Source organism: Schistocerca serialis, chromosome 2, assembly GCF_023864345.2.
Source record: "Schistocerca serialis cubense isolate TAMUIC-IGC-003099 chromosome 2, iqSchSeri2.2, whole genome shotgun sequence".
NCBI classification, from domain to species: domain Eukaryota; kingdom Metazoa; phylum Arthropoda; class Insecta; order Orthoptera; family Acrididae; genus Schistocerca; species Schistocerca serialis.
The window spans coordinates 721,609,167-721,897,524 of record NC_064639.1 but is presented as its reverse complement, the minus strand read 5'-3'; the positions used below and the strand labels follow the sequence as shown (position 1 = coordinate 721,897,524).

General features: G+C 43.1%; 1 protein-coding gene and 1 non-coding gene across 2 annotated transcripts; both read right to left on the bottom strand.

The window, feature by feature from the left end:
- Positions 1-2,346: 2,346 nt before the first annotated feature.
- On the bottom strand, positions 2,347-2,421 carry Trnal-caa (transfer RNA leucine (anticodon CAA)). The gene has a single exon. It is a non-coding gene; the product is annotated as a tRNA-Leu (tRNA).
- Positions 2,422-68,191: 65,770 nt separating this feature from the next.
- On the bottom strand, positions 68,192-244,191 carry LOC126456360 (uncharacterized). The gene is made up of 3 exons (XM_050092114.1): positions 244,063-244,191; positions 145,869-146,104; positions 68,192-69,236 (listed from the first exon to the last, which is right to left on the bottom strand). Exons 1-3 carry the CDS (start codon positions 244,189-244,191, stop codon positions 68,192-68,194), a joined length of 1,410 nt encoding a protein of 469 aa, XP_049948071.1.
- Between the last annotated feature and the right edge of the window lie 44,167 nt (positions 244,192-288,358).

The following is a 288,358-nucleotide window of genomic DNA, read 5'->3' as shown; positions in this document are numbered from 1 at the left end:
AACTTTCTACACAAATGTCGGGACTTAATACATAGACAGAATATGAATACACTGCCTGGAAAAATGGGAGGATGTTGGTGAAACTCCCTACATCGACAAGTATGTAAATGATTGGAGGTGCAAATCAAACCATGGAAAACACAGGATGGAATGTAACAATATTATGAGAAGGAAAGTTGCTACTCACTGTATAGTGGAGTTGCTGAGTCGCAGATGGGCACAAGAAGAAGACTCGCACAATTACAGCTTTCGGCCGTTAAGGCCTTCAACGATAGACACGCGCACGCGAACGCGCGCACGCATGCAAACGAACTTCACACACGCAACTGCAGTCTCAGGTGTGGTTTCAGTTAACGGCCGAAAGCTATAATTGTGAGGGGTCTTTTTGTTGTGCCTATCTGCGACTCAGCATCTCCGCTATACGGTGAGTAGCAACTTTCCTTCTCATAATATTGATTAGAGGTGCATTTCTCTGTAAGCAGAACGGCTACCCGAGTGCATTAGCATTGTTCGTGAAACTTCCTGGCAGATTAAAACTGTGTGCCCGACCGAGACTCGAACTCGGGACCTTTGCCTTTCGCGGGCAAGTGCTCTACCAACTGAGCTACCGAAGCACGACTCACGCCCGGTACTCACAGCTTTACTTCTGCCAGTACCTCGTCTCCTACCTTCCAAACTTTACAGAAGCTCTCCTGCGAACCTTGCAGAACTAGCACTCCTGAAAGAAAGGATATTGCGGAGACATGGCTTAGCCACAGCCTGGGGGATGTTTCCAGAATGAGATTTTCACTCTGCAGCGGAGTGTGCGCTGATATGAAACTTCCTGGCAGATTAAAACTGTGTGCCCGACCGAGACTCGAACTCGGGACCTTTGCCTTTCGCGGGCAAGTGCTCTACCAACTGAGCTACCGAAGCACGACTCACGCCCGGTACTCACAGCTTTACTTCTGCCAGTACCTCGTCTCCTACCTTCCAAACTTTACAGAAGCTCTCCTGCGAACCTTGCAGAACTAGCACTCCTGAAAGTAAGGATATTGCGGAGACATGGCTTAGCCACAGCCTGGGGGATGTTTCCAGAATGAGATTTTCACTCTGCAGCGGAGTGTGCGCTGATATGAAACTTCCTGGCAGATTAAAACTGTGTGCCCGACCGAGACTCGAACTCGGGACCTTTGCCTTTCGCGGGCAAGTGCTCTACCAACTGAGCTACCGAAGCACGACTCACGCCCGGTACTCACAGCTTTACTTCTGCCAGTACCTCGTCTCCTACCTTCCAAACTTTACAGAAGCTCTCCTGCGAACCTTGCAGAACTAGCACTCCTGAAAGAAAGGATATTGCGGAGACATGGCTTAGCCACAGCCTGGGGGATGTTTCCAGAATGAGATTTTCACTCTGCAGCGGAGTGTGCGCTGATATGAAACTTCCTGGCAGATTAAAACTGTGTGCCCGACCGAGACTCGAACTCGGGACCTTTGCCTTTCGCGGGCAAGTGCTCTACCAACTGAGCTACCGAAGCACGACTCACGCCCGGTACTCACAGCTTTACTTCTGCCAGTACCTCGTCTCCTACCTTCCAAACTTTACAGAAGCTCTCCTGCGAACCTTGCAGAACTAGCACTCCTGAAAGAAAGGATATTGCGGAGACATGGCTTAGCCACAGCCTGGGGGATGTTTCCAGAATGAGATTTTCACTCTGCAGCGGAGTGTGCGCTGATATGAAACTTCCTGGCAGATTAAAACTGTGTGCCCGACCGAGACTCGAACTCGGGACCTTTGCCTTTCGCGGGCAAGTGCTCTACCAACTGAGCTACCGAAGCACGACTCACGCCCGGTACTCACAGCTTTACTTCTGCCAGTACCTCGTCTCCTACCTTCCAAACTTTACAGAAGCTCTCCTGCGAACCTTGCAGAACTAGCACTCCTGAAAGAAAGGATATTGCGGAGACATGGCTTAGCCACAGCCTGGGGGATGTTTCCAGAATGAGATTTTCACTCTGCAGCGGAGTGTGCGCTGATATGAAACTTCCTGGCAGATTAAAACTGTGTGCCCGACCGAGACTCGAACTCGGGACCTTTGCCTTTCGCGGGCAAGTGCTCTACCAACTGAGCTACCGAAGCACGACTCACGCCCGGTACTCACAGCTTTACTTCTGCCAGTACCTCGTCTCCTACCTTCCAAACTTTACAGAAGCTCTCCTGCGAACCTTGCAGAACTAGCACTCCTGAAAGAAAGGATATTGCGGAGACATGGCTTAGCCACAGCCTGGGGGATGTTTCCAGAATGAGATTTTCACTCTGCAGCGGAGTGTGCGCTGATATGAAACTTCCTGGCAGATTAAAACTGTGTGCCCGACCGAGACTCGAACTCGGGACCTTTGCCTTTTGCGGGCAAGTGCTCTACCAACTGAGCTACCGAAGCACGACTCACGCCCGGTACTCACAGCTTTACTTCTGCCAGTACCTCGTCTCCTACCTTCCAAACTTTACAGAAGCTCTCCTGCGAACCTTGCAGAACTAGCACTCCTGAAAGAAAGGATATTGCGGAGACATGGCTTAGCCACAGCCTGGGGGATGTTTCCAGAATGAGATTTTCACTCTGCAGCGGAGTGTGCGCTGATATGAAACTTCCTGGCAGATTAAAACTGTGTGCCCGACCGAGACTCGAACTCGGGACCTTTGCCTTTCGCGGGCAAGTGCTCTACCAACTGAGCTACCGAAGCACGACTCACGCCCGGTACTCACAGCTTTACTTCTGCCAGTACCTCGTCTCCTACCTTCCAAACTTTACAGAAGCTCTCCTGCGAACCTTGCAAGGTTCGCAGGAGAGCTTCTGTAAAGTTTGGAAGGTAGGAGACGAGGTACTGGCAGAAGTAAAGCTGTGAGTACCGGGCGTGAGTCGTGCTTCGGTAGCTCAGTTGGTAGAGCACTTGCCCGCGAAAGGCAAAGGTCCCGAGTTCGAGTCTCGGTCGGGCACACAGTTTTAATCTGCCAGGAAGTTTCATATCAGCGCACACTCCGCTGCAGAGTGAAAATCTCATTCTGGAAACAGCCCCCAGGCTGTGGCTAAGCCATGTCTCCGCAATATCCTTTTTTTCAGGAGTGCTAGTTCTGCAAGGTTCGCAGGAGAGCTTCTGTAAAGTTTGGAAGGTAGGAGACGAGGTACTGGCAGAAGTAAAGCTGTGAGTACCGGGCGTGAGTCGTGCTTCGGTAGCTCAGTTGGTAGAGCACTTGCCCGCGAAAGGCAAAGGTCCCGAGTTCGAGTCTCGGTCGGGCACACAGTTTTAATCTGCCAGGAAGTTTCATATCAGCGCACACTCCGCTGCAGAGTGAAAATTTCATTCTGGAAGCATTGTTCGTATTTAGCGCTGTTACCAGGGGCGTCAGCAGCATCACAAGTTGAATAATTGGTGTGAAGGACACGGAGGTGCTGTGTACTCGTATGAGACAGAGTTATCAGCACCTGACAAAGTTTGGAAGGCGGTCTTTGTCGGTCTACATTTGGCCGGCTGATCGAATCGTGCAGTATCCTCACTTGTGAGGGATTCGGAATTAACAGAGGCCTGATGTTTGACTACATAGGAACAGTAACGCAGGCACACTCTTTTTCGAGGTCTCGGTTGACCACATATTACTACCACAAGAGAGCGCCGCCGTGTTTTGCACCAAGCACGTCATAACCCCTTCACATGTGCGCCTGCCACCCGAGAATGTAATGTATTGCGAATACATAGAAAGAAGGATCCTTTATTGTATGATTATATGATAGCAGAACAAACACTGGTAACAGTTACTTCTGTAAAATATCTGGGAGTATGCATGCGGAACGATTTGAAGTGGAATGATCATATAAAATTAATTGTTGGTAAGGCGGGTACCGGGTTGAGATTTATTGGGAGAGTGCTTAGAAAATGTAGTCCATCAACAAAGGAGGTGGCTTACAAAACACTCGTTCGACCTATACTTGAGTATTGCTCATCAGTGTGGGATCCGTACCAGATCGGTCTGACGGAGGAGATAGAGAAGATCCAAAGAAGAGCGGCGCGTTTCGTCACAGGGTTATTTGGTAACCGTGATAGCGTTACGGAGATGTTTAATAAACTCAAGTGGCAGACTCTGCAAGAGAGGCGCTCTGCATCGCGGTGTAGCTTGCCGTCCAGGTTTCGAGAGGGTGCGTTTCTGGACGAGGTATCAAATATATTTCTTCACCCTACTTATACCTCCCGAGGAGATCACGAATGTAAAATTAGAGAGATTCGAGCGCGCACGGAGGCTTTCCGGCAGTCGTTCTTCCCGCGATCCATACGCGACTGGAACAGGAAAGGGAGGTAATGACAGTGGCACGTAAAGTGCCCTCCGCCACACACCGTTGGGTGGCTTGCGGAGTATCAATGTAGATGTAGATGTAGAACGAGTAATGGACTCCTGACAACATTGTTTCATCCCGCACCAAGCTGACTAGGGAATTATCGCCGCACGCTTAGGTTGCTGTTAACACCACTACACAGACGGCTGTGTTTGAAGTGTGCCGCGACCAGAAAGCATCAACTGTTGCTAAATTGCGTCGATCTGTACTCACTGATGAATCCCGGTTCTGCATTACCCCGGAGGAACATCGTTAGGAAGTATGGCGGCGACCTGGGAAGAGGTCCCATTCTTCCAATGTTTTGGGGAGGAACAGCGGTGTATCTGCTGGCTTCATAGTGAGGGGACCCAGCTAGTATAACTTCAGGTCACGACTAGTAACGACTGAGGGAACTGTTACGTTACAACGACACCTCACTGACGACCTGAGCCCCCATGTGTTAACTCTCAAGCGACAGTATCGTGTTGTATTTTTCAACAGCGCAATGCTCATCACACAAGTCACGTGTCTCCTATGAACTGTCTGCATGATCTCGAAGCACTCCCATGGTCAGCAGGAGTCCCAGATCTGTTCCCGATAGGACATCAGGAGATCAGCTAAGATAACTCAGTCCCACTGCCAGTACCCAGCATATTGACGATTAGTTACAACAGCTGTGGTGCAACTTGCCCTAGGAGAGGATTCAACGGGTTTACGGCACCCTTCCCAAACGAGTCGATGGAATCTGTTCTGTGCAATAATTTTCCCACAGATACCACAGTTAATTTTGTAACGCCTTGGCTGTGAAAATGGAAGGCAACTGTTTATCGTAGGCTGAATATTTTTCTCCAAATAACTATCGGCCCGGAAGCCTAACTGAATGTTAATGTTCTTAAATGTGTTTGCAGCTTTATCTGAGATAGTTTCTATGCATGGTAGCACCGGATATTTAGGATTGTTCGTTATACTTTCCTTCCCTCGTGCGATTTCATCATCTGAAACTGATATTGGTAACATTTCTTAGCATACAAGTTTCAGACCATTTCTGTATCACGCTAGTTGTTCATCTATTTCTTGTTCAGTCGCTGGTATCATTATTCATCTAAAATGGAGTGGAAGAAGACACTTTTTAGATAATTTTTGGTAGCATGAAGATTTTTGGACGACTGTGTCTGTTGTGGATTTACAGTACCCGCTGAACTGGAGTCTACGGTCAGTATTCGTTATTCTTAAGCCTAAAAGACTGGAACTATTTTCCTCGTCCAGATCCTTGAAAACCTTACGTTGAGGTGCGTAGTGCACATTGTTCATCCATGTTAACGTCATACTCACTTCTTGAAGGGAAATGCTCAACAGAACAAGCGCGTCATCAACATTGCGAGCTGTCCTCTGGATGTTGTGTGAGACACCTGGTCAGTACCCGTGCCTCTTTGAGAACGCCTTCACGCCTGTCACCTCCCAGTGGGCGAAGTGCAGGGTATCTCATGACACGCTGACGTAATGGCGGTGGGATCACCAGCCATCAGTCGCCATAGTCGTCTGATGTTAGCGTTAGCACTCCCTGTACCATCTGGATCCTCTTTTCTAGGGAAAAATTTGTGCGGAGTTCTGGAAAGGAAAGGGGTGGGAGGCGTTCCAGCTAACACTGGCGAGTGTGTTAGTAACTTATTTGACGATAAGGTACTCAGCTCTATCCTTTGCAATTACGGACACAGTAACAGGGAACTACTGTAGGTTGTTCTGAAAAGTATGGTCTATCCGGAAGCACAGTGTCTCCCACGAATAAAGTGTGGGATCTCTTCCCACTGGCAGTCTGTATGAGGCAGTTTGCTCAGCAACGCTGTCGGCAGGTAGTGAGTGAAATAATTTTAATTGCTGAGGAACAGCGTCCTGCGTTGTAGAGTTTGTGCCGTGCCGTTTCTTCAGGAAGGTTGTTCTGAGGCTGTGGCAAGAAAAATCAATGCTTTACAGTTTGTTATGCGGAGAAATTTTATTTCATTGTGATTTGTGTGGGATTTTTGGATGACAAACATGAATACCAGTGCTTGCTTTTCGATTTGGAATTATTTAATCTGGGCTGAAGTGAGAATTTTAGAGTCGTATGGGATACTTTTCCACGCCCCTCGCTGCTCTTGTGAGAAAGAAAGGCCGCCATGCTGTGTTATGATGCGTCAGTGACCAGGATAAGGCGTTTTGATGGATCATACGTCCGCAGACAAAGACTTTATCTAAAGTTTTAACTCGTGAACACTCTCCTGACATTGCTGTGATGATTTTTATTTTGCAACGTTCTTTTGGAGGTTGTTAAGGGTTCTGGCGATCTGGGCGTCATTTGTTATAAATTTTGCATTATAATTTATTATGACAGTAAATGACTAGATGTTTTAAGTTCGTGGCCACCTTGAATTTTGCTGTCGGTTCCACGTGTTTCTGAGTCAGTTGAAGCCTTTTATGACTCAGCATCTTGTCTAAGTACTTCACTTGATTTCGAAAGAAATCACACTTTTTAGATCGCATTTTAGTCCATTTTGGTATAGTTTCAGAAATAGTAGAGGTAAGTTCGCGAGATGTTCTTCTCTTGCAGACGCACTTACTAGTATATCGTCCAGATAGTGTAATGTATTCGGAGATTTTTTGATCAGCTGCTTGAAAAAACATTGCAAAATTGTTGCTGCACTAGCACTTCTGAACGACAGTCTGTGGTATATGTACAATACAAATGGGATGTTAATAGCTACGTATTTCCCGAACTGCACCTTTATCGGCAGTTGCAAATATGCTTAGGATAAATCGATGTTTGGCAAACTGTTTTATTGGTGGGGATTTGCCCCTAAATGGACGTCAGAGTTTGAATCCTGAGTCGGACGACGAAGATGGACTTCATGAGCTCTGATCGCGCTTAGTGCCGCTTGAATTGTGTCGTGCTCCATTAGATATTTTAAGCGGTTTTACGGAAGACACGCTGCTTTCCTCAAAATTCAGCTGTGTTGCTTTTGATGTTTCAAAAGCTTTTGCTTTTGTTAACACTACTTCGAGGGTAGTATTTGTTAATTTTGATACATATGCGCAAACCTCTTTATGAAGTGCATATGAAATTACTACATCATGCACTAACAATCCATAGGAGTGTTTACAAATTCGACTTTTACACAAAAATCGACATTTATGGGTCAGCCCTTTGCAATCAGCTGCTTATGCAGCATATGATCGATGTGACACCTTGCGACAGTGAGACAATGGAAGCGTAGCCGCTACTTCTGCTTAGTGCTTGTAATGCTTAGAGAGTGAACTATGGATTTCGGACAAATCTGAACACTCAGGCATATCACGACGCAATTTTTTAAAAGACGTAGTACTTGGGGGTAGTAGATAGTGATAAAGCACTCTGTACAACAATGTCGATTATGCTACTCACCTGGAAGAAGAGTTGCAGACGGATATGATATGAGTTTCACTCTTCGACTTGTGGATAAAATTGTGAGAATGGTTGTAATGGATGTTGTTCTGACTCGATGAACTGCTATACTGTAAGCTGTTGCTGCTGTTATTGTTCCCGAAACTCCTTTTGCATTTGAAATTGCAGCTATTGGTTTCGTTAATCTTCTTGTCTTGTCTGATGTTGCATTTTTAGCTGCAGTGGTTGATGCGGCGTTTCATGAATTCCGAGTCCATTATCACTGAACGTAGTCTGTTGTTCTCAGACACACACTTGGTTCGAGTCCTCGTCTCTAGTATTGCTCCCGCTACAGTGCAACACATTATTACACATAAAATTTGAATATACTGTAATCACTTGATAGTTCACAATTCCACTGTGCAATGACCTTCATAAATTTTAGAATACACCAAGAGAATAATCCAAACTGTCCAGATAAAGGGTGACAGTTATTGAACTACAAACATCAAAAAAAGTTTTGCATCACCTCGGTTCTGACAGTTCCGGAACATGTACCAAAAACAGGAATAGAGATCAACATAAACATCATTTTCACCCTTGTTATTGCTCATGGAAACCACACATTGCATGTTATACCACCATACAGCACGACCTTCAGAGGTGGTGCTCCCAATTGCTGTACACACCGGTACCTCTAATACCCAATAACACGTCCTCCTGCATTGATGCATGCCTGTATTCGTCGTGGCGTACTATCCACAAGTTCATCAAGGCACTGTTGGTCAAGATTGTCCCACACCTCAACGGCGATTCGGCGTAGATCCCTCAGAGTGTGTGGTCGGTCACGTCGTTCATAAACAGCCCTTATCTATCTATCCCAGGCATATACGATAGAGTTAATATCTAGAGAACATGCTGCCCACTCTAGTCGAGCGATGACGTTATCCTGAAGGAAGTCATTCACAAGATGTGCACAATGGGGGAGCGAATTGTTGTCAATGAAGTCCAATGCCTCGCCAATATGCAGCCGATATGGTAGCACTACCGGTCGGAGGATGGCACCCACATATCGTACAGCCGTTACGGGCCTCCCATGACCACCATAGGTGAACGTCGGCCCCAGAACAGCAGGGAACCTCCACCTTGCTGCACTCCCTGGACAGTGTGTCTAAGGCGTTCAGCCTGCCCAGGTTGCCTCCAAACACGTCTCTGACGACTGTCTGGTTGAAGGCATATGCGACACTCATCGATGAAGAGAACGTGATGCCAATCGTGAGCGGTCCATTCGGCATGTTGTTGGGCCCATCTGTACCGCGCTGCATGGTGTCGTGGTTGCAAAGATGGACCTCGTCTTGGACGTCGGAAGTGAAGTAGCGCATCATGCAGCCTATTGCGCACAGTTTGAGTCGTAACACGACGTCCTGTGGCTGCACGAAAAGCATTATTCAACATGGTGGCGTTGCTGTCAGCGTTCCTCTGAGCCATAATCCGTAGGTAGCGGTCGTCCACTGCAGTAGCAGCCCTTGGGCGGCCTGAGTGAGGCATGTCATCGACAGTTTCTGTCTCTCTGTATCTTCACCATGGCAGATCAGCATCGCTTTGGTTCACTCCGGGACGCCTGGACACTTCCCTTGTTGAGAGCCGTTCCTGGCACAAAGTAACAAGGGGACGCCATTGAACCGCGGTAGTGACCGTCTAGGCATGGTTGGGGAACTACAGACAACACGAGCCATGTACCTCCTTACTGGTGGAATGACTGGAACTGATCGGCTGTCGGACTCCCTCCGTCTAACACGCGCTGCCCATGCATCTTTGGGCAGGTTTAGTGACCTCTGTTAACAGTCAAAGGGACTGTGTCTGTGATACAATATCCACAGTCAACGTCTGTGTTCAGGAGTTCTGGGAATCGGGGTGATCCAAAACTTTTTTGGATGTGTGTAGATGAATGTCTAGAACACAGAGATATGCCAAGACCTGACAAAACTGAATACCTGTTCGAGACCAAATAAATAATATATGGACGACGTCCTGAAGGAAGTCATTCACAAGATGAGCACGATGGGCGAGCGAATTGTCGTCCATGAAGACGAATGCCTCGCCAATATACTGCCGATACGGTTGCACTATCGTTCGGAGGATGGCATTCGCGTATCGTACAGCCGTTACGACGCCTTCCATGACCACCATTGGCGTACGTTGGCCCCACATAATGCCACCCCAAAAGAGCAGGGAACCTCCACCATGCTGCATTTCGTGGACAGTGTGTCTCAGGCGTTCAGCCTGACCGGGTTGCCTCCAAACATGTCTCCGACGATTGTCTGAGTAAAGGCATATGTGAGACTCATCGGTGAAAGCAACGTAATGCCAATCCTGAGCAGTCCATTCGGCATGTTGTCGAGCCCACCTGTACCGCGCTACAAGGTACCGTGGTTGCAAAGATGGACTTCGCCATGGACGTCGGAAGTGAAGTAGCGTATCATGCATCCTATTGCGCACAGTTTGAGTCGTAACACGACGTCCTGTGGCTGCACGAAAAGCATTATTCAACGTGGTGGCGTTGCTGTCAGCGTTCCTCCGAACCATAATCCGTAGGTAGTGCTCATCCACTGCAGTAGTAGCTCTTGGGCGACCTGTGCGAGGCATGTCATCGACAGTTCCTGTCTCTCTGTGTCTCCTCCACGTCCGAACAACATCCATTTGGTTCACTCCGAGACGCCCGTCTAAGCATGGTTGAACTACGGACAACACGAGACGTGTACCTCCTTCCTGGTGGAATGACTGGAACTGATCGGCTGTCGGACCCTCTCAGTCTAATAGGCGCTCCTCATGCATGGTTGTTTACGTCTTTGGGCGGGTTTAGTTACATTTCTGAACAGTCAGAGGGACTGTGTCTGTGATACAATATGCACAGTCAACGTCTACCTTCAGGAGTTCTAGGATCTGGGGTGATGCAAAAGTTTTTTTGATGTGTGTATGTGAAAAAAAACGTAAATTCGGTACAAACTACGAAGTGTACACACTTAATTCAACATTTAACTACAGATATTCTGATTTAGGTTATCGTTGTCGACGATGTGACGCAGATGAATAGCGAAATTCTGCATGATCCACTGAAGTGTCGGAACATCGATGTTGTCGATAACCTCCTTGAAATGCGGCAGGGAGCTAGTATTGAATGGCAAGGAACTGAGCCATAATGAATTTATTAACGTTTCTAGAAACACCAAATAATTGATTTTTAAAAAGCAAGAATGTGCCGGCCGCTGTGGCCGAGCGGTTCTAGGCGCTTCGGTCTGGAACCACGCTTCTGCTAAGGTCGCAGGTTCGGCACACCCCTGAATGGCTTTTTCAGCTCAGCAATGGTTTTGGGGTTATTGCTGTACACCTTGTCTGTACTATAGCCTAGAAAAAAGCACTCACATGTGTTCAGATCCGGAGAATATGGCGGCCGATCGAGGCCCATGTCAGTGGCCTCTGGGTACCCCAGAGCCAGAATGCGGTTCCCAAAGTGCTTCTCCAGGACATCACTCTCTTCTTTCGATGGAGTCGAGCTCCGCCTTGCATGAACCACATCTTGTCGAAATAAGGGTAACTTTGGATAATGGGGATGAAATTATCTTCCAAAACCTTCACGTCCCGTTCAGTAGTCACCGATTATTCTGTGACTGGGCATTGCTCACCACACGGTCACCCGTTGAGGGTGAAGAGACTTATCGATCGCGAAATACAGATTTTCAGTTCCCCAAAAGCGCCAATTTTGCTTATTGACGAATCCATCCAAATGAAAGTGTTCTTCGTCGCTAAACCAAACTATAAAATTCCCATCACGCCCTTTGGCCAGCCGTGTAGTTTAATGTCCTATCGCAAACTGCTCAGGAGTTACGACGGTTTTATTTCATATAGTTCAATAATTACCACCCTGTACATGTAAATCTGTCAATAGTCGGAAGAACAGCAATGCAAACCTCGTCCATTGGAAGTTTACTAAACAGCCAGTCCACAAAAGTATGCTGTACAAGAGGTAGTCTTAAGCACAGAATGACTTGGAACTGTCTTGTTGAGGCGGAGCGTCCGGGTTTCACTGGCAACTTGACGTTAGGGTCCAGGCCACGTGATGGTCTACTGGAGCCTCTTAGCAGTTGCTTGAGGAGTCGTCGATACTTGACATCATAGGGTATCGACCTCCCTGTCAGATAACAGATGTAGAAAAAAAAATAACGCTCCAAAATTGATTTACGTTTACCGTTTCTTTCAATGAATCACCGACATTTTTATGGTTACAAGTGAAAACAACACGCTACTGGAAGTGATACAGAATTATAAGCATCAGTTTCAAGCCCTTTTAAAGTAAAAGAAACACTGTACTCGAATACGACAGCCCACAGCTTTTGTGTTTTCATTTACAGCTTACTGTACTGACATAGTGGTCATGCTTTAAGTCGTTCATATGTTAGATTTTACCGTGAAGCAGTCTTCCAAATATCAGTGTCATACATCTTTGTGTATAAATGTGCAGCTCTCCATAGAACATACTTAATCTTTTCGTCATAAGTACTTGCTCTGTGTCATTACTGAAACCAATGTTTTTTCCACCTATTTGTCGTAAATGGTACTGTTGTAATTCTGTGAAATGCTGTGTGGCAGTTGAAAACTTGTCCAGAGGATTACATTTCGATCGAAGATCCGTTTATTTCACTGAATTCTGGACTCGACCCCAATTAAAGATGGATGTTGGCAATTTATTGCTACCATAAAGTGCCAGTGTGATGTGACAGAGATTTGTATTATTCAGGAACTGAGATCAAATTCCAGTGTAGCCATCTGCTTTATTTGCAACATTTCTTTAAACCACAACAGGCCAGTGTCAGGACTGTTTCTTCCTGAAGACCACATCTAGTTCTTATCAAAGCTTCTCTCTCTCTCTCTCTCTCTCTCTCTCTCTCTCTCTCTCTCTCTCTCTCTCTCTCTCTCTCGCAGGGATTCATCGGCGACACGAAGTTAAAAGTGTGTACCTCTGCTGTTGGTGCAGAGCACCAGCGCCCTCATATCGGTTATCAATTAACTTTATTTTTAACCAATGAATAGTCTACACCATGGTAACAGAACTCTTTAAGTTTTTGTCATGCCGAAGTCCATTCAGTACCTTTCGAGAGAGCATCTGTTATGTCCAAGTGGTAGACATTGTTGTACTACTGGACACAGACTCAACCGGCCTGTCACCAGGGTGCCACATGTAATACCCCTACCAATAGAAATGTAACTACAGGGTGTTACAAAAAGGTACGGCCAAACTTTCAGGAAACAATCATCACACACAAATAAAGAAAAGATGTTATGTGGACATGTGTCCGGAAACGCTTAATTTCGATGTTAGAGCTCATTTTAGTTTCGTCCACCTACGCTCAATGGAGCACGTTATTATGATTTCATACGGGACACTCTACCTGTGCTGCTAGAACATGTGCCTTTACAAGTACGACACAACGTGTGGTTCATGCACGATGGAGCTCCTGCACATTTCAGTCGAAGTGTTCAAACGCTTTTGAACAACAGATTCGGTGACTGATGGATTGGTAGAGGCGGACCAATTCCATGGCCTCCACGCTCTCCTGACCTCAACCCTCTTGACTTTCATTTATGGGGGCATTTGAAAGCTCTTGTCTACGCAACCCCGGTACCAAATGTAGAGACTCTTCATGCTCGTGTTGTGGACGGCTGTGATACAATACGTCGTTCTCCAGGGCTGCATCAGCGCATCAGGGATTCCATGCGACGGAGGGTGAATGCATGTATCCTCGCTATCGGAGGACATTTTGAACATTTCCTGTAACAAAGTGTTTGAAGTCACGCTGGTACGTTCTGTTGCTGTGTGTTTCCATTCCATCATTAATGTCATTTGAAGAGAAGTAATAAAATGAGCTCTAACATGGAAAGTAAGCGTTTCCGGACACATGTCCTCATAACATATTTTCTTTCTTTGTGCGTGAGGAATGTTTCCTGAAAGTTTGGCCGTACCTTTTTGTAACACCCTGTATACATCCCACGCTTACCAACCTCAATATGACCGTAGCATTATCACTTGTTCAACCGAAAAACGGAACTGGGTTGGCAAGTACTCATCAAAGTAGCTCGCATTCCCGCCACGGTAGCCTCTCCAAGCTGCCTGTTCTCCTCAGATAGCCTTTGCCTTTGGTGCATTTACTACCTTTCAATTTCAGAGGGACTTCCCTCGAATTTTTCGGACATAACTTTACACACTTTTTTACTGTTGATCGCCTCTATCCAAGGTGTTTCACCAAACTTTGCCACCTCATATACTATATTTCAGAAACGAAACAAAATGTGGAAATGCAATTGTCCATGGATGAAACTGTCAGTGGCTCACACAATGAGCACTAATAAACAAATATCACTTTCAACACAAAGCTAAAATAAATGACACATGTATGTTTTCCCCGCCAAAATAAAAGCTGGACGTACAGTTAATGATGACAGACTTGGTTTTAGTGCTCTATACCATATGCCATCTGGAATACTTTAAATAATGGAAACGGTGCCACAGTTTCTGCCGTTAATCTTTAATGCCGTAAAGCGGGTTGCCTGCACTGTCCTGAAGACCATTGTAGGCAATCCGAGCTCTGCACATTACGACAAAAACTGTTTCAGAGGGTATGAGGTTCAGAACAGTGAAAACAAGTCTGCCATTACTACCTGTGCCTCTAGCTTTCATCCCCGTAGAAAAGACACACACATGCCATTTAAAAACAAACGCAACATTGTGTTGAAAGTGCCGTTTGTTTACGTTTATGAATTGTGTATTGCTGCCCATTGTGTGAGCCCCTGGTGCATCCCTGGCCAACTGCATTTTTTACATTTTGTTTCGTTTAGGAAATTCTGTATATGAGGTGGCAGGGTTAGGTGGGACACTCTGTATATGATACAATTAATTTATACAAAAATTATCATTTATTACATAATTCAGCTACATATTCAGTCAAAAAAGTTCAAAAATCGTAAAATAATATTCTAAATGTTTAGTATAATAGTTGCACTAAATCTGACTGTACAGGGCGTGCCAAACGTAGTTCGTTTTTTACAGCCGTTATATATACGAAAAGTCCTTCTCGGTGCTTCAGATTTGATATTTTATCTGACATTGTACGAAGTTGGGACAATGTGGCAGACCACAAGAGTAAAAAACAACCCATTTCCTCCTAACTATCCATAGTAAACTGGCGTCCATGAAAGGCAATCGTTACAACCTATGTGCTATAACGGAATCATTGCTTGTGGAAATAAAACCGCGGTGGGCATCCATAAAAGTTTGTGTGCAGTGTGTGGTAATGAAGTTGATAGCACTGCTGGGTGATGTGTAAAGAGAGTCACAGCGCCGGGATGTGCAGAAACTGAGTTCCATGATCGGCTACGCTCGGGAAGCTCCCGACGAGTTGTATCGCGCGTATGCCATATTTCGTGCATCGCATCTCGACAGTTGGCTCTGAAGCTATCGGTGAGCATTGGAAGTACAAGGGTAATGAATGGGCCTCTTAGATATTCAAAGATATGCTCAAGCAGGGTATCATAAATGGTCACAGCAGACCACAAGATTCAAAGAAAATCCATTTCATCTGAATTATTGTAGCAGTTTGAGGACAATAGAGAGGTCTGTCTGTCGCGGATCGTTAGGTGAGACGAAATGTGGGTCCATCACTTTGAGCTGGAAACAAAAAGTCAGTCATTAGAGTGGAACCACCCACAATCTTAAAAAGAAAAAAAATTTACGGTAGCTCCCTCTGCTAGTAAGCCATAATGACATCTTTTGGGATACTGGTGAAATGATTGTCGTGGATTTGTTGAAAAAACGGCAAACGTTAATTCAGAGACATATGAGAAAAATCGGAAGAAACTCAACAAGCATTTGCGGCGTGTTCGGTGTGATGGCATTCAAAATAAATCTTGCTGCAACACGACAGTGCGCGCTCACACACAAGTCTCAGAACCTGGGAACATGAGTCGGACATTACTGCCTCATCTACACTACAGCCCGGACGTGACGCCCCGGGGCTTCCATGGCTCAAATGGCTCTGAGCACTATGGGACTCAACTGCTGAGGTCATTAGTCCCCTAGAACTTAGAACTAGTTAAACCTAACTAACCTAAGGACATCACAAACATCCATGCCCGAGGCAGGATTCGAACCTGCGACCGTAGCGGTCTTGCGGTTCCAGACTGCAGCGCCTTTAACCGCACGGCCACTTCGGCCGGCGGGCTTCCATGTATGGGCCGTTTAACAATTCTTTACATGCGACACTATTTGAAGATGATCAGAGCTAATTCATACAGTGAATAAGTGGATACGAGCACAGGAAAACAGCTTTTACCAAAAGGGAATACATGCAGAGTATATGCTCTTACACAGTGACTGCATAAAGCCATAGAACGTGACGGAGATTATGTAAAAAAATAGTACACATAAAAGAAATGTTGACTGATGTCGCCAAATTCTAAGTCTGAAGAATAAGTATACTCTGAGAAAGAGTGTGGGGCACTGAACGACCTCATGTGTAACTCCCGGTTCAGTTCCCTGTTCTCGGCCACAGCAAGTGAGAGTCCGTTATGGTGATTGTGACAATTGTGCACTACTTTGAGATAACAAGCGAGATTCAAAGTATTCATATAATAGCAACTGATACGGTGAACTAGTAGGCCCTGCTGGAGTCACATAACGATTGTCGCTGAGAAAGAGGTTTTCGGTAGATGCACGACGTGGACCGTCGTTTATATCACAGATCTGCAGACACTGGTTATCTAATTGTGGCTTCTACAGTGAGTTCACGCATATGGATTTCATCCGATCTACTTTTTTCAAGAGGCTTGATGACGATTTGATGTAACATCGAAATCGTTAATTTCATAAAGAGTTTAATATTTGCAACTGAAGATGTACTGCTGGTTACTTCAAACTGACCAGTCGACATCGAAACCACTATTCTCTACAAATATGGGCATACAAACAATTGCACTCACCGTCATCCATCTCCAACCACTGTACTACAGAAACTAACGAGTATTGAGGGAATGAAGTCTGCGACCGGCGTTTTACATTAAGCTGTTTTCAATGCCAGTGAGTTGTCAATGACAGTCATCAATCTGTGCAACAGTATTGCAAATAATAGCTACTTTTGTGAACTGAGCAGTGCGTATAGGACAAAGTAGAGCTGTCCTCAGCCTGAATGTTGAACGCTGCTGTGCGTGAAAACGCAGGGTCCTCCTAAGGTTTGTGTGCTTCTCCGCCGACCAGTTGTGGGGAGAGACCTGCTGTTTGTGAACTCCGAACCACGGTGTGCTTGCAGCAGATTGGAAAAACAGGAAATTTGTGGTAAGTTCTATGGGACCAAACTGCTAAGGTCATGGGTCCCTAAGCTTACACACTGCGTAATCTAGCTCAAACTACCTTACGCTAAGGACAACACGCACACCCATGCCCGAGGGTGGACTCGAACCTCCGACGGGGGGAGCCGCGCGAACCGTGACAAGGCGCCTGAGACCGCGCGGCTTGCAGGAGATTCACATTCTAGAAGTTGCAGTGCTTTATATTCTGTAATGTTAGCAAAGACAATACCGACGAAGACACATTGTCAAAGGAATTACAATAATTGTATTTAGGAGTAAAGAATGTTTATAGTTTTAAGCGGATGAGGTTACTCATACCTTTAGCAGACGCAAGGCGAACCGATAAATTTTGGTCACTGCTAAAGACTTTTTTTTGAGGAACAAAGTCTATCTGTTATGGATGTGGAACACTGCGACTGAGATGAATAAATGTTTTCAGAAGCACGGCTACCAGTCGGCTAGTGTAATCACAGAATTTTTATTGTCCCATTACTGGTTTGATATCGTCTAGTGACGCGTCATCAGATGGTACAGTTTCTTTTATTCCTTCATAGCATTCTGGATGTCGTTTCGTAGAGTTATTTCATTCTGTAGGATTACTACTGGAGCACATATCACTTTGGAAAACATTAATTATGTTCCCAACTTACGTTAATTGTACAACACTACACACACTTTGTCGCAGGTGACAATTCCCATGTGCTTGTGTCGCCTCGCACTTTGGAGCAACAGTGAAAACGAGAGAGACGAAACTCAGGCAGCTTACCCGTAATAAACAAAAGACCGTGGCATTCCGTCTTACGGTGATAACGCAAAAGTTTCATGAAACCATCGTTTTATCAAATTGGCTCATTTGAATGGCAGAAATGTTTTACAATACCGTATTTTTAAGGGACCAAAGGCGTTCACTAAAAGAATATCCAGTGTCAACTTATTGTATTGTTCTTTTTGACGCATTTGTCCCATGTCCGTTAACTTTTTTGTTAGTGCAGTACCCAGTACGTTAATTTATGATATTTAGAATGAGCTAAATGAAACAAGAAATTTAAAATTAAATCTTTCGTTTCAGAATCTGAGCTGTGTTCATCGTACAACAGCATCAGCCGTTGGATTCATGTGAGTATCCAGGAATTGAATAAATTCAGTTTTACATCATTGTTTCGTTAACACCCTGCGATATGTCTGATAACTTAAGAACTAATTTTCTTGAAGGAAACTCAACAACCGAAATCTTTTCTTAAACAACTCTAGCGTTTCGAAACCTAGCATTAAATATTAATCATTATAAATTTTTACCAATAACGCTGCCTACATTGCTGAAATGATCTAAACGCCAACATTCGAAACAAAAGGTATACTGAAATTAATGATTGTTATTACTTCAAGTGAGGAAGAACTTGCCTGCTTCGAAATAAAAAAAGCAAGGCCAACTTGTGAGTCTGGGAAGATGTTTCGAGCTGGTCACTCTGATTTTTCAATACTTTAGAACGGTGTGACGGACCGTTCATATGTGCGATGTCCGGCTGCAGTCCAGGTGGAGAGTGCACATCACAGCACAAGTCGTAGCACTTGAAAAGACAGCTGGAGCGCACGTCGAAATATTGTGGAGAAAGTGAAAAGCAACAATTCGCCTGTATACCCAGAAGCACGTCATTAATTAAAACTACTAGTTTCACGTCATGCTCCCCTTAACTGTGGATGTCACGAACAATTTAGAGACAGAGGACGTATTTTTGAAGCCCAAGGTGCAACGTGTAAACAAATAGTCCACAAAGCGCGTAAAAATTTCTACAGAGGTCGCAGAAATCTATTGAAAGAGAGAGCTAACCACATAAAAAGAGATTGTGGGACATCAAATACAAACTGCAGTCATAAAGCAGCAGGAGTTCTATGAGAAATTTATGGCACCTACTAAAGAGAGTGAGGTATTTGCGCTACCAATCATAGTGAACCACGAAACGGCAGTCTATTTGCCTGTAAAGCTGAGTATGAGGATCCGAGCTACCCGCCGCTGTCACGGCGTGAATTCTCCCGCGCCGAGATACCTGTGGCAGTACGACAAGCAAACTGTACCTGGATATGATGGAACACTACTGACGCGACAACTGCAGCAGATGCTTATTTTCCACGCCAGGACAACGGCACACAAGTGCCCTAGAATACTTAAATGGCACATTCCTGTCCAATAATGTAATTTAAAACATTCCCGGCGACTTAGTACTGAAACGGCAGGGAGTGGGTTGGGAAGTGCTTTTGACCGTAGCCGGTGGAAATTAAAAGAAAAATTCCCATTAAATAACATTGATATGATATTTTTTTCAGATCGAATGTGCAACACGGACACGATCAGAAAACATACAAAAGAAAAAGAAAACTTTCATAAATGTAATCCTTGTCCAAATAAAAACATAATATCATAACATCTGCAATAAAATCGACTAAGAATTATTCACAATGTCCTATATGTACTTTAAAGTACACTAATTTACAGTAATATTCGTATGCATGAGGCTGGTGCCAGAATAGCTTTAAATTTTTGTTACATGTATTCTTCTAAAGACTCTGTGGTCGAAATGCTACAAATGTTTAGTAACGGTAGACAACCGGGAAAATTTCCTAACAAGCAACATCGTACATGTTGTGGATGAAGTCAACTAGGAAATACCAAAGAAACAGTATTAAGACTTTCACCAATGACGGTGACACAGAAAGAACGAACCAGAACGACCTCTATAGAACAGAACAGGCAATAAAAAGAAAACAAACCTTAAAACATTGTTCTAATAAATGAAATTAATATACAACTACAAAATTTCATAGAAAAAAAAGCAACAGTTTTGGCCCAACCGAAAACAGCAGCGGCCCAAATTATTATTTTAGCAACTGTTTAAATATTCATTATCTTTCGGCTAATCGTCTTTTGGCAGAATAATTTCTAATGATAGCCCACCGTCGAAATTTGTACGCAACCACACATGACATTAAATATAGACTAACTGAAGCTATAAAAGATGCGTTCTTATATTCTAAGGCAGCTTTACTAGCACACAAGACTATATGTGATCAATTGCCAAGGCGAGACTTCTAGCAATTCTTAAAATTTATGATAAACTGAACTTGAAATTTATGACTTGACCAGAAATTTTAATACAGCAAACAGTTCAGGTAACTTGACAGTTTAATTAGTGTGCCACAAATATTATTAATTAGTATTTTATTTTACTAAAATATGTTTATAAAATTTGCATAAGTTTAACATAGGACAGCAGTGCCAAGATCCACGAAGAGTAATGCAACAATCTGACTGTACCTTCTGAACATGAACCAATTACATCCTAATACGAGCCGTATATGTTAAGCTCAATACATTATACAGATTTGCAGCAACGACTCAGTTAGGTCCATGAAACATGATAAAACACAATTACAAAAGTACCTGGATCTGAAACACGGAATCACATAGTTACTTGTACAGTACACGACAAGTAAAAAAAAAAAAAAAAAAAAAAAAATTATTCCTTTAACAAATGACAGAGGCGAGCGAAAATACAAATAAGCTAATCGCTCTTGCAGAGCTGCAACTGGAGACTGACTAAGCTTGCCGGCATTCCATGAACAATAATAATCATAACAATAATAATCATAACAATAATAATGGTAAACCATATGATTTCGGCGCTTGTCACCAGTCCAGAACGTGGGCGGAATGAGACAGAACGGGCATGCAGCAGTCACCACTTACATCTACATCTACATTTATACTCCGCAAGCCACCCAACGGCGTGTGGCGGAGGGCACTTTACGTGACACTGTCATTACCTCCCTTTTCTGTTCCAGTCGCATATGGTTCGCGGGAAGAACGACTGTCTGAAAGCCTCCGTGTTCGCTCGAATCTCTCTAATTTTACATTCGTGATCTCCTCCGGAGGTATAAGTAGGGGAAAGCAATATATTCGATACCTCATCCAGAAACGCACCCTCTCGAAACCTGGCGAGCAAGCTACACCGCGATGCAGAGCGCCTCTCTTGCAGAGTCGTCAACCCGATCTGGTACGGATCCCACACTGATGAGCAATACTCAACTATAGATCGACGAGTGTTTTGTAAGCCACCTCCTTTGTTGATGGACTACATTTTCTAAGGACTCTCCCAATGAATCTCAACCTGGTACCCGCCTTACCAACAATTAATTTTATATGATCATTCCACTTCAAATCGTTCCGCATGCATACTCCCAGATATTTTACAGAAGTAACTGCTACCAGTGTTTGTTCCGCGATCATATATTCATACAATAAAGGATCCTTCTTTCTATGTATTCGCAATACATTACATTTGTCTATGTTAAGGGTCAGTTGCCACTCCCTGCACCAAGTGCCTATCCGCTGCAGATCTTCCTGCATTTCGCTACAATTTTCTAATGCTGCAACTTCTCTGTATACTACAGCATCATCCGCGAAAAGCCGCATGAAACTTCCGACACTGTCTACTAGGTCATTTATATATATTGTGAAAAGCAATGGTCCCATAACACTCCCCTGTGGCACGCCAGAGGTTACTTTAACGTCTGTAGACGTCTCTCCATTGAGAACAACATGCTGTGTTCTGTTGGCTAAAAACTCTTCAATCCAGCCACACAGCTGGTCTGATATTCCGTAGGCTCTTACTTTGTTTATCAGGCGACAGTGCGGAACTGTATCGAACGCCTTCCGGAAGTCAAGGAAAATAGCATCTACCTGGGAGCCTGTATCTAATATTTTCTGGGTCTCATGAACAAATAACGCGAGTTGGGTCTCACACGATCGTTGTTTCCGGAATCCATGTTGATTCCCACAGAGTGGATTCTGGGTTTCCAAAAACGACATGATACTCGAGCAAAAAACATGTTCTAAAATTCTACAACAGATCGACGTCAGAGATATAGGTCTATAGTTTTGCTCATCTGCTCGACGACCCTTCTTGAAAACTGGGTCTAACTGTGCTCTTTTCCAATCATTTGGAACCTTCCGTTCCTCTAGAGACTTGCGGTACATGGCTGTTAGAAGGGGGGCAAGTTCTTTCGCGTACTCTGTGTAGAATCTTAATGGACAATGTCTACAAAACTTCAAACGCATACAAGCAGAATGGCGAAGTTCAACCAAGCAGTTGCTCACCATTACAATCCTTTATTTTGCAGTGACGTTGTTCCAGTATTGGCTTGGAGGTCCCCACACCGCATTCAACCTGCCTCGTCTGGGCGACTCTCCCATGTACTGCCTATGCTACTCCTTAATAGATGTTGCACAGTGAACACCGCCGTCTAGGAAGCCGGAAGTTCATTCTGACAGAAGCGGCTAACAAGGATCGATACTAAAGCCGCAAGGACTGCTGGTGCACGGCACCACCACCCTTTCAAGAGGACCTGTGTACGATTTCTTCACGTTGTGTTTCATCAAGTGAGATGAACTTCTGGTAAAGTCGTCGCTTGGTCGCCTGTCGTAATACAAGGCGCTCACATCGAGATTCCTATAAAAAGATCTTTTATTTTTTGTAGTATGTGGCGTCCTCGTCCCCTTGTTGACTTCTGGTAAGGCTTGAATACCTTCTGCACCAGTGAACAGCCGGGAGAGATGCAGTTACCTGTACCGCGTATCGCCGCCGCTCTCAGCTCACTCTTCTTGACTTTAGACCGAGCGAGGTGGCGCAGTGGTTAGCACACTGGACTCGCATTCGGGAGGACGACGGTTCAATCCCGCGTCCGGCCATCCTGATTTAGGTTTTCCGTGATTTCCCTAAGTCGCACCAAGTAAATGTCGGGATTGTTCCTTTCAAAGGGCACGGCCGACTTCCTTCCCCATCCTTCTCTGATTCGATGAGACCGATGACCTCGCTGTCTGGTCTCCTCCCCCAAAACAACCCAACCCTCTTGACTTTACATGCACCGGCGGAATTTTATAACGATGGTCACCTCTCCTAGTACTTAAGGATAATGAAAAGGAGTTGGTAAACATAGGGGATAAATGACCATTGGATACCTCCTAATATCGTGTCGGACTTCCTTCTGCCCAACGTAGTGCACCAACTCGACGGGCCATGTACTCAACAAGTCTTTAGAAATCCCCTACAGAAATATTGAGCCATGCTGCTTCTACAGTGGTCGATAATTGTGAAAGTGTTGCCGGTGCAGGATTCTGAGCACGAACAGACCTCCCAGTTATGTTCCCTAAAATGTTCAATGGGATACATGTCGCGTTACCTGCGTGGTCAGATCATTCACTCAGATTGTCCAGTATGTTCTTCAAACCAATCGCAAACAATTTTGGTCTGGTGACACGGCGCATTGCCGTCCATAAAATTCCATCGTTATTTGGCATCATGAAGTCCATGAATACCTGCAAACGGCTTCCAATCAATGATTGGTTCAGCTGGAGCAGAGGATCCAGTCCATTCCATCCATATAAACACAGCCCACAGCATTATGCAGCCACCACCAACTTGCACAGTGCCTTGTTGACAACTTGGGTCCAGGGCTTCGTGCGTCTTCACCACATTCGAACCCTACCAGCAGCTCCTACCAACTGCAATCAGGACTCTTCTACCAGGCCACGGTTTTCCAGTCGTCTAACGTCCAACCGATACGGCCACGAGTCCGGGAGAGGCGCTGATGTAGTGCTGTTAGCAAAGGCACTCGCATCGGTCGTTTACTGCCATAAAACATAAACATCAAATTCGCCGTACTGCTGTGACGGATAAGTTAGTCGTACGTACAACATCGATTTCTGCAGTTATTTCACGCACTGTTCCTTGTCTGTTAGCACTGACAACTGTATGCAAATGCCGCTGCTCTCGGTCGTTAAGTGAAGGTCGTCGGCCGCTGCATTGTCCATGATGGAATACCTGAAATTTGGCACTCTCAGCACACTCTTGATACTGTGGATCTCAAAATATTGAATTCCCGAACGATTCCCGAATTGAGTGTGCAATGTGTCTAGCGCTTACTACCGTTCCCTGTTCAGTCTGTCAATTTCCGTCAGGTGTCCATAACCATGTCGGAAACCTTTTTACAGGAATCACCTGAGTACAAATGACAGCCCCACCAATCCACTGACCTTTTATAGCTTCTTTGCGTGACACTACCGCCATCTGCATATGTGCATGTCGCTATCCCATGACTTTTGTCACCTCATTCTAAACCCCGTCCACAGGCCCATCTGTACCGACCACTATCCTTCACCAGTGGCGTCATTTGGGTATGATATGAATGCACATGGGGTCTGCACACTGCTCTCCCGTATGTTTTTCAGTTTTTGTGACTACTCAAAAATGGTTCAAATGGCTCTGAGCACTATGGGACTTATATTTCAGGTCATCAGTCCCCTAGAACTTAGAAATACTTAAACCTAACTATCCTAAGGACATCACACACATCCATGCCCGAGGCAGAATTCGAACCTGCGACCGTGGCGGTCTCGCGGTTCCAGACTGAAGCGCCTAGAACCGCTCGGCCACACCGGCCGGCGTGACTGCTCAAACACATAGCTGCTCAGCTGGCATCATGGGGCTGTGTGCATTCCGTTCCAGTCCCCTCATCAAGGAAAAGTCCCTGGCAGTACCGCGAACAGAACCCTGGTCGTCCTCAGGGCAGTCAGCCGTGCTGACCATTCAGTTGTGGAGGCAGCCTGATTACGAGTAATGACTCATTTATTTGAAACGACGTGTTTGTACTTTTAAGTATTCTTAGTAGAGACCATCTCAGAAGGCAGTGGGTTGTCAGTTACCAGGATAGCAATTATTGAAAAGCTCACAGTGCTATGGTCCTGAAAGAGATTTGTTATGTATCCATCAGCATGTCTTCTCACTGAGTTACTGTCACGCGAATTTACTTGAAAGCTGTATCAGAAAAAAAGAGATAAATAGTAGCTAATGCCTGAATCTATCCGCTTAAAATATGTCGTTTTGAGCCCTGTGTTCTAGCCACTGAGATATAAAGCAACTGAGGAACGAATGATCCGCAAAGAATACCGGCCTAATAGCATTCCTGATGTCTTAGCAGTGAAGTCAGCAACTGCATTCAGCTCTTGGCCCATCTGATGGTGAATGGCCAGGTCTGTAGTGTATCTTACAAAAAGATGTTTCAACTGGTAAAAAAAAAAAAAAAACTTATCTAAGTGACGTATACAAGGTGTCACAGAAATGCTGCGAAAAACTTCGAGGGGTTATACAGGTTGTTTTGAGGAAGGAACAGAAGGCAGGAACCCATGTCAGGAAACGTCATCCAACGGCGCTGCATAGGTTTGAAATTATAGCACCAGCGTCTGCCACAAGCCCACCCCTTCAGCAGCAAATGCGACTTCTTATACTGACGGACCGGAGACGAAAGGTATCGCCATGTTTGTTATTCAGTGATCGCGACTGATTGCCACGATCGGCAGTGTAGAAGATGGACGTAGCTGCTACATAGAAAGGCATTGTCTCCTATGAATGCGATGCTCTGTTGCCTCGGTGGGTGCTGTTTTGGGCTTGTGTTCTATTCACAGTTTATTTTTCTCCTCTATACCGAAAAACGTTGCAGATTTGGTACCGAAGGGATGGCCTAATGCCAAATGGCAGCCCCTATAACTTCGACGATCTGTAGCGTCCTTGGGCGACTTTTCTGGACACGGGTTCGTATCCTTGATTTGTTCCTCAAGGCACTCTTTACAACCGCTCTACGTTTCTGGAGCACCCCATATAATGTCAATGATTAACTGACAAATGTTCTGGAAAATTCGAAGACTCTGTTAGTATGAAATGGAAGAAGAAAACCGCTGTAAGTAAACTAAGTTCATTTTTCTAAAGAAACAAATTATATTGAAGGAAAGCGACGACTTCCTCATCTTATGATTCACTTTTATTTTGACGTTCGATGTACTAAGAGGTATGTTGTTGAAATCTCTGTTGCAGATTTTTTTATGGAATAGCAGTATTTTCATTTATAAAAATCAGTGTATGCAGTCATTGTAGCGAAGCAGTTAATATCGCCATGTCAGATTTGTCTAACGAGTTTATATTTTTCTGGTAGATGTATCAGGAGGTTGTGATGGAAGACCGACTGCTTATCGCGTCGTGTCGTTTAAATATTCTGTTCTCCACAAGTCGATCCTGGAGATGTATTTTTACGGAATCCTATCGAATATTCATTACCACTTTTTACGTGGGAGTCACAATAATATTTTTGCGGTCAACGAACCTTCAGACAGTGATAACGCTCAGTAAATATCAGGGCCTGATATATCGAAAGACTATAACAGCGATGGCCTAAAGGTTTAAAACTAATAATTAGTTATGTATGGATGTATGTAAAATTACTAATCACGTTGTGCCATAACACTTGAAATGCTATTCCCAAGCCAAACTCATACTCGTGCTCATGCACACCAAATTTTTTATTAACTTAAATAATACTTTCACTTTTATCTGCCAGTAAGAAAAGGGGCACTGTCGGAGGTTGTCTAGCCTCCATGTCTATTGTGGAGTTTACATTCCTTTCTACGTAACACTGTCGTAAATTTCACATCACGTCCAAAATCTTCTCCTAGCAGAGACAATGTTTCACAGCCTGTATTAGAATTCGCTTTTACGAGACGATTACGTGAAAGTTAAGTTGGTCTCGCCCTTTCCAGAGGGTGTTCTGGTGGAGTAAGTGTGCAGTATATATATTTACAGCTTGTATCCCTCGCTCTGGAATCCGCAGAAAATGCTTCTAGACGCTGATCTTGGTTCATATCGCTATCTTGGCCCTTTGTTGATGCAGTCTGGCCTGCCACATTGTACAAGGAAGTTAGCTAATAAATACTCTCAGAAACAGCCCCCATTTTGCCCATATACGATTGTTAGCTTCATAGCAATAGCAGTTAAAATTGATTAAAGACTCAATTTTTTATATCTATGAGAACGCGTTGCATTACTTTAACAAACTACATTAGGATTCAGCACGCCTGACTGTGGGATAGAATGGTAGACCCAATGGGGTAACAACAGCAGCATCATTTACAGTTCAAACAAATACAACACTGTTTAACAAAATTTTCAGCAAAATGTGGCAAGAAATTAAAGCACTATAGCTTGGTCATAAATTGTACAAGCTTCTACTTGAAGCACAAAATTATTTACAGCTGCTAAGTTAATGAAATTAACAAAAGTAAACGCAAACAGAGTTCAGAATCTTAAAACTGCATACATTGTAACTCGTGTAAGGTTCATCTGGGTGGGAATGTCCTCAATCCACGTTTCAGATTGAACCTAATTAACTTACTTCCTGAGACATAGCTCGAAAGGAACAAAAGGTGATGCAGCTCAGTCACCGTCGTGTTCCTCACACACAACTCCGCCCGCTGTCCAAAACACCCACCCGCATCGTGTTCACAGGATCACCCAACGCAGCACTCCGTCGCCCTTCCTTCACGCCGCGGTCCTCCCTCCGACCCCTTACCGCTCGGAGCCCACCTTACAATAAGTGAAGCTCCGCTGTCGATCTGCAGAGGCGCGCTCAGTCAAAGCTGGCCACACAACGGCACAACCGACAATCGAGAGATCGAAGCGAGCTGCATGGTTAGACCTATGCGTTAAGAGATGCGAAATCTAGGATAATAATGTGTATCAAAGGTCCTAGGAGGATACATAAGCCCCCGTCAGCGCACCGACAGGAGAGAATGAAGCTGACTATCGTCGAAGAGAATCACGCGCATCACGTCCGCTCGCTCCGCTTCCGCCGCATGTGGCTGTCCACCCTCAGATGGGCTGAGAGCAGAACATTGATCGAATCTGTCGCAGTTGCTGGCTTCGCTGCTAACGGATGACAAATTGCTTTTAGACTTGTCTTCCTTACACAGCGTGCCTTCCACAGTAACTTGATGGTTTTAAAAAGCTTTATACACACATCAAAAAAAGTTTTGCATCACCTCGGCTCCGACACTTCCGGAACCTGTACAGGAAACTGGAATAGAGATCAACATAAACATCAATAGGTTTCTTTATAAATAAATAAATCTTCTGATACCAGTCACGATTCTCGTGACTGGTAGCAGAAGATTTATTTATTTATAAAGAAACCTATTGTATCTACAGTCGCAGGCTTTCAAAAACCATTTATAATGGATCAAATCAGAACATAAACATCATTTCCGCCATTTTTGTTCCTCATGAAAGCCACATATTGCTTGTTATACCAGCATACATAGACCTTCAGAGGTGGAGGTCCAAATTGCTGCACACACAGGTACCTGTAATACCTAGTAGCACGTCCTCTTGCATTGATGTATGCCTGTATTCGTCGTGGCGTACTATCCACAACTTCATCAAGGCACTGTTGGTCCAGATTGTCCCACTTCTCAACGGCGATTCGGCGTAGGTCCCTCAGTGGTTGGTGGGTCACGTCGTCCATAAACGGACCTTTCCAATCCATCCCAGGCATATACGATAGGGTTCATGTCTGGAGAACATGTTGACCACTCTAGTCGAGCGATGTCGTTATCCTGAAGGAAGTCATTCACAGAATGTGCACGATGGGGGAGCGAATTGTCGTCCATGAAGACGATGGCTCCTCAATATGCTCCCGATATGATTACACTATCGGTCGGAGCATGGCTCTCACGTATCGTACAGCCGTTACGGGAACCTCCACCTTGCTGACAGTGTGTCAAAAGCGTTCAGCCTGCCCGGGTTGCCTCTAAACACGTCTCAGACGATTGTCTGGTTGAAGGCATATGCGACACTCATCGATGAAGAGAACGTGACGCCAATCCTGAGCGGTCCGTTCGGCATGTTGTTGGGCCCATCTCTACCGTGCTGCATGGTGACGTAGTTGCAAAGATGGAACTCGCCATAAACGTTGGGAGTGAAGTTGCGCATCATGCAGCATATTGCACACAGTTTGAGTTGTAGCACGACTTCCTGTGGCTGCACGAAAAGCCTTATTCAACATGATGGCGCCCTGTCAGGGTTCCTCCGAGCCATAATCCGGAGGTAGCGGTCATCCAATGCAGTAGTAGCCCTGGGGCGGCCTAAGCGAGGCATGTCATCGACACTTCCTGTCTCTCTGTATCTCCTCCGTGTCCGAACAAAATCGCTTTGGTTCACCCCGAGACGCCTGGACACTTCCTTTGTTGAGAGCCCTTCCTGGCGCAAAGTAACAATGCGGACGCGATGGAGCCGCGGTATTGACCGTCTAGGCATGGTCGAACTATAGACAACATGAGCCGTGTACCTCCTTCCTGGTGGAATGACTGGAACGTATCGACTGTCGAGCCCCCTCGGTCTATCAGGCGCTGCTCATGCATGGTTGTTTACATATTTTGGCGGGTTTAGTGACATCTCTGAACATCCAAGGGGACTGTGTCTGTGATACAATATCCACAGTCAACGTGCATCTTGAGGAGTTCTGGAAACCGGGGTGATGCAAAACTTTTTTTGATGTGTGCAGATAAATGTCTAGAACACAGAGGTATGCCCAAAACGTGAAAAAACTGAATACCGGCTCGAGACCAAATAAATAACGTATGCACGACGTCAGAAAAAAGTTTCCTTTTAGCAATACTGACATGTTATATGAAGCACCAACAGAGAATACAGGTAACGTTACTCAATGTTACATTTACAATACAAAAAATATATAAATGTGCGTATGCCATATTTGGCTACAAGTCCCCTTCTGGTCTTGCCTCCTCGTGCAAGCGTTTTTTACTTGACACCCAGATCTAAACACGAAGAATTGCGACCCAGTCGGGAATCGAACCTGAGGCCACTTGATCGAGTGTCCACAATCACAACCACAACACCCTCAATTAGACTTCTGAGTGGCGAGGCTAATGCATCTAGGTTTGTTACAGGTGCCCGAGCCGTTGGGTCCAGTTGTGGAGGAAATCCGCCCTCGCAGAGTCGCCAGTAGCTCGTAATCGCTGTGCTTACAGACGGACACGGCTGGCTGCCTGCTGGTCGCCGGTTTCGCGGCCTGTGGCGGCGGCGCCCTACGCGTTGCCGCAAATGGGTTTTAATTGTCCGGTCAAGGGGCGGCCGGCGGGCGTGGGACGACAACGCACGCCGTCTCACGCCCGCTCGCGTACCCCGCTGGACACAGCACGGTTAGCGTTCAGACGCCTAAACATGATTTGACACAACAGCTATACGTCACTCTAATGAAGACGACACGTTCCAGTCAAACAGACCATCATAACACGTAAAGAATCACCTTAAACAGAGGGCATGCTTGGGGCCATTTGTATCCAGATCAATGTTATTCAATAACTGCATCAAAATTATAGAATGTGGGAAAGGACCCGAATTATATTTTTTTGAAATTTTTGGTAAGGTCTTATGGGACCAAACTGTAGAGGTCATCGGTCCCTAAGCTTACACACTACTTAATCTAACTTATCTAAGGACAACACAACACCCACGCCTGAGGGAGGACTCGAACCTCCGACGGGGGGAGCCGCCCGGTCCGTAACAAGATGCCTCAGTCCGCGCGGCTACCCCGCGTGGCCCGAATTATACAGGGTGTTACAAAAAGGTACGGCCAAACTTTCAGGAAACATTCCTCACACACAAATAAAGAAAAGATGTTATGCGGACATGTGTCCGGAAACGCTTAATTTCCATGTTAGAGCTCATTTTAGTTTCGTCAGTATGTACTGCACCTCCTCGATTCACCACCAGTTGGCCCCATTGAAGGAAGGTAATGTTGACTTCGGTGCTTGTGTTGAGACGACGAGGACACCTGCAATGGACGAGGCAATTCTTCGTGCAGTTGACGATAACCCTAATGTCAGCGTCAGAGAAGTTGCTGCTGTACAAGGTAATGTTCACTACGTCACTGTATGGAGAGTGCTGCGGGAGAACCAGTTGTTTCCGTACCGTGTACAGCGTGTGCAGGCACTATCAGTAGCTGATTGGCCTCCACGGGTACACTTCTGCGAATGGTTCATCCAACAACGTGTCAATCCTCATTTCAGTGCAAATGTTCTCTTTACGGATGAGGCTTCATTCCAACGTGATCAAATTGTAAATTTTCACAATCAACATGTGTGGGCTGACGAGAATCCGCACGCAATTGTGCAATCACGTCATCAACACAGATTTTCTGTGAACGTTTGGGCAGGCATTGTTGGTAATGTCTTGATTTGGCCCCATGTTCTTCCACCTACGCTCACTGGAGCACGTTATCATGATTTGATACGGGATACTCTACCTGTGCTGCTAGAAAATGTGCCTTTACAAGTACGACACAACCTGTGGTTCAAGCACGATCGAGCTCCTGCACATTTCAGTCGAAGTGTTCGTACGCTTCTCAACAACAGATTCGGTGACCGATGGATTGGTAGAGGCGGACCAATTTCATGGCCTCCACGCTCTCCTGACCTCAACCCTCTTGACTTTCACTTATGGGGGCATTTGAAAGCTCTTGTCTACGCAACCCCGGTACCAAATGTAGAGACTCTTCGTGCTCGTATTGTGGACGGCTGTGATACAATACGCCATTCTCCAGGGCTACATCAGCGCATCAGGGATTCCACGCGACGGAGGGTGGATGCATGTATCCTCGCTAACAGAGGACATTTTGAGCATTTCCTGTAACAAAGTGTTTGAAGTCACGCTGGTACGTTCTGTTGCTGTGTGTTTCCATTCCATGAGTAATGTGATTTGAAGAGAAGTAATAAAATGAGCTCTAACATGGAAAGTAAGCGTTTCCGGACACATGTCCACATAACATATTTTCATTCTTTGTGTGTGAGGAATGTTTTCTGAAAGTTTGGCCGTACCTTTTTGTAACACCCTGTATATCAGGAAATTTGTTAATACGGTGAAGCACAATACCAGATTACAGTCTAAGCCGTATTAATGCAAGGAAAAAATTATATTCAAATCGGACCAAAAAAGGTTCAGTGGCAAGAATCTCGGTTCCTACCGAGTTACGAATGTAAAAACAAGTGATACATAGGATTCAAAGTAGTTCCACACTCCTTAAATGAGCAGTTGCAGGAATCCTACAGTGCCACAACACTGGCACCAAGAGCGCTGCTCAGGAACTTTATACAATTCCGCGTCTGGCCATCCTGATTTAGGTTTTCCGTGATTTCCCTAAATCGCTCCAGGCAAATGCCGGGATGGTTCCTTTCAAAGGGCACGGCCGACTTCCTTCCCCGTCCTTCCCTAATCCGATGAGACCGATGACCTCGCTGTCTGGTCTCCTTCCCCGAAACAACCAACCAAGGAACTTTATACTAATACCTCTCCTCCCATTGCAGGCCAGATACCGGCAGTGAGAATTTTCCTGCACCAGGTGCCAAACGGGGATCCCAAGGCTGTCGCTAAGCCGTGTCTCCGCAGTATCCTTCCTTCCAGTAGACCTAGTCCCGTTAGGTATGGAGGAGATGTTCTGTGAAGTTTCGAAGTGGGAAAAGGGGAGGTAGCCGAAGTAAAATTTTGAGGACAGACCGTCAGTCATCTCTAGATAGCTGAGCAATCGGTTAGAACAATATGTGTATAATTCAAAGTTTCCGGGTCAAGTCCCGGAAGTTTCGATCATATGATATATATCAATCTGGAAGGAAGTTTCGATCGTTATGTTTGCTGAGAAAGTGGTAACTACCAGGGTCCCATGACTGATGCAGCCGCGGCAGACCGATACTATCAAGTGTGCCATTTACATGGGCGATTTAACTTTTCCTCCGCATGAGAACAGTGGCGGAAAGGGAAAACCGAATAATAGAAATATTCAGAGAGGAACGAAAAATGAGCAGGCTCTTTTTTACCTTCATGAAGAAGGAAAGACGTGGTCCTGTTACCCTGTTTCATTTTAGGAATAGAGTTTTTGACGTTGGTAATAACAATAGTTTCTAAGAAAATTGGAACCATTTCGCCCTACGATTGTAATGAGACGAAAATAACGTATAAACAACATTACAAAAACAAAAGTGTGCCTATTGGTACTCAAGTAATTGAAAGTGTTTATGGGTTTCTGTATTTAATGCAATTAAAGACAACGTCTGAGAGGGCACTTTGTCGAGCCTGTAAAAGAAAAAGTGTAATGGAGGAGATTGGTAACAATAATTAATTGAATTAGCTGTCCTGTCTGTTACCACTTCACTACTAGGAGATAAAAGATATCTTACCTGCAGATCTTCTGTCCTCTAAGTATGGCAGCATCGGAGGAACCTACGGCAGATGTTTCCGCCAGAAGGCATTACATTCTAAAGAATAGGCGGAAGACCATCAATATGCAACAGATAAGCTGGAAATCAAAGGACTAATTATATACTGAACATAAAAAAGCATTTCGCTGTGAGGTAGACTTTTTACAACACAGTATGACGTCAATCCAAAATTAAAGATTCTCATCGAACAGCCAGTCCTCGCAAAGCAAGCTGCGCGCGAGCGTATTTACCATGATCGATATAGGCGCAACAAACGCCTCCAATGCAGACATATCCATACCGATGTCATTTTATACTCTTGTGGTTCCAGAGTAATGGAAGATAGTCAGCGTTAACTAAAGATGGCAGCGACTTCCATCCTAAAAATTTAACAACACCTCCACAAACCGGCTACTGAATGAGCTCCGCCTGAAATCTGCAGCCGACTGTGCTCAGGAGAGCGTCTCTTCAGGGTTTTATTGCCTTGGAGGAAACACGGTGAAGTGTGTGCTCCTAAAAAAAGAACTTCCTGTAGCTACCCTTACTGGGGAGGGCACCACGGACCTGTGGCTTTTTGTCCAGAGCGGCGAGGAAAACTCTGTGGCGAATGGGTTTGTTATCCTGCGGCTGCGTCTCCAGTTTCAATGCAACGGATTCATTCTTTTCCTTACTGTGACTTACGTAAACTATATGCTCAGACGATGTAAAATTACTTAGCCTCCACCATCCGATAGTTCTGTACCTAGGTAGCAAATTGGTGGGTCCAGAAAACCGAGAAAGTTTAGTAAGAGGGCGCGCTGAAAAATAATGCCTCCAAAATTTTTTATGTAAGAACTCTTTAAGTCACTGTAGGATGTCTGACTTTATCGATGGAGCCAGAACCTCACCTCTGCCTGCACCGCTCCATCACTATCAAACTGAATCCTCGAAGGAGTTCTTTAAGTTTTGGAAACAGATGAAAATCAGATGGGAAGAAGTCGGGACTGTATGGAGGATGATCGATGACAGTAAAATCAAGGCATCGGATTGTTGCAGATGTCGCAGCGCATACGAGAGGTCTGGCAATGTTATACATAAGATACATCAGGAGTTTTGCTTAAAAACCTCTGTTTTGTTTACCAAAAGAGCGATGGAGCGGTTTCACTCTCCTGTTACTCCTTTTACTTGTAAACTTGAGGCTTCTCCGTGATGTATCACCAAAACGTGGACAGCCCACAGCAGCTATGTCGTGCAGTGCCTCACAAAGAAAGAAAGCTTAATTATTCGATTGATAAATTACAGCCGGCCGCTGTGGCCGAGCGGCTCTAGGCGCTTCAGTCCGGAACCGCGCTGCTGCTACGGTCGCAGGTTCGAATCCTTGCCTCGGGCATGGATGTGTGTGATGTCCTTAGGTTAGTTAGGTTTAAGTAGTTCTTAGTTCTAGGGGACTGATGAGCTCAGATGTTAAGTCTCATAGTGCTCAGAGCCATTTTGATAAGTAATGCCACTGAGTTCCTTATGTGAAACTCTTAATTTTTTAAAAATAAAACGAACATTATTTACATTCTACATCTTTATTCTTCATGTCTACTTATTTGCAGCCAATTTTTTAAAAATAAAACGAACATTATTTACATTCTACATCTTTATTCTTCATGTCTACTTATTTGCAGCCTCTACTGCTAGAGGGCTCCGAACTGTAGCTTGTAACATAGCAGTGTATATCGTAACTACACTGAGGTGACGAAAGTCTTGTAATACCTCCTAATATCGTGTCGGGCCTCCTTTTTCCCGGCGTAGGGCAGCAAGTCGACGTGGTGTGGACTCAACAGGTCACTGGAAGTCCCCTGCAGATGCACTGGGCCTTGCTGCCTCCACAGCCGTCCATAACTGCGAAGGCGTTGCCGGTGCAGAACGTTGTGCAAGAAATGATGTCTCGATTATGTCCCATAGATGTGCGATGGGATTCATGTCGGGCGATCAGCGCTGCCAGATCATCGGCCCAAATTTTCCAGAATTTCTTCACACCAAACGCAAGCAATTGTGGCCCAGTGACTTGGAGCACTGTCGTCGGTATCATGAAGTCCATCAATGGCTGCAATAGTCTTCTTATAGCGGAACATAATCATTTAGTCAGTGATAGGTTCAGTTGAACTAGAGGACCCAGTGTATTCCATGTAAACACAGCCCAGACCATTATGGATCCAGCACGAGCTTACATAGTGTCTTGGTGACAACTTCGGCCCATGGCTTGGTGGACTCTGCGCCACACTCGAACCCTACAATCAGTTCTTACCAACTGAAATCGGGACTCATCTGACCAGGCCACGGTTTTCTAGTCGTCTAGGGTCCAACCGATGGTCACGACTCCAGCAGAGGCCCTGCAGGCGATGTGTGCTGTTAGCAAAGCCATTCCAAACTTCGCCTCGCTGTCCTAACAGATACCTTCGTCGTACGTCTACATTGATTTCTGGGGTTGTTTGACCCAGTGTTGCTCGTCTGTTGACATTGAAAACTCTACGCAAACGCCGCTGCTCTCGGTCGTTATGTGAAGGCCGTCGACCACTGTGCTGTCCATGGTGAGATATAATGCCCGAAATTTGATATTTTCGCTGCACTCTTGACATTGTGTATCTCGGAATATTGGAGTGTACCATGCGTCTAGGTGCAACTACAATTCCACTTTCAAAGTACGATGGTTGCCCAGAAAGTAATGCACAGCATCTTTGTTTTCTGAGTCGAAAACAACGCTACGAACTCGAAACGTTACTTACGTAGTATATGAAGTTTCCTGAGTGAGCGCGTTAAGTTTCCGTCACTTCCGCAGGTAGCGTAGCTGCAGGACAGTCTCAAAATAGCGTCTGTAGGTGATCTACGTTACAAGCAACGTGCCGTCATTGAGTTTACCACTGCAGAGAAATAATCTGTGGCCGATATTCAGAAGCGCTTGTAGCATCTGCTATCGACAGAAGTACAGTTAGTCGCTGGGCATGGAGGATGAGGTCATCGGAAGGCGGTTCGGTGGAGCTCCACGATTTGCAGTGGTCGGGGAGACCATCCACGGCTGTCACGCCTGACACACCTGGCCTAGCTCCCTCGGACTTCCACTTGCTTGGTCCATTAAAGGATGCCATTCGCGGAAGACATTTGGAGGACAGTGAAGCAATGGCTCCACTACCAGGATATGGATTGGTAACGACAGTGTATTCACCCCCTTGTTTTGTGCTGGGGGAAGGCCATAGAACGGGATGGAGATCACGTGGCAAAATACGGTGTGTTGATAAAACACCAATCTTTCGTGTGTGTAATTCTCATTGTTGTCGTTGTCTTCAGTCCTAAGACTGGTTTGATGCAGCTCTCCATGCTACTCTATCCTATGCAAGCTTCTTCATCTTCGAGTACCTTCTGCAACCTACATTCTTTTGAATCTGCTTAGTGTATTCATCTCTTGGTCTCCCTCTACGATTTTTACCCTCCACTCTGCCCTCCAATACTAAATTGGTGATCCCTTGATGCCTCAGAACATGTCCTACCAACCGATCCCTTCTTCTAGTCAAATTGTGCCACAAACTTCTCTTCTCCCCAATCCTTTCCAATACTTCCTCATTAGTTATGTGATCTACCCATCTAATCTTCATCATTCTTCTGTAGTACCACATTTCGAAAGCTTCTATTCTTTTCCTGTCCAAACTGTTAATCGTCCATGTTTCACTTCCATACATGGCTACACTCTATACAAATACTTTCAGAAACGACTTCCTGACTCTTAAATCTATACTTGATGTTAACAAATTTCTCTTCTTCAGAGACGCTTTCCTTGCCACTGCCAGTCTACATATTATGTCCTCTCTACTTCTACCATCATCAGTTATTTTGCTCCCCAAATAGCAAAACTCCTTTACTACTTTAAATGTCTCATTTCCTAATCTAATTCCCCCAGCATAAGCCGACTTAATTCGACTACATTCCATTATCCTCGTTTTGCTTTTGTTGATGTTCATCTTATATCCTTCTTTCAAGACACTGTCCATTCCGTTTAAGACACTGTCCACTCCGTTCAACTGCTCTTCCAAGTCCTTTGCTGTCTCTGACAGAATTACAATGTCATCGGCAAACCTCAAAGTTTTTATTTATTCTCCATGGATTTTAATACCTACTCCGAATTTTTCTTTTGTTTCCTTCACTTCTTGCTCAATATACAGATTAAATAACATCGGGGAGAGGCTAAAACCCTGTCTCACTCCATTCCCAACCACTGTTTCCCTTTCATGTCCCTGGACTCTTATAACTGCCATCTGCTTTCTGTACAAATTGTAAATAGCCTTTCGCTCCCAGTATTTTACCCCTGCCATCTTCAGAATTTGAAAGAGAGTATTCCAGTCAACATTGTCAAAAGCTTTCTCTAAGTCTACAAATTTCTAGAAACGTAGGTTTGCCTTTCCTTAATCTAGCTTCTAAGATAAGTCGTAGGGTCAGTATTGCCTCACGTGTTCCAACATTTCTACGGAATCCAAACAGATCTTCCCCGAGTTCGGCTTCTACTAGTTTTTCCATTCGTCTGTAAAGAATTCGCGTTATTATTTTGCAGCTGTGGCTTATTAAACTGATTGTTCGGTAATTTTCACATCTGTCAAGACCTGCTTTGTTTGGGATTGGAATTATTATATTCTTCTTGAAGTTTGAGGGAATTTCGCCTGTCTCATACATCTTGCTCACCAGATGGTAGAGTTTTGTCAGGACTGCCTCTCCCAAGGCTGTCAGTAGTTCTAATGGAATGTTGTCTGCTGCCACGGCCTTTTTGCGATTCAGGTGTTTCAGTGCTCTGTCAAACTCTTCACGCAGTATCATATCTCCCATTTCATCTTCGTCTACATTCTCTTCCATTTGTATAATATTGCCCTCAAGAACTTCGCCCTTGTATAGACCCTCTATATACTCCTTCCACCTTTCTGCTTTCCCTTCTTTGCTTAGAACTGGGTTTCCATCTGAGCTCTTGATATTCATACAAGTGATTCTCTTTTCTCCATAGGTCTCTTTAATTTTCCTGTAGGCTGTATCTGTCATACCCCTAGTGAGATAAGCCTCTACATCCTTACATTTGTCCCTGATTAGCCATTTTGCACTTGCTGTCGATCTCATTTTTGAGACGTTTGTATTCCTTTTTGTCTGCTTCATTTACTGCATTTTTATATTTTCTCCTTTCATCAATTAAATTCAATATTTCTTCTGTTACCCAAGGATTTCTACTAGCCCTCTTCTTTTTACATACTTGATGCTCTGCTGCCTTCACTACTTCATCCCTCAAAGCTACCCATTCTTCTTCTACTGTATTTCTTTCCGCCATTCCTGTCAATTGTTCATTATGTTCAATAAAGGATTGTTGAAGAAAAAAATTCGGTGCATACCTTCGGGGCGACACTCGTCTGTTAATTTCCGTCGTGCGGCCTTAATCACGTCGTTAACTTTTTCAAGTGAACCACCAGAGTACAAATGAAAGCTCCGCCAATGCACTGCCCTTTTAAAGCTTATGTACGCGATACTACCGCCATCTGTATACTCGCATAACTTTTATCACCTCAGTGGACGTCGGGGCGCGAGAAACAGCATGCTGTAATCGAGCTTCGAATTCAAAGAGCTCGTCCACACATAGAGCAACCCACGCTTCAGCATGGCATTGCCAGACCACACACGGACGCTGCGACATCTGCAACAATCAGACGCCTCGGTTTCCCTGTAATCTGACATCCTCCGTACAGTCCCGAATTGGCTCCATCCGATTTTCATCTGTTTCCAAAACTTACAGGACACCTTCAGAGATGAAGCGCTGCAAGCGGAAATGACGCTGTCGACAAAGTCAAACTTCTGCCGCGTCGGTATCAAAGAACTGGTCTCTCGTTGGGAGAAGTGTTCATCATCACTATGAGTATGTTGGGAAATAAATAAGTAGACATGAGGAATAAAGATGTCGAATGTTAAAAATATTTGTTTTATTTTAAAAGCTTTAAGGGTTTTCACATAAATGATTCGGAGGCTTTAGTTTTCAGCACGCTCTGGTAAAATACACAGCGTGACAGAAATAATGTAGTACCCAGAAGGAGTGGTCACATTCGAATGAAACTTCGAACAGTTACATACTGTCGCTGAGTTTTTGTGTAGAGTTGCATTTCTCTTTGACTGGCAGAAAGGCGACCAGAGTGCATTAGTATTGTTCATGCTTAGTATTTTTACATGCCTAGTCGCGTATATAATGGCCGTGAACAGGATCAGGTGTTACCATCACTGTGGAGGATACGGAGATGTGATGTACGCACGTGAAAGAGTGTTATGAGCATCTGACACAGTTCGAAAGGGGTGATCATTGTCGATTTTCATTCGGCCAGCTGTTCGAATCATGCAGTATACAAATCTGTGGGGCATTCGTGTGTGACAGTAGTCAGACGTTGGATTGCATGGGAACGTGAGAGCAGGCATACTTGCCACCGCGGTCCTGGTTGACGCGTCTGACGATCACGAGGGAGGATCGCCATGTTGTGCACCAAGCACATTGTAACCCCTTGACACCTGCGCCTGCCAGTCCAGACCCCCTGCGACATTCTGTGTGTAGCAGCTGGACTAGAGTGTTGCCGTACCATGTGAAGGCTGCTGTTAACATCACATCACAAACAGCTGTATTTGATTGATGCTGTGACCTGGAGGGCATGGACTGACATGAACGGTGTCCCGTTGTGTTCAGCGATAAGTCGGTGTTCTTCACTAGTGTGGATGACCACCGTCGGCGACCTGGTGAGAGGCCCTTTTCTTAGCATGTTTTGGTGAGACACAGCGGTGCTGCACCTGGGGTCATGGTGTGGGCAGCCATCGGGCATGGCTTCAGGAACCTTATGTCGTGCTGGAAGCGATTGAGGGAACTCTGACGGCACAACAGTAAGCCACTGTCATCCTGCGTCCTTATGTGTTACCTCTTAGGCGGCAGTATCGCGGTGCTGTTTTTCGGCAGGACAACGCTCGTCCACACATCGTACGTGCCTCTGTGAACTCTTTGCATCATGTCGAAGTACTCTGTGGCCAGAAGGACTTCCGGGTATGTCCCTGACAGAACATATATCTGTGCAGCTCAGATGTCAATTCCATCCTGGTACCAATATCCAAGATATCAAGGATAAGTTACAACACTTGTGGATCAACATGCCTCAGGAGAGGATACAAAGGCTATTATCCTTCCCAAGCATGCATCCAGGTCAGAACGGGGGAAGGGGGGGGGGGCAGGGGGGTGTAATATCACACTGTCAATTTCTTTGCAGATGTTTTGCAAATGTGATTCGATTTTGCAATCACTGAAATAAAGTTACATGCCTTCTTAGCCTGTGAAGTTTCACTTCATTTCTTCCTCCGCTTCAAGGTGCTTCACTTTCTTGTCAGGCAGTGTACGTCTACGGGTATCAACATTTGTTGTGGTTTTAAGAAATAAGAGCATGGTCATCAAAGAAATTAAATAAGGACTGTGGAAGAGCCCAAGAAAAAGGAGCTGGAAGCATTTAAAATATCTATGAGGGCAGACAAAAAACAGAACGAAAAGGTATAGTGAACATTAGTGAGGAAGTAAGTATGTGGAATTCGTTATTAGAAGACGACAGTTCAGTAGCACATTTGACGAGGCAGACATGAATTTTGTAATCACTGAAAATCCTGCAATAGTCTGTAGAAGGAACAGAGGAGGGACAAATTTTGAGTTCATCGTTCTGTCGATGACAAAATCATTTTGAGACTTGTTCCACAAAATTTCGGGCGAACTACCGGATGTTTGTAACTTCCTGCCACAATATTTAGGCGCAGAGTCTTCTGGCCATCTTCAGGTGATACTGGCGAAAACGCACTGAGCCCCGGTATTTAAGGCCCTTCCGGCACATGCGTGGTGGATTCACTTGGCGTTGCGCGTGCGCTACTTGAGCGCGTTCGATTCTGCTGCGTCGCCCACCCTCCGTGGTGAAAACTCGCCGCATCGATATCAATTCGATTGTCTTCCCGCGGTTCCATTACAGAGCTACGCCGGCTACGGAGGTCACGAAGTTTTTCAACAATTGGATTCCATGCCGAATTCAATTTAAATCCGCCGTCTCGATTAATAAGAGACTCACTGTCGTATTTCTACGGATTCATTAATAACGGAACTCCAAAAGTTAGACGTATGGGCCTAACTGGAAAGACTGGTGTGCTACGGACAGCAGTCCCTCTGCAGGTACAACCCGCAGACTGCTACTCCCAGAATCACTCACACAGCCAGGTCACTGCACTCAGTGTCGTCTCCACTACGGCCTCTCAGGTACAAGCTCTCTGCAGGCTACGCATGCAGTTATATGAACATCCCTCAAGTAAGAAAGTCACAAACCACACATACACATGTAGTACTGGAGAACACTGAGACGGTGATCTAAAATATGAATATTAATCTGACTCACAGTGTTGTTAAAATAAGTGAGTTGCCTACTACGTCTTGTCTCTGGCAAACCTCTATTTTTTTGTTCTCCATGATCTTTTAATCCCCATTCCAAGTTTCTTCTAGGTTTCATTCAGAGCTTACTCAGTATAGAAGGTGAATAGCACTGGGAATAGGATACAACCCGTCTCTCTTCTCATACATAGCTTCCCTTTATGTCCTTCGGCTTTGATAACTGCAATCTGGTTTCTGTACAAGTTACAGATAACCTTCTGCTCCCTGTATTATATGCCTGGTACGTTCAGAATGTCAAAGAGTGTAATGAGTCAATATTATGTTCTCTAACTCTACAAATGCTGTAAACGTGGGTTTGACTTTCTTTAAACTATTTTCTAAGATCTATCATGGTGTCATTATTGCCTTGTGTGTACCTACATTTCTCCGGAATCCAAAGTGATCTTACCAGATCTGGCTTCTACCAGTTTTTCCATCCTTCTGTAAACAATGGATGCCACTGCTCTGCAACAATGCGATGTTAAACTGATGGTCTGGAATTATTCAACACTCTAAGCACTTGCCTTCTTTGAAAGTGGCATTATTACATTCTTCTTCAAATCTGAGGTTATCTCTGCAGACTCAAATATCGAGCGTACCAGGTGGAATAGTTTCCTCATGGCTTGTTCTCCTATGGTTGTGAATAATTCTGTTGGAATACCATCTACTGCAGTGGCCTTCTTTTGACTTGGGTATTTCAGTTCCCTCCCAAATTCATCTTGCTGTATCATATCTCCCATCACATCTTCAACTAGTTTGTCTTTCACTTTCATAACATTGTCTTCAGTTTCGTCTGTCTTCTACCTTTCCTTCTTTTTTGTTCTGACGACTTGTCATCTGACCACCTTATATTCAATCCATACATGTGCTTCTCTTTTCTCCCTAATTAGTTTTCTTGTAGCCATATCTATCTCTCCCAGGGGCATGTTTGATTCTACAGCTTTGCATTCACCTCTAACAATTTTGCTTTGCCGTTTCGGACGTTCTGCAGATCGTGGGCAGTACTAGCGTTAACATTAGCAACGAAGGGGCGCTCGTAAAAAAGAAAAAGGAAAAGGTGTCGCCTCGTGGTGTTGAGAGTAATGGGCTGCTGCGACAAGCTCGCTCGGTGATAGCGTCTCAGGATTTAGCTGTGCAGGGAAACACGGCGGCAGTACAGTAGTTCTGGCGACAACCCCCGTGGGTGCCGTGGCGGGTCCAACAGAGGCGAGGCAGGCAGGTCTGCGTGGGCCGGGCTCGGGCGCCTGTATTGGACCCCGCAGGGCACCCGCATCGCTTCTTTCGGCAGCTGCTGCCGCCCTCTGCCTCACAGAGTCGCATCTGCCTGCTGACGCCGGCTGCGGAGTCTCAACAGACGTGGAACTCACTTATTGTCTTATTTCATCCACCTGCGCGCTCATACTATCTGAAAAAGGTGAGACATTATTCCATCAGAAATGGTACAAAGTTTTCAGAGTGGTCAAAGATGCCTTATATGTTAAGAAAAGTGAAACTGTGCACCACGCAAGCCGCAGGACAGTAGTATCATGTGATTATAATACTGAAGAGTTGCAATTGGATTCGGTCACCTCATACAGATACAATTTGTGGGAATATGAAGTAGAATGATAACATATGCTCAATCGCAGGTAAAGTAGATAACAGATTTCGGTTGATTGGCGGAATTCTGGGAAAATGGACTCAGTCCACAAAGGTGACTCGTTAGTGCGACCTATCGTAGACTATTGCACAAGTACCACGCACTTCACAGTGAATTTCAGAGTGAAGTTACAGATGTACTACCTACCGGATAGTATGGCGGTGGAACAACATTCTGGAAGTGAAAAGGAAGCACGTAAGAAAAGAGTTAACCCTCCAAGGAAGAAAGGACAATGGGCAAAGTACCAGATAGGCCTTGTCAAATATAACCTTGCTACCAAGCAAATGAAGCTGTCGTCCTGCAAGGCGTTCTGTGAGGAAGTGGAAGGTACAGCGCTAGACGATAAAATCCTCACTACAATACCAACTAATCCAGGAGGCATTCTGAGAACGGAAGATGTTGGATATACAAGGACACAACGAATGAGACGGTGGATGTGCTCCTCAGTGCTCATTTCCCTCAGTGCACTCTGGCAGACAACATAGACTAGGAATCAGTCCCTGAGAGGCACTGGTTTACAGTTAATCAAAGGGAAATCTGGGGATCTGCCAGAGATTGATTTCAAAAAAGTACATTGGCCTGTGGGAACGTTTCAACTATTCAAGCTACCGGGCCCAGACGGTATCTTTCCAGCTCTACTGCAACAAGCCCGGGAGGACTTAAGTAGATTCCTGTGTAGACTGTTTAGGGTCAGGCTAGCAGCAGGAACCATTCCTAATGCCTGGAGGACAGTGAGAGTTGTTTTCATTCCGAAGCCACGGGAAACTGATCATACCAAGGCAAAAGGTATGAGACTGATCGGTCTGTCCTCTCTTTTAAAGACATTAGAAAACTGGTTATGTGCACTTTAGGGAAAAAACATTAACCAGGTAAATCATGTGAAACAAAGCTTCATCAGCTTGTTCAGAAGGTGGAAAAAGATCTACACTTTCAGGAAGTAGCTCTCTGCATCTCTCTGAATATCGGGGAGGCTTTTAGCAATATGATCTTCGAATCCACGGTTTGAGCTACAGAAGCGCATAGGCTGAGACCAGCATATGCACGTGGATTAAGATCACGCTAAGTAGAAAAAAGGTAGAAGCCACTATGATGAATGAGAGAATGGTGATCAACACTACCAGGTGGTGTTCACAAGGAGGGGTTTTGTCCCCACTACTGAGGAACCTAGTGGTGATCCAACTCATACCTTTTTCTTAAATCCTTGACTATCCGGAACTCCTGCAGGGCTACTGGTGTACACACACTGTTCCTGTAATACCAGCACCGCCCGATCCTTCCTGCAGACAGTAACGTTGGGTGTCTCGGACACGATCTGAGGAACAGCCGTGTGGCGTGCGTCTGTTTGTGTGCGTGTTCTGACGCTTACGGCGCCATGTATTGGTCAGATTTTTATCATTTTTTTGTTCCATGACGTTCCCACTGTTCAAATTTGACGTCATTCTGAGAGATGGTTCTCTTTCTGCAGCGTTTTGAGAGTGGAACTTTAACTATGGGAACCCTGCATTTGGGCAGACGTTTTGGAGAACGAATGAAGTGCGCAAGGGCTTTCATTTGGGCAGACGTTTTGGAGAACGAATGAAGTGCGCAAGAGCTTTCATCTTCGTTTTAATTTTTGTTTGAGTTGGCACATACTAACATTTACGTTTTTTTAAGTAACTTGAGAAGAGTACAACAGACTTTTGCATTCGGCTAAATAGCGTCGGTTCAGAAGAAAACCAAATAGAGACAAATATTCATGCAGAACAAAATTATGCAACGATAAAATGGTGATATTGACAGAATGCGCTTTCTGAAGTGTATTTCGTACAAAGCTTAAATGTTACCGTTAGCTTAAAAATGAATGAAAGTACTTGTAAGTGAACCTTGTTATTAATACTATCTTGGCTTTATGTTTTTGCCATCATCCCGTCAGTTAGTTATTTAACATGTTGGATGCTGGCCTCAGTCACAATGGATGATGCTTATGGACTGCTGCTTTTAACGCACTTTTGGAAAATCGTATGCAATAAATATGCACGATGGTGAAACCTGGATTACCTAATCTTAAAAATTTTACTATGAAATATTAGCACAAATGGTTTACTGAATCGTATTTTCATACTGAAGAAAAACTTGTACACACCGTACTTACACATGATTTGAATGAGTGTGGATGTTTTGAAACAGTCAGGCATACACAAAGCTGCACCCCAGTGTGGACGCTATCAGGATGTTACTTTCCGCCACATTTTTCCCTTCTATCTCTTATTGACACCGGAACACACTGTACACACGTGCTGAGTGCGGTTTTTCGTGACACTTTGTACGACTAGAGTCCTGTTGCGAATGTTCATTTAGGCGATACAGTATTGAAAACGGTTCACCACAATATTCTCTTTTATTTATTACTTATCTGAGTATTCACCCACATGGGAATCTGGATCAACATCAAAATTATCTTTTTCTCCTTATGAAATGCAACTGCAGATTTCTTTTTCCACGACGTTGAAAATACCGCTGTCGACGGAATTGCCAATGCCAAACTATGTTCAGCGCGAACAATTTGCCAACAAAGACAACAAAAGCAAGGTAGCAGACGAAAACAGTATGGGGCTCAACACAGAGTAGAAACATTTAAATCGCCCCCCCCCCATTTTTTTTTTTTAGTAGAGATGGTTCAGAACTCGAAAACTACGTAGCAGTACAATGCAGGCACACTTCCTTGCGCAATCTACGTGGTTACCGAGAAGGGGCAGGAGGCGCAGCTTCAGCAACGAAGTCTAACGGTGGCGCACAGCACGAGCAGGACTCGGGCGCCGTCCGACTGACTCACTGCCTCCCGCTGCTCGAGTCCTGCTTGGTGTCTGTCCACAGTGTTAAGATACTTATTTTTTTAAAAAATTCTGTAATGAAATACAATAGTGCTCCGTAGCTTAACATTGCTATTCACCTATAATATTGGTCACTGATGATTTTTTTTTTCCGAATGTCGAAGAGAGAATCACGTCTGCTGCCAGTCGCGGAGTTTGGTTACGGGCAATAATTCTAGGAAGGAGTCTTTTACCGTCCTCGTTCGATAATTCAATAATTGTGGTGCCATTTTGGGAGCACTAAGAACCATTATTTTTCTAATGAGCAATGACAATCCTTCTAGGCAGTTCCTTCTACAACCACGTCCACAGGTGCAGTTTCATCCTGCATATCAGAGGTATCGATTATTATTTCTCTTTCTTCCTAAATTTTCATGTTACATTACCTATTGTGTTCATTTTCACTTTAAGATTATCGGTACGATGTATTTTAGAATTCTCCTATTATTTAGTTGTCAATCAAAGTTGCATTCTTTCCTGTGTGAAATCTTCACCGTGAAAACAGTGACTGTAGCCGGATATTAAGACGGTCCAGTCTGGCGTTACCGCACACGAAGTGTGCTGTTAATTTTTTTATGACCGGCTGTTACCCGCGGCAGCGCTCTCGTATCGGTGGTTTTGTGATGATGAGTAAGTATGTTATTGTGCGTGGAATAACACAGCTGACCTCACGTGTCTGCCTATGCAGGTAAGTATAGGTCGTGATATACGCTCCCCCCCCCCCCTCCCCCCTCAATCTCTTCCAGTCACCTCGATGCACGACGATACGAGACGTGCAGCATTGCTGCCAAACAGTAGCGCGCATCTATGCATCGCGCTATTGAAGTAGCTGTAGATTATACAACCCTTATATAATGCAACAAATCTAATAATTTTAACGTGTTTTATATTCACTGATGTAACAAAAAAAAAAAAACTTCCCTTCCTTGCTTCTCCCATCAAGGGGTTGATACTTTTTTTGGGGGGGAGGGGGGCGGCGGCTCTTTAAAGTAGTTTCTGTTCTTTCTCAGGGTTCAAGCTATCTCCATACTGAACTTCATTGAAATCGATTCCGTTGTTTAGTTACGGAAACGTAACTATCCCAAATGCGTCCTAAGGGACCAAATTGCTGAGGTCATCGGTCCTTAGACTTACACACTACTTAAACTAACTTATGACAAGAACACACACACACACACACACACACACACACACACACACACACACACACACACACACACCCATGCCCGAGGGAGGACTCGAACCTTCGGCGGGAGGGGCCGCGCAGTCCGTAACATGGCGCCTCAAACCGCGCGGCCACTACGCGCTGCTAACTATCCCATACAACAATATCAGTATGGATTAAAAAAAAAGAAAAGAAAAAACAAATTCCATCCGATCAGGCCATGAAGGCCCAACGGCACCGACCGGCCGCCGTCTCATCCTTAGCTCACAGGCCTCACTAGATGCGGATATCATGCGCTCTCCCGGCCGTATGTCAGTTTAGGAGACCGGAGCCGCTACTTCTGAATCAAGTAGCTCCTCAGTTTGCCTCACAAGGGCTGAGTACAACCCCCTCGCTAACACCGCTCGGCAGGCCGCATGGTCACCTATCCAAGCGTTAGCATAGCCCGACAGCGCTTAACTTCGGTGATCTGACGGGGACCTGTGCTACCACTGCGGCAAGGCCGTTAGCTAGTATGAATTAAGCACGTTCGGAATTGTATAAGCATTGTATTCGTACGTTGAATCACATTATATTCAACATATCAACCAATAAAAGCATTTCGACAAATATCGAAAACTTCAAAAGCCAAAGCGTACCGTATTTTACGGATTATAAGACGCTAGGGACTATTAGATGCATCTTAATTTTAAAGCAATTTTGTAAAAACTAACATTTAAAAAATTACTATTAGATTACAAAGCCAGAGTAAAAGCATCTTAATTTATAAAAACAAACTGACCTTCAAAATTCCTGAAAATCGTCATCTGAACTTTCTTCTTCCTCCTCTTCTTTCTCTTCCTCTTCCTCTTCGTCATCATCGTTGTCCTCTTCATATATACGATGGTCTTCATTGTCATTGAGTACGTTACTTATGCCACACTTCTTCGAAGATTTAGCAATAACGTCTTCTCTCACTCTAGAGCACGACTGTTTCGTCCACTGACACACATGTTTGATTATAGGTCGTTTTAAAGCTCCCTTCGGCGTGAATTCATGTTGAGTTTCACCCGTCACCCATTTGTTCCAGTCCGCTTTCATATACGCTTTATATGGTTTATTTATTTAAACATTGTGAAATAAGTCCTCCCAGAATAACAGCAAGCTTTGTATTTTTTTCCTGTCTCAGATTCTGTTTCACAGAATTTTTCAAATGCTTACTAAACTGACCTTTAACAAGAAGAGAACTCTTCTTCAATAAGGCACCTTTCCTTCTCTCCCACGCTCTGTTAATCCACAATTTCATACCAGCCTCGTCCATCCAACTCTTGTCATGTACCTGAACACCACCACCTGGCGCTACTTCAGAAGGTTGTGGCATTGTTTTGCGCTTGAAAATGGTCATTGCATTACGTTTAGCGCAGTAACACATCAAAGGACAACAGTGTAGTACATTTTTTTCATGTCCGGTTATTTTATAGTTAGTTCTAGCATCTTTATTGGCAACAGCTGTGTTGCACGGCAAATCTGTTGTGAGAGGAGTTTCGTCCATATTCAGTAATTGGCTTAGTTCCACTCTGGTTTTCTTTCAATGCTGAATAATAAATCGAAAGAAAGATAATATTTTCTCTTCATACTCTTGTGGTATTTTGCAAGATATTTGCATTTTGGGTCTCAGGCTACGCACATGACGCTTCATAAACCTGTAGCACGAACCAACTCTACTGTTAAAGTCTGCAGCGCTAGCTTACGAACGTGTATTTGATTCATTTTTGTATTATTCCAGTGTCATTTTGACATTGTCCTTGAATCGGTTTCAATACGTCATGTTCTAATTTTGGCCATTTTGCATCCAGTCCTCCATTTGAACATTTAGTCTTCCCTATTTTTTTCAGTTATTCTTTACTAGCCCGCCAATCGCGAATGGTTTTTTTCTGTTAGTGGAGAGTCGAAATGCTGCTCTGCTTCCATGTTCTTCTGCGTATGCTATTACTTTCAGTCTATTTTCTTAGAAGAAAAAATTCTTAGTCAAGATCGCAATAAAACACTTCATTGTGGATGACCGGTTTCGTTAAAACCACGTTACCATCATCAGATCTTCGTACAGCTTATGGTACAGGTTATGGTTGTAACGTAGTTTTACCGAAATCGGTCATCCACAATAAAGTGTCTTATTGCTATCTTGGCTAACAAGAGTTTCTTCTCCTAAGAAAGTAAATACCGTCTCTCCCCCCCCCCCCCCCCCCCCCCACACACACACACACGCCACTCCTTCATTCTCAGTCTGAGAAAACTTACTTTCAATTTATAGCCCGCATCATATGAATATCTTTTATTTTTTTCCATGTCCGCAGTTCGTGGTCGTGCGGTAGCGTTCTCGCTTCCCACGCCCGGGTTCGATTACCGGCGGGGTCAGGGATTTTCTCTGCCTCGTGATGACGGGGTGTTGTGTGCTGTCCTTAGGTTAGTTAGGTTTAAGTAGTTCCAAGTTCTAGGGGACTGATGACCATAGATGTTAAGTCCCATAGTGCTCAGAGCCATTTGAACCAATTTTTTTTTCCATTACGAAACTAGCTACTAACAAAAATATCGTACTCTGTCCAATAACACAAATCACTTTCAGTTAAAGTTCACTGGTACAGTAGACTGCAGTGACGCATCATAGGCTAGACCGTGTTCTGGGATTGTGATGGCGGGGCGGGAGGAAGACAGTGTTAGCGAGCTTGTGAATCCCCGCGACTCATGTTCGTCGCGTCGGTGCACTGCTGCTGCCAGTTGAATCCAGTGTTGCCAGTTAGAGATAGGTTTCCTGCGGCATCGAATATATGGCCATTTTTAAGACATTCGGGAATTTTAAGCCAAACACTGTACATTTTTATATTAATTTCGAGTATAAGACGAACCCGAATTTTGGAGGCAATTTCTCGAAGAAAAAAGTGCGTTTTATAGTCCGTAAAACACGGCAAATACGTTTTTCAAAGAGTAAATATCTTTCCATAATTCGAGTAATATTCTTTTTAAAGTATCCTATTTTCTTCCTCAGGGTTCAAGCTATCGATTCAGCAGTTTAGTCTTAAAAGGTAACAGAGTTACATCACTGTTTTCTTGATAAAGTTTTATTACTGTCTCCAGTTTGAGCAATTAAAAGAATCTTCAGGAAAACAGAGGTGGCTGAAAGTTAGTGGCAGTCATAGCAACTGCAAACCAGACATACTCTATTCCTGAACAGTTTTCAGTGCCACAGCTGGTGGAATGTGGGGTGTCTGATTGCCCTGCTCGTATCGAATAGCAGCTTGGGGACCGTTGCACTTAATGTTCCCATTCCACGACACATCGCCATCAGCAGTTTCGTATTTCCCTAATTCACGGATCAGTGTTGTGTGTCTTGCGTAATTTCCCATACTCTAGCCGATTAAATTTAAACTCTCCTCTCAAATTACGAAATAATTGCTCGGCGTCGCTGTGTTGTAGCCACCCCGGCCGTTGCTCTTTTGCTCGCACGAAGTAGGGGCAGTGAAATAAATGATACAAAATTCATAAGAGAAATACAAATATTGATTTCTTTTTTTAAGCATTCACTGGAGCCTACTACGACCTTTATTTATTTACATAAATAAATAAATATTGCGACTCATACCGGCGAATGTTATTCCAAATGAAATCTCTGCTTTTAGAGTCATATGTTTTCAGCGACCACTTTATAGCTGAAAAAATAATGGATCGAAAAGAAGTGTCAGACAAGTTACAGTCTGCGGCTAAAAGAAGGTTAAATTCATACTCACCATAAGAAAGATGATGAACTGCAGTAATAAGCTGTAATGACTTGGTAACATGAAATATGAAGAAGATATTGCAGAAGAACTTTAGGAAATTATCATGCAATAAGAGTGCCTAAGATGAATGATATAAGCATTACAAACAGATACACGCAAGTGAAGAAAGGTACGAAACATTCCCGAACAACTAGGAAGCCGTTCCTAAAACTTCGTTTCGGCGACAGTACTGTACTGGATGAAACATCCACAGTGCGAAAACCGAAGGAGAATGAAGAAGAGGAAACGGAGAAGAAGAAGTACAACCTATAAGTAAATTAAATATTCTACTACGCAGGATGTTCAAAATTTAGTGAACCGATGCGATGGGATACATAGTTCCCGTCAGATCATCGAAGTTCAGCGCTGTCGGGCTGGCCTGAGGATGACACGGCGGCCGGTCGATACCTTTGGGCCTTCATGGCCTGCTCGGGCGGAGTGTAGTTTTAGTTTTTAGGTGGGATACGAAGTAATGAGGAAGTGTTAAGAATATGAGACTACAACAGTCTGTAGAACAACATTACCAAAAGCATAGAGAGGTTGATATAACGAACATTAAGAACAGATTAGAGACCGCAAGAATTTTCAGGAGGTGATGCTCACAGCTCCTATATATTTGAAAAATTTCATTTTAACGCCTTGAGTTGCTGGTAAAATACTTAAATTATAAACCTAGTTTCAGTCGCCTGGACATCGTCAGACTCAGATAAGTATTCGCCGTATCATGTTACGTGATATATATAATAGTTATTGTCAGGTGATAAAGACATGAATAATACACTGACGTAATATAAATTAGATTGACGAAGTAATTTACATTACTACATAGTAACAGTGTATTATTCATCCTCTTATCACATGATTGGAACGATTTTATATTCTTACCTGACATGATGCTATGAATGCTTTTATGAACCTGATGATGATCAAATGTTCAAATGTGTGTGAAATCTTATGGGACTTAACTGCTAAGGTCTTCAGTCCCTAAGCTTACACACTACTTAACCTAAATTATCCTAAGGACAAACACACACACCCATGCCCGAGGGAGGACTCGAACCTCCGCCGGGATCAGCCGCACAGTCCATGACTGCAGCGCCTTTAGACCGCTCGGCTAATTCCGCGCGGCGATGATGATCGGAGGACTAAATTTGGTTGTATACACAAAGTATTTTACCAGGAGCGGTAATACGACATTTTTCAGACTAAAAGAAGAAAATATAGGACGTTTACTGTGGAAAGAGTGCGGAAATGAACGGACAGCAAGGAGAGGGCAAGGAAGGACATTTTAGAGAGCGGACAGCAAAGAGAGGGCAAGGAAGGACATTTTAGCGAGTTTCTGGAATAATCGGGTGAAATGTACTTTTTAACACATTGTATTCGTATCCAGAAGGACGGTCATCCAGATTTAGGTTTTTCGTGTTTATATAAAATCGTAAAATCGAAGGTGAGGGCTGTGATAGTCCCTTCGAAGGGGCACGACTGACTTTCGTCCTTTTACTAACACAATCCGAATTTGTGCTCCGTCTGTAATGACCACGTCGTCGGCGGGACCTTAAATCCTAGTCTTTTCTTCTTTGCGGAGTCAGCTAGACATAAGACTAGTTTTGAAACAAATTGGACATTAAATTCACTAGTCGTCTGACGAATTGCTGTCATTTCGTAACCACTACGCGATCGCAGAGCCAACCAGAGTGAAGAGGGAACAAAAGAGTAACCTAAATGAAAATAGGAAGAATAAAAGTCTGAAACTTACTCCTGATGTTAAGATGATACTGTATGACGACAGACATCTCAATTTGTTTCTATTTCACCAACGACCCGACCAAGCTTCGAACGGTTTGCACAAAGTATCTACGGCCAGACGAGCTGTCTGGCAGAGGCGTAATCCACGCTAATATCACAAATGCGAAAGTAACTCTGTCTGTTACCTTTCCGTGACAAAACCGCTGAAACTATTGTGGTGAAATATTGTATGTAGATAGCTTGAACGCTGAGGAAGGACATAGGCTACTTCTGAAAGTGTGTAGTTCAAGGTACTTATTGATTTGAAGAATATTAAGGAAAATATTTACTGTTTGCGAAAGCTATTTATTTTTCGTCTTTTTAACTTTATCACATTTTTGCAAATTCTTTTAATGGTTGATATTTCCTACAGAATACGATTCAAGGTAATGACAACAATCCTTACATGATGCTCAAAGTGTTTAATTCTTATTCCCACACTCTAATATAGCCTAAAAAGTGCGTTAGTAACTCTGTCCATTACGTTTTGAAACTAAACCACTGAAATGATTTCGGTGAAATTTGGTATGGAGATAGGTTGAAACCTGAGGGAGAACATAGGCTACTTTAGACAAGAAAAAAGACCCTTAGAAGGTGACAGTAGAGAATGGAACATCTTTTGTAATATCAGTGAACATAAACCATAATAAAAAATATGCAGCACATGCCTTTCCGAACAGGCAGACATGTCAGGGCAGCTGACGTTATTGCACGGTCAAAAGTTTAATTACTCACCATCACTGATAGTAAAAAGTTCTGATATGAGTACAGTCGCAGGTAATGGATAGTAAATCATATACACGAAGATTGCATGTCAATATCGGTTTGCAAAAACTGTAGGGAAGTTTCTACAGTAGTTCCTTAGTTTAGCCTTCACATGCAGAAAAAAATGCGATGTGCGATTTTAATTTATAGTATGTACAGATTTTGTTCAAGCCCCGCTGCTTTCTGGAGTTGCGGCGGCAGTTTACTGCTTTTCTCGCTAGATACCGCCTCCTCCGTAGCTAACCAGCTCGAATCAATGTCACGAAATGTCACTCTAAAACGACAGTTACATACGGAATAGAAAACACATATATTTCACGCCATTACTGTAGCTATGAATTATGAACACAAACCTTCCTCTTGAATCAGGCTATCAGTGAAAACCGTGTCAAAATTCCTACTGTGATTCCTGAGATTAAACTCGACATACAGACCAAAAAACACAGCGAAAGACTTCAATTCAATAATATGTATGGACAGGAAGTTTCATTTGGAGCTGCGCTGGACATCTTCAGAGGCGCTCCTGGTTCTGCTGAGACCTGCCGACACTTGCCGATGCATCAGCGAAGCTCTGGATGGAAAGTTAGGAACAGAAAAATTACACGGTCGAAAACTCACAGACAGTTCTAAAAGTCTTCATTATATGATTAGTCTTAAGACTCGTTTTTCCCACATACCTTGCTCCAAATTGTCAAGGGATGGAGTAAAAATAGGGAATATTCTTCATGAGTACCGTGTTAAGAACGCGGTAGGTGGATTTTTAAGCTTAATACTAAGGATCTTCTGTCATTTGATCTGCATAAAAATTAGGCTCAAATCGGTAATGTCTGTCTAACGATAAAGACAGTTACACTAGCCTAGTACAATTACAGTTTGTCAGTAATATGTGTAAGGGAGGTAGAGACAGGACGAAGCACCAGTCTCCTGCTATTAATAATTGAAAGGTTAAGTGGAGAATCTGTACCTATGAACCTCTGACTTGCAAAGGGTAGATCGAAACAAGACTGCTTCTTAGAATGAGGATGCAATTTGCAAGTGATTACCACAGCACTTTAAAGATAACTCAATAAAATCTAAGGAGAGTCGAATCAAAATAAGGAAGTTATTTAGTTTCACCTGGTAATTAGGTTTTTGAATCTCTACATTTTAACCTAATTTATTAGACACAGTTCCTGCCTTTTTGTCAGTGTCTATAGTAGAGTTCTGCAGCACGTGCCAATAGTCCTTTTATCTGGATAGTTTAGTTTTCCACGATCTTTAGAATGGACAGCGATTGTGATTGTTGTGTGTGGATGCGAGCCGAGTTGCTGACACTTCGCTCTCAGCTCCGGGCTGTGATGGCTTCAGTTACAAAGTTTGAGGCTGCAGTAGATGGGCACCCAGGGCATAGCAGGCGGCGAAAGGCTTTCCAGGCGGCCACACGAAAGGCCTCCCCGGTTTGTCTGGCAAACAGGTTCCAAGTACTATCTATGGCTGCACTGTCGCTGAGCCAGATGCCGTCGCCTTTCCTGTTTCAGAGGAAACCTCTCAGCCTGCAAAATCCAGACAATCACAGAGGGTGGGATTACTGATAGTTGGGAGCTCCAACTTTGGGCGCATTATGGGGCCCCTTAGGGACATGACTGCTAAGAAAGGGAAGAAAACCAATGTGCATTCCATGTGCATACCGGGTGGAATCATTCCAGATGTGGAACGAGTTCTTCTGGATGGCATGAAGAGCACAGGGTGCAGCCAACTGCAGGTGGTGACTCGCGTCGGTACCAATGATGTGTGTCACTTGGTATCAGAAGAGATTCTCTGTGGTTTCAAGCAATTAACAGAAGTGGTAAAGACTGCCAGTGTTGCTTGCGAAACGAAAGCAGAGCTGACCATTTGCTGTGTAGTCGACAGGACCGATTGCGGATCTCTGGTACAGGGTCTGAATAAGACGCTCAGATGGTTCTGCGACCGTGTAGGCTGCAGATTCCTCGACCTGCGCCAAAGGATGGTTGGATTTCGGGTTCTGCTGAATAGGTCAGCAGTACACCACAAGCAGGAAGCGGCTACACGAGTAGCAGGGGCTTTGTGGCGTGGACTGGACTTTTTTTTACGGTTAGAGGGTCTCAGGAAAACACGAAAAGGGCTTCAATCACAAAGGGTGCAGACTGAAAACAAGAAGAACGTAGATAAAGGAACCATCGGTGTAACAGTTGTAAATTGTAGTAGCTGTGTTGGGAAAGTACCAGAGCTCCAAGCGCTAATAAAAAGCACTGACGCTCAAATCGTTTTAGGCACAGAAAGCTGGCTAAAGCGTGAGATAAGCTCAACCGAAATTTTTGCAAATATGGTATTCCGAAAGGATAAAGTAAACTCGGTTGGCGGTGGCGTGTTGTCGCTGTTGGAAGTAGTTTATCTTGTCGCGAAATTGAAGCAGATAGTTCCTGTGAGTTAGTATGGGCAGAGGTCATTGTTGGAAACCGGAATAAAATAATAATTGGATCCTTTTGCCGACCTCCCACTTCAGATGATACAGTTGCTGAAAGGTTCAAAGAAAACTTCAGTTTGATTTCAAACACGTACCCGACTCATACGATAATAGTTGGTGGTGACTTTAATTTACCCTCGATATGTTGGCGAAAATACATGTTTAATTCCAGAGGTACACATAAAATATCATCCGAAATTGTGCTAAACGTATTCTCTGAAAATTATTTCGAGCAGTTAGTTCGTGAGCCCAGGCGAATAGTAAACGGTTGTGAAAACATACTTGACCTCTTAGCAACAAATAATCCTGAGTTAATAACGAGCATCAAAACGGATACAGGGATTAATGAACACAGGGTTGTCGTAGCGAGACGACTACTGTAACACCCAAATCCTCCAAAAATAAACGAAAAGTATATCTATTCAAAAAAGCAGATAAAAATTCACCTGGCGTCTTCCTGAGAGACAATCTCCACTCCTTCCAAATTAACAATATAAATGTAGACCAGATGTGGCTTGAATTCAAAGAAATAGTACCGGCAGCAATTGAGAGATTTATATCAAATAAATTAACAAACGGCGAAGCTGTTCCTCCTTGGTACACAAAACGGGTCAGAACACTGTTGCAAGAACAACGAAACAAACACGCCAAATTTAAGCAGACGCAAAATCCTCAAGACTGGCGAGACTTTACAGAAGCTCGAGAGTTAGCACGGACTTCTACGCAAGATGCTTTTAATAGTCTCCACAACGAACTTTGTCTCGAAACCTGGTAGAAAATCCAAAGAGATACTGGTCGTATGTGAAGTATGCCAGCGGCAAGACACAATCGGTGCCTTCTCTGCGCGATAGCAATGGAGATACTATCGAAGACAGTGCTGCCAAAGCAGAGTTACTCAACACAGCCTTTCGAAAGGCCTTCACAAAAGAAGACGAAGAAACTATTTCAGAACCGAATCAAGAACACCCGCCAACATGAGTAACGTAGAAGTAGATATGCTCGGAGTAGCTAAGCAACTTAAATCGCTTAACAAAAGGAGGTCCTCTGGTCCAGATTGTATACCAATTAGGTTCCCTTTACAGTATGCTGGTGCAATAGCTCCATACCTCACACCCTTACACAACCGTTCTCTCGACGAAAGATCCGTACCCAAAAGAGTGGAAAGTTGCACAAGTAACTCCAATATTCAAGAAAGGTACCGGTAATAGGAGTAATCCACTAAGCTACAGGCCCATATCATTAACGACAATATGCAGAAGGATTCTGGAACATATATAGTGTGTTCGAACATCATGAATTACCTCGAAGAAAACGGTCTATTGACACACGGTCAACATGTATTTAGAAAACATCGTTCTTGTGAAACACAACTAGCTCTTTATTCTCATGAAGTTTTGAGTGCTACTGACAATGGATTTCAGACTGATTCCGTATTTCTGGATTTCCGGAAGGCTTTTGACACTGAACCACGTAAGCGGCTTGTAGTGAAATTGCGTGGTGCTTATGGAATATCGTCTCAGTTACTTGACTGGATTCGTGATTTCCTGTCAGAGAGGTCACAATTCGTAGTAATTGACGGAAAGTCATCGAGTAAAACAGAAGTGATTTCTGGTGTTCCCCAAGGTAGTATTAGAGGCCCTTTGCTGTCCTTTATCTATATAAACGATTTGGGAGACAATCTGAGCAGCCTCTTAAGTTGTTTGTAGATGATGCTGTCGTTCATCAAGTAATAAAGCCATCAGAAGATAAAAAAAAATAAATAAATTGAAAAACGATTTTGAAAGTATATCTGAAAGGTGCGAAAATTGGCAGTTGACCCTAAATAGCGAAAAGTGTGAGGTCACCCACATGGGTGCTAAAAGGATTCCGTTAAACTTCGGTTACTTGATAAATCGGTAAAACCTAAAAGCCATAAATTCAAATAATACCTAGGAATTACAATTACGAACAACTTAAATTGGAAGGAACACATAGAAAATGTTTTGATGAAGGCTAACCAAAGACTGCATTTTATTGGCAGGACACTTAGAAAATGTAACAGATCTGCTAAGGAGACTGCCTACGCTACACTTGTCCGTCCTTTTTTAGAATACTGCTGCGCGGTGTGAGATGCATACCAGATAGGATTGTCGGAGTACATCGAAAAAGTTCAAAGAACTGTAGCAGGTTTCAATTTATCGCGAAATATGGGAGAGAGTGTCACTGAAATAATACAGGATTTGGGGTGGACATCATTAAGACAAAGGCGTTTTTCCTTGCAGCGGAATCTTTTCACGGAAGTCCAATCACCTACTTTCTCCTCCGAACGAGAAAATATTTCGTTGATACAGACCTACATAGGGAGAAATGAACACTATGATAAAATAAGCTAAATTAGAGCTCGTGCGAAAAGATATAGTTGTTCGTTCTTGCGCGTGCTATACGAGATTGGAATAATAGAGGATTGTGAAGGTGGTTCGATGAACCCTCTGCCAGGCACTTAAATGTGATTTGCAGAGTATCCATGTACATGTACAATGCTGATGGGCTGGGAGGTTCTGGAGCTAGGTGACAGAGTACATACATACTTTTTTTATTTTATTTTTTTTTAAACACGCCAACCAATTAACTGTATCCTGGCGAGAGACAGCGCGGCGCGTGTGCGGCTGACCTGGTTATGTAGTTTTTCGCGGGAACAGCCGTGGCAGGCAGTAAATGAAGCACCGAGAAGGTATGGCATACAAATAACAGTTTTGGAACAGCAAATGCTGTACAGTAATAAATCAGATCTGTGCGTTCACAGCTTTCACTTTTTTATCGACTAAAAGTGAAAATCTATGATGATGCTGTTTATTTACCTCTTTAAGATGTAGCCAATATGTTGTACCGGGTGGTTATAATTAAACTGAAGTAGTGCTGCAGTGCGGGCCGTGTACATCAGGATGTTGATATATCGTAGGCATGTTTACTAATCAGACCGCTCTCGGAGCATGCTGAAAAAAGTAATAGTTCAACTTTTCGCCTCCGGTAAAATTATGACACTGTAAGCAGCCAGAATATCGTTTGAGTACAGGTAAATGGGAGGAACGATCAGACGCATGGTAACAGTAGTTCTGGCTCGTTTATCAGAATATGATCACAAGTTACAACATGTGGTCAGTATGTTCTCCTGACTCAACAACGTGTTGCATTTGTAACACGGCATGGTCGACAGTTGCTCGCAGCATATCCAGTGTAATTAGAGCAATATTGTGTCGTACGCTGTCCTTCAAATCAGGAAGAGTCTGATACATCCCTGATAGATATGGTCTTTCTGAAGACCCCACATCCAAAAGCCACACCGATTTAGGTCGGAGGACCTGTAGGGCCATACATCTTGAAATTGCCTAGAGGTGATGTGGTAGTTACCGAAGGTTTCTCGAAGCAAATCTTCCGCGTGGCAAGTGACGTGTGGTGTCGCTCCACCTTGCATGAATATAATGGTGTGGACACAGTTGCCTTCTTGCAAATCAGGAATCACTTGTTGCTCAAGGGAGTCATTATAACGTGTAGATGTCACTGTACACCTACAGACACGCGAGATGTCATCTCCTCGAAGAAAAACGGGATGAGAATGAGGGAGATAGTGAAACCACACCACACCGCAGTTGACGTTCCTGCACAATATGTGGCGGAGTAGAATCCCATAAACGACAATTCTGAGCATTCACGGCTCCGTGCAGAGTACAACGTGCCTCATCCGTCCAAAGAATATTTCGCGGCCACATGTCACCCTTTTCAGTACGAGTCAGAACACGAAAGGCAAATACACGGTGTTGTAGCCTTTCTTGGGGTATCATTTGGTGCACAATCTGAACCTTGTAGGGATACCGGTATGAAACAGGCCGCAAAATATTTTGCACTGTTGAACAGGGGGGAGGAAATTCCCGTGACACAGCTCGAGCGCTGCTTGCAGAATTTGAGGCAATGCTTCACGGTCGGCTGTAGCTACAGCAGGTTCTTCAATTACTGCCATGGGAACGGGCCACCTCGCTCTCCTTGCTGCACCAACTAATTTGTTAGTTTCTTCATATTTCTTGATTTTTTTTAAACCCTTTTATTGACATGGAGCTACTTCGGAACTATTTCTGTCGGCGATATTCATGCCGTGCAATGCTGCCATTACTGCCGTTCTGATAAAACAACTTTGTCAGCAGTGCACCGTGTTCCTTCTCAATAGTCATTGCGTTTCGTACGGAAAACTTCAACCTTCTGAACCTTTCACACCACCAGTCACTTCACGAAATATACCAACAGGCGCTGCCAAGTGACAAACCTCTTACTGACGTCAAAACGGGAAATATTTCGCATTCTGACTGCTTACAGCGCCGTAGTTTCACCTGGTGACAGAAAGTGGAACTATTATTTTTTCAGCGTACCCCGTAAGCGCACCTAATAATGAACCGTTCTACAATTTTTGAACGTCCTGCGATGTAAATAGTCGGCACTGCAACACTTACAATACCATCAGTTTAAATACAATACCATCTACTAGATTCAACATCAACACCACGTATATTACGTAATGTGCACTGCTGAAGATGATATTTACAAGTCAACTGTTTATTTACCCCAGTTGCAAAAAGTTACAATCATCTGTTTTCGTGCCAGCATAATCCCATTAGTATGCAGTATCAGTTATCTTTATTACACCAGAACATTCCGGAACTCAGAAATAAAATTGATGAACTACTCATTTGTATCGATGAAATGAATTCATCTAACCAAATTGACATAATCTGCCTCTCTGAACATCAAGTGACCACTGGTATAGATATGTTAGACATTTCAGGATTTAAGCTAGCTTCCTACTTCTGCAAAGTAGATATGGATGGAGGAGGAGTTGCCACATTTATTAAAAACTGCCATAAATTCAAGAACATTGACATTAATAAATTCTGCTTAGAGCAGCATCTAGAAGCATGTGCAACAGAAGTAGAGTTCCATAACATATCCTATATAATAGTAACTATTTACCGAGCACCTGCAGGAAATCATAATCTATTCATAAATCATCTAGAAGCTCTTTTGGGTTATTTAACAGGAAGAAACAAAGAAATTTTGATTGCTGGGGACTTTAATACAGATTTTCTAATGCAATCTTCCAGTAAACATTTACTGCAGTTAGTAATGTTGTCTTTCAATCTAACTCACATTGTAAACTTTCCAACTAGGATCACTAAATCCTTAAGGACAGCCATTGATAACATTTTTAAAGACAAATCAAAGGAACAAAATCATATCATAAAACCTGTAATAAATGGACTATAGATCATGACATGCAGCTCCTTGTTTTAGATGTAAATTCTAAACAGATCATCAAGACTGCTAAATCTGAGTACAGGAGACTATTCAATCAACCAAAAATGGAGTGTTTTAGAAAACTGCTCAAAGATATGAACTGGAAAGATGTTTATAGTGCTCATGACATGAATGAAAAATATAACACATTCATGAACAATGTCAGTACCATGTTTGAAAACTGTTTTCCTCTAAAAGTTACTCAAATTAAACAGAAGTCTATAATAAAACCATGGATCACACAAGGAATAAAGATTTCCTGTAAGACAAAAAGGAAAATGTGTCTGTCGACCAAGAATAGCTCCAATGCTGATGATTTAGCTAAATACAAGGAATACTGTAAAATATTTAAAAAAGGAATTTAGACATCTAAACAAATGCACTACGAGAAGAAGATAGCAATGTCAAGGAACAAAATAAAAACAATACTGGATATAGTGAAAAAGGAGACTGGTAGAACCAGAAAGGAACAGGAGCAAATAGCACTAAGGGTAGATGACACATTAGTAACCAAGGGGCATAGTGTGTCAAATCTATTTAACAAGTACTTTATATCCGTTACTGATAGAATGGGATTGTCAGGATCAGTAAATAATGCCCTTGAATATCTGAAACTAGCCTTTACAAATAGCTTCAAGTACATGAGTATGTCACTCACTTCACCAAAAGAAATAACTTCCATAATAAAATCTTTAAAAACAAAGCATTCTAGTGGTTATGATGAAATATCAACAAAGTTAATTAAGGCATGTTCTTGTGAGTTTAGTACAATTCTAAGTTACTTGCGTAACCAGTCAATTATAACTGGGACATTTTCTGACTGGCTGAAATATGCAGATGTTAAGCCTCTATTCAAGAAAGGGGATAAAGAGATGCCATCAAACTACAGACCGATTTCACTTTTGCCAGCATTCTCAAAAATTTTAGAAAAAGTAATGTACAGGCAGCTTCTCAACCATCTGACCACAAGTAACATATTATCAAGAACACAGTTTGGATTTCTGAAGGGTTCTGATACCGAAAAGGCTATTTACACCTACAGTGAAAATGTACTTAATTCACTAAATAACAAGTTACAAGCAGCAGGTATTTTCTGTGATTTGTCAAAGGCATTTGATTGTGTAAACCACAACATCCTTTTAAATAAATTAGAATTCTATGGTGTCCCAGGCAGTGCTGCAAAATGGTTCAAGTCATACCTCGCTAACAGGAAACAAAGGGTGTCAGTGCAAGGGACTAGTGAATTAAGTCATCAGTCATCATCAGAATGGGAAGAAATTACATGTGGTGTCCCACAAGGATCCATCTTAGGGCCCTTGCTTTTTCTTGTGTACATTAATGATCTCTCAGCAGTTACACTGCCAGAAGCAGAATTCGTTTTGTTTGCAGATGACACAAGTATTGCAATAAATAGTATGTCAAGTGTAGTTCTAGAAAGATCTGCTAATGATATTTTCATGGATATTAATAAATGGTTTAAAGCCAACTCACTGACATTAAACTTCGAAAAGACTCACTATATGCAATTAAGAACCTGTAAGAGGTTTCCACCCAGCATATGCATAAAGTACGAAGAAGAGCAGATAGAAGAGGCTGACAGTCTTAAATTCCTGGGATTACAACTTGATAATAAATTCAGTTGGGAGGAGCACACCACAGAACTGCAGAAGCGCCTTAACAAGTCTGTATTTGCAATTCGAGTGTTAGCAGACATAGGCGACATAAAAGTGAAAAAGCTTGCATACTTTGCCTACTTTCATTCCATAATGTCATATGGTATAATATTTTGGGGTAACTCTTCAAGTCAAACAAAAGTTTTCAGAGTCCAAAAGCGTGTAATACGTATTATTTGTGGAGTAAATTCACGGACGTCTTGTAGAAACCTCTTCAAAGAACTGGGTATACTAACTACTGCCTCTCAGTATATTCACTCCTTAATGAAATTTGTCCTAAATAATATATCTCTTTTTCCAACAAACAGCTCAGTTCATACATACAATACCAGGAACAAAAATGATCTGCACAAGGACTTAAAAGCACTTACTTTAGTACAAATAGGGGTCCACTATTCAGGAACACTCATCTTCAATAATTTGCCAGCAAACATAAAAAATTTAGTTACAAATAAAGTTCAGTTTAAAAGGAGCCTGAAAGACGTACTAGTGGCCAACTCCTTCTACTCCATTGACGAATTTTTTAATAGAAACAAATGATGTATTGTATATATTCGTACTATTAGTATTGTTGTTTCAGCTTAAGAAAAAGTGACATGTTCCACATCCACGAGGATCTCCTCAACAAGGATCTATGGAACGAAAAACTAATCTAATCTAATCTCTAAAAATAACAGTGAAGTTTGTGTAATGTTACTAAGTCTCTTTGGTCAAGGTGTATCTCTATTGGATTTACGACAATACTGTAAATAAGCATCACAGCTGCGCGGCTGCCACTGAACTAGTTGAATGTTCACCGCGGTTGCATTCGATGATCGACTGGCATAACGCAGTGTGACAGTTCCCCATCCTCATAAACGGCATGACAGCCAGGCCAGTGTATACTGCAGTACACGAGGGAAATCTACTTCGTGTGAAGCTCCAAAACAGACAAACAGAATTTTGAACATGGCTGTAAAGAGAGTGCGCTTCCTCAGTAAGGGAAAAGACGAATTTGATGGACAAGAAGAGCTGCTGCTTAACTGTCAACAGGTGACATTTTTCTTACGACTCACGTTTTCAGGATGATCAGTTGTTGGTGAGTCAAGGGAGAAATGTTGGAAACTATGAATTATGCTCCAGTTCAACGTGATGGCAACATAAATGTCCGAGAATATTTTCCTGTCGTTCTATAAGCCTTGTATCTCCGTTGGATAAAGACGTACATTGCTCTACGGAAGATACCGGTGTATTGTAGAGTCAGAGAGGCTGCGAGGCTCGACAGCTTAGGAGAAGCGAGTCAGCTAGTCCCACCACCTAGTGGGCGGAAAGCCTTTATAAGCAGAGGCTCTCGGCGATCTCTCACCTCGCGAACGTCTTCAACGAAATTACTCGATTCCGCGAGTTCCTAGCTTGCTGGAAACAGGCAGAAGTTGTCACGATACACAAACCAGGGAAAGAACCTTTACTCCCGCAGCACTATAGGCTGAAAAGCCTCCTGCCAACTCTCAGCAAAATCTATGAGTGCATCCTGCTAATTCCCATACAAGAGCATATTACCAATGAGAAACTTCTGCCCGATATCCAATTCGGATTTCGGTAGAACCACTCGGCCCCACAACATGGCTTCTACCACAGGGGCTACTGTGGGATGGTGCTACTTGATGTGGCCGTAGCCTTCGACTCAGTATAGTATAAAGGGTTATTATACACGCAAGGGTTCCCTGGGAGCATAGATAAGTTAATCAAAAGCTGTCTCATGAATATAAATTTCTCTGTTGTAGTAGAAACAGCCTCCTCCACCAAAAGGCGCATCCACGCTGGTATGCCACAGGGATCGGTTCTGAGACCCGTATTGTATAGTTTATACACTGCGGACGCCCACAGCCCCCCTGGTGCACACTGCATAGTGTGCCGATGATACAGCCTTCTACACACGTAATGTGAATAAGGACCTGGTCATCCATAGACTACAGAAGGTTTTAGATGACACAGAAACTTGGGCCTATCGCTGGCGTACCATCATGAATTCTGGAAAAGACAGGTTATGATGATCACCCAGAGGCTTGGGAGACGCGGTCCCCCCCTCCCCCCACAGACCCCCCCCCCTCCCTCCACCTCCACCTGCAGGCGTAACCTTGGACTCTCGTCTTACATGGAAGCCCCACATAGACAAGGTCCACAGGAAGGTCTGTGCCAGAATGTCCATCCTCTACCCTACCCTATCCTCAACTCAAGCAGTTCCCTTCCCTGCTCTATAGGGATAAATACTAAGCATTTATACGGCCAGTAATGGAGCATGCATGCCCTGTTTGGGATATGCGGCCAAGCAGCATCTGGACAAAATGCAGAGTCTGCAAATCGCACCCTCAGGAGGGGTGTGCATCTACCTTTTGGGTTTCCCACAGACGATCTGCACGCCGCTGCTGAAATGCCCTTCCTTAAATAGCGTTTCCAAGATTTGGCAAGGGCTTTCAATGAGAGCTGTTCCAGAATCGGAAACAATCTCATTCACTCCCTAGGTCGGTATGACATGTCCCGCGACTAGCACAAACGCCCGATGACGATCTTCGACGACTAAGTCGAAGGGAAAAATCCAGATCTCCAATCCTTAACTCCGTTCCTCCAGCTTTAAAAAAATCAACACCTCGACAACCTCAGGCAAGCACCAGACACACACAGAACAATCACCACAATACACAGACGTCCTAAAATCATAGAAAAAATCACACACAAGTAAACAAGTGGAGTAAAAGCCAGTAGGCTACACACTCCGCCACACACTTCCCCGTAGGAGGGAAAGTACTAGATGCTAGATGAGAGAGAGAGAGAGAGAGAGAGAGAGAGAGAGAGAGGGAGGGAGAGAGAGAGAGTGTCACATCGCTCGCTGAGAGGAGACTGAAGACTGTGCATAATTCTCGGGACACGTTATTGGAACCTGGCTACCTGCTACTGGATCAGAGTACTGATTGTCACTCGGAGAATTTATTGCTGTATTGATAATGACTCTGCAAATATTTACAGATTTCCTAGTACGATTATTCATCCATGAAGTTCAGGTATTTGTAAACTGTAACTTGTGCTGTGGTTGTTTAATTGTGTATTAATAATGGCTGTGGATGTTGGTACACAGGAAACGAACAAGTGTGTGCAAAAGTAGCACCTCGAAAACTTGAGGAAAGCACTCTAGTCCGATTTCGTGGCGGTTTCATTTTGAGACGTGACTTTTTTCCCTGGAAAGGATGGATGTTTCATCTAGTTATTACGAGATGCCACTCTGCTAGACAGGAAGAAAACGGTCAAGACTTCAAACTTCTTCTTTGCAAGCAAAATTCAGCGGTTCAGCATCCAAATGGGGACTCCCATCACAGTGTGTGGTATGTGAACTCTCTGCTAGCCAGCCTATAACAGCTGTGGCAAGAACAACACAGAGCATGACACCACGTTACCCATGGAGAGCTATCGGCACTTGAATGAGTAACTTTCATCCTACCTAGCTACAAACGATTACTGCTGCGGACACTAGCAGATGGCCGTAACAACATCATGCTACAGATGTATACTAGGATTACGGGTAAGTTCACAGAATTTAATGAGAGTACAGCCCTACGGAAGTAAATGCGAAGTTTAAAAAGCAGACGTGGGAGAGAGTGGCGCGCCTTTACGAGCGCGTGTGTTTGGCAGTTTAGGAGGCGTGCCGGCACGCTCGGGACTAGGACTATGATAAATACCATATCTTCAAGAGGGGAGGAAGTAAACTTATTCTGTGGCCCGTGGTCTGGGGAAACTCCTGAGCGTTAGCCGTTGGCGAAAAGTATGGAGGGTGTATCCTCCCATGGCTGAACTGAGCGGCGAGTATAGGCTCTAAATAAACTAAAATTCAATAAAAAATGATCCAGAATATTTACAGAAAAATCAGTAACATTGTTACAAAGAGACAAGCGCACGTGTGAAAATTTTATAAGTTATTTTATGTCTAAGGGTTTATTATTAAAATTACCTTTGAAAATTGTCTTCACAACGCTTTATGGTATTTTCATGAGTTACGACCACGAATAGGGCTCATGGAGATGTATCACAATATAACAACTGACTTTTATAAACGTTATGTGTACCAAATTAGAGGCCAGAATATGCATTCCGTACATAAAATCATGGATTTTCAGCGAAATAATTAATAAAACAATGGAAGTGGTGGCAGCATAGCAAAGTAGATATTGATGTGTAAATCCAACTAGCTGATGACATGCGCATGGCTGTAAATTCAGCAACCGAACGGCAACGAACTTGGAGAGGCTGAAAACAATCAATCAGCTGCAAATAAAGACTTACTGTACTCTTGGCGTAGGAGTCGACGAATTTTAAAATTCTTTTCTTCAGAATATGTAATGGAACCAAAAAATTACATTAGTAGTTAGAAAAATATTTTAAATAAAACAAACGAGTAAAAACAGTTGACAGAAAACGGTAAGATAAGGGTGATCACTTGTGACACCACATGCTAATAAAGTAAATAAAAACAGCCAGATGGCTCCTGTCATATTAGACAGTCATCTTAAGAACATAAGAACTCATAAGTCATAGCTTACTACAATAGCAACATAGTACCACGGAAAAATGCTCCTATCAGAGCACAAGAAATGCAAATATGTTCCTGTTTATTAAACAGACACTGACTACAGAGCACGGTACCATCTCTGTCATTCTACCTCAGCTTCAAAAAATTTTGACATGTGAACTTCTTAACGCTCCATTTAAAACGTTCATACCGATCGACTCATGCTTACCAGTCCTTGCACACTCATTCAGCCCAGCTCGTGGTCATTATCTCTCTGTGTCTCTGTCTCCTATGTCACAGCCACTTACTGCTTATATCTCATTTGTTCCTTCCCATTGTTGCTGTCTCATCTCATTCTACCACTCTCCCTCTCCCCCCTCTCACCCCTCACCCCTCTAACCCTCACACCACCTGTCCCCCCTCTCACCCTCTCACCACCTGTCCCCCCTCCCCCTCTCTAACCACTCTCCCCCATCTCCCCCAACCCTCCTCTCTTCCCCCCCACCTCTCTTCCGCCGCCCCACCTCTCTTCCGCCGCCCCACCTCTCTTCCGCCGCCCCACCTCTCTTCCGCCGCCCCACCTCTCTTCCGCCGCCCCACCTCTCTTCCGCCGCCCCACCTCTCTTCCGCCGCCCCACCTCTCTTCCGCCGCCCCACCTCTCTTCCGCCGCCCCACCTCTCTTCCGCCGCCCCACCTCTCTTCCGCCGCCCCCACCACTCTTCCGCCGCCCCCACCACCACTCTTCCGCCGCCCCCACCACCACTCTTCCGCCGCCCCCACCACTCTTCCGCCGCCCCCACCACCACTCTTCCGCCGCCCCCACCACCACTCTTCCGCCGCCCCCACCACCACTCTTCCGCCGCCCCCACCACCACTCTTCCGCCGCCCCCACCACCACTCTTCCGCCGCCCCCACCACCACTCTTCCGCCGCCCCCACCACCACTCTTCCGCCGCCCCCACCACCACTCTTCCGCCGCCCCCACCACCACTCTTCCGCCGCCCCCACCACCACTCTTCCGCCGCCCCCACCACCACTCTTCCGCCGCCCCACCGCTCTTCCGCCGCCCCACCGCTCTTCCGCCGCCCCCACCGCTCTTCCGCCGCCCCCACCGCTCTTCCGCCGCCCCCACCGCTCTTCCGCCGCCCCCACCGCTCTTCCGCCGCCCCCACCGCTCTTCCGCCGCCCCCACCGCTCTTCCGCCGCCCCCACCGCTCTTCCGCCGCCCCCACCGCTCTTCCGCCGCCCCCACCGCTCTTCCGCCGCCCCCACCGCTCTTCCGCCGCCCCCACCGCTCTTCCGCCGCCCCCACCGCTCTTCCGCCGCCCCCACCGCTCTTCCGCCGCCCCCACCGCTCTTCCGCCGCCCCCACCGCTCTTCCGCCGCCCCCACCGCTCTTCCGCCGCCCCCACCGCTCTTCCGCCGCCCCCACCGCTCTTCCGCCGCCCCCACCGCTCTTCCGCCGCCCCCACCGCTCTTCCGCCGCCCCCCTCCCCTGTTGTCTATATCATATTCTTCGTCTCTCATTGTCACAGGATCTCACCCACTTCCAATTTCTCTTCATTCCTCCACCCCTCCCATGGTGCTGTCTCCTTCACTCTTTTCCTAGCACTGTTTTGTCACTGACGACTATGTTCAACTGCCACTGTCTCTCCCTCTTTCTCTCACACTGCACTGTCTCCATCGCTCTTTCTCCACCGCAACCAATGTCTAGTATCTTCCGGTATTATTTTGCCTTATCTTTCTCAGTGCCACTGTTTCCTATTCTCTCAGCAAAGAAAGTGCGAAAATGTTCACAAGACAAAAGTTTTGGGAAGATTTTTAAAGGTGACAGATATGTAGAAAGTGGCAGCTGGCACCCCACTTTTGAGTCAGTCTTTTAAACGGGTACATGTTCTCCTCCTGTAGAAGCGTTTTTCCGCTGGTTTCCTATTCTGTGCAATAGCAAGGCATACCACTCATATAAAAAGAACCTCATAAATCTATAAAATTTTGATAGTTCACTGACGTGAATTTGAAATAAAGCAAAATTAAATTTTGGGTGTAAAACTGGATTTCACGTGAACAAAAATTTTGCCTGTGCTTCAATACTACAACATGGGGTTCCTAAAACCCTTCTGGTAATAAGGGAGACACTTCGCAGCATATTTCTCCATGCAACGTCACTTTATAAACTACTTTCTCCACTCACACCGGAATTTACGCGTACGAGTAAAGTAATTTTGAACCTCTGTATCTCGGAAACGGATAAAGATATCAAGAAAATTTTCAACGTTAGAGATCCCGATCTTAGGAATGTATAGTAAGAATATCAGCCATTTCCTGTGTTTAAGTGTATTGGAATCCGCGGCTTGGTTTCGGTACAAAAAAACGCTAAAAAACTTTTTGGGGGTGCTTTCATAAGCCCCTTAAGGCCCAATGTGGACCAAATAAAATGTGAAAAGAACCAAATGATTTGCTCCATTTGCCCAAGCAGGAGGAAATGTGTAATATCCCTAATTTGACCCTGTACTGTAGGATCACAATAATAAGATTGTTTCCTAGCCCAAGGGCTGTCCAAAATACTTAACTCTACCTTTCTATCAGCAATGGAATCCGAGGTATAAGCCGCAAAAAGAGTCCCGTTTTTATGCGTGGCGTTTTAGAACGAGTTAGATAGCGTATGCTATCCTGTGTGTACCGATATAGTTGTAGTTGTTTTTATTTATTAACAACAAAAACATAAACTAGCCTTCTGGGTAATAAAAGTATTGGAAAAACTAATGAACTTAGCGGGAAACTAAGGACAGCCATGAGAAGCTGATTTAATTTACATGCTACGTGATGTATCATACATATGTATAATGTAAAATCAATAGTTCATAAGTATGTGTCGAAAATCGGAAGGATGCTGATTTTACTCAAGGCAGTGCAAGTGCTTAAATAACGGACGGCCTTTCTGGTCGGCGTGATTCGATATTTCGTAGTCTTAGGTGATGGTTCGCCTGGGTGAAATGGAGCAGCAAGGTACGTGTGAGCGACGATTAGGTCGCGTTTCGGTAGAGTCAGTAAATTTTTTGAATGATAACTCATGGTTTTGTCTTTTTCAATATTTTTTGCGAGTGTCGGCAGCGAATATGTAAAAAAAAAAAAAAAAAAAAAAAAAATCGGCAAGTGAGCTACTGTGTATCTACTCAGAATCTTTCAGATGAGGTGGACAGGACAGAACTCTGAAACATTTTGCGATTATTCTGTGACCGATTTGAAACAAGCAGTGGTTTTAATCAGTTAGCAAATATGGAACTTTAATTTTAAAACGCTGAATGAGAGATTTTACCGGAATTTAAGCTATATTTAACGCGAGATACTGCTCTGATTTACTTTAATTTGAAGCTCTTGCACAATCGTTATGTCGATTTGAAGGTAGTAATAATAATGAGTGTATGGCATTGGTGGCCGGGAGACCGCTCGCAGGGTGGTTCGGCCGCCGCTCAAGTTCTTTAACGCCACTACGGCGACTTGCGAGTGAATGAGGATGAAATACACACAGCACCCAGTCATCTCGAGGCAGAGAAAATCCCTGACCCCGCCGGGAATCGAACCCGGGACCCCGTGCGCGGGAAGCGAGAACGCTACCGCGCGACCACGAGCCGCGGACCATTTGGAGGTGAAATGGGATTAATAAACTCAGTTTTATTTAAATCAAAAGTATTGTGAGTTGTCAAAATTAATTATTTTTCACCACTAATCCCGCCTACAAATTATAATTTTTTGAGCATTTGCAACAGCTTATCTAGAGTAATAGCGACTAATGCGTTTGGTTGGCTTCTGGACAGTAGCATAGCGAAACCGTAAAAACAACCACGCTATCTGAAAGCCAGGAATAGTGTTTTTAACTGTTTCATTTTATAATTTGTGCAGTCGCACGTGAGGGCTCAGGAGCAAACAAACAATCGTGTAGCTTTTTTTTTTCTACAAACACTAAGTACGGTTTTAGGGATCACATTCCTGTGGAATGTTTTGAAAGAAATTTCTACTATGTGACTGTAAATTACAACAAATTTATTTTACACAATCACGATATCGGATTTATTGTCGTTCTCAAGTGCAAATTGCACTGAAAATTAACTTTCTCACTTATGTAATAACGTTTTGTTCTACGATCATACGGAGTACACCGTGGAGCCGTAGTTCTGACAGATGTTAACGCCAGTTGATATATGGACATTACGAATGCGGGTCACAGCAATGTATTGACTCTGAAATTCGCCGAACTGACTATTAATGTTTATTCGCTGTGTTCAATGTCGGTCGTATTAAATGTCTTTGATATGTACCTGTACTCATATTCTATAATACGACGATAACGTATCATTTAGGTGGGTCGGACGTGTCTCATGTAAGTACTGTTGTCAAATGTGTAATGACATTTTATTCCTAGCATTATGCTCTGTGCTGTAAATCTTGATTAATTTTCGGTGCGATTTGCACTAGAGAAGTGCTATAAAGCCGAAATTATGATTGTGTGAAGTAAATGAAGAGTAATTTACCGTCAAACGGTGAAAACTACTTAAAAAAAACACAGAATTTATTTCTTATTATTAGGCTCTTGGACATACAAAGTTGTGTTTCCACGTCTAAGGAAGAGCAATGTTTATTCTGAATTTAAGTGCGCAAAAGGACTCGCAGAGAAAAAGCTTCGATTTTACTATAAATTTGTGTTAGAGATAGTATAAGCGTGTGTTAGAGATAAGTAAAGATGAACAACCCAACCATTAAGTTAGAGAGCGCCGATATCGAGTCGTCACTCGACAATATGGTACGTACGCAACCACGTAAGCGGATTAGTTCTTGATGAACCACATCGATTTCACTAATCAAAAGCTGCCAAACAGTAGATGGTAAACCTTTGTAAAAATATTTACAGTCCAGGGATGATGATTTAAACATGAACGCCAGGATAAAGCATATTTCGGACCAAAGAAGACGGGCTTGAGAGCGTGCTGCTTCGTGTGCTCGTCGTCGGCAGCCAGCTCGTGAACATCTATCGATCCAGTGTCGGGCTAATACTGGGCAGAAAAATTGAGCCTTTGTGGCGATGACAGGAATATAGGAGAATAGCTTTGTTGTAACAAAGAAAGCTATAGCTATTTCCTGATTCGATTCCCTGCAGGAAAGATAAAAGTAATGTATCTGGAGCATCATGCGGGCTACTTCGCACTGGTAACTGCCTCGTAGGCGCGTAGCCGTCGGTGCTGAAATTACTTGGGCTGTTACTTGCTGTTGTAGCTGAAGGGAACTCATGCTGAGAATTGTGTCTTGCTACCACCCACCAGTTCCTCATTACCGGAAACGCAGTTATCAGACCACTCAATTACCTTAACCTTTCCTTTCCCCCAGCCCCAGCCCCATCCACATCTGCTGCTGTCTATGCAACACTTTCGAATAATCTCTTTTATAGTACAATCACAGCGATATTGATAATGGTTGAGCGCTTTGTTCAGTATCAGTGAATTAATTAAAATCGTTATCGTTATCGTGCTGGAATGAGGCAGCAGAAATTAAATACAAAATACATTACGAACGATAGCTGCAAGGAAGGGATACGTGCAGTCGCACATACGTCAACAGGTTCAAATGGTTCAAATGGCTCTGAGCACTATGGGACTTAACATCTGTGGTCATCAGTCCCCTAGAACTTAGAACTACTTAAACCTAACTAACCTAAGGACATCACACACATCCATGCCCGAGGCAGGATTCGAACCTGCGACCGTAGCAGCCGCGCGGTTCCGGACTGCGCGCCTAGAACCGCTAGACCACCGCGGCCGGCGCGTCAACAGGTTTTTATTGCCTTACAGAAAGGTCTATTTGGGTTGCCGCTAAATAAATTTTGTTACTAGGTCCAACTGAAAATCAGTGGCCAGTACGATACATTCTGGAATGCAAACTTAACGAACATTCAACTAAAAGTGAAATTACACTTCCACTGAATCAACGCTTGAATAAATTGTTCATATTTTTACACTTCACAGGGTCGCTCTGCCTATGAGCATTATATCTGTTCTATACTATACTATTTGAGGCTTTCCCAGGTAATTGCTTGAATAGCTCTCGGTAGTAGCGTTGAATGCTCTCGTGCAAACTGTAGAATATTCCAACGAGGCAGATGATCGTCATTTTCACGTTTGACGGAAAACAACGATGACCTGCAGCTCCACCGTTGAAATATTGTACAGTTTGCACGACAGCATCAATATTACGACAGGGAACTATTCAATCACTTCTTCGTAATATGGAAGATTTATTTATTTGCATCTGTTGGTGTGATTACCGTGCGTTGAACAGCGGTGGTACTCTCGAAGCTGTGATTGCCCGTCGTCTTGCAGCGGCTTGAAAGAATCTGTCCACAGGCGGCTTGAGACAATCCGTGCACAGCAAGTCCTCATCAGATGTGTGGCCGGAGTGGGATACCCACCGCAAATATACAGTAGAGACCTGGCGGTCCACCACATGAATGACCTTAGTCTCCATCAATTTTCAATACATCTCTTCCCGAGGTCGTGTGGCTCTCACTGACTAACTTGTCGTTTTGTTCTGGCGATCCAAACCTTCGTTTTGAAAAATATTGCGCCTCCTGACTGTTGCTATAAACGACAAAACAGCCTAACACATTTTCCTACTATTTCATTCAATAGCATTTCATTTAAGCGTTCTAGAAGTTGCAGTGAAACATACCAATGTTGAGCCTTCTCTTGAAAAGACTAGCTGTTCACCTATGGCTTTTTCACATTACATTTCCTAGTATGAGAACAGTCAAAGACAAAATGATCAGTGTGTTTTCCACTTGCTTCTCAAAAAGAAAATGTCTCCGTATGGTAGAAAACAATCAATATGGCCACATCTAACGTAAACAGCAATTACAAGCCCTACTTTCTGTTGGTTATATTTCTTACTACAGTATTTACTGAGAGAAATTCGAAGTGTCTGGATTTCAGACCATCAGCCAGTAATACGAATTATCTAACTATTCTTGAAAAAACATTTCAAAACTTTCTGATGTCAATTAAAATGTTTTACAGGTGATTTATGCTTACTTTTTCTTATTAATATCAATGTCAAACAAGCTTCATTGCTGAGGAAGAACCCTACGAAATTAATGCTATTGACACACATGATGTAGTTTACCAAACAGAAATTTAAGATGTTAGTGAGGGGTATTTTCCTTTGTGCTTATTGTTGAGTGAAACGGTCTCTGCTATATTTCACAGCAAATACATAAACCAATACACTGAGGAGACCAAAGTCATGGGATAGCGGTATGTACGTATACAGATGGCGGCAGTATGGCGTGCACAAGGTATAAAAGAACAGTGCATTGGCGGAGCTGCCATTTGTACCCAGGTGATTCCTGGAAAAAGGTTTCGGACGTGATTATGGCCACACTAGGGGAAATAGCAGACCTTAAACGCGGATTGATTGTTGGAACTAGACGCACGGGACATTCTGTTTCGGAAATCGTTAGGGAATTCAATATTCCGAGATTCACAGTGTCAAGAGCGTGTCGAGAATACCAAATTTAAGGAATTACCTCCCACCGTGGACAGCACAGTGGCCGACCGCCCTCACTTAACGACCGAGAGCAGCGGCGTTTGCGTAGAGTTAACAGTGCTAACAGACAAGCAACACTCCGTGAAATAACTGCAGAAATCAGTATGGGACGTATGACGAACTTATCCGTTAGGACAGTGCGACGAAATTTAGCGTTAATGAGCTATGGCAGCAGACGACCGACGTAAGTGCCCTTGCTAACAGCACGGCATCGTCTGCAGCGCCTCTTCTGGCCTCGGGGCTGATTCAGTTGGACCCTAGACGATTGGAAAACCGTGGCATGGCAATAAGGCACTGTGCAAGCTGGTGGTGCCTCCATAACAGTGTGGGCTGTGTTTGCATGGAATGGACTGGGTCCCTTGCTTCTCTTCGGCTACTTGAAGAGTGTTTGTAGCTGTTCATGGACTTCATGTTCGCAATCAATGATGTAATTTTTATGGATGACAATGCGCCATGCACCAGACCACAGTATTTCGCAATTGGTCTGAAGAACATTGTGGATATTATGGTCGAATGAACTGGCCACCCAGGTTGTTAAATGTGAATTCTGTCGAACACTTATGGGACATTATCGAAAGGTTAGTTTGGCACATCCTGCAGTATTTCTGCAGTTGTCTTGCAGCCACTTGCTGAGTCCATGCCACGTCTAATTGCAGCTCTGTGTCAGGCAGATAGACGTTCGACACGATATTAGGAACTATCAGATGACTCTTGTCACACGGCCGGTGTGGCCGAGCAGTACTAGGTGCTTCAGTCTGGAACTGCGCGACCGCTACGGTCGCAGGTTACAATCCTGCCTTGGGCATGGATGTGTGTGATGTCCTTAGGTTAGTTAGGTTTAAGTAGTTCTAAGTTCTAGGGGACTGATGACCTCAGAAGTTGAGTCCCATAGTGCTCAGAGCCATTTGACCCATTTGAATTTTTGACTCTCGTCAGCTCAGTTTGCAGTGAGATCTGTAACCTGAGTCTGCATACTGGTAGACTGGAGTCCTTCAAATAAGACCTGGTCTGAATCACGTCACTGAGCAAGACGCAAACCACTGGTTATTTGTGCGTCATCTTACACAAAGCCCATCAGTAGTGGAACAAGGGCGGCACCAGGGCAGTCTGTTAGTGCAGGTTGCCTATATCAGGGGCAGGTATGCAGTCAGGGGCAAACCTATCGTTCTCCTTTGACTGACAGGTACTTAGCGTACTGTTCTGCTAAAAGGATCCTTCCTCTTGATTGACAGGCACTTGACCTATTGCTCCCTCACACCCCCCACCCCCAAAGGAAACCTCCCCCCTCACTGCTACAGGTACACTTTCAAGTCTGAGTTATTACAATAGCGCCTCTCACTCTTATCAATTTGATTGATTGCTTAATTAAATTGATCAATTAATTAACCTTTCCCCTCCCCCCCTCCCACTCTCTTTCTCGGAAATTAGTGGGAAAAAGACTCAGTTGATCGGTCATTTGGAGAGAATTCTATTGTAGTGTATGGAATATTGTTTAGACAATTTACACAATCTACAGAATATTATTTAGCTATTTATGGCAGTGTATGAAATATAGTTTATTTATTTAGTTAAAGAATTTGTTCGGAAATCGAATGCTGTGTTTGGAATATTGTTTAAACAATTTTGACAATGTATGGTATATTGTTTATTTAAACAATTTAGGGGATTCAAGGCAGTGTATGGAATATAGTTTATTTATTTAAAGAATTCTTCAGGAAATCGATCACCAACCACGCCACCCCATCGCCACACTCCTCGCAACCTCACCTCTTCCCCTCTCCCCCCCCCCCCCCCCCCGCCACCCCACCCCCTCTACCTGGAAATTGGCGGCTCTGTGGTGGAGAAAAAGGATCTCAAAAAGGGAAATTTAAGGGTATATTCTTTTATTTAAAAAAATCAGTTTGCGGGGCTTGGATTTCACTTTCTAATCATTCTCTGCTGTTTGGAAAGATGTAGGTCTGGTGAGAAGTAATTACATCGATCGAATTTCCTTTTTTATTCCGATTGTGCAAGGAATACGTCATGAAACATACGTCACACGTAATTACACACAGTTAAAAATCTTTCTATCATGAAGCACCCACCGCCCGCCGTCCCCTGTCCTCTGAACCGCACAGACCACTACCGCACATCCGACCATCCTGATTTAGGTTTTCCGTGATTTCCCTAAATCGTTTCAGGCAAATGCCGGGATGGTTCCTTTGAAAGGGCACGGCCGATTTCCTTCCCAATCCTTCCCTAACCCGAGCTTGCGCTCCGTCTCTAATGACCTCGTTGTCGACGGGACGTTAAACACTAACCACCACCACCACCACTACCGCACACGCTCCCAGGAGTCGGGATGCACCGGCGGCCTCCGTGAAGTGACGACGCGGCCGACAGCTGCCGAACCACATGCAGGTGTCAGTTCGGGTCCTGCAAGGATCAGGCGGCGGCATCCCTTTGACACATGACACCTGAGAAATACCTATCGAAATACGTGTTTACGTAGGCACCGTTCCTGGCGCGATGACGCAGAGCTGTGGGTCCAGTGCTGAGAGACATGTAGCGGGACAGCCCGTCCATTACTTATCAGTCCCTTCGCTGAATTCGTAAAGTGCTGCATAAATAGTAATCGTCTCTTTTGGAGGAGCTTTCATGATGTCTCAGCTTGCCTGCATGGAAATTCTTTCCCTAACAGGACCTGCTAAAGAAAATGTTCCCTTCCTCGAAATCGTGACGTCCTGCTTTCAACGTACATCTCAGAAACGGCAAACGTTCTCACTGCTAAAAGCCCTCAACATGTCTGTGCACGCTCGCAAAACCACCGTTAACCATAAAAGTATTCTTGTTGTTTGGAAAGAGAGAACCATCTAAGCACAGACGGGAAAATCGGAACAATTACGCAAACAGAAATCGAAGCACTGTCCTGCAGAGCTGCAGGTCAGGAGATGTCCTAATACCACAGTGGCGGATGAGTGACGGCGTCCCCACCAGAGATGGATGGTCTGCTTCAACATGTCTTTGAACACTTGCTTTCTCAGAACTTTCCGTAGATATCTTGCCTCCATCTTATTGGAATCACTTTGATTAACTACAATTAAATATTGGGATTGCTGCCGCAGTCTGACAACCAGCTATGTAATGGTTGTGTGTCCTCTTTACGAACATGTTTCTGGAACCAATCTCAGTATCTGTAGCGCACATAATTTTCCACGTAAAAAAAGTCTTTCATCCTATTACGATTATCGATGTGCTGAATCTATACCTCCCTCACGATAGGAGACACAGTCATTTTCTCTGGGCTTGCCTAAACATGAGCCACAGTAACTTTCCACTGCAACATATACACATTTCGAACAAACAGTGCAGTTATCGTTTATATGTGTACAACACCTGAAAAAATTATTGCATGGCCACATTCACACTAGCTATGTGTCTCGATTCTCTTCAGTTCTCTCAAACAAGTGTTATAAAGCACAGGCGTCCGGGACTATGTGATAATCAGCAACGCCCCCGCGGTCGAAAGGGTTGGAAAGATTTCACCGGTACGGGTTGGTGTACTGTAATCAACATCATTGCAGGTAATGCGACAAGGAAAAGCGCGAGGATACGCTTAGGGGATGCCGATTGGGGGACTTTTCTTTTTTTTCAGCCGTATTGCCCGTCCTGTTTGTTCACTACAGCAGCTACAGTTGAGCCCTTGCATTGCTATATTGCGCAGCTGATTAAGAAGTGAATCTATCATCCCTTACGTTTGGATATATTCCTCAATGCGTTGAAATCACAATTCACCACGTCAAATGTATCCTTCCCTTACTACTAGACATACATAATTTTCTTTTTTACGTGAATAGTAGTTTGATTACGTCCCACAAACGTCTGGTGATACGTCGGAACATAAGCCACAATCCCTTTACATTCAAGCAGCAGCATAACATTTCTAACTATCAATTAGAGGTGTATAAAAAAATTACGATACGTCCACACTTGCACCAGCTGAGTGTCGTTTTCTCACTGCAAAACACCTCCCGCCATCACATACTTCTCGATGAATGAAGGATGTAATTACAATTTTAAAAAAAGCTCTAGAGTCTTTTCAGTTTATCGATTTTACCACTTCCACGAAACCTTTTGGTATTTTCGATACTTGCAAATCTAGCCAACACACAGTGGTGTCTTTTATATACTATATTTATATATAAAGACCGCCAGGTCGGGGTTTGTGTCAGTGCGTTCCATGTATAGCTTCCACCACCCAGTTCACACAATTTTACCCTGACTAAGAAATCATTGTGAGCCATTGAGTAACTGGAAACTTAACCCATCTGCGAATACCTTTACGTGAAAACTCGAAAAAATAGAGGAAACTGATATTTCCACTCGCGAATACCGTTGTCATAACAGATTCCAAATCATCCTTATAGTTTACAAAGTCAACTAAGGTGTTTCTCATTTCTAGAGAACCAGCAAACGTGTCCTGCACCCGTCTTTCACCTGCTAGATGCACTCAACATACAATAAAATCGATCTTCCCTCAACCAAATAAAGACGGGAATGTGAAGAAGCAGTCAATTGAACAATTTATATGAGAGGGAATAATTGATCCAGCGCAAACACATGTCCATATTGAAACTTCTCAAATTTACACGCTATCACGAAATCTGTCCAACACACATTAAGTACTAGTCCGCTATTCGGCCGTCTAGAGGACGACACGATTAAGTCAATTACATTCCTGCATCCCAACAGGCCTCTCCATTCGGACGGTTCCTGCCGTTAGTGGGAAACGTGAACCATTCCCGCCACAGGCCACCGCCGCCGCTGCGTCAAGCACACACAGACAGAATCGTCCTGCATATATATTTGATCGCTATACTTACAATTAAATGCTACGATTGTGGTCTCAGTTGGACGACATTCGACAATGAGCGAAGTATCGGAAATACACCCTGCTGACGGCTGTGGCTCCGGAAATAGAAATATCTGTACCATTCTTATCACTTGACATACCCTTCCCTTTGCTATCACAGTATTCGACGTCAAATCCATACCTTCCTTACAACTGGACATAGTCATTTCCTTTGTACATGCCGGAACACAAACACATGCTTTACAAGCCTGATGCTCAAGGCGAACCTATCACGCATCCCCTGCTACTAAGTATATTACTACGCCAATAACTGTTTGTGGCGCTACGAAATAATACTGACCGAAAATCAGCGATAGGTGGACATGTCTCATACGTTTTTCTTAAATCGAGTTATGGCATTACCTCCGAATGAAGTGCATTTTCCAGATAAATACAGCGACACTGAATACAGATGGTGATCGCCAGAGTGTATATTATCATACTAACAGTGAGGTTACACGTCGCAGACGGTGCAACCTCGTAAAAAATTACCAAATTTAGAAAATGATTTGGCTAAGGATCGTGGCATGAAACCGATATTTGCAACTCTCTCACGCCGCCATTAGATATTTCTACAGTATTTGTAATGCATTCTGTCTCGATGCCACGTCAGAGGTTCGGTGATACATCAGCTGGGTTATAGGCGATGGTTGATTGAGAATGATGAGAAACAGTAGACAGTGTGCCGATCGAGGTCATTAGAAATGTACACTAGCCTTACAGATCTCTAGTGCTACACTTTCCGGTAGAAATGATGTCTATGTTTTGGAATCAAGTCTTTCCATTCAACCACGTACCTGTGTTGGATCCTATGGAGAAGTCCTTTAATGATTACAGCCACTAGTGAATCATATTTCTGGCACTCTCATATCCTGAAACGAGTCGCCTTTTTCGAACCTATCAGCTACAGTAAAATTTTAGATTGTCGCTATGCCTCTTGAAACTGCCACCATTTCTGCAGCTGTGCGCATGTGATCGTTCCAATTTAAGTCGGAACTGCAACCCATGTAGAAACAGAGTGACCTGAGTTAGTGCGACAGGACCATGTTTTGACCATTCAGTGGAAACGGGAACATGTTCTCGTAGCTCTGCCAACAGTGTACGATGTGTGAGGTCAGTGCCAAACGAAGCCTGCCCCTGCAACACGAGGTAGTATAAAGGACAGTACGGGAAATGGGGGACGGACGAGGATTTTGCTACTGCATTGTGGCGCGCCCCCAAACTACATGCAAGTACTGTTGTCCGAAGGAGATCCGTGTCCCTCAGGACCCATTCACGTCTATCACCCCAACATGCTATCTTCGTTATTCTATACCATCCAACAGAGAAAAATTACGAGCTATAAAAGCTCCTCTAACTTCATCTGCCAGAGAACTTGATAAGATTTTTACCGCACCTCTCTCCTCCGATATATCGAAAACAAATAACGTCTGCATGCCAGCATCGAGCACATCTGACGATCCTATTAAATATGCAGCTATTGATCCATTGCACTGACCAGTGTAAAATCGAATCGCTTGTACTGTAGGAGGATGACCGTATCCTACAAACTATAAGTCGACGAGACCCACCCTATGACGCTGTGTCGTTGTTTGAAACATTGTTTTTTCTGCTGTAACACACTTTGTACACTGCCACACATTTTGTTTTTTCTGCTACGAGTTCGAGGTCTGTGTCGGGCTCTAAACTGACATTAACACATTCTGATCCATTGCTTCTCACAGAAAAGTAGATTTTGCATGGTATAACTCGCGTTACTACTGCTGCTACCATAACACGCCACACGCACTGGATGATTTTAAATAAAAGACAGTTACAGCATAAGGAAACTGGAAGAGTTTGGCGGCGTTGTGGAGAGTTGCCAAACTGCTGTCCGAAGGTGATTGATGACCTCTACATCCAAACTCATCTGTCACGGTGACGGAATAGCTGATGGCTCTGCGTCCTATTTCGACTGTGACCTCACATTGCAGTTATGTACGTGATCACTGTTTCAGTGTTAGCCATTCCCTGAAGGTGTTGCCCCTCCACCAAAACTCTTTCTCTATCTCAAACAAGCGATGTCAGTCAGTAATTATGTGGTAACCAACAGTAGCGTTTGCAATCTATGTCCTCAGCTATTTGCTGGAGGTATTCCAATCTGTCTTCCCCTGCAGCTTTTACCATCTACATCTCCCTCCGGTACAATGGAAGTTATTCTCTGGTGTCTTAATAGATGTCATATCACCCTCCTCCTTCTTACTGTCAGTGCTTTCCATATATCAAGTGAAGCACATCCTAATCGCGAAAATCACTCCCGTACCGTACCATAACGTAACCTCCTCCGTACGTCATTCTTGGTGCTACACATGACGGCAGGTAACGTTCTCAAGGCATTCACCAAATCCAAACCTTTCCATCGGATTGCCCCCGGTATCACACGATTCATCACTCCAAATAACGTGATTTTCTCCGCTGATTTCATGCGAGTTTTTTTAATAACCACTTTCCGCAATGCTCGATGATCCCAGTTCGTTAGTACATGAGGTCTGCCTGGTATTAGCTATGGTTGACACTTCTCGTTTCCACACTTCACAACCGACTTGGGCGGCCGTGCTGTCGTCACGAATTTGTTACTCAAGTTTCATCCAGTGACTGGTACACGTTCGAATTCACTGAATTCTCCTGACCGACCCACTCTGCTGTTACTGCTTCTCTGCCCTCAACACAGTACTCCCCGCCCCCTTTTATACCGGCGAGTCTGTCTCTCGTGGCATCTAGTGATCAGTTCCGCACTTCACATGCTTTTAATCATATAGTGCATGTAAGTCTCCTAACCCCCTCCCCCCCACCTGGCGTTCTGAAAAATATGCTATAAGTCTTAAGGTTCGGCTGGCCAGTTGAGGCACTTCGTCTCACCATTTGTATTACTTATTAGCAGATTCAGTTGCTTGTGGGTAACGCCCTTTTTTCCCCTACAAAAAAAAAAAAAAAAAAAAAGCGCCACACTTGCCAAAATGTTCATTTTAAAAGCATTACGGACTGAGTTTCCTGATATCGCTGCGACAACATGCAAACACTGTGTTCCATCGCGCTGTGTTGTTTGTAAGGTCTTCGGTGTCGCTCCTAGATTTCGCAGTATCACTGCCGGCTTGCAGAGCGGAACAAGTCTAGTCCTTCGGAGCCGTAATTACGTAAACGCTCAGAGATGCACGCGTGGACTGTCAGCGTTTGCTGAAGACAAGGCTACTCCCGCACAGACACATTACCGGTATAAAGATTTATTTTTCGCTTCGACGAAGTAGTCCGTAAACTGGAGGAAAATGCGAGTCAGACACTTTTTCGCTTTTGTTCACTCGGACACTCGGACAATTCAGAAATGTATTCACAGTGATCATAATGAGACATTTAATTATTATATTTAAGCCATTGCTGACAACACATTATTTCCAGTCACCGTAATTATATTTTCTCTATTACGTCCGATGCAACATCAATCATCACAGGTGAGTTTTAATGTTACCTAATTGGAAAATTAATAAACACGTTTATTTACTTTATTATGTCTACATCTACATCTACATTTATACACCGCAAGCCACCCAACGGTGTGTGGAGGAGGGCACTTTACGTGCCACTGTCATTACCTCCCTTTCCTGTTCCAGTCGCGTATGGTCTGTCTGAAAGCCTCCGTGTGCGCTCTAATCTCTCTAATTTTACATTCATGATCTCCTCGGGAGGTATAAGTAGGGGGAAGCAATATATTCGATACCTCATCCAGAAACGCACCCTCTCGAAACCTGGCGAGCAAGCTACACCGCGATGCAGAGCGCCTCTCTTGCAGAGTCTGCCACTTGAGTTTATTAAACATCTCCGTAACGCTATCACGGTTACCAAATAACCCTGTGACGAAACGCGCCGCTCTTCTTTGGATCTTCTCTATCTCCTCCGTCAGACCGATCTGGTACGGATCCCACACTGATGAGCAATACTCAAGTATAGGTCGAACGAGTGTTTTGTAAGCCACCTCCTTTGTTGATGGAATACATTTTCTAAGCACTCTCCCAATGAATCTCAACCTGGTACCCGCCTTACCAACAATTAATTTTATATGATCATTCCACTTCAAATCGTTCCGCATGCATACTCCCAGATATTTTACAGAAGTAACTGCTACCAGTGTTTGTTCCGCTATCATATAATCATACAATAAAGGATCCTTCTTTCTATGTATTCGCAATACTTTACATTTGTCTATGTTAAGGGTCAGTTGCCACTCCCTGCACCAAGTGCCTATCCGCTGCAGATCTTCCTGCATTTCGCTACAATTTTCTAATGCTGCAACTTCTCTGTATACTACCGCATCATTCGCGAAAAGCCGCATGGGACTTCCGACACTATCTACTAGGTCTTTTATATATATTGTGAAAAGCAATGGTCCCATAACACTCCCCTGTGGCACGCCAGAGGTTACTTTAACGTCTGTAGACGTCTCTCCATTGATAACAACATGCTGTGTTCTGTTTGCTAAAAACTCTTCAATCCAGCCACACAGCTGGTCTGATATTCCGTAGGCTCTTACTTTGTTTATCAGGCGACAGTGCGGAACTGTATCGAACGCCTTCCGGAAGTCAAGAAAAATAGCATCTACCTGGGAGCCTGTATCTAATATTTTCTGGATCTCATGAACAAATAAAGCGAGTTGGGTCTCACACGATCGCTGTTTCCGGAATCCATGTTGATTCCTACATAGTAGATTCTGGGTTTCCAAAAACGACATGATACTCGAGCAAAAAACATGTTCTAAAATTCTACAACAGATCGACGTCAGAGATATAGGTCTATAGTTTTGCGCATCTGCTCGACGACCCTTCTTGAAGACTAGGACTATCTGTGCTCTTTTCCAATCATTTGGAACCCTCCGTTCCTCTAGAGACTTGCGGTACACGGCTGTTAGAAGGGGGGCAAGTTCTTTCGCGTACTCTGTGTAGAATCGAATTGGTATCCCGTCAGGTCCAGTGGACTTTCCTCTATTGAGTGATTCCAGTTGCTTTTCTAGGCAACTCTTTGGAATCGCGTTGCGAACGACTGCAGGGCAGATCCCTGTACACCCAGGCAAATTCATGTTTTTTTAAGGTTTCCTGGATCTATTATGAAATATTCCGTCAGTACTTGGAGGAACATAGGCATATTAAATACTGAAATGCACAGGATTGATGGTCCACAATATTTATTTTATATTTCGACTTGAACTGGCTTTCAGCTTTCTAGGCCATCATCACACAACGGTTGACAACGAATATAAAGTAAATATTTTGGAACATTAATGCTGTGTACATCATTTTTTAATTTGCCTAAATCGTTTAATCGGTGTGGTAGCACTGAAGCGTAAATAGCTGATTTCCTTCCTATCTTTCCAAATTCGAGCTGATAAACAGAGGTGTGGACTTCTTCTTTTCTCAGCGTAGTATGTCAGCCACACTCGTGTGTCGCCAACAACTTTTTGGTCTGTGACTTGTGCAGTGTAATGCTGCGTCTGTGTTACTGAGATTATTGAAATGAAGGAAATGGAGACGCCTAGAATACTTTCTGACACATATCCTCTCAAATACTGATGAGGAGGCAGTCCAGCTTACTGTCTAAATCAAATGGACGGATCCTGACCGATATGTTTGTCATTCCACACGAGAAGTTTGGGATTAAATCTAGAGTATTGGTTCATAGTATGGCGATGTCAAACTGTTGGACAACTCCCCTCCTCCTTTGCTGCCTCCATACTTATCGTCGCACGTGGGTGTGCTAATAACCTCGGCCAGGGATGCACATCTTTGGTGGGTGCAGTTGCAGTTACGTCGCTTAATCAATCGGGAACTTAGGTAATCACTGCTGTCTGGTGAGCATTCAACGTCAAACCCGGAAAGACTGTGTATTACCGACGGTATTTCCGCCAGTCGTAATTCACGTGCTTACATCGTTCCCGTGTAAATATTTTGTCAGGGACGACAGGCCCTTTGTTAGAGGATGAGCCTTTTGAGACTGAATTAGCTACTCTGGCTTGTTGGCTTACGTGTCGTAAAAAGAACGAGCCATTTGTAAGCAAACGCCTGGATTTACCTCGTAAACATTTCTGTTTTATGAGGCTATGAAACACCGAAACAGTTGCCAGGAGAAACAGCTGAAACGCTTAATAAAATCAAATATTACATAATTACTATTAAAAACAGTCTTTATCACGATTTATTTAACAAGGTGACCGGTTTCGACCACTACTGTGGTCATCTTCAGACCATTGAGTAGGAACGCCTTTCTGTTGTGATTCTCCAACAGAAAGAGGTTCCTACTCAATGGTCTGAAGATGACCACAGTAGTGGTCGAAACCGGTCACCTTGTTAAATAAATCGTGATCAAGACTGTTTTTAATAGTAATTATTTACAAGACATTGATCACTGCTGTTCCCATAATGCATTCAAAAGTAATTCAAATATTACATAGCTATGTCTACTCTGCTACCATACAAAAAATTCACGATGTGAAAACTTAATCAGCAAACAGGCTGGCTCACATTCGTTGACCATGAGTTATTCACGCAAGAACACTTCTTAATATTTTCCTACCCTCCTATTACTCGATTTAGATCTATAACACTGCCCAGCGTCGCAAATAAATAAATAAAATTAAATAAAAATAAAAAAAAGCCCTCAACGAAATGATGTTCACATCTGTTGCATCTCTCGTGCACTCGCTCAGCACGTCTGTCCAAAGGGACAGAAAAATTGAAGACTTAAAAAAAAAAAAAAAAAAAAAAAATAATAATAATAATAATAATAATAATAATAATAATAATAATAATAATAATAATTCACTGAAGCGCCAAAGACACTGCTATAGGCAGGCGTATACAAATACAAAGACATGTAAACAGGCAGAATACAGCGCTGCGGTCGGCAACGCTTATATAAGGCAGCAAGTGTCTGATGCGGTTGTTAGATCGATTACTCCTGCTACAATGACAGGTTATCAAGACTGAAGTGAGTTTGAACGTGGTGTTGTAGTCGGCGCAAGAGCGATGGAACACAACATCTCCGAGGTAGTGTTGAAGTGGGGATTTTCACGTACGACTGTTTCAAGTGTGTACCGTGAATATCAGGAATCCGGTAAAACATCAAATCTCCGACAACGTTGCAGCCGGAAAAAGATCCTGCAAGAATGGAATCAACGACGACTGAAGGGAATCGTTCAACGTGACAAAAGTGCAATCTTCCCAAATTGCTGCATATTTCAATGCAAGGTCATCAACAAGTGTCATCGTGTGAACCATTCAATAAAACATCCATGTGGGCTTTCGGAGCTGAAGGCCCACTCGTGTACCTTTGATTGATGACCACACGACACAAAGCTATACGCCTCGCCTGGGGCCGTCGACACCGACATTGGACTGTTGACGACTGGAAACATGTTGCCTGGTCGGTCGAGTCTCGTTTAAATTGTATCGAGCGGATGGACGTGTACGGGTATGGAGACAACCTCATGAATCCATGGACCCTGCATGTCATCAAGGGACTCTTCAAGCTGGTGCAGGTTCTGTAATAGTGTGGGGCGTGTGCAGTTGGAGCGGTATGGGACCCCTGATACGTCTACATACGACTCTGACAGGTGACACGTACATAAGCATCCTTTCTGAACACCTGCATCCATTCATGTCCATTGTGCATTCCGATGAACTTGGGCAAGTCCAGCAGGACACTGCGACACCCAACAGGTCCAGAGTGGCTCCAGAAACACTCTTCTGAGCTTAAACACTTTCGCTGCCCACCAACCTCCCCAGACACGAACATTATTGAGCATATCTGGGACGCCTTGCAATGTGCTGTTCAGAAGAGATCTCTAACCCCTCGTAGTCTTACGGATTTATGGACAGCCCTGTAGGATTCATGGTGTCGCTTACCTCCTGCACCACTTCAGAAATTAGTCGTGTTGTGGCTCTTCTGCGTGCTCGCGGGGGTCCTACACGATATTAGGCAGGTGTAGCAATTTCTTTGGATCTTCAGTGTATATATAACTTGTAATGTCAAATCGAACTAAAAACGCTCGTTGCAATTAGGAATTTTTCCCTTCCGGTCATTGTCGGTTGCAGGCAACCATACTATCTATACTCCTGTTCTAAATTACTAATATTTTTACTTAACACTCTGTTTCCTTCACCTAATTTGCAGATTTCATTTTGTTTAATTTTCTTTGTAACTCATTATTATTAATTTGATTTTTCTTTGCTTAAAACAATATTTGCTTGTATAATGGAAAAATATATTATTATGCGATGATAACTGTAAAATGTCTTGAAAAGAGGATATAAGATGAACATCAACAAAAGCAAAACAAGGATAATGGAATGTAGTCGAATTAAGTCAGGTGATGCTGAGGGAATTAGATTAGGAAATGAGGCACTTAAAGTAGTAAAGGAGTTTTGCTATTTGGGGAGCAAAATAACTGATGATGGTCGAAGTAGAGAGGATATAAAATGTAGACTGGCAATGGCAAGGAAAGCATTTCTAAAGAAGAGAAATTTGTTAACATCCAGTATAGGTTTAAGTGTCAGGAAGCCGTTTCTGAAAGTATTTGTATGGAGTGTAGCCATGTATGGAAGTGAAACATGGACGATAAATAGTTTGGACAAGAAGAGAATAGAAGCTTTCGAAATGTAGTGCTACAGAATAATGCTGAAGATTAGATGGGTAGATCACATAACTAATGAGAAGTATTGAATAGGATAGGGATTGGGGAGAAGAGAAGTTTGTGGCACAATTTGACTAGAAGAAGGGATCGGTTGGTAGGACATGTGTTGAGGCATCAAGGGATCACCAGTTTAGTATTGGAGGGCAGCGTGGAGGGTAAAAATCATAGAGGGAGACCAAGAGATGAATACACTAAGTACATTCAGAAAGATGTAGATTGCAGTAGGTACTGGGAGATGAAGAAGCTTGCACAGGATAGAGTAGTGTGGAGAGCTGCATCAAACCAGTCTCAGGACTGAAGACCACAACAACAATAACTGCAAAATGTACTGTAATTTAAAACACCAGTTAACAGGTCGTTAAATATGAACTAAACGAAGTGAAATGAAATTAATGTGCTGTCTGAGTCAGTCACGATGGTTAAATATGTTGGTGTAACGTTCAAAAGTGATACGAAATGAAACAAGGACGTAAGGTCGGTACCAAGGAAGGCGAATAATTGTCGACTTCGAGAAGCAATTCAGAAGCGGGTGTTGACAGATTTGTTACCGGTAGATTCGATCAACGATCGAGTATTAAGGAGATGCTTCGTGAACCCGAATGAGAATCCCTGCGGGCAAGTCAACGTTCTTTCTGCGAAATACTTATGAGGAAATTTAGAGAAACAGCATTTGTGGTTGACTGTAGAAAGAGTAGTATAATTGTAATGTCCTGAAATACCAGGGAATACTACTGCTAAGCATGTAAAATGGGAAACCCTTGGGATTAGTACTGGGAAAAGTAACTCGAACATTTAGATTTGTTGCGAGAATTCTGGGAAATACATGAAGGGTTTCACGACCGGACAGTCTTAGATACTGGTGAATCATCCGGGTTGTATGGCCGTGGTCCATGAAACTCTTCCGTTTCTAACGTTTCGTCAGATCTCCGCTAGCCATCTTCATAGGTAGTCCTGTTTCCGATGAGTCTTGAGGTTTGGCACAACCACACGACCCGGAAGATTCACCAGCAGCTGTTCAAAAATGTTCAAATGTGTGTGAAATCTTATGGGACTTAACTGCTAAGGTCATCAGTCCCCAAGCTTACACACTACTTAACCTAAATAATCCTAAGGACAAACACACACATCCATGCCCGAGGGAGGACTCGAACCTCCGCCAGGACCAGCCGCACAGTCCGTGACTGCAGCGCCTAAGACCGCTCGGCTAATCCCGCGCGGCCCAGCAGATGTTAAAATTGCACACAATACCCTAATACCAGGAAATTGAAAAGGGAAACACTGGACGGGAGATCACATTGCTCTCGCATGTTGGGTCATTTTTAGAGCAGCACGAGTGAACAAGAAGATAATAACGAGTAGGACACGTATGGGGGCATACAGACAATCATTTTTGCCTCGCTCCTTGCACAAATGGAATAGCACGGGAACTATTCAATATTTGCCATCACGCAATAGTTAATGGACTGCTCGATAGATGTGTGTAAAATTTGTTATTATGTGGTCCATAATTTCATTCCTTCCTACTCAATCCTTGACTTCTTGTTATGTTATACTTTATTTAATTCGTACTGAAATGACAAATTTGTCATTGAAAAGGCGTTCTCTGCTTGTGTTCTGAAATGGCGGCGCTCCACTGTAGTATTTTCCACAATTTCACCATGACGCATCTTACTTCTTGCTGCATTTACCTTAAAATGGAAACTGCAAATAAGTTTGCACATAAGAAACGGAACGTAGTTCTTCTGTTTCAGTTGAATCGTGGCTCACAGCCTTTGTAAAGATAAAAATTTCCTAATATCTGTCTCTCCTGCGAGTATGTTACATTTCAAATTACACATACGCGTATCGGAACACAATGAGAATATCGCTACGTGCTTTATTATCGGCGCTGTTTATTCAAGCAACATGCCGTTGACCATTGGCCAATTTGTCAATAACACTCGTAACTGATTTATCACCGCTCCACAACAGTGGGTTTCACTACGGAAGTAATTTAAGCGCTTTGAACATTTACTGTACATATGTTGTTTATGAAGGTATGAATATCAAGAGCTCAGTTGGAAAACCAGTCCTAAGCAAAGAAGGGAAAGCAGAGAGGTGGGAGGTGTACATAGAGAGTCTTGCAAGGGCGCTGTACTTGAGGGCAATATTTACGGAAATGGGAGAGAATGTAAATGAAGAGGAGATGGGAGAGAGAGAATTTGACAGAGCACAGAATGACCAAAGTCGAAACAAGGCTCCCGGAGTAGACAACATTCCGTTAGAACTACTGATATCCTTGGGAGAGCCAGCCATGACGAAACTCTTCCATCTGTTGAGCAAAATGTATGAGACAGTTGAAATACCCTCAGATATCAATAAGAATATAATTATTCACTTCCAAAGTAGTAATTTGCTGTCAGGTGTGAAAATTAACAAATTATGACTTTAATAAGTCACGGTTGTAAAATGCTAACACGAATTCTTTACAGACGAATGGAAAAAACTGGTAGAGGCTGACCTTGGGAAAGTTCAGTTTGGATTCCGGAGAAATGTAGGAACACGCGAGGCAATACTAACCGTACGACTTCTTACAGAAGATAGGTTAAGGAAAGGCAAACCTATGTTTATAGCATTGTAGACTTACAGAAAGTTTCTGACAGTACTGACTGGAATGCTCTCTTTCAAATTCTGAAGGTGGTAGGGATAAAATACAGGGAGTGAAAGACTACTTACAATGCGTACAGATACCAGGTGGCAGGAAAGGCAAACCTATGTTTATAGCATTGTAGACTTAGAGAAAGTTTCTGACAGTACTGACTGGAATGCTCTCTTTCAAATTCTGAAGGTGGTAGGGATAAAATACAGGGAGTGAAAGACTGCTTACAATGCGTACAGATACCAGGTGGCAGTTATAATAGTCGAGGGTCACGAAAGGGAAGCAGTGGTTTGAAGGAAGTGAGACAGAGTTGTACCCTATCCTCGATGTTATTCAGTCTTTGCATTCGCCAAGCAGTAAAGGAAACCAAAGAAAAATGTGGAGTAGGAATTAAAGTCCAGCGAGAAGAAATAGAAACTTTGAGGTTTGCCGATGGCTTTGTAATTCTGTCAGAGAAAGCAAAGAATTTGGAAGAGCAGACGAACGGAATGGGCAGTGTCTTGAAAGGAGGATATAAGATGAACACCAACAAAGGCAAAACGAGGATAATGGAATGTGGCCGAATTAAATCAGGTGATGCTGGGGGAATTTGATTAGGAAATGAGAGACACGGCCGAAGTGGCCGTGCGGTTAAAGGCGCTGCAGTCTGGAACCGCAAGACCGCTACGGTCGCAGGTTCGAATCCTGCCTCGGGCATGGATGTTTGTGATGTCCTTAGGTTAGTTAGGTTTAACTAGTTCTAAGTTCTAGGGGACTAATGACCTCAGCAGTTGAGTCCCATAGTGCTCAGAGCCATTTGAACAATTTTTTGAGAGACTTAAAGTAGTAAAGGAGTTTTGCTATTTGGGGAGCAAAATAACTGATGATAGTCGAATGGCAAGGAAAGCGTTTCTGAAGAAGAGAAATTTGTTAACATCGAGTATAGATTTAAGTGTCAGGAAGTCTTTTCTGAAAGTATTTGTACGGAGTGTAGCCAGGTACGGATGTGAAACATGGACGATAAATAGTTTAGACAAGAAGAGAATAGTAGCTTTTTAAATGTGGTGCTACAGAAGAATGCTGAGGATTAGGTGGGTAGATTACGTAACTTAGAATTGGGGAGAAGGGGAATTGTGGCACAACTTGACTAGAAGGAATCGGTTGGTAGGACATTCTGAGGCATCAAGGGCTCACTAATTTCATATTGGAGGGAAGCGTGGAGGGAAGAAATTGTTGAGGGAGACCAAGAGGTGAATACACTAAGCAGATTAAGAAGGATGTAAGTTGCAGTAGTTACTTGGAGATGACAGGACTTGTACTGGTCAGAGCAGCATGGAGAGTTGTATCAAACCAGTCTTTGGACTGAAGACCACAACATGTGGTTTATAACAGGATGTGTTCTAAATTTATTGTATGTAACATATTATGAACTTAATTTGTGGACTCTTTATGTGTGCTAATATCACTTTGTTCCGTTACTGAAGATTCTGAAGCTCCAACGAGATGCATGTTACTGTCAGGAAAACCGTGCGATTGGAAGTTGATTGTTGTAAATGTGAGATCTCAACCATAGGATGAACAGTTACGCCGTTGAAAGTATTAGTGACGACGGTACCATCAGCGCCAATACAATTAATCGTCAAAGCCCATGGGCCTGATGAAAATCTTTTACGTTCTATACCAGATTTACGTCACAATTTCACCTAACTTAGGGAAAGATTGATAAAACATGTACGAAGGCATCAAAGAACAGTAAATTTGCAAACGAGGAAAAGTGTGAGCGGGAGGGGGAAGCGGGGAGAATAATTGTAGGAGGATGATGAGGGGGGACTAAACAAGCAGCTTTGAGATGTAAGTTGCAAAGTTTACTCACTGGATATACGGAGATGGAGAACTGTATCAAATCAATTTTAGGATTGAAGACAACGACAACGACAATACTGATTTTAGTTGGATCCCTATGTTATGGTAAATGGTAGACATACTCTTAGAAAACTGTAGACCGTGAATGGATGTGAACACAAGTTTCAGAAGTGCGGGGGTGAGGGAGGGGGGGGGGGTGGGGGAGAGAAAGCAGGGAACTAGAAGGGGGTTAAGGCGGTTCAGTGATCTGCTGACAAGCATTGCTAATGTCTCTGTAGAAGAATCTAGTTCCAATTTCTTAATTCTTATCTTGAGCAAAACAGTCTTCTCAGCAGTAACCTTTTGAAGAACGCGAAAAATATTGTACGGCATGTGAAACCTTATGAGTGACCTTCGCGCTTGATTGTCTGACAGTCAAATAAGACGTAAAGTACATTCAGTGTTTCCTGACTTTTGAAGAGCTCTGGGAGTCAATTACTCGTGAGTACTCACAGATAAAATACTTACTTATAGGGCATCATGGCAGATTTTATTACTAATCGGAGATTTGATTGACGCACACATTATAGATCGTCATCTTTAAAGGAGTCATCAAGAAACGGAATGCTAACTGCGTTTGTGCCTCTACGAAAGGTGATGTGTTCGAAAAATGTACAGATCGTATGAGCTGTATCGATATTTTGTCCCTTTAGACTTGGAAAACAACTTGACTAGAAGAAGGGATCGGTTGGTAGGACATGTTCCGAGGCATCAAGGGATCACCAATTTAGTACTGGAGGGCAGCGTGGGGGTAAAAATCGTAGAGGAACACCAGGAGGCGAATACACTAAGCAGATTCAGAAGGATGTAGGTTGCAGTAGGTACTGGGAGATGAAGAAGCTTGCACAGGAGAGCTGCATCAAACCAGTCTCAGGACTGAAGACCACAACAACAACAGACTGGGAAAAATACAAAGACGTTGTTTACGCTTTAAATATTATTGTTTGAACTTACAAGAGTTAACTATTCCACCCCTTCCACATTTTCTTAACCCAATATGTAGTTCAGTTTCACGTTTGTGAACAGAAGCTCATTTACCAATTTTTTATAATAAAAAACAAAAATATGAAACAACTTGAGTCTTCCTAGGTTCAGCATATAATGTAGAATGTGTAAGTGAAAGATGTGTCTCCGTGACTTACAGAAGTACAAACGATAAGAATTAGTGGCATGAATTATGTGATTTGTCCAATACTTTGAAGGTTTTACACATACATCTTCGACTTTAAAGAAATAATTCTTCACTAAGGTATAAAAATGTTGGAGACCTGGTGCTGTAGGGTCAATGATTCACTACTGTAGCCAGACCTACATGAATAAGTGATATCGCAAATGCGGAGATGTCGATGTGCAACACTAGCAAAGAGTCATTGGTTGACAACGTAAATAGCAGAATTCATTCATAGGAATCGTCAACAAAGCGTCTGTAAGGACTACTGCGGAATAATGCTTGAGTTTCCAGGACATACATTTGATTGGAGTAATTTGTGTACAGAAGAAAAACTGGTACGAAAAGTCGAAGGGTTGTATGATCTTAGACAAATGTTGGGAAATCTGAATTGCTAGGGGCTAGGAGGAACACATCGTTTTCGTGTCAAATTGCAAAGTTTAGAAAAAGTGGTTTTGAACAGGGAGTCTTGAAATACCCATGATGTGTATGTGGAACGGAAAAAGATCTAAACACGTGGTACAATTATAAGGGCTTCCAGCTTCGTCCTTTGACGTTTCACACCCTTCAGTGTGGGCCGCCACCTGGTGCAAGGCTTTAGGTTTAACAAAATCAGGTAGTCTCTGAGCTCTCTACCAGTAGCGTAACTGTACAGTGTCAGCGACTGCCTTGGTTCCCTGCGCTATGTAAAGCGTGTTGCTGTCGACAGAGATGCGAGAACTGAGAGGCGTGAAACCAGATCTTGGCGGGTAGCCGCTACTCTCGAGAAGCATCGGGGCGCCGGCTGAGATTAACGTCCGCTCCCGACAGCCGTATCAATATCCACTCTGCTTGATGGACGTACTTCGGAAGACCCTGCGGAGAGGATTGGAATTTAAATCAGGACACAGGCGTACAGTGATTAGGAACAGTTTCTCGACCACCGCTCCTGCCCTCGCTGGCTAAAAATTTCGAAGTGGCTGCCTTCGGGGAAAGTGACTCCGCCCTAGCACGAATAACTGCAACGTGTACGGAGGTAATTAATTTCATTAAAACTGGATCCGAAACATGGAGCCTAGATTTTCCATCATAGTACTTCAAAAATGGCTCTAAGCACTGTGGGACTTAGCATCGGAGGCCATCAGTCCTCTAGAACTTAGAACTCCTTAAACCTAACTAACCTAAGGACATCACACACATCCATGCCCGAGGCAGGATTCGAACCTGCGACCATAGCAGTCGCGCGGTACCGGACTGATGCGCCTAGAACCGCTCGTCCACAGCGGCCGGCGCGAGGTGTAAGAATGAGATCTCCAGACACACGTACCAACTGGAATGAAATATCCTTTCTTCCAGGAGTGCTAGTTCACCAAGTTTCGTAGGAGAGCTTCTGTGAAGTTTCGAAGGTAGGAGACGAGGTCCTGGAGGAAGTAAGGCTGTGAGGACACGTCGTGACTCGTGCTTGGGTAGCTCAGTCGGTAGAGCACTTGCCCGAGAAAGGCGAAAGTCCCGCTTTCGAATTTCGGACCAGCACACAGTTTTAATGTGCCAGGAAGTTTCGTAGGTACCAACTATTTGTTCTACACGAGTACTGCATGTTATGACTCTTGCATTCCGTTTTGGACGTTTTGACTCTTGAATTCCCTTGTTGTAACATACACTCCTGGAAATGGAAAAAAGAACACATTGACACCGGTGTGTCAGACCCACCATACTTGCTCCGGACACTGCGAGAGGGCTGTACAAGCAATGATCACACGCACGGCACAGCGGACACACCAGGAACCGCGGTGTTGGCCGTCGAATGGCGCTAGCTGCGCAGCATTTGTGCACCGCCGCCGTCAGTGTCAGCCAGTTTGCCGTGGCATACGGAGCTCCATCGCAGTCTTTAACACTGGTAGCATGCCGCGACAGCGTGGACGTGAACCGTATGTGCAGTTGACGGACTTTGAGCGAGGGCGTATAGTGGGCATGCGGGAGGCCGGGTGGACGTACCGCCGAATTGCTCAACACGTGGGGCGTGAGGTCTCCACAGTACATCGATGTTGTCGCCAGTGGTCGGCGGAAGGTGCACGTGCCCGTCGACCTGGGACCGGACCGCAGCGACGCACGGATGCACGCCAAGACCGTAGGATCCTACGCAGTGCCGTAGGGGACCGCACCGCCACTTCCCAGCAAATTAGGGACACTGTTGCTCCTGGGGTATCGGCGAGGACCATTCGCAACCGTCTCCATGAAGCTGGGCTACGGTCCCGCACACCGTTAGGCCGTATTCCGCTCACGCCCCAACATCGTGCAGCCCGCCTCCAGTGGTGTTGCGACAGGCGTGAATGGAGGGACGAATGGAGACGTGTCGTCTTCAGCGATGAGAGTCGCTTCTGCCTTGGTGCCAATGACGGTCGTATGCGTGTTTGGCGCCGTGCAGGTGAGCGCCACAATCAGGACTGCATACGACCGAGGCACACAGGGCCAACACCCGGCATCATGGTGTGGGGAGTGATCTTCTACACTGGCCGTACACCACTGGTGATCGTCGAGGGGACACTGAATAGTGCACGGTACGTCCAAACCGTCATCGAACCCATCGTTCTACCATTCCTAGACCGGCAAGGGAACTTGCTGTTCCAACAGGACAATGCACCCACTGTGCTCTAGAAGGTGTAAGTCAACTAGCAAGATCTCCGGATCTGTCCCCCATTGAGCATGTTTGGGACTGGATGAAGCGTCGTCTCACGCGGTCTGCACGTCCAGCGCGAACGCTGGTCCAACTGAGGCGCCAGGTGGAAATGGCATGGCAAGCCGTTCCACAGGACTACATCCAGCATCTCTACGATCGCCTCCATGGGAGAATAGCAGCCTGCATTGCTGCGAAAGGTGGATATACACTGTACTAGTGCCGACATTGTGCATGCTCTGTTGCCTGTGTCTATGTGCCTGTGGTTCTGTCAGTGTGATCATGTGATGTATCTGACCCCAGGAATGTGTCAATAAAGTTTCCCCTTCCTGGGACAATGAATTCACGGTGTTCTTATTTCAATTTCCAGGAGTGTAGTTCGCGTCCGTTTATTTGTTGTTTTCATTTCTGTGAGAGGTCTATGAGACATCTCACCTGCTCTCACTATTCATCACATTTACTTTCGACGGTCGTATATTTTTACCTCATTCATATTGTTTAATCAATGTACAGTATGGCAGTTGCCAAGACTACAGAAGGAGAACTGACACGTCAATGACCGTACGGAAAGTTCACAGTTCTGTGAAAAAGTAAACCGGGGCGCGAGGGAGATCTGAACACGGATCTCCTGCTTTGCAGTCCAAAACCCTGAACACACAGCCACGACGTCGTGATTCTGCCAATTCGCTAGTTGTTGCATATCTAGACCTTATACCGTCCTCTGTTTCTATTTTGCTTCTTTTCCTACGGTTCGGTACACCTTTTCATTGGCTATCCACTAGGCCATTTTACCATTAAATTTGATGGGATACGAAGGGAATTTCCCTTTCCGTGATACGAGGGTGGTTTGATAAGTCTGGTAAAAAAGCAAGGAAAAAATTATTCTTTCGTAAATAATTCACCTTACTTCTCCGCCTAGTCTCTTTTGAAGGATATACACTTGGTTCAGCGATCCTCCAGCTCCTTAATCGCATGAGAACAATATGTTCTGTCAAATTCTGCATAAGACTCGTTGACTATCACATCCTCATTTGATGAAAATTACTTCCCAGCAAGCTAAAGTTTCAAGTAAGGAAACAGGAAGAAGTCACTTAGCGTTAAGTCTGGTGGATAGGGTGGATCAGGAACCAGTTCAAAGCCCACTTATCGCTAAGGTGTGGGATCGTGCATTGTTGTGATGAACACTTTTTGCGTGCCAAATTTGGTCTTTTTCAGCCAGTGTTAGTTTCAAACTATCCAACAATGGAGCATAATAGACTCCACTTGCGGTTCTGCCTTTTTCCAGGTGATTTATGAGGATTACGCCTTCAAAATCCCAAATATAAGTGGCCATCACCTTACCAGCTGACAAAATGGTCTTTGCCTTTTTCGGTGTACTTTCATCAGCTTTTGTCCACTACTTTGACTGCCATTTTGACCTACTGTGTAATGATTGATCCAGGTTTCATTAACTGCAACGAGTCGGCGTAACAAGGTTTGCGGTTTGCGGTTCTACACCGCCACACACCGTGTTGAAATTTTGTGTTGGATGCGTTTTTATCTGATTGCGAGCAATCGCGGCACCCACCTCGCACACAGCTTCTTCATAACCAATTCTCCGTGTGATACATTACGCACCCTCTCAGTTGAGATGCGTAAAATCTCAGCAATTTTTATTCGGCGGTCTTGCATTACCATATCATGGATTTTGTCAATGTTTTCGTTTGTTATGATCTCAATTGCACACCCGGAGCACGTTTCGTCTTCCTTGCTTGTCCAACAGAATTTAAATTCATTAATCCAAAAGTAAATGTTCTTCAATGATGGCGCATAGTCCGAATAAGCTTCATCTAATTCTGATTTCATTTGTGCGGCAGTCCACCCCTTGAAATGAAAATGTTTAGTGGCAGCACAAAACTCGGTTTTCTCCATTTTCAGTCGCGGTGGACACACTGACCAATTCAGCCAACTGTCAACAATGAAATGTACGCTGTAAATCGTTCAAATTCCTTATACAATCTTTGGAATAATCAAGTTTACCAACAATGAAGGCGCAAAAATAATGTTTAATTATTTCATGTAAATTTACCAGACTTACCAATCCACCTTCGGAATAGTGTCAGACGCCATGAATGCCGACGAAGAACGTATTAACGGACGACGGTTGCTACTTCACAATATCGAGTGACGTGAGCGGTCATTATCTCTTGGACACGCATTCTGGAGGATTGCGGCTCAAATCCTCAACCGACCATCCAGATTTAGACTTTCCTTGGTTTCGCTAAATCGTTTAAGGCGAACGCAGTGATGGTTGTTTGAAAACTCCTATCACATCCTTGTTCTTGCCCCCCCCCCCTCTAACGTCATCGTCATCACATCGTTGTCGGTGGCGTCGTCTTCCTCTCTTCTTTCCCAGAGTCTAATCAGCTGGTGAAGCCGAGGTAATTAGAGTTAGAGCAGATGGAGTGACTGATTGGTCAGAAACGGGATAATTGATCGGCTGTGGCTTGTTTATGGAACCGTTCCAGCATGTGTTTTTAGGAAACAACATAAACGCCCAGTCTGTATGGCTGCGCAGCGATCTTCTCCGCTCCTCTCCAGTATGAGCCCAATTAGTCCAGTCGGCTGATACCCAGGAAATTGGGGGAGGGGGGGTGTACTTTACGAAAGCCCGAATTTTGTGAACTGTTAGTGTGCCGCATGTAGGTGTTTTGTAGTGTAGAATCCACGTTTTCAACCTCGAGAACGCTGTGAAAGCTTGAGGGGTAACGAAAAACCGCGACATATTGCCTCTTGTTTCAACATTTGTATATAACTTCTTTCCAGTCGTTTGTACTGTGATAAATATTAACCTATACTAACCGACTGCTTATAAAATCGAAGTGTACATGAATACGTTGTTAGTTGTGATAAACACATTTAAAAAGAAATTCACGAAGTTTCAGGTTCAAAAATGTAGTTATAGGAATTAATGTTATATAGTCACACGAACGTTATACATTAGAAGAATACTTCTCTCACATGAAAAATGAAAGATTAATATGATCTAAGTCAGCTCAGTTAAATAAAAAAAGTGGTAAAGTAATGAACTAGAGCACAAGCCAAACTTAATGGTTTGTTATCACAATATTAATTACAATATGGCGCAAATGGGCCCCGATGCATACTGACATACAAGTATTCACTCTAGCGCTAACAGAAATAGCAAGTTGAGACTGTTTACAGTAATGTAATTTCTTTTATAATTTTCACAACAGATCATGGGAAAAAGAAGAACGACAATGATTCAAAACTTGGGCACAGAGCACCTTTGGATTCTTTCGATCGCTACGGCTGAGATTATTACTGTCTGAGATCCCGAATTCTGCTCAAGTGATATTACAAAGTGCCAACGAGGAAGACATTTTTACTAAATAAGCATGTCTATGGTCATTCTTTTTTTGCTTGCCTCATTATTAATATATATCTTGGCTGCAGGCTAAATTGATTTATTATCATTCCTTTAATTATTTTCATTCTCTTTGATTTTTTATTGACAGGATAGGACATGAATAGGAATACACTGGAATTTAATTTCTCAAAAAGAGAGTCGAAGCGTTGTGGAGTGATCCTGCAGAAGAATGCTGATAATCAGGTGAATCGGCGAAGGAAGGAACGTATGGAAAACACTTACAGGAAGAAAGGAAAGAGAGGGAAGTGTAGAGGGTAAAAACTGTAGGGAAAGACAGATTCGAATACTTCCAACAAATAGAGGACGTGAAGTACAAGTACTACACTGAGATGAAGAGATTAGCGCAGGAGAGGAACTTGTGGAGAGCCGCATCAGACCTGTCAGAAGACTGTTCGTTTAGAAAAAGAATCAATACATATTGTGACAAGGCTACACAAAACATAGGAAAATACGTTTACAATAATAATTGGAGATATCCAGGTATTATTACATTTTTCTTTGAATATTACATAGGTTTGCTCGTATAAAGAATTCATTTTTTTTTACCGGAAATGAGTAAAATTATACTATTTTTCTTTTATTTACATTTGAGGTGGGGTTACTTTTTCACTCTAGATTAAAAATTCGTCTTGGCTTATGGAAAACTACATACACGGCCTACAACCTAACGTGACATTTCATTTTGAATACATTTCGTTTTTATTACATCGCTACTATCTTTCGTTCACCTATCGTTTTCTTGTCGCTGGCAACTACATTTTTATAGTGTTTTTCATTCATATATTTTATTTTTAAATATTGACTTTTTAGTTGGTTACTGTACGACGTGAATTTACGTTGTTTAAATGTCAACAAGAAAAATCTTTCTGATGACAAGTTGATACTGATGAGGTAAATCGTAGTGTAGACACTTAGCAGCATGTATATGGTCGTCGATGGAACATCATGTTGAACGCCTAGACAAGGATGTGATGTCTTTGTTCAACATAGGTCCCTCGGGATGGTTGCATGCACAGCTCTCGTAATCAACATCGAGCATATCAGATGGTAGGAGTATATGAAACATTTATACAAGTGTCAATAAATCTCCAAAGGCAGTATCTTCTTGAAAGGAGTCAGCTCTGTAATTTCAAAATTCTTTAGCTGGAGGCACAAATCCATCTTATCCTAATGTAAACTTCAGTCGTGCGGATCTGGGAAAAGCAGTCTGTATCAAATTTCATTCGACAGTGGCTAGGATATTTTTATCTTGCTGGAAGCAGTTCACTGTCCATCATATTATGGCTGTCAAATTTCAGTTAGCAATAATTCAGGATTGATCATAACATCCCACAGCACTTCCATAGACGTCGTAGCAACTTATTAATCGATGTATTTACTCCTGTATATTTACAAAGCGAAGGTGTTCATCTCTTTTGTGTCGTCTCGTTGTCACTGTAGGCTTGTACTGTGGGAAGAAAGGAGATGATGTTTGGTGGCTGGTATCCTCTTTCTGTAACGCAACTGCACGTGTATATAAACACGGTTCTTTATTAACCAGAAGAAGAAGTTAAACAAGCTAGTCCATGTGGTACAAGCTCTTCTGTAATAGTCAACATTAGCCTCACTGTTGATGAAGTAGACGTCCCGCTATGCACACTACTCTGGTCGCTATGTGCTGACCGACTCTGAGCTAGCTGCGACTGCGACTCCCGCTGGGCTGCAACTGATGACCCGACTAGTTGACTCACTCGATGACTGACTGGCCCTCTGGTCCGCGGCGGCGATCTAAATACTGGCACTCGAGAGAGCGTTGGCAGCGCTTTTCTTGCGAGTTTGTCTTTGGCCTCTCCTGATAGGCTATCTCCGGTGCCTATTATCGATCTTCTCGCAGCCTCTTTGTCAATTGGCGTGCTGGCAACAGCTTACACCAGTAGAACCTCCACCCGGTTCCATACAAAAAATGTAGTCTGACAAGTGTGACTGGTGCTTTCAATGCGTTTACAAAGTGTAGAGAGTGGGCTATTTAAGTGGGTGCTTAATGAAACATTTAAATTAGTGTTTGTGGATAGTTTTGCACTCATAATACACAAATGGGGATTTTGTTTACACACTGCCAGATTCATTGATGGAAGGTAAGTGGCTGTTCACGGCTGTAAGCATGCATAGCTGAAGCTTCATTATTTGTCGCTTCCATTCTACTTCCAGTCCACATGTGATTCACTCAGTCAATGTTTGACTGTTTGTATTGCTTGTTTTTTTAGAATGGCTCCTTGGTGAGCAAGCAGAATCAGTATAAATGACAACTTAATTTCGTAGACGCAAACTTGCCTGGCAGTTACACAAACACACACACACACACACACACACACACACACACACACACACACACACACACACACACTCTCTTTTGTGTTCAGATCACAGGCAGTACTCTTTCAGAGAGCACTGTACATCATTACTTATTTACAGTCTGTACTATCATTATCCACCATGAACCATGGACCTTGCCATCGGATGGGTGGTTTGCGTGCCCTCTCGGCGGTATAGATAGCTGTATCGTAGGATCAGGGGGTATCTGCTAAGAGGTCAGACACATTTGTTTCCTGAAGAGGACAGCAGCCTTTTCAGTAGTTGCAGGGGTAACAGTCTGGATAGTTGATAGTTCTGGCTTTGTAATATTGACCAAAACGGTCTAACTTTACTGGTACTGCGAATGGCTGAAAGTAATGGGAATCTACAGCTGTAATTTTTCTCGAGGACAAGCAGCTCTACTGTATGGGTAAAATATTCCGGAGATAAAATAGTCCCCCATTCGGATCTCTGGACAGGGACAACTCAGGAGGATGTTGTCATCATTAGAAACAAAACTGGTCCCTACAGATCTGAGAGTGGTATGCTACATACCTTAGTCGGGCAGGTGGGTTAGAAAATTTAAAAAGGAAAGTGGGTAGGTTGAAGCTGGATATACTGGGAATTAGCGGAGTTCGGTGGCAGGAGGAACAGGAGGAATAGGACTTTTCGTCGGGTGAATACACAGTTATAAATTCAGAGTCAAATCAGGGTAATGCAGGAGTAGGTTTAGTAATGAATAAGAAAATAGGGATGCGGGAAAACTACTATGAACAGCAAAGTGAACGCATTATCATAGCCAAGATAGTCAAGAAGCCCACACCAGCATATTAGTAAAAGTTTACATGCCAACTAGTGCCGCAGATGATGAAGAGATTGAAGAAATGTATGGTGAGATAAAGAAATTACTCAGATAGTTAAAGGAGACGAAAATATAATTCTGATTGCGGACTGGAATTAGAAGACAAAGGAAGAGAGAAAATAGTAGATGGAAAGGCATGAAAGAGGAAGCCTTCTGGTAAAATTTTGCACAGAGCGAAATTTAATCATCGCTAACACTTGGTTTCAGAATCATAAAAGAAGGTTTTATACTTGGAAGAGTCCTTGAAACACCGGAAGGTTTCATAGTGATTATATAATGATTAGGCAGAAACCAGATTTTGAATTGTAAGATATTTCCAGGGACAGATGTGGTTTCTGACCACAATTTAGTGGTTATGAAATGTAGATTAAAGCTGAAAAAATTGGAAAAAGGTAGGAAATTAAGGGAATGGGACTTGGATAAATTCAAAGACCCAGAGGTTGTTGAGGGTTCCAGACGGAGCATTAGGCAACGGTTGACTAGAATAGGGGAAGGGATACAGTAGAAGGCAAATGGATAACTTTAAGAAATGAAATAGTGAAGGCTGTGAAGGCAACAGGTGATCAAATAGATAAAAAGATGAGGCATACTAGAAACAATTGGGAAACACAAGAGAGACTGAGTTTAACTGATGAACGGAGAAAATTTTAAAGTGCAGCAAATGAAGTAGACGAAAGGGAATACAGGAAATGCAAAATGGCTAAGCAGGAATGGCTAAAGGACAAATGTAGGGCTTTAGAAGCATATTTCACTAGGGGAAAGATAGATACCTCTCCTTCAGCGCGTAAAAGTCAACCAGAAACGAGTACTGCGACATCTGCAACGACCCGTCGCTTTGGGTTCACTGTCATCGACCATCCTACATAAAGCGCCAACTTGGACACATTCGGTTTTCATCTGTTTCCAAAACTTGAAGAATACCTTCCAGGAATTCGTTTTTATTGTAATGAAGAGTTGCAAGCAGAGATGAGGTTATGGCTCTGTCAAGTGTCAAACATTCTACAGTGATGGTATCAACGAACAGGTCTCTCTTTGGGAAAAATGTGTTCGTCTTCAGGGTGGCTCTGTTGGAATATAAATCTGTCGACTTGAAGAATAAAGACGTAGAATATTAATAATGGCTATGTTATGTAAAAGGCGCATCATAATTCGTTACGTAATTGGATACAGTTAAATACATACTAATTAAAATTGCATGATACTAGAAGCAAAAAAGTCTGCCTACGCCGGCCGAGATGGCCGAGCGGTTCTAGGCGCTAGTCTGGAACCGCGCGACCGCTACGGTCGCAGGTTCGAGTCCTGCCTCGGGCATGGATGAGTGTGATGTCCTTAAGTTAGGTTTAAGTAGTTCTAAATTCTAGGGGACTGATGACCTCAGAAGTTAAGTCCAATAGTGCTCAGAGCCATTTTTGAAAGTCTGAGTAAACACAGGTCCGCAATCGATCCGTTTGCAAGATAAATGCTACTTTGTTGTTAACAGGCACTACTGACTCTATTCTGTGTAAACACCGCATGCCGGTCTGTGGTGTAATCTTTTTTGTTTTCGAGGCGGAGAGTTGTGAACAAAATGGATACAACAGTACAGTATACGATGAGAGTGCCGTTTATGATAGCTGTCTGCGGAGCGTCAGCTATCTTGTACGAGTGTCGATGGCAACGTCGAACATTACAGTAACAGGGAGACTGCGGATATGAGTTTCATGTATGGCAGGCCTTACAGCATTGCACGGAAGACCATGCTTTTACAAAGAAGACTCCACGAGAGTCACGTTGACAAGCAGCATCAGTGCCTCCAAGGAACTGGGAGCTTCGCACATGTTGCGGTAAGCAGGCAGGCCTGCACGAATTATACTTGTGATTGAAGATACGCTGCTTGGAAGAATCGAACATCTCCAGGAAACTCGTCAAGGAGGCCTGCCGCAGAAATTCTGGAATGACCCACGTAGTGGATGGGTTTAGTGTGTGAGGCGGACATTAGTCCTAAACGATCTGTCAGTGGATGCAACACCAAGCTGTAGACAGCCCTACGTTGGACAACAACATTTTATTTACAGATGAAGCAGGATTCCATCACAGATGGTGATGGCGCGTTTATCACAGTTCTCACCTTTGGAGTTACCTATGTTCAAAGCGACATGCTGTGCATCAGTGTCCATCTCGGCGACATTTCTCGCTGAATGTACGGTTAGAGGTACCAGGCGATCGTGTTATTGAGCCGTACATTTTATCAAACAAACTCAGTGGACAGAATTACCTTCGGTTTCTACGGCATCATCTTGGATAATTACTCCTTCAAAGTAACGCCAGTGGATGTGGTACGCGCATAATGGAACACTGGACATTTTGCTGCTACAGTGACACGACAGTTAACGCTCCGATATGGTCAGAGATGGACTGGGCGAAGAGGGTCTGCACAGTGGCCTCCACGATCACATAATCTGAACCCAAAGGACTTCTGTGTTTGGGGCCACTTTAAAGGTGTAGTGCATGACACTTCGGTTAACATGGTTGAATAATTGGAGCAGAGGCTTGTCAATAGTAGTCAAGAATTTTGAAATGATCCAGACGTATTTGAATGGTTCGAAACTCATTGCAGCGTCTAGTACAGGCCTGCATCCGGGTACAAGGACGAACTTTGAATACCTCCTTTAACCACGTGTACAGTCATGTAACTCTTCTCGTGGTCGTTCAAAACGTATCCACTTCTACCAAAGTATATCAAACAACTTTTATTAATGTTGCACAGTGTTTTACCTTTGCGTTGCTGGGAAGACGCTTACATAGAATCAAGCCAGTAGTGGACGGCAATTGCAGTCACACTTATTTAGTAAACGATTCTTCTGCGGACCTATATTTACTGAGACTTTTTTGCTTCTTGTATCGTGTACTTTCAACAGTATGCGTTTACGCCAGTAATTATGAGTCGTCAAGTGCAATTTCTCTGGTGTCCCGACAGAGATTTGAAATTTAGTTTTTGCAATGCGTATCGGTAGTCGCCCCAAACAAATTACTGATCATCATGCTTTTTATGTGACGTTCAGTGCCGCCGGAAAGGGTCTTTTTCCATTACAAAACAAAATGACTTTTAAAGCGGAATTTTACTTCCACTTCCGATAGGGCAATTCAAAATTGATTTAGTGCGATATTCGTTTTATCGATATGTATTAACAGGGTTAGGAAATCACGAAGAGTAACCAAGACTGCAGCAGTGACAGCAGTGCTCTGGTCTGAGCTGACTGTTGCCACCACGCAGCAGCACTACAGCACTACTCAGACGCTGCTGCAGTACTGGCTATTCTTCGTGTTTTGCCGTCGCTATTAATACGTATCGATAAAACAAAATTTGGAACTGCGCTATCGAATGAGACTTTATTTGTAAAGGTCTTTCTTGATCACAAATTTTGCTAATTTCTTTTTCTTTTTGTATCCACTGTTACCGGTATCGGCTATTGCCATCTTCAGATATGTTACAAATAAAAACAACAGTTGTGTAACCAATTAAGTTCAACTAACCGAAGCGAAATCTATAACACGCCTGGTGATACACAAGAAAAATAAAGTATTTATTTGATTATCACCCATACATACTATAAAATATTCTCATACAGGTATCAACGTCAAAACCTCTACGTGATGGTACACAGTAAGTGCTGGTGATGCGTCAGGTATTTATACAAATAACTGAGACCAACAGAGAGCGCTATAGCTAGCGAACATGATTAAGCAGTGTCGTAAATTCAATAGTTGAAATGCAGTATGCGCAGTCATTAATTAAAATTACTTCACGTTGCAGCATGAGCGTCTGACAATAAAACATGGACTAACATACAATATGTCGAACTATTTCCACGTAAAAGGTGTAAAGAAATAATGGGAAGTTCTTAGTTGGAAAAGTAAATGACAAAAGCCAGAATAAAAAGTTTAAAAATGACATCACATCTATAAATCGAAATTTTCCATCATGACAAAACAATTAAACCATAACCGTAAATGTAAGATAAGTACAAAACTGTGACTATTAATTAGAACCCGATACTCGATAAAACACCTCAGTGGCGCCGCCTCGTGCCTTCACCTCATGAAGTTTTTTCCCCTGTTGCGGAGTTACGGAAGGAGGCCCCGTCTCCTCACCGCTGGTGGCCGGTGCACGCGACCGCACGGCGCTCGACACTGTTCAAACTAAAAGTTTTCTGAATTCATCAAAATAAGTATTCGGGTTACTCTCGTTCTGTTCATTCAGCAGTAGTTACGGTTGCCTGTTTGTGTGCACATAAATTTCTATTGTTTCGAGTAGATACAGTAATTCTCCATTTTGTGTCTCACGCAACACTTTCATAGTATCCTTTGTTTTCTTCATCATGTTTTTCTTTATACGGATGTGTAACGAAAGAGCTCTTATTTTAGCTGTATATACTCTCTCTCAAACGAGTCTTGAAATTCGTTCCTGTCTAACCGATATAAAACTTGTCACAATCTTGTCAGTTGATTTTATAGACACTAGATCCTAAATATTTGTTGCTATTGTTGCCAACTTTGTGGCGAAGCCTAGAACAAGTGCTATCTTTCGTTTGAAATCCAAATTTCACTTTCGTTTATTGTAACCGGTAATAGTGGATTATAAAAATTTATGTGCTCAGAAAGGACCTTAAACAAATAAAGTCCCCCAACATGATCGCCATCTCATTTACAGACTTCATCTTCAGTTGCTATCGAATGTGGACGTAAAATTCCTCTTTAAATATAATTTTGTTCGTAATGGAAAAAAAACCGACGTTTTCCGTCGACAATGAGCGTCACATGAGAGACCTGATGAGCAGTAGTTGTTCGGGCTGACTCCATTCACGCATTCCAGAAGAAAAATTGATGATATCTGCCGAAACATCAGAAAAAATGCGCCTAGCGACTCTTATGAGGAACACTTCATACGCTTTATGATTATGTGTTTAGATTATATTGAGCAGTAATTCGTTTGGTGTACAGTTGGCTGATTTAAGCTGCAAATTATTATTCATATCTTCGACTGTCGTGAAATTTATCCAAGGAGCCGTAATTTTTTTCTTTTTTTGCGTTGTCCACACGTGTACCATGAGATGTAATCAAATGTCCGAGGAATTTTACCTGCTCGTGTCCAAACTTTGATTTTTGTAGGTCGGCAGTAATGCCAGCTTCCAAAAGTCTGGGTAACACTACCTCGAGGTTGATATGATTTTTCTGTGTTTGTGTCGTAATTAATGTAACTCACAAACATGGTTACCCTATCAAGCAACTCACATACTAGTACAGAACAGAAAGCTGCAATAAACACACTCGAACTAACGTTCAGGTCGAAGAGCAACACTTAAACTGATAGTTTCTTCTTGCATACATGAAAACTGTGTATTTCCCTGACTCCTCAGCTAGAAGTATCTGCCACAGGGCGACTTGTAGATCTGTACTTGTTAGAAATTTAACTTCATGGATTTTTAAAATCTCCTCTTCAGCATTTTCTCGTCTAGTTTGGACAGGTACAATGATTTTGTTAATAGCTGCGGCATCTAAAACAAGTCTAACGTTTCATACCGGTTTTGCCACTGCAAGTATCGGACTACAACAAAGGCTCTTGCATGGTAGTATTATATTCCAGTCCAGCATTTCATGAATTTTCTTGGTGATTGCCGGTCTTTTTTCACAGGGAATGAAGTCAGAATTGTAACAGTAAGTTTTGTAAGGGATGACATCAAGTCAGCACTCAAAGCCTCAGACTACACCTATTTTTCTTTGAAATCGTGTGAATATTTTAACAAAATCCTGGTTAAGGATCAAATACGAAGACTCTGTTACTTTATTCATCATGTGTTCCTCAGTATAGGGAACAGCAATTAAGTTAGGTTGCTGCTTATTTATCCTGTCACTCTCACTTATGATAAACTTTAATTTTCTGCCCTGGAATTTTTTTTTAACAAATCCACAACTACTTCAACACGTCAACTAGAAATCTGCATTCCGGGAAGAAATATTCACATTTGTGTCTCATTTCTGTAGGAATTCCATTTATAGTACACAGTCCACGACTTAACAGTCAATATCTAGAAAGGTACATTCTATAGCTGCATTTCACAGTTCGATAGGCACGCGAGCCTGTATTTATATATTTCGAGATCTAATGCCTAAAACTTACAGAATCTGCCAGCTAGTGACGGCCACGGCAGGTATTTTCATATTTTCACACACTCTGTGGAACAGATCAGTGGAGACCGCGTTACTGCAGAACCAGTATCTAAAATTCTGGCGACCGGAATACGGCGTACGTGTGCAATAATCGCCGATTGTGATGCTGTGGAATGTTGATTGCTACGCTGATTTACGTCATAATGAGACTCATCTGTAACGTCAATCCCGTTATTGTAGCGAATTAAATAAAATGGTCTGTCGCAGCCCCTGTTGCACTCAGAGACTGTCATCTTGAGACAGAGAGAAGTCGCAACTAGTTTGCCTGTCCAGAGGTGAACGGGAATTATTTTCATCCTATACATTCTCTCAGGGGTTTGATTGCGCCTACTCTAGTCGGTTTCAGAGTTTTGTTGTCTAGTTTGCCGTTGAGTCTGGTTATTGCTCATGTGAGCATATCTGTTGTTGTAGCTCGTGACTGTCTACACTTACGAAAATTGTTGCGTTCGTTGTTGTTGCGGTCTTCACCCAGCACATTGTCTCGTCACTCGCGTGGATTGCGCTACGGCTGAAGTCCGAATAGTCTGTGACCGGTTGCGGTTATTGTTTCTAGCTATCGACTATCTTCGTACATTTTTCATTCCGGCTTTTGCACCATCCTGAAATGAACCATTTAAATCAACGACTGCTACGAGCTCTTCTTAACTGGATTGCGGTATATTGACCAATTTTTCTTGCGTACAGGTCGCTGGGTTTGCCTTTAGCATCCTGAGAATGTCGCAATAAGATATGGGCTCTGTTCTGGGTTGGAAACATCCTTGCGGGGTTATTGTTGTTTATACACCCGTGGACCAATACTCGTATTTTGCCAAGGAAGAGTTCTCAAATTCATCATGCATGTGGTCGAAAGCATCAGTTTCCTGTCAAAGAAGCACCCATTTCCTGAAATTTCGAAAAGATGATTTCGCAAGCTTTCTGAAGTAATTAACGTCCTACAAATTCAGTGCACAGGCTTGTCCCCGTCCTCGCAGTAAGCGGGTGTGACGCTACTTCAAATCCCAGACAAGGGAAAAAGAAAGTCATCGCCATCTACGACAAAAATTCTTCTATATATTTTGAAACAGGCTGACGCAATATCATGCCACATTTCTGCAGCAGAGAAAAGCTTTGGTGTGAAACTGTGTGCTGGAGACACGAACAGACATCTTTGCCACTGACAATGCTGTAAAGCGGAGGCAACGAGTTCCCAAATGCAACTTGTGAAACGGCCGCCTAGTCGGGACGCCACCCAGTACCGTTTTGTTCGAGTGTACCTGCAAATATAACCGTGATTGGCTGGTGAACACATTACGTAAGTTTGCGGGCACGAGGAGTGATTCCACAACAACAACGAAACAGACAGCGCCTGTCTACTTACTGAAAGTTGTTTCTTACAAATCCACTCGCGTGGCTCCCCACGTCGGAGGTTCGAGTCCTCCCTTGGGTATGGGTGTATGTGTTGTCCTTAGCGTAAGTTAGTTTAAGGTTAAGTAGTGTGTAAACCTAGGGCCCCATGACCTAAGCGGTTTGGTCCCATGGGAATTTACCACAAATTTTTTTTTACAAATCCACGAAATGGGGTAACACAGGGGCCTGCAGCTTCAAAACAGGCTGCACTCTGGAGCTCTGGCATCTGCAAAAATTGTTACCATCAAGCATGCGAGAATTCGCCCGAGCGGAACTTCAGCGAGGAGAATACCGAAGGGAGATACTGACGATGGGGAATCCCTAACCGAAGACGACGTAGTTGAGGAGAAGAAGCTGAAGTATAATTTGTTTTGCCATATCGACTAAAGAGGTCAAGTGGTTAACTTTATTGCGTTATTCTGTGTTCTGTTACTTATATTTTTCATTTGTAGTCATTTTAATTTCCTAAATATACATATAGTTTGTAATAAATAACACTGTATTAGTATAAATGGGAAATTTTTGACAATATACGTTGTACAGATAAAAAAATTTTCCTATGCGATTATATACTTTAAGTGAATGAATTACTTGTTGATGACAGGAAGGGGAGGGGTTCTTGCCGTTGTTAAACACTGACAGTTAGAAGCACCTGCCATGAAAAACATACGTTATTGCTATTTTTACGCAGCCTCAGCAGAAATGAGCATCGCACTGACGATAGAAGGGAGGGTATCTTGATGTTAAGCGTTGACCGTCAGAGGAACCTATCATTATTCTTTTAAAAAGACTTAAAATGCTTAAAGCTGCACTTCTTGTAGTTTTGTTTTATGATTTGTGGGCTTTCACGCTTCCTGCATCTCGCTAACGGTGTGGAGTAAAAATCCGTTTAATCAGTACAAACTATAGAAATTCTACAAGAATGATCTGTATTGACGCATTGACGCAAGAGAAAAGCGTTGTAGGGAAAAAACTGAAAAAGTGAAAATTTCACGCTTTTTCTGCTGTCCCTGTGGTGGCACAGTGTTCTCGAGGTCGACAACTGGCACTCTACACACATACAAACTACACTCATGCTAATAAATTAAGGATAATGATGATACATGGTGAAACAACGCTCTGGTGGGCAGTTTGCGGGTTTAAATCACCTCGGGGTATGACCATGCGGTGCATTTGACTTGTGGTAGTCGCACGGTGGCGCTGGCAGCAGTCTCCACACGCAGAGGTGTGTTGGTGCATGTCAGAGTACGTTGCAGCGAGGAAGTGTGCAGACGTTTTCAGACGTGCCAATGGTGACTGTGTTGAAAATGGCTCAAAGAACACATATTGATGACATTACGAGGAGTAGAATACTAGGGCGACTGGAGGCTGATCAAACACTACATGGGCCCCCCGTGTGCCTTAAAGTGTGATCTCAAGATTATGGCAACGATTGCAGCAGACAAGAAACGTGTCCAGGCGCTACAGTATGGGACGTCCACAGTTTACAACACCACACGAAGACCGATATCTCACCATCAGTGCCCGCAAACGGCCACGGAGTACTGTAGGTAGCCTTGCTCGGTAGCTTACCGCAGCCACAGGAACAGTTGTCTCCAGATACACAGTCTACAGATGACTGAACACACATGGATTATTCGCCCGGAGACCTGCAAGATGCATTCCACTGACCCCTGGTCACAGAAGAGCCTGTAAAGCTTGGTGTCAAGAATACAGTACGTGGTCATTAGAACAGTGGTCCCAGGTTATGTTCACAGAAGAGTCTAGGTATAGTCTGAACAGTGATTCTCGCCGGGTTTTCATCTGGCGTGAACCAGGAACCAGATACCAACCCCTTAATGTCCTTGAAAGGGACCTGTATGGAGGTTGTGGTTTGATAGTGTGGGGTGGGATTATGATTTGTGCTCGTACACCCCTGCATGTCTTCGACAGAGGAACTGTAGCAGGTCAGGTGTATCGGGACTTCATTTTGCACCAGTATGTCCACGTTTTCAGGGGTGCAGTGGGTCCCACCTTCCTCCTGCTGGATGATAACGCACGGCCCCACCGAACTGCCATCGTGGAGGACTACCTTGAAACAGAAGATATCAGGCGAATGGAGTGGCCTGCCTGTTCTCCAGACCTAAACCCCATCGAGCAGGTCTGGAATGCTCTCGGTCGACGTATCGCTGCACGTCTTCAAACCCCTACGACACTTCAGGAGCTCCGACAGGCACTGGTTCAAGATTGGGAGGCTATACCCCAGAAGCTGCTCGACCATCTGATCCAGAGTATGCCAACCCATTGTGCGGCCTGTGTACGTGTGCATGGTATCATATCCCATATTGGTGTCGGGGTACATGCGCAGGAAACAGTGGCGTTTTGTAGCACATGTGTTTCGGGATGGTTTTCTCAACTTATCAACAATATTGTGGACTTACGGGTGTATGTCGTGTGTGTTCCGTATATGCCTATGCTATTAGTGCCAGTTTTGTGCAGTGCCACGTTGTGTGGCACCACATTCTGCGATTATTCTTAATTTGTGAACATACTAAAAGTTTTAAAATGGGGTCATTTTGTGAGATAGAATGTACCTGGCCACTGGACTGCGTGCGTAGCGCTGCGCCGGCTCACTCCAGCCAGACCTGTTAACGAGCGTCGGGTGCAGCTGCCCCCAGCTTACATTACAGTGTGATTCACCTCCTTTGGCAATTGACTCTCTAGCGCTTTAAGACGCTGCAACTACGAGGCAAGGACCGTACACGTACAGTAAACTAGCTTGTAACGAATTACGATAGTTTACTGCAGTATTTTTCTGTTCTTTAGACTTTACACAGAAAATAAAAGTAATAGACAAGCTATATTTCACTGAATGCTTCTTGCACTGTGAATCTAAATATCCCATTTTTTCAACTATCACAATATTACAAGCCGTTGTTGTGTATGACGTGTCTTGTATCATCAGCGAAATGGCTAACACTTTTATCTTGTTTTTAGAGGTACAAGATCCCTTCGTTTATTTTGCAGTACTGTCTACGGACAGAAAAGGTGACCCTTTTCATTTTTAATTAAGTTCCGATTACTGAAATCTCTTGCTGTTCTGTGGGTCGGTTCGACTCCTCAGAAAACAAATGAGCTTTGTTGATCCAACTTGATGCAAAAGACTTTTATCTTGAACAATTTAGTCTGTGCGACGTCTTACCATCGTCAGTCAAGTTTTAAATGCTGAGAAAACGTAGAAAGATAAATTGAGAAATGACTATTTTCAATGTTCTATGTTAGTAATCGTATGTTGAGGTATTCCAGTGGTTTCTTCTTGACATATAAAGTGAAATTTTGCACTAAATGTTTCATAATACAATTAGCCATTTGCAACATTATCATGCACTGCGACGCTAAAATTTACTATTAACGGTATACTATATGCAACGCAAACCCCAAAATTCCACATTCTTGGAACTGATCTTGTACTAAGTCGGCAATTCTGAACAGGTGCTCAGACGCAAGCACTTCAGCTGCATTTTAGAGTCACTGATAAGGTATTAATGGCAGGTGGATTCAGTTTATGGAGAATTCCTGTGAAACATTTTCTCAGGACATACTTCCAGAATTAGTTCAAGCAGTTGCTCCTTACTATGTAGAAAATAGCTTTAAACTACGAGGGCGTGCTGAAAAGTAATACCTCCGAATTTCTTACGTAAAAACTCCTAAGGCTTTTAAAATGAAAGAAACATTATTAACATTCTACATCTTTATTCTTCAAGTCTATATATTTACTTCCCATCGCAGTTAAGTTGGCGAAAAACCACTCCTCTCTACTAGAGGCCAGTTTGTTGATACCGTCGCTGTAGAATATTTGATGTTATTGGCGGGGTGGCGCTGCTTCATCACTGAAATGGTGTTTCACTGGTGGCGGTACGAATTCATGGAACGGCCAAGCCCCAGGTTCGTCACTTGTGGTTCAGAACATCTAAATTTATTTCGTAAAAAAAATATTCCTTTACAAAGGAATGAAGCGAAAAGCCAATCAACAACATCAAATAATCACAGTGTTCCAGAAGGGCTCCAAAATTTGCTTAGAAATTTATCCCTTCCTATTTTAAAAAAAAATTAAAACATTATCAATATCAATAATCACGGAGCGCCAGAAGGCTTTGCTTTAAAATTCTCACTGAAAAAAAAAGACAAGATCAAAATCAATAATCACCAAGTGCCATGCCTTGAAAGTTTTGAGTATTACAACAGTATGAAGATCAATACAGGGGCTCAGAACACTTAGAAATATGCCCTTCCTTCTTTTTTTTTTCTTTTTTAAAAAAAAACCTTCAACGGAAATAGATCAAGACATTCTACAATTCTTCCAAAACAATTTAAGAGTAAATGCCCTGCTTCAAAACATCTAGGCCACGTTGTTCACTACCAGGAATACAATAAATGTAAAAAGTAAAAATAGTGGCAGCAAGCAGGCCTGCACGGGCTTAAACGTTTGGTAAATTGTCATAATATGGTGAACTAAACTTGCAATAGAGTTTAACTTGATGACAATTGAAATTCAGTAACTGTGTGGTGGCTTGAAACCTTCCCTTTTGCACAATTCTGAGGCTTGATTACGGGAGGCGAAGGCAGGCAAGGGCAAATTTAACGAAGACATAGCGTCGCAAAAAGCACGAGAAATTAAGAGACCGACGACACACAACCGCAACTCGGCACGGAGCAGCTGTCCCAGTGAGGTTCTCGTACCAGTCTCCGCCCAGAACCGCGCCCCCTTCCACCCTCGTCGTCAAGAGACGCATCTCCAGGCTGGTGAGAAACATCTGGACAATTTATTGGCCGGTCAGACAACCAGGAGCTGGTCAGTATATAATATAACTAGCCCAAGCTCATCGAACTGACAACTTAATACTAGTGTTAGATCAACTTAGACAGTAACCACGTAAAACACAAGAGTAATTTACCACTTAAATCTTCTGCAAATTTGTTTCCTTTTTTTTTTTTTTTTTTTTTTTTTTTTTTTTTTTTTTTTTAAATGGCACATTTAAATGCCCAAGAGATAATCAAACTACAATAACTGCAAATCCAGTACTCGGACAGCGTTAAGATTGACTGTTTTACTGCTCATTCAAAAATTTCGCTAGATACAAATACTGCACCTTACAAATATAGGGCATTTATCAACAGTCCACAGTGTCCGCTATATGACAGCCGTCTCCCTGTGTTGCTAGGGCTAATGGACACGCCATTGGATGGCCAGTGTAGTTCGAAAACACAATTAAGAAGAGTTTAACAAATCGGCGCAGTAATGCAACAGGGACGAACTGCAAGTAATCAGAGACATACATACAGAAACCAGAAGTGGCCAAAAGACCCAATACACGTCGTCTGCTGAGATGACTGACCGATCCACCAATGATTGTTCCCGATGAAATCACAGAAAAGAGACAGGTTTGCCAGTGAATCGCCAAATGACTGGTTGTTACCAAGAGGTCACTTTGACGGACGGCAACACAATGGGTGGCGGCGACAACACACTTTCGATGGAAAACCGACAACCGCCAGCCTCTTGTGGGACGGACCCTTTCGTCACTTCCCGCACATTCGGCCAACAGTCGTCCCGACCGCTTCAGCTCGGAGTCCCAGCGCTGTCCAAACGAGCCTCGCACGCAGCGAAAATTCAGCCCACCGGCCACGGCGCGGATGCAGCGCCACCGGACGACCAGAAAAGTGAACCAAGCAGAGTTAAGTCGCCTGGAAGGGAAATCGCAACGAGCTGAGCCGACACGGCTCGATCACTATCAAAGTGAAGCCCTCGAAGATGTTCTTTTAGTTCTGGAAACAGATGAAAATCGTATGGTGCAAAGTTGGGACACAATGGAGAATGATTGATGACAATGAATCCAAGGCGATGGATTGATACAGACGCAGTGCTTGTCTGTGGCCTGGCATTGTCATGCTTAAGCAGAGGAAGGAAATTACAATGAAGTCCAGACCATCAGCTGCTTACAGGTGTTAATAAATATCAACGGTGACAGTTGAAAATGTGTGCCTCGACCAGAACTCGAACCCGGGATCTCCTGCTTACATGGCAGACACACTATCCTACTGAGCCATCGAGGACACAGAGGATAGTGTGACTGCAGGGACTTATTTCTGGTACAGACCCACATTTCCAACTTACTGTCCACACACTACATTTGTAGTGTCTCTGTCCACTATACTCATTACTGTACCCGTTGATATTTATAAACGACTGTAAGCAGCTAACGGTCTGGATTTCATTGTAATTTCATTCATCGAGAACTGGAGAACTGCAAGATCATATACTTCACACACTTAAGTAGAGGGTTCTCTGTGTGTTGGCGAACTCTTCGGATGCGAAACTGGATTACAGCACGCTGTTTCTCAAGCTCAGGAACAGTTGCGTTACACTCCGCCATGTTACACGCTACAATTTGGAGTCCTCTAGCGCCCAAAGGTTGCAAATATGAAGACACGAAGAATAAAGATGTAGGATATTAATTATGTTTGTTTTATTTAAAGCCGGCCGCAGTGGCCGAGCGGTTATAGGCGCTACAGTCTGGAACTGCGCGACCGCTACGGTCGCAGGTTCGAGTCCTGCCTCGGGCATGGATGTGTGTGATGTCCTGAGGTTAGTTAGGTTTAAGTAGTTCTAAGTTCTGGGGGACTGATTACCTCAGATGTTAAGTCCCATAGTGCTCAGAGCCATTTGAACCATTTTTATTTAAAATCTTAAAGAGTTATCACACAAAAAATTCGGAGATACTACTGTTTAGCACGCCCTCGTATAAAGGAAACGGTACATTTACTACTTCTGGCAACTTTCAATAATAACATGTCTGGATCTAAGCGGATGAAAATGAGAACTGGGAAGAAACAGAAGCACTTTTCGCTGCCATCACGATTACAAAAACATAAAGCCGTTGTTTGAGGAAATTTTACTGCCGTTTCACGCAGGAGTATTGGTTAACAGTTCCGACGGGCTGAAATACTTATTTTTAATAATGTTATCAAAATGTAACCTTACATGCTGTTTAGGGAGTCTCATCTAAATATTCAAGAGTTCCACAAGAAACTACTTTCCCTGGTGCTTGTCATAACCTATAAACGAACGTTTGGAGACACCCGTACGTCACGTGTTTGTGTGTTGTCCCACAACAGACCGTACTGCAGGGTGTAATGTTTTTTCATGAATGTCGGAGATCCTTCAACATACTGACTCGAATGTATTTCAAAACAAAGAAAAAAATTAGTAAAAAGATTACGACAGACTATAGCATCCTCTGTAATACTGTCGCTCAGCTGGCACAACGACTGGCCGCGTTCAAAAAGATCGTCATAATGCGATTTTCATGTTAGTTCATTCAGTTAGTTAGCAAAAGAGATCGAAGACTTTTAAAGTTTTCAGATGTGAGGGCCACATACTGTTATAAAACCGTTTCGTATGGAGTGTCTCTTCAATAGCACGAGGGTCGAAATTAAACAGGTAGCAAATGACTCTAAATTGACTATTTTGAAATCTGATTGCATGTCGAAGCTACCACGATTACTCGAATGACTAATATGTATAGGGAATATGTATGCAAATTTCTTTTTTTGTCACAGAAAATAATCCCCCTACCTCATCGTATTTAGCGCCGTTAGCTCGAAAAGCAGTACATAATCTCCTTTGGTGAGTTCATGGTATCACTGTTTACTGTTTAAGACTGGTTAGCGAAGATTTTGCATTACATTTAATGAAAGATGTAACAATATTTAATACCCAGAAATCCTAAAAATTCGCAGGTGTTGGATTGTGTGGGAAGAAACGTATCAATAAGCGCTTGTAAATTTTACATTGAGAAGTACTCTCTAAGGATAATGCGTGATGATGATGTTAGGTCTCACCTCAGATGATACATACAGGCATCGGCGTTGTAATACTTTACCCAGTTTCCTGAAGTTCGTGTTTTTTCGGATGTGGCTCTCTCTCCCACATAGCGTTTTCAAAGACGGCAATAATTACATACATACTGGTAAAAATCCTTTCACTACCTACATTTCTTGCTCATAAGCGACGATTCTTTGTCAACTTTTGGGCTGCAAGTGCATGAGGTCATTTATTAGGACCTTATCTCCTTCCGTCTCGTTCGACTGCGTCCTAGTGTTCGTTCGTAATGTGCTGCCAAAGTTGTTGGACACTGCACACATCGCGTGTTGGTTGGTGCGGTTTCAGCACCAACTGTGCACCATCACATCTACATATGTCGGTGTCCTTGAGCACCTAAAAATCTAAAAAAAATATTTATAGCAGAAAGACGTCTCTCTTGTTTTGTGCACCATGAGAATAGCATGCCCACTAAATTGAAAAACTCTGTAACAATTGTGTATACAGAGCTATTATGTTTGCTTTTAGTTTCGAAAGTGCCACAGAGCCTTTACGCTCACGCCATTTTTACCCGGTTTTCTCTTGCAATCTTTCCTTGTCAGAAACTCCTTCCGGCGCTATGCACACCACCCACATACTTCAACAGGACTTAAAATTAAAATTTTTTTTCTGTCGTTTAAGTTTCAGACAAAATGAATCTGACCTTATCAATGTGAAACTAGCATTGCATTTTGAAACGTGGAGCTCCTCTTTACGCTTCAGGCTGCCTCTAATTAGAAGAAACATCTAATTAGTCCACATTATACCAATCTATAGAACTCTGTAAAGGGTGTGAACATAATTATAGGCCGCAGCAGCCGGACGCCTTTTAATTTCATTTCGTTCTCATCAGAGTGTTATATGCCTCAGAGGACGAAATAGTAAATCGACAAACAGCTGATGCTTTGTCAACTCGCGCTGACAACTAATGCAAAAATTAGATTACGTCTTGCAGTGTATATATATATATATATATATATATATATATATATATATATATATATATATATATATATATATATAAATTGATTTTTATAATAAATGGTTCCTATTATTAGAGCTGGTGGTATGCATGTGCTGTCCTATATTCTGAGAATCTACATATGTATGTGATGACGGTGGTCCCTGAGGAACATAATTATACAGTGACACAGTTGCGTAGATACAGAAGAGTCGTCCATCCTAGCAGAAACAGAATGTGTGGAGAAGTTGATGCCTAACAGATGCGGAACATTATCAGTAACGAAAAACATTCAATAATGACACTCTCTACTGCCTGTGGACAAGATGAAATTTTATAGCCGGTACACTTCAATTGGCAAAACCAAATTTACTTCAAAGGTCTCTCGAACGGAAAACGGCGTCCACTAATTGGGAGAACGACACACCCGTCTATAGGAAGGGTAGCAAAAGTGATTCTCAAAACTACCGTGCAATGTCTCTGACATATTTATTGTAGAATCTTAGAAAATATTCTGAATTCAAGCGTAGTGAGATATATCCTACACTATGACTTTTTTTCTCGTCTTTCCGTTAGTTGCTCTAAATTCGTGTAGGTATGTACCGTCCATGCAACTAATTGAAGGCAGTTTGTCTATTCCATACGCGTTTCGCTTATTTTATTTGAGAAGCATCATCAGTGGCATTTTCCAGCACTGTTAACATATGATGATCACAAAATGGAAACTGCAAGTGATATATGCGATGTGACGAATGTGCGTGTAAGAACGCCAGAAATCGGTCAGCTGGAGTATAGAAACTAACGAATATATCTCCAGGACCACACACACGAGTTACCAGCGCTGTAAATCGATGCTTCCCAAATAAAAGAAGCGAAACGCGTATGGAAATAAACAAACTGCCTTCAATTAGTTGCGTAGACGGTACATACCTCCACGAACAATGACATTCATGCCAACCAGCATTAAGTCCGAGAACATCGATCATGTGAAACCGAACTCGCACTTTCCTCGCATGAAATACTGAAAGTCATGTATCAAGGCAGTCAGGTCGGTGCTTGACTTCCGAAAAACAATTGTCTCATCCCACACCTGTGCTTGTTATCGAAAGTATGATCCCAAAATGATCACTAAGACAAGATTACGCTAATTGCAGCTCTCACAGAGGCGTTTGATCACTAATTGTACGATACGTGAATGGAATGGGGAAGGCTACAAAAACAAGTACGATGGGAAATATTTTATGCTATACCTCCACAGTTGTTTGAGGGATTTGGACGCAAAAGTTGACGGATAGGCGCTCTGCTCTAATAGCACAACTTTAAGTTGACGCTGTTCTGTGCCAGCCTTTAAACACTGCAGAACTTTTTCAAATATTAGGGACTGCCTTCGTCAAAGATATGAATTACATACTATATACAGTATATGTGGTGTCCTTTCAGGTATGACGGTAAGAACAGACACTACACATATATAATTAAGGCGTGGACGGTCAATATCATCTTCAGTGCAGATGCAAACAAAATTCAAACTCTTACGGGAATCGGCGAAATGTCGCGAGTAACGAGAATAGTCGGCAGAAGCAATACAACAGTAGTGTATGGATACGTTGAGAATTTGGGTCTGACAGGAGGCGCGCTAGGGTAGTGCGTGCGATTGCGATGGCCTCTGTGACGGGATGGAGCAGTGATCAGCCCAACTGCCTATTAAGTAGGAGACTCGGATTCGAATCCCGGTGTGGCACATTTTTTCCAACTTTCCCCACTGATTTAATCACTGCACACTCGCGGCCAATTTCTGAAATTCCTTTGTGTCTTAATATGAATTACTGTTGGTAATCATTTTCCGGTGCGCAATTTTTTAATTGAAGAGTGCAGATGTAGTTCTATTTTAAGCTTTCTTCCCTTTTAACATAGGTAACACATAACATGTTCTATAACATCCACTCCTGGTTTTTGGGACATACACAGCTGGACAGAAAAAGTGAAGCAACCAGGGAACACGTTCGAATGTCACTGTAACTTCGTACACGCACACGCGCACGCGCACACACTATTGGCAAATATGCAAATGATATAGAGTTCTAATTCTGTGGGACTGGTACAGTGGGCACCACAGTACTTTAGTGTTATTCATGTTTACAGTTGTTACCATGTCTGGTTATGTATACAGGATGAAGAAAAAATGACGCACTTGGCGGTCGACATGCGACTCCTCATCCAAATTCTAGGTAAATGTGTATCTAGCAGAACATAGTACCGCCAATATGTTTAATAGAAATGCGATTTAAAAAACGTGGCTCTGGCAACACTGTAACTGCGTGCGACGTGGCCAAGAACAGGTAGCATGAACTCTACATTATGCTGGAGCTGTCCCATCAGCTAACTGAGACGCCGGCACGGTAGCTCAGCGTGTTCGGTCAGGGAACTGGCAGCTGTCTGTAATTAAAATAAATAAATAAAATAAACCCAGTGAAGGGATCACCAAAAAAACTCCAACGGATGTCATCTGACGTCCGGTAAAACGAAATACCACGAACAATAACGAACAAAATGAGAAGAAAAAGTGAGACGAGGCAGCACCATGTAGAACTGACATGCAAACTTGCCTATGTTCGAGTCGTGTTCGGGGCAATTTTTTTTTTTTTTTTTTTTTTCAGTTAAAGCTTCAGATTGTATCCAATTTACATCTTCAAAGTGCGGTAACTTGTGTATTTCTTTCTGTCCATTAAGGCATAACATAAACATCTTACAGACGTAAACGACCAGTTTGTTTCGTCCATGACACAGATAAAGCCGACAGGAAATAATAATTGATACAATTGAAACGGTACAGTAGTTTCCATTCTATAAGCAGCAGGTTTCGCTGCTCGCTCGCACCGGGAAATAGAAACAGAGGCGGCTCCACAGCCAATTTTATTACACGACGCGGCCTGCCGCGGGTGCAACAGAACCCATATGGACGGGTGGAAAGAAATGGTTCAAATGACTCTGAGCACTATGCGACTTAACGTCTGAGGTCATCAGTCGCCTAGAACTTAGAACTAATTAAACCTAACTAACCTAAGGAAATCACACACATCCATGCCAGAGACAGGATTCGAACCTGCGACCGTAACGGTCGCTCGGTTCCAGACTGCAGCGCCTAGAACAGCACGGCCACTCCGGCCGGCGAAAGAAATGTGTCAGGCTTCATAATACGTATTTATATGTGTCGTGTATTATGCATTTCTTGTAAGTGGATGTGAATCTGCACATGAACTTTCCTAATCCTCCTCACACCTTTCCGTAAAGCGTGGCCAAATCTTTGTTGGGAAGTAGTTCTGTAGTATAGTAGTGCCAACCTTACTCCTGGCTAGGGGATCAGAGAGACAGCACAGGCAGGTAAAAGTCAGACTTTCCAGTGTCACAAGATTTGGGGTGGAGAGGTTGGTCACGACCAAGTGGTTCGACCACCCCCTCCACCGGGGCCTAGGAAGACCTCCGGGTGCCCGCCACATTCTAGGAGTGTTACAGAAGACGGGTAAGTGAGCAGACATGTCCTCTGTGCGTCTGTCTCAATGTTCACGCATGGAAGAGAGGTATTTGAATATTTTTACTAATTCTTTTATTTCCAGCTTCGGATTGTGTAAGGTAATGAATGTGCTCGTTTAATTCCGGAAATTTGACTCCGTGTGAATGTATCTGGTCCCCAGTTTGCCCGTTATCCTCCTCACATAGTGAATGCCCTATGTAAAATATTGGGAGACTTTGGTGGTATACATTTTGCCAACGCAATTCCGTCTTACCCGTAGAAATGTGCGTGCAGATTAGTATATAATATACCCAAGCTATAAGTTGTAAAATTGTAATATCTGTAAACTGAAACAATTGCTGCTATCGCTGTAAAGTCGAATGATAATGTTTAAAATAAATAGGAAATCAACTGTCATCAATCTTTAACATACCTTAAACATCACAAAGAAGTTTAAGGAATATATTTAAAATAAAAGCTATAGAATGCAGGGACCCACACATCAGTGTGTGAGCTCTCCAGCCCCTTGCCTAGTATCGTACAGAAATGACTCGCTCTCTAGGTAGCGCTCTCAAGCTCCTCTCCCCAGTTATCCGTTGCGCAATTTTGATTCAGGGCTTGACGACATCAACTTTCATCTGGCGTCCCTAGGCAAGGAGATAAGACGGTAAACTTTCACAATAACATCGTCTGTATCCCATGAGGTACAGAAAACACAATAGGTAGGCTTCACCACACCGCACATCGTGCTACACACAATAATTCCATCCTGTTTGTTTGACGTGTAAGGTAGTCTTTACAGAACCGGTGCGTACTCGTATGAGCAACGTTCACTTTTGTGAAGATGTTCAAAGCGACCACCTCTTATTTGCAAATACTTCTCCACCCGGTGGATTATATTTTACTGAACCCTACAGAACACACCTGCCTCCACCATTGCCGAAGCAGCATGCACGCGAAGCGTTAGGTTGTGTACATCCAAGGGTAGAGTACTATGAACTTGATTGTTTAAGTGTCCCCGCAAATAAGTCTAGTGGATTAAGGTCCGGGGTATGTGGAGGCTAGGACATTGGATCTCCATGACCGATCCGTTTTCCTGGAAGCGCTTCATTTAAATAGCTACACACATTCATACCAAAGGGTGACGGTGAAACATAATGCAGAAAACATAGCTGTCGCCGAACACCAAGTGGAACATTTTCTAATACGTCAGGCAAAGAACTGCAAAGAAACGTACGATACAGGGGCTCATTCAACTTATCCAGCAGTAGTTAAGCACCCAAAAGCACTCCTCCCACGATTCCAGGTCACACGTTTAGGCAAAAGCTTGCCTGAAAGCCACGTTCACCGGTGACATGTGGGTTGCGTTCCGACCAATGATGGCTGTTGTGTAGGTTGAAGATAGCTTCACGAGTGAAGCTCGATTCGCCAGTCCACATCATGTTATTTATAAAATGTTCGTTATATTCTACATGATGCAAAAGCCATTCACAAAACAGAACTCGTCTAATGTGATTCTGGCCGCTGGTGTTTAACTAACATGTAATGAAAAGGATGCAGTTCTTCATCATGCAGCGCTTCAACAACCGGTCTGGATATATCTGCAATTGCCTTGCAATATCACAGATACTTCGCTGAAGTGATTGATGAATGGTTTCGACAATTGCATCCTCTGTTTGTGGAGTACGTCTAGTCCATGGACGACCTCCATCTATTACTTGTAGACGAAGATTACCTGTTGTCCTAAGGCGTTGCACCAGGCAGAGAAAACCAATCTTATCGTGATGGCGCTTTTGAGGGTACACACGAACAGCAGCAGCAGCAGCAGCTTGGTTATCGGAAGCACCCAGCAGCAAAAGCTGATCGATGTATTCATCGTTTGCGTACTCAATTGAAAGCTACCCAACATGAACGTGACAGGACCAGTTATTGATGTGCACAGCACGATTAGTAGACACGTACATGCAGTTTAATAAATCCCAATGCCACGTAATAGGCTATTGACATGTGACAAAATGATGTCCTACATATAAACGACGAGAACTACAGAACGGACATCTAAAAAATAAAAAAGGAATCTGACGAGTATTCGAACCATAACTCAATGGTAGAGTTGGTCTGAGGTCGTCATAGTCTGCTCAGGGAGCTACGACAGCTGGTAAGTTAGTGCGGGCAGATACTTTCCTCTGTACATTCTGATACGCTGCACGAAGTGACACTGTTGCCAGTTCCCCGTTTTCGTAAATTTTTCAAAATGAGCCGGATCTAATTTTGCTAGATAAACTTTTGTCTTGAACCTAGATTCTCGAATCGCATTCTGACCTCCAAGTGCGGCATTTTTTTCTTCAGCGTTTATAAGGGGTCTCAACAGCATCAGACGTTGAGCGATCACTGTGTAGGTCATGAAGATCCCACTGACTCTTGTGAGACACTTTTATCAGTACTTGACGGAGGGCTTCATCGTGGGTCTCCGTTCGGCCAACAGGTCGAATCGAGCGATATCCGAATTTGTAGCGCATTCCGATGCAACAAAGGCATGACGTTGCACTGCATGGGAATGTGAGAGCAAGCATACTGGTCGTCAAGGGTCTGTTGGACCACAGCTGACCAGAGCAAGCGATGATCGCCGCACTGTGTACCGAGCTCATCGTTACTACTTCACATCTGCGCCTGCTACCCGAACGCAAGAAGTGGACTCCCTGTAGCATTCTGCTTCATCTCGCACCATTGGTGGGGGAACAGCAACAACCGGTCTAAGGAAATTCCCGTTCTATATGTAGGCCGCCATTAACACCAACAACACAAACCGCTGCACTTGGAGCGGTGACGTAACCACAAAGCATTGACTGCTTATGAATGGAATATTTTTAGCATGATGCAGCAGAGTCAGCAACTGTAAAGTGTAATTATGTTAACTTTCAGCCTCCAGTTGCAAAAGCAAAGAAACGTTACCTAGGTTTCGGCTATAATAATGTAGCCATCTTCAGAAATGTCACAATATGCAATTAAAATTAAAACATGCCAGATGTTGGCCTTGTCAAACTTAAAATGTTAGTACTACAGTACATAGTCATAAGACTGGGTCACTTCTACTAATGTTTTGCTGATAGGCCACACAAGTAGGCCAGACAGGTGAGCCGCACCCGCTGCCCATCTGTCTGGCCTGCTTGTGTGGCCTATCAGCAAAACATTAGTAGAATTGACCCAGTCTTATGACTATGTACTGTAGTACTAACATTTTAAGTTTGACAAGGCCAATATCTGGCATGTTTTAATTTTAATTTCATATTGTGACATTTCTGGAGAAGGCTACATTATTATAGTCGAAAATTTTCTTTGCTTATGAATGGCTTCACATTGTATTCTGCGATGAATCGAAGTTATGATCAACCCCGGCTGATCATTGTTGGCGAGTATGGTGGCCAACTGGGAAGAGACCCCATTCTTGCTATGTTTGGGCCGGCCGGTGTGACCGAGCGGTTGTAGGCGCTTCAGTCTGGAACCTCGCGACCGCTACGGTCGCAAGTTCGAATCCTGCCTCGGGAATGGATGTGTGTGATGTCCTTAGGTTAGTTAGGTTTAGGTACTTCTCAGTTCTAGGGGGCTGATGACCTCTGATGTCAAGTTCCATAGTGCTCAGAGCCATTTGAACCATTTTTTTGCAATGTTTTGGCTAAGCACAGCGGTGTTAGTTCTGATGTCATGGTGAGAGGAGCCATCGGCTATGACTTCAGATCACGGCTGGTAGTTATTGAGCGAATGTCGATTGTGCAGAGATACGTCACGAACATCCTGCGTCCTATATGCGACGGTGCTATTTTTCAACAGGACACTGCTCGTCCACAGATGGCACGTGTGCCTTGTCCACAGATGGCACTTGTGCCTATGAACTGCCTACTTAATGTTGTACTCCTGTGATCTACAGAATCTCCATATCTGTACCAATATAAGATGTGTGGAAGCAGCCCCAGTGTCGTCTTCGTCACAGTATCCATGATATCTAGGACTCGTTCGACATATTTCAATAAAATATTCATTCAAATCGTCTATGGGACACGCAAAAAACTAACTAAATAACTAACTACAACAGTTGTGGGTAAGCTTGTCTCAGGAGAGCATACAGCAGCTTTATGACACCCTCCCAACATAGTCAGTGCATACATCCTGGTCAGAGGGGGTGCAACGTCGTACTGATAAGCAGGCTCATACTGCCAAGTTTTGTAAATTTCGTCCGAGTTGGTAATCAGTTGCATAAAATCACGTACCTTCTGAATACTGAAGTTTCGTAGTTTCTCCATCTCCTTCAGGCTGCTTCAATTTTTTTGTTGGGTAGGATACAACTTACGCAGCGTGTGGCCCAGGAAATGCAATTAAGTATGGAATAGATCTCATAAAAAAAATGGATAGCTGGAAAAAATTAGTACACCTGGAAAGACGACGTCGATTTTGATCCGGTGACGACGCGTGACATCCGGGAAATAGATGTGCTGGTAATGGTCTCAACGTCGTCTGCCAACAGATAGCGTAGTGGTACTGCTATCAGAGTGACATCTGTGCCTATCCATTAATAGTAAATGTTCACGGCCTGAGAGATCAATGTGGTGCAAACGTGTGAAGCAAGCCACGGAGTCGCACTAGTGCTTCCTACAGCCAACGGAGTGAGTTTGAAAGGATCAAATTGTGGCCTTGGTGTGGGCGGAATGATCCTTCCAGCAAACTGCCACACAAGATGGACGTGCTGCGTCACCTGAGAGACGATGCTGGCATCAGTGGTCAGGTGAACATTCTCTCAACTGTAGAAGAGATTCTGGAGGCCCACACAGCACAAACGACCGCCGAGATCGGTGTACTGTAAGGACAGCAGTAGCAAATCGTACAGCTACCGCAGCACAAGTAAGAGGGCTTATGAACGCTGATGTGTCGACAGGAACTGTTGCGAACAGGCTATTACCAGTGGGACATAGGCACGCACAGCTATGGCTTGACTTCCACTTACCACATCGTTCACGTGCACTGCTCGACTGGAGCCGTCAGAGGACCACTTGGAAGATGGAACGGCGCACCGTGGTATACAGCGATGAAACACGATTCTGTCTCCACGCAAGCGGTGGTCGTTTATGGTGCGATTAATCTATAAGTCACGTACATCCATTGTGTTTCTGCAGGGGACGCTAGCCAGCACCCGGTATGTGCAGAATGTTGTTAGACCCGTTCTTTTCCCGTTCTTACCACAACAACGTGATGTGTTGTTCCTACAGGATAATGTTAGTCCTCTCACTGCCCCTAAAACTCAAAGTGCTCTGCAAGACGTGCAGCAACCTCCCTGGCCAACACCATCTCCCGACCTGTCTCCAATCGAGAACTTGTGGGATATGATGCGACTTAAAGTGACTCGGGTGACTCGTTAGCACAACTCTTACAGAACAACGTGAACAGGTCTAGCAGGCGCTGCACAACGCATCCCAGGACAGTTTTCGCCATCTGTACGATCGACTAGATGCCAGTGTCCGCACCTGCGTTGCCGCCCATGGAGGCTACTCCATGAACTAAAATGGGTGTTTCAGGATGGATCGATAACTGTTACCTCATAAGTGCTTGTGCTACTATTTGTAAGTGTAATCATTCCACGCACTCCATTTGCACTATTTCAACAATAAATCTTGAGTGAACTGCTATCCACTTAAAGTATGTACTGTTCTTTTTTCTCCTGAAGTGCAATTTGAACGTCACAGTCGTTAGCGGTGAATCCCAGACAAGGAAGTGGAAGGATATCGGCTGTGGCCCTCATATAGGAACCATCCCATCTTTCAGCTCAGTGTTTGAGAGAAAGGACGAGAAAAAAGAGAACCATGTCACAGGCTCGGCTGGTACTGCATAAACGTACGAGATGTTAACTATGGCATTATGCCGATGTGTCACGTTCTAGGCTGAGCCCCTTTCGCGCCCATGGATACATTTATAATCTACACCTTTATAAATTCTTATTTCCTCGATCTAGTGAAAAGTTCTTTTCAGGTTTACAAACCACGAAACTGTGATTTTCGCTTCGAGTCTGTTGACAAAGACCATCCATCATATTTTTATACGCTACCCCGTTGACGATGTTTATTTATACTGTCGCGGCTTTTCCGCGTGGTTATCATTATAAGGTGAATGCGGTTTTTCTGGAACACTTGATCACAAGCTAGATGAGTTATAGATTTTCCAGTAGTCAAAGAAATAATCGTAGAATGTTACTGACCTATTCAGTATAAGCCTACCGGAAAGCTCTACAATAATAAATATAAAAAATTTACAGTTTTTTTGCTTCACTGTGATTAAACTCAAGTACAGATAAATTTGGAAATTTGTCGTAAGATCTTATGGAACCAAACTGCTGAGGTCATCGGTCCCTAAGCTATCACGCTATTTAACCTACCTTAAACTAACTTACGCTAAGGACGACACACACACACACACACACACACACACACACACACACACACACACACACACACCCTCATGTCCGAGGGAGGACTCGAAACTCCGACGGGGGAAGCCGCGCGTACCGTGACAAGACGCCTCAGATCGCGCGGCTACCACGCACGGCAGTTACAAATAACTTGCAGTTGGAAGGACCGGGATGTACACTCCTGGAAATTGAAATAAGAACACCGTGAATTCATTGTCCCAGGAAGGGGAAACTTTGACACATTCTTGGGGTCAGATACATCACATGATCACACTGACAGAACCACAGGCACATAGACACAGGCAACAGAGCATGAACAATGTCGGCACTAGTACAGTGTATATCCACCTTTCGCAGCAATGCAGGCTGCTATTCTCCCATGGAGACGATCGTAGAGATGCTGGATGTAGTCCTGTGGAACGGCTTGCCATGCCATTTCCACCTGGCGCCTCAGTTGGACCAGCGTTCGTGCTGGACGTGCAGACCGCGTGAGACGACGCTTCATCCAGTCCCAAACATGCTCAATGGGGGACAGATCCGGAGATCTTGCTGGCCAGGGTAGTTGACTTACACCTTCTAGAGCACGTTGGGTGGCACGGGATACATGCGGACGTGCATTGTCCTGTTGGAACAGCAAGTTCCCTTGCCGGTCTAGGAATGGTAGAACGATGGGTTCGATGACGGTTTGGATGTACCGTGCACTATTCAGTGTCCCCTCGACGATCACCAGTGGTGTACGGCCAGTGTAGGAGATCGCTCCCCACACCATGATGCCGGGTGTTGGCCCTGTGTGCCTCGGTCGTATGCAGTCCTGATTGTGGCGCTCACCTGCACGGCGCCAAACAAGCATACGACCATCATTGGCACCAAGGCAGAAGCGACTCTCATCGCTGAAGACGACACGTCTCCATTCGTCCCTCCATTCACGCCTGTCGCGACACCACTGGAGGCGGGCTGCACGATGTTGGGGCGTGAGCGGAAGACGGCCTAACGGTGTGCGGGACCGTAGCCCAGCTTCATGGAGACGATTGCGAATGGTCCTCGCCGATACCCCAGGAGCAACAGTGTCCCTAATTTGCTGGGAAGTGGCGGTGCGGTCCCCTACGGCACTGCGTAGGATCCTACGGTCTTGGCGCGCATCCGTGCGTCGCTGCGATCCGGTCCCAGGTCGACGGGCACGTGCACCTTCCGCCGACCACTGGCGACAACATCGATGTACTGTGGAGACCTCACGCCCCACGTGTTGAGCAATTCGGCGGTACGTCCACCCGGCCTCCCGCATGCCCACTATACGCCCTCGCTCAAAGTCCGTCAGCTGCACATACGGTTCACGTCCACGCTGTCGCGGCATGCTACCAGTGTTAAAGACCGCGATGGAGCTCCGTATGCCACGGCAAACTGGCTGACACTGACGGCGGCGGTGCACAAATGCTGCGCAGTTAGCGCCATTCGACGGCCAACACCGCGGTTCCTGGTGTGTCCGCTGTGCCGTGCGTGTGATCATTGCTTGTACAGCCCTCTCGCAGTGTCCGGAGCAAGTATGGTGGGTCTGACACACCGGTGTCAATGTGTTCTTTTTTCCATTTCCAGGAGTGTATTTCTTCGTGTATCGACGTTTAGGTTTTCCGTGGGTTTCCTAAACCGTTCAAGGCAAAATATCGTATGGTTCCTTTTAAATAGGACGGCCGTTTTCTTTTTTTTTCTCTAGATAAGAGTTTCTGCTCCGCCCGTAATAAGGTCGCCGGCACAAGACGTTAAGCTCTCGTCTTCCTTCCCCTCAAGTCAAGCTGCTGTAACAGCAAGAAAGTTTTAGTATTTGGCACATTACACGCCGCGGCAACCCAAATACATATTCTCTGTAAAAAAAGATACTCATTTACACAAATACGAAAAGTGTTTCAATTTCGCACGTAGAGGGAAATACTCTGACAACGGACACAAAATATCATCAAGCTATAGCTACAGTTGGTTGAAAATTATCGATCATGCCTTCAGTTACACCTGATAAAAATTTGGTCTGAAACCACGTACAGAAAATCCTATCTAGCCTTTGGATGGAAACGAATATTCCTAGAAGGAATTAGGTTCAAGCATAGAACAACCGTGCACTATGTCCCCAAAACATTTTAATTTGAATATTGGACTGTTAGGACAATATATAGAAAACACAACTACTACATTCAAAACTTATATCATTATAAATATGTGATCACTGTTCTATTCGCTTATAAAATTATGAAAATATCTGACAGTGTGTTTTCTTTACAAAGACCCGTTTATGAGTTACATCATTACATAATATTCGTATCTCGACTTACGATACTAAAAGCATAGACATTTCAGGAGTACAGCTTATGAGTTTTAATATAATCATTGACAATGTCCGCCCCCACCCTCCCCCCGATAGCTGAGTGGTCAGCGCGACAGAATGTCAATCAACCCTAAGGGCCCGGGTTCGATTCCCGGCTGGGTCGGAGAGTTTCTCCGCTCAGGGACTGGGTGTTGTGTTACCCTAATCATCATCATTTCAACCCCATCGATGCGCATATCGCCGAAGTGGTGTCAAATCGGAGGACTTGTACCTGGCGAACGGTCTACCTGACGGAAGGCCCTAGTCACACGACATTTACATTTATCATTGACAATAAACCAGTAGAAATCGTTTATTAATTTAATTTCAAAGGATATATCAATTCATTTAGATACTACAAATTACATAGAAAGCTAAATCGCACCAGAGAAGTTTAAAAAAATAAAGAAGTGGGATTGCGATGAAATTAAATAAAACTGTGGTCATTCCTGCTTTACTGTAAGACAGGAGAGTATGGACTACTAAAAGAAAGTAGACTGCAGACAGCGTGAACGACATTTTGAAGAGGGAAGGCTGATTTCACAAGAAGAGACAAGAAAGGAACACAAAAGTAATAGCGGAGTTAGAATCACAAAGTATAATTACAGAACAAAACGGATAAATCAGTAAATCTTATAGAGTTTACTCCTATTCCGTAAATGGTATACATCTACCAGCAAACAGGTCGAAAATCACTACAATTGTCAAAGAAGAATCGGAAAGTTCATCACCATCAGTAGAAGCAGAAGTTAGCAACAGACTGCTTAGCCTAATGTGTGAGGCGGAGAAGCAGTAATCGTTATTTCTGTTTGGTTAGGAGTAGCCACGAAATGCTGACACGTCTGTATGTGTGAAGAGTTCTTGCTGCTGAAGCGGAATGTTTGCTTGTTTGCTAAGTTCTGTGTTGCATAAAGCGCCTCACGAACCGCCTCGCAGCTGCTCGCGTGTACAGGCAGGACGTGTCACGCGACGGAAACAGGTGGCCTTTAAATAACAAGAAAGCAAGCTGTCTCTCGCGTATAGCTCTTTGCTCTAAAGAAGTTAGGTTAGTCATTGTAAACCTGGACAACTGTCATACTTCCATCATTTTTTATCTTTTTGGTTGTTCCTTAGTTGCTGCTATATTATATTTTTGGAAGTGAGGACAACTAGGCATGATTCCTGGGCGATACATACGGAATAATCATCTCACATGCGATGACAAAATCACCACTGACCATACGTCATAACCGGCCGCTGTGACCAAGCGGTTCTAGGCGCTTCAGTCCGAAACCGCACTGCTGCTACGGTCGCAGGTTCGAATCCTGCCTCGGGCATGGATGTGTGTGATGTCCTTAGGTTAGTTAGGCTTAAGCAGTTTTAAGTTGAGGGGACTGATGACCTCAGATGATAAGTCGCATAGTGCTTCGAGCCATTTTGAACCATACATCATAAGCAAAAGGTAGCGAAACGCGTATTGCACAAAAACAGCCCTTTATTTAGTTGCATAAATGGATCATATCATGATGATGATGATGATGATGATGATGATGATGATGATGATGATGATGATGATGATGACGAATATGATGACGATGAGGAGGAGGACGAGGAGGAGGAGGAGGAGGAGGAGGAGACAGAGGGGGATGATGATGATGATATGATGATATGATATTATGATGATAACAAGGAGGATGATGATACAATAATAATAATAATAATAGTAATGTCCGCCTCCATAGCACAGCGGTAGCGTTACCTCTTACCACGTAAGGGGGCCCGGCAGGAGACTGGGTGTTGCGTGTCCATCATTTTCATCACCACTGACACGCAAGTCGCCGAAGTGGCGTCAAGTAAAAAGACTTGCAATACGGCGGCCGAATCCTGAAGGGGATATCCCGGTCAATAAATGCGATACGATCATTTCAAATGTTCAAATGTGTGTGAAATCTTATGGGACTTAACTGCTGAGGTCATCAGTCCCTAAGCTTACACACTAATTAACCTAAATTATCCTAAGGACACACACACACATGCCCGAGGGAGGACTCGAACCTCCGCCAGGACCAGCCGCACAGTCCGTGACTGCAGCGCCTAAGACCGCTCGGCTAATCCCGCGCGGCCCATACGATCATTTCATTTCAGCAATAGTAACATACTTTCATCTTCACGTTATGTCGTGTGGTCGTTATAAGTGATTTGTCGGATGTTTAAATAAAACATGAACACGAACTTTCTGGGTAGCTGTTTCTCTTTATAAAAAAATTCCCAGTTACACATCATAGAAGAATGTTAAATCGGCAACAGAACTTCCAAACGAGATGGAATAAACAAATAGACGGACTCCTTCTTTGTTTTATTCTAAATACTGAATACCAGTATAATTACATAAATACTGGTGTGTATAGCTATTTTATGTTGACTGTGGTCCCGAGCGGAGTATCTGAAGACGCTCGAGCCTGGAGAGTGAAATGGTAGTAAGTCAAATAATACGCGAACTGTGGTCGTTTATCTGCATATAAACCTATTTGCATCACGAAATTCGCTGATCATCAGATCCAAGTTGGAATGACGCACAATATATTTCATTATTTGAGTATTCGAAGAACTTGGACTGACGCCAGAACAACAGGGAACTGCCATGCTTTGAGACTAGTAAATAGTTAATTGATAATGGCTAGGCGCTAGCCGAAATCTGGATTTGCCAAATAAAACCAGCAAAAAAAAGAAGACGACTGATTGCTGCGCTCTATAATTCATAAAATACCTGCGTTCTTGTTGCCTTCTTCTCTCATTGCTCCAAATTTCGTTTCGCATAGGAAGTTTCGATCGACATGAGTTTCTGAAACCTCGTTCTTGACGTTGTGTGTAATACAGTGCTAGTCCATTGTTTTCTTTTTCATTTTGTTATACATACTGTGAGGTGAACCAAAACATCCTGTTCATGATTACGTGTTGCTGCTCTTGTATTGTCCGTGTTTGCAGATAAAAATTGCTGGGCAACAGGTTCGCCTATTATCCAAAACACTGGTTTTTCTTGTAGACCCAAACATGTTTTAGCACTTTTGTTCTATCCTAAGTGGATTTTCTTCTTTTAAACCTTAATTGTACGTTATAGGGTATGCTGGGTTGGGTTATGCAGGACTCTGCAAATTATCGTATACTGGTAGCTTGTCATCTACAAATTTAAACAGAGCACCTTGAACCACTGGAGATAGGAGGTTCATATTCACATGACCTATGCATTAGTATATTCAGCAGTGATGGTTAGCATTTCAATCAGCTCGTTTCAGCATGTGTCCTGTTGCTTAGCGGGCATATGGTCCGCCGTGGGCCCTGATAACTTGTCCCATGTGTGAGCCATCGAAGCGTATAAGACGCGAATGGTGTCCTATGGTATAGCCATCCATGCTGAGGTTCACCTCGTTCCAAAGTTCATCTGTGGTGGTTGGCATTGGATCACAGAGCTGCAAGAGTCGTTTCCCCATATCTCACACATTTTTGATTGGCGGCAAGTCTGGTGATCTGGCGATCCAGAGTAAAAGGCCGACATCCTGTGACACGAAGAAGACACGTGTTCGTGCAGCAACATGTGGTCGCGCACTGTCTTGTTGAAAAACGGCGTCTGGGGTGTTGTGAAGAAAGGATATGACTGCGGGTCGCAAGATGTCATTAACGTAGGTCACACTAATGACAGTGCCCTGAAACACTGTGATTTGTGTTGCACCAATAGCACCCCACACAACAAGGCCTTGAGTAGGCGCTGTATGTCTTGTAGGAATGCCGTCACTATGGTGCCGCTCCCCCTGTCTGCGGCGAACGAAAATACAGCCATCATTTTCAAACAAACAGAACCTGGATTCGTCCGAAAACACTATCTGATGCCGTTCCTGCCCCCAGTGATGTCGTTCAACACACCATTGCCGTCTAGCGTGTTTCTGCATATTCGTCAAAGGTACGCGGACATGTGGACGACGCGCACGCAACCCATGCCGTAATAAACGGCGACAGACTGTCACCCCTGAGAGTGTACGATGTGTTACAGTGTACCATTGTTGCACCAAATCCAAGAAGGTCGCAGATCTGTCCTGCAATGCCATTCGGATGAGGTGTCGATCTCTCGGGTGGGGGGGGGGGGGGGGAAGGAGGGGAAGGAGGGGAGGTTGGGTAATACGATCTGACCTCTCTCTTCGTGGTTCTACAGACTTCCGTGAACCATTCGGTACATGCCCGTTGCACTTAGTACCTCACGTGCAGCAATTTTCCGGATCGATGCATCACATTCTCTCATGCCGAGAATCCGCCCTCTTTCAACTCACTGGTTTGACGGTACGGTTTGTGTATGCATCTGAGAGGCATCTTCTCAAGTCACACTGATCCATTACATTCGGGTTATACCGACAACAAGAGTCGCAGGCACATTTTACCGGTATGTGGTGTTGAACCACGATATCGATGTTGATCTTGAAACCGCGGGCCGACATGGTTCAAATGCTAATCATTTCTGCAGAATATACTAATGTAAACGTCCTGTGAATATAAACGTCCTATCTCTTGTCGTTCAAAGTGTTTTTTTTTTCTGAACGTGAGTGTATTCTGCAGAACTTCTTTTGTTTAACCAAAACTCGGTGTAAATGATGTTGTTATGAATCCAGTATCATTTGGCGTTCACTTCTTAAGATCTAAATAAAGCGAACTCACTGAGCAAGGCACAAACGTGCTGAAACATGTCTGGGTCTATATGAAAAAGAAGTGTTACCATCCCAAGCGTACATTATATACAATAATTCAAAACGTCGTCTTTTATAACCACATTCACGTCCATTTTTGGATCTCGCAAACAATTTTGATCTTTCAGACTTTAAATATGATCTTGTACGCCGGTACCGCCGACTAATTTATTTTCTTGTATATTCGATCGGTTTCCCAGACTAATGACTGTTTAACTTCTAAGAAGTTGTTCTGCTCCATCGTCACAATTACTGTTGAACTTCACCGACCATACAATAAATGTTAAGTGTATTCACAAGTCGTCTTACTTGAATTTCTTACAGTTGTGTCCTAAAATCTTATTTACCTCCCAGGCACTGTATGACTTACGTAGATACTGCAGGTCGTCTTAGAAATTGTAACAACTGTGTCCGTATTAAGAAATGAGATACGCATTTCGTTTGCACATTGTTTACTTTGTCAGGTATTTCTTTGCAGAATACTTATTTTGCCTGAGTATTTCCATTCGACGTGATAAACAATGTATTAAAGTGTCCTCCGGCTACAGCGTGGACTTCCCACGCTGCTACTGATAATCAGGCCATCGGATGAAGCCGTTACTCTAAACGATGCTATCACAGAGAAGCAGGGTTTGCTCCAGTGCTGGGTGTTATCATCGCACTCGCCTCTCATCAACACGATAATTACAAAATTAAGAAATGAATTCGCGATGAATGTCTTACGTGAGGTAAAGACAGCATCTGGTTTACATTAAAGCAAGAAAAGTTCAGAGGCAAGGAAGAGATCAGTGTTTCACGTCTCGTCGACAACGGGGTCATTAGAGACGGAAAACAAGCTCGGATTAGGGAAGGATGGAGGAGGAAGTCGGCCGTGCCCTTTCGAAGACACCATTCCGACTTTCGCCTTAAACGTTTATGGAAATCCAGAAAACCTAAATCAGGATGGTCGGATGGGGTTCGAACCGTCGTCCTCCCGTCTGCAAGTCCAGTGTGCTAACCACTGCGCCACCTCCCTCGGTAAGAAAAGAGCGTTTTTTCCTCTTTTAACTGTCCCTTCCGACCAATGAGACACTGACTGTATATTGTTGTAGCTGTATTGAAAACTCTTATTCTTTATAACTTATTCTTTATAACTGTCCAGTCACGTCTATCAAAATTTTTCATAGTTTTCCTTATTACGGTACTGGACCCTTCAATAGGCCACAAACGTTTCCTTCCACAATCTACTCCTATCGGATAAAAATTGGTTTCTTTGACCTCCATGTAGATGATGTGTTCTTTTTTTTTAATATTTCTGTTCTAATGACATGGAGATTTCAAGTGTTTATCAAAAGGATAACTTTTGCAACATATTGAAAAATTTTTACAGATGCAGATATGGAAAATGAATCCAACTGTCAGAAATTTCTATTCCATGGAAAAAGGAAGGAAGATTAGGTGTAACGTCGCGTCGACAGTGTCGTAACCACTGGGCTATCTCGTTCGGTCTATTTCGTGGTGAAAAATTGATAATTTCTCAGAGTCTAACAAAATTATAGTTTATAGTGAGGGGAGCTGTAATAAAAACTTTCAGTGTAGTAGTGTCCACAGTTTCATCCTGCATATTGCCATTGTAACTCACGACAAACGGACCCTGTAAATCACAAAAAAAACCATTGCCATATGCTCTGTATCAGTTGTGATGTTCCAGCTACATGTCAAGAGAGCATGTGTGGCAACTCTGAGAGCATTACTATCAGACTGATAGTTTTTCAAAGGTGGGCACTGAAGTACAAATATAGATGAATGGGTCGAAGTCTGCGTTATGAGCACAATTTATTTGGCTTATTACACTGACACAGTAGCAACATACAGTAATATGAAGTTCGAGATCACATAAACAGAAGATAGCCGTCCAACATTAAGTTCCACAGATAGAGGCCGGTACAGAAAACATTTCATCAAGCGAGTACACAAGAAAATGAGTCCTCTGTGCGGTAGGCGCACGGCTGTAACCGATCGGCGGTCACGGGGTCTCGCCGGGTGGCGCGCCGTGAGCTCCGGGGGCGTGGCATCTTCCCAGAGACCTGCTTGTAGATAGCTGTGCCACCACTGGTTAGGGCTGGAGGTAGAGAGCGATCTGTGACAACTGTCATAGCGCCGTATCGCTGTCGGCGTGCGTTACTTTCTTTATATCATTTTTTATCGTTTTTAAGCTGCTAGAAAGTACTAACCCCAAAACCGAATGAAAGAAAAAGTCCTTTACCAGAGAATGGCTTTCAAGTAAGTTTCCTGTGACGTGATTCTTCAGCTTCTCCCGACGTAGTTCATGATGATGAAATAGTTCACGGGTTAACTATTTCGACAAGTTTTCTATAGTTTCGCTAACTCACTCAACGTGAATTATGGGAGATTTCCTTTTATAGGCCTAATTACATCACCGATTTCTTTCCTAATTCTCACCGGTGGGACGCTAACCCTATTATTCCGTGCCCGTCTTTGAAGTTCACTCAACGTGAATTATGGGAGATTTCCTTTTATAGGCCTAATTACATCACCGATTTCTTTCCTAATTCTCACCGGTGGGACGCTAACCCTATTATTCCGTGCCCGTCTTTGAAGTTCGAAATGGGGTCATCAATCGTGCTCGAACAGGACATCTGCTAACGGCGTTGCACACAAAATTCATGCCGGCGGCTGTGGTCGATCGGTTCTAGGCGCTTCAGTCTGGAACCGCGCGACAGCTACGGACGCAGGTTCGAATCGTGCCTCGGGCATGGGTGTGTGTGTGATGTCCTTAGGTTAGTTAGGTTTAAGTAGTTCTAAGTTCTAGGGGACTGATGACCTCAGATGTTAAGTCCCATAGTACTCAAAGCCATTTGATTTGAACAAAAGACATGGGTCTGTGCTTAATTTCCGGTCCCGCACAGAGTCTAAATCTGTCAAAAAGGTCCAACCCGAAAAATTGCGCGCCGGCCGAAGTGGCCGTGCAGTTAAAGGCGCTGCAGTCTGGAACCGCAGGACCGCTACAGTCGCAGGTTCGAATCCTGCCTCGGGCATGGATGTTTGTGATGTCCTTAGGTTAGTTAGGTTTAACTAGTTCTAAGTTCTAGGGGACTAATGACCTCAGCAGTTGAGTCCCATAGTGCTCAGAGCCATTTTTTGTTAACCGAAAAATTGCCAGTGATATTTTGAGGTAAGTGTACATTAAAATGAAAATCCCCCATGCAGTTTCGCTACGTCCTGTTCTTCTTTTTTCGTAAACTGACGACGCATTAGTTATTAACGAGTTTAAGAGTGTTTAAATGTGATCTAGCTATCAGTCGAGTTATAGATTTCCTACTCGTTATCTTCGCATGGTAACGGGCAGGGAAATTATCGTAACGTTGCATAAAGAAGAAGCTGTTGGACGGCTGCTAAACCAGGAAAATTTTATTAGCAAACTTCACCGAGAAAGCATTACTTCTGATACAGGCGATTTCGAAATGTGTAGATGCCACGTATAGTGAGAGCTGAGGAATACCATGAAGTACACTGCTGACCACTGAAATATCAACAACATTAAGGCAGCATGTGACAAAAGTCAAATTGACTGAGGTGCACGATAAATAAATGATTAGCATTTCAGTGCAACCGCGCAGTGTAGGTAGCAGTAACTCCATCTACATTCTATATTAATGGAAAAGATACCTTTCGAATGGTTATTATTTGTGAAAAGATGGCGTCTGCCTCATCTAAGGAGGAGAAACGTCTAACCGCAGGTGTCTGAACTCTACGGCAGCAGTGTCGTGGTCTCCCGGGACCGCGGTTAAACGTTCCGTAATGTTGCTCAATTAAATTGGGAGGCCACGACCGTTAAACGAATATGGAATTGATAGATCCACAGAGCCATATTTGAGTCCAGGAAAAGGCTTCACTGGAGTAAGACAAGTCGCTGAACACTGTGTAACGTGACTTTTGGCGTATCGCAGAGTCCATATGGCGACCGCTGTTGACGCTGCACTTAAGGGGAGCCGGAGGTGGTCAAATCAAAACATTATGATTTTTTTTTTGCTACCGAAAATTAATTGGAACATTCCTCTTTAATGTAAACTTTGAATTATTGTTCTACTCGCCCTAGAAGTGGAGTTATTACCATTTTCCCCCACGCCTGCAGAGGAAATGGGCGGCCGCTGAATGCATCTAACACCCTCTCGTGACTCCCTGGCGAACTGCTTGGGATTTTCTCGGCCTGTTACGCAGACAGCGCCTTATGTTACGCATACAGCGAGTGTGCAAGGGTTGGCTACATTGTTTTCTGTGACAAATATTACCCGTATTTCCTTACAGCTTACTCCTATTTTCCTCAGAATTTCGAACATCTTGCTCCATTTAATATTGTCGTACACTTTTGATCTGGTTACGATGCCACGTTTTAGTAACCGTGTATATAAGAAGAGGAAGAACGTAGGGAAAAGAAAATTAACACTAATACCAAGTTGCAATACTACAATGAATAAGAGCGCGGAACATCGTCTGTTTGCTGTTTACCGTTTCGAATTAGTTCAGTGTTGCGCCTGTTGTTGGTAGTATTATACTTCTTGTGTAAAACGGGTAATATGCAGTATGTAAAAGAATCAGGAGGGAACGATAAAACCAATTTTTCATGACTTAGCACAGCCAGAATTGTTACACAAATGTCTACACGCAGAATCCTAATGAGAGCGTAAACAATTTGATTTGGAAAGTGATTCCTGAAAGGGTGTTCGTAAGCATAAAAACACTGCACTTTGGCATTTATGATGCAATAGCAACCTACAACCAAGGGAACAGTGTGAAGTGTGAAGTTCTGAAGGCATTAGGATTTACAGCTGGGGTGAACACTGAACGACCGCTAAGAAATATTGACAGAGAAAGGATAAGCGGAGCAGAAACAAGAGAAAGGCATATGAAGTATGATGGAACAACAGGCCAGAAAAGAAGACAGAAGAGGAAGCTTTTGGAGGATCAATAAGAAGACCCTCATAATCCATCCTATAGTGCAGGAATGTATTGAGAAACTTTGATAGCCATTTCCCGTAAATTAGAATTTTTCGAATATAAGGAACATTTTCTCAAAATCCACTCAAGCTAGAGAGATGAAATTTTTATACAGCACTCCTAGTGGTCAAACTTACATTGTAACACAGCCATTTGGCAATATGTTCAGTAGTTTCATTTCAGTTTAATTATAAAGCAATTATTTGTAAAAAAAATTTGGGTCATTAATAAAAAAAATAATTGGAAGGAAACTAGAAAAGATACTCCAAAATCCCTCTGTCATAACTGCAATACTAAACCACTCTATATGTAAAAAAAATCAAATTTTTCTATTTGGTAGTTTATTCATAAATGTTCCTCAAACTTAGTGATTTTAACATGGGCAGCATAGGCACCTCCGGCTCCCCTTAAAGTGGCAGCACAATAGTGGCCACAGGACAGGCACCATGTCCTCTTTCGGATGAGTTCCACTTCCGCGTACAACACAGAGATGGACGTATCCGTGAGTGAAGATTCCGGGAACGAGCGTTGTCAGATTGCTTTCTCATACGGGCCCGGCATTTGCTGTGGTGGTATGGGTGCCATTCGGTGCAAAATACGGTGGGTCGGGAACATAGACGGTACTTTAAACAACAATGGTTACATTTATAACATGTTGAGGCCTTTAGCTGTACCCTATCGCCGAGGTATCCGTGATGTTACCTTCCAAAGAGGTACCATAACACAGCATGTTGCCCTTGATGGCCTAACTTACCCCGAGGTACGGGGGTCGGTTGTTCGACGATTGTCCTGGCCAGCACGTTCTCAATGAAAATATCTGATCAAGGATCGCAGAGACGTAACCACTACAACCGAGTGAGAAAACCTAGGTGCCTAGTCTTTAGCACACTGGACTCGCATTCGGGAGAACGACTGTTTAAATCCGCATCCGGCCATTCAGAGTTAGGTTTTCCGTGATATCCTAAATCACTCCAGCCAGGTATGTGCCGGGATTGTTCCTTTGAAAGGTTACGGCGGCTTTCATTGCCCGCCCTTGGAATATTCTGAACCTGTGCTCCGTCTCTAATGACCTCGATGTCAACGGGACGCTAAACCCTAATCTTCCTTCCTTCGATTGTGGTAGAGATAAGGCACCATGGAAAGATGTACCCACATCCGTCATGCAAGCTTAATTTTACTCTATGCCAGCTGGGTTATACCCGTTGTTGCTGGAAGACGTGAAAGCTCTGGATACAAATGGTTCGCACCGTATAAACTCTCCGAAATGCCCTTAAAAAGTTAATTATATATTTGCTCCAAATTCAGAGGCCTGTTACCTGATATTTAAAACAGATCGTTCATATATTGCCGTCTTTTTTATAGTTTTTTTGTTCTGTTTTATACGCAATATTTGACAGGGAATAAATACTTACTAAAAAAAGTATGAGGTTCAAATACAAATAAAAATTCTTGTTTCGAAAAGAATGTAAAATGATATTACAGGAGAGATTTCCTAGTTTCACCACCGACTGTCACTGGCGGTGAATACCTCGTAAAGATTTCTTCGAGCTACTGATCGTCAGTCACAACAAAATAATGATAATTAGTAGCAGAGAAATGTTGTTTCTAATTCTATGCAGCAACTTTAGATATTCATCCATGTACAATACTAGATGCTTTCTTGGCTAGATTTCCAGTATCTTACATTAAATTTACTCTTATATTCGTAATACTTAGTATTATTTGGATGATATGTATAATTTGTCAGAGCATTTTGGCATATGATGTTTGATTCACAGTTCTAGGTGTCTTATTTACGGTTAACTCTCATCTTTCTCCTCGTCATCCTGTTCAGTGTCACTGTTGTAGCTGTCACTGTCACTGTTATTATTGCTGTGTACCCTCCGGAGATATTTACCTTGTATGTATGCATGTCCTTTATGTCGTGTCCGCAGGTACTCTTGAAGTGTTGTTTTTGAAATACTGCGTGTTAATGTACAGGGTGATCAGAAAGTCAGTATAAATTTGAAAACTTAATAAACCACGGAATAATGTAGATGGGTAAAAATTGACACACATGCTTGGAATGACATGGGGTTTTTTTAGAACCAAAAAAAAAAAAAAAGTTCACAAAATGTCCGACAGATGCCGCGTGAAAGATCTCTTGCGCGCGTCGTTTGGTAATGATCGTGTGCTCAGCCGCCACTTTCGTCATGCTTGGCCTCCCTGGTCCCCAGACCTCAGTCAGTGCGATTATTGGCTTTGGGGTTACCTGAAGTCGCAAGTGTATCGTGATCGACCGACATCTATAGGGATGCTGAAAGACAACATCCGACGCCAATGCCTCACCATAGCTCCGTACATGCTTTACAGCGCTGTTCACAACATTATTCCTCGACTACAGCTATTGTTGAGGAATGATGGTGGACATATTGAACATTTCCTGTGAAGAACATCATCTTAGCTTTGTCTTACTTTGTTACGCTAATTATTGCTATTCTTATCAGATGAAGCGCCATTTGTCGGACATTTTTGAACTTTTGTATTTTTTTGGTTGTATTAAAACCCCATGTCATTTCAAGCATGTGTGTCAATTTGTACCTCTCTATCTACATTATTCCGTGATTTATTCAGTTTTCAAGTTTATACTGACTTTTTGATCACCATGTATTTGTGTCCACTGTTATTAATCTATTATTGCTGTGTACATACGTATGTCTGTTTCGTGTAGTCTGATGTATTTCTACTGATCGCGTATTGCACGCAGAAGAAAACACTGTGTTCTGGGAAAATTTCTTTCCAGACGTTCATGTAGGTGTCTGTCTGAGATTTACGCTATTTAGGTGTGTGGGATAAGGTCGCCTCCATTTGAGAAATATACCAAATCGCGATTGGGATCGATATTCTTCTTTCTCAACCGGTCCCTTATGTCAGGGAGGAAGTCGTACACACTACGTCCCATATCACTTACATCTAAGGTCACGTGTCGTTTGTATCGTTACATCAGTTATTGTGAGTACCTTGTCTAGTCTCCCTATCTTTAACTAGTACTTGATAGCTCTGTATTTGATCGCGATATCCATCAGGCATATTCCGAGCACCATACAAAGTGCATTGACTGAGGTGGTGCCGAAGGCGTCTGATAGACTAAGGACATTTCTCTGCCATCGTCTGACTGATGCCTTCTTGACGACCAGGTTTAGTTTGTGCGCCCACGTGTTAGCTGAGAAGCTGACCCTAAGAAGTTAACCACGTATTCGTGTTCTTATACTGTACGTTTACAGTAAGTAAAATTTCGCTATTCACTGTCCTCCTCGGTGTTTCCATTTTATTGGTTATAAATTTATTGAATAGCTTTTCGGGAAATTCGAGCAGCTCGCGGCACGAGAGACGGTCAGCCGCTAGGGCGATGTACTGTTTGGAGCGGCAGTCGGCGCTGCGGGTTGAGCCACGCAGCGTTCGCGGCGACTGTAACCAGACCAGAGCGGAGCGGAGCAGGGCAGGGCAGGGGAGGGGTCCACTTACCTGTGCCACGCACCGCTGCCTCCGTGCGCCGTGGCCGGCTGCGGCTGCAGGCTGCAGGCTGCCGGAGAAATGTCGCGGGTCGCGGCGCGCATTGCGTCACACACGTGCCTCTGCCTCTGCCCCTGGCTGGAGCGGCAGCGGCGGCTGCGCCAGTGTCGGCTGCCGGCGCGCCGCATGTAGGGCACAGGCCGGCCCCCTAATGACGCCTTTTTGTTCTCCGGCAACGGCCCGTCCTCCTGCGGACCGCGAGCTTGGCCGTAACGCGAAACAAAAACAGCATTGTACCTCGGCGGCAATCCGGCATGGATCCAAGATGAAATACGGGGGAGGGGGAGCGGGGGTGGGGTGGGGAAGAGAAGAGAATGTACGTGGGTGGCCATGTTTCCTCATAAACCATTTTATTTGAAGCGTTTGTGCAGGGTGAGTCGAAAAGAACTTGCCAACTTTGCAATTACACTACTGGCTATGAAAATTGCTACACCACGAAGATGACGTGTTATAGACGGGAAATTTAACCGACAGGAAGAAGATGCTGTGATATGCAAATGATTAGCTTTTCAGAGAATTCACACAAGGTTGTCGCCGGTGGTGACACCTACAACCTGCTGACATGAGGTAAGTTTCCAACCGATTTTTCATACACAAACAGCAGTTGACCGGCATTGCCTGGTGAAACGTTGTTGTGATGCCTCGTGTAAGGAGGAGAAATGCGTACCATCACGTTTCCGACTTTGATAAAGGTCGGATTGTAGCCTATCGCGACTGCGGTTCATTTTATCGCGACATTGCTGTTCGCGTTGGTCGATATCCAATGACTGTTAGCAGAATATGGAATCGGTGGGTTCAGGACGGTAATACGGAACGCCGTGCTGGATCCCAACGGCCTCGTATCACTAGCAGTCGAGATGACAGGCATCTTATCCGCATGGCTGTAACGGATCGTGCAGCCACGTCTCGATCCCTGAGTCGGCAGATGGGGACGTTTGCTAGACAATAACCATCTGCACGAACAGTTCGACGACGTTTGCAGCAGCGTGGACTGAATACAGAAAATGTACGACTGCTGCCCTGGCCAGCACATTCTCCAGATCTCTCACCAATTGAAAACGTCTGGTCAATGGTGACCGAGCAACTGGCTTGTCACAATACACCAGTCACTACTCTTGATGAACCGTGGTATCGTGTTGAAGCTGCATGGGCAGCTGTACCTGTACGCGCCATCCAAGCTCTGTTCGACTCAGTGCCCAGGCGTATCAAGGCCGTTATTACGACCAAAGGTGGTTGTTCTGGGTACTGATGTCTCAGGATCTGTGCACCCAAACTGCGTGAAAATGTAATGACATGTCAGTTCTAGTATAATATATTTGTCCAATGAATACCCGTTTATCATGTGCATTTCATCTTGGTGTAGCATATTTAATGGCCAGTAGTGTATATAAAAATTTATTGAGATACAAAATCGGTAGATTTGTAGCAAAGAACTTAAAATTTGATTCATGTGGAGTATCAGTACCCCATTCCGCCAGCAGGAACACCAGCGTAGCGTACTGTTAAAATGACTACTCTCACTGGTGCGGAGCGTGCCCGCTGTGTGCTTGGTTTTATGAAATGAATTCTGTAACTAATATTCGGAGTAAATTTCGCACCGGATACGCTAAAGAACGTCCAAGCACGCATATAATTTACTAGTGGCACAATAATTTTGTTGAGACGGGTTATTTGTACCCTTAGCAAACTGGAACTGTACTGTTCTTTCTTCTTCTTCATGGAGAAAATTGTCACTGGTATTGTTTACATGGATATGCTTGAAAACTTTATAATTCCACAGATCGTTGGCCGACACCGGATAGTTTACTAACAACAAGACGGTGCACCACCTCATTTCCTCATGGAAGTTGCAGGTTTCTTCAACAATCTCTCCCACGTCGGTGGATTCGCAGCGAAGGGCCAATTGCATGACCACCTCGCTCCCCAGACCTGACACCACTCGATTTCTTTCTCTGGCGTTTTATTAAAGACCGTGTGTATGTTCCTCACCTACCAAACAATTTAACACACCTAAAAAATCGAATCTACGCTGCTGTTGCACAACTTACGTCCGATTTTCTGAGACGAGTGTGGGAAGAAATTGATTACCGGTGGGATGTTTAACACATCACAAATAGTAGTGGCATCAAACGAAAATGACACTTGACACGTTTGTGTGAAACTTGAAGTTGTTTTCTACAAAATGACACATCTACCATTCTGTAAATTATCTCAATAAATTTTTGTGCTACTACGAAGTTATAAAATCCTTTTTGACTGACCCGATATTTTGCATATAGAAGTTAGACAAAAACAAAAAATAACAGATTAGCAGGCTGTCGCAATTTACTTGTAGATATCCAAAGATGAAACTGGTATCTAACGTAGGTGCTAATTCAAGGTGTAACGTAAGGCTGCCTTCATAAAGCGGCGGAAACGTTACGTATCCTTGTACTCAACTAGCGTCAGCGCGGTGGCGAGCAGACTGACTAAGCACATACGAGAAGCGCCGTGTTCACCAAGCACGTGACCACTATTCCGACACATTCGACAGGACACCGAAAGCTGCGCCTTGAAATATGTCCAAATATGGTAAGGTTCAAACAAGTGACTACTATGTACGTCAGGCGGAATTTTCCAGGCCATCCCCAGTATCGAATATTACGTGGCTGACATATAAAAGGCGGGATCCGCCACAGAGTTGCAGAACAGTATGGTAGGCGTCTGTGACGCTACCTCTGTGTTGTTCGTCGCTAGGCTGCGGAATTGGGATTGTTAGAGATGTGGACGTAGTGCCATTAGGAAGGAGATAGGCGCGTGTCCGCAGGCAGCTGATTTGAATGCTGCGAAGTCGGAGTTTGCGATAGGAATCACTGATATAGAGTGTGCCAGGAACAGAATTCCACTGTTATGAGGTTATTATGACTTTAATGCACTTTGGGCTTCCTTGTGAATTATACCGAGTTATATATCGCTGAACACACTTTTTAGCTTGTGGGCGAATCGCAGTTGGAGTTCTGCAAGCTGCCCACGCTATCGTTCCTCATCGATTGCGTCGATCGAGATAAGACCCCTCTCATCACCGAATGCCTGTTAGGATGCAGAAAACCGACTTTCATTGAAAACAGCTTAAACCGTTTATTAAAGATTCTGTCAACAAGATCAGTATTTATATTAGGCGACTAGTTTCGAACCTTACAGGCTCGTCTTCAAGCGTGCCCTCCTGAGGCTGCGCTTACAGTGCCTGTTCTTAAAACTAAACTTCAAAGTGGCAACACATGCTTTATAAATGTTGCCACGTTGATGTTTATTATTAAGAAGAGGCACTGTCAGCGCAGCCTCAGGAGGCGAAGCTTTTAAAATAAACGTGTAAGGTTCGAGACTAGTCACCTAAAGTAAATACTGCAACTGTTGACAAATTCGTTAATAAACACTTTAAGAAATTTAATAAAGTTCCTGGTTCCCTGTCAACAAAATGTTGAAACTGAAAAATTGAAAACAGCTTCCAGTTGTATCGGTATCGATGAATACAGGTCCTGTATAGTTTTCAGCCAAATCTCATACCATCCTTCCTGCAGAATAGTGGCAAGTTTATGTGATGATGATGGAGGTGGATAGCGATCGCGCACACTTATCTTCTAGGTACGCCATAAGGTCCCAGTAATACTCAGGAGACATGCCACAATTCATCCTCGTGGTCGAAAATTAGCCGTGGTGGATGCGACTTCTGTGAGCAGGGGCCCTGTCGTCCTGGAACACAGTCTAACCAGTGGGGAACAAACGTTGTACCAAGGGATGGGCCTGATCAGCCAAAATGGTCACGTAATCCCTGGCAGTAACGCGACGTCCAAGAGTAACCAAGAGGCTTATGGAATAGCACGATAAGGTTGCCCAAATCGGCACCGAACGCCGGCCACGTTGAACTCTTGGGATGTAAACTCGGCTAGATAATGTGAAACAAGTCTCATACCACCAAATGGCAGTTTTTCATTGCTGTATAATCGAGGCTTTATGGCTTCGGCACCACGTACTCCCGTTACGGGCGTCTGCGTCACTGATGAGTGGTTTTGGAATTCCACTCGGCCTGCAGTTCCCTGGTTATGGTGCTCCCATCGTGCTGTTCTGGCGCTGACAGCGTTCGTAAGTCCGACGTCCACTTCTGCAGTGAATTTTCCTACTGTCCTCCTCTTATTTTTCGTCAAAATCTGCTTCATAAACCGACAGTCACGATCACTCAACACGCTCTGTCATCCGCTACGGCGGTCTAATGTCAAAATTGTGGTAGAGTAAAAAGTTGGCAACCAGATTGAAAAGTCCTGCTATCATACTAACGCGAAAAAGACAAACATGTTCTGGGCGGAGTTAGGGGTGTAAAAGAAAGAAACTAGCGTTTAAACTTATCTGGCAGCTTCAAAGACATTTAAATCACAACATTTTGATATGTTCGCGCTTTTTGTACGAGGTAACCTTCTTCCCCAAAGCAATCAGTTCTCCTAGCTACAAGGTTTTGCCACACATACATCTTACAGTTTAGTGGTTTAAGTCCGTGAATCTCTGCCCAAAATCGGGGAGTTTCGCCAGTAAGAGTAAACAAATTATATCATATTGCTGAAGAGCATACATGTAACAGCCAAAAAAGTTTTTCTGGGGGGATAAAATTCCTGGTTGTGGACTTTTTCCTCCGGGGATAATATCATGTATCACGTTACTTTACATAAAACGATGAATTATACACACATTAAAAAAAGTTTTGCATCACCTCGGCTCCGACAGTTCTGGAACATGTACAGAAAATTGGAATAGAGATCAAAATCAACATAAACATCATTTACGTTCTTTTTATGGTTGATGAAAACCACAAACTGCATGTTGTACCACCATACAGCGAGATCTTCAGAGGTGGTGGTCCAGATCGCTGTACACATCAGTACCTCAAATACCCAGTAGCACGTCCTCTTGAATTGATGCATGCCTGTATTCATCGCGGCATCCTATCCACAAGTTCATCAAAGCACTATTGGCCCAGATGGTCCCACTCCTCAACGGCGATTCAGCGTAGATCCCTCAGAGTGGTTGGTGGGTTACGTCACCCATAAACAGCCCTTTTCAATCTATCCCAGGCATGTTCGATAGGGTTCATGCCTGGAGAACATGCTGGCCACTCTAGTCGAGCGATGTCGTTATCCTGAAGGAAGTCATTCACTAGATGCGCACAATTGGGGCGCTAATGCCTCGCCAATATGCTGTCGATATGGTTGCACTATCGGTCGGAGGATGGCAGTCACGTATCGTACAGCCGTTACAGCGCCTTTCATGACACCAGCGGCGTACGTTGGCCCCACATAACGCCACCCCAAAACATCACGGAACCTCCACCTTGATGCACTCGCTGGACAGTGTGTCTAAGGCGTTCAGCCTCACCAGGTTGCCTCCAAACACGTCCCCGACGATTGTCTGGTTGAAGACGTATGCGACACTCATCGATGAAAAGAACTTTATGCCAACTCTGAGCGATCCATTCGGCATGTTGCTGGGCCCATCTTCACCGCGTTGCATGGTGTTATGGTTGCAAAGATGGACCCCGCCATGTACGTAGGGAGCGACGTTGCGCATCATGCAGCCTATTGCGCACAGTTTGAGTCGTAACACGGCGTCTTGTGGCTGCACGAAAAGCATTGTTCAACATGGTGGCGTTGCTGTCAAGGTTCCTCCGAGCCATAATCCGAAGGCAGCGGTCATGCACTGCAGTAGTAGCCCTTAGGCGGCCTGAGCGGGGCATGTCATCGATAGTTCCTGTCTCCCTCTATCTCCTCCCTGTCCGAACGACATCGCTTTGTTTCACTCCGAGACGCCTGGACACTTTCCTCGTTGAGAGGCCTTCCTGGCAGAAAGTGACCATGCGGACGCTATCGAACCGCGGTATTGACCATCTAGGCATGGTCGAACTACAGACAACAAGGAGCCGTGTACCTCCTTCCTGGTGGAATGACTGGAACTGATAGGCTGTCGGACCCCCTCCGTCTAATAGGCGCTGCTCATGCATGGTTGTTTACATCTTTGGGCCGGTTTAGTGACATCTGAACAGTCAAAGGGACTGTGTCTGTGATACAATATCCACAGTCAACGTCTGTCTTCAGGAGTTCTGGGAACCGGGGTGAAGCAAAACTTTTTACGGTGTTTGTATTATACATTTACGTTTTTTTAAGTCAGAGTACCAAATCTTATTAAGCTATAATGTTCCACAAGTCTTAAAGGTAAAGTGTGAAAATTTCACGAAGATCGGAATAATACTGTAGATTTTATGAATTACAAACAAACGAACCCTTTTTTTATGTATATAGACAGTGCTTGATTCGTGACGGTACTTACCGGCACCCCTGGAAAAAATTAGAATTGTGGTTTTTAAGATGTAGTACGAGAGAACTATTTTTAACCGATACAAATTTTGTATTCGCAATTCTAATATGCGCAGAAGATTGTTAAAATATTGTTTGAAGTAATCTAATTTTCAAAAATACCCTCCCCGTCTCCTCACGAAATGTCACAGTACTGGAACCTCCTTGTATAAAAATCAAGCATTTTATATAGATATTATGTACCCTCAACATACGAGATGTTACGATTGTGGATTGAATAAAAGAGTTGAATAGTTACGAAATTGTAAAGAACAGGTACAAACGTTATTATTTTAGTAAGACGCTAATTAATGTAAAGTCATGATGAATGTATGCGTTTCTATACAGTTTCATGCCATACTGTCGCACAAAAATTTCATAGGCGTGATTACACGAATTAAAAAAAAATTGGAGGTAAATGAACTCTTATTTTTTCTTAGCGGTATCATAACCAGACTAATGAGCTGTCACCGATTTCTGGTTATAGGAAGTTAGTCTTCGGGTTGAAGAATGGGATATCTTGAGACCATAGAAATTCCGTGGACCACTAAGGTAAAGCTCTTGGGGTCATCTTTACAGTAATGAAACTTCCTTTATTCACCTATAGATGTAATGTCACATAATATAGCGAGTCAGGCGACTTGATTTCATTATTCCTGCGCTGTGCAGCTTGCTGACGTTTTAGTTTCCATTTCGCGTTGAACTGCTGAACAGCAAGGAGCAAACTTTGCCTGTGGTTTTTATTGGTGTTCTGAAGTTCTCTGACAGCTGATAAATTTACAGACTCTGGCAATTGCGAGCACTGGTCCGGAAATTACCGGTCTTTCGAAGCGGATTTGCAGGCAAAGTTACAGGCACCGCTTCCATTCAGAATTTATACCTGTCGACAGTGGTGTAAGTGCGACGAGTGCAAACTGCGTTTTTCATGCTGTGGAACCCAGCCTCTTGCTCTCTGTGTGTCTGTACCGTTCCGTATTACGACCGCATAAAGTTACCACCCCAACATTACGGGAATAAAAATTTATTGGCCGAAGGATGTTTTTTATAGCTAGTTTTCCCTTTCTCTCCTGCGATGTTCTAATGAAAACTAAAATATATTCTTTGGTGGTCAGTCACTGTATGAGAATTCAGCGGTATGCTGTCCATTAAATTACATTGGCAATAACGCAGCATTTTAATGGCGACGTCGTATTCTCTCGTCACTTTCAGCGTCACATTATTGTTACAGTTCTAACACGTACCGAGCGAGGTGGCGCAGTGGTTAGCACATTAGATTCGCATTCGGAACGACGACTATTCGAATCCATGTCCGGACATCCAGTATTAAATTTTCTATGATGTCTATAATCCGCGCCAGCCAAATGCCGCACTGGTTGCTTTGAAAATACTACGGCCGATTCCCTTCCACATGTGTATGCGTATGTCTGTATTGAACCGAGAACCTAGAAACGACGGAGAGGCTTCGTCCCGCCGTAGCCCGCAGTGGTTCACAGCCCCACAACAGGCCGCAGCAGTCCACCCACCCCACCGCCGCCACACACCGAACCCAGGGTTATTGTGCTGTCTGGAAGTTTCAGTTTGTAGGAGATTTGGCTCTATACAGTATCAGAAATTTGCTTCTCAGGGCTGCCACCTGTAGCGATAGCGGCTTTAAGCCTGCTAGATCGAACTGAGCGTGGATGAGATGTACGCATATGTGATGTCATGCTGCTTCAACTCTATGCCAGAGTGAGTGGCGAGTGGTGGCGTGCAACTTCTCTGAAACCTAGAGCCAGATATTTTCAGTGGGAAAATGACCTGGATTACGAGCTGGCCAGGACTACAGTCGAACACACTACGTATCGAGTTAGGTTCAGGACAGCATGGGCAACATGCAAGTTTATGTTAACTTGTTGATAGATACCTCCATAGGGACCTGCCACGTCAGATGTATTACTCTTGTTGTCCTAAATACCGGTCATGCGTACTACACGTGATTGTCTTGTGTACGCAATGGCACTCCACACCATCACTCCAGATACTGGGCCAATATGATGTTCACAAACGCAAGGTAACAATATTCATGTGGGGACATTGTGGCGTTGAGTGAAGCTCTCCTGAACCCATCGATTACATATTTACATGGCGGTCGGTAGATTCTGACCAATGTGTGAGTGATAAACTGTAGTCTCAATAGGACACACTCATTCATCTCTCGAATTACGTTTCTTACATTTACGCGAAGCATAACACGATCTTCTGGCAAAGAACCAACATTCAAATTCCATTTCTGAATGAGAAATCCTGTCAATTTTTCCTTTATACAGATTGTGAAACCCGGAGACTTTCTGAAGGCGTTGAGAGCACGTGACAAATGTTCAACAACTTTCCCATCTGGTCCCATTACAACGAGAGTAAAATAAAATTATAGCTGCTTTTCTTGTCACAGATTTGGACTCTTATCCTGATATTAGTTAAATGGCAGGAGGAATGGGACAGTATACCAATTCATTAAAAAGTCGATGAATTTAATTTCTTTATTTATATACACAAATATAAAGCAGAGCTTATGGTTTTGTTCATAACTGTAGTTCAGCAGCTGCTCAACATTTCAACAAAGATAAGAAGTCAGTCACTGGCTGCACAAGAAAACTTATTTGGTTTTGACAGTTTAAAGTGTTATTTTCAGAAGTGAAATATGATCAAATAATTAGTAAGCCAACGTCAAAATAAGAATCAGGTGCTAGTGTCCTTTGGTGATGATGATGATGATGCTTGGTTTGTGGGGCACTCAACTGCATGGTCATCAGCGTCTGTACAAAGTCCCCATTTTTTCACACCCCAATTTTTTTACGCAGTCAAATCTAGTCACTATCACGGATGATGATGATGAGGAGGAGGAGGATGAGGAGGAGGAGGAGGAGGATGATGATAACACAAACACCCAGTCCCCTAGAAGAGAAAATCCCCAACCCGCTGTGAATCGAACCTTGGATACCGTGATCCAGGGGCAGCAATGCTAACGACTAGACCACGAGCTGTGGGCGCGTCCTTTGGTACAGAATCAATAAAACATAGTGACATCGCTAAAAATATATATGTGCAATGAGTAGTAAGCAGTAAATTGTCAAGTTTCACATCATATGGAGTATGTGTGATGAAAGCAACATTGGCTTACCGGTGATCTGAGCCTGTTTCAGTTCTGAAGATAATAGTTGGCAATTTAAACTGTTGAAACTGGTAAAGTGAACTAAATAAAGGTTTCCTTGTGCAGCTGACAACTGCCTTTTTATCTTTGATGGAATAAAGCAGTGTGTATGTTTGTGTTTATGTCTAGTATCTCCTCCAAAACATGTGACTCGATTTCAACCAAAATGGCACAGAAACAGACAGCATCACAAATATCAGCAATGTGGTGTTTATAACCTCCTAGCTCAAACAGCAGTGGTGATATGGACAAAAAGGTGTATTTTCTAGCCTCTGGCGTATTAGGCTGCTCTGCATGACATGCATGTTGTATGAGAACAGTACTGACCTGCCAAATCAACCCGCTTGGCAGGGTAGCCTATATGTCGGGGACAAGAAATGATTTTCCAGGCGACGATATGTAGGCTGTCCTGCATGACAGCTGTGTCATGTTGGAGTCCTATCAGCCTGCTTTATCGATCTGGTGTACTTGGCAGTCTATATGTAAGGGCAGAATAAATTATTTTCAAGCCCCTGATGTGTAGTCTGTCCTGTATGACAAGCACTTTGTGCAAGTAGTATTGGCCTGCTTTATTGAACTGTATTGCAGGGTCTACATATGCTGATAAGCATGGCTGGAGACGGGCAGAGATGGATAGAGGAGGGAATGGACAGAATGAGGGGGAGAAGGGAAGGGACAGAGGAGAGGAGGGGGAAGTTGTAGAAGGGTAGTGGGCAGGTGGAAAAGGAAGAGAGGGAGATAGAGATGCCGAGAGAGTAGTGTAGGAGGATATGGTCAGAGCAAGGGAGGAGTAACATACGTTCAGAGAGAGGGGATGAAGTAAATGGATAAAGAGAAGGGGAGGAGGAGGTGAAGAGACGCAGAAAATGGTGAGGAAGAGATGGACAGTGGGAGGAAGAGGTAGACACAGAGAGGAGGGGGTGTATTCAATATAAGTGTCGAACACATAAGTGGGTGAAGCCGTAGGGAAAAGGTTCGTTTATGCATAAAAAGTAACCTGTGTGAAGGCAGTGACACCTTTCCTAAGGACAGTTGTATGGAATGGCGGGGACGGAGCAATTTTTGTGATTATCTATGAAGTGAAATGAGCGTATGGCATTTAATGACCGGGATATCCCCTTCGGGTTTCGGCCGCCGTATTGCAAGTCTTTTTAGTTGACTCCACTTCGGCGACTTGCTTGTCAATAGTGATGAAAATGATGATGGACACACAATACCCAGTCTCCTGCCGGGAATCGAACCTGGGCCCCCTTGCGTGGTAGACGGTAATGCTACCGCTGCGCTACGGAGGCGGACTGTGCTTATCTAAGTCATACAATACTCAAAATGGCATAACTTTGCAGATGTTCCAGAGGCTGTTATTTTTCAAGTTCAAGCCAAGACAACAGCTGGGCGTAGGGACACCAATTCTTCCTACAGTCAGAGAGTTGGCGCCACCCGCAGAACCACCAATGTTACGCGTGGCGGGCCGGACTGCACCTTGGCAGAAAGCCTAAGTGACCATCGGCATCATATGTGTAGCCAGGATTCCACAGGATTTCATTTTTGGCGGGGGGGGGGGGGGGGGGGGGGGGTTCGAAGAAATGGACATCAAAAGTCAGTAAAATTCTTTTATCGTTGGTGTCTCCATGGAATGTCATTTTGTATGGCAGTAAAAGTTGTTTTGAGATTGCAGTGAACATTTGTGCATACAGTCGGTAATCTACGTCTTTCCAGGTGGTATAGTTTCATACAAGAGCGATTTCATTAGCAGTACAGTGTCCATCACGACGAGGGAAGAGTTATAGGGTACATGGAATTTCCTTCTTGCTCACTTCTGGCATCACATGCACAGTTTCGACTTCGTAGCTCTACAGATCGTCTGCTGTAGTACAAGTAAGGAAGCAAGTTTAATGTTTTATATCCAGTCGACAGCTAAAGTCATTGGAGATGGAGCAGTCCTTGGAGTTTTGGAGGGGAAGGAAGAGACGTAGCTTTCAGAAGGAACCATCCCAGCATTCTCCTTGAGTGAACTAGGACACTATGGAAAATCCAAATCTGGATGGGTGGCGCTGAAATTGAACGTCTGTCTTTGAATGCGAGGATAGTGCTTTAGGCACTACGTCACTCTATTCAGTACTACGGTGGAAATGGAAATTGAAAATTACAAGTTACGGGAAAATGCAATTATTAATAGTAAAGAATATGAAATGAAATTCAGCCATTTGTAACAATGTTAAGTGCAAAAAATTGACTAAGGCCGACTGCTTCGAAAAGTTTACCGACTTTTGTCTTAATGCTGGCCTACTGATTGCAACTATAGCTTATTAAAGTTTTCTTGGCAGTTTCGTCCTATTTTTGAACGTAACCTGTCGGTAAGAGTCGGAAGTCGTCGTGTCGTTTGTGTTCTGTTTGAGGTCCCTGCCAACCTTAGCAATCAACTGAATAATATTGTGAGGACAGAGTTGCTTTAATTCCATCCTCATTACTACAAATAAGCACCGCATTTGGATTGGAACGTATCTATAGTGCGCTTTCGCGTAACATTGCTACGTGTACGTCTTTCACGTTACATCAGAAAACCCAAGTTTTTCAACTTTGTGTAAACACCTGTTTCGTTTCATAAAACTTGCGATACCTGAGAATTGGACAAATTAACGAAAATAGTTCTAGAAGAAGAATTGTGGAGCATTCAAATGAGTTCTCAAAAAGTCAAAGAAGTCCGAAAAACTTTGTTGGTTAGTAACTATCGCCAGTTATCATTTTTATGGAAATCGCGTGGTTAATGACCGTCAATTTTTTAGTTTTCGCTTAATGTTTTTCCCCAATAGTCACTCTTGTTGTTTCATTTATTTATTGCTACAACCATTCTGTGTATTTTGTTGCCTCTATCGAAAACGTTTGCTTACGGCCGCAGTAAAATTTGATAGAGGAGGACGCCCAATTGTCCGCTGACCATTGTTTAGTTGCGTTCATTAGTGAAAGCCAGCGCGACGTCTGAATGTTTTCTTTGTTGTGAAAGTGTTACGGACGGGGTAGATCTTAAATAGTGAAGGAAAAGACATAAACACGTTTACAAGGATTAAGACGATAAAGGATTATAAATGTTGTTTTGATGAACTGTACTACTGTTGGTGTTTATGAAAAACGCAGGAAACCTTACTGGATGGATTAATATACTAGAACGAGTACAGTGAAAAATAAGTCCCACATTTATCGATCGTCAGTTCAAAAGTTTTACGTTAAAAGAAACTCTATTTTGTGGGGAAGGCGCATAACAGGATGATACAGGGTGTTTCAAAAATGACCGGCATATTTGAAACGGCAATAAAAACTAAACGAGCAGCGATAGAAATACACCGTTTGTTGCAATATGCTCGGGACAACAGTACATTTTCAGGCAGACAAACTTTCGAAATTACAGTAGTTACAATTTTCAACAACAGATGGCGCTGCGGTCTGGGAAACTCTATAGTACGATATTTTCCACATATCCACCATGCGTAGCAATAATATGGCGTAGTCTCTGAATGAAATTACCCGAAACCTTTGACAACGTGTCTGGCGGAATGGCTTCACATGCAGATGAGATGTACTGCTTCAGCTGTTCAATTGTTTCTGGATTCTGGCGGTACACCTGGTCTTTCAAGTGTCCCCACAGAAAGAAGTCACAGGGGTTCATGTCTGGCGAATAGGGAGGCCAATCCACGCCGCCTCCTGTATGTTTCGGATAGCCCAAAGCAATCACATGATCATCGAAATATTCATTCAGGAAATTAAAGACGTTGGCCGTGCGATGTGGCCGGGCACCATCTTGCATAAACCACGAGGTGTTCGCAGTGTCGTCTAAAGCAGTTTGTACCGCCACAAATTCACGAAGAATGTCCAGATAGCGTGATGCAGTAATCGCTTCAGATCTGAAAAATGGGCCAATGATTCCTTTGGAAGAAATGGCGGCCCAGACCAGTACTTTTTGAGGATGCAGGGACGATGGGACTGCAACATGGGGCTTTTCGGTTCCCCATATGCGCCAGTTCTGTTTATTGACGAAGCCGTCCAGGTAAAAATAAGCTTCGTCAGTAAACCAAATATCGCCGCCATCAATCCTGTGCACTATATCGTTAGCGAATGTGTCTCGTGCAGCAATGGTAGAGGCGCTGAGGGGTTGCCGCGTTTGAATTTTGTGTGGATAGAGGTGTAAACTCTGGCGCATGAGATGATACGTGGACGTTGGTGTCATTTGGACCGCAGCTGCAACACGGCGAACAGAAACCCGAGGCCGCTGTTGGATCACCTGCTGCACTAGCTGCGCGTTGCCCTCTGTGGTTGCCGTACGCGGTCGCCCTACCTTTCCACCACGTTCATCCGTCACGTTCCCAGTCCGTTGAAATTTTTCAAACAGATCGTTTATTCTATCGCTTTCCGGTCCTTTGGTTACATTAAACCTCCATTGAAAACTTCGTCTTGTTGCAACAACACTGTGTTCTAGGCGGTGGAATTCCAACACCAGAAAAATCCTCTGTTCTAAGGAATAAACCATGTTGTCTGCAGCACACTTGCACGTTGTGAACAGCACACGCTTACAGCATAAAGACGACGTACAGAATGGCGCACCCACAGACTGCATTGTCTTCTATATCTTTCACATCACTTGCAGCGCCATCTGTTGTTGAAAATTGTTACTACTGTAATTTCGAAAGTTTGTCTGCCTGAAAATGTACTGTTGTCCCAAGCATATTGCAACAAACGGTGTATTTCTATCGCTGCTCGTTTAGTTTTATTGCCGTTTCAAATATACCTGTCATTTTTGAAACACCCTGTATGTAAAACGGAATGAAGAAACCAAGAAGAAAGTTAGTTGAGATGTTACAAGACATTTTCAAAATCTATAATGGAAATGGTGATAAAGGGGAATAGTGACTGAGACACTCAAGTTAAATCTCAGATAGGGCACATTGAAGAGCTCCTTTTTGTTGAAGGTAGGTACCATGGTAACTGAGCGAAAGATTTCTCAAATCTGATTTTGCAATTCAGAGCGTTAAACAACCGTAAGATCATGAGGTATAAGTCCTGACGAATTTCTTGTTGAGCATTTGTAAGTAAATGTAGATGAATGACAGTACACAGTACATTCTGAAGAATTATAATTGATGCTTCCAAAAGACCGAGATTATAGAAAAACGGTTGTTCCAAAAGTTCTACGAATATTTGTTATTCGTTGGAAAAATAAAAAGCTATTCCATCTTATCTGACAAGTGGTGTGAGGCCAAACGCCAAGAACAACAAGAGAACGCATCTGAGTGGTTAAAAGTCCTGCTGTAATAATGTAGGACGTTAGATCGCGAATTTATGAAGTGCAGAAGTACACATATGTTCTTGGTTTAAGTCAAAAGCGACTTGCAAATTCACCGAAATTATTTCTTAGAATGATCATTTATACCGGAAAAGTAACGAGATCTTTTAAATCTAAAGACGACAATCAACTGCCTTTCACAGTCTGTTATTTCAGCTGCAATACCGAGAACCTACGTTTCCAATACACAACTAGGTTTTGAGAAAATGGTTTATAAGCAAATGGATAGAGATACCTTGTAGATGAGTTGTCAGGTTTTGAATTAACCCCATAATGATATCAGGCAGCTTGAAGTATACAGGGCCAAATATCTCACGAAATAAGCATCAAACGAAAAAACTACAAAGAACGAAACTCGTCTAGCTTGAAGGGGGAAACCGGATGGCGCTATGGTTGGCCCGCTAGATGGCGCTGCCATAGGTCAACCGGATATCAATTGCCTTTTTTTTTTAAATAGGGACCCCATTCTTTATTACATATTCGTGTAGTACGTAAAGAAATATGAATGTTTTAGTTGGACCACTTTTTTCGCTTTGTGATAGATGGGGCTGTAATAGTCACAAACGTGTTAAGTACGTGGTATCACGTAACATTCCGCCAGTGCGGACGGTGATACATTACCCGTGTTAAAATGGACCGTTTACCAATGCCGGAAAATGTCGATATCGTGTTGATGTATGACTACTGTGATCAAAATGCCCAACGATGGTGTGCTATGTATGCTGCTCGGTGTCCTGGACGACATCACCAAGTGTTAGGACCGTTCGCCGGATAGTTACGTTATTTAAGGAAACGGAAAGTATTCAGCCACATGTGAAACGTCAACCACGACCTGCAACAAATGATGATGCCCAAGTAGATGTTTTAGCTGTTGTCGCGGCTAATACGGACATCAGTAGCAGACAAATTGCGCGAGAATCGGAATCTCAAAAACGTCGGTGTTGAGAATGCTACATCAACATGGATTGCACCCGCACCATATTTCTACGCACCAGGAATTGCATGGCGACGACTTTGAACGTCGTGTACAGTTCTGCCACTGGGCACAAGAGAAATTACGGGACGATGACCGATTTTTTGGACGCGTTCTATTTAGCGACGAAGCGTCATTCACCAACAGCGGTAACGTAAACCAGCATAATATGCACTATTGGGCAACGGAAAATCCACGATGGCTACGACAAGTGGAACACCAGTGACCTTGGCGGGTTAATGTATGGTGCGGCTTTATGGGAGGAAGGATAATTGGCCCCCATTTTATCGATGACAATCTAAATGGTGCAATGTATGCTGATTTCCTACGTTATGTTCTACCGATGTTACTACAGGATGTTTCACTGCATGACAGAATGGCGATGTACTTCCAACATGATGGATGTCCGGCACATAGCTCGCGCGCGGTTGAAGCAGTATTCAATAGCGTATTTAGTGACCGGTGGATTGGTCGTCGAAGCACCAAACCATGGCCCGCACCTTCACCGGATCTGACGTCCCCGGATTTCTTTCTGTGGGGAAATTTGAAGGAAATTTGCCATCGTGATCTACCGACAACGCCTGACAACGTGCGTCAGCGCATTGTCAATGCATGTGCGAACATTACGAAAGGCAAACTACTGGCTGTTGAGAGGAATGTCGCTACACGTATTGCCAAATGCATTGAGGTTGACGGACATGAATTTGAGCATTTATTGCATTAATGTGGTATTTACAGGTAATCACGCTGTAACGGCATGCGTACTCAGAAATGATAAGTTCACAAAGGTACATATATCACATTGGAACAAACGAAATAAAACGTTCAAACGTACCTACGTTCAGTATTTTAATTCAAAAAACCTACCTGTTACCAACTGTTCGCGCCATGTATCACAAAGCGAAAAAGTGGTCGAACTAAAACATTCATATTTCTTTACATACTACACGAATTGTAATAAAAAAATGGGGGTTCCTATAAAAAAAAAAGTTGATATCAGTTTGACCTACGGCAGTGCCATCTAGCGGGCCAACCACAGCGCCATCCGGTTTCCCCCTTCAAGCTAGACAAGTTTCGTTCTTTGTAGTTTTTTCATTTGATGCTTATTTCGTGAGACATTTGGCCCGGCCACGATCAATGGATCACCCTGTATAGTACGCAAAAAACAGTAGAAATCTCTCGAAGAAATTCTTTTATCTAGTTTTATTTCAACAATGTGGACGCCCATATTGACAAAATTCGTAATAAACATAACAGTACTAACGTAAACAAACTTTTTGCCCTTGACTTAATCTTATTCTGTTAACTTTATTGTTCCCTAAAATACACTGAAGTGTAAAATTTATGGCCGAAAGTAACTTCCGTATGATATGTCACTGCTAAGTAACATAGCTGGGTGAAACTTGGATCATACACATAAAGAAGTACTACAGTAAAACACAGAGGGCAACGTAAAGAAATGCACAAGAAGACGAACAGAAATGACACTTCTATTCCAAGTAATTACGCTAAAGTCAACGCGATTCATGATGGTCCCTTGTATATTACAAAAGGCGGGACATCGTTCTTAATACGGTGTGTGATAACCACAGACGGCAATTCATTCTCAGCAACGTGATCCCGTACTGGCCACAAGGTCGGTAAAGAGTTCTTGTGCTAGGATGTTCCGATCTTTGATAGAGCTTTTGACAACAGTTGAATAAACGTTGCTGCATGTGGAGCACTACTTTTCCCCAACGCATCCAGCATGTGCTCTATGGGTTTTAAATCGGGGGAACGGGCAGGCCATTCCTTCCGCCGAATTCCTCTCGTTCCAAGTGCTATTCCGCCCGCAGTTTCGCTGCGGTCGTGGTCTGTGGTCTGTCGTCCATAAAAATGAAGTCAGTCAATTGCTACGACGTAAAAAAAGAAATTGTTAGAGACTGAATCATGTCAGCCTCCTCTGCCGACCGGAGTGGCCGAGCGGTTCTAGGCGCTACAGTCTGGAACCGCCGACTGCTACGGTCGCAGGTTCGAATCCTGCCTAGGGCATGGAGGTGTGTGATGTCCTTCGGTTAGTTAGGTTTAAGTAGTTATACGTTCTATGGGACTGATGGCCTCAGAAGTTAAGTCCCATAGTGCTCAGAGCCATTTGAACCAACTTCACTGTAATTATTGTCTTCGAATAAAAGTGTTTTTTCTGTTCCTGTCATTGCGTATTTCTTTCGGTTACCTTCTGTACTATACTGTAGCAGCTCTTTCTGTGTATAGTCAAAGTTCCCTCGAACTATGTTACTTGACAGTAACACACTATGCGAAAGTTACTCTCATCCGTAAGTTTTGCACATCAATGTACAGGGCTATTACAAATGATTGAAGCGATTTCATAAATTCACTGTAGCTCCATTCATTGACACATGGTCACGACACACTGCAGATACGTAGAAAAACTCATAAAGTTTTGTTCGGCTGAAGCCGCACTTCAGGTTTCTGCCGTCAGAGCTCTCGAGAGCGCAGTGAGACAAAATGGCGACAGGAGCCGACAAAGCGTATGTCGTGCTTGAAATGCACTCACATCAGTCAGTCATAACAGTGCAACGACACTTCAGGACGAAGTTCAACGAAGATCCACCAACTGCTAACTCCATTCAGCGATGGTATGCGCAGTTTAAAGCTTCTGGATGCCTCTGTAAGGGGAATTCAACGGGTCGGCCTGCAGTGAGCGAAGAAACGGTTGAACGCGTGCGGGCAAGTTTCACGCGTAGCCCGCGGAAAATTGGCTCATGCCACAACTGGAGACCGACAGCGCCGACTTCATCTTTCAACAGGATGGCGCTCCACCGCACTTCCATCATGATGTTCGGCATTTCTTAAACCGGAGATTGGAAAACCGATGGATCGGTCGTGATGGAGATCATGATCAGCAATTCATGTCATGGCCTTCACGCTCTCCCGACTTAACCCCATGCGATTTCTTTCTGTAGGGTTATGTGAAAGATTCAGTGTTTAAACCTCCTCTACCAAGAAACGTGCCAGAACTGCGAGCTCGCATCAACGATGCTTTCGAACTCATTGATGGGGACATGCTACGCCGAGTGTGGGAGGAACTTGATTATCGGCTTGATGTCTGCCGAATCACTAAAGGGGCACATATCGAACATTTGTGAATGCCTAAAAAACTTTTTGAGTTATTGTACGTGTGTGCAAAGCATTTTGAAAATATCTCAAATAATAAAGTTATTATATAGCTGTGAAATCGCTTCAATCATTTGTAATAACCCTGTATTATCTTGATGCATGCGACTTTTATTAAATTGAGAAATGGCGATACATGCTTACGTACCAACTAGGTTTTGTCATTTTCTTACACTTTTTGATAACCCACTTTGAAGCTCTACAACTCTACAACTCCTCTCTTATAGAACTACAGTTTTACCGAGCGAGGTTGCGCAGTGGTTAGCACATTTGACTCACATTCGGGAGGGCAACGGTTCAAACTCGCGTCCGGCGATCCTGATTTAGGTTTTTCGAGATTTCCCTAAATCGCTTCAGGCAAATGCCAGGGTTATTCCTTTGAAAGGGCATGGTCGACTTCCTTTCCCATGGTTCCCTAATCCGATGTCCTCGCTATTTGGTCCCCTCTGCCGAATCAACCAACCAATCGACCAACCAACCTACAATTTTGCGTCAAACTGGTAAATTCTCAGATATTGCATGTATCACGTAAAAAAGAAAAAAGAAATATTGGACATACCTCTCTCCTACATCACGTTAATTAAAATAAACATTTACTACACTACGCTGGCAGTAGCTACCATTTGAAAAAGTGGTAGTTTTGAAATAAATATTAGATTGCCCTCCCATTTCAAGAGGGATTTGAACCACTAAAACCTTCCTCGTGACTACGTGCATGATCGGCATGTTCGCCTCCAGTTACTTTGGTTACGGAAAGATTGTGCTCTCAAAGGAAGCACGCGTTGTGCATCGTTCAAAGTGACAAAACCGCTGGGAAACGTCTCACTTCAATGATGTTTTTTGTAGATATCACTTCGTAACTAGCACTAGTGCGGTAGTTACCACATTTTTGACGATGTATGTGTTGGTTCCACAACTACACACAGTGACAAACAGATTTAACAAAGACGTTAGCGATAGAGTGCTCGGGACATCCGTCCATGATTAAAACACAAATATGCGCTTTGTATCGCGAGGAGTTAGCTTCACGCTGTCTACAACGCTAGAACGTAACGTTTTGTCGCACTGTGCGCGTCTGTGTGCACGCAATACGTGATTGCGCATGGCTTATTATTTTCGTTCTTGATTCTTAATTCTCTAGGTTCTTCTCTGATTTAATGATACCTCTCTCTAGAGACCAGACAAATCATCATTATTTCCAATGTCTTTCTGTGTCTTATGTACATTTGGCTTGACCCCAGCAAGCCCGCGATTGGTTGTATAGTCCAAAATTGTGAGCTGGCAAATTCCCACTTTATGAAACGACACTGCCTTGTATTTCAGTGCTTCGTTAATAATATACCAGATTTAATTACCTCTACCCGTCTGCTACTGGTCTTAGTCCCTCCCTTTCCCTTCATCATCGGTATTTATTTATCTCGACAACAGAACTTCTTCCGGTAAGACAAGAGCGCCGCTGTCTCAGTATCGAGAAGTGTTGATACAGAAATTTTTGTTTCTTTGTGGATGGTCTTACTTTACCATTGCTTGACTATATTTTGCGATTAGTCAATTCCCCCCCCCCCCCCCCGTACACATTTTCTCCACTCACCGAATGTCTCCTGCCTGATTAAGTCCGCAAGAACGTAATGACTTCTTTGCTTTCAGCTGGCTCTTTCGCCACGTCTGTTAAACATAAACTGTTGCAAGATCAGAATTGACATGTACAGACAGCAGCATCACGTTTTAAAATTTCAACCCCCTTCAGTAACTGTGGATTGGTCAGTAGTGCAGAGCTTCGTGAGCAATCCTTAGTGTTTCTTCAGTGTGTTTCTACGTACTACTTTCAAACTTTTTTATCGCATGGTTAAAAAACTGTCTTTGGCAACTGAATTTGTGTGTGACCTAAATGTTTCGCCTCTTCAGTGGTCAATAATGCAAAGAAAAATTTATAATTATGCTTTTTTAGTGTGAGATTCTTGACGATTCTTTGGCAGCTTCTTTTAAATATAGCTGTTTCTGTTTATAGCTATTTACAAGAAAAGAATCACTACGAAACTCATATCAAAATATCTATAATTAAATAATTTTTTTGTATTATAGCCACTCAAGATGTCTAGAGTATACAGACGAAACATGTATGGTTCGCACAAACAAATTCATTTGCAAAAGACAGTATTTTTCTTATCTAAATGATAAAACCTAATTAAAGTTATCAACTGAGGAAAATGGCTGCAAATATTATCAACACTTTAGAAATTGTTAACGTTCTCTGAAGCTTATCGGATATCGGTTCTAGAATTGCACATTATATTGAAAAAACAGTTGAAAGGGGATATGTAGCAATAATGTGGAAGTGATAATAGATTTCTAAAAATAAAATAACGGGGATGTGTTATTTGCATCTGCAAACAGCATTTTCTTGGCTCGAGCCTGAATCGATTATATTTATGTACAGAACGACCAAGGAAGAATTAATTTCCTGTGCACGGAAATCACGTTGCATAGATGTAAACGGACGTTTGTGCCGGAGCCCACACGCAGTTTGTTACTCGTCTGTTGCTGGAAGCGAGCCACTAACGTCGAAGTCGCGCCACGAGCTCCGTTATCCTACCGCAGTGCGATGATCACCAAACCAGCGGTTTGTTTTAAGTTTATCTTCCGATGGTTCATTGGTTTTAGAGAGAATCCCCGGGAAAAAGAGGCGAAGGGTGTAAGTGGTTGGGGAGGCTCAAATTGCTCTGAGCACTCTGGGACGTAACATCTGAGGTCATTAGTCCCCTAGAACTTAGAACTACTTAAACCTAACTATCCTAAGGACATCACACACATCCATTCCCGAGGCAGGATTCGAACCTGCGGTCGTAGCTGTCGCGCGGTTCCGGATTTAAGCGCCTAGAGCCGCCCAGCCACTCCGGCCGGCAGGTTGGGAAGGGATGGGGAACTAAAAGAGTTAAGAACAATATCCCAGTCTGATACTACAAAGGTCATCGAAACAAAAATGTCATTCCTATATTACTATAAGAACGGGAGCTGGCCGGAATTCTGGAGAGCAGCTATGACGATGTGTATCTCATCTAAACGGACGTCGTGACAAAAAGGAAAGTGACCTAATTTATCCCGGAGGAGAATCTGAACTAATTACACAGCTATTGAAAGAGGTGATGGGAGATAATAGTGGTCTGTGAACCTTCCTGCTAGGGAATCAATCAACTGTCGTAGTACAATTAAACTGTACAATTAAATTGAGTGTCGACGTACCTGCAGTGGGACTGAAGGGGTTGTCACGTTCCGTTCCGTGCTCTTCAGTTGCTGTCCGGCAGCCGACCGCTGACATGGTGAACGAAGACAATTGCTCCTGACTGTTAATGTCACGGATTTGATTTATTGGATGAGGCCGACCAGACAGCCGGTGGAACCGATCTATTAGCTTGTTAGTGTCTTATTCCAGAGAGCATGCATCGTCGTCCAACAATGAAGGACATGCTCTGCTGCCGCTGTCGGTGCGTCCTCTTCATTTGGATATAGTTTCTTGTTTACAAGGACGTCGAAACTCTCACTAATGGCAAATAGCTTCGAAAAATACATAAGACTGTTTTATAGTATCTGTCACACATTTCATGTTATGGCTGTCGTATAAGGGTAAGTCGCCTAAGCTTTTCACTTCAAATATTTCTGCAATAATTGAAAATACAAAAAAAGTGTTCGACAAATGGTTCTAAAAGGGCCAGTAATTGTCTCTAGGCCCAATATTAGCATAGTTTTTTTTTAATCTCTTGGCGTATTGTAATGAATGTGTTCTTGTAATGGAACTATGTACTACTGAACGGCGTTCGCACATGCATGCATGCCTGAAGAAATCAACAAAGATATTGGCATTTTTCTCGTTGCCAAATTGTTCACTCCGCTGCGATTCCCGACCCATCAATATCTACGAGTGTGCCCTGGCATCTGCTACGTTTCTCTTCGATTCAAAGTGGTAATTCTCACAAAACCTGCTGCAAAGCACTGGCACCGCATTTTTCCTCCTTTCAGCAAGGCCACTAGGCCAGCTTTTTTAAATTACAATTTACCAGAGTGCACTCTCTGCATTCTCGTAGCAGAAACAAGTGAAGGTCACATTACAGTACCGACTCTCTAAGTGTAAACAGTCGGCTGGCTAATTATGTTGTTCATCTTTCTTTCATCCACGGGATATCACAATGATATAGTTCTCCTGCTTAGCTGAGTGATAACGTGCTTGCCTACCATGCAACGGACCTGGGTTCGATTCCCGGCCGGGTTGGAGATTTTCTCCGCTCGTGAACTGATTATTGTCGTCCTCATCATCATTTCATTCTGATCACCGACACACAAGTCGCCCAATGTGGCGTCGACTGAAATAAGACTTGCACTCAGCGGCCGAACTTCCCCGTACGGCGCCTCCCGGCAACAATGCCATACACTCATTTCATTTCATAGAAGTATTACCAAACGACGGAAACTCTAGGATGGCAAAACAACAATGTTATGAAAAGGATAGAGGAGACGTTGAGTCGCTGACAGGCACAACGAAAAGGCCTTTTGGTCAAGAGGCTTTCTTACGAAGTAAACAACAAACAAAACAAGCACGACTCACATACATGTGAACACTGTATAAGGCCACGTACTTTTCATTGTGCCTGTAGACGACTCAATGTCTCTCCTCTATATAGTGAGTAGCAAACTATCCTTTGCATAATATTGTTCATATAGAAAACCTTATAAAGCTCTCTCTGCGTTATACGTTATTTTTTAATGTGAACACCCTTTCACTGGTCCATTTTGGAGAGTAGACTTGAAGCCAAATGGTAATCGTTGAGGTTTTATCAGAATAAAAATCGGATAAAAAGTCTCCATTGCTTTTCAGATTTTTTGTTTGCAACCGTTTTCGGCCCTTTGCAAACAAATAAATATCTGAAAAGCGATCGAGGCTGTTTTTATCTGATTTTCAGCATTTATACCGATCCCTGTGCTCCAGAATGCTTTCTAAAATTTTATCAGAACAGATGTTTCTTGGACAATTTCGACTTTTGTCTTTTAATGACTTAGCTTTTTGTGATCTTTACCTACTGTGAATCGGGGACAGTGTTTTTGGAGGAAATCTAGTGCCTGACACTTGCCAATGTAAATTTAATATTCCTATGGTCCTGCTGTATTTGCATGCCCTTAGTATTGCACTCTTATTTAATGAACTCGTTGTCATCCGGACGTTAAACTCTTAAAGAGATTTGAGTCCGTGACGTAGTAAGACAGCAGTGACAATGTAAAGGGGTCATAAATATACGAAATTTCCACAGAGTAGTATCAAACGGAGCCAACAACTGATAGAAACTCTTAGTTTTCTAAGGAAAGTGAATGTTCAGTGTGAGTCATTGTTAGGAAACTCCCTAATCCTATAAAAATGTCTTTGAGAAGCAAACGAATATCATATTTTGCGTATTTCACATATCAATGGGTTAACTTGTTTTCCCGCAGGCATAAATCAAACTTATTACTTAAGAGGCAATCAGCTGTTGACAAGTAGACGTCAACGCAATCCTTTCACTATTATGTGTTTCATTTTTGGCAACATTTACTTTACAGCATATAAGAAGTTCATTCAAAACTGTTAGTTAATACGTGAATCTAGATACTACTGGCAACATGTATGTGCTGATTCTTTTATGAGATGCTACTGAAATTGGATTTAAAGTAAAAAAATAATCTACTCTTAATTCTTGTACTTTTTCTTAAATACTGCACTCTGTTTTACTGTCATTTTTGTAAACTTCCTGTGGCGATGATTGCAATTGTCGTTAGTTTTAATTAGTGGTGTATGCGTTAATATTCCATGTTGCTGAGTATGAGCAGTTTCATTGTGCCGCGTGTGATACGTCCAACATTTTTCACAAAATTAAAGGCATCCGAGAAAATGTGTATTACGTCCCCAGAAATCCATTGAGCTCTCTAGCTCTGTGTTAAAAGCGTGCGGCAGCATCCGACAAAATGTGTATCTCTGTAAGAGGGAACGGAGAAAAAAGCCAATGAAAGACATGCAAATGATGATGAAACCAAGTGCAAATTGGAAACACATTCAATGGTGAATGCCCAGTGCACTGGAAAACAACCTTTATTTCACTTTATTGTAGGTAACAAAAATCCGAATTCCAGAATTATAAAAAGCTGTTTTCATCCAGGTCAGCTGTGCGAATTCCAAATAACTCAAGAAGTGTCCTCTTAAATAAAGCGAACCATGTAGAAACTCTTCCTTGAAGTAACACTGATGCAACTTGATAAATGAAACATATAAGATCGCTCTTATGCAGAACTGAAGAAGCAACCTGGATAGAGTGGTTACAGTGTTGCAGTGATTCGCCTGCAACGATGTTTTTTTTTTATTCCTTAAGGGAAATTTGTTGACATCTCCGAACACTAATAAACGTACATTTTTTTAGGCTAGTAAAACTCTCTCTCTCTCTCTCTCTCTCTCGTTGATGTATGGTGTAAACGTTGCAGAAACATAATCACCTGTATCACGTGTCCACCATTCTCATACACACTTTTCCCCCCTCCTCCCTTCTACACGCACTGGACATCTGGAGCTACGTGCGCATTAGTAACGAAAACAACAGGAAAGAAGATTGCATCACACACACTAACATAGAAAACGCATTGGTTAACCGGCTGCTACACCTCGAATGTAATTAGGAGCGCTTCACTTCAAAATGATTCAGGCACGTACCTATGCCGGTATATTGTGTGTTGCAGTTCAATGTCTCGCGAAAAGTGATAACAACCTCTGCTTTGACTAAGTTACAAGTGAAATCAAAATTTTTCAAGCGATAACTGACGATAAAGCGAAACGCATTTATTCACATTAAAGATTCATGCAGCTTCAAAAGATGTCATGCTCAAGCTGTTGTTAGTTTGTAGCCAGATTTATACCATCACCTTAATCATAAAGCGATATTATGTGACTTTGTTTTGGAAAACCGATATTTAAAGACAAAACAATAAAATATTTACTCCAACGATTACAAAGCACTAATGTACATTATTGACGTGTCGAGCCTGAGAAGCTACCCATCCCCTACGCTATCTTGTCTTTTAAGCTAATGTTTGAGCTTCAGTTGTGTTTCACTACCCACTAATTCTTCTGACGGATCGTTGCGGAGGCAACATGTAAGTTCGTTATATTCTCGCTTCTGAGATAAATTGTTAAGAATTAATTACTTAACTGTGTTTCGATTCTTAAGATCAGTTGATATACCTTATTAGAAACCTTATTTCCTCCATCAAAAATGTTATTTGCGTTTACAGAGACTGTTTTTCAGAAGGTTCGATCCAGGCTGTTCATTGGCCAAACGATTCGAGCTTTATTGTAATCTTTCGCTAATCATTTCCTTTGCAGAGAAAGAATCTATCTTCGTCAATACCGAAGTTCGATTATCTTTAACTCCTACATCATTTCAGTGTAAGAATTCCACGGTCGAGTGTCACTGAACAATGGCGGCAGGCAGCCAAAACGCACTGGCCTGAAACATATTTTTTTTTCCTCGTTCAGTGGTGGAAACCAGTTATGATTATGTTGTTATTTTCAGATTAACTCAGATTGCTTATAAAAGGCGATAATGCCAATTATAAGATACAAGGAGAATCCCATCGTTGTTGGAATGTGTTTTCTTAACGTGACAAAATTACGCACGCGGAAGTTTGAAACATAAGCATTTCTTAATGTCATTTAGCTCCCATCATAGAACTTGTCGAGAAGGCACATTTCAGACTACGCATGCAAAGTCACAAAAATAAATAACATATAAGATATTCAAGTGAGAATAAATACTTGGAATATGTAAGGCAGTACTCACTGAGACAGAACTTTAGCGTTTCGCCCCCGGAAAGCGCTACATTCTACAGTCATGGACTGTGCGGCTGGTCCCGGCGGAGGTTCGAGTCCTCTCTCGGGCATGTGTGTGTGTGTGTGTGTGTGTGTGTGTGTGTGTGTGTGTGTGTTTGTCCTTAGGATAATTTAGGTTAAGTAGTGTGTAAGCTTAGGGACTGATGACCTTAGCAGTTAAGTCCTATAAGATTTCACACACATTTGAACAACAAAGCGCTACATAGGTATACCACCAAGTAAAAGTTACTTTAACTCGGGGAGCAGTTTTATATACGATTCGTAAAACAAAATTTTAACACGGTTTCCACATTTATGGGGCTATTGTCTGTTTGGGTGGAGTGGAATACGTAACGTGGATATCAAAGACAAAGCTACCTTAACAACGAATGCCGCAAATGGTTTCTGACAGCGTGCGGTAACGTGTTCTTGGGGCAGCGCCCATGTGTTGGGGATAGTGGACAATTGAATAATCGTCAACGTAAACATCACTGTCCGCAGCTCGTGGTCGTGCGGTAGCGTTCTCGCTTCCCACGCCCGGGTTCCCGGGTTCGATTCCCCGCCAGGTCAGGGATTTTCTCTGCCTCGTGATGACTGGGTGTTGTGTGATGTCCTTAGGTTAGTTAGGTTTAAGTAGTTCTAAGTTCTAGGGGACTGATGACCATAGACGTTAAGTCCCATAGTGCTCAGAGCCATTTGAACCATTTTAAACATAATTGGCTGGTTCTGAAGTCGCGGTTACCTCTTTCGCGAAAGCTGGTTGGACGGGACCCGCGCGACACGTGTCAGTCCCCTGCGACCGTGTGGAGGAACCTAACCAGCCCTCCTTACTAAAGGTATGCTCGTGTTCTCGTCCTCAGATTTCACTTTTGAAGATAGATCATTAAATATTTTTAGATAAATTAACTATAACTAATTTCAGTTTCAGATCGTGAAAAAATTCACTAATATTTCTATAATTTAAAAATGGATTAAAAAAGTCTTGACCACAATAAAATATTTATTTGCAGTTGTTACCGGTTTCGGTCAGAATGTGACAATCCTCGGACTATTTATACCATTTTTAAAGTGTTTTAGCTGGACTGCTGTTTCTCTCCCCGAGTAATGTTCTCAAAAATTACTCATTCCTGTAATCGTACTACCATTCTACTACTCACCAATCAGCTGCTTTTTCTCGAAGTACCAAGATGAAAAATCATAGTAAACATATTGAAATATTTTTGTGAATTCATGTTAACTTACAATGAACACAACAATAGCAGGGACTTTTCCCAGTAAGGACTTTCCATGATAGCAGTCCACATCCTTTCTAGACAGTTATTAAACTAACGCGCCGCTCATTTTCCAGAAATCGAATTTCCTTCCTCAGATCTGTCACCAGTCCCTTCTTCCCAACGCCGCTCGAATTAATAGAAGACAACAGTCTGCTTACGGCGGCTGCCGACATACGGTACATCGTTATGTAAGAAACTAGGTGGTCGTGTCGCTTGCGTTGTTAACGTTCATGTACCCCGTGCAATGGATGCTTTGGCAAAATACAAATTAAGAGAAACGCCATAAAATCAAAGGAGGAGGATACGAAAAGAAGCGCGACCAGAGCAACATCTCTAGAAAAGTGATCCAGAAGAATAAAATAAAACTTGGTAATACCCATAAATGAGCACGTGAAATCCTCAGTCCAGTTCAGCTAGTGCTCCATCTTTAATGATATTTCTCTAACCTCTAGATCTACGTCCACATGACTGCTCTGCAATTCACAATTAAGTGTCTGACAGAGGGTTCATCGAACCAACTTCTGGGTGTGATTCTTGATTTTCTCCCGGCGTATTTGATAGTCAAAATATCCACGGGTGTGCTGCCGGTCTATAGTGCCCGTTGGACACTATAGACCGGCAGTACACCCGTGGATATTTTGACAACTTCTGGGTGTTTCTCTATAGTTCCACTCTCGAACAGCGCGCGGGTAAAACTAACGCTTAAATATTTCCGCGCGAGCTCTTATTTCCCTTATTTTATTATGATGGTAATTTTTCCCTATGTGGGCGTCAGAAAAATATTTTCACACTCTGAGGAGAAAGATTGTAATTGAAATTTAATAAGAAGCTCCTGCCGCGACAAAAAACACTGTTTTGAATGATCGCCACCCCAATTCGCATGTCGTATCCGTGGCTCTCTCTCTCTCTCTCTCTCTCTCTCTCTCTCTCTCTCTCTCCCCTATTTCTCGGTAACACAAAACGAGCTGCCCTTCCTTGAAGTTTTTTGATGTCCTCCGTCAATCGTATCTGATGATGATCGCACACCGCAGAGCAATACTTCAGAAGAGGGCGGACAAGCGTAGCGTAAGCAGTCTCTTTAGTAGACCTGATGCATTTTCTAAATATCGATAAATCGCATTCTTAGGTCTGCTTACCCCACATCGTCATTTATGTGACAGCTACAGTTTAAGTTATTCGTAATTGTAATCTTTGAGCATTTAGCTGAATTTTCATCCGTCACATTTATTTCATTCATCGTGTAACCGAAATTCAGCAGATTCTTTTTCCTACTCATGTAGATGACTTCACACTTTTCATTATTTAGAGTCGGTTCCCACTTTTTGCACCATACAACATCCCTACCTTCGGCGTCGGCGTCACGACTGCGTACACGATCTTATTAACAGCACGAGATGGAACTCTTCATTTTGAAATATATAAAGGTAAAACTATCATTATGGTCACAAACATTACCCGCTAAGAGAACCACGATGCAGATACTCGTTGATTCCTTTCCATTTTAAAATTATGTTTCTTGTTCTTCTTCTTCAGTGTTTGTCCTGGAATGTAGCGGGGTAAACCCTTTTGGTTCTCTGTCTCCGCTTCATGAGATCTGATGCTACCTCGAGGTCTAATTGAAGGTATCTTGCCAAAGCTTCCTCGGCCTCCCAATAAGTCGTTTACCATCATCGTCCAAAGAAAACCCGCGTACTGCTATATGGTAGCGAGTCTGCGAAGTCCTTGGCACAGCTAGAATCTGTACTACCTGGGAAATCACCTTGAACTCTCTCATTGACTTTTTCTCAAGGTCTTGCATTACTTCATCGGTGACCTTTGAACGCTTGACGTTATCATCCTGATCAGTGATAAGTTACGCTCCTTCTTTACCTCCAGGCAATCACCGTGCAGTATTAAAACTCAGAGCTAACGAAAATAAACCAGTTGTGTATGTTATACCCCCTCCCCCTCCTCTTTCCAACCAATCAATACAGAGTATTTAAATGATGCATAAAAACAGTGAAATTATACTATTTACTACGTACTCTTCTCTTTCTCCAACCACTCAGTATAGTATTAAAAACAGCGCCAAATATGCAAAAAAATTATGTAACCCCCAGATTACAGTCACTGATATTCATTATTTCCGAAAGAAATTTACATTTGGCGTGAAAATGTGTCAAAGTATGATATTTGCATGTAGATACACGTATATGTAACATTAAAATGACTGCGAGGTTAAAAACAAGCATTGCATACATAAAATGGTGCACACACATTGCATAGTGTTCCTCCATCTCTGCTCTCCTCTAGTCAGTCTAGTATTAAAATGCAAGAGCCATTTACAATGCAGCTGTGCTCTAAAATATCTAAGGGAACTGAATTAATGATCAAAAAAGTCACTCACCTCTCTCCTTAAATCAGAGCACAGTATCACTATTACAGTGTAGTTCCACCTGGGCTTGTCTCTAAATTATCCTAAATATTTATCAAAACATACATCAAAATATCTGAATTGCCAAAAATATCTGAATGTTGTCAACTATATTCCCATTACTGACTTCCAAAAAATATCGTTTACGGACTGGCTCAGCAGTCACATCGGTAAACTTGATTCAGAGCTATGTATCGTTCGCTATGGCATACTGGAACGAATATATAATATATTCTCTACCAGCTGTTACCCGCCACTAAGCTCGCATATCAATAGTTTTGTTAAGAGATGTGATAATAAGTAAGTACGCTATTATACATGCCATAACGTCAGCTGCTTTCACATGTTTGCGTGTTTGGGTAAGCACAGCACGAGCGTAAATGCTGCTTCCCCTCCCCCCGTCCCCAGCTCCAAATACGCCAGTGTACGCCGATGTGGAACGCATACAGCGTCGCTGTTGAGGGGTGCATGCAGTGCTCCGCCCACGGGAACCCACCACCGGTGAGTACATGCAGACGGACGTGGGCAGGCGCACGCATAATACATCATGCTATTGAAGTAGTTATGCGTTATACAGTGTGTACGTTATGCAGCAAGTTTGACTTTTTATCACGCTTTACGTTCACTATTGTAATAAATGTGTTCCAACCCTTGCTTGCCACTTTTAAGTGTCGACTTTCCTTTTTTACGTTATAAGGAAGCCTATGTTCTTTAGCAGCGTTCGAGCTATCTCAAGAGCAAATTTCATCAAAATCGATTCAGTGATTTAGTCGGGAAAAGGTAACAGACGGCAACGCTTTCTCGTTTACAAAATTTTAAATTACGAAACTTTTTCCTTGATGAGATTTTGAGGAAATGAAGCCTATGTGTTGCCCCAAGCTGCGTTCATGTTGCCTGCGAAAACCACAAGAAAATTCTCCAGTAGTTTCGGAGATTAGTTTGTACAATCGGACAAACAAACGAAATGGTTTTAGATAAAACTTTAATCGTGATTTTCTTTTCGTGACCCGGTTTTAATGAAATAAAGTCTGTACGTTGCCCCAAGCTACGCTGAAGTTACCTGTGAAAACCCCATGGAAATTCTCCCTTTGCTACGGTCGCAGGTTCGAATCCTCCCTCGGGCATCGATGTGTGTAATCTCCTTAGGTTAGTTAGATTTAAGTAATTATAAGTATAGGGGACTGATGACTTCAGATGTTAAGTCCCATAGTGCTTAGAACCTTTTGAACCATTTTTGAATTCTCCCTTCTCCCTTGACACACAGTTAAGTCACGACAGATACTTGGGAAAAATTGCTTGATGGGAGAAAGCACTATGATTATCGATGTAAACATGGCAACTTTTCATTGCCGACGTATTTCGCAGCTGTCGAGAATACTGAGATATTGAAGGGAGTGGAATATAATTAACTCAAGTCTCTGTTGTGTCGATAACCAAGTGTGGTCCATAGATCGAACTCGGGACGTTTTTACCAGTACAGACACCAGTTGGTGATAATGAGGACAACTCGTGGCACAGAATTCTATAGTCTGAAGCTTTTTAACAGTGTTTGGTGACAGCAAGCAGCTGAGACGTAAGGCAGAAGTTCATCTTACTTCGCGTTTTCAGGGTGTTTAAGCTAAAACTTACTTTTGACAACTACATATTCCCAATTTGTTATTTATATTTTGTAAGCAAATGGTGGTTTTTAATTATATATAAAGAATATGTTATGTACTCTTTCCAGTATGTTATAATGAATGATACATAGCTCTGAAGCAAATTTACGGTGTAACAAGTGAACCTGTCCACAAACATTTTTTTTGGAAGCCAGTAATGCAACTATAGTTGACAATATTTAGGTACTTTAGGCAACTGAGATTTTTCGGATACTTTCTGAGACCAGCCCAAATGGAACTATACTGAAATATTAATACTACGATTTGATTGGAGGAGAAATATGTCTGTGATATATTTTTTGATAAATAATTCTGGTGGTTCAGATCCTTTTGAGAACAGCCCAATTGGGACTACATTGTCATTGCTTCTTTATTTTAATACTAAGTTCTTTTACTACTAATACTAAGTTCTTTTTTCATAGATATAATTCAGGTTGTTTGGGTGCTTTTGAGCATGGCCCAAATCTGGCTACATTGTAATTGGCTCTTGCGTTTTAATATTGGATTCTGATGAAAGGGCTGAGATGGAGATGGAATACCATGCAATGTGTGTGCGCTATGTTATCTATACATTGCATGTCTTTGATACTGCAGTCAGTTTAATGTTACATCAGAGGTATATACATATATGAAAGGAATGTTCTTTGACACTATATTTTATGCCAAAGCTAAATGCCTTTTGAAATTAATGAATATCTTTGACATTAATCTGAGGGTAACATGATATTTTACCACAGACTTGGCGCTATTTTTAATACTACACTCTGACTGATTGGAAAGAGGGGTGTGTGGTATAATGCATACAATTGGTCTGTTTCCATCAACTGGGATTTTTTGTGCTGCTCAATGATTAACTGGAGGTGTGAGGAGGAGGAGGAGAAGGGTTTTTAAGTTCCCATTAACACAATTGGGTTATTTCTGCAATGTTGGATTTCTTTAAATACACTGGAGGTAAGGAGTGCTGCACTGTGATTGGCTGAAGACACGGGGAGGGTAGTGGTTTTTAAATTTTACACTAATGCAGTTGCCGGCCGGGGTGGCCAAGCGGTTAAAGGCGCTATAGTCTGGAACCGCGCGACCGCTACGGTCGCAGATTCGAATCCTGCCTCGGGCATGGATGTGTGTGATGTCCTTAGGTTAGTTAGGTTTAAGTAGTTCTAAGTTCTAGGGGACTGATGACCTTAGAAGTTAAGTCCCATAGTGGTCAGAGCCATTTGAACTAATGCAGTTGGACTATTTACACAATCTTGGATTTCTAATAATGTGCTATAACTGGCTGGAGATAAGTAGGTGGAATGGCTTCCAACTGATAAAGATGTTGACATGAGTTGAAGGTCATCGATGACGTCATGCATGTCCATAAGAAAAGGTCATCGAGCGAGTTCAAGATGCCCAGATAGTTGCACTGTATGGATTCTATCTGCACCAAAGAGTTGGTAGACATAATACAGCTACTGTTTTTTTTCACTAAAATTATTACAGAAACTAATTAGAATAAAGAGACTCACAACCTTTGTACTACGTATGACATATGCAGAATTGACGTGTTTTTTATCTATAAAATCCCACATTCTGTATATAGGTCTAAACATACAAAATCACTTCTTATCCAAAATCAGAATTACTGATATCTGTATTTTATCCACAAATTTTGCGGTAATACGCATGATACTTCCATCAAGGAAGTTCAACATATACACATTAAAAAAAGTTTTGCATCACACCAGTTCCCAGAACTCCTGTGAAGACAGATGTTGACTGTGGATATTGTATCACAGACACAGTCCCTTTGACTGTTCAGATGTCACTAAACCCGTCCAAAGATGTAAACAACCATCCATGAGCAGCGCCTATTAGACGGAGGGAGTCCGACAGCCGATCAGTTCCAGGCATTCCACAAGGAAGGAGGTACATGGCTAGTGTTGTCTGTAGTTCATTTATGCCTAGAGGTACAATACCGCAGTTCGATCGCGTCCGAATTGTTACTTTGTGCTAGGAAGGGCTCTCAACAAGGGAAGTGTCCCGGCGTCTCGGAGTGAACCAAAACGACGATGTTCGGACGGAGGAGATACAGAGAGACAGGAACTGTCGATGACATGTCTCGCTCAGGCCGTAAGGGCAACTACTCCAGTAGACGACCGCTACGTACGGATTATGGCTATGAGGAACCTTGACAGCAACGCCACCATGTTGAATAATGTCTTTGATACAGCCACAGGACGTCGTGTTAAGACTCAAACTGTGCGCAACAGGCTGCATGACGCGCAACTTCACTCGCGACGTCCATGGCGATGTCCATCTTTACAACCACGACACCATGCAGCGCGGTACAGATGGGGCCAACAAAATGCGGAATGGACCGCTTAGGATTGGCATCACGTTCTCTTCACCGATGAGTGTCGCATATGCCTTCAGCCAGACAATCGTCGGAGACGTGTTTGGAGGCAACTCGGTCAGGCAGCAAGGTGGAGGTTGCCTGTTGTTTTGAGGTGGCATTATGTGGGATGGATTGAAAAGGCTGTTCATGAACGACGTGACCTTCCGACCACTCTAAGGAATCTACGTCGAATCGCCGTCGAGGAGTGGGACAATCTGGACCAACAGTGCCTTGATGAACTTTTGGGAGAGGATGCCACGACGAATACAGGCATGCATAAATGCAAGAGGACGCACTACTGGGTATTAGAGGTACCAGAGTGTACAACAATATGAACCACCACTTCTGAAGGTCTCGCTGTATGGTCGTACGATATATGCAATGTGTGGTTTTCATGAGCAATAACAAGGGCGGAAATGATGTTTATTTTGATCTCTCTTCCAATTTTCTGTACAGGTTCCGGAACTCTCGGAACCGAGGCGATGCAAAACTTTTTTTGATGTGTGTAGATAGTAAGTTTTCTTTTACATCGGGGATGATGTCTTACATATTCGCAGAAACGTGAACAAGTGGTCTGAGAAACAGGATTAGATGGCACTTCTAAATTAGAGGAAGATATAATGAACTCCACTGTATTCTAGGCTTAACGGACTTTGACTTCGCAATAGATATCTTATAAGTTCAGAAAGAAAACAGCAATCAAAAATCAGAAGAAACAAACAATTTTCGATTAAGAAAAACGACTAAGTTTAGAAGGGTAACGATACGCAAAAATGAGAAACGAGGATAAATATGTGTGGCATAAATAAATGTACAAAACGAGACGACTGTAAAAGAAACTTAATGAAAGGCAAAGAAAATATGAATTTAATCTGGAACATGATACTTATTTATCTGTATAAAATAATGTTTCTAATTTTCTCTACAGCTTAATTATAAACTTATTAATTAGTATTGACTGTGTGAGAACGATAATGTGGTCATTGTTCTCTGACTTTACGAGTGTTTAGCCCAAGTTAAAATTGCCAGCGTGGAAAAAGCGCCATCTTTTGTGCTTTAAAAACAGTGCGCAAATTCCACACAGTTAAGTGTTCTGGCAATAAATTTTTTGGTTGTGGAAAACAGGCTATGAGAGTACCAACTGCAATGAAAAGGTTGGTTGTCTATAATTTGCGAGCCGGCCGCGGTGGTCGAGCGGTTCTAGGTGCTTCAGTCCGGAACCACACGGCTGCTACGGTCGCAGGTTCGAATCCTGCCTCGGGCATGGATGTGTGTGATGTCCTTAGGTTAGTTACGTTCAAGGAAGTCTAAGTCTAGGGGACTGTTGACCTCAGATGTTAAGTTCCATAGTGGTTAGAGCCATAATTTGCGGGAGTTGACGTATGCTGCTGACTAAACATGCTGTATATAGGGTGTACCGGGTATAAGTGCATATATTTTAATGTGAGATACCTTAATATGTACACACATCAGCGTGCTGATTGTTTTTTCTCTGCGTCAAACAGTCTTGCCATAGACACGTCACTAACTTTACGACCTGATGTTTTCTGCATAGTCGTAACTGCTCCTCTAAGTGGACTACGCCCGTCGTTACAGACTGTTTTGCATCTATGCGTCCACATTCCGACACATAACCTGTTGCCCAGGGGAAAATAGGCATTAATGATTTGCTTTTGCCACATATGGTTCAAATGGCTCTGAGCACTATGGGACTTAACATATGAGGTCATCAGTCCACTAGAACTTAGCACTACTTAAACCCAACTAATCTAAGGACGTCACACACATCCATGCCCGAGGCAGGATTCGAACCTGCGAACGTAGCGGTTGCACGGTTCCAGACTGTAGCGCCTAGAACCGCTCGGCCACTCCGGCCGGCTTGCAACATATACTTGGAGATATTAACCAATCTAAAAATGTATGACCTGTAATAGCTATAATTACTAGTCTGCAAATGACGTAAATACTGGTGTAATGTTGTTCAGTAGACCGTTCCCAGGCACTAATAGAGGTATGTGCCCTTATACCCCTTATACCCTGTATACAGTGGCAGACATGGTCGGTGATATGGATTGACGCCCTACAACATTTTTCTTGAGAGCTTAAAATGCTGTCTGGAGGGTGACAAATTCTTCGCCTAAAAATTGGCTTGTAAATGCAAGCTTTACGGCGAGGTCCTGCAAGAGCTTGTCTTTCAGAGTTCTTGAACTGACTGGGCAAACAACAGTCACCATACGTATATTAAACAACGTCATAATGAATCAAAATTTCCAGTGTGTGAGCTGAAATGCTGGGCAACGTTTACTAGCTCAGTGAACTAAAAGATTACTACATAGAAGGTTGGGATAATGTGTTTGGTAGTGATCAGGGGTTTCCGTATGCCATCACTGTCAAGAAGCCATAGTTACATGAGACAATTCTCACATTTGGATATGAGCCTATTCTGCTTAAATTAAACACAAATGTACGAGAACTGAACAGCAATGTAATGAATTTTGGGTTCGATAGAATCACTCACTCACTCACTCACTCACACGCAGGCGCAGGCGCATTCACACGCACGGATTGAATGTTGTGACATTACTGTCACATGTCTCTAAGTGATATTGTTTCGTTTTTCTGTCACTATGTCATGGTTATTTTATCGTTAGTACTGCACATATTTACTCTGAAGGAAAAATCTGCATTTTTCTCACTGGGAAGGTGCACTCCATGTGTGGTCTCAGGCTCCTGTTTGTTGGCAGAAGGCACTCAGTTGATCTCATTAGGAGACGCAAGCCACCACAGGCAAGTGGGAAATTTCCGCAGGAATGGGAATGTGGTCTGCCCCATATTTTTGTGGGCAAACCGGGCACCTGTCCATATTGAAAGCGGAGGACGGCGTGCCACCACTGCCATCCCCAGATAATAACTGATGACATTTTTGCCTTTCCTGCATGAACATGAAAGGACAAGATGCCGCTGTGCCGTGCAGCAAGTGTGAGAAAGTTGGTTGCTTTCGCTCCAAAAAATTTGGTGTTTAGAATCGAATATGTCACCACCGCCACCATGATTGGAGCGAAGAAGCCCACCAATTGACGAGACCCTGCTCCAGGCTGCTATCAACCTCGTGTTTTTGCTTTCCCCTGGTTTTTTTAAAGATAAGCGATAATCTCACCTGTCACATTGATAACAGCACTGAATCGTCCCCTCGATGTAGAGATTTTAGGAGACAGAGTTGAGAATGGAGAACTAAGATTTGCGGCTATTGATCTCCCAGCCGCCATCTGGTGCTGACGAGTGCACGCTTTGGTGATTTTGGGAAAATGTAAGTGTCGCAGTCTGTGGTAGCACGATCCATATACTGAGCAGATCATTACAGACACAAGATGAACTGGCGAGTTCACTTTTCATTTATGATTTTCTATCAGTTTTGAATTTTTAAGCCTCCCAGCGAAGGATACCTTGTTGGATTTCCTCCATACAGTCTTCCATGTAATTTGGTACCTCCCCACAGTGTTAGCGTCATTTGGTGTAAATTCAATCGACGGTTTAGAGAACTTTGCCTTCTGTCAACTTCTCCTGAACTGTGTCCGTCAGCTGGAGCAAATAAAAATCTATTCTAAGCAGACTTGAGTTATATTTCAAGAACCTTTAATTGTCCTACAACTTTACCACTGTTAAACGACTATCTAATAACAAACATAACCTGTTGTAAATCTAAGTTTGTTGTTCTCACTGTGATAGTGTTATCCTTGAACATAGTGGCCGAGCTCAGAAACAGTTGCTTATTATTTAGTGAAAGATTCTTGTAGGATTATAATTTTACTGTGTGTTGTTTCATGCTGATTTGGCTAATGACCCTTTGGTATTCAGATAAAATTATTATAGCAAGGTCACATTGTCTCTCGCCGTCCAAGGACGACAATGACCCAACTTTCATTGTTAGTATTTACTGTTGCTGCTGATAAGGAGCTCAAGGGGTTCTAAGGTTACCAGTCTGCTATGCAACACCTCTCCCTCCCTCCTCCTCCTCCTCCTCCCCCACCCCCGTCGCCCCTCCCCCTTCCCCTGCTGATGGAATCATTGTACCCTTGTACCCTATCTGTCTATGTCCAGAGTAAATCATATGTACAAGTGTGAAAATGTTTTCTCAACCTTGCGTATTGTGTATCTGAGACGGGACGTAGGTTCAAATGGATCTAAGCACCATGGGACTTAACATCTGAGGTCTTCAGTCCCCTAGACTTAGAACTACGTAAACTTAACTATCCTAATGACATCACACACATCCATGTCCGAAGCAGGATTCGAACCTGCGACCGTAGCAGTCGCGCGGTTACGGACTGAAGCGCCTAGAACCGCTAGGCCACTGCGGCTGGCGGGACGTAGGTACCAGCCCGGCACTCATCTAGTGGGATATGGGGAAACCGCCTAAAATCCAGGCTGACCAGTTCACCAGCCGTGGCCTTTAATCGTTCCCATTTTCTTATTCCTAATTAGACTTATTGATGCGTTACCCTAAGTTGATTTTGTACTCATCACCGTGTATTCAGCTGGCCAGACGTCCTCTTCTTCCTGCCACCGCACTTCGCTAATACTTGCTGTATCAAATAGCTACCAAACTATTACCCTTTCTACGCTCCGACGTGTAGGACGCAAGTTTCATTTTTCTTGGCAAATTTTTACAGGCAACGTCTGCTCGTCCACGTGTAGATCGTTCATTCTTGGTCTGTGACCTGGCAGAGGCGCCCTGTCTGGGAAGAGCTGTCGGTCGGGTGTCGCAACTGACTGCCCTGGTTGCGCCGCTGGCGTGCGCCTGCCTGCAGTGCTTCGCCTCCCTGCAGCTGGATGGCTACCCCTCCTCGCACATCGCAGATGACTGACATTTACCGCCATGCACTCGATGGAGTGCCAGTGCGATCCTAACTCACCAGTGCTTTACCGCTTTTCCACTCACCAAATCACTGACGTGGGTACCACGCGCAGATAACGGCATGAAGGTGACGTGTATGAACATTCATACTGTGCTGTGGAAATTTGAGGTACTCTTAAATTAACCACGAACAAGGTTCATACTGACATTCATTTAATTCGTTGAAAACCACGAACTGAAATCATAACAAGCAAATATCATCAAAATCCGACTCTTAAGATAATCTGTTCATCCACAGTAACCAGCACCCATGAAGATACAGGAGAATGTTAGACAAACATTTCTGACTCCTTCTGAGTAGCTTACTGCTGACTCTTAACATGCTGAAAGTCTACCCTTGTTTCTTAAGCTGATTAATTTTCATGTAAGAAGTGTCTCCCTTTAATATAAGCGGACGCAGTGCTCCATGGTTCCCATTTCTACCGCTATGTATCTAATTCTTTCAATTAGGCCCGATGAATTGAGATATGGGTAATCAAACCCTCTAGAAAAAATAGTACTCATAATTTAAAAAATGAAGCAACGGATAACGCAACATCGGTGAATGGCCATGGAACAATACGTGGACATTAGGGACGGTAAGACTTTCTTTTTCTGATACTATGAATTCAGTTAGTCGCATGAAGAGCATTATGCATACAATGGATATGCCTGGATTGAAATCCATAGGAAAAAAAAGTTCATATGTTTGTAAAATCTTATGGGACTTAACTGCTAAGGTCATCAGTCCCTAAGCTTGCACACTACTTAACCCAAATTATCCTAAGGACACACACACACACACACACACACACACACACACACACACACACACACACACACACACACACACACACACACACATGCCCGAGGGAGGACTCGAACCTTCGCCGGGACCAGCCGCACAGTCCCTGACTGCAGCGCCTGAGACGAGGGGTCTCAGGCGCTGCAGCCGAGGGGGCTAATCCCGCGCGGCTTGAACCTTTCGAAAATTGTATCATCTGAGTTGGGACGTCGGTAAAGGGATCCAATTATTATTTTATTCCAGTTACAAACAATGCTGTCGGAGGAACGTCCGCAGCTGGGCATTATACCAGAGGTTGAAAATTCCCTCCACAGTGGTAAGGTTCTTTTATTTAACACGCGACCTGTTTCGGGATCTTATACGCCCAACTTCAGGTGTCGTGCTGAAAACAGCAAGAGGCGGCAGATAATTTTTAAGCGCAGCTATACACACAAAAACAAAAATCCATAAAACATTTAGAAACATTTAAAAAACCGCCTGTCGGGCTAGGTGCTATGAAACCTAAGACATTAGTGTGCACTACAAGGTGTACGTTCAGATGCGTGCAAAACATCCAATCACTTATGGACAGCTCGTCACTTTTTACAGAAGTACGCTTTTTTTGTGGGCGGCGTATCTGAGGGGGTGACCGATCAGAGCTGAGACTGCCCAGTCTGTGTGGCGCCAAAGGTTGCCACGAGATTATCGGTGCTGGTTTGGACGTCTTTGTACACCTAAGGCAAGAAAACGATAGCGGCGCTAGTGTCGACCTTCCTTCCTGTTGCCGTAGATTGTTCATCCCGCACAAAACGTTGTCCACTGCCACGAAACGATGCTTCGGGCGTCATTCACCTAGAGACCTGCCTCGCACTGGCTGGCTGGTCGCTGTTGTGTGAATGGTTTGGCAACGTTTGAATCCGACGTGCTGTTGTCGCTGTTCCAGCCTGCGACTCGTGTATTGTGAACCAAATACAAGCTGTCACAACCATTCCACGCAGGTAAAATGGTCTCGTACTGACGCGCTATTTATGTCCTGCGTTTTATGGTTCCCTGCCAAACTTAGTCCGCATAGTGTCTCCATAGTGTGCTGTTCATTCATAAATATCGAATGTGTCTTAAGACACGAGTTTCGTTAACATCCCAGTACCGATGGTCTGAGAGTGATGAACATCTATAGAACGTTCGATAAATATCGAACTATTGCTTCACACTTCCCATTTCCGTGTGTGTATCTTCACTTCAAAAATTCTTAGATGATTTCGGTTTAATATAAAAATCATTTTTACTAACAATTAGGGTGGTCAGGAACAGTCTGAAAAGCTTGTACAGATGCTGCATTGTAGGTTGCGCTCAGAAATAACGCCATTACGGGCGCAGATTTAAGCGGTCCACCATATATAATCAGTGTCAGATTTTCTCATAGCGTAGAAGATAGTGCAGGAGACTCACCAGCATTATTCATTTTTACGAAAGCAAATGAATAACGCGTTTGCCGACGCCGTGTCTGGCGGGGTGCTTGAATTTGTGCGCGCAGCGACCTGATTGGCTAACTTCAATGCTAATTAACTCGGAAACGGGACAAAGTATCAAAGTTTTGAAGCTTCCTGGCAGATTAAAACTGTGTGCCGGACCGAGACTCGAAATCGGGACCTTTGCCTTTCGCGAACAAGTGCTCTACCAACTGAGCTACCCAAACACGACTCACGCCCCGTCCTCACAGCTTTACTTCCGCCAGTACCAGTTTGGCGGAAGTAAAGCTGTGAGGACGGGGCGTGAGTCGTGCTTGGGTAGCTCAGTTGGTTGCCGGCACGGTAGCTCAGCGTGTTCGGTCAGAGAGCCGGTTGACCTCTGTAATAAAAAACTGCGTGGAAAGATCAACCACCGAACTTGAAGAGGATGTCTTGCGACGTCCGCAACGACCAAACACAACGATCAATAACGAACAAAACGAGAAAAAAAGAAAAAAAAGTTAAAAAAGTTGGTAGAGCACTTGCCCGCGAAAGGCAAAGGTCCCGAGTTCGTGTCTCGGTCCGGCACACAGTTTTAATCTGCCAGGAAGTTTCATATCAGCGCACACTCCGCTGCAGAGTGAAAATCTCATTCTGTATCAACGTTTTGTTTTAAAAATTATTTCTCTGAACGACCTATGCTGCAACACACTTACAAGCTTTTCAGACTGTTTCTGACCACCCCAGATATTGCACTTTGAATAGGAGATTTCTCTCGTCTACGCTATTATTATTACAGAGTCTACTACTGCAAAATTTTTTGTAGTCTCTGTTAAAATAGGATGATCAGTTCCATGTCAATATGTCATGAATGTTACAAGTATCAGTAAAAACAAAAGAGGTTAACAGCACTAAAATACTTTTCTCTTTTTTTTCAGTTTCGCAGAAAACTGTAGTGCTCTGTCATCAAGAGGGAACACGGGAGTCCGCCAGGTCAGTACAAGCTTCAAGGTTTATGTTCCTTTAAAGGTTGACTTCTGAAATTTATATCTACAGTGATTCCGATTTTTTTGTACAAATGTTTCATCAAACACTGAAACATACCTTGCTGATATACCGACCACAGTATCAGAGAATTACAGACGGAAAAAGCCAAAACGAGGTACAAGATGTAGCAGAAAAAGAATATGAGGTCAACAATATTACTGTTGTTATCGTGGGCACCGACACTTGCAATTTATTTGCGATGTAAATAAAGACACACGGACTCGCGCTGTAATGTCTGAAGTAGCAGTGGGCAGCAGGGCCAGTTTTAGGTTGTCCGGGGCTCGTAGCACTGATCAACTGCGGGGCTTCTATTCAGTGATATCTACTCGCATTTTCTTGAATGTATTATTTTACATCCGTATAATATGTGAATATAACATCCAATGAAATTTTATTTCAATAGTTTAAGTACCAACTGATGCTGTGTACCTTGACTATAATCATTATATAGGAGTGGTGGTGGTGGTTTTTGGGGGAAGGAGACCAGACAGCGAGGTCATCGGTCTCATCGGATTAGGGAAGGACGGGGAAGGAAGTCGGCCGTGCCCTTTGAAAGGAACCATCCCGGCATTTGCCTGGAGCGATTTAGGGAAATCACGGAAAACCTAAATCAGGATGGCCAGACGCGGGATTGAACCGTCGTCCTCCCGAATGCGAGTCCAGTGTCTAACCACTGCGCCACCTCGCTCGGTCTTATATAGGAGTATAATCAACATTAGTCAAAACACAAACTACACACCACCATTTGACAAACCGGTACATTAATTCCACTCACGTAACAAAGACAAGTCTGTTTACGAATAATCTCTCCATCATAAAAAAGAAAAATAATTCAGATCGGTACCTAAAACGTCGTGTATACACTCGAGACTGTTTTCATGCATTCACTAAGCAGATACAATAAAGTGATAACACTTCAGTTTTTTTTTTTTTAACCATCGTCTGAGTTACTTGGAACGAGAAGTGACAAATGCCCGCCGTTGCAGGCGCTGGCTTGTACAGACTGTCTCGAAAGTAATTTTGAATTATTAGTGCTCTCGCTAAAAATAAAAAAGCGTCATGTTATACAGCTACAGAAGTTTGGACCTGTGAACAGAACACAGAAAAATGCTAAAAACAAAACATCAAGACAATCCGGTTGGGAAAGCCTGATCCACACTGTGCTTAGTGTAAGAGTCTGGAAAGTCAACACTGCAGCATTCGACGGAAGAGAATGAGGGCTTCAACATATCTGAACGGGTTAAACAGTAAAATTCGCCTGAAAAATTTACAGAAATCCGTTAAAATACGTTAGACAAACATACTCTGGAAGCATACTGCGCTTATCTCAAAATTAGTGAAGGATACGTAAAACTATATCTCAAAATGAGCACTACGTGAAAGAGATTGTCATTAACTTCAAAAGAAATGGCAGTCGTCAGATTTTAGGAGTACTAAGCCGTCTAGCAATTTCGCTCAGAGGCTTACGTCGACGAACGATTTTTAGGTGTTGCATTTTTAACTGTGTAAAGCAAGTGAACTCTGTCGTCAGCACTGTAATCAAAGTTCGTAATAATTCCTAGCAGCTCATAATGGAAAAGAGCACGTGAATAAATCAGTTTTACGAATTTGTAATACTTAAAGTTGGTTCAATGAAATATAATTACAGAGAAAGTATTATGCATACGATCGAAAATGTACACAATTTGATATTTATTATTTGTAATGCTCTGAAAGAATGCCGAATCATCCGGACGTGATCTTACAGAGCATTATTATTTCCACTTTAAACTCGCTAACGGCTAATTTCCTCCGAATAAAATGGAGATCGCGGCGCGGAGCCCCTGACAGCGCAGTCCTGGGTGGATAAACGGCCTCTTCTGGACAGCGATTTATGGTCTCTGCAGAAACGGCATAGCTGGGGAACGCCGATCTCCTTTCTACAGCTGTGCGCTTCGTTTCCACACAGGCGGGAATGGCTGGCGTGCTTAATGGACGCGAAGAGTTCCACACCAGCTCCAACTTAGACGGCCCCACGGTGCTTTCGAGGATGGCGATCCACCCTGGAAACCTCGTGAACGGCGCCACGTGCCAGACCTGTAGCAAAGATACTGAGTCTACCAACTTCCAAAAAGGGAAGCGATTATTTCACTCACACATACACTCGTGTATTCCTACAGAAATAACACGAATAGACATTTTCCCCTGTAGAAAATGCCACCCAGAAGACTGAACTAATTCCTTGTGCCGTAGGGAGACGTGTGTCCCGGGATGGATAGAGCCGCACGCCATCCGTCGGTCACGCACACCACGATAAAGCCAGCGCCACAGGGCGGAATGAGGAGGGGGAGGGGGGGGGGGGGGGGGAAGGGGCTGGTAGTCTACCCGATGGCTCGCGTGACTGGCGCCGTTGACTGCTAGGCTGAGTGCCTGCGGGGAGCTACGCTATTAGCTATTCCCTTTGTAAAATTCTTTGAGCGCCACTTGAGCTGTCCAATCCAGGATCCTGTTGGCGTATAACGTGACTACCTGCAAAGCGGATCCGTGCTGTAGTAGTGGCCACGTCGGGCAGGCGCTTCGTTGCAGTTTCATTTACGAGAAGTAAAAGCAAAATGTCTCGACAGCGTTACAAACTAAATTACTTTTGAAAGGTCATTATTAAGGGGTGACACGGTGTAGTGGGCCTTACACCTTCTGAAACGAATGAATGAATATCCTTCTCGCCGGCCGGAGTGGCCGAGCGGCTCTAGGCGCTACAGTCTGGAACCGCGCGACCGCTACGGTCGCAGGTTCGAATCCTGCCTCGGGCATAGATATGTGTGATATCGGTTTAAGAAGTTCTAGGGGACTGATGACCTCAGAAGTTAAGTCCCATAGTGCTCAGAGCCATTTGAACCAATATCCTTTCTCACATTGTCCATTCACTGCACTCACAGTCTGTACTTCATACCATCCACCTAAGACAGTGACATGGAGACACAAAGTGTGTAATGAAATGGTGCGACCAAACATACAGGAAAAATTCTTCCAACATAGAGGAATAAAACGCATTATATGGAGAAGCGTCTGGAATCACTTTATTTCCATGTTAGCGCTCATTTTCTACTTCTCTTTATAATCCTATTAATCATGAGATACACACAAATACAGATCGCACAAGCATTACATGAAAAGCTTTCATACATGAAATGTTCAAAATACTCGGTTGGTTACGTTTGCTGAGAATGTACAATGACTTAATTCTTATGTTGATCGTTAGTGTTTGTTTGTTACAATTGAACGAAGGTAATGCTGTGCACACAATCGGTTTTTTTTTCATCAGTCTACTGACTGGTTTGATGCGGCCCGCCACGAATTCCTTTCTTGTGCTAACCTCTTCATCTCAGAGTAGCACTTGCAACCTACGTCCTCAATTATTTGCTTGACGTATTCCAATCTCTGTCTTCCTCTACAGTTTTTGCCCTCTACAGCTCCCTCCATGGAAGTCATTCCCTCATGTCCTAGCAGATGTCCTATCATCCTGTCCCTTCTCCTTATCAGTGTTTTCCACGTATTCCTTTCCTCTCTGATTCTGCGTAGAACCTCCTCATTCCTTACGTTATCAGTCCACCTAATTTTCAACATTCGTCTATAGCACCACATCTCAAATGCTTCGATTCTCTTCTGTTCTGGTTTTCCCACAGTCCATGTTTCACTACCATACATTGCTGTACTCCAGATGTACATCCTCAGAAATTTCTTCCTCAAATTAAGGCCGGTATTTGATATTAGTAGACTTCTCGTGGCCAGAAATGCCTTTTTTGGCATAGGGAGTCTGCTTTTGATGTCCTCCTTGCTCCGTCCGTCATTGGTTATTTTACTGCCTAGGTAGCAGAATTCCTTAACTTCATTGACTTCGTGACCATCAATCCTGACGTCAAGTTTCTCGCTGTTCTCATTTCTACTACTTCTCATTACCTTCGTCTTTCTCCGATTTATTCTCAAACCATACTGTGTACTCATTAGACTGTTCATTCCATTCAGCAGGTCATTTAATTCTTCTTCACTTTCACTCAGGATAGCAATGTCATCAGCGAATCGTATCATTGATATCCTTTCACCTTGTATTTTAATTCCATTCCTGAACCTTTCTTTTATTTCCATCATTGCTTCCTCGATGTATAGATTGAAGAGTAGGGGCAAAAGGCTACAGCCTTGTCTTACACCCTTCTTAATACGAGCACTTCGTTCTTGATCGTCCACTCTTATTATTCCCTCTTGGTTGTTGTACATGACCCGTCTCTCCCTATAGCTTACCCCTACTTTTTTCAGAATCTCGAACAGCTTGCACCATTTTATATTGTCGAACGCTTTTTCCAGGTCGACAAATCCTATGAAAGTGTCTTGATTTTTCTTTAGCCTTGCTTCCATTATTAGTCGTAACGTCAGAATTGCCTCTCTCGTTCCTTTACTTTTCCTAAAGCCAAACTGATCGGCACCTAGCGCATTCTCAATTTTCTTTTCCATTCATCTGTATATTATTCTTGTAAGCAGCTTCGATGCATGAGCTGTTAAGCTGATTGTGCGATAATTCTCGCACTTGTCAGCTCTTGCCATCTTCGGAATTGTGTGGATGATGCTTTTCCGAAAGTCAGATGGTATGTCGCCAGACACATATATTCTACACACCAACGTGAATAGCCGTTTTGTTGCCACTTCCCCCAATGATTTTAGAAATTCTGATGGAATGTTATCTACCCCTTCTGCCTTATTTGACCGTAAGTCCTCCAAAGCTCTTTTAAATTCCGATTCTAATACTGGATCCCCTATCTCTTCTAAATCGACTCCTGTTTCTTCTTCTATCACATCAGACAAATCTTCACCCTCATAGAGGCTTTCACTGTATTCTTTCCACCTATCTGCTCTCTCCTCTGCATTTAACAGTGGAATTCCCGTTGCACTCTTAATGTTACCACCGTTGCTTTTAATGTCACCAAAGGTTGTTTTGACTTTCCTGTATGCTGAGTCTGTCCTTCCGACAATCATATCTTTTTCAATGTCTTCACATTTTTCCTGCAGCCATTTCATCTTAGCTTCCCTGCACTTCCTATTTATTTCATTCCTCAGCGACTTGTATTTCTGTATTCCTGATTTTCCCGGAACATGTTTGTACTTCCTCCTTTCATCAATCAACTGAAGTATTTCTTCTGTTACCCATGGTTTCTTCGCAGCTACCTTCTTTGTACCTATGTTTTCCTTCCCAACTTTTGTGATGGCCCTTTTTAGAGATGTCCATTCCTCTTCAACTGTGCTGCCTACTGCGCTATTCCTTATTGCTGTATCTATAGCATTAGAGAACTTCAAACGTATCTCGTCATTCCTTAGTACTTCTGTATCCCACTTCTTTGCGTATTGATTCTTCCTGACTAATGTCTTGAACTTCAGCCTACTCTTCATCACTACTATATTGTGATCTGAGTCTATATCTGCTCCTGGGTACGCCTTACAATCCAGTATCTGATTTCGGAATCTCTGTCTGACCATGATGTAATCTAATTGAAATCTTCCCGTATCTCCCGGCCTTTCCCAAGTATACCTCCTCCTCTTGTGATTCTTGAACAGGGTATTCGCTATTACTAGCTGAAACTTGTTACAGAACTCAATTAGTCTTTCTCCTCTTTCATTCCTTGTCCCAAGCCCATATTCTCCTGTAACCTTTTCTTCTACTCCTTCCCCTATAACTGCATTCCAGTCGCCCATGACTATTAGATTTTCGTCCCGCTTTACATACTGCATTACCCTTTCAATATCCTCATAAACTTTCTCTATCTGTTCATCTTCAGCTTGCGACGTCGGCATGTATACCTGAACTATCGTTGTCGGTGTTGGTCTGCTGTCGATTCTGATTAGAACAACCCGGTCACTGAACTGTTCACAGTAACACACCCTCTGCCCTACCTTCCTATTCATAACGAATCCTACTCCTGTTATACCATTTTCTGCTGCTGTTGATATTACCCGATACTCATCGGACCAGAAATCCTTGTCTTCCTTGCACTTCACTTCACTGACCCCTACTATATCTAGATTGAGCCTTTGCATTTCCCTTTTCAGATTTTCTAGTTTCCCTACCACGTTCAAGCTTCTGGCATTCCACGCCCCGACTCGTAGAACGTTATCCTTTCGTAGATTATCAATCTTTTTCTCATGGTAACCTCCCCCTTGGCAGTCCCCTCCCGGAGATCCGAATGGGGGACTATTCCGGAATCTTTTGCCAATGGAGAGATCATCATGACACTTCTTCAATTACAAGTCACATGTCCTGTGGATACACGTTACGTGTCTTTAATGCAGTGGTTTCCATTGCCTTCTGCATCCTCATGTCGTTGATCATTGCTGATTCTTCTGCCTTTAGGGGCAATTTCCCACCCCTAGGACAAGAGAGTGCCCTGAACCTCTATCCGCTCCTCCGCCCTCTTTGACAAGGCCGTTGGCAGAATGAGGCTGACTTCTTATGCCGGAAGTCTTCGGCCGCCAATGCTGATTATTTATCAAAATTTAGGCAGTGGCGGGGATCGAACCCGGGACCGAAGACGTTTTGATTATGAATCAAAGACGCTACCCATTTTTTTTAAATTTCATTTTATTCGTTCGTTGTATCTGATCGGAGCGGGCGTCGTAAGACACCCTTTTAAGTTCGTTGTTGATTTATTAACTCAGTTTTTTTATTACAGAGGGCGGCTAACCCTCTGACCAAGCACGCTGAGCTACCGTGCCGGCATATATCAATTACATTTCTCATTTTGTTCTATTTTGTTCGTTGTATATGTTCGGGGCGGACGTCTCAAGACAACCGTTCAGGTTGTTCGTTGATCCGTTCACTCAGTTCTTTTATTACAGAGGGTAGCTAAATCTCTGACCGAACACGCTGAGCTACCGTGCCAGCGCCCATAGACCACGGGTTACCTTCACACTCCGTTACAGAGTGAAAATTTCATTCTGGGGACATCCTCTAAGCTGTGGCTAAGCCATGTGTCCGCAATTTCCTTTCTTCCTGTAGTGCTAGTCTTGCAACTTTCGCAGTAGAGCTTCTGCGAAGTTTGGTATGTAGGAGATACAACGACAGAAGTAACGCTGTGATGAGTGGTCGTGAGTCGTGCTTGGGTTGCTCAGTCGGTAGAATACCTCCACACAAAAAGCGGAGGTCCTGCGTTCAGGTGTCTGTCCGGCACACAGTTTTAATCTGCGGCCGGCCGCGGTGGTCTCGCGGTTCTGGGCGCTCAGTCCGGAGCTGCGCGACTGCTACGATCGCAGGTTCGAATCCTGCCTCGGGCCTGGATGTGTGTGATGTCCTTAGGTTAGTTAGGTTTAAGTAGTTCTAAGTTCTAGGGGACTGATGACCACAGATGTTAAGTCCCATAGTGCTCAGAGCCATTTGAACCTTTTTTTTTTTTTTTTTTTAATCTGCGACGATCCATTTCCATATAATGTTTCTTTCTTCCTCTACGTGTGAGGAATGTTTCCTGAAAGATTGGCAATACCTTTTTGTTACACGCGGAATATCTCACATACGCTTCAATATCTCACGAAAATATCTTTCCAGAGTTGTGTTTAGTTCCAAAAACAGGCAAAAGAATGCCTCATTATTCACATCGTAACAGTAAAACGAACTAATTGAGAGCACAACTCAACAGTAACAATATAATGACTAATATCCTGCTGTAGGGCCTGCATATTATTATTATTATTATTATTATTATTATTAGTGCTAGTGGTCAGAAGTCTTACAATTTCTGCCAATTCAGTCTATCAATCAGGTGCTTTACAAACACTAGAACTGAGAGTAATGCACATATTTTAATTTGGCTGATTTTAAATGGGGATACAATGTGTGGGTGAAGGTGAGGTGTGCAGAGGAAGCTTCCCCTGTAACAAGTATCTACCGTCAACGTAGATAGTCAGCTTTCTTTTTTGAGAAGGAGTTCTAGGTAGCACTCGCAATGCACTTGTAATTGTTTCATCATTCCATAAAAAGGTTGATAGAAATAAGCAGTACCAATTGTCTCATTGGTTCACTAGTTCGTGGTTCAACAAAAAAACCACAAAACCTAAATATCATTTACCTTTCGTCATTTTAAAAATGAAAGTGTACAAAGAAAATTCTAATGTTTGGTTAGGTGTTGATGTTGATTTTGGTGGGTAGCTGATATGATTACATTCAGGGTTAATGGTCTCAGAAAGTTTAACTACTACTGTCTTGGTGTAAATTACACGAAATACAGAATCTGAAAAGGATTCCTCATAAAATTTCAAAAGTACGTGTGATTTAAGAATTATAATAGCAACAAATTGATACAAAATTGAGACCATCAAATTTTATGCAATATAAAGTCGAAGTTTACATTCAGCATTATCCGTATTTTAATTATAGCTGCAATTTGCAAACACAGCCCAGCTTACTACGGCTACTCGAAAGAATAAAAGAGGGAAGCGCTGCTTCTTCCTTCCTTATATTCTTTCACGTTTTTTTTAGTCCCAGCTCTTTCTTTAAGTTTCTGTGTTGACTTCCGAAACTCCCCACGGTTTGCCGATCCTGCCTGGGGACTCTCAGAACGGCTTCGAGTTTGTTTTCGGCAGCAGGTGATGCCGTCAGCCAGAGAATGGGCCCCTCTAACTGGCTGCAACATTTTCTACAGATTACCAGAAACCACAGAACTGAAAAATATGCGATATTAAAAATAGTCGGCTCTATGTGATACGAATCTGTTCACAGCACTATCTCTGATTACACTTACAAAATGAATTAGAACACTACTTAGCGCAATTTTTATAGGTTGACGATGTAATTTGTAATATGATATGATGTCAGGTAAATCTATAGAAATGTAAACCATTTTCATTTTTGCCATATGTAGTTTTCGTGTTATGGTGTACTTTTATTTTCTGTGTCTGATTGATGGTTTTATCATTTGACATGATGATTTTATATGTCGCCTAATATTAAATTATGAATCCTTTTATTCAATTTTGTTAACATGTACATCAGTTACACATTTGTGGCAGTTCAAACCTGTAATGTTACGCTCGCTCTATGCTATTTAGTGTATAGTACCCGATCTTGATCATTCGAGGGTAACTGGTTGTGTAAATATAGGATTTTACCGGCAGCAGACTGGATAACATTTTACAAATCAAACATAATTCATAATTTTCTAAAATTCTCTCCCATTCTCGAAACTCTTAGTTTTCGTCCTATCCTCCAAAATTTAGCTCAGAAATTTGGAAACCGGTATATGAAAGAATATAAACATTTTTATCAAAATGTTTCTTGGGAGGGCGTCACGATCCCCATGACGCCTCCCCTGCCTTGGATCGCCGCCTTACCTTACAGTGGCATTTAATCACTGCAGGTGTCACCACTGTGCAGCAAAAAAAAGCATTGGTGTTCTAATTTACACATGTTGTTGAGAGTCTCGTTTATACGCTGAGAAAGCTTAAAATTTTTACAGCAAATATCTGCACTTAAACGGATATTTTGCCACAAATAACCACCTCAGACCTCATGTCGCATGACAGGTTTACCAGGCGAGCTGCTGCCGACAGTAATCCGTGCTGACGAGCAAACTTAACAGCGAACTTGCTCCCTATGACAAGAGCTTAGCAGTAGCAGGGCAAAGGGGTCATCAGGGCATTTTGATAGTGCACGTTGCCTACACCAGGGCAAGCATACATTTGGGGGCAAACCTATTGTCCTCTTCTGATTGGCATGTCCTTAACACACTGTTCTGTCACGTGGCATATGACTCCCTGGAGGTAATCTGCCCTTCTGAGAAATTTCAACCCACACCTTCCCCTCACCCTCCCCCAACCTCGTGGGAACTCGCCTCGCCGATACAAGCACATTTTTGATGTCAAATTAATTAAATTGATCGATTAATTAAACCCTCACCAACTGGGAAACCTGTGGCCTCCCATGCCCCTCTTCCACCTGGAAACTGGCGGGAAAAAGACCCAATTGATTGGTTGTCTGGGAGGAAATCGATTGCAGTGTATGGAATATTGTTTAAACAATTTCTGGTCAACAAGGCAATTTGTGGACTATTGTATATCTAAACAGTTTATTGGATACAAGGTGGTGTGTGGAATATATTTATTTATTTAAAGAATTTGGCGGTAAATCTATTGCAGTGTATGCAATATTGTTTTAACAATTTCTGATAGACAAGGCACTGTGTGGAATATTGTTGAGTTAAACAATTTATGAGGTACAAAACCATGTTTGAAACATAGTTTATTTATTTATTTATTTAAGGAGTTTGTTGCAAAACTGACTACATTGTGTGAAATACTGTTTATTCAAACTTTTTGAGGATGACAATATAATATGGAATATTTAAACAACTGTGAAGGTTTTATTCCAATTGTGCATGGAAACACTGAGCTGGCTTAGTTTATACTTGTTGTTGGAATCAGAGAATTTAAGGTACTCACTTTTTATTTTCCTTGCTTTTCAAAGCACACTGGGGTCTAAACATAGACAAGAAAATCAGAAAAATTGCATATCGAACAGTTCATGATATATATCGAAACCCACACCAGATCGTGAAAAGAAACAGAATTCGAAGATCTGTCCTTCAGACGAGAAAAATGGCTGGAATTTTCGGTGAATTTTCGATTTCCTACAAATGCTGGTGTGGGGATGCTCTAAAGCCATGACTGGTGGGTGACAGCATCCCATGTGTCTGAACCAGAGGAAGCTGGTCTGCTTGGACTTGTCTCTGAACACTCGAACAAAGAAGACATCATGTGACTGTCATCATGGAACTTTCTGTAGATACGATGTTCTGCCCACTGCATTGTTCGAACCAGTCTGTAGAGGCTCCTATGCCCCACACAAAGGATGTCCTGTGACTCTCTAACATTATGGAACTTCATGTGAATGGAGCGTTCTGATTGGTTCGTGCTGAATTCACGTGCCAAATTGCTGTTGCTAGTGTGGGAGCACTTTCGCTACTTTCTGCAGATGAACAAATTACGAGGATTTCATCGACATACTATTTTACACAGATGGAAAAACATACGGCAGTATTATTGAACTGACGGTTACAACATGCAGCCGGCCGGTTTGGCCGAGCGGTTCTAGGCGCTTCATTCTGGAACCACGCGACCGCTAAAGTCGCACGTTGGAATCCTGCTTCGGGCATGGGTGTGTGTGCTGTCCTTAGAACTACTTAAACCTAACTAACCTAAGTTTTAGGGGACTGATGACCTCAGATCTTAAGTCCCATAGTGCTCAGAGCCATTTGAACCATTTAAAGAATGCAAAAGTGCTCTACATATCGTGAAGGAATGGAATATGGTACAGTAGCCACCATTTGGGGTCTCGTGTGTGTGTGTGTGTGTGTGTGTGTGTGTGTGCGCGCGCGTCTATCGTCAGGGTGCCGCCGTGAACATCTTGTCCTAATTACTGAATGGATATCTGCCTCCTTTGATCTAACGGGCCCCAAACAAAAGAACTAGTGGTGGCATTCTCTTGATCACGAAATTCCAGATTTACTTCTCTCTCTCTCTCTCTCTCTCTCTCTCTCTCTCTCTCTTTCTCAAAGGGCATTCCCTATTTTTTTGTGTGAACAAACATCTCGAGGTTTTCATCCCTACTCAGAATACTATGTTCCCATTAGCTAAGTCTGGGGACAAAGGGAGAGCTGACACAACTTTGGCATATTTGTTCGAGAATTAAGTATGAATGGACGTACTGCACAGGTCATCGATCTATATTCGCAATCTACTCTGTGGTACATTGGTAGCACTATCAATTGAGTTGCTTATTGCTGCACATCGCCCCATATCAATGGTGTCTTTTCCATCCCATATGTCCATTTTCAGGCTGTTGACTATCACATAATGATTGATTGTGGCACTTTTTTGAGATGGAGTGTGTCTTGGTGGGAGCAACACCTTGCGGGGATGGCCTACATGAAACAGTGATGGTGTATGTGACTGCAATATGAGGATTCAATCGAAACGAAACGCCTACGCACCTGCTAACACATTATTGTGGAAGATGAGTTCAGATGTAGAAGTCATCAATCACCTTCAGGCAGCTGTCTGGAAACACATCACAATGCCTCAGACTCTTCCAGTTTCCATATGTCACGATGTCTTGCACATTTATGTCAATAAGAAACACTGCCTTTGTCTTTTATTTCGACCATCCTGTGTGTTGTGGGAGTATCATAGTTTACACCAAGCAATTTCCAGTTCTCAGTGAGAGCTAACGGATTGAGACATGTTAATGTTGGTTTAGCACCTGACAGAACTCTAAGTTGTGGCGGAAAAAACAAAATGTATGGTGGTGTACTAAGCTGTAGTCATACCCTGCTTGGCTGTGTTATAGCAGCAAAGACAGTGCATCAAACTGCTTATGAAGGAACAACACAGGGACTCTCTTTTGCGATTGATAGCCATTGGGATGTGGTTTCTCAGAAAACTGTGTTCCCATTGCCTAATTCTGGGGACAAAGGGAGACCCTACAGAATTTCGATATCGAAAATAATGAAATAATTGATTTGCACTACCCTATCACATTAATTGTTTAACAATTTACAGGAGTCAAATAGATCGCTTAAAACACTCACCTCCCTTTTACAGTGACCCTTCTTTGTAATAAAATATATTTCAGTGTCGGAATATCACACACAAAAATTATGTAAATACAGTAATGAAATTTCCCCCACAAATAGGTCGTAATGCTAAATATATCCGAGGTGTTGTATACACTGATGTTTACAACATCAGTGAATATAGTGCATCTGTTACAGGTGATTAAACTTTGGACTGGTCTGTGAAAGTGACTTCGATCACAGGCCACCTGCTTCAGTGGACCAATACCTGTATATTTAATAGTATCACCACATATGCTAGATGCCAGCACGCAGTGGTATTTATTTTCGATGCATCAAAAGACAGGGACATGACAATATCTTACCGAGTTCTCTGCTGGGCGACATTAGCAGAGTTTTATACTTCATAGTTTTTGTCTGTTGGGCAGTATAAAATAGCGAGAAGGGAGAGAATGTTTGGGTGACAGACATGAATGCGCCCTGAGAGATGCAGATCTCCTTTGAACTGCAATACCTGTATGTAGTTTGGAAATGCACTGCACTGCAGTAGCAAAACCCTCGTCCTTCATCCAGTTGCTCTATGATGTAGAGTCTTCCTAATTTCCTCCATAAGAAACACCACCTTAACTGTTCATACTGTCTTCTCCACTACCTCGTGTTGCAGGGGAAAGCTTTGTTTAACCCTGGCCTTACTCGCTATTCACGGTTGGTGGAGCTGTGACAACATGTTTCCCTTTCCACTGAATGGTCAAAACATGGTCCGTCCCATTAACTCAACTCAGCCTGTTTCTCTATGGGATACAGAAGGTCTTAGATATAGCACTCTCCGACTTCTATTAAGTTCCGACTTAAATTGGAATGATCACGTGGAAAAAGCTGCAGGGAGGGCGGGACAGACTGAAGAACAGTTACAAGGTTGAGAGGGCTGTCTAAAAACCCACACTGAAGTTTTGCTGTATGGGATTCTTATCAGATTGGTTCGAAAAAGATGACTCGTTCTGAGATATGAGAGTGCAACAAATATGATTCATCAGTGACTCTAATCATTAGAAGATGTCTCCATAGGATCCAATGCAAGTATATGGTTCAACAGGTGGACTTGATTCCAAATTCCAGACAGCATTTCTACTAGAAAGCGTAACTCTATCAGCGACTCTTGTGTGTGCCTGTAGAACCAAGACCGATTTTTATGCAGAGTGATAGTAGCATAGTCGTCGTGATCGTGGTTCTAATAGCGCAGGTCTTATCTGAAATGTATGTTGCTGGCGGTAGAATCCTTCTGTGGTCAGCTTCAAATGTCAGTTATCAATAGTGTTCCTCAAAAAGAACATCGTCTTCCGTCCAGGGATTCCCATTTGAGTTACCTGGTGAGTGTAATGTGATTGCTGGAAAAGAAAAAGTACTCGCCATTCAAAGTGACTCCCATGATCAATTTAAATAACTAGCGTATCAATTCGATACCAGTGACATGCCGCCTGGCAGGTGGAAGCGATGGCTAGGGTACCATGGATATGATTCTTGAGTTGGAGCAGTAATCAGGCGTTTTTTCGTTGCAGCGATATCTTTTAACGAAATTTCAGTTTCTCGCCTACACAGGGACAGGCGGCCATCGTAATAAAATTAGATGAACTACCGAATTTATAGTGATATGTAGTATAAAACAGATATTTACAACTTCTCTGTGCCGTTACATTAAGAGACTTCATACGTGGCGAGGTATTTGGTTACTTTAAGGGAGTTAGAAAGTTAGGGGGCATCCCGTGACAAATCTTATCACTCCATCATGAGCCAAAAAAACAGTTTCTAAATTCTAATCCTTTGATGTAACAGATATCAAGCTGATTAGAAAAAAAAATTTTCTACTTGGTGAACATATACTTAGAGGAAATCTAGCCTATTCCATACTGTTACAGGATTTTCACAACCACTAACGATACTTAAGCTATGTGAAAATGCGTCTACGACCTGATGTCTTCTGTCTTCGAAATGCATAAAAGAGATAAATCTACATTCCGCGTGAGAAATTTTAGGTATGTGTTCAACAAAATTGGTCTTGGAGTGGGTAAAGTGGATTTTTAAAATTGAGGGTCTCTGTAGAGGTGGAATTTGCTAGAAATACTGTATACACCGCAGCCATAGCTGTTTATTCCACTGTGCACCACTGCTGGCGGCAGGGGTGGTCACAAGGAGTCGCCAACTGGAAGTAATGGATTAGCACAGCCAGTGATGGACCGTTAGGTACGAAGAAAGCGCAGACTTGTCTGCTGTTGCCTGTGGCAGTGGGGGCTGGTGAAGTGACCAGTGTGCGAACTAACAACGCAAAGATGTTCGGACTCACATGCGGTTCCTCTTCGTCGAAATGTCTTGGCTCAAACACGTCTAGGGGTTGAACCGCACGTGTCGCATTACGCGCCCTATATTGGACACTTGTGACACTTTGGTTAAATTATCTGGCTGATGGCAAGTTTGCGAAATACAAAGTTAATATAACATGTAGTAACAGTAATAATAATATCGGGAACTAAATTAACGACTTACAAATGATGTAGGCCACACAATTGCAATTTGGTTAGAATAATGTTTATTCAAAAAGCAAACTAACAGCGAAAGTGGTCGTATTTAGTGTTACTGTTACGCTTGAGCGCATATCCACTTGACACAGTTCTATCATTCACAATCTCATCGCGAAATAAAAGTTAGCTGCGCGAAAAGTTAGAGTTCACACCAGGCGCTCGGCTGCTTGCCGCTCAGAGCCTAAGTCCCGCGATACCACAAAACGCGAACTTTTCTAAGTCGTTTCACTTCTTAGGTGCCTAAAGACCGACTGTCCGCTTTCGCGTCTTAATCAGAACTGTACCCTTTGGTGTCTCCAGCCGAACTGGCAGCTTTCGCGTCTGCACGAGCACTGTCCGTCTGCCCGTCTCCGGCCGCGTTTCCCGCGCGCCTAGTATCCTCGCTCAACTGACTCGGGCAGTTCCCTTTCCTGAAGCCGTCCATCTGATTGGCTACAGCTTATTCTACATTATTTTACACTTTAACATGTTTAAATAATCAAAGCTTGACCACTTTCACGTTCTAAATAAAGTAACAATAATACCCATTACATAATAAACATTAAATTCTTTTACATAAAACCAATACAGTTTCCTTCTTAACTTTGAATATCACGACCAATAGCCCTGCACCAATGTACTTTCTGATAAATAAAGAACAAAGCAACTATTTTGCACTAAAGTTTACAACAAATATTCTATTACCTAATGATTCAATACGGTGTCATGCTGTCATCGTTCAGTGTGTTTTGAGTAGAGGGAATGATGCTCTGATGCTTAACTTAAAATAGTCATAATTTAAATTTACTATATCTTTTAAACAAATAAAGTTACAGAGTTGATATTTACCACGTTTGTCATTTTAATGATGCCCTTCTATATGGAATGTCGATCGTTAAGATCGACTAAATGGTTCAAATGGCTCTGAGCACTATGGGACTTAACATCTGTGGTCATCAGTCCCCTAGAACTTAGAACTACTTAAACCCAACTAACCTAAGGACATCACACACATCCATGCCCGAGGCAGGATTAGAACCTGCGACCGTAGCAGTCGTGCGGTTCCGGACTGAGCGCCTAGAACCGCGAGACCACCGCGGCCGGCTAAGATCGACTAAAGCGTTCGGATTTTAGTATTCAGGTCTTTGTTACAAAACTTGGGAATTTCACTTTAACAGTAAATTCTAAACTATCATAGATATGATCAATATTTAAGTTTTATTGGGATCACCATGAAAATTTATAGAGGATGGTAGATTAAAATCACTATGGCTTCATTCCCTGCATTACTACAGAGTTAAATAGTTTCCATACATGTTTCTCTTTATGGCCGATCTTAGGTGCGCCATATTTAACAGAGCTACGTCTGCCAGGCCACAAACACCTTCTACTGGGTTTCCCTATGGCTTAGGTAGTTGTTTGTCTCACTCACACACTACAGCGCTTAGGCCTCAAGAGACATTAGATGCCTGTGAGTTTCCCCATCTCATAGTGAATCTGCGATCTTCGTGGCACGCGGGCCTGGACGACAGGATTCGTTCCAGAACTCCTGAATGCTGACTATTTCTGCCATATATTTAAATGAGAGCGCAATGCTCGTTAACTCACAAGTGTTCTGGGTGAGTGGCGATAGCAGTGGACCTGTGTATTGCGAGAGAGATTCAAACTAATGGGTGTTTGCGCTGGACGACTTTCCATCCATGTAAATTGATCGGTTGATTGCTTGGTGACAGTCTCTCTCGAACCTCTGAGAGCTCAGTACGGCAGGTGTGTGGATGCTGGATTCTGGGGGATGGGTACGATCTTCTGGTGTAGCTGATATGTATGCAGGTCTCTCTTCACTGGAGCCTACGAGATGGTGCGATGTCCCTGCTGGTGGCGAGTTGATGTGCCTGGGATTTTTTCACCTAATGTATTTAGTGGAAACGTTGTGATGGAGGAAGGTGTCGGTCCTCTCAACCATCAGTGCATAAAACTGTCAGTGCAATACGACTGCTGTATGTTTTTCGATCTGTATAAAATAGTTTGCCATTGAAATTCTCGTAATTTGTTCGTCTGCAGAAAGTGGCGAACAGTGCTCCCGCACTCGCAGTAGCAATTTGATGGGTGGTAAATTCAGTAAGAACCAGTCACAACGCTTCAGTGACAGGAAGTTTCATGACACCAGAGTGTCACAAGACATCCTTTGTGCGAGGCGTAGGAGCCTCTACAGACTGGTTCGAACAAGATGGGGGGCGTGCAATGTATCTACAGAAAGTTCCGTGATGTCAGAGAGTCACATGATGCCTTCTTTGCTCGAGTGTTTAGAGATAATGCCAAGCAGACCAGTCTCCTCTGCTTCAGACAGGTGGGATGCTGTCACCCTACCACCATTGTGGCTTTAGAGCATCTCCACACCAGCATTTGTAGGAAATCGAAAATTCACCGAAAATTCCAGCCATTTTTCTCGTCTGAAGGACAGTACTTAGAATTCTGTTTGTGTTTTTCTCTACGATCTGTTGTGTGTTTCGAAAAATATCATGAACTGTTAAATACGTAACTGTTCTCATTTTCCTGTCTGTGTTCAGACACCAGTGTCCTTCGAAAAGCAAGGAAAATAAGAAGTAAGTGCTTTAAATTCTCTGACTCGAACAGCAAATATAAAGTAGGCCCACTCAGTGTTTCCATGTGTGATTGGAATAAAAGCATCACAATTGTTTAAATATTCCATGCTACATTGTCACCCTAAAAATGTCTATTTAAACAATATTCCATAAACTGCAGTCCATTTCCTGATAAACTCTTAAATAAACGAATAAACTATATTCCATAACCTGTCCTCTATCCCACAAATGGTTTAGTAAAAAATATTCCGCATACTGCCTTGTCTACCAGAAATTGTTTAAACAATATTCCATACATTTAAACAATATTCCATACATTGCAATCGATTCTCTGCCAAACAGCCAATCAACTGAGTCTTTATCCCGTCAGTTTCCAGATGAAGGAGCGGAGTGGGAGGGCTGGAAGTTTCGCATAGGGGAGGGGTTAATTATTTGATCAATTTAATTAATTAGTCAATTACTTTGATATTAAAAGTGTGACTGTATCGTCAAGGGAGTTCTCAGAGAGGTCGGGTGGAGAAAAGTGAGGGTGACGGGTGGTAGAAAGTTTCTCAGAACGACAGTTTAGCCTCCAAGGGGTCATAATCCACGTAGGAAAACTATAGATTAAGCACCTGTCAATGAAAAGTATGTTTGCCCCCGATGTGGGCGTGAGTACTAACAAAATGGTCTGATGTCCCCTTTGCGCTACCACTCTAGTGTCCTATGGCTTGTGATGGAAACATGAGGCGCTGAACTGCGTGCACACCGGCACAGCTGATGTACTCAGATTTACAGGGTGGTTATAAATAAACTTTCGCTACTTGAGAGGGCTCCGATGAAAAGCTAGTGACTGTAGGACAATGAAACTTTGGGGAAACATTTGTAAGGGCATTCGGAAGAGAAATAACGAATAAATTGAAACTTCCTGGCAGATTAAAACTGTGTGCCCAACCGAGACTCGAACTCGGGACTTTTGCCTTTCGCGGGCAAGTGCTCTACCACCTGAGCTACCGAAGCACGACTCACGCCCGGTACTCACAGCTTTACTTCTGCCAGTATCTCGACTCCTACCTTCCATACTTTACAGAAGCTCTCCTGCGAACCTTGCAGAACTAGCACTCCTGAAAGAAAGGAGTTCGAGTCTCGGTCGGGCACACAGTTTTAAGCTGCCAGGAAGTTTCATTTCAGCGCACACTCCGCTGCAGAGTGAAAATCTCATTCTGGAAACATCCCCCAGGCTGTGGCTAAGCCATGTCTCTGCTGTATCCTTTCTTTCAGGAGTGCTAGTTCTGCAAGGTTCGCAGGAGAGCTTCTGTAAAGTTTGGAAGGTAGGAGACGAGATACTGGCAGAAGTAAAGCTGTGAGTACCGGGCGTGAGTCGTGCTACGGTAGCTCAGACGGTAGAGCACTTGCCCGCGAAAGGCATTGGTCCCGAATTCGAGTCTCGGTCGGGCACACAGTTTTAATCTGCCAGGCAGTTTCATATCAGCGCACACTCCGCTGCAGAGTGAAAATCTCATTCTGGTAACGAATAAATTTTTGAAGGAAACATTTTAATTTCCACATGATAGTGTAACATTTGTTAACTGCGTAGCGTGTTTACGTTACAGGTAAAACACATGACGACCAACTGCATCCACGACAGCTTGGAACCGCACTAGAAATGCCGTTTCACGGTTGTTCGCAGGACTTTCCGAACGGTGGACCATGAATGTTCAGTTGCTGTGACACAGCCATAGTAACAGTAACTTCTTCGACAATTCGTGGAGCAAATGACCGTCAGTCTCTCCCAGGAGTAATTCTCATCATACAAACCCCCAGTTAGTTCGAAATTCCTGGGTTCTTCAACCCAGGCGCTCTAAGAGTATCTGTACGTATTCCTTTCACGCATCGATATTTGCGAAGCACATCAGCACTGTTGCTCTTGTTTTGATAAACAGCTTAACCAATAAGGCCCTGCTCACTTTCTCCACACCTATGTTGACTGACTGTAACCGAAATGCACACTGATGCTTGTGTTTCAACCCTACGACGACGTGCAAGTGGCGGCGTCTAATGGCAGGTCATGACACTGACATACTAACAAAGCAGGTCCTGCACGCAATCTGAACATCAGCCCTATGAAATTGGGTACACATACGGTATAGTTTTCCTCCTATACTGGATCTACCAGCGAAAATGTAATTGTAATGACTGTACGTACTGCTATTAGCCCTTAACATCTCTCAAATAAGCAAGAGCAAATCTGCATAGAATACACTAATTGCTGTGCAAGTTTTGTAATTGTTTGTTAAAAATTAGTGTCTTCTGTTTCATTTCATTGAGACATATGCCTCTGCAATCCATCAAATAAAATATTCTCTATGAATAAGAAATCAACTGAAGTCATTCCACCAACCCAATAAATGGTAATTGCCATTTCAGTTACGTTAAATAAGACAAATACCTGATTTATAAGTTTTCTAGAAGTACGCATAATTTTAAAGATGATTCAGTCTTCAGATGACGTCGACAAACTCAGCTTGTGCTTCTCACCAAAAGCAGGTTGTCTATTGGGATCGTGGATCCTTGTTAGAAACAGACCCCACTCTTAGAGAGTGCTTCCATAGAGACTGGATTAACTATTAAGAAACTATCAAACGGGAGGTGCTCACAGACAGCAAAAAGATAATCCAGAATACTAGGATAGCAGAGCTGATAGCCACTAACAACCTACTTAAACATTTAGTTGATATCGAACAACTGAGGTTAAAGTAGAAACATTACATAGCACGGCCTTGATGCATACTAAATAAGTAAAATAATAAAAGACGAAAAAGACTCAAATTGGTTAAATGGTACAAATAGGAGAATGTTGCGAAAATTGAGACTATTAGGCTGTCGTTAGAGTCGAGAACTTAGGAAAACTTAATGCTGTATGTCTGTAAGTAGTACGACTACTTTGCATGAAACCTATAACCATTTCCACGGTCACACACTGGCGGAACACCCACCATAAACTATAGGAAGGTGCCGTCTTGCGTAAATTCTCTGAATGAATTCAAAACTTCCATAGTCTCTCACGTGAGGCGACAAACAGAAAACAGAGACATTAAAAGTCACCATTTATAACTGTATTCATGCACAAGAATGCTATCATACCGCTGTTTCACTACTGCAGACGCAATGACAGCTCCTGCCCCACACAACTAGTTTCTGTTTTCGGAGACCTTGGATATGGTAATGGCAGGACAAAAGGCGGAGATCATCTTTCTAGATTTCCGAAAGGCGTCACAGAAAGTACTGCTTTGTAGCTCAGATACGATTAGATGCTGCATATTTCCTGATATGGGATTGTTTCCATGAAAGTTAGATTAATATATTCCAGTGTTTCACATAGGACTGTAAACGAAAACCCTGTAAACAAAAATCAAAATAACTTAGATTGAAACTTCCTGGCAGATTAGAACTGTGTACCCGACCGAGATTCGAACTCGGGACCTTTGCCTTTTGCGGGCAAGTGCTCTACCATCTGAGCTACCGAAGCACGACTCACGCCCGTTCCTCACAGCTTTACTTCTGCCAGTATCTCGTCTCCTACCTTCCAAACTTTACAGAAGCTCTCCTGCGAACCATACAGAACTAGCACTCCTGAAAAAAAGGATATTGCGGAGACATGGCTTGGCCACAGCCTGGGGGATGTTTCCAGAATGAGATTTTCACTCTGCAGCGGAGTGTGCGCTGATATGAAACTTTCTGGCAGATTATAACTGTGTACCCGACCGAGACTCTAACTCGGGACCTTCAAAAACGTTAAAACATATATTTTGACAGAATACAGAGAAACTGTGTGATTCCGAAAGTGTTGCTTCATCTGTTGCAGCCTATGTGACAAGCTATTATTTTTCATCATTACCTAGGGGATGATCACCTAGACATCTCATGATGATGTTGTTGTTGTTGTTGTTGTTGTTGTGGTCTTCAGTCCTGAGACGCAGCTTTCCATGGTACTCTATCCTGTGCAAGCTTCTTCATCTCCCAGTACCTACTGCAACCTACATCGTTCTGAATCTGCTTACTGTATTCATCTCTTGGTCTCCCTCTACGATTTTTACCCTCCACGCTGCCCTCCAATACTAAATTGGTGATCCTCTGATGCCTCAGAACATGTCCTACCAACCGATCCCTTCTTCTAGTCAAGTTGTGCCACAAATTTCTCTTCTCCCCAATTCTATTCAATACCTCCTCATTACTTATGTGATCTACCCATCTAATCTTCAGCATTCTTCTGTAGCACCACATTTCGAAAGCTTCTATTCTGTTCTTGTCTAAACTACTTATCGTCCATGTTTCACTTCCATACATCGCTATACTCCATACCAATACTTTCAGAAACGACTTCCTGACACTTAAATCTATACTCGATGTTAACAAATTTCTTTTCTTCAGAAACGCTTTCCTTGCCATTGCCAGTCTACATTTCATATCCTCTCTACTTCGACAATCATCACTTGTTTTGCTCCCCAAATAGCAAATTCCTTAACTACTGTAAGTGACTCATTTCCTAATCCAATTCTCTCAGCATCACTTGATTTAATTAGACTACATTCCATTATCCTCATTTTGCTTTTATTGATGTTCATCTTATATCCTCCTTTCAAGACACTGTCCATTCCGTTCAACTGCTCCTCCAAGTCCTTTGCTGTCTGTGAAATAATTACAATGTCATCGGCGAACCTCAAAGTTTTTATTTCTCCTCCACGGATTTTAATACCTACTCCGAATTTTTCTTTTGTTTCCTTTACTGCTTGCTCAATATACAGATTGAATAACATAGGGGAGAGGCTACTACCTGGTCTCACTCTCTTCCCAACCACTGCTTCCCTTTCATGTCCCTCGAGTCTTATAACTGCCATCTCGTTTCTGTACAAATTGTAAATAGCCTCTCGCTCCTCATATTTTACCCCTGCCACCTTCAGAATTTGAAATAGAGTATTCCAGTCAACGTTGTCAAAAGCTTTCTCTAAGTCTACAAATGTTAGAAACGTAGGTTTGCATTTCCTTAATCTATCATCTAAGATAAGTCATAGGGTCAGTATCGCCTCACGTGTTCCAACATTTCTCCGGAATCCAAACTGATCTTCCCTGAGGTTGGCTTCTACCAGTTTTTCCATTCGACTGTAAAGAATTCGCGTTAGTATTTTGCAGCCGTGACTTATTAAACTGATAGTTCGATAATTTTCACATGTGTCAACACCTGCTTTCTTTGGGATTGGAATTATTATATTCTTCTTGAAGTCTGAGGGTATTTCGCCTGTCCCATATATACTCTCCAGATGGTAGAGTTTTGTCAGGATTGGCTCTCCCTAGGCTATCAGTAGTTCTAATGGAATGTCTACTCCAGGGGCCTTGTTTCGACTTAGGTCTTTCAGTACTCTGTCAATCACTTCACGCAGTATCATATCTCCCATTTCAACTTCATCTACATCCTCTTCCATTTCTATAATATTGTCCTCAAGCACATCGCCCTTGTATAGACCCTCTATATACTCCTTCCACCTTTCTGCTTTCCCTTCTTTGCTTAGAACTGGGTTTCCATCTGAGCTCTTGATATTCATGCAAGTGGTTCTCTTTCCTCCAAAGGTCTCTTTAATTTTCCTGTAGGCAGTATCTATCTTAACCGTAGTGAGATAAGCTTCCACATCCTTACATTTGTCGTCTATCCATCCGTGCTTAGCCATTTTGCACTTCCTGTCGATGTCATTTTTGAGACGTTCGTATTCCTTTTTACCTGCTTCATTTGCTGCATTTTTATATTTTCTCCTTTCATCAATTAAATTCAATATTTCTTCCGTTACCCAAGGATTTCTACTAGCCCTCATCTTTTTACCTACTTGATCCTCTGCTGCCTTCACTACTTCATCCCCATTCTTCTTCTACTGTATTTCTTTCCCCCATTCCTGTCAATCGTTCCCTTATTCTCTCCCTGAAACTCTGTACAACCTCTGGTTTAGTCAGTTTATACAGGTCCCATCTCCTTGAATTCCTACCTTTTTGCAGTTTTTTCAGTTTTAATCTACAGTTCATAAGCAATAGATTGTGGTCAGAGTCCACATCTGACCCTGGAAATATCTTACAATTTAAAATCTGGTTCCTAAATCTCTGTCTTCCCATTGTATAATCTATCTGATACCTTCTAGTATCTCCAGGCGTCTTCCATGTATACAACCTTCTTTCATGATTCTTGAACCAAGTGTTAGCTATGATTAAGGCATGCTCTGTGCAAAATTCTACCAGGCGGCTTCCTCTTTCATTTCTTACCCCCATTCCATATTCACCTACTACGTTTCCTTCCCTCCCTTTTCCTACTATCGAATTCCAGTCACCCATGACTATTAAATTTTCGTCTCCCTTCACTATCTGAACAATTTCTTTTATCTCATCATACATTTCAACAATTTCTTCGTCATCTGCAGAGCTAGTTGGCATATAAACTTGTACTACTGTAGTAGGCGTGGGCTTCGTGTCTATCTTGGCCACAATAATGCGTCCACTATGTTGTTCGTAGTAGCTTAACCACACTCCTATTTTTTTTATTCATTATTAAACCTACTCCTGGATTACCCCTATTTGATTTTGTGTTTATAGCTCTGTGTTCACCTGACCAAAAGCCTTGTTCCTCCTGCCACCAAACTTCACTAATTCCCACTATATCTAACTTTAACCTATCCATTTCCCTTTTTACATTTTCTAACCTACCTGCCCGATTAAGGGATCTGACATTCCACGTTCCGATCCATAGAGCGCCAAGTTTCTTTCTCCTGATAACGACGTCCTCTTGAGTAGTCCCCGCCCGGAGATCCGAATGGGGGACTATTTTACCTCCGGAATATTTTACCCAAGAGGATGCCATCATCATTTAATCATACAGTAAAGCTGCATGTCCTCGGGAAAAGTTACGGCTGTAGTTTCCCCTTGCTTTCAGCCGTTCGCAGTACCAGCACAGCAAGGCCGTTTTGGTTAGTGTTACAAGGCCACATCAGTCAATTATCCAGACTGTTGCCCCTGCAACTACTGAAAAGGCTGCTGCCCCTCTTCAGGAACCACATGTTTGTCTGGCCTCTCAACAGATACCCCTCCGTTGTGGTTGCACCTACGGTACGGCTATCTGTATCACTGAGGCACGCAAACCTCCACACCAACGGCAAGGTCCATGGTTCGTTTCATACGAACATTCATATGACATTTCATACGAACACCTATATCGGGCAAGGAGGCATATCTCACTCGCTTACCAGTCGTACAAGTTAGGCGCTTCGAAGAGAGATTCTTATCATATGACACACGTACAGTATGCTTTGTATGACACACCAAACGTGTTTTCCAGTGTAGGATTCAGTTGACTTGCCGCCTTGTCGTCAAACGATTGCGGTTCCCATTCAAAAACCACTTACTTCCAGCTACTAATAGAGTAGTTGTGCAAAATCAGATGTCGTTATAGGTCCCTGCCTTACACTTTGCTATTGAAAACGAGCGTAACACCACGACACACACAAATTCGCATAAAGTGAACAGCGGAAAAAAAAAAAAAATTGGTTCGAAGGAGGTTTGCACCCGGCTCGCCGGCGTGGCAGTCAACACCATAACCGCTTAAGCGCGACGCCATTTCTCTTCCAGAATGCCCTATATTGCACTTCTTGCTCTTGAACCGTTCACTGTTTCTATTTTGCTTTTTTTTCCACAGTCCAGTACACCTTATTCCTGTTTCCATGTTTGTCTGTGTTCAGCTTTTGATGGGCTGTCCAGTGAGCCCTCTTACCGCTAAATGCGAAGGGGGTGCGACGGGGAGGTTTCCTTGTAAGAAGCGATGGCCTTGGTGCTCTAGTGGGCAGAGCATTAGACCGACCCAGGAGGTCCCGGTTCAGACACGGACAGGAGCAGCCAGTTTTCCTTGTTCCAGTCCCTGTCGGACGGCCCCAGGTCCACTGAGTGTGCTATTTAATGAGTGCTGAGGATCTTCTGGGGCTGGATCCGCCACTCTCTTCCTCCCAGTGCTGCGTTAAATAAAGGGTGCACTGTACCTGCAGCCAGGCCAATAGCTGGTCACGGTCTAGAGCTAGAGACTTTACTTTCGAATCATGTCTTCAAAATATTCTGCTGGCGTGCGGAACTCAGACTGTTTGAAATTACGCTGCATAATAAGACTGTGTTTAACTCTGTCTTGCGTGTTTTCGGACCAATATGCCGATAGAAATGCATGATAAAAATAATTCAGATTATTACAATCTCTAATGAGTGCGCGCATCCGCGTCGCCGGTTCGTTTTCTAAATATCCACACATAAATTCCAGTTTGTGACTTAGTGGCCAATTTGGTGGAAGTGCGTACATAAATTGATCTAACCATGCACATGGATGTATGTCATTCTTAGAGTTGCGGAAGATCTTAAATTTCCGAACAGTCAAAAAGTGTTTATAGTCAAAGTTTTCGCCTCCTAGCGACAAAGACCTACCGCGTCTGTCCCAGTCCCAATGACGATTATTGTCAAGTTCGCGCGCCTGGCGCTCTCTCGTCGCATCCCGTAAATGAAACAAATTATTTTCTTCAAACCCCTCTGCTATCTGTGATTCCAAATTTCTTTTGCTGTCTTTTCCTACAATTTCGCCTTCGATCTGTTTGACTTGGTTTCGTAATGCCTCAACTTCCCTTTTAACGCGTTCATTAAATTTTCCCTGATTTTCAACATGCTTATTTATGTTCTGGTACTCTTCGGTTTCTGCAAATGGCAATGGTGCTGTATCATCTGAATCTCTGTCCCCATTTAAACTAAGACTTGTCAATTTATCTAAAATCTCCTCAACTCTTTCCGATAAATCACCTATTTGTTCTTTCTGTTTATTTACGTCTTCCGTAAGTGTCGCGACTCGGGTTTCAGTATTAACACATTTAGTAGTTAACTGTTCATACTGTTGTGTTAGGTTATTTAATCTGTCATTTGGTACGGATTCCTCGATTCTCTCAAATATTTCTTCCTTATCTTTTGCACGTTGTAAATTTAACTCTGAAAATTTCTGTACTATCACGCGATCTCTTTCTTCCTGTTCTCTATCCTGTTCCCTTTGTCTAATCTCTACTGCAACTAATCTATTATTGTGAGCATTCAAAATCGGTTGGACTTCTTCTCTGATTTCTTTCTTTAATTCATCTTTCATATTTTTGAAACATGTCCCTATTCGTGAATCTATCCGTGTTTCCAAAGTTCCCATCTCTGTTTTAATTGTTCCTATCTCTGTTTTTAATTCAGATCCTAACTGTGATCCAAGTGAGTCTAACCGTGTTTCCATTGTTCCCATACCAGTTGTAATTGTTCCTATCTGAGTTTTAATTGTTCCTATGTCTGTTTTAAATTCAGATCGTAACTGTGATCCCACATTTAATATAGCACTCATCAACTGCTCCACGTTAACTGTTTCAAGATTCTTTTCGCCCCTAACATTTCCCGCAAAACCAGCTTCCTTCGTCATAGCTGTAAAGCTATCTGTATTCGATACTATTTCAGAATCTTCTATCGTTAATCTCGTATTCTGTGAATTTTCTGATTGAGAAAATTTTTGAAATGGTTCCGGACTATTTTCCCGACTTATTACATTGTTTTCCACTTCATTATCCATCATACTGTTATCCTCTGTTGGCGAGTTCGCCATAACAATTTCGTCATTCTCACTATCCATCATTTTTTGCCTTTTTCATCGATCGCGTAATCATTTACAAAATATACAAAACTCGTCACTGTACGAAAATTATACACAATGACTCCTTATCTTCAACAATACCATTCACACGAGATGTTTCCCTCAAACACGATTAACGAACAACTGAAATAATTGCACTAAATTGTCAAACGCGTATACAAGACAACAAATCAAATTCTGAGAAAAAAATACCATTAGAAGAATGACAATTACCAAATCTAAACATGCAAAATAGACGACAATTACTAAGCTACAAATTACTACAACAATACTACAGTCTACTATTTTTACAATCAGAAGATTCCAAGGGACGATCCGAAGCAGCGGTCGCCACGTGCATGGGGGCTTAATTAAATAAAATGCAAATATTTTTAGTAACTGTGTGTCCGATTACGCTGTTTCGTAAACGGTTGGCCCTGACTAGTATTATTACGCTATCTGACTGCAAAGAAGAACAACAACAAAGAATGAAATGAAAATTTTCGTTAACACAATTAATTAAGTCCCCAGCAACTATGAAACCTACGAAACCAAAGCACAAGTATAACTGTACTGTATGTGGAAGTATGACTCAACGCACATCTGGCACGGTTCTTCTTCAACAAGACAAGAATTTTTAAATACCAATTTTACTGACGTGATAAAAGAAAATTAGAAATACTATAATTGCGCAAGAAAACCAGAATTACACTCTAATACAAGAACACACGCCAGATGCTTTGTTGACTGAACCTGTAATGACGCATTATTTAGGACACTGAAATAATGAGAAAAAAAGAAAAAGGAGTTTGTTACCTCATTTATATTGATGAAAATCACTCTAATCCTTACAATATATCTCCACACCGACTCTCTACTACCACATCTCAACAAGACTCTTCAGTATCACATCTCAGCAAGCACTGCCTACTAGCACATCTCAACAAACACTCTCTGCTACGAGTTCTTAACAAGCACTGACTACCACGAGACCTCGACAGGCACTGACTACTAAGAGTTCTCCCCAAGCACTGTGTAGGCGGCTTAATAATACTCTTTGGCGCAATCTCTGGCGCAGTGGCTCAGTGTAGCCACCTTTCAACGCGGTGTAAGATATACGAATATACGAAAGTGTGACAGCGATAACTTAATACGAAGAATTGCATGTCCTGTAAGAAAGGCGACGGTTTTCGTCTGAAATTGTGTCAGCAAATTTAGAGAACCGGTATCACTATTCGGTATGACATTGTACGAGGGGGTGCTAATATGTAATGCCTCCGTATTTTTTATGTGAAAATTTTCAAAGCCTTTTTTTTTTAAACACACGAACATCATTAATATTCTACGTCTTAATGCTTCATGTCTTACATATTTTCAGACCTCTGCCGCTACAGACCTCCGAATTGTAGCTTTTAACATGGCGGAGTATAATATAACTGTTTAGACGGCCTTTGTGGCCGAGCGGTTCTAGGCGCTTCAGTCTGGAACCGCGCGACCGCTACGGTCGCAGGTTCGAATCTTGCCTCGGGCATGGATGTGTGTGATGTCCTTAGGTTAGGTTTTAGTAGTTCTTAGGGGACTGATGACCTCAGATGTTAAGTCCCATAGCGCTCAGAGCCATAATATAACACTGTCGTGCGTGAGAAGCAGCGTGCTGTAATCTAGTTTCGAATTCCAAGAGTTCGTCCACACACAGAGCACCCTCGCCTTCAGCATGACAAAGTCAGAGCACCCAGAAGCTCTGCAACACCTGCAACAATCCGACGCATTGTGATCGTTGTCATCGATCATCCCCATACAGCTCCGACTTGCCGCTATCCGATTTTGACCTGGTTCCAAAACTTTCATATGGATGAAGCGGTAGAGAGTTGAGGTTGTGGCTCCGCCAAAAATGTAAAACATTCTACAGCGACGGTGTCAACAAAGTGGTCTCTCGTTAGGAGAAATTTGTTCGTCGCCAGGGTTACTATGTTGAGAAACAAATATTTAGACATGAAGAAGAAAGATATAAATGTTAATGAAGTTTGTTTTACTTAAAAAGCTTTAAGAGTTATCGCGCAAGAAAATTACGAGGTATTACTTTTCAGCATATCCTCGTAGACTGTATGACACTTCTACAGCCTCCATCTTATAACTAGAGTAGGTGAGATTTGGATGCGCAGGGAAGTGCATGAAAAGGGTCAGATGTTGAATGGTGCAGGAGACGGAGATGCGCGTACTCGTGTAAGACAGCGTTATCAGCACCTGACAGAATATGAAACGGGCCTCAGTGCGTGTGTCTCAGTTTAGCCGGCTGAGGGAATCGTGCAGTATCCAGATTTGTGGGGCATTCTGGCGTGACAAAGGCCCAATGTTCAACTGCATGTGAACTTAGGGCTAGGCATATCTGTCGTGAAAGTTCCAGTCAAACATGTTTGTCCACCGCACATCGTAATCCTTTCATATCTGCGCCTGCTATGCGAGAACAAGTAATGGACTCCCTGCAACATTCTGTTTCATGCTGCACCATTGGTCGGGGATTAGCGCCATCTGGGCTAGGGAATTTCCGTACTAAACCTAGGCTGCCATTAACACCGGCACACAATCGGATACGTTTGGATCAGTGCCGTGACCGGGAGGCATGAACTGCTGATGAATAGCATTGCATTGTGTTGACCGATGGATCGTGGTTCTGCACTAATGCGCATGATAATCGTCAATGAGTACTGTGCTCATCTAGGGAGGGGTCCCATTCTCCCAATGTTTTTCAGGGCATAGCAGTGTTATTCATGGCGTCATGGTTTGGGAAACCATCGGGTACGACTTCAGGTATCAACTGGCAGTAGTGGAGGGAACTCTGATGGCAAAATGGTACGTTATGGACATCCTGCATCCTGATATGTTATCTCTCGTGCGACAGTATCGTGGAGCCAGTTTCAGGAGTACAGTGCTCGTTCACACGTGGCACATGTCTCTGTGAGCTGTCTGCTTGGTGTCAAGGTACTCCTGTGGCTGGTAGATCTGTAGATCTGTCCCAGGTAGAACATGTCTGGGACCACCTTTGGCGTCAACTCTCTCCCAGTGCCAGTATCAAGGATGTGAAAGACCATTTACAACAGTTGCGGGCCACCGTGCCTCAGGAGAGGCTACTATAGCTTTATGACATCCTTCCGAACCTAATCAGCACTTGCATCCAGGCTGGACAGAGTGCAACGTCATATTGATAACTGGGCTGATACTGCCAAATTCTCTGTAAATTTGACTCGATTTTGTACTCACTGAAATTACATCACTTGCCCTCTCAACTCATGAAGTTTCGTTTTGTTTGACACTTCCCTTTTGGGAACTTCACTTTAGTCAGGCAGCGTATTTCTTTCAGTGTTGCAGGAGCTCTTTGCACAACACTTGACTGAATATACGTATCCATTTAGTGCTATTGTTCTAGGTACTCACATTGGTGGGTTCTTTGAAAAATTGGATAGAGAGGTATAAAGGGTTGTTCATACGCACCTCTGAAATTCAGAATCGACTGCACGAAGACTACAAGACAAAATAGATTATACACGTGTCGTTGGATAGAGCGTCTGTCCGAGTTTTTAACTCGCATTACAGGTGCTTAATATGGGAGTCATTTACGACGCCGAAAATGTTAGTATGTGCGTTCACTTTATCGAAGTCGCTGAAACAAATTGGCTGCGAAGTACTGACTGCAGCCCGCTTTGGAAATTTGATCATTGGTTTGCCTGTCTGCAGGTGCGGACTAATTATAGGGACAGTACGGAGCTGATGATTTGGGTGCATGTCCTGTGATGCCTGCCTCCTATTATAACAGCGGCACAGCTAATGTTACAAATCGGAACTTAGTGAGATACTCCATCCAACAATATGCGTCATTTTTCTGTAGACAAGTAAGGCACGCACTTACCCCCTGGTAAAGGCCAGGCCCAGGGAGGGGTGATTGCCCGAGCTGACACCTTCCGACCATGCCGATTGGTCCCTCCGTCCGTTTCTCGGTAGGTGTGACCTGAGGTGTAAACATTCACCTAAAGTCTGAGCGCCCCCTGAGAGGGTTCCCACAAGGAAGGAGCGCGCCATTGGAGACGCTGGCAATGATGGGGGATTCATCCGCAATGGATTTCTCTTCTTCTTCTTCGTCTTCTCTCTCAACTTCTGCCCAAAACCTGAAACTTGACCAGCCACCAGTGACAAAAGTACTACCGCTTGCCCCAAAGTTCCTCGTAGTTTCTAGACCTGAGGACGGAAAGGATTTTTCATCTGTCAACCCTTTCGTTATTCAAAAGGGCGTAGATGCCATAGCCGGACCTGTCAAGCCTTGTACCAGGATGCGTAATGGTACCTTGTTGTTGGAAACTGAGTGCGCCTTTCAGGCACAAGAACTTCTTCGGGCCACACTCCTGTACACGTTCCCTGTCCGGGTGGAGGCTCACCGCACTTTGAATTCGTCGCGTGGTGTGGTATCTACTAGTTCACTCGATGGATTGACTGACGAGGAGATTCAGTCTTTCCTCGCTGAGTAGGGCGTGACGGCTGTCCATAGGGTCATGAAAAAGGTCGACAATGACCATGTACCGACCCAGACACTTTTCTTGACCTTTGATAGTGTTCAGTTGCCGTCGCACATCAAAGCGGGCTACGTGGTAATTTCTGTTCGCCTCTATGTCCCGACACCTACGCGATGCTACCAGTGTCAGCGTTTTAATCACACCCGCCATTCTTGTTCTAATGCGGCTAAATGCGTCACTTGTGGCAGGGACGCCCATGAGGGTGACTGTCCACCTCCGTCTCCTCTTTGCGTGAACTGCCAGGGTGACCATGCAGCGTCCTCCCGCGACTGTCTCATCTACAAGGATGAAAGCTGTATAAAGGAAATTCGGGTCAAAGAGAAAGTGTCCACGTCGGCTGCTCGCAAGCTATTTGCTAGTAGGAAGCCCACACTGCTCCCAGCGGGGAAATACAGAACTGTTCTCACCTCTCCTCGGCCTACCAGGGAGGTGTCGACGCAGACACGCGATCTGACCTTTAGCGCTACGGTCGTCCGTTCGGCCAGGGCTAAGATTGCCAGGTCAACGTCTCCTCTTCCTCCCGTCACCCCTAAGACACAAGCACCTTCATCAGCTTCTTCCAAGACTAAGACCCAGAAGTCAGATGCACGGGCCTTCAAGAAGGAACCGTCCCGTGAAGACCCCTACGTACCCCGAACTCCCAGCCATCGACCAGTACTTCGACTAAACAACCTTCCAAGAAGGCTCATAGGAAGCAAAGGTCTCCTATTCCGCCACGGTGCGTTTCTTCTCCTGCGCCACCAGCGGTTGCCGCCCCAGGCCGTCATCCGTTTCGCCTGGCTGCACCGCTGGTAGCCGAACATCTGGCCGTTCACCGGCGGAGGAAGCTCCTTCTCCCGGCCATCTTAACATCGTGGCCGACGAACCTATTGAAAAAATGGACGATGACTCTCCGCCTATTGATAGCAGCAGCAGTGCTCGATCGAAGCCAGGCCCTCAGGGGCCTTCGAGGTGATCCCTTCTTGCTTCTCCTTTTTCTTTTTCTTCTCACGATGGCACTTCTTCATTGGAATATTCGCGGCATTCGCTCCAACCGAGAGGACAAGTTGCTGCTACGCTTGCACTGTCCGTTCGTCGTAGCTCTCCAGGAAACGAAGCTACGCCCATGCGATCAAATTGACTTGGCACACTATGCCTCTGTGCGTTTTGACCTACCCCCCGTGGCAGGTATTCCGGCTCACGGAGGGGTTATGTTGCTGGTCCGGGATGATATCTACTACGATCCCATCACATTGCACACCGATCTGTAGGCAGTTGCCGTCCGCATTACTCTCCCCACTTTCACATTTTCCATTTGTACCGTTTACACTCCATTGTCGTCTGCCGTTACTAGGGCAGACATGATGCAAATTATTGCTCAGCTACCTGCACCATTTTTGTTGATTGGAGACTTCAATGCCCACCATCCCCTTTGGGGCTCTCCAGCATCCTGCCCGAGAGGCTCCCTGTTAGCAGACCTTTTCAACCACCTCAGTCTTGTTTGCCTCAATACTGGCGCCTCTAATTTCTTTCGGACACAACTCACACCTATTCCCATTTAGAACTCTCTATATGTACTACCCAACTTGCACGCCGGTTTGAGTGGTACGCTGTTTCTGATACGTAATCGAGCGACCACTTCCTTTGTATTATCCATCTCCTGCATCATACTCCATCTCCATGCTCAACTAGTTGGAACATCTCCAAAGCAGACTGGGGGCTCTTCTCTTCCAGGACGACATTTCAGGATCAAAACTTCGCAATCTGCGATAGTCAGGTCGCACACCTCACGGAAGTCATTCTCGTTGTGTTATTAAAGAAAGCAAGAAAGCCAACTGGGCTGCTTTCACAAGCTCCTTCAACAGTTTTACTACTCCTTCTTCTGTCGTCTGGTGTAGCCTGCGCCGGCTATCTGGCACTAAGGTCCACTCACCAGTTTCTGGCTTGACGGTCGCGAATGACGTCCTTGTGGCCCCTGAGGATGTCTTCAATGCCTCCGGCCGATTTTTCGCAGAGGTTTCGATCTCCGCTCATTACCACCCTGCCTTCCTCCCCTGAAAATAGGCAGTGGAGGCAAGAACAACTAACTTCCGCTCCTCGAATCATGAAAGTTATAATGCCCGATTCACCATGCGGGAACTCGAAAGTGCACTTGCCTGGTCACGGTCCTCCGCTCCGGGGCCTGATTCTATTCATATTCAGATGCTGAAGAACCTATCTCCTGCGGGTAAAGGTTTTCTTCTTCGTACTTATAATTGCATCTGGATTGATGGACATGTTCCCGCATGCTGGCGCGAGTCTATTGTTGTCCCGATTCCTAAGCCGGGGAAGGACAAGCACTTGCCTTCCAGTTATCGACCCATTTCTCTTACCAGCTGTGTCTGTAAGGTGATGGAACGAATGGTTAACTCTCGTTTGGTTTGGCTGCTCGAATCTCGACGTCTACTTACCAATGTACAATGTGGATTTCGTAGGCGCCGCTCTGCTGTTGACCATCTGGTTACCTTGTCGACCTTCATTATGAATAACTTCTTGCGGAAGCGCCAGGCAGTGGCTGTGTTCTTTGATTTGGAGAAGGCTTACGACACCTGTTGGAGGGCGGGCATTCTCCGCACCGTGCATACATGGGGCCTTCGCGGTCGCCTCCCTCATTTTATTCGCGCATTTTTAATGGATCGATAGTTCAAGGTACGTGTGGGTTCTGTCCTGTCCGACAACTTTCGCCAGGGGAATGGGGCGTCACAGGGCTCAGTTTTGAGCATCGCTCTCTTCGCCATAGCGATCAATCCAGTAATGGATTGCCTCCCAGCTGATGTATCAGGCTCCCTTTTCGTGGACGATTTTACCATCTACCGCAGCGCGCAGCATACATGTTTCCTGGAGCGCTGTCTTCAGCGTTGTCTTGACCGTCTTTACTCCTGGAGTGTCGCCAATGGCTTCCGTTTTTCTGCCGCGAAGACGGTCTGTATTAACTTCTGGCGCTACAAAGAGTTTCTCCCACCGTCCTTACATCTCGATCCCGTTACTCTCCCATTCGTGGAGACAACAAAATTTTAGGTCTTACATTTGACAGGAAACTTAGCTGATCTCCACATGTTTGACGACTCTCTCGACCGTCAATACGGGTTGTATGTATCTGCCCTGCTACCCCCTGGAGTTCGCTTTCGTCGCCTCCTTCAACACCTTGATTTTCCACTCCCTGCAACCTTTGGAGTGGGCGAGAGCCAAACGCCACCTTGGCCCCAGGCTCCAGGCTCAGGTTCGCGTTCACCTTCACCTCAGCTCGATCCCAAGGAGGTTACCCCAGCTTCGGTATACCGCTCGCGGTTTGTCGAACTATGTTCGAAGTTAATTAATACGATCTTCATTTATACAGATGGCTTTAAGACCAATGACGGTGTCGGGTGTTCTTTTATTGCAAGGGTACACAGTTTCAAATACCGGCTCCACGGCCATTGTTCTTTACATCCGCCGCCACCGACATTCTGCTTACGTCATCTGCTCTGATTTCCTGAGCGCCATCCAGAGCCTCAGTGATCCGTATCCGGTTCACCCTTTCGTGCACCGGATCAAAAGCTCTCTTCAGCAGCTGGCGGACGACGGTTCCCCGGTTAGCTTTATGTGAGTTCCTGGCCATGTCGGTATCCTTGGGAACGAAGCTGCAGATGTCGCGGCCAAGGCTGCGGTCCTCCAGCCTCGGACAGCTTCTTGTCGTGTGCCTTCATCTGATTTTGGCAGAGTCATTTGTCAGCGCATTTTATCGCTGTGGCATGCCGATCGGTCTACACTTTCTGAAAACAAGCTTCGGGCCTTGAAACCTCTCTCCACGGCTTGGACGACCTCTTCACTCCGTTCTCGGCGGGAGGAGGTCGTTTTGGCCCGGTTACGGATTGGACACTGCCGGTTCAACCACCGGCCGCTGCTGACGGCTGCGCCGGTGCCGTTCTGCCCATGTAGTCAAGTGGTGACGGTACGCCTCATTTTAACGTCCTGTCCGAATTTTAATACACTGCGCATTGATCTTGGCCTGCCATGTACTCTGGATGAAATTTTAGCGGATGACCCAGGAGCAGCTGCTCGCGTTCTTCGTTTTATCCACTTGACGAACCTGTCTAAGGACATTTGATTATGCTGTTTTCTTTTAATCCCTTGCCTGTTAATGTGCCTTTTAAAGTGTTGTCCTTTTTAGTTGCTGTTTTAACATTGTGCCTCGCAGTGCATTCATAATTTAGTCTGGGCGCTAATGACCACTGTAGTTGTGCGCCCTAAAACCACAAAAAAAAACATTCTGTCAACTGGTTAATGTGTTCAGTACGGAGTGTGACCACCTCTACCAGCAATACAGGCCTGACAACGACGGGGCATGCTTTGAACGATGTCATCAGTCTCATGTTGAGGCAATAGCGCCCATTCTTCCTGCAGAGCTGCTCTCAGTCTTGCGCAATGGTTGGTGGAAGCTGTCTTGATGCAAGCCGTCTCCCTAGTACATCCCAAACGTCCTCTATGGGATTCAAATTGGGAGAGCGTGCAGGCCACGCCTTGATGCAATACCCTTTATTTCCAAGAAAACATCAACCACCCGCGCTCTATGATGTCGAGCATTACCGTCCATCAGTACGAAGTCCGGGCCCCACAGCACCTCCCAACAATCGCAAATGAAGTCCCAAGAACTCGTCACGATATCTGACAGCAGTTAAACCTTGCAGGTTCATCCGTACAATTCCATGATAAGGGGTCCGAGTGGTAAACATAATCCCTGCCCACACTATTAGGGATCCTCCTCGATATCGGTCTCTTTCAACTATGTCTGGGTCCCAAAATCGTGTTCCATGTTCCATCGAGAATCACTCTCCAGACTAAATCGGGATTCATCTGTGAAAACAATATTGGCCCACTGTTTGACCGTCCAGGTGGCATGTTGATGACCCCACTCTCGGCGTTCCATTCTGCGTTAGAACTAGACATACAACGGGTCTCCGACAGTAAAGACCACTCTGGCAAAGTCTTCTGCACACTGTTTTCCTCGATACAACACGTCTAGTGGATGCTGCGAGCTCACAAGCCAGCTGCCGTAAAGTAATAAGGCGGTACTGGCCTTTTACTGCCTTTATAGTCAAACAACTGTCCTCTCTTCTGAAGTAACACGTAGTTAGCCCTGCTCTGGACTTCTGGATACGGTTTGGTCTCTATAAATTGTCACCATATCCAAGAAACAACAAAACGATTCATCAAGTCAAATCAGTTTGCGACTGAGTCTGGTAGGTATCTTGTCTGTCCCATGTTGCACCGCCTGTGGCTGTGTACACAACGATTATGGATATGGGTCTACACGGCAGTCTCTACCTCCTTTCACAGGTTCCCTGACGTCATCGATGGCGTTGTTGTCCGTTGACCGGGAATGCCGTCTTGCGTGCAGAACACGATCGTACGGACATCTGATTGACAGTTTATATGATTGTATCGTGAATTAGACACATGACGGGGAAATAGCAGTTTGTTGTTTTAATTTTGAACACCAGTGTATATAGGTAAAAGCATAGAAAGTTTGTTTGTTGCATTTTGTAACTTGGGTTTTATTTTGTGTTCTTGTTGTGTTATTGTTAACTGGTTTCTCTTTCTTAACTTCGTATGTGTGTGTGTATCAGGATCCTGAACAATAAAAATGGTGTGCTTAAGTGAACGCTGTCTGATGAAATGAGTCGCCAAATTTTATCTAATTTTGTGTAACTGTATTTGATTTTTACCAAAAATAATTAGAAAACGTAAAACTGTATATTAAATAACCTGTCTTATGAAACCCTGTATTGTGCAACGCAGTGAACAGTGCTACAAAGCGTGATGTCACAGTACGTGACTTGTAGTTCCAATATACAAAAATAACACTATAAATGTTCTACATAAAATTATAAAATGAATTTTATAAAGTATAACTGTCCAAAATGCTTTTCTTAAAATCGTTGTAAATTTCCGTAAGCAAACTGACTGAATTAAATTCCAGTCATCACATGATACACGCGAACGTAACACTGCGCTGTGAGAATAAAACTGTCTGCACAAGAAATGAGAAACTGAACCTGAAACTCTGAACTGGAAAGCTTAGCTTATTGTCTTCTCTTGTTTTGACTGATATAAAACTGGCTCTAACAAATTTTTCGTCGCAACAGAAACTCGGTGCTGCTCACAAGCGGTGAAAATAAAAATACAGCGCTGCGCTAAAGAAAAGAAAGCCTTTCGCAAGTGCAATGCAAGAACGTGCAGTTATACTAAGCACACACATGCTTATCTTTTAATCTCTGTGTTCAGCAAAGTGCAGTGCCGCGACACACAATTACAAAGCGAAATTTGCGTGAAGAGATGGTAGAAGAAACTGCATTTACTGAATGATGTAGAAGAGGCTAGCATTCAAAAACTATATGGTGAAACTGATTCTTTATCAAATACAGCCGTCTTTACGAAAATTACTTCTTATTAAAAATATTACTCTGCCATGAAATTAGTTAATAGAATGATAAAGGAGTGGTGCATCTATAGCCCTGAATGCAAGCCACGTGAACATATACTATTAATTCTTCTCGTCTCGACAACCAAACTAATTCATCAATACCAGTATACAAAATTACCGAAAATTTGCCTTTCGCAATCTCCTCGTAAATTAAGCACGCGCAAGTAATTTAGCGACAACATTACATGAAAATCTTCACATTTTTCAGATCAATCTTTACAATATCATATTTCCAAAATTCAACGTTCTCTGCATTATGTCAGTGCTACAGAGCACTCAGTAGCGTAACCAAAACCCGACTCTCTCACTTGCTTCTCATTGAATGCTCGCTGGCAATGACAATGCTATAGACAACCAAAGATCACATTGTTATTCTGTGGCGTAACATATCGACTTCGATTGAAAAATATCCAATGTGCAAATATGAAGTATGGTACATCGAATAAAAATAGAGCTCATAGCACTTGAACTGAATACGAACAAATAAGCTAGTAACATCACAATTATCTTACAGTTCATATCCTGAGCTCAAGGCTACGTCGAGTAAATGACAAAGTTGGAACGAATAACAGTCATAATATTACATAAAAGGGGCAAACTGTTGTAATTTTTTCATAACAAGTCTAACCTCAGTCGAAAAACTCCGAGTTATTCATATGTTTAAATAATTACCGACAGGAAGGAAAATGTGTCCTAGTGTCACACTGTTACACACTCGTGGATTTTTAACTATATGCATAATGTAAAAAATGTGCGGTGGTGAAAAGAATGGAAGACGGCCCTGGAATCCTTTCAAACTTTAACCCCTGATGTTGGATGGTTCCTTTCGAAACTCAGAGTTAAAGTGGTTCTTTTTTGTACAGCTACATTTCTTAAATTCTTCTGGATCTTTGTTTGCTACTAGTTTCGCTATCGTTGAATCATACCGAAGCGATCATTCGCCTTCATATAAACTAATCTGTCTTGTTGTAAACTGCCTACATTTCTGCCACAGCTAGACCAAGCGTAAGTAAGTGTAGCTATGAGGCTCATATGGCTCATATGCCCCCCGCCCCCCCCCCCCCTCCCACACACACACACACACACAAAGAGGAGACATCAGGCTTGGGAAAAAAACTTTCAGTAGCCAACTTCGCAAAAATTTGTCTTTATTGTTGACAACCGGTTTCGACAGTTTTACTGTCATCTTCTGATCTTCAAAATTTTTTGCTATAAAACGAGTTCCACTGTGTTCTTATCTCATACGATGTTTTCATTATGGTGGATAAAATGCAGCAAATTTTACACTGGTTTGTGCTGTATTTTATGCACCGTAATCACGTGGTATGAGATACAAATTCACAATGGAACACTTATTGTAACAAAAATTTTTGGAGACCAGAAATGACAGTCCCAACAGGTTATCAACAATAGACTAACGTATATGATAGTGGCTGCTGAATGTTTTTGCTCCATATGAGAAAATTTAGATATCAGGTCGGTGCCGTTTAACTTCCCACCTGGCTTTGATAACGGCCTCAGTATGACAAGGAAGAGAGTGCGCAAGTACGCACTGTCCAGCTGAAGCCACTCGTCGATGACTAGATCCCGTAGAACAACCAAATTACAAGAACCTTGACTGCTACGCTGTTCCGTGTAGTCCCAGATGTTTTCTACAAGATTCCAGTGATTCAGGGGGCGAATCGAGTTGCGACAGGATGGCTGGGCGTTGGTCAAACCAGGAACATGTGTGTGCAGCCCTGTGAAAGCAGCTGTCGTTGTCTTGGATGTGCTGACGGCATCCTTGTCATGAACATGTAAAAGGAAGGGCACCACATGGTCACCGATAAGGATAATATGAACGTCTTGGTTTATGTTCACGGTAATCTGATGCGTGGACCCAAGGTGCTGTACGAGAGAGGTTCCAACGTCGCAAATCACCTCTGGCCCGAACTACACCCTCTACACACTGCAGTTTAAACGCTTCATTGGGCCGCTAGTGCTCCCCACGCATTACATCATTTGAAAAGGGGCCGAGTCGCGACTGATCGGACGACACTACAAGCCCCCGATCAGCTATTCTTAGTTTCTGTCTTGTTTTTGCCACTGAAGGGGTGGAGCTTTATGTGCTGCTGTGAGAGATGCACTTTAGTGTGGTATTTGACTCCAAATGTCCATAACATTCAATTCCATTCGCTTTGCGGCTAAATTGCCATTATCGAGTGACCTTCGGTAGAACGTGGGTGACTTTATCTTCATTATACATTTTTATGTTGTGATAGAAAACTGAGAATGAATTGTTACTCAGGTATATATATTGTCTAGATGGATTGAAACACATACAACATCGTTGGCATCTGTATTTTGAATGCCGTTGTGTATCTCGTGAATTAAGGCGGTGATTAATTTCTTATGGCAGTTTTACAGCTACTTGTCATTTGTTTACAACGTATAAGAACTGTTATACAGATGATATACACATTATTTGGTTGTGCGTATATCTATGGTTGATGTATGTTCGTAGTAGTTTGTGTTTATAGCGATCGTAGATGCTACTAATTTATAGGTTTTATTGGGTAGGTATTTTTCATGTGGCGTGTATGGCTCTCTTAACTTGTATTTTCGATAATTTTTCATGAATTATGACATTTTGTTAACTCCTGTCCGTAAATTATTTCATTTACAAAAATAATTGAAACAGAAATTAGGAAAGCATACAAAGCAAATAAACGTCTGCCGAATAAACACCTATAAATCTATATCACCTACGAATGCTATAAACGTAGATTACCTCGAACATACAGCAACCATAGATACACGCTCAACCAAACAATATATTTTTCATCTGTGTAATAGTGCTTATACTTTGAAAACATGACATCGTAGCTGCAAACATAAATATAAAAAAGGAACGGAGCTGTTATAACGTCACAAACTTCAAGCCGACAGCCGCCATCTTTGTAACCCAAAACATTAGGATCACCGCGGTGATACTTCCCCGTGATATGACTCTGACGCGCCCTTGCTTTGTTTTGACGGACCTTAAAGGTCCTATACCAAATAGCGTCTGGTGTTTTGGTTGTGTGGAGACGTAGTTGTTTCATCAAAAATTCCATCTTGCGTCGTTTAACGGGTGTACTAATCGAACAGATCATAATCTAAAGTTCAAAGGAATCTCATTTTATTTGTAAGTGGAGCCGTTGAAGCAATACTTACTTTTGTATACTTCTTTTGCATACATGACTTACGTTTGCACTGTTTACTTTTATTCTTTCCTCCGGTTTTCATTGTCGTGAAAACCGCAACGCTCCGATATCAGAGCCACACTGTATGAGCAGTCTCGTCCCAGCACAACACACGGCTACTTGACCGCGCAGCATCTCATGCCCTCAGTTCCTCCCGCCGATAATTAATCATTGTTCACATTTGAGTGATTTTTGTGCATACATTTGTATGAATGTGAGCGTGTGTGTTTGTCCTTTCTGAAGAAGGTTTTGGCCTAAAATTACAGTGAACACACTTTTCATCATGCCTGCCTGCTGCTCGGCGTGTTAGTAGCAATCTATTCACTTCACGGTACAGTTGTTCCCTCATGAACGTTGTTGTAAATAATCCACTGCAATTCAACAGGAACGATGATGTACATAATTACAATATCAGGAGAAAATATGACATACCTTACTCCACGTTAAGGGTGTCTGCAGACAAAGGTTCACAAAACTGTAGTGAAAAGTTTGGTCATTTACTCATTAATATAAAATGTCTGCCAAGGCAGTAAAGTAAAATTTGAAACTAAACTGAAACTCTTATTATTCGGCAGAAGACTGTATATTATGGCAAAACGTAAATGGTGATGGGTAGGAATTTCTGACTAACGTCAGTCTGTTGCTAATTAAAAAACAAAAATGTAATAAATCATAGGAATAGTTCCAAAAAATTGCAGTTAATGTAAAATGACTTCTTCCACATTATTACAATGTATTGTGCTAATGATACACGCAATATGAAGCTATTGGTACTCTCAAAAGTAAAATGAATAACATGATCAAAGTAGACCGACATTCTAACTGCGATATATTTGGTTATTCCTGAAAAACTAACAGTTATTGGCGAGAAAAATTCCGGGAATAGAAGCAAATAGGCTATTCTCTGAAAGGTAGGCCTATATGTTACACAGGTTAAGCTATTATTACTTAAAAAAGTGACGTACATTCATGTTAAAGCAAACATCCGTTTTACGGTGGCTAAGCGTTTGAGGTAATTCCCGTCATCACATTTATAGTATTTCACATTGGTGGAACATGTTTGAAAACATTATACCGTTTTTGTATACTGTAAATTGCTATCATTGGTCACAGATTGAATGACGTTTTATAGGTAAGATTTGAAAGTGATTTGATGTGTAAACAATAGTGAGACTAATACACTGACGCTCTAATAAAACAAGAACTCTCATCTGCTTGCCTCTATGCAGCTTTGTTTCCTGCCATTTCAATAATCGTTCAGTTCGTAGACATGCGTGAGTTGCGATAGCACGCCTTGCTTCTTTTCTCATTGCTCACGTTTATGGGCTAGCAAATAACACGTTGGTACGTTTTTTGCAATCGTGAACAATGAAAACGTTGTGCTTACCAGTTGAAAGCAGAAAATGCAACGACGAGGAAGCAGTATCAACAAGCAAACAAGCATCGGTTTCGGAGTTACAGCTTCGTTTCTTATCATTACAAATACAGTAAAAGTAGCATTAGAAGAATTACGACAGCATGCTTTTCACATCACCCACCCCCCTCCACTTGATTTTTCGAAATACATCAATAATAAACAAGTTTTATTAACGAGGTCAAATATGTCCTATTATTAGAGCGAATACGCATTGAAGAAAAGAAAAACATTGGACATTGTTTTCCTGGCACAAAGTTATTCACGACGTCAGCTGACAGCCGTCGTTTACGTCAGCTGTGGGGGGTCTAATGGCGGCGTGGTAGTGGCCCCGCAGCACCTGCAACGCTCCAGTGCGACCAGTCTGCATTTTTAAGGGGGTAACTAGTGTTTTGTCCAGTGAACTTTTCTTATCAGCTACGGAGCTGCACATAACATACTCCTTATACAATAATAGACAACACCATCACAAAATGTTTCTGTTGCGGTATTCTGCATTAACCATTTCGGTATTATGCATTTTCGGTGCAGTGTATTCTTCTTCCATTTTCATCTTCTTTATAAATCCCGAAAGCGCGCGCGCACTTGTGTGTGTGTGTGTGTGTGTGTGTGTGTGTGTGTGTGTGTGTGTGTGTGAGAGAGTGAGAACACTCTTGACGCACCCAGCACTCTCCTCGTAAAGAAAGCGGAGCGAGCGGTCTTCGGCACGCGGGTCCCATCCCACGGGCGGGCAGCGCGCATGCCGCGTAATCCCATTACGTTTCCCCGATAACCTGTTTGGCCGGCATTGTTCGCTGTGATGGGCTTCATGGAGCCGCCAGCAGACGGGAAAACGTGGCGTGATCTGTTGATCTGTGGTAGCCACAGGTGCTGCTCGCCACACGTTGTAACGGCAGGTGGAGAGCGACCAGACACCATCCACAAAGCTTACTATTACGGTTTCACTCGGTGTGATTCCTACTACAGGGAATTATAAAGTCGAAGATCGCTTGGGACACCACTTTTCAGACATGATATGACCTTGTCTTCTTACAACCTGTGATCTGGCCCACCCAGCCGATTGTAAGGCGATTTCGAATTTATCGTGGTATCCACCACATCAGCGTTAACTAACCAGTTGAGTGGAAAAATAGTATGAAGTATCGTGTGTGCTCAAAAATTTTTACAGCAGAAATCCCTATTGTTCAGCTTCACAGAAACACCAAGACTATGCAGCATGTTTTTCCGTCAACATCAAGGCTTCACCGGAGCAACTCCGAAAGATTCCGCAGACAAACATTCAGTGAAGCTTTCCAGGAATACTATAGTGATGAATAGTGCTTGCATTAGTTAAACGGAACAGTTTATCGAAGTGGTTTTCCAAAGAAATCTTAAGTATAAGAGGGGATGAAAAAGTTTCCGTTTGAGGGCGTTGCTGCAGTGTATACGCATCGAGCGCGACTCTGATGTGGGTATATAAGCACGACATGTAGGCAAGGGGCTACTGTGGACTTCAAACAGAAACTTTTTGATCGCCCCTTATACGATGATCCACACTTTTTTTTGACTTGTGTAACACAAAACGTATTTTCGTATGGTATAAATTTTGTCGGCGCAGATCTTTTAGTCATCATTGATTCGCGAAGGGTTCGTTTGCGACCTCATTGTAAAGTTGTGGCTACGTGCCGCCGCTGACCCCTGTCTGAAATGTTCCAGTAAACAGAAATGCTCGCGAGTCACCTTGTCAGCAGCGTTCATCGTTGAACGGGTGACTACGAATGTCGGGTGATCGTCCCACTATGCCAAATATTTTTGCAATATATATATATATATATATATATATATATATATATATATATATATATTGGGATGAGGGTACCTTCAGTTTTTCCTGTGTAATCTTCCAGGATTACTTCACGATGTTCCTGAATACAGGGTGGGGTACCGACACATGTTGCTGGTCGTGTAGAATGACATAACGCGCTTGTATGGTCCAGGATGGATAAGTAGATCAGACTGTACCTTCGCAGCCACGATCACTTGACCTCACTCCTCTGGATTTTTCTGTCTGTGGTGATCTCAGGAATGAACTGTACAGCACCCTTGCTGCAACTGTTGAACTGGAGCAGCCATGACTTAGGAGATGATCCGGGGTGTTTGGAAGAATTCGCAAGTCACAGCAGAGACGGGTCCAGTATTGCACACAAATGCGAGGACACTACCTTTAACAGGTTTGAATGCACGGTAAATTGTGATACGTAACTTTCTGGAATAATATTGTATTTCATGTTAAGATAGGCCATGGGAGAAATCTGTATTAACCAGGAAAAGATTTTTTCTCAAGTCAGTGGCGGTTCGTAATCACAGTGACAATGGCCTCTCAAACGGCTCGTTTGTGAACCGCTCTACACTGGAACGTTTTTGCTTCTGATATATCGCCCTTGCACCAGAGTCAGTGTTCGCCATTAGTTGTAGTTTTCCCTATATATTCTGTTTCCTAATCATTAAAAAGGTCGTACATTATAAATCGCACAGACGAAGGATTCAAATATTTAAGAACCTGGCTATGACTCTAATGTCTCTGTCCTTCATTCAACGGCATACACCGTAACAATTAAGATATTATAGCCCTTCACATCACGACGTCCTTGATTAGTAGTTCCCTCACCCTGATCTGAGTTCATCGTCTGGACACGGTATTTTCCTCAAAGCGTCAGGAGACGCTCCAGCTTCCGCTCTTGACCTTTCGGAGTGCGCGCCGTGGAATTTTCATATAGCAGCGCTCTGTTCTGTTGGGTCTCTACAGGTCTCTTCTTGTAACAGAGCGGGCGTGCGCAGCTCCTTTCTTAGCAAAAACTGAGCCCTTACATGAGTGGTCTTACAAGGAGGTAATATACAACACCGTCGAGGCCTTTGGAGAAAGAGAAGCAGCTGTATGAATATCAAGAGCTCAAGCAGAAAACCAGTACTAAGCAAAGATGGGAAAGCTGAAATGTGGATGAGGCCCAGTACAAGTACTGGGAAAATATGTGGTAGGGTGGCCCAACTTCATGCGTCATTTATCATTTCCAAACAAATATTTTTGTTTAATAACAATTATATTATAAGCCAACTGACAGTTACCAAGATTCTTGCCAGTACATAGAAATAGTTAAGGTTTTTAAATTAAAATCACAATGCATAAGGACATTTTCATTATCCATAAAACTACAAATGGTACTCGAAGAACATGTCAACTGTCCAATACAATGATGGCCCGATTACAAACTGTTAACTGATTAAGTAAACCTGTGGCGGCACTCTGTCCGCGAGTCTAGCGTCACAACTGAGGGCTAATCCCACAGCAGCACTTCAGTATGAATTCAACAAACGTTAAATGAAAGACATGAAAACGCAGACATCTCCGCTGGTTGTTCTGCTCTCATATAGACAAGATACGGTCAAGCTGGCCAAACGCTACCCACAAGTAAATACCGAAGCAAACGGTAGTACTTCACTGACTGGGCACAAGACCGTGACACATAAATCAAGTTAAGTACTTAAACTATTGGGCCCCTAAAACACTATTGAAATGATATCACTTAAACCCCCACATTTTTTTAAGAAATCAACAAACTCAGTGTTCAGTTGTCCCAAAGACTGTAATCGCACGCCCACAAGAACCTTACAACAGCAGAAATACTGAGCCAGTTACTTCATAATACGGCGACAGCCCTGCCGCGGCACGATAGCAAAAGAATGAAAATAAACTACTCAACTTGAGGCTGAAACGGGGATTCCGCAGAAACGCGTGTGACCCACCGACACCTAGGTCTCGTGCGTTGACGGGAAAGACGCCGAACCAGAACGAAAACGCGTCCCTGCCCTGGACCAGCTGAACGGCATCGCGTCAACCGCTGCCGATACAAAGCTTCCAACGTATACCAGACAACAAACATCAACCAAGTTCGATAGAAATTGACATACACAGCAATACTTAAGCAGCCAATTAAAGATTCTTTTCAGGAAAACTAACTATTAAAACTTCAGTACACGAGCTACTCGCTCATAACCACTGAAAGTTAACGGTTCTAGCAAATAACAAGAAACAATGTACAAACTCATTTTAAAAAAATAATTACATAATAATTCAAACGAGATTAAGCAAGTCAATGTATACTTCTACTGGGACCTCTTAGGGTCTAACAGACACTGTAATTTGGATATGTACCAAATGGCAGATGGCCGGTTAGACGGTACACCTGTAACCCGAAGGGCTCCTCAGTACGGAAAAAGAGTGTGCGAATACGAACACGCACACACACATGACCCACACGCACGTACCTTTAGGCTGAGCCCACGCAAATATAGTTACAGGCCCTCAGGAAGGGCCATAAGATCTACAAAAAACAGAAATTACTATCAGTAGTAGCAAGTACTCAATGATAACGATAGCTTCAAGTATCAGATTAAACTGCAAAATACTAGCGTGGCGCTTACAGAAGCCTCCAGATTGACACACACAGCCCCAAAAGCGGTCGCTGAAAGGCATCCAGAAACCGGGTTCATATCAACTAGGGCAGAATTAACAGTCATTAGGTTATTATTGAACAGTATTCTTATATAATTTCAAATAAATGTCAAGGAGGCCAATAGCTTCAGGACTCCTGGCAGGCGCCGAATAATACTACTGCCCTCTTGCTCGTAGCTGCTAACAAATTGTTCAATATATCTACACTTAAAGTTGTAGATGAATTTTGCTGTTCGAGCAGCAATATAACTAATAATGACCCAAGTATAGAAAATATAAAATGTAAAATCTCACTGGCAAGAAAAGCTTTTCTGAAGGAGACAAATTTGTTAACATCGACATAGATTTAAATGTTACGAATTTTTTTTAAGCTATTTGTTTGGAGTGTAGCCATGTATGGAAGTGAAACGTGGATGATACAAAATTTAGACAGGAAGGGAATAGAAGCTTTTGAAATGTGGTGCTACAGAAGAATGCAAAAGTTTTATAGGTAGATCACATAAGTAATGAGGAGGCACTGAATACAACTGCGGAGACAAGAAATTTATAACACAACTTGACTAGAAGAAGGGATCGGTTGCTAGGAAAGATTCTGAGACATCAAGGAATCATTTTAGCCGAAGGAAAGAGTTGGGGTAAAAATCGTAGAGGGAAACCAGGAGATGAATACTGTAAGCAGATTCAGAAGGATGTAGGTTGCAGACGTTATTCAGAGATGAAGAGTCTAGCACAGGGTAGAGTAGCATGGAGGGCTGCATCAAACGAGTCCAGACTGAAGACCACAGAAACAAGTCTCGATTGACGGAGAGGAAGAGTGAAACAGCCTACATATACTACATAAAATGTGACATAATTTATGAGATAAAATGTACATGTATTGTTTTCGCGATTTCTATCCAGCTTCGGCCATAAAATATGATTTTCTATGTTCTTTTCATCAACGCTACACTGCACTACATAAATTCACACACACTACATACATTCAGTTTTTAGGGCGAATATACACATTTACTTCTAGCGGAAACTCTTTCCCTATTTGTCCCCCGATTGTAATTGAATGTTTCAAAATAGTTTTAAGTTTTCACTCTTCTTCATCTGTAGTTATTTTAAGTATGTTGTTTCCACTTGCACTCTCCCTTCAAACATCGTTTTTACTCTCTATTCTCCTCATTGTATTGTTCACGGTGTCTGCGGACCATGAGGTGCTACTGAAATTGATAACTTGTAGCTTAAGGAAGGTAGGTGTAGTAGTGTGCGCAAAACACTCGGTAACTTCCTTGGTTTGCTCACAGTTTACATAATCCTATTTTTCTTTCTAAGGTTCGTGTTCCATCATCTCACGTATCTGGCGACTGAAAATTGTAAGCAGTTGGGTTTCGAATTCCAGCAACTTTCATGAAAATTACGCCGCGTGGAATCGCGCCAGCCGAGGAAACCTGATCAGCTCGGATAACTCTGCATGGAGCTTTGAAAATATATCGATAAAACTGTTGTCTGCTCTTGCGAATGGTAACTGAAGTACACACCTCAACTTTCTAACACAGATCAAATCTCCTTGACGTCTATGCAGGACGAGATATCGACTATGGCAGAGATAGGCCCCGTCAACTGTTCAATATTTCCAATAGAAGTTTTTCCTGGTCACGCATTAAGAGTGACTCAGGTCTGACTGAAATAGCTCCCGTCTTTTTTTTCCCGCCGTCTCTGGTCTCGCCGCTAAGTCATGTACATCTCTCGAATGACCTGAAATATTACTCTTGACACTCCTTTATTTTAGAGTAACAGACATTAATATGAGCTACTCGTCCTTAACGTTAGATGTAATCGCGACTAGATACGGCAATAATGAATGTAGACGTGATGATACAGCACCACCTTGTCTGTTGCATCAAAAAGAAAGAGTAGTCAATGTTTGCAGACCTGGGAGGCACTCTAAATTTAAACCACTGTTCCGAAAAAAGTATTATCGAAAAGAGAAGGTACTAACATATGCGGCAGGACTCTATTGTGCTGGCACTGAGAGAACACGCGCGTCGGCTAGCTGAATTTCACTTCTCTCACGTGCTAAAAATCCGAAGTTGTGAACTAGAGCTGACGCTGCGTCTGCGAACGCCACATGATAAACAACAAATGATTTTGAGGAACACGGTCGAGATAGATCAGTGAGACATAGGGTTGTTGAAAAATTGCTTTAAGGTGAAACGAAAGTGTTTTACAAAGCCAACCAACGTATGTGATTGTGAAATACGAACTGGGAGAACACTGCAAAAACAAATGCGCCAAATGGACATTTCACGGCAGCTGAAAGGAAACCTATGTACATTTGTTTTGAGAAAAGTATGAAAAAACCGTCTGATGATAACTGTGAAAAATTCGAAACTGATAACGGTACTTTTTTTAATAAAATAACCCATTTGTGGCTGGCCGCTGTACAGCCTCAACAATTTATTTGGTACAACAATCACGGTCTCCAACCAGGTCTTTATTTGACAAAATTGTACATAGAGTTGCTCCGTAAAACTGGAACGGTAGGGTGAAAGAGCGAGCGTCGTTTGGGTGTATCGAATGGCCGATATCAGGGTGGGGGGTCATTAAGAAATGTCAGATCAAGTACTTGTGGAAAATAAATCTTCTAATATAATACGTACGAAATGTGAAAGACTGTGACCAATAATACTGTTAATACTGGCGCTAACAATAGAAACTGTTAATTGTGTTTACCGTTACAGATGCGTTGTGGATCTAAGAGTTTGTTAGTATTTAATACGCTTGTTAATATTTAATACACATATCAAAAAAAGTTTTGCATCACCCCAGTTCCCAGAACTCCTGAAGACAGACGTTGACTGTGGATATTGTATCACAGACACAATCATGAGACAGGAATTTTGACTGTTCAGAGACGTCACTAAATCTGCCCACAGATGCAAACAACAATGTATGAGGAGCGCCTATTAGACGGAGGGGGTCCGACAGCCGATCAGTTCCAGTATCCAGTAATTCCACCAGGAAGGAGGTACAAGGCTCGTGTTGTCTGTAGTTCAACCATGCCTAGACAGTCAATACCGCGGTTCGATCGCGTCCGCTTTGTTATTTTGTGGCCCGCATCTCGTGGTCGTGCGGTAGCGTTCTCGCTTCCCACGCCCGGGTTCCCGGGTTCGATTCCCGGCGGGGTCAGGGATTTTCTCTGCCTCGTGATGGCTGGGTGTTGTGTGCTGTCCTTAGGTTAGTTAGGTTTAAGTAGTTCTAAGTTCTAGGGGACTTATGACCACAGCAGTTGAGTCCCATAGTGCTCAGAGCCATTTTTTTGTTATTTTGTGCCAAGAGGGGCTCTTAACAAGGGAAGTGTCCAGGCGTCTCCTTGTGAACCGCCGGTCGGAGTGGCCAAGCGATTCTAGGCGCTACAGTCTGGAACCGCGCGACCGCTACGGTCGCAGGTTCGAATTATGCCTCGGGCATGGATGGGTGCCATGTCCTTAGGTTAGTTAGGTTCAAGTAATTCTAAGTTCTAGGGGACTGATGACCTGAGAAGTTAAGTCCCATAGTGCTCAGAGCAAGCCAGCCTTGTGAACCAAAGCGATGTTGTTCAGACCTGACATGCCTCCCCCAGGCCACCCAAGGGCTTCTACTGCAGTGGATGACCGCTACCTACGGATTACGGCTCGGAGGAATCCTGACAGCAACGCCACCATGTTGAATAATGTCTTTGATACAGCCACAGGACGTCGTGTTACGACTCAAACTGTGCGCAATAGGCTGCATGATGCGCGACTTCGCTCCCGACGTCCATGGCGAGGTCCATCTTTGCAACCATGCAGCGCGGTGTAGGTGGACCCAACAACATGCCGAATGGAGCGCTCAGGATTGACATCACGTTTTCTTCACCGATGAGTGTCGCATATGCCTTCAACTAGAAAATCGTCAGAGACGTGTTTGGAGGCAACCCGGTCAGGCTGAACGTCTTAGACACACCGTTCAGCGAGTGCAGCAAGGTGGAAGTTCCCTGCTGTTTTATTATTATGTGGGGCATTATGTGGGGCCGACGTACGCCGTTGGTGGTCATGGAAGGCGCCGTAACGGCTGTACGATACCTGAATGCCATCCTCCAACCGATAGTACAACCATATCGGCAGCATATTGGCGAGGCATTCGTCTTCATGGACGACAATTCGCGCCAATATCCTGCACATCTTGAGAATGACTTCCTTCAGTATGCTGACATCGCTCGACTAGAGTGGCCAGCATGTTCTCCTGACATGAACACTATCGAACATGCCTGGGATGGATAAGTGCTGTTTATGGTCGACGTGACCCACCATCCACTTTGAGGGATCTACGCCAAATCGCCGTTGAGGAATGGAACAATCTGGACCAACAGTGGCTTGATGAACTTGTGATAGTATGCCACGACGAATACAGGCATGCATCAATGCAAGAGAACGTGCTACTAGGTATTAGGGGTACCGTTATGTACAGCAATCTGGACCACCACCTCTGAAGTTCTGTATGCTGGTACAACGTGCAATGTGTGGTTTTCATGAGCAATAAAAAGGGCGGAAATGATCTTTATGTTGATCTCTACTCGAATTTTCTGTACAGGTTCCGGAACTTTCGGAACCGAGGTGATGCAAAACATTTTTTGGTGTTTGTTTTACCCATGACAGTGAATATGGCTGGTTAATTGTGTAAAATGATAACACCATAAATAAAAGAAAAAAGAATACTTAGCAAAATTAAACGTCAGGGGAAATCGATCAACTCTTGCTTCTAAGTTCGACTGGGTAGCTGACTGAATTCTTTCCATATATTTGGTTTGCCAAGTATAGTCGACTTTGTTGAGTAAAGAGTTTCAGGCATTAAGACCTCGACTGAAAATTTTACATCTGATTCCCCTGATTTCATGAGTTTTCAGTTTAATCTAAAAAAAAAAGCGTCTTTTTTTTGTTCTTGATCTTGTGCTTTTTCCGCATCTTCACGGTGTCGGCATATTAATTACTGGATTTGGCAGTGTTAGGCGTAGAGGGTGGCCGGATGCACTTCCTGTCGCACCTCGCTCCCTCACCCCTCCTGCGGGTCTGAATGTGTGTACCCCAACAGATTGCGTCTACTGATATTTTGTGAGTCCATGTTATAGTGTGCGAACTTTTTGTAAATGTATGCGAATCGTGTAACTGAGGCCGACGTAGGTATCTGGACGGTACCCATGTAGTCAGATTTGGGAAGCCGGCTGAAAACCACGTTCAGGCCGACCTTTAAATTAGCCCTCGCCGTTCATCTGCCGAGCTGATTCCATGCAGGAGCGACGCGGCTTCTCGAATAGTGGAGGCGGCGCGCTAACACACTTGGCTATCCAGACGGGTAATCTAAAAATTGTGTGTGTTTTCGGAAACAGCGTTTTGCTTTAAATACTTGGTAATAAGTTTAATGGATTCATTTTGTGGCATCTATCGATATTCGTTTCAGAGATTTAATTTTTATCTGGCAATTTAAAAAATAATTCAGTTGTGGTATTGCGTATTTTCTCATATATTTTATATACCGTTTCGCTGTTATATTTTTGGTCCTATTCTAGCTTGGTAAATCTCAGTATGCTTGAAAATTCGCCATAAATTAACTTATGAATATTTTTATATTTATGATTCTGAATGTCAACTAATAGATTTAAATACAAATTAAAATTAATCTGGAAGCAAATAATGTAAATGTAACAGTATTTTCACTGAGAACGTGTATCACATTCGTTAACAAACTAACACGTTCCCCATCATTACACGGTATCGGATACACGCACCCTGGAAAAAGCAAATAAAATAATTAGGCTGCTTTTATAAAATTTGCACCTTCTGACCGTATTCGCGAATCGACTGCTGTTCGGTGCAGATCGTATGTGTGACAAGTTCAACAAAGCGTTTGAACATCTGAAGCGCTGCTGCGGTGAAGTTACCGGCGGTAGTCTGAGGGAGAACTTATCTGCATCGCGTCGGCACGCTGCAGTGGACACCGGGCGACGCGGCGAGTAATCTGCACTCCGTGGCTATTCGGCACCAAAGTTGGAGGCGAGTTGCCCATAATTTCCCTATTGGTTGTGCCAAGCTGGAAATGGGAAAAAAATTCGTTTGCGTTGTTGGCTGGGAAGCCGCGAATGCTGTTTAGTAGCGTAATCGAAAAGTGTTTTCTTCCTCCACCCAGAATGTGCTCTTTCCACGTGGAATGTGGGAGTTGTGTCTTCATTATTTCTATTGAATGTGTAATATGTGTGTATGTGGGGAGGCGGGGGGTAGAAGGGTGGTCACTTTGATGATGTACTAATCGCGCAAACAAAGCTGAATCTCGACACAGTGGCTTATGGGAGCGATCGTAAATGGGAAACGCTTTTATGGTCGCTCCCATCTGCCACTGCGCAGCGCGACAAATTGCTTTGAGCGAATAGTATGATGATCAGGCAAAGGAGGGGCTGGAAAACAGTGGGGGCCACATGGACTAATCTTCCGTGTCACTGCTGAGAAATGAATAATAATTTGAAACAAAACATAGAGTTGAATGGTATGGCGATTCTCGCTAGTTGCTATAGTGTTTGGAAACCGCTGTAAGACTGCAGTTAAACAGCATAAGTCTGAACTGAAATTACCAGTAAGTGAAAGTACCGAGGCCTTTGTGCCGGACAACGCCACAACTATATTTGTCTCCGTGGTGTAGTGTAACAAGCCGGAAAGGCTCATGAGATGAGATTCCAAGAATCGAAGGCCGGTTTGTTTGGTGGTACATCAAAGCTGCAGTAGTAAATGCTAGACAATGTACGATAGGAGAAACGACAAGCAAATGCTAATGTATTATGCGAGAGTTACTTTGAAATACGAAGAGTCTATACACCCAAACAATTATAAGGGCTTAGGTCTCCCTGCACAGCCTGATGCTGTTTGTGCTGAACGGTGGTTCGCAAACTGCGAGAGTTTAAGACGTAAAAGGTAAATTAAAACGATTATAATTGATTAAAACAATTGTGTGTGTAATGTAATGTGTGTGTCCTGTGTAACGTAATCGACCTGAAGATGAGGGTTTAATCACTCTGAAAGCGTTGTGTGAGAAAATAAAAGGGACTGTCACAGATAATTGTTTCAGTTTATCTTTTACTCCCTACATGTATCTAAGATTTCTAGCATAACATGTATGCACATAATTTTTCGTAGACAGTTCCAAGTTAATAATTGTCAACCAATGCTGTACAATCGCAATAAAGTCATGAGATGATCAATTGACTCTTTTATTACAAAATGTTACGCGTTTCAGTATTACACCTATCTTCAGACATCACAAACTTCAACTCCTTACTAACCAACCAGGCGTACCGCCTTGACAACTGAAAGAAAGTGTCGAATAACATATGATTATAACTGCCACACAAGCACTCTTGAAGCAGAGCGCTACTCGGCACTGAGTTGTCAAGGCTGTACGCCTGGTTGGTTAGGAAGGAGTTGAAGTTTGTGATACCTGAAGATGGGTGTAATCCCATTGAACATCTCGTGACGTTATTGCGATTGTATAGCATTGGTTGCCAATTATTAACATAAAAATGATCGCAGACCTCAGACGGGATCTTACGTCCTGTACATCACAGTTCCAAGTATCTAAAGAATAATGGTAGACAGACGTGTGTGGCGTAATGGCAGAAACAAATTTTGAATGCAGCGCACGCCTCGACGTGTAGGTGTAGCGCCCGCGGTGTGTGCAGCCGGCAGGCCTGTGTCGGCGGCCGCCTGCTCCGGGCCAAGGACGCGCCGCGGAAGGACAGCGCAGGACAGCCACCTCGGCTCAGGTCGCACTTCTGGGGCTGCGCCGTCTCCACAGCTGGACTACCAGCCACCGACATGTCCTGCTAACCTATAAACGTCGCACACTGGTATATCATAGGCCTATCCGGAATGTAGTCACAGTTTTCATGTACCGTGGACGATAGTGGGGGGAGCGATTGTGCAACACAGCTTGCATAATTCGTATACGATACGTAGCCAACAATAAATGAGTGTTAACAGATAGACTCCATCTTAGGTGTTCGACCCTGTACTGTGAGTACTTCGTCTAATATGATGTTATGGATCACCTCCGCTGTTATGTCACCAGTCTGAGGAATCTGAACCCATTAATGCTTTAAGTGTCACTTATAAGTACAGCAAATATATATGCCACTAGTTAAAAAACTATATCACTTTATTTACTACAGACAATCGCCGGCCGCGGTGGTCTAGCGGTTCTAGGCGCTCAGTCCGGAACCGCGCGACTGCTACGGTCGCAGGTTCGAATCCTGCCTCGGGCATGGATGTGTGTGATGTCCTTAGGTTAGTTAGGTTTAAGTAGTTCTAAGTTCTAGGGGACTGATGACCTCAGATGTTAAGTCCCATAGTGCTCCGAGCCATTTCAACCATTTTTTTGAACAGACAATCGATTGTTTTCAGCCTGTTATCCCACGCAGTCTCTGGTTTCACGTCGTTCCCTTACTCGGATGGCTGATATCTACTGTCTGTCGTATGAGATTCAACGACGGAAGCTTTCTGATGCCTCAACCGCACTGTAATTACTTCAACACCGTTCTGTGACTGTAATAGCACTACAGGAGTTGACATGAATCACAGCGTCTTTCCACGTGCAAAATGCGAGAGGCACCTTTTTTACACCAAAGATGTCGTCTGAAACCAGAGTTTCCTACGAGTGCTACCATTCTACTTGCTTTGAATAATTCTGCGTATAGCAAGACCTTTGTAAAGTCTTACAAGCTACCAAGATATCTTTGTAATAATAACCTAGCACAGAGAACTGTTAACTAGTATGTTAATATGTATTTCATTCCTATAGGTATTTTAATTTAGGCTCTGGACAGTTTTATCATTAGTGCTCCAATTTTTACTTTTCATGCCGGCCGCGGTGGTCTCGCGGTTAAGGCGCTCAGTCCGGAACCGCGCGACTGCTACGGTCGCAGGTTCGAATCCTGCCTCGGGCATGGGTGTGTGTGATGTCCTTAGGTTAGTTAGGTTTAAGTAGTTCTAAGTTCTAGGAGACTGATGACCACAGATGTTAAGTCCCATAGTGCTCAGAGCCATTTGAACCATTTTTTACTTTTCATGTGTTACCTTGTGATTCCATGTATAGTTGATATACAGCAATTTCAACACCTATGTTAAGTGTATACATGTATGTCTATCGATATTAGTCCCACTACAGCAATATTATACTTGTATTACTCTCATGGCATTAGTTTCTGGGTTGTACTACATGTCAATTATTTAACGTGTAGTTGGCTAAGTGGCAGTTGGCTACTGGAGGCGAAATAAAAAATAAAATAAAAATGAAAAAGACAATCTATTTTATTGATATTAATATACAGCGTGGTTTTAGTTAACCTTCGGTTACTTGAGAGTGCCCCCATGAAAATCGAATGATTGTAGGAGAATGAAACTTTGTGAAACCAGTTTTAAGCATCCAAGAAAGGGAATTAGCGCATAAACCACTGAAAGAAAAACATTTTAATTTGCACATGAGAGGGTAACATTTGTTAACTGCGTGCCTCATTTACGTTCCAGGTTACAAATAATGCTGAATGCGACGACCATCTCCATCCACGACAGCTTGGAACCGCATTACAGATACCGTTCCACAATTGTTTGTAGTACTTTTAGAACGGTATAGCATGGAATGTTCAGTTGTCGTGACACGGTTCGTGCACTGCTTGAAGATCGCACATTGCGTGCAGCATTATCATCCATGGCAACAGCAACTTCTTCACCAATGTGTAGTGCAGTTGACAGGCGGCCTCAGTCGAGAGCAATTCCCAAGTCGGCAATTAATTCTAATTTCCGAATCATGTTATTCAACCCCGGTGCGGAAGGAGGACTCACCGCATTTCTTTTATTCATCGGTACTCGTGAGAATCCTAAGCACTACTGCTGCTGTTTTGATAAATCAGCTTTACGAGTAAACGCCATTCTCACCTTGTCCAGACCCATGCCGAATGTCTGCAACTGTAATGCATACTGATGCTTGTGTTTAAACGCGACGTCGCTGTACCAGTACCGGCGTCTAGTGGCAGGTCGTAACACTAACACTAACATTAGTAACAAGACAAACTCTGCTATGTTCGGTCTGAACATCATTCCTATAAAGTTGGGCAACCGGCCGCTGTGACCGAGCGGTTCTATGAGCTTCAGTCTGGAATCGCGCTGCTGTTAAGGTCGCAGGTTCGAATCCTGCCTCGGGCTTCGCTGTGTGTCATGTCCTTAGGTTAGTTAGGTTTAAGTAGTTTTAAGTCTAAGGGACTGATGATCTCATATGTTAAGTCCCTTAGTGCTTAGAGCCATTTGAATCATTTTTTTGGAAGTTGGGCACCCATACGGGAAATAGTTCTCGATCTACGGTGGCTTAAATAGCGAATATTTAATTATAACGACACTGTATTCACAGTAGTTTCCTGGCAACTATAAATACCATTTTTATGTTTCTGGGCTGGTAGGCTTGAGATGTTGGATAACAAACAACTAACTTAATGCACATTTACCGATAGTATTTAAGGAATTCGTCTTCAAAGCTGGGTGTGTGCTCTGATAGCATTTGTTGCCTGTTGGTTTACTCTGGCGCCTTTTGATATGAAAGGGCGGTAAGTTTAATTCTCAGTAACATTTCCTACATTATGAGGTGAAATCAATATGGGAGTCGTGTCCAAGCACAATACTTTCGGCTAGTTTTGTTCCGCGCGGTACATATACGCAAACAGATTGACATGAATTCAGTTTCTAGTTACATCCAAATTTACTGATTATGTGTTGTGAAACGCTGTTTCCAATGAAGAATTAACACTGCAGATAATAATGCTTCACAAGATATATCGAAAATGCTAAAGAGTGAGATAATATAAATTATCTTTCCTAACAATACTAGTAGAAGGTGCTTACTGAAAATACGCAACATGACGCAAACAGCTGATCGATATACGTGAATGTTATAGGCATATTATTTGCTCATTTTTGGTTGATTTTTATAGTTAGTGATCGTACTGATATTCATAAATGCTCCTTTCAGATTTATGGGAATTCATGGAGCCTGGCCGTTTAATAAACTGCTGGGAATAAATTACAGAAGACCACCCAGCAGTCGGGAATTTGGAGGAAACTCTGCAGATGCTGTCTCTACCGTTTCAAACTCTACTACAATAAGTGATCAGGATAGGTTGTTTCCCTGTGCTTGACGAAGCATTTCGGGAAAGTCGTGAAACAATCTCTGGTACTGTCTTCAAAGGTGGATTTCTATGCACGGTCTAAAGACCTTTGGTAAATATCTTCCTCCTGAGAGCATGTTTATGGTGTTAACAGAAGTGGACAGTGCTAATTTCCTGCTGATCTTTTCCAATTTTTTAGCACAGATTTTGTGCTCTTGAATCAGTGGTATGAATATTTAGCACCCCATAACTCATGGTGGACTTAGAAATACATAATGAACTGAGCAGCATTATTAATTACCAATCCCAAAGAGTGTACACTGAACTGAAGATAATTGTTATATTGGCTAAGTCCTTTTGTCAGTTATTGGATGGTGAATGATCAACAGAAAGGAATGTAGCATCTGGTTTGTCCCGAGGAAACGTAAGAGCGTCTCTGATGTCCTCAAGATACACAATCTGATAAAAAGTATACGGATACCCGTATCAGTGACCAACATATGTTATGAGAGGCGGACACGCTAGTATAATAGGAGGCCCAGAGTATTGTCAGCAGATAAGCAGTAAAGGCGGAATGGTTCATTTAGGAGAGCTCGATGCCTGGTTATTGGCTGTCATCTGAGTCACAAGTCCAACTTGACTGTTGGTGATGTGACTGAAGTGGAAACGCGATGGAACAACCACAGCTAAACCAAGACCACGAAGACCTCATGTACCGACCGGCAAGGACCGTCCAGCATTGCGAGGGGTGGTTGTAAAAAAGCAGCAGAATCACCCCTGAGTTGCAAAGCGCTACCAATAGTCCAGCTAGCACTGTAGCGAGTTAAAAAGAATGAGATACAGTGGTCTGGCAGTTGCCACCAGCCACAAACTTCTGTAGTCAGTGCAAAGCGACCCTTCAGGTGGTACAAACAGCGACGCCCCTGAACAGTGGGGGACGAGAAACAAGTGATCTTGAGTGATGAATCACGCTACAGCCTGTTGCAATTAGATGGAAAGGTTTATTATTTGGAATCTGTGGCTGTACAGGTACAAGCAGCCGATAGTAGCTCGCTTTCACGCATTCCTTTTTATATATTTTGTGACTAAAGCCCTTCTGGCCTGTTAATTATTTTATATGTGACATGTAAGTAATGCCTCTGTCTTTTATTGTTCGTCAGTACTTACACTTTTCATACATAAAAAATCTCTTTTCCAATAAATTTGTAACTATGTTATAGGCGATTTTAATTCTTTTAATTCTGATGAGAGCACTCTTAGAAGCGTTGAAACCTGGTCAAGAAGACTAAAAATAATTGTGACCGAGGGCTCATTTGTTTCAATTTTAATTTAGAAACGGTCACTGAACGAAGCAGCCATGTTTAAAACTTTGCTATTGTGAATAACGCCATTCATACCATTATTTATCGAAGTTTGAGTTGGGCTTTCTAAGCTTGTCCCTCGTCCTTGAAAATTTAATTACGAATAATAAATAGTCAAGTAACATGTGAAATTCACTACAGCTTCATGAAAATGCACGTGGTTTTTCTTTTTCATTATATTACCTCTGAAATGGCATAAATTAAATAATGTGGCCAGTGATGAAAAAAATATAGACTACAAAGTAATTGGTAACGGTATTCGAACAGCGCCTCGTCCACGACCCATTTGCTACGAGCGGACGCTAACCGCTTGACCACCATGAGCTCTTGCTACTACCACGTTCGCACAGATACATAAGTTGCATAATAGACGCGTAAAACTTGTTTCGTCATTTTCTCGGAATTTCCAGAGTAGTGCACCTTACTACTTGCACATGATGTTGTTTTAATGGCCCAGAAAAGGTGTACAAAGTATGAAGTAGATCCGTGATCCCAGCGTCGTGGCCTCCCCTTTCTGGTTTCATCTGCTACAAAAAGCCTCACATCGGTCTCTATGTAACGCTGTCGTAAGGCTGCGCTGAAAAAAAAGCTATAGTCTAAGCCTATGTTTCGGGATTCTACTATTTATCCTTGAACATGCACTCTAAGACAAAAAAAAGATGCACCACTAATGAGCTATGCAAACTAGTCAAACATTTATTTTCATAACGGTATCGACGAAAAATTCAAAATTGTAATCTTCGGTATATGGACGAATGTGTGTCACTGCAGCGCAATTACACTGCGCAGCTGGCAGTGGCAATAACAGGAACATGTCGGTACCACAGCTTAAAGTCTTTGCACATTTCGTTCTCAATACTCAGTTGGACAGTAACTATGCCTCGCTGACTGGCGCTTGAACAATATATGCAGATCTCATAATTTAAGAGGGGACGTATAGTTGGGTTCTAAGAAGCCGCTTCGAATCGCTCGACAACTGAATAGGAGCGATGCCACCATTCGACGATGCAAGCAGGAATCGGTGAACCGTGGCCCAACACAGAACCGAGAAGGAAGTGGTGGATCTAGAGAGAAAACAGATCAGGGGGACCGACCAATTGTCAGAGAGGCACTTATTGTCCCGGATACATCATTGTCATCGATCCGACGTGCAACTCGTGCTTTGCTGACCAGGACCATGAAAAGGCGGCTCACAGAAAGAAGGCTGAGCTCACGGTGCCCTTGAGCCAATGAGCCGACTACCGTTGGCCTCTGTACAACAACAAGACCGTTCGCTTTGGTGTCTGCACGTTCGGCCTTCAATCGCATTGAATGGAATAGAACTGTATTTAGCTATCAGTCCAGCTTCGAATAGCTACGGTCGCAGGTTCGAATCCTGCCTCGGGCATGGATGTGTGTGATGTCCTTAGGTTAGTTAGGTTTAAGTAGTTCTAATTTCTAGGGGACTGATGACCTCGGAAGTTGAGTCCCATAGTGCTCAGAGCCATTTGAACCATTTTGAACCACTACGAATAGAAAATGGTTCAAATGTCTCTGAGCACTATGGGACTTAATAGCTGAGGTCATCAGTCCCCTAGAACTTAGAACTACTTAAACCTAACTAACCTAAGGACATCACACACATCCATGCCCGAGGCAGGATTCGAACCTGCGACCGTAGCAGTCCCGCGGTTCCAGACTTCAGCGCCTAGAACCGCACGGCCACCGTGATGAACTGAGGTGCCACTTCTTTTCACAGCAGGACCCCTATGGTAGTAATCTGCGGCACCCTTACAGCACAACGGTACGTCGACGATATTCTATGCCTCGTTTTGTTGCCCTTCATTGCAAACCATTCTGGGCTTACATTTCAGCAAGATAATGCCCGCCCCCACATGGCGAGAATTTTTACTGCTTGTTTTCCTGCTTGCGTACCTTGGCCAGCAAGGTCGCCAGATTTCTCCCCAGTTGAGAAAGTTAAGAGCATTATGAGTAGGGCCCTGCAATACGTCGGGGTTTTGAGGATCTAACGCGTCGGTTGTACAGAATATTCCTCAGGAAGATATTCATCAACTCTATCAATCAAGCCGAATAACGGCTTGCCTAAGGTCCATTGGAGGACCAACACGATATTGACTTACTCAATTTGTCAAGCTCTTTCTCTTGAATAAACCATCTACGTTTTCTGAAACTATTCATTTATTTGTCTGTACATGTACATCACATCTACTGATTTTCGTCTCAGTTGAATAATTCCTTCATGTGCGTCGTCTTCTTTTTTTCTTAGTCTATTAATTTAGATCTAATGCTTTTATTTTCAATAGCTGAGCCTGAGTAAAGCCTTATCCAGAATTTAGCTGTTAATTTTGGCTTTGGCCAGAAAATTTTCTAAAGATCCCATTAGGTTATTTGTACATGGAATAAGCATTAACCCGACTTTTCTGTCACACCACTAAAGAGGAATATTTTGTTTTCGGTTAGTCTTCTATCTCGCAAATAAAAAGCCACTTAACATTTATTTTATTTCTCAGTGAAGTTTAACTTCCTTCTTGTCATGAAAATACGACGAAATCACCAACCTGAGTCACATAACTATGCGCACTAAACCACGCTTTCCTCTTTCCTGCTTATTTGTTCGAATGTTTAAGAATCAGAATATGTTTAAGAATCAGAATATGTTTAAGAATCAGAATATGTTTGAGAATCAGAATCAGAATATGTTTAAGAATCAGAATCAGAATATGTTTAAGAATCAGAATATGTTTATCGTAATTATTAAGATGGCAGCTAGAAAGTCTAGAACACAACTATAAAGGAAACTGATAGGCCGCTGTCCGCCTTTCGCTCCCTGCTGTCAATAGAAAGAAAACAGACATTTCTCCCAGTTAAAATAATTAAAAAAAACGGATGGTGAACGACTTTCTGACCACGAGGAACAATGTTTACAAAACATAAGTAACTATTCACACGTTTCTGTAGTAAGAGTTTATCGTGAGTGGGCCATTGAAATTGTGAGTCATCGTGCAAATTGCAGAGCTCCACGCGCCGTTGATTATAGACGTGAGTGCGAGTAACAGCCAGAGCGTATGATTAGCTAAAGGCTATTTATTAGTGCCGTGTGTAGCTCAGTTCAGCCAAAGGTATTCTCCATTTACTCCGAAGCAAAAGATTGGTGTTTTAACTAGTGTTTCCTACAGAAGGGACCTGAATTAAATCGATAGTTTTGAAAACGGTCAGTGTCAGTGTCAAGTGTCAAGTTCACACTTTTGTCTTAGCAATACACTTTGCCCTTACTAATATGATGCGTCGCAGATCACGTTCCGCAGCCAACTCCGTTATTTAATCACATCTCATTCAAACTTTTCCTTCTAATTTTCATATATATTTGTCACTACGTACAAAAGTTCCAAGAAGTGCGAAATTTGTTACTTTTATTGACGCACTTTCACCAATAAAATGGATAAATCACTGTCTCGTCGTATAATAGACTCTCCATCATATGGAATCGTCAGCTGTGTGTTAACATAGAAAGACTACCTCCATACTTTACGCTCCGTTACCGTTGTTGTTGGTCAGTGATGTCTACCTGGTGTCTTGAAGAACAATGCTAAGCACCCTTCTCCGTTCAGGTACATATAATTTCATGCCAGACACGTATTTAACGATAAGCAAATAAAAAGAGAGGCTATAGTCTGATTAAAGGTCTAATCTATTTTACTCAGCTGTGATAGGGCTACCCTTTGTAATTTCACAGAAGTGGCTGGTAGTAAAGAGCCGGTCACTACCCACCGCTGCAAGTTCATGTCTCACCTCAGCAGGGAAGGTTTCTCAGTCATCCAGAAAAAGTCGCTGACTCTCCTGGTGACGGTAAGCACGGGACTGTCGAAGGAGAAGACACTTGCCCTAGACAGTAGCCTAAAAGCTACTCCAAGGACACAACGGAATATGTCTGAGGTGGAAGATGTTGAACAGATTAAGATCAGGTGTAGAACAGTAGGGGGGTTGGGTTGGGTTCTTTGGGGAAGGAGACCAGACAGCGAGGACATCGGTCTCATCGGATTAGGGAAGGAAGTCGGCCGTGCCCTTTGAAAGGAACCATCCCAGCATTTGCCTGGAGCGATTTAGGGAAATCACGGAAAACCTAAATCAGGATGGCCGGACGCGGGATTGAACCGTCGTCCTCTCGAATGCAAGTCCAGTGTCAGGAAAGTAGGGCTTTCGCACGCTGCGCTGTTATTTTGTAAGTACAAGCTACGAGCCACATGGTTCATTGCCCTCTGTATTCAACAAATGCAGAAGGATGATGATCTGCAAGCCTCTTTAAGAGCCTTGTATGTTGCGAAGTACTAATCACGTGGAAGGTGAAGAGCATCATTGTATACCACATATTTTATTCCCACATGAAAATGTCATTTGTACATTACCACTCTGACTAGGGAACAAGTAAAAGAAAGGACGAAATTTCTATGGATAAAACTCAACAGCTCACTGGCAGGCAATGTGTGAATAACTGAACTAACCGAAATGCAAACTCGCTCCTAGGTAACCAGTCAATATCATAGGCTTATGGCGACTCAGAACGTCTGCAACGCTTTGATGTGTGCTCAGTGTCATTGGCCCATCACAACCGTTAACGTGGCTGGGCTGTGCTTGCGTGATACTAGCTTCACGAAGATAGTAGGCTGTGACAGTCAGACTCCAAACAGCGGACGTTTCTAAACAAGATAGTCATAACTAAAATAACTCTATTGTCGTTGTATATAGCACATTTTCTCCGGCATCTAACAGTGTTAGAACTTACTTCCGCGTACAGTACTTCATTATCGAAGTATTGACTACACTATTAAAGCATAAGCTAAGCTGACCCGGTGTCCGACAATGTCTCATCGAACAATTGCACCACCTACGCCTGATTTTACCGGGAATAAATTCTCGGACCGACAGATCGAGCTGCTAAGCGTCAAAATTAGCCAGCACACGAGACAGAAACAGTGGAAAATAAAACACAGACTCGCACACATTTAGAGTTGTAGGCCGTCTCTGAGAATACTGGTAGAGTGTCACAGAAACATCGTAGCCACTAAAGTTGTCACTAATCTACTGTAGTTAATGGTATGCTCTGCGCTGTTTGAGACACTTTGTGTAGACGAAAATTTTATGTCACACCACGTTGGTGTGACATCTTTCATCTCAGGCAGACGCAATATCTGGCCGAAGTAACGATCAGTTAACTAAATAAATCAATACTTTCCGAGAACTGCCTGTGTAGTATCTGTATTTTTTCTGCCTCCAACATAGCTGTACGTCTTATCGGTATCTAAAAGTTAGTTAGAATTTGCCACCCTGATCAAGTAGGACAAAGATTCGCATTAGACCTACTCCCTGCGCAGTTTTTGATCACCCTCTTTCCGAAAACAGTACGATGCGAGAGAAATTACTTCTCGTTTGTCACAGAGCAGGAAGAGGCTTTTTGTTAACTGGTCTGCCATTATCGGCCATCCCCCATTAGAATGTAGTGTACTAAACATTATTATTATTTCTATTTTTCTCAGACCTTAGGTCTGGTTAAAAATGGAAAGTGACGCAGACCTTGATCAAGCGTGACTTCCTTTTAACTGTACGGTATAAGTTACATTGTATTTAGGAACTTTCGGGTTATTGAACACGTATCAATAATTACGGATTTCTGTAGTTGTATATATACGTTTGGAGGTAGATGTATTGCGTTGATGTACTGGTGGATATTCTGTGGTATGACTCCTGTAGTTGATAGTATAATCGGTATAATGTCAACTTTATCCTGATGCCACATGTCCTTGACTTCCTCAGCCAGTTGGATGTATTTTTCAATTTTTTCTCCTGTTTTCTTCTGTATATTTGTTGTATTGGGTATGGATATTTCGATTAGTTGTATTAATTTCTTCTTTTTATTGGTGAGTATGATGTCAGGTTTGTTATGTGGTGTTGTTTTATCTGTTATAATGGTTCTGTTCCAGTATAATTTGTATTCATCATTCTCCAGTACATTTTGTGGTGCATACTTGTATGTGGGAACGTGTTGTTTTATTAGTTTGTTTTATGGCAAGTTGTTGATGTATTATTTTTGCTACATTGTCATGTTTTCTGGGGTATTCTGTATTTGCTAGTATTGTACATCCACTTGTGATGTGATCTACTGTTTCTATTTGTTGTTTGCAAAGTCTGCATTTATCTGTTGTGGTATTGGGATCTTTAATAATATGCTTGCTGTAATATCTGGTGTTTATTGTTTGATCCTGTATTGCAATCATGAATCCTTCCGTCTCACTGTATATATTGCCTTTTCTTAGCCATGTGTTGGATGCGTCTTGATCGATGTGTGGCTGTGTTAGATGATACGGGTGCTTGCCATGTAGTGTTTTCTTTTTCCAATTTACTTTCTTCGTATCTGTTGATGTTATGTGATCTAAAGGGTTGTAGAAGTGGTTATGAAATTGCAGTGGTGTAGCCGATGTATTTATATGAGTGATTGCCTTGTGTATTTTGCTAGTTTCTGCTCGTTCTAGAAAGAATTTTCTTAAATTGTCTACCTGTCCATAATGTAGGTTTTTTATGTCGATGAATCCCCTTCCTCCTTCCTTTCTGCTTAATGTGAATCTTTCTGTTGCTAATGTATGTGATGTATTCTATATTGGTGGCATTGTGATCGTGTAAGTGTATTGAGTGCTTCTAGGTCTGCGTTACTCCATTTCACTACTCCAAATGAGTAGGTCAATATTGGTATAACATAAGTATTTATAGCTTTTGTCTTGTTTCTTGCTGTCAATTCTGTTTCCAGTATTTTTGTTAGTCTTTGTCTATATTTTTCTTTTAGTTCTTCTTTAATATTTGTATTACCTATTCCTATTTTTTGTCTGTATCCTAGATATTTATAAGCATCTGTTTTTTCCATAGCTTCTATGCAGTCGCTGTCGTTATCCAATATGTAATCTTCCTGTTTAGTGTGTTTTCCCTTGACTATGCTATTTTTCTTACATTTGTCTGTTCCAAAAGCCATATTTATACCATTGCTGAATACTTCTGTTATCTTTAGTAATTGGTTGAGTTGTTGATTTGTTGCTGCCAGTAGTTTTAGATCATCCATGTATAGCAAATGTGTGATTTTGTGTGGGTATGTTCCAGTAATATTATCCATAATTTGTATTATGTAACATGTTGGATAGTGGATTCAGAGGAAGACAGAACCAGAAAGGACTTAATGAGTCTCCTTGGTATATTCCACGCTTAATCTGTATTGGCTGTGATGTGATATTATCTGAATTTGTTTGGATATTAAGTGTGGTTTTCCAGTTTTTCATTACTATGTTTAGGAACTGTATCAATTTAGGATCTACTTTATATATTTCCAATATTTGTAGTAACCATGAGTGGGGTACACTATCAAAAGCTTTTTGGTAATCGATGTATGCGTAGTGTAGCGACCTTTGTTTAGTTTTAGCTTGATATGTCACATCTGCATCTATTATCAGTTGCTCTTTACATCCTCGTGCTCCTTCGCAGCAGCCTTTTTGTTCTTCATTTATAATTTTGTTCTGTGTTGTATGTGTCATTAATTTCTGTGTAATGACTGAAGTTAATATTTTGTAGATTGCTGGTAGGCATGTTATGGGGCGATATTTAGCTGGGTTTGCTGTGTCTGCTTGATCTTTAGGTTTCAGATAGGTTATTCCATGTGTAAGTGTATCAGGGAATGTGTATGGGTCTGCAATGTAACTGTTAAATAATTTAGTTAGATGTGAATGTGTTGAGGTGAACTTCTTTAGCCAGAAATTTGCTATATTTCTTATTTCCATGGGCTTTCCAATTGTATGTAGAATTAATTGCTCTGGTGACTTCATGTTGCAAAATTATCACTTCAGGCATTTGTGGTATCATCTTGTATGAGTCTGTTTCTGGTTGTATCCACCGTGTTTGTTATGTTGTACCGGGTTTGACCATATGTTGCTCCAGAAGTGTTCCATGTCTGTTATGTTTGGTGGATTGTCTATTTTAATGTGTGTGTTATCTATTGTCTGGTAAAATTTCTTTTGGTTTGTGTTGAATGTTTGGTTTTGTTTCCTTCTATTTTCACTTTTTTTGTATCTTCTAAGTCGTTTGGCCAATGCTTGTAATTTCTACTTCTTTTCATCTGATTGCTCTATTGCTTCTTGTTGTGTGATTTTACCTAACCTTTTTTGTTTTTTGTCTGATATTTCATTTCTTATAAATTGTGTTAGCTGTCTGATGTCTTTTCTCAGTTTTTCTATTCTGATCTGTAGCCTGTGTTGCCATGCTGGTTTTGTGGGTTTCTTCTGTGTGTTGGTTGATTCTGATCTCTGCCTAGTGTGTATATTTAGTGTAGTGAGTGCTCCTATATAAACCCGTAGTTGTAACTCTTCCATAGTTGTGTTTTGATTTATTTTGTTGTGTATGATTGTGTTGATAGTTGTTATTGTTGTTTCGACTTGTGGGTTATTTGGTGGTCTATGCAAGAACGGTCTAATGTCTGTATTTGTGTCTTTGTATTCTATATATGTCAACTGAAATTTTTCTTCTATATCTAACATGTGTGTCACTTCATGTTCTATTTGTGCTTGTTCTGGTGGCTGTCTTAAGATTTCATTTTCCTCTGATTGTTTAATTGACGCGTTTTGTTCTTTGTTTGTTTTCTCTGGGACGTTTGAGTCCATTACTGTATGTTCTTCTTCTTCTAATTGCATATTATTTTGTTCCAGTATTTGTTGTACTTGTTGTTTGATGTTTTCTAATTCTGACTGGGGTATCCTGTTATTTTTTATTATTACACGGATCTGATCAGCTAGTCGTTGTTCTGTTAAAAATTTTAATTCTGGGTATCTGGTAATAAATGTTGTGTATACTTGTGATCTGTATCCAGTTGTGTTGGTTCCTAGGTTTGTTGCTTGGTAATAACAGAACATGAGGTGTCGATTAACTTCATCTGACCATCTCATCCTCTGTCTTTGTTTTCCTTCTAGGGTGGTTGCAGGAAGCATATCCTGCAAAACACCTCTATTTGGATTTAAATCATTTTCCAGTTGGCTAGCAGTGTCGTTACCATTGTGGGCGGGCATAGGGTTCAAGCGTCGTCCCCGACCATGACGGCGCTTGTCCGAGGCTTCTTTAGTTCTGTCCTGAACCAAGTAATCACACTAAAAGGGGGGTTAGCCCTATTAGTGGTTTGTTCTTTTTGTCGCCTTTTACGACTGGCAGAACATACCGGAGGCCTATTCTTTTCCCGGGCATCCACGCGATTTATTATTATTATCATACTAATTATTACTGTTGTTTTTCTTGTGGCCTTCAATCAGAAGACTGGTTTGATGTTGCACACCATGCTACCGTATCCTGTGCGGGCCTCTTCATCTCCGAATAACTACTGCAACTTAGTCTGCGTCTACGATTTTTGCCCCCCGCACTTTTCTTCAGTACTAAATTGATGATCCCTTGACGTCTCAGAATGTTTCCTATCAACCGGTCCCTTCCTGTAGTCAGGCTATCCCATAAGCTTTTTCAGCCCAATTGTGTTCAATTCTTCCTCATTGGTTACATGCTCTACCCATCTAATCTTTAGCATTCTTTTGTAACATCGCATTTCAAAAGCTTCTATTGTCTTCTTGTCTAAACGGCTTGTCGTCCGTATTGTAGTTCCATACATGGCTACGCCCCATACAAAAACTTACAAAAAAACTCCCTAACACTTAAATCTACATTCATTGTTAAGAAACGTCTCTTCTTCAGAAACGCTTTTCTTGTCATTGCCGTTCTACGTTTTATATCGCCTCTACTTCGGCAAACCTAAAAGTTTTTATTTTTTTCTCCCTGGTTTTAATTTCTAGTCCATATCTTTCTTTGGTTTCCTTCACTGCTTGCTCAATGTACAGATTGAATAACATCGGGGACAGGCTGAACCCTATCTCACTCCCTTCTCAACCAATGTTTCCCTTTCAAGCCCATCGACTTTTATAATTGCCGTCCAGTTTCTGTACGTGTTGTGAACAGCCTTTCGCTCCCTATATTTTACTTTTGTTCCTGCATTTCTGCGGAATCCAAACTGATCTTCAACGACGTCGGATTCTACCAGTTTTTCCATTCTTTTCCTGTAAAGAATTCGTGTTAGTATTTTGCAACCGTGACTTGTTACGTCGATAGTTCGGTAATATTCAGACCTGTCAGCATCTGTTTTCTTTGGAATTGGAATTACTACGGTGTCCTTGAAGTCTGAAGATATTGCGCTTGTCTCCTACATCGTGCCCCCACATGGAAGAGTTTTTTCATGGTTGGCTCTCCCGATGCTATCAGTAGTTCTGACGTAATGATGTCTACCCTAAGGATCTTGTTTTGACTTAGGCCTTCTGTGCTTCCCACCTATCAGCTTTCCCTTCTTTGCTTAGGACTGGTTTTCCATCTGAGCTCCGGATGTTCGTACATCTGCTTCTCTTTTCTCCAAAGGCCTCTTTAATTTTCCTACAGGCGGTATCTATTTTTCCCCTACTGATATATGCTTCTAACTCATTACATTTGTCCTCTAGCTATTCCTTCTTGCTCATTTTGCACATCCTGTCGACCTCATTTTTAATGCGTTTGTATTCCCTTTCGCCTGTTTCATCTATCGCATTTTTATATTTTCTCCTTTCGTCGGCAAAATTCAATACCTTCTGTGTCATCCAAGGTTTTCTACAAGGCCTTGTTCTTTAACCTCTTTGATCCACTGCAGTCTTCACGGTTTCATCTCTCAAAGGTACGTGTTCGTCTTCTACTGTGTTTCTTTCCACTGTTTTGACATTATTAAGTAAGCGGAAATACAATGTATATTATTGCAAGTGCATACGTGGAGTAATTTTATGCTGCAAGGAAAACAAAAGCACTAAGGTAAATTGAAAAGACATTCCTGTGTCTTCTGTATAGTAACAACGGAAGAAAACTTAATGTTGCCAAAACCATAACCACAGAGGAGCGGTAAAAATTTGATTTTTGTAGTATTCCTAGTCACAAGTAAAGGTGCGATATTGTATAAGACTACTTACTTTATGTGAGACAACTAAAGTATCCAAAGAAACCAAAATAATTAAAAATGATCAACAAATATATAAATGAACACTATACTTGACATGCAAAAGCCAAGTGATTTAGGAGGCATACTGTGGCGCAGGTGCCAGAATTTTGTGACAAGTCGTCGAAGGTCTGTTGGAAAAAGGCGTCGAAAGAGCCAAGTAAATAGAAGGGGAAATTTCAGTTTCAGTTTTAGCGAATAGCGAGATATTTCAAACTATTAATAAATTGTGGAAAGTCACGCGGTCAGATGTTTCCAAACGCCGACTGAATGGAGGTATTAGGGCGGTGGCGACTGAAGCCGCCGGGAATCGAGCGCGGATATAACAGGCGCAGCGGGGGTCGATTGTAGCCGTAAAACAAAAAGGCGGCGCAGCCGTGGGCTGCCTGCCGGCCTGGTTGCAGCCCAGACAACCGGGATGGCCCACGTTGTTGCTCGGCATGCTTGAAGAAGATGGCTTCTAGGGGAGTTGTCGAAACAGCATGCAAATACATTACCGGAAAAAAATTAGTACGCCCTTTTAGAGGATTCCAGTTTATTCTAGATTTATTCTTGCAACAGGACATATGGAGTACGTGAAATGATAACATTTACAGATCAATAGCACAAGCGTTTCTGAGGACCAGGTATCGACCAATGCTGAAACACCCATATTATTAATGCAGCGCGGTAATGAAGGCACTGACTGGAATCGAGTCGATCGTACAGATGGCAAGTATTTCCCTAGGACATGTTGTGCCATGCCTGCTTGACCTGTTCACGTAATTCTGTAAGAGTTGATGGTTGTTGAGCCGCACTGATCACTTCTCGTTCCATCATATTTAATATGTGGTTGACTGGAGACAAGTGCGGAGACCGTGTTGACCACGGTTGGTTCAAATGGCTCTGAGCACTATGGGACTTAACATCTGAGGTCATCAGTCCCCTAGAACCTAGAACTACTTAAACCTAACTAACCTAAGGACATCACACACATCCATACTCGAGGCAGCATTCGAACCTGCGACGCAAGTGGTCGCGTGGTTCCTGACTGAAGCACCTAGAACCCACGGCCACAGCGGCAGGCGCTGTCCAGGGAAGTTGCTGCACGTTCTGCAGAGCACGTTGATTTTCACGGACAGCGTGTGGGTGGGCATTATCCTGTTGGAACAAAACATCACCTCCCTGTTGATAGAACTAAAAAAGGACGTTCTATAACGTTCTATTAAGTGACCAGCACTGGTTAGCGTCCCTTCCAGGAACACAAAAGATGAACGAGAATTGTAACTTATTCCACCAGAGGCAATAAGGCCTGGGATGGGGTCAGTATGTCTTGGACGAATGCATTCTACGAAACAGCCCTCACCGTATCTACGAAGTACGGGGAAACAACAATCACTTGCGGGCAGGCAGAATCTGCTTCATCTCTGAAGAGCACGGCGTGCCATCTAATTTTCCAAGTGATCCTCTGACGACGCCATTAGAACCATGCACGTCGATGCTGTGAAGGGGTAGAACGTGGGCTAGTGGCGTGGATACCCATAGTATGCTAAATCCAATGCTAAATCCGGGTAGCAACAGTTCGTATTGACACTTCTAGACTCATAAGCCCTCTTTATCGGTGCTGTGGTAGCTGACGTCCAGGACCTTGCCTACGGTTACGAGAATATTCTCGTGACCAGTGACACCGGCATCGTTGCACAACTGACGCAGCACGTCCATATTGCAGACACATTTTGACCCCATTCAAATTTGCTCAGTTGGCCGTAGGAACCACGAGTGCATCTCCATGGCATTGTTGCCTCCTTATTTCACACGTCTGCATCACACTGAGCCTTCTGGCTGTGATCATACCCTGTTAAATGGTGGACACAAATGGCGCTCTGGTAGTTACGCCACTATGCCATGCGTTATCGTACGACGTTCAAACCATTATCAGTACACGTCCCCACGTGGCATGTGCCTTCATCGGATCATAATCGACGTCGTCCTTTGAGGTGTACTAATTTCTTTCCTCTGCACTGTATGAATCTTATAAACCAGCTTGATGAGTGATAAACTCCTGCCAGCATCCCTACAGTTCACAACTTCACATGTTTCCTTCCTCTGATACCAGTATAAAACGAGTGGATGAAGTTGAAATCCGAATCATAACGAAATCTAAATTCGCCCGGATGCATCGGGAAACCCTTTCCGTAGGGACAGGCATGTTTCGTCCAGCTGTAGCATCGAGACGCGGTTAACGTGCAAACTGTGAGCCACATTTATAACTGGATGACAAACGATCCCGATTTTTGATGGGCCCTTTGGGTTTCTCGGAACTGCTCTGAAAGTGCCGTCTTGAATTAGTTGATCATGGCGTATGCTGACTGCAAAGTCTGGACAGCGTAGATGATAGCTGATTTCGCAAGTCACACATACTACTTAAAATATCAGTGAAATGGCCATTCTCGGTGTTCGTCAGTTGTTAACTCCTTTACCGCGATACAGGTAAAACAGATGTTTCTTGTTCCGCTAATTTCGTTAGTGGTGTACCTCTGGCCCCACGTGAAGTCACGGAACAAAATATTGTTCACATTCGTTCTGAAATAGTGTATAAAAGCCCCACAATCCAAAATAAGATCTGCAGTTGGTTTTAGAAAGGGCAGTAAAAGATTCTGGGTGAAGTATCCTTCACTAGGCTACCGTTTCTTGTCGATCCTTCCCCTGAGACATGGCTCAATTATCCAGGCGATTCCAGAGGATTGCCAGCAGAGGTGGCCGAGCGGTTCCGCGTGATTGCTAAGGTCGCAGGTTCGAATCCTGCCTCGGGTATGGATGTGTGTGATGTCCTTAGTTAGGTTTAAGTAGTTCTAAGTCTAAGGGACTGATGACCTCAGATGTTAAGTCCCATAGTGCTCAGAGCCATTTGAACCATTTTCCAGAGGATTACAGTAGGCCTCTAGTCGAATGATTCAGTGAGCCAGACATACACTATGTGATCAAAAGCATCCGGACACCTGGATGAAAATGACGTACAAGTTTGTGGCACCCTCCATCGGTAATGCTGGAATTTAGTATGGTATTGGCCCATCCTTAGCCTTGATGACAGCTTCCAGTCTCGCAGGCATACGTTCAATCAGGTGCTGGAAAGTTTCTTGGGGAATGGCAGCCCACTCTTCACGGAGTGCTGCACTGAGGGGAGGTATCGATGTTCGTGGATGAGGCCTGGCACGAAGTCGGCGTTCCAAAACGTCCCAAAGGTGTTAAATACGATTCAGGTCAGGACTCTGTGCAGGCCAGTCCATTACAAGGATGTTATTGTCGTGTAACCACTCCGCCACAGGCCGTACGTTATGAACAGGAGCTCGTTCATGTTGAAATATGCAGTCACCATCCCCTAATTGCTCTTAAACAGTGGGAAGCAATAAGGTGCTTAAAACATCAATGCAAGCCTGCGCTGTGATAGTGCCACACAAAACAACAAAGGGTGCAAGCCCCCTCCTTGAGAAACACGTCCACACGACAACACCACCGCCTCCGAATTTTACTGTTGGCACTACGCACGCTGGTATATGACGTTCACCGGGCATTCGCCATACCCACACCGTGCCATCGGATCGCCACATTGTGTACCGTGACTCGTCACTCCCCACAACGTTTTTCCACTGTTCAGTCGTCCAATGTTTACCCTCCTTACACCAAGCGAGGCGTGGTTTAGCATTTACCGGCTTGATGTGTGGCTTATGAGAAGCCGCTCCACCATGAAATACAAGTTTTCTCACCTCCCGCCTAACTGTCATAGTACTTGCAGTTGATCCTGATGCAGTTTGGAATTCCTGTCTGAGGATCTGGATAGACGTCTGCCTACTACACATATCGACCCTCTTCAACTGTCGGCTGTCTGTCAGTCAACAGACGAGATCGGCCTGTACGCTTTTCTGCTGTACGCGTCCTTTCGCGTTTCCACTTCAGTATCACATCTGAAACAGTGGACCTAGGGATGTTTAGGAGTGTGGAAATCTCGCGTACAGACGTGTGACACAAGTGACACCCAATCACCTGACCACGTTCGAAGTCCGTGAGTTCCGCGGAGCGCCCCATTCTGCTCTCTCACGATGTCTAACGATTACTGAGGTCGCTGATATGGAGTAACTGGAAGTAGGTGGCAGCACAGTGCACCTAATATGAAAAACGTATGTTTTTTGGGGTGTCCGGATACTTTTAATCACATAGTGTATATGATTTTTAATGAGCGATCCTAATGCCGCTCAATAGCAATTTTAGATCAGTGGACACTCGAATTTTCGTTTTTTTAAACCTTGAAACTCTATTAGCGATTTTGATGAGAGATACACACTTATCCTGAGGATCCAACACCACATAATTAAAATATCGCTAGAACAGCACAGATCCACATTAAGCTTGTACCATCCTTTCTACGTAATTCTTCCAGGTTTCGTGAGGGACAGAGCTGTTTCAAACATATCATGTATTGTGTAATGTTCATCATTTAGATAGCTATATGGTTTATCCTAATTTTAAATCAAGGGGTTGAATCTCTCTTGATATTTCACTGCCGTTATTCACACGAACAAGCAGCTATTAAAGCCGTTACAGCCGTATACCCTTCAAGAAAAGAAGTGAAGCGTCTGTTGTGAGACATGTTTCTATAGAAGGATACTGAAACCGAAGTCGACTGACAAGATAAAAAGTGAGATCATCCTCCGCAGAAACGATTAGGAAAATAATGTGTGGAAAACGCAGGCTAGAAACAGAGACACAATGATAGGAAATTCGTTAAGACATCGGGTAATAACTTCCGTGGTACTAGAGGGAACCATAGAGAGAACAATTGTAGGAAAACACAAAGTTTGGAATATATCTGACAAATAATTCAAGATGTTGAATGTAAGTGCTACTCTGAGATGAAGACACCGGTACAGGAGAGGAAAACATGGGGACCGAATTAAGTCAGGCAGAAAAAGAAAGACCTTCAGGTATGAAGCCTCCTGTACGACGATCAGTATTAGTCGAGAAACGACAGATAGCTACAATATGAGAGTAGTAAGATGCTTAGCGAAAACAAAATAACTTTCGGAATAAATTATTTTTGACATCGGAGGCCAATCTTTTGATTACAAAAGCAAATAATACTCGTTCGTCATACAGACAATGTTTTAAGACAAATGGGTAAGCCCTAAGAAATACCCAAAATTTCATCAAAAATTTACTCAAAAAAAACAGCTGTGATACGCATCGACAAATTGCAGGCACATTAGATAATATACATAAATTTTATGAGCAGACAGTATACAGAATAGGCAGTAGCATGAGTACATGCCAAAAAATGGGAAAAAATTGCACACGTAACAGAAAATCAATCAGAAGAAATTTTTGTCTCACCTGTTTGCACAATCGTGAAAGGTAAAAAACTTTGAATAATGTAGCTGTCTGTAAGGCAGACTTTACATCAATAAAATATCAGTCATATAAATGAGAAAAAGTAGTATTAAAGAAAATTTTAAAACTTCACTCACATCACTTTGAAGGAACCAAAAGGAGTTTCTATTTCACTAATACGGGTAACCACAAAAAACACAAAATTTAGAATAACGTACATGTCTGTGAAGCAGCCTCTTCCACCAATAACCGCCAGTTACATAGAAAACAGAGAATTTAAAAGAATGTACTTGTCTGTGAAGCAGACTTTCGTATCAACAAAATATCACTCACACAAATGAGAAAATCAATACCAAAAAGGTTATGATTTTTCATACACGACTCTGAAGTATGCAAAGGGATTAACTATTTCACTAATATGCATAATCACAGAAAACAAAAATTAGAATAATGTGCACGTCGGTGAAGCAGACCGAGGCCGTTACCAAACTCTTTTATGGGCAACAAAATCCTGGGCAACTGAAGGGAACACAGCACATTAATTAGTCAATTACTGCGACAGCTCAATTTACGCCGATCTCTCAGACAATTTCTCGGCAGTTTCTAAGCCATACGCACAGACTACAAATTAAATATACACAGCAGTTGAATGAGAGGCAGTGCGTGGACCAATCACAACGAAACATGAGGGCATAAAAATATGAGTCCATCTGGCCCGATAGTAACAAAATAAGAAAATAAACATACAAAGGCCCTTGACTACAGGAGATAACGGACACTAAAACCTTAATTTACAAAGCACATGTGCCTTCTGAAACTAACATCCTCTTAGAATTATATAAGTATTTGTTTTAGTCATCAGGATGCTGACCCACATAGAGGCATGACCAGACACGGCAAGTGGAACGATCTAAATCAGCTTACTGTCAAAATAACAAACGACACTCAGAAGTCGCTGCACAATTGGGGGGGGGGGGGGGGTGTTGTCTCACGAGTCGTCGGCGTTGCAGAGAGAGAAGTACAACACACACCACAAACAAAGTAAATATTGTGCCGAATGTGACGTCATTTGAATGTGGATTTCTTCAGCCTAATAGACAGAAACAGTGAGGAAAAATTTAACAACGTCGCAAAACAAACATTTCGAGTTACGAATATTGTAATGAAAGAAATAGTTCTTAGAACGAAAAAGGAATCGTGTTGGCCCCAACGTAAAAACACACTCTGCCGCTATAATGGACGTCAGAACGTACAACATAAAGTGGAAAGAAACGATTCTGGCAAAAAAGGAAACTATTCAAAATACACTTCAGTTGTATGTACATCAAAAGATGAGTTCATTACGAATTTACAGATACTGTAGATGAACATTTGGACACTAAGTCGAATCATAACCGATAATTATAACTACTAGTATTTATTGAAAATGACAAACTACCAAAGTAAAAATATTCATAAATTTTCTCAAAATACAGCCCATGTAACTGAAAAAAACCATGCTAATAAAAAAAAAGAGCCAAACTACAAATCCACTTAGTCTCAGTTACTTTTCTAAGGTCGGATACTGTTTATAATGGCTCCCATGATTTTCGGTAATAATATTTGCTTTGGGAATAAACGTAGCTTACATTATACTAGAAAACAGTGAAATATTTCTAGTAAATAATTTCTCGTAGATCGAGACATATTCGGAACTAAGACAAGCAAACATCACAACGAACAAACTGATAACGTTAAATTGTTAGTATATTGTCAGCCAATGACAATATTCATTCGTAGATAATATCAGCTGCAGTTTTCTAAAATTGCGTCGTAATTGAAACACGTAGTCCAAATATTCGGCAAAGTCGCAAACACAAGCAGGTTATTGGGAAGAGGATCACATATTTCACGTCATACGGTACAGATCAATGAGGCGTCGTACATTCGTGTTGGCTTTCATTTCCTTCGACACTATTTTGCACGTTACGGTAACACAGGCCTCGTGATACATTACAATGAGTCTCTTAAGACACACAATTTTCTTGGATTGTCGAGAAAACTGTTTGAGTATAACCCTGTATAGACCTCAGGCTACGCTACACATTAGTCTGTCACCACAGAAAGCTTTTCTGTCATCAGATTTGCTGACAGCCAAACCGTTGAATTCCGATCTAACCTAGACCTGGGGCTATGCTACAGACCAGTCTGTCACAGTACAAAAGTAACTGCAAAAATTAAAAGAAAACAAAAATGCACTATCATTCCAAAGCAGAAACTTAACTCTCTTTCTTTGGCACATACATGTTCCCCCCATCTCCAAAACAAAAATTACCCTTCAACTATGATTGTACGTGCCCCTGGGTTTATTTTCCCTCAATTCAATGGAATGATTCACAGTCAAATGCCAAATGCATGTACCCAATTTCGTCTAATCCCATATAACTAACCCACCCATCTGCTATGTAGCTTTTTACTAACTGAAAGATAGCGTAAACTGTCCTATCTTTAAGTACCTTAAAAATCACTCGAGGAGAAGAGTGATTCCCTGAAGTTATTGTCCCTAATACCCATGGGTCAACACCACCAAGCCCTCTCAAACTTTTTTTTTGAAACTGCGATTCGCCAATTTCTGTAATAACACCGGGCCCATCAATTTCGCCCTATCTCATCAGAGAATCAGATCGAACGTCACGGTAAAAAAAATACTAGTATATAACAGTCTTATGGTCTCTTGACACACAGTCAACACGGATTCAGGAAACATCGTTCTTATGAAACAAAACGTGTTCTTTTCACAAGCGAAATGTTGAGGGCCATTGACAAGAGATTCCATACTGATTCCGTATTTCCAGATGGCTTCTGATACTGCACCACACAAGTGGCTTGTAGTCACATTGTGTGCTTACGGAATATCGTCTCAGTTATGTGACTGGATTCGTGATTTCCTGTCAGATAGGTACTGTCAGAGTTCTTAATAATCAGTGATTTCTGGCGTTCCACAAAGAAGTGTTACAGGTCCTCTGCTGGTCTTTATCTACATAAACGATCTAGGAGACAATCTGAGCAGCCGTCTTAGGTTGTTTACAGATGATACTGTCGTTTATCACCTAGTAAATTCATCACAAGATCAAAACAAACTGCAAAATGATTTAGAAAAGATATCTGTATGGTGCGAAAATTGTCAGTTGACCCTAAATAATGAAAAGTGCGAGGTCATCCACATGAATGCTAAAAGAAATCTGTTAGATTACACGGTAAATCAGCCAAACCTAAAGGCCGTAAATTCAATTAAATACGTAGGAAGTCAAACCAAAGGCTGCGTTTTATTGGCGAAACACTTAAAAAAATGTAACAGGTCTACTAAACAGACTGCCTACACTGCGCTTCAAACGCTCACCCATCCTCTTTTGGAATACTGTTGCGCGGTGTGGGATCCTTACCAGACAGGATTAACGGAGTGCCTCGTGAAAGTTCAAAGAAGAGCAGCACGTTTTGTATTATCGCGAAACAGGGGAGACAGTGTCAGTGACATGATACAGGCTTGGAATGGACATCATTAAAACAGAGACGTTTTTCGTTGTGGCAAAATTACAATCACCAACTTTCTCCTCCGAATGCGAAAATATTTTGTTGACGCTGACTTACATAGGGAAAAACGATCATCATAATAAAATAAGGGAAATCAGAGCTCGCACGGAAAGATGTAGGTGCTCGCTTTTACCGCGCGCTGTTTGAGGCTGGAATAATAGAAAATTATTGTGAAAGTGGTTCGATGAACCCCCTGACAGGCACTTAAGTGTCATTTGCGGGGTATCGATGTAGATGTAAATGGTTCTGTCTCATAGACAGCAGGGCAAATAAGAGATGTTAAAAAAGTAAGAAAGTAATAAAATACTTTTCAGAGGAAGCTTTGGTTTCTCAAACCACGTGCCTCAAAGAATAGATTGCCACACACGATCTTTTTCTCGGCACCACATATACAAATAGCTCGTGCGTTTCTTCGAAGCATTGGACAATCTCATGTTGCTGCCACAAACCTACATTTGTAACAACATGCAATTAAATTTTACTGTCTGGCAAAGCTGATGACATTCATTGGTTCTTCCATTTCATCAGCCAATTTCATAATAGCGAAGCGAACTTGAGAAACATGTTGTTCCCAGTTTCCACTATTTTCCACATTTTCAAAATCAAGAGCAGAACTTAGCCCCGCGTATGTCTCCATATTTCACTATGCTACTATAATTGGAAAGCAATTTCAGATTAAAAAATTACACCATGTGCAAACCAATGAGACTTGGACCAACAGAATGTGAGACTAGACAGAAATTCAATTGAAAATACGCACTAAAATTGACCTCACAGCAGCTATTTTGTCACAGGTCAGGGCGGACTTCTAGTATCAAAACGCTCCTCTAGACCCCGTTCCTGTACCAGGCCAAAGCGAACCGTGGTCTACATGTTAGGCCACAGCCACCAGCCAATATGGCCCGTCACCGCACACCCAGGGTAGGATTACTACTCCTCAGCAGGCGAATATCAGCCCTAGGTGTAAACATCAACCTCGCAGACACGATGAGCGACCACCTCGACTGTAAAGTACAAGCCGCCAGACCATACGACGCTCAATTAAAACAACAAAATCCAGCAGATCACTTCCGATCTGTGCGCGCGGTTAAGCCCTTTCTCGAACCTCCAAGGCTCCGCAGCATGAGACGCCAAGGAAACGATAGCCAAGCAACACTAGGCAAAGTGTTTCTGTGAGCAGAGGAATCGATATAACCCTGCGTACGGCTCAAGTTGTATGTTTCTTCCAAGCCTTACTCTTTTGTCCGGTGTGTATCTGAAATCGCATTATACATCTGCATGAAATTGCAAGACGGCTTAAACGTGTGAGACAGTATTGGTAAAACGCCTTTTTCTATTGACACTGAGAAAAGTGCCCCCGGCCTCATAGTTACTTTTTTGACTGCTTTTTCAACAGAATGAAGAGTGAACTGGATACCAGCGACCAACCAGTCGCACCACGTACCCGTAACTAGGTCACTATCATCTGACGAATAGACAGCAGGGTCTAGAGGAGCGTTTTGATACTAGAAGTCGGCCCTGACCTGTGACGCAATATTTTCAGCGATAACGCACACATAGGAAGAGCATGTCTGATAATGAGGGTGGAGAAGATGTTAACACAAGCGGGATGAGATAACAGATAATTCTGTGCGCTCGAATGTAGATATCACAGCCAGTGCTTTGATCATCCGGCTTCATTTCCGAAGCACTTCGCTGTAGTTTTGAACCATTCGTTTGTCTTTCGCAATTTATGGGTTGCACCCGTTCACTGCGATTTCATGTACCGTTTTATCTGCAGTTTAAAGGATGACTTTCCAGATTGCTCGGAAAACATAACATAAATGTAGAATGTATCAAAAAAGTTCATTTATATCGTCTCCTGATCTATAGACGAGATAGAAAGATCTTTATTTTTTCCTAGCTGACAATAGAACTAAATATTCTAAGCAAACTGCATTACGATGCAGTCTGTTTTCATTTTATTAAATTTCGTCTGGGTATACTGCGACGGCATATTCAAATACGGAAGTAAACTCAGAGATCTCAGTATTTTAAGTATTTGATAACGCGGTAGAGCAACTGAAATAATTTCAATACAGTTGGCGTTAGCCGTAGAAGCCAACGTATTATAACATATGTTGTCTTATGGAGAGGTAGTTTCTCCATGCACACAAATGAAGAAACAGCATATCAGCGTTTGTAAATTACGCTCAAAAGACCGAAAATTCCACCAGATGTTTGTCACACGTTCCGCCGCATCATTGTTGATAGATTTTCAATTTCATAGCAGGTAAGTAATGTAACACATTTTTTCCTGAAAGCACATTGCTTTTCTTCAGGATTCCAATACACCATATTATTCCACACTCTTTCGACAATGGAGCTGTGGACGCTAGAAAGTGAAGAAATCGGAACATTTCCGACATATTCTTCTGTTTGAGTACAGTAATGGTTTTGACATTAGTGACTCTCCAGGTTCAGGAAGACCTTCGGGGTTTGACGAAGATCGTTTAAACGCATTAATCCACAATGATCCACGTCAGTGTGCTCGAGAATGGCCAATATGATGAACTGTGATGATTCCACCATCGTCCTACATTTGCATGCAGTGATGAAGGCACAAAAATCGGGTGTGTGGGTACCGTATGCTCTAAAGGCAAAATCACTGTAATCAGCGGGTGACCAGAGGTGGATGTCTGTGTGGTCGTCATCAATTGGCTCGTTAACAACACCGACCATTGCTATCCTGCATCATTACTGGTGAGGACTAATGGTGTATTTGTGCTAAAAAGTAAGAAAAAGAAAGAAATAGTTGAGGCCAAACAGAGCAGCAACTCCCCGTACAAAGACCTGTTGTGCATCCACAAAAGATGTCATTCATTTGGTGGAAGAGCGACGGTGTGGTATACTGAGAATTGCTTTCTGCTTTCCCGAAGTGTAGTCATCACTGCTAACGTGTATCATCAACATCTGAGACGTCTTGCAGACGCAGTTCAGGAACGACGACCAGAAAGACTGCGTGGAACGGTGCTGCTCAGAGATAACGCCCGCTTGCGTTCTGCTAGACTGACAGAAAACTCTATAGAGGAGTTGGACTGGGAAGTCATTCAATACTCACCTTATTCACCTAACCTTGCGGCTTCAGATAATCTCCTTTTCCTCTGTCTATGGAATAACTTACTTTCCAGATGAAAATGCTTTTGGAACATGACTCGATGAGCTCTTAGTCTCAAAACCACGTGGTTTCTACAGTCACAGAATCGAAAACTGCTCCAGCGTAGAGAGACTGTCATACATAGTGAACAGAAATACATTATGAATGACAAAAGTCGCTGTTATGTGTATCTGTTGTGTTTATTAAACTTATTGAAAAACGCTACGAACTTATGCATCAACCAATGATCGTGCTTTTGAGCATAAGTTATTGCGCTCACAACGAATGTTAGTGATCTTCGTTATCGGAAGAAACCGTATTTATAATGTTTTGCACAACAAGCATGTTTAAACATTGTTGTCCCATTAACAATGACAGAAATTTTATTCTGTCGTGAATGATTTCTCTTGCCAAGACCGAAGTGCTTCAGTTCACATTTTTACCTTCATACGAGACAACTGTGTACTTCCAGCCTCGTTTTTGTGCTTATCACAGTGTGTTAGCCGAAAAGCAGTAATGATTACAAAATTTCTGTGTTAATAATTTGTGTATAAAGAGACTACAAAAATAGAAGTATATCGGACGCAGTACATCCGAAGCAGCGCTACCTGACTTCATTGTGGATGTTTCTGCCAAACAGAGGTGAGTGGCGTAGTGGTTTAGACGTTGCACCCGTATTCGGCACATGGGGCCGTCAAATCGCTGGGCCGTAACTGAGAAGTAGATTTTCCACTGTCTCTGCTTCAGGTAAAGACACGATTGGTTTATTTGAAAGACGCTACCAGGATTATTTGCGGTGCCCACTTACGAATTTTGCTCAAGTGCAGAGCCTGCTCCGTGGAGTTTGCTGACCCGTGCGGAATTTTCAAGCACTCTCCCCACCCCCAACCCCCTTTCCTTGCACTTTCATAGTCGATCTTTCTCAAAGTTTCACTCCTACTTGACGTCTTATTTTCACATATCACACTTACTCACACGTATTTTTGTCGTGAATACGTCTTTAAGACCGGAGCCGGATATGGGACACCAGTTAATCAAACAGAAGTGAAACGTTTCCAGTGTACTACATACATTTTGAGTTAAGTTCGTTTCTTCTCGTTCCCTGAGCAGTGGAGAGCAGCGGTTGGAGATCTGTAGGAACCAGCGTTGTGGGCGACACGTCACATCTGCTGTGGAGAGTGAAAGCCAGCCACTTAAATAAAAACGCTGTATTTCTTTAAAAAATGTCTGAATCTCCAGTGTATCCGCAGTACATAAAGGAAAAATCGATTATGGTCGAATCTCGAGAAAGTGTGAAATCTCTTTCAATTACTATAGTAGCAGTTATATCCCAAGTAAAGTTGCTCGAGTGCACCGAAAAAGAAAGGAGAATGACGAAAAGCTTAAAAGAAATTAAAGACCAAACTGGAAATATTAATTTAGAGGAGCGTGACAAGAAGAAGAAGAAGAAGAAGAAGAAGAAGAATGGAAATGGAATTGATGGCAGGTCCAAAGGAGAGGGAGTGGTGGAGGGGGGGGGGGAGGAGGGAGGGAGTATGCCATAAATTTTTCCAAGACTAAACGCCACTTAATCAGAGTGGCAGGATTCAGAAGACTATAGCATGTGACACATTGCATATTTTACTTATTCTTTATTTATTAAAAACTGCTTTCTTAGCGATACTCATATAGGTATTTAAGGAACTATTAAGCCATCACATGTTGACATTTTTCTTCATTTCTTTATAATGTTTTAGCTTCTGTTGGGGGGTTTTAGTCTAAAGTAGGTACATTTCAAGTGCCGTTTTGGTACATGGTAGAAACTGAATTGGCAGCATTTCCACTAGCAGCCTTTGCTAATTTGAAATACGCAACCAAGGTGACCAATTCCAGTGCTTCGTTTGTCAGTTTCACAATGCAGTACACGATTTCCAGTAAGACACTAAAGTTTGTGAATGATTTGTATTTTCCACCTGTTCTCAGACCTTTTTCTTTTATGCAAAGCTTTCATCGTATTGTTTAATTCATGTTTTGGAAGAACATCAAACTTTTAAGATTTCGACACCCCCAAAAACCTGCCGCCCTGGGCGATAGCACTGTTGTGCGCTCCGTCCCCTCCCCTTTTAGAGCCAGCCCTGTTTAAGTTTCACGAAGTTCTAATCTGCCCTCGCTGTTAGCACACTTTCTCGCTGAATTTGAGGTTAATAGCACCAACTTATTCAAAATCAACCGTATCATTCACTCAGAAAACCTTAGATATAAAAAAGGCATGCACTCCGAATACACTTCCTTAACAAGTATACAGAAAGTTGTGTGCTATACTGCGGACACCATTTTCAATGAGTAACAAGAAGAACTGAAAAATATGGGTGACCAGTCGGTGCTTCTCCAACCTGTATTGGAAGGCTTCTTTGTGATATAACCTGAATATGTACAAGAGTTCGTGAAAGTAGTTTAGGACATCGCTCTGTTTTAATTTTAATATAGTACTTCTTTTTTTTTTTTGTTGCAGTTTTTCAACTTCACAAGCAACGTGGCAGACAATACATAAAAAGACTATAAACGTATCGTAAACCTAAAAACCTATCCGTAACGTACAAGATATCCACGAAAATTATCAACAACCTCAAGCAAAATATTAAGGTTTGAATCAGGTAATATAATAAACTGGTTTTAGAAGTGGGTATAGTGCAGCGGGCTATTTGCTAGAGTGAAAGAGTGTACAGGATGGAGCATGATTACGAATTTCCACCTTCCATAGGATTCGTGGGATTTCGGTTTCAGCAATGTAGTAACAGGTCTTAAGAAATACGGCATTAATGCAGAATGTTAGTGCACTGAAGAATTTGTAGAACCATACTACAACTTCAGTTAGATTTTATCAGTGTAGTGATAAATTCAGTAGACTCCATGTCACCAAAACTATTTTCAGCTGTCCTAGACAAAGTTTTTAGTCCTTAAACTTAGGAAAAAGAAAGGAAAAGTGAGTGGCACGTATCTGAGATAGATTCAGTTTGCTGATGATAACGAGAACTTAACAAAGCAAGTTTGAAAGTAGGCTTGAAAGTCAGTTACAATGACGCTACAATAATGTATAACCCACATATTGAAAAGGAAAGAAAACAAACTAATTGACGAGTTTTTGTATTTAGGGCAGCTGCAGATAAGTGGATGGGCTACGGTAGTAATAAATGGAAGAGTAATAATGGCCTGAAGTGCAGTTTGTTAAATATGTAGGTACGTCCAGAAAGGAAAGTTCATAAGCGGTGTATATTACTAGTTTTGACTTACGATAGTGAGGCATGGAAATCCAACGCAAAACCCCGTGAGTCGTCATTGGTCGTTTAGCGACAACGGAGGGACGTACGTCGCGAATTATCAGGTGAGACAGAAAAAAATACAAATGAAAATTTCTAGAACATGCTTTTATACAACACTGACTGTCAAACAGCCGTTGCTGCTCCAATTGCTACTGAAGGTAATAAAAAAAAGCTCGTTTACCTGTTTATCTTTTTCTTCAAATTTCTATTTACTGGATTTTGTATGTAGTGATTAGTTCTGAGACACAGTAATTTTGGCTCATATGGCCTCAGATTCTAGGATTTCTTAGGATTACGTACGCCATTCTCTGGAAACGGAAACCTTAGAGGATCGCATTCCTGTCCGTCTGTCCGTCTGTCCGCCCGTCCGACAGCCGACAGTTAACCCTCTTTCTCAGGAACGGGTAGAGGTAATCAAATTCAAATTTATGTCACGTAATAGGGTCTGTGGTCAATTGGGAGCGTAAAAATTTTAAGCTTCTAAGTCTCTTCAATCAAAAGATACGGTCCTTTATGTCACAGATTCTGATAGGCGAAAACTCACTGAGAGCTTCCCGTTGACCTACAGTCACGAAATTTTGCAAGAAGCAAGGATTCACAGTACAAGTAAAGCAAAAAATCTGAAATTCGTTAAACTATAATAATATCATACAAAAACTCTTTTGCCCTTTGAACACACATTGCATTCGTCATCCGTCAGAAACATAATAAACGAAGATTACTACATGCAAACATGAAATGTAAATTGTACTAAAGTTTCAGCAAGTAAATAAAAATATTTTATTGAATCTTCTCTATACATATATGAGAAACTCATTTCCAAAAGACACTGATCCCATAAAGTATTATTTAACAAGACAGGAAACAACATTTTGCACAGTAGCATCAGATTACGTTTTGTCTCTTTGTTGTTATATTCAGATTGATGTTGAGACACTTTACGCCAAGTATCTCCGTTAAATGTTTATTTGTTTAATTGTTATTGCAAAAATAAAAATGGATTTGATACCTATTGATAGAAAACTGTGATAACTGTTGTTCTGGAATTTCTGTTGGCGAGTCACTGTATTCATCTGATACATCAGAGTCCATAATTTAATAAAAAATCACAATGAACATAAAAAACACCAGATACGTCCTTATAACATACAATACCATGTAAATGAATGTCGGCTGTGTTGTTGTGTCGTCATTACGAAGAAGAGCAAGCCGGTCGCTGTGGCCGAGCGGTTCTACGCGTTTCAGTCCGGAACCGCGCGACTGCTACGGTCGCAGGTTCGAATCCTGCCTCGGGCATCGATGTGTGTGATGTCCTGATGTTGGTTAGGTTTAAGTAGTTCTAAGTTCTAGGGGACTGATGACCTCAGATGTTAGGTCCCATAGTGCTCAGAGCCATTTGAAGAAGAGCAATGATTTGATACCTCTTGAAAACGAAATGAGACTGGATTTGGTACTCTTCGCCACGAACAGCAAGTCTTAAGGATAAATACATCACGGATATGGTCCGCTTAGGCATACTTTTTAACGGCAAGAATTTCATAGAGACACGCTGCCCACATTACCGAAGTAGACGAAGCCACATTAAAGTAAAAACAACACCGTTCCGTGTATTTTCTAAAATATTTGAGACGAATGGAAAGGCGGTTAATTGAACAAGGCCACGGCCGACTCCTTCCCCCGCCCTTGTGCAGTCCGAGCTTGTGGTCTCCCTCTCTAATGACCACACAGTCCAAGAGACTTCGAACTCCTAGCCTTTGCTGCTTTTTCGCACAAGAACCTTCGGTAGACTTTCGCTTGTAATGACTTCTTTTCGGGTGACCCTACGACGGGCGTGGGCCCGGCAGTGTGGGCTGGCTAGGGCCGGCCTGTTCTTGCTTGACAGCGCGCGCCATATATCGATCTGCGCCTTCCGGCGGCGCCGCCGATAGAGCCTCGCGGAGGATTTACGGTGACGGCGCGGCAAGGCGAGGCGACGCCGGCCCGGCCCAGAGCGGCCGCTGCTAAAAGACGGCGGCGGCGAGCCGGCCGCCGGGGACCGACTGGCCGCCGCCACCGCAGCACGGGCGCGCGCCTGCCTGCACGCCACTCACTCTGTGCCGTAACACACCAGAACGACTTACTGTCTTCTAAGACAAAGACAAGTACAAATATGTATAGATCTGTAGTTAATCCGTCTAGGTCGCATAAAAAAGTCATACATCATGTGAAGAATAATTTTATTTATCACAATGTATGCATGACAGGGTTCGGAACTTTTCTCATCTTCAGAAATCCAAGTGCAAATGTAGCACGAGGACAAGAGCGTTACCAATTGTGTTCGTAACATGGGTTGATTACAGTAGTCTGTCATGTTACCTACGCATCCGGTAACGCTCTTGTCCTTGTGCTACTTTTGCACTTGAATTTCTGAGGATGGACGTAAATCCGAAACCAGTCCTTCATACTTTGTGATCAAAAAACTTATACTTTACCAGCTGTATGTCTTTCTACGAGACCTAGCCACCTTAACTACAGAGTTACGCGTATTTACTAGAATGGTCGTAAGCCTCCTTAGTCACTTAGTTCAATACCTTTATTATAAGTATGTGCAGATGACGTTGCTGTTGACAGCAGTTAAATGAGAAGAAGAAATACAGGTAACAAAAGTCATGGGATACCTCCTAATTCATGTCCGACCACTTCCTGTTCGACGTAATGCAGCTGCTCAACGTTTCATGGACTCAAAAAGTCGTTAGAAGCCCCCTGCAGAAATAATGAGCCATACTGCCCTATAGACGTCCAGAATTGTGAAAGACTTGCCGGTGCAGGACTTTGTGAGCAAACTCTCGATTACGTCCCGTAAATGTTCAATGGGATTCACGTTGAGCAATATGGGTGGCCAAATCATTCCCTCAGACTATCCAGAATGTTCTTCAAGACAATCGTGAACAACTGTGGCCCGCTGACATGGTGCATTGTTATCCACAAAAACTATATCTTTGTTTGGGTGCACGAAGTCCGTGAATGGCTGCAAGTGGTCTTCAGCTAGCCGAAAATAGACATTTCCACTTAACGATCCGTTCAGTACGACCAGAGGACCCAGTCCATTCCGTGTAAACACAACCCAAAATCGTTACGGAGCCACCATCAGCTTTCATAGTGCCTTGTTGACACCTTGGGTCCATGGCTTCGAATAGTTTGTGCAACTCTCTAACCCTATCATCAGCTCTAAGCTGCTGAAATTGAAACCCATCTGACCAGGCTACGGTTTTCCAGTCATCTACGGTCCAACCGATGTGGTCACCAGGCCAGGAGAGAGGCAGGCGATGTCGTGCTGCTGCCGCAGCCCATTAAATTTCGCCGCCCTGTCCTAACAGATACGTTCCTCGTACGCCCACATTGATTTATGTGGTCATTTCACGTAGTGTTGCATGTCTGTTAGCACTGACAACTCTACGTAAATGCCGCTGCTTTCGCTCGTTGAGTGAAGGCCGTCGGCCACTATGTCGTCCGTGGTGAGAGATAATGCCTGAAATACGGTATTCTCAACACACAATTGACGCTGTGGATCTTGGAATATTGAATTCCCTGACAGTTTCCCAAATGGAATGTCCCATGCGTCTAGCTGCAACTACCATTCCGTGTTGAAAGTCTGTTAATTCCTGTAATGCCCGTAACCGCGTCGGAAACATTTTTACGTAAATCACTCGAGTACAAATGACAGCTCCGCCAATGCACCGACCTTTTTATCTCGTGTACGCAATACTACTACCATCTGTATATGCGCATATCACTATCCCACGACTTTGACACCCCAGTGTACAAAGACACAAGTAAAAAGAAGCAACGTAATCAATAAGTTAATTTTACTTTCTTTTTTGTTTACTATGCGTTTCGGAGTCTTTGTTTGATCACAAGTGAAAGATCAGGTGTTCAGTGCAGGTACATTGTTTCCGGGAAACCAAGAATGCAGAAATACCTCAAGGAAAGTACACAACAAAGATGAACGTCACTGCAGGTATTTCGACATAGTTGTTTCCTCGGGATCTGTGCACCTGAACTAAACACCTGATCTTCCACTTCATGATGAAGCAAATAAAATAAAGAATAAAGTTTAGGGTATGGTTACATTGCTTCTTCTCTTATTTCTTTAACAGTCACAGAAACAGCTGAGTAAGGTGCGTTTATGAATAATACTGTTCAGATATTGTTCATAATAATCGTAGAATCATTGCACGATATTGTTTCCTTTATGAATGGTAAATTTCATGGGCGACAGGATATTTTTAAAAAATTTTGGGTGGAGAGCAATGACTCAGATGGTAGTTTTGTACCTATTTAGTTGTAAATGGTAGCGCCCGACAAATGTACTCTGAGCACAACTCTTGAAGACGGGACAAAATTTAATTGCCACTTTTCTCAGAGTGAAGTCTTCAATTTTACATCAGCTACGTACACTTAAAAAAAAAGACAGGAAGGAATTATCCGAATGGGACGGAGATTGGTAGTTGTGATGTACATGATGTGTGAGTACACACAAAGAGATGATTACAATTTCAGAAAGATCGGGTGATTTATTGGTTCACCTCTGACCCTTACGCAAGGATTACTAGGCTTGCCATTGACTGATAGAGTTGTTGTGTTCTCCTGGGGGGGGGGGGGGGGGGGGAGGGGAATCACGTGCCAAATCACGTGCAATTAGCGCATTACATCCCTAGATCGTTGGTGGATCCTGCCCATAATGCTCCAAATGTTTTCAAACTGAGAGAGATCAGGCGACCTTGCTGGCCAATGTAGGATTTGGCAAGCGCGAAGATAAGCAGTGGAAACTCTCGCCGTATGTGGGAGGGCATTATCTTGCTGAAATGTAAGCTCAGGGTGGCTTGCCACGAAGGGCAACAAAACGGGACGTCGAATATCGTGGACGTACCGCTGGGCTATAAGGGTGCCGCGGAAGACAAAGGGGTCGTGCCTTACGAAAGTAAATAGCACCAAAGACCATCATTCCTGGTTGTCGGTCCTTATGGCGGGCGACGGATAGATTGGTATACCACCATTGTCTGGGGAGTCTGCAGACGCGTCTTCGACCTGGAATCTCATTGGCAGGAGTAGAATTGTGTTGAGTCGTGAGTCCCACTTCGAATTCAGCCTCGACGATCTCTGAAACACGTCTGGAGACGTCCCAGACAGTGGTGGAATACCATCCTAACTGTCGCTCGCCGTGCGGCCCAACAACAAGGAGTAATGGTCTGGGGTGCACTTCATTTCATAGCAGGACCCCTTTGGCTGTCACACAAGTTGCCCTCACGACCCAGCGGTACGTCGACGATATTGTGCGGCCCGTTTTGTTGTCCTTCGTGGCAAGCCATCGTGTGCTTACATTTCGACAAGATAATGCCCGCCCTCTCACGGCGAGAGTTTCTACTGCTTGTCTTCTTACTTGACAAACCTTATCTTAGCCAAGAAGGTCGCCTGATCTCTCCCCCGGTTAAAACGTTTGGAACACTACAGGCAGAGCCCTCCAACAATCTCGAAATTTTGACGATCTAACCCGCCAGTTAGAATTTTCCATGATATCCCTTAAGAAGACATCCAACAACTCCATCAATCAAAGCAAGGCGAGTAACTTCTTGTGTAGGGGCCAGAGGTAGACCATCAGGTTACTGACTTGCTCAATTTGTGAAGCTCTTTCTCTGGAAGCAATCATACAATTATTTTGGAACTGTGATCATTTGCTTGTTTGTGCATGTTCATCACATCCACCGGTTTCCGTCCCATTCGGATAATTTCTTCGTGTCGTGTCGTTTTTTTGTCTTAGATTTTGTGTCTCTACCATCATTTCAGTGAAATCAATTCATCGATCTACTGACTACTTCGTGTTACCTGTATTCTTGTTTGTTTTCCGTCAGCTAGAGTGGTATTACATCTCGCTTTTATAAATGTGTGTGGGTGTTCCATCTTACAATGAAACAAAAAGACCTAAGTTATGTTCATTACATTACTGAATGTATTGGCTGTCCTCTGGGAATACAAGTGGGAGTCTCGCCAATTTAACTGCAGTTAGACCTCGCCCCAGAAGCAGGCAATCATCGGAACCTTGGAATTTGATTCGACGAGCTCACTGAGAACCTTTATTCAAGGACTCTGTGGCGGAATACTTCGTATCCATAATGGCATGATCTGGTTCAAAGGACAGATTACATATTCACGTGCCTTTTAACTTGTTTGAAATATACAGGGTGTCCCAGGAGGAATGATCAGTGTTCAGAGATATGACGGGAATGATCACTTGAAGCAACAAAGTCTAGTAAACACATGAGCTCTAAGATGCGTACTTGAAGAGGTACAAACACTTCTTTATCTTCAATACTGTGAAATAAATCTCTTCTACTGCAAGCTCTTTGCTTTTCATATTTTCCGAGGAGGCAGTATGGACCAAAATAAGAAAAAAGTGTCCAGTAAACAACGATTCTAAAATGCATACCTTTAGACCTATGAGCAGTTCTCAGTAGAAGAGATGTTTCACAGTAGCGAAAACTAACTATTTTTCGTAGCTGTTAAGGTATGCTATCTAGAGCCCATGTTTACCACACTTTTTGTTTCGAATGATCGTTAGTATCACATCCTTAAATATTGACTATTCTTCCTGAGACACCCTGTGTTGTTATCTTCGGCGTAGAAATGATATTTATACAGCAGTAACCAAAGGTGACAAACTGGGAGCATCAATTTGTAACATGAATTGCCGTGCGGTTGCACTGACATAAATGTTAAAAGTACATACAAACACAAGACAGCCGTAGAATGCAGCCTGTTATTGCCAAGTGCCGCACGAGTTCATGTCGACACGTCGCCGCGACGTGGTGAGTGAAAGGCAGCGGACTATCGTGTTATGCTGTTTTAACTGAAAGAGCAGCACGGATCTCTGAGAGCTGAGTGCTTCTGACTGGGAAATTCAGAATACAAACTGTTACAGATTTTAGTGTAAAAAAACATAGCTGCAATGTGATTATCTTTCAGATGAAGTGTCTACTAGCAGAAACTTTTTCTGATGAGAAATGTGATGAGAAAGATGTCGCAATATTAAACAGTTACGATACACTTTTTCAATAACAAAACTTCGCGAAAAGTTTTAATTGAGATAATCAGTCTTCTCTTACAATCGCTCCTGACGTCAAATTGTTTCCTAGTTGTGAAGTGCCCTCTATTCCGCGCACATCACTTCAAGAGCGGGCAGGATTTTTAATTCACTTTGAAAATAAAGGAAGTTTTACCAACGGCTTCGTTTCTTAATAGTTCTACTTGAATATAACTGGAAGCTCTGCACTGTCCTACACTCATAATTTTTGAATGTAGACTTTACACAGCGAATGAAACATTTACATTACAGCGAATGGCCCGCAGACGGGAGAAACGCAGTGACATTTAAAAGCTTTGGGTCGCAGCCTGAAGCGTACATGTATCGCTCAACCAGTCCGTAGGAACGCTGTCCAACAGCAAAAATCAAAGTTCCAGTTTACAATCTACGCACAGTTTTAATGCGTGTGAGTAATTCAAAAGTTTTTAAAAGAAGACAGCTCATCGTACGCGTTTTAATGTACTCGTAATTTACCTTGAACGTCACAAAAAGAGGCAGGCACAGAGCGCTAAAATAATAATTATTTCGTTGTTATTACGCCATATAGCTTCTATTGGTATCTACGATAGTTCTAATTTGGTCTCGCTAAGGTGTGGAGGCACAGAAAAATAAATTTACGCCGTGGTTAGGATTCTACGTTGAACATTCGGGCCTAGTATGACTGGCTAAGGCAGACTGTTGTCAGATCCTACTTCCAGTAGAACATACCTAAAAAGTATTGTATTGGTCAGAAACATTTGGACTCATACCATCTTTACTTACCTATTAATGTGTTCAATGTTAAAACTGTGCCTTTTATCACTGATCAATAACATCAGTTGTACACTATTAAGGTTTTTAAAACTTTAAATAGTTGTCAGTGCTATTTTTTCTGTTATTTTAATTACTGTTATAGCTGTACATTCGACAATACAGTATCCAAGCAATGCCCAATGAATTTGCTTCAGGTTAGTTGACACGAATGTACCTACACAAGAGGAAAAAACGACAGTTGCGTAACATAAGAAAGAACTACGAAGGGAAAGTACTGGTTGAAAATGGTAACAGGGATCTCTAATATTCGTGACCAAAGGTATTTGGTGTGCATGTAATTAATTAATTAATTATATAATGGAAACGAAGTATGACACACGAGCGTGTGTGTGTGTGTGTGTGTGTGTGTGTGTGTGTGTGTGTGTGTGTGTGTGCGTGTGTCTGCGCGTGTGCGTGTGCTTGTTGACGTGCGGAAGGTAAATGCCAGTAGGGCGTCTGTTATTGATAAAAGCAGGAAAGCTGGATGAAATTTATACCCGTCCCCAGGGTATGGCACCGAAGCTGACACAGTGTCCAAACACAGCTCGCTGTATATTAACAAGTGGAAACCGCACGAATGTATTTGTAGAGTGTAAGGGCTGGTAGAGTGGCGGTAGGGGGGGGGGGGGAGGGGAAGGCAGCTACAGCCGCTGTCAGCTATTTGTCTGCAGTTTTAGCCCGTGGAGCGACTCGCTGCCGTTACATCATTGTCAAAAGATACAAATAATAACAATAATCTACAGTTAGATCAAAATCCAATCACTTCAGCAGTGGCTTTCCTGCAATAGCTATAAGGAAACAGTTAATTTCTGGTTGCTACGTCTGTCTGAAAGCAGTGCGACAATAACTTCTAACTAAAAGTTTTCATAATTGTGTAGCCTCGAATTCTCTGAGAAAGTGGCTTATGAGGAACATGTAACAGTGTGCTTCAGGTTAATGCAGAATATCTACGCTGCGTACTCTACATTAGGAAAAAATCAGAAACCAGTTAAATAAAGGTGTGAGTTGATTGAACTGCAGTACTGGACATACTAGAACTTTCCTGTACTGCAATCACAGCTGCATGTCCAAGAGTAGGATGGCTGTTGGCGCTGAGAGAATGTAGAGGGGCTATATAAACTGGTGAAAGTGCTTCGAAACATCATTTACCGGACGAACTACGCAGGAGGCCCATTAGGACATTGGATACAAGATATACTCAGTCTGCCCACGTTTCTTTTGATTTCAGACTGCGGCTACAATTTCTAACCACAGTCTCGGCACAGTGAAATTTTTAACCCTTGATGGTGAAATCAGCAACGTGGATACATGATCGAAATTTGCTGTCATATCTTACTAAGTGATAGCACATTGTAAAGCTGTAAGATTTTGCCACCAAACATGTAATATTCTGCAAATTCCTTTCGTTATATTTGTATTAGATCACTGCTTATGATGTCCGCCCCAGTAGCTGAGTGGTCAGCGTGACGGATTGCCGTCCTCTGGGCCCGGGTTCGATTCCCGGCTGGGTCGGAGATTTTCTCCGCTCAGGGACTGGGTGTTGTGTTGTGTTCATCATCATTTCATCCCCATCCGGCGTGCAGGTCGCCCAATGTGGCGCCGACTGTAATAAGACCTGCGATATGGCGGCCGGACCTGCCCCGCGAGGGGCCTCCCGGCCAATGACGCCAAACGCTCATTTCCATTTCCACTGCTTATGATGCACAATCGAATTATTAACCATTTCATTAGCTGATACTCGCTAGCACCTCGTACCGGCTATTTCTGTATTGCTGCATGCCTGGAAGTTAATTTCAGCAGAGTGCTGTTAGAAAGGGCTGCGTGGGCAATGTGTTCCTCAGAAGCTGTTATCGACTAAAGAGGGGCTGGAAAGGGAGTTGTTGCATTCTGCATGGGCGGCCTTTCACTGCCCTGAGAGAAAGAGAGAGAGAGAGAGAGAGAGAGAGAGAGAGCAGAGCGAGGAGGCGGCAGTTAACAACGCCGGAGGCCGCAAGAACCCCCGTAGTGCGGACAGTTCGAGCAGGAGGTTGCGCTCTGGTGGGCCAAAAAAATTTCAGAATCTTGTACAGCAGCGTTTGGATTGGAAGAAGGCGAAAAGATATCATTTTTAGTGTAAAGGAACGCGCGGAGTCACAAATGATGACCTCTGAGACATCATCTCATGGGAAGTGCCAGGGCACGCTTTCCATCGAAAAGAAGAGACACGTTCTTGATTGGCGGAGTGCTAAGGGTGTAGGAGAGGAAATGGAAGCTTCCAGAAAATCTTCTGAAAAGAGTATGAGCTTTAGGGGATTGGCTGGCAGATTTATGGCCTATGTTGTGAGAGGTAACGTAATGACCAGTGGGATTCGTCGCCTGAGCCAAAACATAGACGTCGCGTGTCCAGGAGGGAGATGCACTTCCCCGTGGAGATCGATTCAAGACACTTCCGTGCAGAGATCGACCTAGACACTTCGCTGGCGAGAGATGCAGCGGAGAATCTGGAGGTTATATTCTGAGAAGTGTCGATTCCGCCGCAAACAGCACGAGAAGTCGTTTCTCTGTGAACAGAATTATTCTTTTGTTTGTGATGATTCTTTACTGCTGTGTAGAGTCTGACAGACATTGAAGTGCTTCTTTACGGAAGAATACTTGAGTCGAACTTCCGTTCCTGCCTAGTGAGCGAAGAAAAATCTTAACTCGTTTTCTGTCTTGTACTGAGTTAATTTCAGCCCTAGGAGTTTGCGGACGGAATATTCTGTCCGCTGCATAGACAGAGATTTACAGGTGCGTCATGTACATCTGCACAGCAGCCAACACACCAACGAACAGATCGCCAGTGCAATATAACTACTGTCTGTACTTCAATAGGCGATATCCGCACTTCGGTTTGGCGGATAGGGAAGCACTCAGAGCAGACACTTGAGTTCCATTTGCTTCTACACCGAGCTTTTTCTGAAAGTGCCAGTCAGCGTGTAGGTCTTGTGTTTGTCACTGCTAATAAGTATCCGCCAACTATATGTCCGTCTAATAAAGGGGAGGCGCGGTCTAAAGAAAGTCAAACATATGTTCTACCAATATGGAAATTACATTTATGTTAGAATCTGACATATGTACTTCATTTTTAAACAATTTTTGCACCCTGTATGTTTTTTGAGACGCTTCCATGCAGAGATCGACCTAGACACTTCGCTGGCGAGAGACGCAGCGGAGAATCTGGAGGTTATATTCTGAGAAGTGTCGATTCCGCCGCAAACAGCACGAGAAGTCGTTTCTCTGAGAACAGAATTATTCTTTTGTTTGTGATGATTCTTTACTGCTCTGTAGAGTCTGACAGACATTGAAGTGCTTCTTTACGGTATCCTAGTCGTGATTCATTTTACTAGCATTCCGATAGAAACAATTGGTTTGATTTCTTAAAACTAAAGTGAAGTAAAACCACAACATGGTACTTTCATTTATGGAAATCCCAGGGTGCAGGTTCTCAAGGGCAAGGTCGTTGTAATCACTCGTAGGCGCGAGAATTCCATTGCAGCGACAACATTAGAACCACATATACACAGGCTCTATGTTACAAACACTACAGACGTTAACTTGTGTGTTTTGAAATTTCGAGAACCCATCACTCATTATCTATCATAGTTTCTTAAAGCAAAATAATGTCTGTGTCATGGATGAGTTATCTCTAGGTAATTATACGCAGCAAATGTTTTGATGTGGATCTGTGACTGCGACATCTGCAGGGAACTTCCCATCAATGCTTACGCACATCATTGTGCTGATTCGTTTAGTGATTCAATCCTACCAGACGAGGACGCTCATCCAGACAGGTTTCTCTCTAGGACAAATATCGTAAAAGGTAACGAAACGCTGTCGTGGCCAGCTCGATCTCCCAACCTAAATGACACTGTTCTCTCCAGGTTCTTGTCACAGATTCGAAAATAGCTTGGCATTTGTTTCACACGAAGCTCATAAACACTATCATTAGCACCCTATATATTTTGTATTACTACTCTGCATTGATGACGATTGTGCAGATTCATTCAATCTGTACACTTCAAACATAATTTAAGTTTTAATAAAATTCCTTGTCCGCCCCTGGTAGCTGAGTGGTCAGCGCGACGGAATGTCATACCTAATGTCCCGGATTCGATTCCTGGCTGGGTTGGAGATTTTCTCCGCTTAGGGACTGGGCGTTGTGTTGTCCTTATCATCATTATTTCATCCCCATCGACACCCACGTCGCCGAAGTGGCGTCAACTCGAAAGACTTGCACCAGGCGAACGGTCTACCCTACGGGAGGCCCCAACCACACGGCATTTCCATTTCCAATAAAATTCCTTCAGTTACAGTTTATCATACTTCTTTTATGTTGTTGTCATTAGCATCGGCCATTTGACGGCCACTGCCTGCTGAGTAAAGGCTAACAACACTGTGGTTTTCAGTCGTTATGGATCCACGCCGTTGCTGCCTTTTCTCTAGACTCACTTGCCCACCTTTCGTTATGTCGCCGTGTTTGTCTTGGTCTTTTCTTAAATCCTGCAATACAGCAAAGAGCTTCCTGGTGTACCTATCATCCGTTCGCCTGACTACATGTCCTCACCAAATTCATTCAATTTCAGCATAGTCAAAATTATTTCTCCCGCTTCAGTCGCCGGCCGGAGTGGCCGTGCAGTTCTAGGCGCTTCAGTCCGGAACCGAGCGACCGCTACGGTCGCAGGTTCGAATCCTGCCTCGGGCATGGATGTGTGTGATGTCCTTAGGTTAGTTAGGTTTAATTATTCTAAGTTCTATGCGACTGATGACCTCAGAAGTTAAGTCGCATAGTGCTCAGAGCTATTTGAACCGCTTCACTCTATTTCCTGAAGCGTTTGCTTGGTTTTCAGCCTCTTTCAGTAATTCTCCACTTGTCACAGAGCAGCTCTGTTTTTGAATGCTTTTCGCCTTGAAAGTCCGAGTCTCACTGCGCTACCTCACGTAAACTGATTGACACAGAGCAGGCGTCATACTTGAAAAGAGCTTGTCCCAGCTAGCGCGCTAGATAAATATTGATAGGCCGCCGGGATGTCATATCAATATTCTACCCAGTATCAGACCGTGGGGAGGCATGGACTACGACCTTGCTCACAGGGAGCCACTGATTTGTATGGA

Coding starts and splice junctions, on each gene's coding strand:
- LOC126456360 (XM_050092114.1), bottom strand. CDS start 244,191: ATGTCGGTGGCTGGTAGTCCAGCTGTGGAGACGGCGCAGCCCCAGAAG. Junction 146,105..244,062: donor GCAGGCGGCCGCCGACACAG/GCCTGCCGGCTG, acceptor CGCGGTCCGCAG/GAGGACGGGCCGTTGCCGGA. Junction 69,237..145,868: donor GGCAGCGGTGCGTGGCACAG/GTAAGTGGACCC, acceptor AATATGATATAG/ACAACAGGGGAGGGGGGCGG.